Source organism: Ovis canadensis, chromosome 17 (genome assembly GCF_042477335.2).
Source record: "Ovis canadensis isolate MfBH-ARS-UI-01 breed Bighorn chromosome 17, ARS-UI_OviCan_v2, whole genome shotgun sequence".
In the NCBI taxonomy this organism is placed as follows: Eukaryota; Metazoa; Chordata; class Mammalia; order Artiodactyla; family Bovidae; genus Ovis; species Ovis canadensis.
Window position 1 is genome coordinate 59,401,001 of NC_091261.1, and position 288,358 is coordinate 59,689,358.

The window sequence follows — 288,358 nt, forward strand, 5'->3', positions numbered from 1 at the left end:
ACTGCAGGCTACTGGTTTTGAAGAAAAAATTTTGATTGGTTACTGATCATTTTATGACCCTTGAGAACTACAGTAGGCTGGCCAATGTCCCTCCAAAGATGTCTACATCTTATTCTCAGGAACCCAGAAATATTTTCACTTACATGGAGAAAGGGACTTCGCAGCTGTAGTTCAATTAAGGACTTTGAAATCTTTTTTTAAAACTTGTGACTCCTCCCTGTTTTTTGGCCCCACTGTGTGGCTTGTGAAATCTTAGCTCCTAAACAGTGATTGAACTTGTGTTCCCTGCAGTGGAAGTGTGGGGTCCTAGCCACTGGACTCCCACTCAACTCCACTAACTTGTGACCCATTTTTATTAGAAGTTTTTTCACATTGCATTTCTCCACTGATTTGGAGGTACTGTAATGAGTCACATAAGTGCACAGGCACACACTCACACACATATATGAAGTTTGAATTTCTTATTATTTTAATGATTCAGTTAATTTATATTATAACTCCTTTCAGAATGTTCTCACATTTTTGGAAGTATTCTCTTGTGTGTAGTTTAATTAACTCTTGCTCACGAAGGATTGGTCCCTGATGTGTGGTAAGAATGGTAAGAACACTTCTTTTTTTTCTTACTGTACAAACACTTAATATGAAATCTACCCTCTTAAAATTTTAAGTACACAGTGTAGAATTAACTATAGGTGCAATGTTGTACAATAGATCTCTATAATCTATCCACTTTTCATTATGGATGGTGTATACCTGTTGAACACCAACTTTCAGCAAATCTCAGCCTGAGTTCAATTGCAAATGGCCTCATTTGGAGAAGTGTCAGTCCTCTTAGAAATAACCAGGAGGCAGAGGATTTGAATAGATAAGAAACACAACTCTGTAACATGGAAACTTACATTTCCATATATAAAATAGATAGCCAATGGGTATTTGCTATATGACTCTTGGAACTCAAACCTGGGCTCTGTAACAACCTAGAGAGGTGGGATGGGATGGAGGGAGGAGGGAGGGAGGTTCAAGAGGGAGGGGGACATATTATACCTATGGCTGATTCATGTTGATGTTTGGCAGAAACCAACACAATTCTGTAAAGTAACTATCCTTCAGTTGAATAATAAAGAAAGAAAGAAAGAAAGAGAGCTCTTCAGATGCTAGAATTAACACGCAGGCGCCAAGTTGGCACACAAGGTCATTTTTTGGCCTTGGGAGTTGTCAGTGGCTGCGTCTGGCACTGAACTATGACTTTCTCATCCTTCCACAATGACCCCATTTTCAGCTGGCTGCTGTACCCAGAGGGTGGTCAAGAAGACCCTCCAGTAGCTTTCTAAGTCCCATCGACTTGGACTGGCTCCAGATAATAGGGGTCATTTACTTGGTCTGACTCTGGATAATAGGGGTCACTGATCATTTCCTGCAAATGTCAGACAGGCAGCATGGGCCCAGGGCTCCGGGGCTGTGATAGAGACCTTTATAACAGAGGAAAGATCGCAGTGGCACAGAACAGCAAGAGAAACAGCTAACGTTTCCTGAAGCTTGACTAAGCTGGCCACTCCTGAAATCTCTTTCAGTGTTTTCCACATACGCAAAAACCTGCCATGATGTTGTAAAAATTCAGACTGACCAACGGTGAGCAGACAGCTGGAGCCAATCCCAAATCAAGTTAGCTCTGAATTCGTTTCATGCTGAGCCCCCATCCCAAATCAAGTTATCTCTGAATTCGTTTCATGCTGAGCCCGTTAACATAGGGGATTAATACATTTTGACTCATTCACACCCGCCCAGCCTCCCCAGGAGGTGGGTGATTTTATTACTCCTGCTTTATAGCAGAGAACAGGCACAGAATGGTTAATAACTTGTAGAGGGTTGCACAGCTCGGGAGCCAGGCAGCAGGATTAAATTTGAACAACCTCATATGTGCTGCAGTGCATATGAAAAAAGTGTGAAAGTGTAAGCTGCTCAGTGATATCCGGCTCTTTTCGACCCCATGGACTATAGCCCAACAGGCTCCTCTGTCCGTGGGGATTCTCCAGGCAAGAATACTGGTGTGGGTAACCATTCCTCTCTCCAGGGGATCTTCCCAACCCAGCGGTTGAACCTGAGTTCCCTGCATTGCAGGCGGATTCTTTACTGGCTAAGCCACCAGGGGAGCCCAGAATGCTGTCTCCACAGCATCATGTGGACAGGCAAGCACAGCCTCTACAGATGGACTGTGATTGCTATAGAACCATAGTCTGATGCTAGTACCGATGTTCCCAGTACCGTCTACCCCAAAGTACCAACCTCTGGGAACATTTCTTTTTTTTTTAAATTGAGGCTGGAATTTTCTGGCATTGTTGACTTAAAAAATATCAACAACCTAAAAGCTGAGAGTCAGACATCACTGAGCGACTAAACTGAACTGAAAAGTTGACAATTGTGTTTTATTCAATGGGCATTTTTAGGACTGCAAGCCCTGAAGACGGCATCTCAAGTGACCCTGAGAAAACTGCTCTGGGGAGGTGAGGAGGGGAGCCAGGTTGTATAGAAGTTTCGCAATAAAGCACAGCTAGTCTGAACATCAAAAATCATTGTGAAATAAGGAAAACCAGGTATCCCAAGTTAAGGAATTTAGTGGTTTTCCAGTTGCAAGAGTCTGGGCTCACTGAAATCATTCTTTCATATGTATCTCAGCTATCTGGGTCCAGTATCCTGTGTTTTTCACATCGTGAGCTCTCTTGGGGCTCACCATAGGAAGTGGCTGTAGAATAAAGGCTGCTAGATTGCAGGTATTCTTCTTCTTCTTTTTTTTTTCCTATAAAGTTTTATTTTTTTTTTTAATTTTAAAATCTTTAATTCTTACATGCGTTCCCAAACATGAACCCCCCTCCCACCTCCCTCCCCATAACATCTCTCTGGGTCATCCCCATGCACCAGACCCAAGCATGCTGTATCCTGCAGGTATTCTTCTGTACTCTTCTTCCTCAGTGCCCCTAGGGCTCACCAGCTCACAGACTGGAATCACTGATAACTGACATCTTTGTTTATTGATATGGCAGGAAATATTCTGTTTCTCAGCATCTCAGTCCCCAACATTCCTCATTCTTTGGAGTCTGACACCCAAAGCAAAGATTAGATAAAGGATCCAAAGGCATTTAGATAGGCACCAAGGACCCTGAGACTTTCTACTTTCCTCTAGTTTCAAGTTTATTACATGTCCTTCATCGGGAGATTTCCCAGTGTTGGAATTGTTTTGAAGGTGCTCATCTTTCCATTTCGATGGAGAGTTATCCATGGAAGAGTTTCTGGTCTCTGGGAGGGCTGATGGAGGAGTCCTTCAAAAGACACTGAGGAGTGAGGTGGAAGGATTCAAAGAGATGAGGCAGGGCTTACATTGGATTTACCCGTAAAATAGTCAGGACTCATCTCTGGTCCACTGCTGAGAGCCATTCCCACCTCAGAAAGGTCACTGTGTGAGATTCTGTGGAGTCTGGAAAGCATACAGTTGTCCTCCTGACCTGACTCTGAGTGGTCACAGCAGAGGGCTGCAGCAGACAGTTGTGCAGGTTGGTCACTGCACAAGGGTGCTCAGCTCAAGGGATGAGAGGAACCTAAACGCTGCTTGTGCTAGAAGTAGTCAAACAAAAGGCTTAGGCTTGAGCTGAGTCCATTCTTTGGAGTAGCTTTACCAATTTGCCACAAAGCACTGTTGTCCCCAAGCTAAGTAATTTTGGGTCTATAAGCTCCCAGAGACAGTATCTTTTAAATTCAAACAAAGGTTCCATATGGCCTGGTGGTAGCCTCTGCTCAGAACTAGTAGACTCCAAGGACCTGACGACTTGAGACAGCAGCCGCTAAAACTGAGCAGGACCCTGTGGGGCTTCTAGGCACAAAAGCTTTTCTGTGTCCCCCGTTCTCATTTGTAGAAAATAGGCCTCATTCAGACTCCATGACCTTCTCTGCGTTCCAAAGGGTAGGTTCAAATATTTGCTAATCAGAGGACAGAGGGGATGCAGACACAAGGGAGGAGCAGTCAAGAGAAGCTATAGTGCAACCTAGGAGCAGGGTCCTGGTGCCTCCTCAAGGGATAAAATAACAGTATCTTTGAGCTGTTTCGCAGATATGGAAACCCCCACCAGGTAGAAGAAGTTAACTTTATGCCACCCACAAGCACAGAGAACCCAGATCAGTTGAAACCAGCAAGTTGATGATACAGGCTCCCATTTACCTCACCACCAACCAATCAGAAGAATGTCCACGAACTGACCATGCCCTCTTAGAACCATTGCTATAAGACTTCTCACTATCCCCTCCAGGGGTGGACACACAGTTTTGAGGGCACCTGCTTGCTGTGGCCTCCTTTGCCTGACAAAGCAATAAAGCTATTCTTGTCTACTTCACCCAAAACTCTGTCCCTGAGATTCAACTCAGTACCCATGTACAGAGGCTGAATTTCTGCTACACTACCTCTAAGATATGCAGGGGAGGAGAGCCTTGTGGATTCATGCGAGGTCAACCTTGAAGTTGACTGAGAGACATTGCGTAACTCAGGGTGAGGGATCCCCAGTAATAGCTGATTGTAAATATTCTAGCAATCCAGCATAATGGGCTCTTTTATACCTGCATGTTCGGTCCTGTTTGATTCTTGGTGATCCCATGGACTGTGACCTGCCAGGCTCCTCCGTCCATGGGATTTTCCAGGCAAGAATACTGGAGTGGGTTACCATTTACTTCTCTAGGGGATCTTCCCAACCCAGGGATCGAACTCATGTTCCTGGGATCTCCTCCATTGGCAGGTAGATTCTTTACCACTGAGCCACCTGGGAGGCCCATAATGGGCTCTTAGTGTTGGATTTAAGTTAACTTGGGGAAAATTAACAATTATAATCTTTCACTCATAATCAAATGTATGGCTTGAAATTCATACCCACTACTCTGAGAAGAAGGTAAAATTTGTCTCCTATGAGTTGGTAACAAATGAAACTTGTAAACAAGAAAAAGTCAGAAGGTCAGCATTTAAAGGACTCAAAGCTGTGCTGTCCAACAAAGCAGCCACAAGATGGTTTGAATGGAATGTGCTAGTAAGAGGTATAAGATATGTACAGGATTTCCAAAACTTGGATGAAAAAAAATCTAAACTATCTCATTACTAACTTGTGCATGATACTCTGAAATCATATTTTGGATCTCTGGTGAAATAAAAAATATTGTTAAAATTAGGTTGATCTGTTTCTTTTTACAGGTTTTCCACATTTAATGTGGAATGATTACAATTTCATAGGTGGCTAGCATTAGATCTCTTTTGGACAGGGATGAATTAGAGAATTAAAAAAAAAAAAGGGACTTCCCTGGTGGTCCAGTGGCTAAAACTCTGCACTCCTAATTCAGGGGGCCCAGGTCCAGTCCCTGATAAGGGAACTAGATCATACATGCTGCAGCTAAGAGCTCACATGCTGCCACTAAGGAGCCTGCCTGCTGCAACAAAAATCAAAGACCCCCTCATGCCAGAACTGAAACTTGGTGCGGCCAAAATAAATAAATGAATATTTTTAAAAAGAAACAGGTGTTAGGGGCCAGAGGGGACAGAATAGGAAATTTTTCCGGAGGCCCTTTGAATGAATGCACTTTGGGAAAATCCTAGGGATGTGGTCAGGTGGAGGGCTGGGTCCACCCTCTGATTGACGGATCCTGCGTTTGTTTAGGTTCAGGCTAACATTCCAGGCACATTCCATGTCCTCCCAGGTGACAGACAGAGACCTGGCTCTGCCTCAGGGAAGATGTTATTGGGGCACAGTGATAGATGAGTGAGCTCTGGACTTGGGGTGTCTTCTTCAGCCTCGAAGGGTGGCTCCCATTCTTTGCTTCATGCTCCTCTCTACTCATCTGCAAAGGCAGTAATGTCACACCCTTGTGCCTTTCTTCCCTAGTTATGTCTCCCCTGACTTCTCCTTCCTCTTAAGGACAACTGTGGACCCTCCTGGGCTGCCCCAGGATCATCTCCCTCGGGCAAAGTCAGCTGATCCCCAGCCTTAATCCCTCTTCGGAACGTTAATGCTCCTTGCCACTTAACCCGACATACTCACAGGTTTCAAGGATTAGTACATGGGCATGGACGGCTGAGTCCAGGAGTGGAGAGCATCAGTCTACCTACCATAGGCTCTGCCAGAAATTAAGGTGATATTTCTTCTACCAGCTTGAATCTTTTGTCTCAACTTGTTCAGAGGTCAGATTAAAGAGAAAAGGGCCACTTGAACATCTCGGGGGCTCCAACAAAGATGAATCATGGCAGCCACACTCATGGATCTGTGGATGTAAAAATGCACAATATGAGAGTTTTGAGTTAAGCTTTATTGAGGGCAAAATGAAGACTATAGCCCAGGAGAGAGCATCTCAGATAGCCTTGAGAAACTACTCTGGGGAAAGGTCAATATACATGTGATTTTGTTGACAGGGACTACATGCAATCAAGCACATATTTTTTTGCAGATTTCTGATAGTATCATGATGTTAATATCATGAGAAACAGCTGTCACCATGAAGGATATCAATGCTTTTCTAGATATGAGGAGATGCAAGAATTGGGCTCAAAAAATCTGCTCCTGGAAATATCTGTCTGAAGACCTTTCCGGCCAGGTTTTCCCAGAGCACAGAATGCCCCATCTCTGCTCTCCACCCTGAACTCCTTTCAGGGGGGTTGAAACAGCATTTGCAGCAGCACTTGATTTAATCCCTGTAGAGGTAGATGGCAAGTGCTCACGGCAAGTGCCAATTTGTCGTTGACAGATCCCAAACTTCAGGCTGAGGAATCTGAGCTTCCCCCATCCCTGGGCTCTCCCATGGTGTCTTACACAGGGCAAGACATTAACCAGTATTTCCAGTAGTTAATGATGGTGGTGAAGTCTTACAAGCAAGAGAGTCGCAATGGGTAGACCTGCAGAATGAGCTTAGAACAGGACTCCAGGAGCCCCGGAATCTGCCTCCCTTCTCTCATTGTTTAGAGGATGCTGCTAACACTTGAATCTGGAATCTTGCAAAGGTAAGGAGCGAGGGAATTGCCAGATCAAGTAAATAAAACAAAGACGCTGCTCCTTCTGTTGGAAACAATGGTGTGCACAAGGTAAACAAAGCCCAGTGCCAATCATGGCTTCTTTCCCCCAAGCAGAACTTTGTTTTTAGCTCGAGTCAAAAATAGATTCCCATTCACAAGTACTTTCCTGTCAATAAAAATCCATTTTCGCATGCGTTTGCCTCTCGTCCAATGCCACACGTGGATTCTAAAGAGAAAAGAATGTTCTGCTTAAAAATAGCAGCGTCTTCCTCTATGCTTCTCTCTTCTTCTCCCTGCCCTGCCTCATTTTCTGTCCTCAGATGTGTTTGTTCCCTCCTGTGTCTTTTCTGTGAGCAAACCTCATTTGCTGGGGTGAGGTGTGGGGGCTTTGTTTTGGGTAATGAGGAGCTTCCAAACTCCACAGGAGCTGCAGAAAGTGCCAAATATGTTGGGTGTTTGGGATGCTGAAGAAGAGCAAGGATGCTCAGCAGGACAGTGATGGATGGGTACTCTTGGGGTCTACAAGCAGGACCAACCCACCTGAACTGCCAGTGCCAGGAACAACAACAAGGAAAGCCAGCTGCAAGGAAAAGAAAGGGACTCATGCTTTCATATTTTTTCCGCCAAGGCAGAAGGGATGCTGCATTTTGGAAGTTTCACATGTGTTTATTTCTTCAAAGGAAACTGTGGGTCCTGGTCGGCTCTACAGGTGAAACAGACCTGACCTCTTTCTCCCTACAGATCTTGGGTGGCTTCCTTGAGAGCCTTGGACCTTGGAATGCTCAGCTCTAACTTGTTGGGCACATTAAACACATCAAACTGAATATGAGGAGGATGTATCAAATTTCCAGATTTGTATTCATTCCCCTGGTGCAGAAGCAGCACCAAGAGCTTCCACCAAAAAAAGTTCACCGACAAAGGTCCATCTAGTCAAAGCTATGGTTTTTCCAGTAGTCATGTATGGATGTGAGAGTTGGACTATAAAGAAAGCCAAGGGTTGAAGAATTAATGCTTTTGAAGTGTGGTGTTGGAGAAGACTCTCGAGAGTCCCTTGGACTGCTAGGAGGTCAAATCAGTCAATCCCCAAATAAATCAGTCCTGAATATTTATTGAAAGGACTGATGCTGAAGAGAAAGCTCCGATACTTTGGCCACTTGATGTGAAGAACTGACCCATTGGAAAAGACCCTGATGCTGGGAAAGGTTGAAGGCAGGAGGAGAAGGTTGGATAGCATCACTGACTCAATAGACATGAGTTTGAGCAAGCTCTGGGAGCTGGTGAGGGACAGGGAGGCCTGGCATGCTGCAGTCCATGGGGTCGCAGAAAGTCAGACAGACTGAGCGACTGAAATGAACTGAACTGAACTGATGCTGATGCAGTCACATACATGTTCACTGAGCTATTGGCTTTCTCCTGTGTTGTCTCTCTGGCCCTTGGATGGTATTCAGGATAGTCATTGGCAAATGGTTTTTCTGGGGTTCTTTGGTCTGTGTTGTAAAAAGCATGTATTTTTTTGGCTGCCTGGGTCTTCATTGTAGAGTGGGACTCTTTGCTGCGGTACACAGGCTTCTCTTCAGTTGGGGCACTTAGGTTCAGTAGTTGTGGCACACAGACTTAGTTGCCAAGCATGCGAGACCTTAATTCCCCTGCCAGCAATTTAACCCTTGTCTCCTGCCTTGGAAGGCAGATTCTTAACCACCGGATCACTAGGGAGGTCCCAGTTAATGGTCTTTTGGATCAGGGATTCTTGTTTCGAATATTTTTTGACTTGTCATTAGCCACGAGTTTTATAATGATCTGTGCATGTGCTTGTGCTGAGTCGCTTCAGTCACATCTGACTCTTTGACACCCCATGTACCATAGTCCACTAGGCTCCACTGTCCATGAGATTCTCCAGGAAAGTCTACCGAAGTGTGTTGCCATTAACACACTTATCCTCCTCCCGGGTATCTCCCCAACTCAGGGGTCAGACCTGAGTCTCCTGCATCTCCTGCACTGAAGGGGGGTTCTTTACCCACTGGACCACCTGGGAAGACCTTATAATGGCCTGTATTATTTCAAAATTGTGAAGGGCTACATAGGCAAAGATTTACTCATGCAGACAAAGAATTACAGAGGCCACAAGAAATGCATTTTTTTCTACTGAGGAACTAAAGGAAAAATGTATTAGTTGGGATTCTTGGTTTTGAGAAAAGGGAATTGCTAATTAATACTGTTTAAGCACACATAGATTTTCACTGACGCTCAAACCGGTTTTTCTCCCTCTGTATCTTTGGCTGTTCTCTTCTGTCTGTGGATTCCATTCTTGCTGGGCCATTCCCCTTGAATTTATTCATAAAAACTTCAGTAAGCCCAGAAGTAAGATTTCCTTATTTTCCTCCATCCTATCAATTCTACCAAAGCCTTGGAATTGAGTTTCTTTGCCTATGATTGTGATATATATCTGTCCTTGAATCAAAGTGGCCAGGAAGTGACTAATGACGTGTTGGGATATGCACATATCTGCTCCTGGCACCAGACAGTGAGTAAAGTATGGTAGGTGGTGAAACCAGGTCCATCCTGATCATATATGCTGAGGAATACATACTTTAACAGATAGCACAGCACATAAATATAGAAAGAAATGAGCATAAAAACAGATAGCAGCATAAACGCCAACATGACAGTCTCTGCTCTCAGGAACTTAAAGTCTTTGAGGGAATGCATGAAAGTACATGATTCCCTGTGGTAAGATGCATAACAAGAGCTAAAGGAGATAGTGAGTAGTATTGGGGTATGTTTCCGTTAGGATGATTTCAAAAACCAGCCGTGAAATACTCAAGTAAAAGTATCAGAACCAATAGGGCTTGTTATTATTTTATTTGATAAGAATATAAGAGGAAAGGCAGTCCCAGAAATGGTGTGATGGCCCAAGAGCATCATTGAGGATCCAGTCTACTTCCATTCTTTTACTCAATATTTATCATCATATATTTTTTTTCATTCTGAAGTTTCTTTCCTCATAGCTGCAAGATGGCTGCCATAGCCCCAGACATCACATCTTCACAAAGCATCATTTTAAACTAGGAAGAATAGGGAGTGGATAAAAGAATTTCTTACACACGCCTTTCATTACATCAGGGAAGAAAATCTTTCTCAAAAGTAATAGGAAACTGTCCTGTTAATCACCTTGATCAGAATTTGTCTTATGGACAAATACTTATAGAGAAAACTAGGAAAATGCATCTGACATTTCAGTCTCTGTAATAGATGGCAGCTTTGCCCAGCAGGAGAAAAGGGGAAATGATAAAGTCATGGATAAGAGAACAACTCCAGAAAAGGAAGAGTTTCATAGTAGTGTGACTGGAGAACTCAATATTTATAGAAATGCTCAGGGAATTTATAAAAGAGGTACACAAGAAAGGAAAACAACAGCAAAGGAAGGAAATCGGTGAGTACAAGTACACCTAAGGAAAAGTCAAGCCTAAGGGAAAAAATTCTGTCCATCAACCATGGAAGAATATTGGAGCAGAAGAATATAAGCATGGAGAAGTCAGTCTGAATAAGATCAAGGTCAACTTCAACTAGAATCCCAGAATTCACTATGTAGGCGAGAGGTGGATGGGTCCTATCCCGTGTAGAATTTTCCTGTATGAAATCTGGCCACTAGCTGTGTTGTATTTGTCTTGTATTCTGGCAGGAGGCAATATACCATTGACAACATTTAACAATTGAGAAGGGCTTCCCTGGTGGTTAAGAATCCCCATTCCAATTCTGAACACACAGGTTCGATCCCTGGTCGAGGAACTAAGATCCCACATGCTGCAGGGCAGCTAGGCCTGTGCACTGCACCTGAAATCCTACACACCCTAACAAAGACCAGTGAGCCAAAAAACAACAAAAAAACAAAAAAAACCTTCTGAAAACTTAAAAAGAAACAACTGAGAGCCAGAGTCTTATCTTCTCTAGAAAAACTGGAAGATCTGCCAACGTTGTGCTCAGCCCTTCCAGACAGCAGCTGCCATCCATCTCCGTTGGATGGGGAACACTCATCCCAGTTTCCCAGAGATCCCCTCATCCAGCCTTGCTCTTCTGCGGTCCCTGCTTGTCCTGCGAAGGCATTAGGAGTGTGTCCTCAGATGAGGCAAAAGCGGCAGGTGTCTGCCACCCTCAAGTAAAGTTCCAGAAGACAGCTTGTCTTGAGGTAGTTTAGTTAGGGGTCACATGTGCAGGTTCCAAACTGGCGCCAGGAAAACTGTGGGGTCACGCATCTTTCAGGCATCTTCTAGCCTTGTTCCCCCCATTGGTTCAAGCACTGACTTCCCAGGAATCCAGAGGTTTGATCCCAGTTGAACTCAGTACCAGTCAGAACCGTGATACTTGTGTTGTTCTTAGAGTCTGTTGCTTGCATATCTTTGGATATAATACTGTCAATTTGCTCATTTTAAATGTCTTTAGGTGAATACCTTGAGGATACAAGTAGATGTCACTTCCTGACCCCACCCCCACCCCTGCAAACAAACAAATAAATAAACAAAACAAAACAAAAACATGAATTCAACCAACTCTTCCAGCCATCAGCTCATGCTGCTGCCCATGATGTGGGGTTTGAAGGCACTTCTGGGCTCAGAGACCTACCTGTTGCCAGGATGTATAAGTGGGATGTGGTTTTACCTTGAATCTCACATTCCTCTGAGGATGTACATGTCCTGCGTGGATTATAAGCTTTGCTCCTGAATTACATTTATAAATCGTTTGCCATAATTATCAGCTGTCTCTGTTTAATGGGATGATGCCTTTGAACTGTAGTGCTAAAGACTCTTTGAGAGTCCCTTGGACAGCAAGGCAATCAAACCAGTTAATCCTAAAGAAAATCAACCCTGAATATTCACTGAAGGACCTGATGCTGAAGCTCTGATACTTTGGCCACCTGATGAGAAGAGCTGACTCATTGGAAGAGACCCTGATGCTGGGAAAGATTGAGGACAGGAGGTGAAGGGGGAAACAGACAATGAGAGAGTTGGATGGCATCACTGACTCAATGGACATGAGCTTGAGCAAATTCAACTCTGGGAGATAGTGAAGGACAGGGAAGCCTGGCGTGCTGCAGTCCACAGGGTCACGAAGAGTAAGACATGACTGAGTGACTGAACAACAATTTTTTTGATGCAATCATTCAGCATCTACAATCATTCAGCATCTACAAAGGTCAACGGTGCACTTGGTCAGCCCATTTTTAAATCAACTTCTACCAAGTCATTGTTTAGTCTTGATTCTTTACCCCTATCAACTCCTTCAAATATTCTGAGCATGGACTCTCTGTTTTATGCCACAGTCCCCAAGACAACTGAATAATCCCTGTATACTGAGTTTCCATTTAGAACAGAAATAGCATATCCTAAGGGCTCAGCGAATATCAAGGATTGATATTATTAATAGTAAATTCTTCATTATTTCACTAGACAAAAGTTTATTAGACATTACCCTCCTACGAGACCCTATAGGTGGGAGGGCGATAGAAAATGCAGTTTATTCAAAAAGAACAATTGATTCAGACCAAGGTTGACTCCCCCCAGGTTTCACCTCCCACAGGGATATAGAGGGATGGTTGAGGAAAAGGTAAGGTGATTTCTTCTTGAAGTCTTCTGAGTAGCGTTTAGCCTGAGCATCAGGACTTTCCCTTTCATACTTTCAATTGTGAAGTTCAATGACTTTTAATCGATTCTTATGTTTTTCTCAGCTGATAATTGAAATGAGGCTGGTGCACCTTGGGGAAAACACACACCCCCGCTACAGGATGCTGCCACCAGGTGGCGATGCCTGCCTTCATCAGGGTGCTTAAACCTCCAGCCCTTCTCCAGATTCCTCCTGTTACGATTAGGCGTATCAATAATATTAGGACTATTTTATTAATAATATTGGAACTAGAAGGGCAGTTTTTGCTGCAGTTTTCCATGTTACTGGTGTTCTTAAACAGATAATCCTATTTAATCTTCATGACAACTTTGTGTCTTGTTAGCTGCATTTTGCAAGCAAGGGGAGAGAAGTTCAGAAAGGTTAATTGATTTGCTTGAGGCCACAGAAATCGAATAGTGGAGTTAACACCACCGTTTAGAGTTTTCAGATTGTCTCTAACTTCCAACATTTTAATTATTAATCAATTAATTATCCTTTATATAAGTGATGGCAGTTGGTGGTTTAGTTGCTAAGTCGTGTCTGACCCTTGCGACCTCATGAACTGGGAACCTACCAGGCCCCTCTCTCCATGGGGATTCTCCAGACAAGAATGCTGGAGTGGGTTGCCATTTCCTTCTCCAGGGGATCTTCCTGACCCAGGAATCGAACCTGGGTCTCCTGAATTGCAGGCAGATTCTTTACTGACTGAGCTACAAGGGAACCCCTTTATATAAGTGGTGGACCTAAATTGCCCTGAAGTTATATGTTTCAAATTATGGAGACAAATCTGTGCAGAGAAAGAAAGGAAAAAAAGGCTTGTAGAGATTAGGACCTTTTATAGGTTGGATTGTGTGCCCCAGAAAGGGGCCTCATCACCTCTGAATGGAACCTTATTTGGAAACAAGGGAAAGGCAGAAGATCAAGTTAAAATGAGGTCATGAGGGCAGGCCTCGTCCAATATGACTGGTGTCCTTATGAAAAGGGAAATTTGGATGCAGAGACAAACAGCCACACAGGAGGCAGGCCACATGAAGACTGGGTTTGTGCTGCTGCACGTGAAAAATCTACCAGAAGCTAGGAGGGCAGCCTGAGACACACGCTTCCCCAGTGCCTTCAGAGGGAGCACAGCCCTGTGGACACCTTGAGTTTGGACTTGTAGCCTCCAGAACAGTAAGAGAATATATTCCTGTTGTTCTAAGTCACCTTTGTTACATCGGCTCCGGAAGGCAAATACAGTACCTTTGTCCTTAATTTTTGTTTTGTTTTCTGTTATGGCCTCACTGATGCAGGCAGGCTAAGTCGCTTCAATCATGTCTGACTCTTTGCGACGCCATGGACTGTAGCCTGTGAGGCTCCTCTGTCCATGGGGTTCGCCAGGCAAGAATACTGGAGTGGATTGCCATGCCCTCCTCCAGAGAATCTTTCCTACCTGGGGATGGAACCCTCATCTCTTATGTCTCCTGCATTGGCAAGCGGGGTCTTTACCACTGGCACCACCTGGGGATGAAAGATTTTATTTCCACTGTGTCTGTACCTCCGGGTTCCGGTGGTCTCTGCACCTGGGCACATCTGCTCCATCCACACCTTGGGCCATCGTGTCAGTATGGTCCCCACAGATCCAGGGAACATGGTTGCTTCTGCTTCCACAGGCAGAGCAGGCACCACGCCTCCCAGGAAGCTGTACATGTAAATAGCTCTGAGCTTACGCGGGCTGAAGAACTGTCAGAGGCAAAGCATAGGGAACCCTGGCTTTCTAAAGCCCTGCTCCAATCTCCTGTCTCTTTTCTGCACAGATGAGGGGAGAGAGAGAACAAAGAGGGGTTAAGATGGCATGTGTGCTACGTGATTCTTTGCCACCCCATGGGCAGTAACACACCAGGCTCCTCTGTCCATGGGATTTTTCAGGCAAGAATACTGGAGTGGGTTGCCGTTTCCTCCTGCAGGGGACCTTCCTCACCCGGGGATCGACCTGCGTCTTCTGTCTCTCCTGAATTGGCAGGTGGATGCTTTGTCACCTGGGAGGCTGTAGTTAAGATGGACCTGTGCTTAAAATACACATGCTCCTCCATGATCTGTTTGCTGCATGGGAAGGAGGTGATTTCCCTGTCTTCTTAGAGAAGAAAGGACTTTTCTCCCCAGTCAGTGTCCAAGTGCTTAACTATTGTACATCCCCTGATACTTATATATGATATCCCCACTTCAGACATTCTAGCAGGGCCTCTATTTCTCCAGAAGCTTCTACAATCTGATCACATTAACTTTTTAAAAAATATTTATTTTTATTTATTTGGCTCGTCCAAGTCTTTAGTTGTGGCATGTGGGATCTAGTTCCCTGGCCAGGGGTTGAACCTGGGTCCCCTGCACTGGTAGCATGGAGTCTTAGCCACTGGACCATCAGGGAAGACCTGCGTTAGCTTCTTAGGCTGCAGCCACAAATGACCACACACTGGGGTCTTAAAACAACATGAATTTTTTTCCTCACTGTTCTAGAGGCTTGATGTTTGCAGTTAAGACATTGGCAGGCCATGCTCCCTGTGCAGGATCCAGAAAAGAACCTTCCCTGCCTCTGCCAGCCTCTGGGGGCTCCTGGTGTTCCTTGGCTTGTGGCTGCATCCTTGCGGCCCATCTCTGCCTCCATCATCACCTGGCCATCCCTCTGGGTTTTCTCTTTGTATAAAATGGATACACTGGTACTGGATCTAGGACCCACCCTAGTCCACTATCCCTGGAGAAGGAGACGGAAACCCACTCCAGTATTCCTGCTTGAAACATCCCACGGACAGCGGAGCCTGGCAGACTACAGCCCCTGGGGTCGCACAGAGCTGGACAGGACTGAGTGACCAAGCAGCAGCAGCCCACTATATTCACGCTTACTGATCACATCTGTAAAGACTCTATTTCAAATAAGATCACCTTGTGGCATTACTGGCGACATGAGATTTGGGTGGCCACTCTTCAGTTTGGTGCACTGATTACAAAAGGCAGCGTCAAAGAGTTTGTCCCAGAAAAAGGCTACTGTGGAATTTCCAGCATGACATCCTCAAAACAAAAAGTATGAGAGAAGCTTTTATGAAATACGTTTAAAGTAATTTAATTTAAAGTCATTTAAATTTCCTGGCTATTATCTATGTATTTATCTAAACTCCTCTTGAGTCTATTTCTAATTTTAGTGGCATTGATTAAAGACAATGAGATCCATATAATTACTATACCCGGGAGAAAGCTGTTCCTTGCTTTTATCTTGGCTACCCGTGAAAGACACTAAAATATTTCCTTAATAGATTATCCCCAGAATTTTCCTCTCTTCCTTCCTCCCCCTCCTCTTCCCTCCCCTCCTCCCATCTTTCCTTCCTTCCTTTATGCTTGTCTTCTTTGCTTTATTTAAACAACCAAAAAAATTTAAAAAAAGTAACTCTTTTACAGCCAGATGGAATTTCTTTCTTCACAGATTTTTCATTCCTATTCTATGTTCCCTTTGAGTTGTACAAACAAATAAATTATTTCAAGTTGATATTTTGCCTATTAAGAAGGAAAGCATGGAACATATTTTTCTACTTGTCAAAAGTATCATTTTAAATGTCTAGGCAGCTAGAGAATAAATATCACTTGGTATGAATAACTAATCACCTCTTAAAAGGAAACCTCATCTAATTTGCTGAATCAGTTCTGAATCCTTAAACACTGAGTGCCCTTATATGTAAAAAATGCATTTTCTTTTTTGGTAAATGTAAAATAGCATTTTTTTTCTAACCCCCTTAGTATCTTCTTTGACCTAATCACACAATTTGTTTAAAGGCTAGCTGTTTCTGGGAGCTTTCATCCAAGGACACAACTTTTTCTCCCATGCTCTCTATCAAGTTAATGATGCTACTCTTTTGAGGCCCATTAAGGAGACTATTTTGATTTACATGTTTCATCCAAGATCCCAGTTGCCCCTCTTTGTAATAGATAAAGATTTATTGGATGAGTATTCTATGCCATGTACTCTATCAGATGGGGGCTCAGAGGTGAATTGATCCAATGTAGTCCTTACCCCCTAGGGCCCCACATTCTGGTGAGAAAAATAGATGTACAGAGGCATGCTGATAGCACAGCGTAATGTGAATCGGATAAAATGTGCCCAGGGTGCTATGGAAACATCAAGGAGGGCTGACCGTCTGCTAGGTACAGGCTGGAGGTGGGGACTGAATTGAGTCTCCAGACATGGATTTAAGTGAGGGGAGTGACTAGGGCTGGGATGAGTGGGAATACCAGGGAGTAGGGAAAAGAATGGGCAGCAAAGAGTATCTTTATGAAGGAGAAACAATTTTACATGGAAAGGGACTACCTGAGATCAAATCCAGGTCAGTTTCCATGTTTGAGATTGTCCCTGAGTTATGCCAAATGAAACTGAAGGGTGACCTGTCACTTGCCTGTACTTCCTGTCATCTAGTGAGTGAAGTGAAGTCGCTCAGTTGTGTCTGACTCTTTGTGACCCCATGGACTGTAGCCTACCAGGCTTCTCCATCCATGGGGTTTTCCAGACAAGAATACTGGAGTGGGTTGCTATTTCCTTCTCCAGGGGATCTTCCCAACCCAGGAATTGAACCCAGGTCTCCCGCATTGCAAGCAGACAATTTACCCTCTGAGAATGAAACTGGCACCTATTAGCATAGCGACTGAAATCTTAAGATCCTGGTTGGCCCTGGTGATTTGCTTATAACCAATAGTCTTAAGGGGCTCCCAAGGTGGCGCAGTGGTAAAGAATCTACCTGTTGATGCAGGAAGATTCAGGTTGGATCCCTGGGTTGAGAAGAACTCCTGGAGAAGGAAATGGCAACCCACTGCAGTATTCTTGCCTGGATAATTCCATAAAGGAAGAACCTGGCAGGCTATAGTCCTTGGGGTCACAAAGAGTCAGACATGAGTGAGCACACCTGAAGCTTTAATAGTCTTAAGACCTTATTTTATTTATTTGGCTGCACTGGGTCTTCGCTGTGGCACACAGGATCTTTGATCATCATTGCAGCATGGGAACTCTCAGTTGTGGCATGTGGGATCAAGTTCCCTGACAGGGATTGAACCTGGGCCCCCAGGCACTGGGAGCATGGAGTCTTAGCCACTGGACCACCAAAGGAGTCTCAAGACTCTATTATTATTTTAGACTTCAACTCATTCTAAAATGTCAGCTCAGTGGAGTGAATTCACTTTATCACTATTTCTAAACTCGACCTTAAGAATGTATTTCATTAATAGAAGAAATGTAATACATGCATACAAGCACCCACTACTTATTAAAACAAGTAAAACATTATACATCATCTCCCTTTAATGCCAACTTTTTTTCTATGGAATAGCACTGTTAACTCACTGTCTTTAAAAAACTTTGCATTTCAATAAACTGCAATTGTGGCAATTACCATTATTATTTTGTTACTGCTCAATGATATCACCACTGCATCAGTGGAAGGTGTGGAGATTGTTAAAAAGATCCACAAATATTTGGGCACTCCACTCATCAAGAGGTGGTGCCCACACTGAAGAAGGATAAGTAAAGTTTTAAAAGGAGGACAGTAGAGACTGTCATAAGAGCATCACCTCCCTTCACACCGCGTCAGGCAGCCCTTCACGCAGGCACAGGGTGGACTCCTTCACACCCCGCCTCGCCCCCCTGCCTCCACGCGATGGCACTGGACTCAGTTCTCCTGCCACGGCTGCTGTACCATCCTCTTCACACAGCTCCTGCCACATCTGGTATGTAGGATAGAGGGACAAAGAGACACTGAGGCTCAGAAAGGTTGGTTGCCCACCTCTTCTTTCCATCACATAATTCTGCCTCTAGAAAAGCAGGATGAAGAGTAGCCACACAAAAGATCTAGAGATCAAGCCCTAAGCCTTTGGAGTGGGAGCACTGACTCCAAGACCCTAGACTACCAAAGAACTAGTGCTAGGGAGTATCAAATAGTGAGAATTCATGCAAAGGAAACCACTTGAATACAAGACCCAGCATCACCCAACCACCATAGCACCCTGTGCAGGACAACTCATCTAAACAACAAACAGAGCAAGAATACAAACCAAATCATCAGTAGACAGGATTACCACCTCACTCAGCCTTTCGCATCAATGGAAAAACAAACGAACAAGCAAATAAACAAAAACTCAGCACAAATCTCAAGATTATACAAACCACTGGACCAACCTTAGGAGGGCAGAAATCAAAAGGAAGAAAGAATTTAACCTTGAAGCCTAGGAACAGGAGAGCTCAAACACGATAAGTTAAAAAAAAAATAATGAAAAGGCAGAGAACTACTACACAAATAAAGGAACAAACTAGAAACACAGAAGTCCAAATAAATGAAGAGGAAATAGGCAAACTACCTGAAAAAGAATTCAGAATAATGATAGTAAAGATGATCAAAAACCTTGAAAACAAAATGGAGACAATGCAAGAATCAATTAACAAAGACCTAGAAGAATTAAAGAATAAGCATACAGAGACAAACAATGCAGTTACTGAAATTAAAAATACTCTAGAAGGAATCAATAGCAGAATATCTGAGGCAGAAGAATGAATCAGTGAGCTGGAAGATAAGTTGGTAGAAATAACTTTTGAAGAGCAGAATAAAGTAAAAAGAATGGAAAGAACTGAAGATAGTCTCAAAGACCTATAGGACAATATCAAATGCACCACCATCCGAATTATAGGGATCCCAGAAGAAGAAGAGAAAAAGGGAAGGGAATGAGAAAATTTTTGAAGAGATTATAGTTGAAAATTTCCCCAACATAGACAAGGAAATAGTCAATCAAGTTCAAGAGGCACAAAGAGTCCCATACAGGATAAACCCAAGGAGAAAAACGCCAAGACACACACTAATCAAATTAACAAAGACTAAATGTAAAGAAAGAATATTAAAAGCAGCAAGGGAGAAGCAGCAAGTAACATACAAGAGAAACCCCATACACCTAACAACTGATCTTTCAGCAGAAACTCTGCAGGCCAGAAGAGAATGGCAGGATATATTCAAAGTACTGAAAGGGAAAAATCTACAACCAAGATTACTGTACCTGACAAGGATCTCATTCAAAATTGATGGAGAAATAAAAAGCTTCTCAGACAAGTAAAAGTTAAGAGAATTCAGTACCATCAAATCAGCTTTACAACAAATGTTAAAGGGACTCATGTAGTCAAGAAATACAAGAGAAGAAAAAAAAAATATACAAAATCAACCCCAAACAATTAAGAAAATGGCAATAGGAACATATATATCAATGATTACTGTAAATGTAAATTGATTAAATGCTCCAACCAAAAGACACAGACTGGCTGAATGGATACAAAAACAAGACCCATATATAAGCTGTCTACAAGAAACCCACTTTACATCTAAAGACATATATAGACTGAAAGTGAGAGGATGGAAAAATACATTCCATGCAAAAGGGAAGCAAAAGAAAGCTGGAATAGCAATTCTCATCTCAGATGAAATAGACCTTAAAATAAAGAAGCTTACAAGAGATAAGAAAGGACACTGCATAATGATCAAGGGATCAATCCAAGAGGAAAACATAACAATTGTAAATATCTATGCACCCAACACAGTAGCACCTCAATACATAAGACGAACACTAACAGACATAAAAGGAGAAATTAACAGTAATGCAATAATAGTAGGAGACTTTAACACTCCACTCACACCAGTGGACAGATCATCAAAACAGAAAACTAATAAGGAGACACAAGTTTTAAATGATACATTAGATGAGATGGATCTTATCGATATCTTCAGAACGTTCCATCCAAATGCAGAAGAATACACATTCTTCTCAAGTGCCCATGGAACATTCTCCAGGATAGACCACATCTTTGGTCACAAACCAAACCTCAGTAAATTTAAGAGAATTGAAACTATATCAAGCATCTTCTCTGACCATAACACTGTGAGACTAGATATCAATTACAAGAAAAAAAAAACTGTAAGAAGCACAAACACATGGAAATTAAAAAACACATTTCTAAATAACCAACAGGTTGCTGAAGAAATCAAAAGAAACAAGAAAAACATCAAGTGGGCAACCTAACTTTGCACCTAAACCAACTGAAAAAAGAAGAAAAAAACACCAAAATTAGCAGAAGGAAAGAAATCATAAAGATCTGAGCAGAAATAAATGAAAAAGAAATGAAAGAAACAAGAGTAAAGATTAATAAAACTAAAAGCTGGTTCTTTGAGAAGATGAACAAAATTGACAAACCTTTAGCCAGACTCATCAAGAAAAAAAGAAGAATCAAGTCAACAAAATTAGAATTGAAAAAGGAGAGGTTACAGCAGACAATGCAGAAATACAGAGGATTATGAGAAACTATTATGAACAACTATATGGCAATAACATGGATAACCTGGAAGAAATGAACAGATTCTTAGAAAAGTTCAATCTTCCAAGACTGAACCAGGAAGAAATAGAAATTATGAACAATCCAATTACAAGCACTGAAATTGAAGCTGTGATCAAAACTCTCCCAAGAAACAAAAGCCCAGGACCAGATGGCTTCACAGGAGAATTCTATCAAACCATTTAGAGAAGAGCTAATTCCTATCTTTCTAAAACTCTTTCCAAAAGATTGCAGAGGAAGGAACACTTCCAAACTCATTCTATGAGGCCACCATCACCCTGATACCAAAACCAAACAAAGACAACACAATAAAAGAAAACTACAGACCAATATCACTGATGAACATAGATGCGAAAATCCTCAACAAAATTTTGGCAAACAGAATTCAGCAACACATCAAAAAGCTCACACACCATGATCAAGTTGGGTTTATTCCAGGAATGCAAGGATTCTTCAATATATGCAAATCAATCAATGTGATACACCATACTAACAAACTAAAAGATAAAAATCATGTGATAATCTCAATAGGTGCAGAAAATGCCTTTGACAAAATTCAACACTCATTTATGATCAAAACACTTCAAAAAATAGTCATAGAAGGAACCTACCTCAATGTAGTAAAGGCCATATATGATAAGTCTACAGCAAATATTATTCTCAGTGGTGAATAACTGAAAGCATTCCCCCTAAAATCAGGAACAAGACAAGGGTGTCCACCTTTACCACTATTATTCAACATAGTTCTGGAAGTCCTAGCTACAGCAATCAGAGAAGAAAAATAAATAAAAGGAAACCAGATCAGGAAGGAGTAAAATTCTCACTGTTTGCAGATGACAAGATACTGTACATAGAAAACCCTAAAGATAGTATCACAAAATTACTAGAGCTAATCAATGAATTTAGCAAAGTTTCAGGATACAAAATCAATACACAGAAATTACTTTCATTTCTATATACTAACAATGAAAAATCAGAAAGAGAAATTCAGGAATTAATCCCATTCACCACTGCAACAAAAAGAATTAAATATCTAGGAATAAACTTACCTAAGGAAACAAAAGAACTGTACACAGAAAATTATAAGACACTAATGAAAGAAATCAAAGATGATATAAACAGATGGAGAGTTATTCCATGTTCCTGGGTAGGAAGAATCAATATTGTGAAAAATGATTATACTAGTAAATGCAATCTACAGATTCAATGCGATCCCTATCAAATTACCAATGGCATTTTTCACAGAACTAGAAGAAAGAATTTCACAATTCATATGGAAACACAAAAGACCCCCAATAACCAAAGCAGTCTAGGGAAAGAAGAATGGAGCTGGAGGAATCAACCTTCCTGACTTCATATTATACTACAAAGCTACAGTCATCAAGGGAGAAGGCAATGGCGACCCACTCCAGTATTCTTGCCTGGAAAATCCCATGGGTAGAGGAGCCTGATGGGCTGCAGTCCATGGGGTCGCTAAGAGTTGGACACGACTGAGTGGCTTCACTTTCACTCTTCACTTTTATGCATTGGAGAAGGACATGGCAATCCACTCCAGTGTTCTTGCCTGGAGAATCCCAGGGACGGAGGAGCCTGGTGGGCTGCTGTCTATGGGTCGCACAGAGTCAGACACGACTGAAGCTACTTAGCAGCAGCAGCAGCACAGTCATCAAGACAGTATGATACTGGCACAAGAACAGAAATATAGACCAATGGAACAATATAGAAAGCCGAGAAATAAACCCATGAACCTATGGGAACCTTATTTTTGACAAAGGAGGCAAGAATATACAATGGGGCAAAGACAGCCTCTTCCATAAATGGTCCTGGGAAAGCTGTCCATAAATGGACAGCTACATATAAAAGAATGAAATTAGAACACTCTTAACACCATACACAAAGATAAACTCAAAATGGATTAAAGACCTAAATGTAAAAACAGAGAAACTATAAAATTATTAGAGGAAAACGTAGGCAGAACACTCCGTGACATAAATAAAAGCAAGATCCTCTATGACCCACCTCCTAGAGTAGTGGAAATAAAAACAAAAGTAAAAAGTGGGACCTGATTAAACTTAAAAGTTTTTGCACAGCAAAGGAAACTATAAGCAAGGTGAAAAGACAACCCTCAGAATGGGAGAAAACAATAGCAAATGAAACAACTGACAAAGGATTAATTTCCAAAATATACAAGCAGCTCATACAACTCAATGCCAGAAAAACAAACAACCCAATCAAAAAGTGTGAAAAAGACTTAAACAGACATTTCTCCAAAGGAGACATGCAGATGGCTAACAAACACTTGAAAAGATGCTCAACATCGCTCACTATTAGAAAAATGCAAATCAAAACCACAATGAGATGTCATCTCACACTGGTCTGAATGACCATCATCAAAAAGCCTACAAACAGTAAATGCTGGAGAGGGTGTGGAGAAAAGGGAACATTCTTGCACTGTTGGTGGGAATGTAAATTGATACAACCCCTATGGAAGATGGTATGGAGATTCCTTTAAAAAAGAAACTAGGAATAAAACCACCATATGACACAGCAATCCCACTCCTAGGCATATACCCCGAGGAAATCAAAATTGAAAAAGGCACATATATCCCATTGTTCATTACATCACTATTTACAATAGCTAGAACATAGAAGCAACCTAGATGTCTGTCGACAGATGAATGGATAAAGAAGTTGTGGTGCATATACACGATGGAATATTACTCAGCCATAAAAAGAAACACATTTGAGTCAGTTCTGATGAGGTGGATGAACCTAGAACCTATTATACAGAGTGAAGTGAGTCAGAAAGAGAAAGATAAATACCATATTCTAACACATATATACAGAATCTAGAAAAATGGTACTGAAGAATTTATTCACAGGGCGGCAATGGAGAAACAGACATAGAGAACAGACTTATGGACATAGAGGTGAGGAGAGGGTGGGATGTATGGAAAGAGTAACATGGCAATGTGCATTACCATATGTAAAATAAATAGCCAATGGGAATTTGCTGTATGGCTCAGGAAACTGGGGTGGGATGGGGTGAGAGATGGGAGGGAGGTTCAAAACGGAGGGGCTATATATATACCTATAGCTGACTCATGTTGAGGTTTGACAGAAAACAACAAAATTCTGTAAAGCAATTATCCTTCAATAAAAAAAAAAGAGCATCACAGTCATATAGAGGTGAGAGTGGGCAGAGGAAGCTGCAGATACACCAGTGTTTGGGAATATCTCAGACATTCAAGGACTATAAGCTAAGCATGGGGCTACCCACGTGGCTCAGCAGTAAAGAATCCTCTTGGTAAATAATGCAGGAGACATAAGAGATGCGAGTTTGATCTCTTGGTCAAGAATATCACCTAGAGAAGGGAATGGCTACCCAATCCAGTATTCTTTCCTGGAGAATCTCATGGACAGAGGAGTCCAGTGGGCTACAGTCCATGGGATCACAAAGAGTCGGACACTACTTAGTGACTGAGCATGCTGGTATACAAGCTGAGCATGAGGGAAAGAGTGAATCCAAGTGGAGGTCATCCCAGCATCTGAAAGTGTATTGGCTCTTCCAGGCAGGAGGAACACGGCAAGAAATCAGAACAGATGGAGTCGTCCATAGACCAGTTCAATCCAATCAGAGGTGAAGCAACCTGATGGACACGGTTTAAACTCCAGCTGGATTTAGCTAATCGGTGGGTTACAGAAGGCATCCACTTGGAAGGGATGGAATATTCTAGAAAAATCCTGAATGAGGTTGTGTAAGTGGTAAGAATCTAGGTGTTTGGAGGCTTCAGATCATCAGTTCCAGTCAAACAAGCCCTCGTGGCCCATAGAGAAAAAAGTCCTAATTACTATGAGATGATGAAGGCATTTGTTTAGGTCTGTAACCTCAGTTTGCTGGAAATGGTAAAATTATTTCCTTAGTGAGTCTAAAATCCAGAAAGGGTAATAATTAAAATGTATACTGTTAAGTAAATCAAACCTGTTACTAATAATTTTGTGTTAAGCTTAAGTATTGTTGGGAAATATTTTGTGTTTATAATATTTAAGATCATTTGTCACATTAGGTAAGATTTCAGATGTGATTCCAGCCAACACAGAGAATTTAGCTATAGATTTTTTGTTTGGAATTTTAAATTGAAAAGTATAAGCTCCCTACCTGAATAGAATTTGTATCCTACTGTTGTGTGAAAATTGTATAAATATTAATTATGTTGAATTGGCTCATGGTGCCTTTCAGGGCTACTATGTCCATCTACTTTTCTGTATATTCATTTCTATTAACTTTTGAAGGCTTCATATTGAAACTCCAACTAAAAATGTCAATGTATCTACTTAAAAATAATTGTATGGTAGAACTAGATGTAACTATGTTCTGTATTTTCTAAGTCTCCTGTGACTGTGTTATCATACTTTCATAATTTAAAAAATAAAAAGGAAAGAGAAAAAGTATAAGTTCCTTAAGTATGCACAAGATTGGAATGCTTACAAAAAATTGAGAGTCTTTTGTAAGTTTATTTATTAATATTATAGTTGCTAAGGCTGTTTAAGTATTTAAGAAAGCTTTCCATGTTAATGAAGCAGATATATTGCTTTAAAGGAAGCCAGATACATGAAATTTATGAACGTGTTTTGAAATATTTAAAGGAATCTACTAACTTATTAAAATCATCGTTTAAATGTTATAAAATAGATTTATAAACAGAATATTAAAGGTTGAACTTTAAGGCTTCTGTAAAAGTCATCTTTGCAATGTTAATTTTATAAGTTTCAGAACAAAGACAAAACAAATAGTTATGAATAGTTTTTTCTCTGCTTGGACTACAGATTTAAGGCATCAAAACATCTGAGGGCTGAGGAATCACCAGGAGCCGGGATTGTTTAGGTGAGAACAGGGTTGGTGAGCCAACTTCATCAGCTGGAATTTGGCAGAAGAAGTAAACCAGAGGAGCTGAGAGCAGCCTGGGGAGCTTTTCAGAGCACATTTCTGAGCATTAAGACAGTAAAACACAACGTGAAGACCTGCAGTGAATGATGTTTGGGTAACTTTAAAAATGCACACATCTGGACTTCCCTGGTGGATCGATGGCTAAGAGTCTGAGCTCCCATTGCAGGGGGCCTGGGTTTGATCCTTGGTCAGGAAACTAGAACCCAGATGCCGCAACTAGAAGTTGAATGTTGCAACTAAAAACAACAACAACAACAACAAAAAGCATTCTACATGCCCCAACTAAGACCTGACACAGCCAAATATAAATAAATAAATTTTTTTAAGTGCACATATCCACACATCACCATGTTCTTTTCAAAGCTGAGCAGAAGGCACAATTTGAAATGCATCAGAAAGGGGGATTCTTGTGCGTCAGGTGTCATGACGATAGGAACTATGTAAGGGAAACCATGGTGAGATAGGGGCCTTGGGTGATCCTATAACCATGATGTGGAGTAAGATATGTGGTCACTTAAACCGCTTCATGTTATGGTTGTTATTCAGTCTCTAAGTCCTGTCTGACTCTTTTCAAATCCATAGACTGTAGCGTGCCAGGCTCCCCTGTCCATGGGATTTCCCAGGCAAGAATACTGGAGTGGGTTGCCATTTTCTTCTCCTGGGGATCTTCCCAACTCAGGGATTGAACCCATATCTCCTGCATTGGCAGATGAATTCTTTACCACCGAACCACCGTGGAAGCAAACAACTTCATATCTGATTAAAAAACAAAGCAAAACAGAAAGCCTTAACAAATGAACAGACTAAGACTTTTTAAGACGTCTTTTAAAAAAAATATTTATTTATTTATTCGGCTGCACTGGGTCTTAGTTGTGGCATGCGGAATCTCTGAGTTGGGACATGTGGGATCTAGTTCCCTGACCGGGGGTCCCCCTGAATTGAGAGCAAAGAGTCTTAGCCACTGTACCAGCAGGGAAGTTCCCAGAATGTCTGATTCTAATCCGAGTCTACTCATTCAGGGCCCTCCATGCAGCTCTCTTATTGCAAATGGCAAACTGGTTGTTGTGAAGATTCTCACACTCATCCACTTCAAAAGGAAGCTGATTGAATTTCTGGGTGGTTGGGATTCTAAAAGTAACCACTTTCTTATGCCAGTCCTATGATCACTATCTGATAAACACTGAGCTGTAGTGATAATTACAAGAGGAGTGGAGTTTTTATTTTCAGATCTACGTGTATAGATTAGATTTAATTTTCTGTTTAAAGAGTGTTGTTGCTTTTCCCTGAATTGAGGTCTGAAGCTGGATGAAAAGCAGGTGCTATACCCTCATCAACTTAAGCAATTAATTATTTGATCCTTGCTTCCCCTGTTTGTTCAAACCATTAAAGAATGTTCGAGTCTGATAAGACGGAGGTCCTACAGGAGGGTCTCTCATTTGGATATTCTGACAATTCTCACTTTTCTCCAGGGTGAGCTCCAAGGAAGGGAATAGAAAAAGCTTCCTTTGCCTCTAAAGAAAGTAGGATATGGCCATTACTTGGCTTCTGTACATGAAATGGACCAGCCCCCACTGAACACACTTGGATGGGGGGAAACAGAGCATAGTAACTACTGGCCAGGAGAGAAGGTTGCACAAGTTCAAGGCCTTAGCCTGGAGATGTGACAGGACAATGTTTTCACCAACCCCCTCATTTCCCCCTAGTCCCACGCTTGGCTGGACCGTATTTCCCAGCCTCCCTTGGGATTAGACTACATTTCCCAGATTCCTTTAGGGTTAGAAAATATTTCCCAGCTTCCTTTAGGGTTAGAAAATATTTCCCAGCTTCCTTTGCAGATAGAGCATATTTCCCAGCCTCCTTTGCTGTTAGATAATTTTTCAGTGTTACAGGAGCTCACCAAGGTTTCTCTGGTGGTTCAGGCTATAAAGAATCTGCCTGCAATGTGGGAGACTGGGGTTCGATCTCTGGCTTGGGAAGATCCCTGGAGAAGGAAATGGCAACCCACTCCAGTATTCTTGCCTGGGAAATCCCATGGACAGAGGAGCCTGGCAAGTGTAGAATAGCACTAACCAACTAACACTTTGACTTTTTTGAGGAGCTTACCATGTTGTTCATTAAATCATGCAAACCCCCAAGCACTACATCTTAGGGTTCCTCCCCTCTGTGGATGCCAGAGTCACAGGACTGTAAGTTACTTCTGGAGCCACTTTCCATCATGCCTGACATAAATCGAAACCTGAGTCATCAAATAGTGACAGCTGTTTGACACGGAGCCTTTGTGGGACAAAGATTTGCCATTTCTTTTCTTACTGCTGTGAAACCTGCCCTCCTGATAGAAAATACCAGGGAGGGAAGGACCCTCATCTCAGTATGGAGCGTGCTGCTTGCTTCTTACACCTCTGCTGAAATAGAATTCTGAAAGGACCAGAGGCCCTAAGCAGACAGCGGGTTTCAGAAACCCTCTGTCCTCCCTGGCTCCCTCATGCCCCATCCCCCACTCCTCTGAGATTATTTAGAGGACAAATCTACAAACAATAATGGCCTGGGAAAGTGTGGGAGGGACCCATCAGTCCTGGAGAGCTTGAACTGTGCTCAAGTTAATTGGCTAGAAGTAATGCTCTCAACTGGGAAAATTCACAGCCTTTAGATCTCTTTCCCAGGGAGCAAAACATTTCCGATTAAAATATTTCAGCTCAACAGCTATAATTCAGACTCTTAAATCAATTTATAAAAAGAGAAACTTCTTCATGAAATAAATCAATTTCGAGTAGATTTTTCACTACGTGTATGTGTGCCTGTGCATCCATGCGTGTTCAATTTTAAAAATATATATATTGAAAGAGTCACTTTTACTGGGAATACAGTTTTAGAACCAAAACCCCCATTTAATTCTTTCACTGCTTTGGTTTTTGTGATTTTGCAGTGAAGAGTCCAGAATGAAGGTGGTCCCTTAACTTCCCAACAGATCAATGATCTTCTGCATCTGTGTATTCAGTGGAAACCGTTACATGGAGATGTGATAGCCCCATCCCTGTTACAGCCTTCATTCTAGGAGAGGAAATGCCACTGATACTAGTGCCTGTTAAAAGGGCTCTCATGACAAAGGATCCCCCACTGTCGTATTTACAAGCATCCCCTCTGTCCTACATGGCGCTTGTAACAAGCACAGATCCTCTCCCAGGCAGAAGACATGAGGACTGGGTCCATGTCTAATGGGCAGATTTATTACCTGCAGGAAGCTGGCCGCTGCTGGCCAAACCTGGCTATCCACATCTCCTTCAGGCTGCCCAGCTGGTCAACTGCTCTCTAGATTCAGTCTGAAACACTCTTGCCAGTGAATGTCCTCTTGTGAGGCAGGAGTTGAATAGGGGCTATTCCCGACAAGGGATCAAACCCAGGTTTCCTGCATTGCAGGCAGGTTCTTTACCGTCAGAGCCACCAGAAAGCCTTATATGTGTGCGTGTGTGTGTGTGTGTGTGTACGTGTGTGTGTGTGTGTATAGGAAGAGTGTAAGCAATTAATATAATTTCAATATTCCTGCTTCATTGTTTCATTCGGTGAATAAAATGCCTATAATGAGGTAGGTGGAATACAGTTCTTTAATAACGTAGAATATGTGAGCACTTTTGATTAAGTTTTCAGAGCAAAAGTTACTGCAGTATATTGAAATATTTCAAAATATTTCATTTTGAAATAAGAAAAGTTCTCTCCAAGAAAATGTGGGAACCAACAACAGATGTGTTAACAGAGCCTAACCAATTTAATACCCTTGGCAGCCAACAACATGGCTAGTTTTTATTCAACTCACTGAAGACCTGTGAAATTAAGTGGATCTTACTGAATGCATCTTGGGATTAACAACTAAGCCTGTCTTTTAGTCCTACATGATTTAATGACATTCGGGCATCACTGGATTGTTATAAATTAAAGATTAGTGTATATTTTTGGTTTGGCTCGAAATACAAGGTGACAGAAAATGGATTTATTTGACAGAGCAACAGGGAAATGATAGGGAAATCATATTAGCCTAACCTAAGTGGAACAGAGGAAGGCGGTTATTAAAGAAAAGGATACAATTCTAGGCAGAAGGGATTCAAAAGAAGTGCTGATCTAGGAGGGGGTAGATATTGCTAAGGAGGAAGTATATGGTAGACAGTCGTGAAATCACACTTCCCACTGCTGACACCCTCGGAATCCGAGTCTGATGATTTGGCCAATCATCAGCCAGGACTGAGGATGACAAGAGCCCAAGGAAGCAGAGGGACCCAAGTGACCAGTAACAACTGCCTTCTTACCTTGTCCTTCCCCTGGGTCTCAGCCTCAAAAGTCCTCTGGAGAAGTGGTGGATAACAGCTAAACAGGTGCTGCCCCGATTCTGGAGGGTAGTCCTGCTCAGTCTCAGGAAGGGCTAATGCCCTGAGTTGGATCAGTTCTTCCAATTTCAAGAGGATGCAGAAATCTGGGTTTTAGTAGGGAAATTTCCAGTTCGTAGATTTGGGCAGCCAATCCAAGATGTTTTTACAAGAATTAATGCCATAATTTGGGGCTTCCCAGGTGGTGCTACTGGTAAAGAATCCACCTGCCAGTGCAGGAGACACAAGAGAGGAAGGTTTGATCCCTGGATCGATCAAGAAGATCCCCTGGAGAAGGAAATGGCAACCCACTCCAGTACTCTTGCCTGGAAAATTCCATTAATGGAGGAGCCTGGCAGGTTACAGTCCATGGGGCTGCAAAGAGTAGGGCATGCCTGAGCAACTGAGCATGCACACACACACACACGCAATGCAGTGAGTCAAGAAAACAAGGTTGCATGTTGCATCCAGCCTTGAACCATCAATTTTTCACTGCTTTTCCATCTCATGGCAAAAGGCTCTGCTTTTCCCTTAAGGTTGGAAGCTGTGCTTGCCATTCTTGAGGAGGCTGAGGATGGGAGCTAGCATATTTATCCTTGTTCTAGAAAACTCTACACTTTCATAGAGAAGATTACAGCCGGAGGTTCTGTGTTTGCCTCTGATGAACTGTGGGTTCTTTTATGGGCAGACTCAGGTTCTTGGGTCTGATCTTGACCTTGAGTCTGCCTTTTCTTCTGTCAGTAAAGCAAGTGGATACCAAACATTAGTGATGTCAATAGTAGATTTATCAGAGTCTCCACCAGAATACACAAAAGAGGATAACATGAGGGAAGCATATTCCCAAAGGAACTAATGGCAACAATCCAGGCATAGGGAAGTGCTTGGGACAATGAGGGAATTTGAAGCCAAAGTCAGCATCCCTGAAACCACCTATGGGCTTAAAGGGGCAAGGACAGGAGAGTCACCATAAATTGGAAGATGAGAGTCGTATGAGGTGGCCACCTTTAGAACATCAGTTGTCTCTGCCATGACAGAGCCAGTCTGGGATGATGACCTTACTGGTCACACTCCACTCTCTTTCCTGTCTCTTGCTGAGTCTCACAACCAAATCCAACAAGTATCTGGGGATCATGGAGCCCACTGGTGGTGTCCATACAGGTCAGACCTCCTTGGGGAGAGGGAAGAAAGATGGAGTCTGGATCTGGAGGGGCTCAACAGCTTAGAGGATAACCATGAAATCAAGGTTATAGAACAAACTTGTTCACCTATAGCTGGAGACCACACCACCACCACTTCCCCTTGAAGGCTCAGAGCTGAGAGCTGCTGTCTTTTTGTGAAAAGGGAGATTCACAACAGTTAATGTGGTTCAAGACACACGAGACCCACACTGGGACTGTCTGTATGATCCAAAGGGCTCAAAGAACTGAAATGGCAAGAGCATCCTCACAAAGTAATGCAAATTGTACCTGAGCACCACCCATGTCTTCCCACCATCCCCTGGGGTGGGGAATGGCTGGAATCAGGGATCCCAGTCCCCCTTCATACTTTGGGATGCCCAAGATGCCATGGGCATTGACTGATCCAGCTCTACATGGATAAAGTAGTAACTCAATACTAAACCTCTTATGTCTTGAATCAGTGAGTTTCTTTTCTAAAGAATGAGATATTTTACCTAAAAGTCATTCTGTGCTTGAGTCATGAAAGAACCAAATATGTATGATGAAATAGATAATTGTATTTCAGAAAATATGCTTTATTCTATAAATATTTATGGATCTTTTTGTCTGCATAACTCTTCAGGTTAAAACTACTCTAACCAATAACTAGTTTTACACATTTTTCATTGCCCTATAGAAAGTGTGAGTACATAGTAGTTGCATAGAAGGAAAGGCTACATGTATTTGATCAAATGTGTGATGAATTGGCTTTTATTTTCCTATAAAGTCATTCCACAAATATTTGTCAGTTACACATACATATTTAATGTATGCTATTGGTGGCTCAGAGGGTAAAGCATCTGCCTGCAATGTGGGAGACCCAGGTTTGATCCCTGGGTCGGGAAGATCCCCTGGAGAAGGAAATGGCAACCCATTCCAGTATTCTTGCCTGGAGAATCTCATGGATGGAGGAGCCTGGTAGACTACAATCCATGGGGTTGCAAAGAGTTGGACATGACTGAGCGACTTCACTTCACTTCACTCATTGCCCTACCAAGAATTTTTTTAAAAAAGAAACCATGTGTGCATGTATTAAAATTAATTGCATGCTCAGCTGCTAAGTCATGGCTGACTCTTTTGCGATCCCATGAACAGTAGTCCACCAGGCTTTTCTGACCCTGGGATTTCCTAGACAATTATACTGGAGTGGTTGCCATTCCACATTAGAATTAATTAGATGTCCAAAATAATACATTCAACAGTGGTGTATTGATATTCAACTGTAGGCTATCTGAAGTTTATTATATATTATATGGATAAGAGCCATAAACCCATAATTTATGAATAATAAAATATATAATATTTTTTATTTAAACATTCTATATACTCAATAGATACTTTATTTAAACTTTATTTGTAGAGAAGTTTTAGGTTCACAGCAAAATTGAGGGGAAGGTACAGAGATTTCCATCTCCCTGCTACCCACACATGTGCACAATTTTCCCCACCACCAACATCTCCCACCAGATGGTGCATTTGTTACAACTGATGAAGCTACACCAACACATCATTGTCATCCAAAGGACACAGTTTACATTAGAGTTCTCTCCTGGTGCTGTACATCTTATGCATTTGGACAAATGTATAACGACATGTATCCACCATGATGGGCTCATATAGAGCAATGGTGCCCAAGCTTTTTAGCACCAAGGACCGATTTCATGGAAGACAATTTTTCTGTGGACCGGGAGGTGGGGGAATGGTTTTGCAATGATTCAAGCCCATCACATTTACTGTATACTTTATTTCTATTATTATTATATTGTGATGTATAATGAAATAATTTTACAGCTCACCATAATGCGGAATCAGTGGGATCCCTGAGCTTGTTTTCCTGAGCTCAGGTGGTAATATGAGTGATGGGGAGAGGCTGGAAATACAGATGAAACTTTGCTCGCTTGCCCGCCACTCGCTTCCTGCTATGTTGTCAGTTTCTAACAGGCCATGAGCCAGTATGGGTCCATAGCTCAGGGGCTGGAGACACCGGATATAGAATATTTTCACTGCCTTAAAAGTCCTGTCTTCACCTATTCATCCCTCCCCCCACCCCGGCAACACTTATCTGTTCCTGTCTGCGTAGCTATGCCTTTTCCAGAATGTCATATGGTTGAAATCAAACATTTTGCCACCCTTTTTGATTAGCTTCTTTTATTTAGTGGTATGCAGTTCAGTTTAAGTAATTGCTGGCACTGTGGTAAAGAATCTGCCTGCCAGCTGAGGAGACACAAGAGACTTGGGTTCAGTCCCTGGGTTGGGAAGATCCCCTGGAGGAAGGCATGGCAACCCACTCCAGCATCCTTGCCTGGGAACTTCCATGGGCAGAGGAGTCTAGACAGTCCACAGGGGTCACAATAGTTGGACATAACTTAGTGACTAAGCAGCAACAACCGTAGATTGCCTTCCCAATTCACCTTTGGGAACACAAAATCTACTCTAAACTGACATGCAGTCATCCCCATGAAAACATCTGATCCTGCACATCAGAAAAACAGAAGAGCATATGGTTTAGAGACAGGGATTTTGTACCATGAGAGCTGGGTTCAAAGTCCCAAATTCATCACTTACAAAGAAGTTGCCTACAGTCTTTGAGCCTCAGTGTCCTCATCTGTTACATGTATGTAAGAGCACACTCTTTATGGATTTTGTGCAGTGAATTGAGATAATGTGTGTCTTACACTTAGCACCCTGTCTGGCCATCGTTAAAGCTTGTTTGAAAAATGTCAGCAATGATGATTGTTGCAGGTTGGACAACCTAGGAAAAGCCTCTCGGGTGCCATTTAGCACAGAGGATGTTCATTATTTATAAATGATGCTGTTGGGACCATCTCCTGCGGAAGGGTGGAAAAGGAAGCAGGATTGGGCAGGGGCAAATACTGATTCCCAAGCAGCCCCAAAGACAGCCTCGGCTGACTTCTCTGGCAACCTCTGGAATGAAACAGTCGAGCAGAGCTTTCTCCATTGAGATGGCCGGGCATTGATGCCCCTGCATGGATCCATCGCTGGATGAGAGGAAGGGCGTGGCCTCAGGAAAGGCAAGTGTAAAAGGCCATCCTTGAAGGGGAGAAGACTTTTAGCTGATGACTCTCCCAGCAGCTGGTGCAAAAGCACTTCCTTGAAAGGGGACCAAGGTGACACTTGGTAGTTCCAAGCACAGCAAGAGAGATGACGGTGAGGATCACGACAAAGGGTCTGAAAGAGAAGCAAAGCTGTCCCTTTATGAGTTAGGAAGATGGGTCAGAAGGAAACCACTTTCCTTCCCACTCAGATGCCGCTCTGCCTGTCACTTTCATGTTCTGCACACCCGCCCTCACCTGCCTGCTGCAGATTCAGCGCTGATCTATTTTAAGATGTGTTTTCAACTGTGCTCAGATGGGGGCTATGTGGAGGGCTCTCAGAGCCCAGTTTCAGCATCTGCACAATTTCTTTAAGTGCCACCTGCCCCCGGCCGTGTAATGGGCTCAGGTAATTACAGCTGACACTGCAATTGGCTTTCAGCTTGAAACACGTTGGGGGAAAAAGCCTCCAAAGAGCCTAGTTGAAGTTTATCTTCTAGTTCATCTTGTCAGTGGATTTTTATCCTTTACCACCATCGCTTGCAAGAGAGCTCAGCTTGTTAATTAAGAGGAAAGCTGATCTGGTAAAGACAGAAATGTTACTTGCCATCCCCAGAAAGGGACCTATTAAAAGCTCAAGTCTGGGTCATAACATGGCCCGATTCAACCCTTACTGCCTATACTGGGTTAAATGGTGTCCTTCCTCCCCGCCAAACTTATGTCAACCCAGAACCTTAGAAATTGACCTCATTTGGAAATAGGGTCTTGGCAGATATACACAGTCAACGTGAGGTCTTACTGGATTGGGGTAGGCTCTATATCCAGTGGGGCTTCTCAGCTGGCACTCGTGGTAAAGAACCCACCTGCTAATGCAGGAGGCATAAGAGACACTGGTTTGATGCCTGGGTTGGGGAGGTCCCCTGGAGGAGAAAATGGCAACCCACTCTAGTATCCTTGCCTGGAGAATCCCAAGGACAGAGGAGCCTGGTGGGCTACAGTCCATAGGGATGTAAAGAGTCGGACACAACTCAGTCAACTTAGCACTCATGCATGCTACATCCATAGACTGGTGTTCTTATAAGATAAAGACACACAGGGAAAATGCGACCATGTGAAAACATGGGTAGACACTGCTGTGATGCAACTACAAGGACAGCGAGGATTGCTGGCAACATAAAAAGAAGCTAGAAGAGAAGAACGGTGGTGTGTTCTGTCTCAGAGTTTTCAGAAGAAGCCAGCCTTGCCAACACCTGGGTTGGTGGCTTCTGGACTCCAAAACTGATGAGAGAATAAATGTCTTCCTTTCTTCCTTTTCCTTCCTTTCTTTTTGGCTGTGCTCGGTCTTCCTCGCTGCTCACAGGATTTCTCTAGCTGTGGCCAGTGGGGGCTACTCTTCATTGTGCTGTGCAGGCTTCTCTTGCTTCAGAGCATGGGCTCCAGGCATGCGGGCTTCAGTAGGTGCGGTACATGGGCTTAGTTGTGGGATCTTCCTCGACCTGGGATTGGACCTGTCCTAAACGTCTGTCTTTCTAAGCCCCTCATTTTGTAGTATTTTTGTTAGAGGAGCCCTAGATAATAAATATGGTGCCCAAAGAAAACCAACCGACCATTAAGTAGATACCCTGCTGAGGTCAATAGGCTACACACATCTTTTGAAAAGTACTGTCACAGAAGGCTGTCAGCTGTTGGCAAACGATGTTGCCAGTGTCAAGGATCTGCTAGAGGTCAGACAACAAATGTGTTGATTAATGCCAGAACCATAGGGTAAATGATACCTTTTGATAAAGCTTTTTCTTGACACTGAAAACCTATATTCATGTGATAAAGACCACTTTTTTAATATATATAATTGGAGTATAATTGTGTATTTTTGGTCTCTTTTCTGGCCATGGGAGTTTTAAAACTTTAGAAAAAATGGTGACAACATGAAAATAGTAATATTAACCATCACTAGTGTTTCCTGAGTGCTACCCTAACCACTGACATAGAATCTCTCATTTAATTCCCTCAACCCTATGAGGTAGATATGATTATCATCCTGGGCCAAAAAGTACAGAAACTCTAATAACTTCAGATCTCTCAGTCAGTAAAAGTCAAAACCTGGATTTCAAAGGGTCATGACCACCAATTTTTAGACAGTGAACCCTCCCCTGAGCTTCTGCAAGTCCACGTCAGTTTGTCATGCACTCACTTTGAGCTTTTATTTATTTATTATTTATTTTGTCAACAGAAGGATTTTAATTCTGCCATATTTATCCCTGTTTAATCCCATATTTATCCCTGAATCATTTAGTCATTTCACTCAATCAAGGTAGTTTTCTTCTCTGGGAAGCCCTAGAAACAGTTGATCAATGGACAAATTATTTACAGTTCTAGAAGCCCCTGCCTTCCAGGTAGAAGGGATATAGGTGCATGGGTTGAAAAGTACCAACAGCCACTAAAAAGAGCAGTATGAAGAGTCCTTAAAAACCAAAAAATAGAATGACCATACGATCCAGCAGTCCTACTCTTGGACATATATCTGGACAAAATTATAATTTGAAAAGACACATGCACCCCAGTGTTCACTGCAGCACTATTTACAATAGCCAGGGCATGGAAGCAACCTACCTGTCCATCAACAGAGGAACGGCTAAGGAAGACATGGTGCATATGTACAGTGGAATATTACTCAGCCATAAAAAGGAACAAACTTGGGTCATTTGTAGAGATGTGGATGGACTATCATACAGAATGAAGTTAGAAGGAAAAAAATATTAACCTATATATGTAGTATCTGAAAAAGTTGGTATAGATGAGGTGATCTTATTTACAAAGCTGAAATAGAGACACAGAGAACAAATATATGGATGCCAAAAATAAAGTGGAAGGGGTGGAATTGAAAGATTGGGATTGATATATAGATACTATAAAAGATGGTAAAAAATCTGCCTGCAGTGCAGGAGACCTGGGTTCAACCCCTGAGTCTAGAAGATCCTCCAGAGAAGGGAATGGCTACCCACTCCAATATTCTTGCCTGGAATATTCCATGGACAGAGGAGCCTGGTGGGCTACAGTCTCCAGGGGCACAAAGAGTCAGACACAACTGAGTGACTAATACACACACACGTGAAATAGATCACTAATTAGAACCTACTGTATAGCACAGGGGACTCTACTCAATACTCTATAATGACCTACATGGGAAAGAATCTAAAAAAGAGTGGCTCTATATATATGTGAATAACTGATTCACTTTACTGTACATCTGAAATGAGCACAACATTGTAGATCAACTATACTCCAATAAAGATTTTAAAGAAAATAAAGAAAAATCAGATTCAACTGAGCATCATGGGAGGAATTCTGATTTTCCTCTCTTCTCTGATGCTTCCTAGTGGTGAGAGCTAATGTGGTCTCCCAAGTGCCCTATGTCTCAGTTTCCTCATATGTAAAATGGGGATGATAATAATCACAGCCGCTGGCCAGGGAAGGGAGACGATTAAATATGTGTTTTAAAGTGCTTAGAATAATCTCTAGTCCAAGGTGGAAACATGTGCTAGTTATTATTGTTATTATCCAACTGCCAGTATGTTATCATTTCCTGGCAAACATATTACAAGTTGCAAGCCAAGTAAAAGGAGAGAAAGACTCCATTCCCATCATTGGCCTTGATTGCCCCTCCATGCATTATTTATTTCTCACAGTATACTCACAACATCCTGCAAAGAGGGCATGGCCACCCTCATTTTTCACATGATAAAATAGAGTTTTAATGCAGTTGAGCTGCTTCAAAAAAAGGAGCATTTCATTTCGGGTGGGAGGCAGAACCAGATGTGCACACAAGGACACCTAGTTCTGAAGCCTGCACTCTTCTTATCTTAGTATTTTTGGATTCATATTTTATTGAAGTTGCGTCTTATCATCCTAACAAATAGAACTGTAATAAATACCTTTTGTCTCTAAAACTCCTAAAGTGACCTCTCAGTACCTACTAACTGAGACTTCTTTTTATTTTGCAAAATCTAAATGTTAACTTCCCTGCAAACGTGACATGATTTACAACTAAGTACTTCTGAGCCTTTTACATGGTATCGACTCTAAACTGGTCAATTGCAGGTTGAAAAATATAATGAAAAAATACTGCATTTGGTCTCTGAGATTCTGATGAACAATATCCACCAGTCAAGACTATAACAATTTTTCTTTACATTGTACAGATCAAGGTAAACTCCTATGACTATCTCTGGCTCATAATGGAGTCACTGGCTATCAGTTATCATCTTGAGACCACTCTTCTCTTTAATGTAAATTTAAAAGTCTGCACCTTAAACCAGAACTTCCTGAAGGGAATCAGTTAATTGAGGAAATAAAAGATTTCCTGGTAAAATATTAGAGTGTGGATCATTCCTGTCTATATTTTCATTCCTGTATATATTTGCTTCTTGATTTTCTCATCAGTAATTTTTATAAGGAAAGTGATGTATCTATGGGGAAAAGTTGGCACGACCTTCTTCCAACATGCAGATGCTTTGATAAACCAGGGGCAGGTCTATAGTAGAATGAGAAGGAAAGGGTTTAGTGAGGGCTGGGCTAGTAGAAGGGAGAAAGGAAGACATTTGCAGTCAGATGACCTGGGGATGCGTCCTGCTGGCCTACCGTCTTTTATTCCCAGCTGTGTTATCTTATGCCTGATGCCTTCTCTGAGAAGTCTTAGTTTCCACATCTGTCAACAGGAGGTTACACTAACAGAAGTCCATGGCCTCCTCTTTGAGGAAAACAACATAATGCAGCTGAGACAGAATGGCCTAACCCGATAGCATGATGAAAGTGTGAGCTTTGTGCTGGCATAATTCTCCCTCCTCCAATCTAGAAGCCATGTGTGGGGAAGAGTCAGTTGCCATGGCAGTCAGCACCTGTGGGGCAGGTGTCTTGTTGTGATGGCTGCCCTGGAATCTGATAGATTTCACACCATCTCAAGGAATTTATTTTAGTATTAAATCACTAAGTTATGTGCTGTAATTAAAAATGTTTAAGTTCACGCAATATATTACAGAGAAGAGCCTGACAACCTACTCCAGTATTCTTGCCTGGAGAATCCCATGGACAGAGGGAGCCTGGGAGGCTACAGTCTATAGGGTTGCAAAGAGTCAGAGAGGACTGAAGCAATTGAGTACACACGCACACACCCAAACACATTGTATTATACTTAACAATGCCCTGAATATCCACAACAGGACAAGTAATAAATATGGTTTAGAAATTAAGAATTTTCTCTGTATCACACATGTCATTCTTAATAGGATGTTTTGGATGTGTCTTCCAAATGGCTTTCTAAATAGGTGCTTCTCCATCAGCCTGCTGATACATGGGACTTTGGAAAAGAAAACTGAACAACTGAAATCAAACCCTGAGGTCTGTGTCCAAAGTATGCGTGGTTGTTTCGGGGATTTCAGGTTGAGCACTATGGTAGACATTGGCCAACAATCAACTGCCATTTTGTTTAAGACACATGCATGAGATCAGTCCAATGGGCATTTCTTGGCTGCCTGAGAAGCAGAGCCCAGGCAGAGGATCTCAAGTATTTTCCAGTGACTGAATTTTTCTTTTCCGTGACCAATGGAATTTAGGTCAGAAGGGAGTGAGAATGCCATCTCTGCTTTCCAAGAGGGTTGCTCCTAAAGCCACCTAGATTAGATTTACTGCTCAGTTCAGTTCAGTTCAGTTGCTCAGTCGTGTCCAACTCTTTGCGACCCCATGAATCGCAGCACGCCAGACCTCCCTGTCCATCACCATCTCCTGGAGTTCACTCAGACTCACGTCCATCGAGTCAGTGATGCCATCCAGCCATCTCATCCTCTGTCGTCCCCTTCTCCTCCTGCCCCCAATCCCTCCCAGCATCAGAGTCTTTTCCAATGAATCAACTCTTCGCATGAGGTGGCCAAAGTACTGGAGTTTCAGCTTTAGCATCATTCCTTCCAAAGGAATCCCTGGGCTGATCTCCTTCAGAATGGACTGGTTGAATCTCCTTGCAGTCCAAGGGACTCTCAGGAGTCTTCTCCAACACCACAGTTCAAAAGCTAAAATTCTTCGGCGTTCAGCCTTCTTCACAGTCCAACTCTCACATCCATACATGACCACAGGAAAAACCATAGCCTTGACTAGACGGACCTTAGTCGGCAAAGGGTCTGTCCACTTAAATTCATAGAATCCTAATTACCCTGAAAGGACAAGGCTGATTTTATATGAACCAAGAGTAGATGGTTACTGTAGTGATTTTTTCATTCAGTGAGCTAAGCCTATACTGCTTACTACCTCCCGTGCTAAATGAGGGGTTTAGGAAGGCAATTACACAAGTCCATGGGCAAAACTCTCAGTTTAAAAGGACAACAGAACCATAAGCCAACAAGAACAGTGCTAACTTTGTTAGGACTTTCTTTGTTGTAAGCAGTAAGAATGGTGATCTGTTGAGTCCTGCTATGGAGAACTTCCATGGCTACAGAAACTGGCTCCTGTGATGCCATCAGACTGTGGTCTTCTTGTGTTTCACTTCTGCTGTCATTGGTATTGTATTCCTCCCCAAGGAATAGGGCAGAGTGGGCCAAGCGAAGAGAGAGAAACAGGTAGAGTGCAGAAGGAGTCGTAGGCAGAAGGGGCGAGCAGAGAGGCAGAATTCAGAGACACAAAGGCATAGGAAGCAAGCTTCCAGTGATTGGGATCAGCTGGAAAATAAGAATCCGGTTCAGGAGGGCCCAGGGGAGCTGTGTTGCGGAGCTGGGGCTTTAATGAAGGCTGCCAAATGGATGAGGTTTTATTGGTTTTCTCTCTGCGGAACAGATTTGTATTTTAGAAATCTCCCTGTAGCAGTTAGGAGGCACTGAAATAATTAAGGTAAAAATGAGTGGAGATAAACTAACGGGAGCAACGTGGCTAGAAGGTAGTGTGATGGGTTTACATGAGTGTGGTTGAATGATTACAAAATAGCAACTGACTAAAAGAGAAGAAAGTTCAAGATACATCCCAAATTCTTGGAAAGAAAGAGGTTTCTGGAAGAAGACATTTGGTTTTCCAATTTCAGGAGAAATCAGCTGTGCAGCCATGGGCAAGCTCCTTAAACTCTTTGCACCCCAGTTTCCTCGTCTGTCAAAATGGGGAGCCAATGTTATAGGGCGCTTATGAAAATAAAACACTTAGAAAACTCCTGGCCACAAGTGTCGTGTTGTAGCCATTCCCTTCTCCAGGGGATCCTCCCGACCCAGGGATTGAACCTGGGTCTCCTGCGTTGCAGGCTGATTCTTTACCATCTGAGCCCCCAGGGAAGTGCCAAGTGTTGTTATATCATCTTTATTTTCATTATTCTTTGCAGTAGAGAACAAAGAAGGAGGCAGAATTGAGGTGGAAGAGAGTGTTCAGAGGATGAAGAGAGGATCATGAAAGGGCAGGCTCGGGGGCACCATAGAAAGCCTGGTTTGTGTGGTGATGCTCAGGACTGGGTGAGCATCCTGCACGATGTCCATGTGGCCACTTATGAGCAGGAGACAGTGCTACCCTGAGCCACACTGGAGTTCCAGGCAACAAGGAAAAGTGTCCAGCTTCATACATGTATTCAATTAACTGATGTGAAATTAACCTAACATAAAATGAGCCATTTGAAAGCAAACCATTTAGTGACATTTGGTGCATTCACAATGTTGTGCAAAACCCACCTCTACTTGGTTACAAAATATTTTCATCACCCCAAAATGGACCCTGTATCCACTAAACAGTTATTCCCTAAAAGCCTCTTCCCCTAGCATCTGGTCATCATCTATCTGCATTCGGTTTTTAAGGATTTTTCTATTCTAGCTATTTCATATAAATGAAATAATAAACAAGTGCTCTAGTAGACACTTGGGCACATATGTTCATTGCAGCACTGTTCATAATACCGCAGAAGTAGAAACAATCCAATGTTCATTCAGTAAAGAGTGGGTAAACAGAAGTCTGTCTGTAAGTACAATGGACTATGTCTGATCATTAAAAGGGATGAGGTTCTGATACCTGTTACAACACGGATGAATGTCAAAACATGATGCAGCCAGATGCAAAAGGGTTCGTATTTTAATGAATCTTATTCATGATTGCTTTTTCCAGTCGAAATAATCTTGGCATATTGAAAAGTCAGGGTGTGGAATTCCCTGACTGTCCAGTGGTTAGGACACAGTGCTTTCACTGCCCAGGGTTCTGGGCTTGATGCCTGGTCAGGGAACTAAGATCCTGAAAGCCACGTGGTATAGTTAAAAAAAAAAAAAAGAAGTCAAAAAAACCCGCATTATTTCTAAAAACAAATGTTTAGGGGGTAGGAATAGTTAGGGAGTTTGGGATGGACATGTACACACTGCTGTATTTAAAATGGATAACCACCAACGACCTACTCTATAGCCAAGGGAAGTCTACTCAATGTTCTATGGCAGCCCGAATGGGAGGGGAGTTTGGGGGAGATTGAATACACACACACACACACACACACACACACATATATATGGCTGAGTTGCTTTGCTGTGCACTGAAAACTATCACAACATTGTTAATCGGCTATACTCCAATATAAACTAAAAAGTTAAAAAAAATAAATGTAAACATTTTATTTCCACCCAAACATAATTTATGATAATTTTACTTCCCTGACTTTAGTGGAAGCAACCTCACTAACAATATTTAATTAAAACCATGAACTACTAAACACATAAAAACATGTATATAGGGGCACACATTTCCTTTTGCCTTGACCTCAGTATGACACGGCCTGACTCTGTTGAACTCTGTCTTCAACATTTTGACATTTTGTCCACCATTAAGTTTTTTGCATTGACTTTGACTTAACATATGACATTACAATGATTCAGTGATTGAATTATTAAATTATGTGTCTTGATTGTTGAGTGTTTGGGTGGCCCCTTAAATTTTGTGCTCAAGGCCAATGTCATTCACTTCTATCCATGGGTTCTAGCTTCAGTTTTGCCAAGGAGCCCTAGGTGCCCAGTGTTTGGACTGTTCTGAGGTCATTACATCTGGGGGCTGATGAGATGCCCTGAGTCTGAGCATTGCTGGATGGTCCCCAGGTGCTGATGTGGTGCCAGGAGCTTGCCAAGTGCTTTCCAGGTGTCAACTCATTTAATCCTCAGGACTGTGTGTGAAGCAGGAACTTCACTTGTTGACTCTGGTCTTTGGATGATGTAGTTTGGTCCCAGAGAAGCTAAGCATTGTGCCAAGATCACCAGCTAGAGGTGGGAGAACTGGGTTTAAATCCAGGCAGTTGGGCTCCAGAATGACCCTCTGCCTCCCCATCATCCTGTCCGATGGGCATATGTTCCAGAGGCTTGTACAGAACTGGGGTGACCAGATCATCTCCATCCCCATTTGCTGGAACTCTGCTGAACTTAGGGGCTTTCCAGGTGGTACTAGCGGTATAGAACCTGCCTGCCAATGCAGGAGACATAAGAAATGTGGGTTCGATAGCTGGGTAGGAAAGATCCCTTGGAGGAGGACATGACAACCCACTCCAGTATTCTTGCCTAGGAAATCCCAAGGACAGAGGAGCCTGGTGGGCTACAGTCCATGGTGTTGCACAGTCAGATATGACTAAAGCGACTTAGCATGCACGCATTGCTGAATTTAGCACTAAAACATCTGCATTCCAGGAAAACCCCAATACCGAGAAAACCAGATTGATGGGTTACCCTATCCGTGGGTCAACACACAGGTTGGAGGTTGTGGACTAATCCCAGTCCTTGGCTCTGCCACTGAATCACCCTGAGACCTTGGGTCCTTTGCTGAGATCATTGCGCCGCAGCTTCCTCTTCCGTAAAAGGATAGAGCTGGCGAGATAATTCCACTCAAGTCGGGAATTCCTTTAATCCCTGTTTGGTCCTGATGCAGGTTCAAAAGAGAGTGAAACAGGAAAGTGAATGCGATTGGAATATCTTAGCTTCAAAAAGAGTAAAGCAGAGGGCAACTTGATTAGAATTTTCAACAGGCAATGAGTCCCCTACAAACAAAACTTAAAGTCTTGACCTTTCAAAGGGGTGAACTTGCCATCAATGTCAGGCATGACTGAAGTTGCAGCTTGCCCTCCATCTCCTGTTGCTGATGATCCTTCAGCTCTACCATCCCCCACCTCCTCTTCCTCCTCCACTCAGTTACTCTTCCTGTCTGTTCACTGGATGCCAGCCCCTGGATGCTAGCTGTACTACTGTACTTTTCAAAGTCTTGTACTGTAAGATTAATAATGTTTTCTTTATTTTTTGTGTTTGTTTTTCATGTATTATTTATGCAAAAAAGTATTATAAACCTGTTATAGTACCATATTATATAGTCATTTGTGTTAGTTGGGTACCTAGGCTTACCTTGTTGGACCTAATGAACAAATTAGACTTATGAATGTGCTCTCAGAATGGAATTCATTTGTATGTTGGGGACTTACCGTAGAGTTTTGCTGCTGCTGCTGAGTCCCTTCAGTTGTATCCGACTCTGTGCGACCCCAGAGACGGCAGCCCACCAGGCTCCCCCATCCCTGGGATTCTCCAGGCAAGAACACTGGAGTGGGTTGCCATTTCCTTCTCCAATGCATGAAAGTGAAAAGTGAAAGTGAAGTCACTGAGTCGTGTCCGACTCTCAGTGACCCCATGGACTGCAGCCTGCCAGGCTCCTCCATCCATGGGATTTTCCAGGCAAGAGTACTGGAGTGGGGTGCCATTGCCTTCTCCAACCATAGAGTTTTACCAGATGTAAAGTCTATGTCTGAGAGGAACAGAAGCCCCCCGCTCCTGCCAAAGCTCATCTTATGGATGGAAAGGAGAAGAATGCAGTGGAAAGACCATCAGGGGAAAGCTTGAGGTAGAGTAGGCAGTGTTAGTTTTCCTAGAGACAGAAGTCATGAGAAAGACACTTACAGTGTGTGGGAAGGGCTGATGAGATGGGAAGTTGGTTTCCTTGGAGAAAAGAAACACAGGAGGATTCCTTGACTCAAACAGCATGTATGTGGTCAAGGATTCCACCCAGGATGCTAGGAAAAGTGGCAAATTATATATAGAGAGAGGCTGCAGAGTGCCTCTCCCAGTAATTAGGAGAGTGAGATGAGGAGACAATGGTTGGAATTCTGCTCAGTTCAGCACAACTTCCCTGAGACTGAGCGGCATGCACTCCATTTCTCACTGCTCAGGTAGGGAGGTCCTCTCCCTGCAACGATTTACGTAAAAGGCCACCAGAACCAAAGTGGCTGGAATTAAGGATGGATCAACATGATGGGCATAGGGCAGGGGAGAAATGTGGGCTATGATCATCAATGATCTGAAGGGGATGGATCAGATTATCAGGAAAAGAGATCTTGAGGCGACTGGAAGTCCTAGCCCACTTTGAAGATGTGTCGGAAGGTCTATCATAAAACATCCCTGTGAGCTCCCATGATACTCTGCTCAAATCATAACAGGGCATGTAATGTATCATAAACATCTGTCTCTAGAGTTGGCTTTATTCTTCAGTGGCTTAAAAACTAGAAAATTCATCACTTATCCTGGCTTTCCATAAATGCTCATTGAATGAATGAGCTTGCTTCATTTTAGTTGCAGAATTGAGAAAGCATGGGTTCCCTCCCCCGCTGTGACCCTAGGCCACCAACAGCCAACCCTCAGATGTACCATTTTCCCGAATGATGCTCAAAACATTTTGTTTTTTCAAGGCTTAAGGATCAGCAAGCCCCCCTCCTCCCCTTAGTTCCTGCCCTTCACCCAGAGATGCTTTAGAGTCCAGCAAAAAGTCCATAATGCAGTAATTAATTTGTTCTCTATGTTTATTACCTGAATAATAGATTCATTGTGTGTTATCTCCTGGACAGCAATTAATCACAAACTTTGCAGGATGGCACAGGCTTGATAAGTTTCCCTCACAGCCACACGTGGCTGTATGGAAACCTGGAAGATGTTTAACAGCACCTGTTCAAAACCTACTCTAGACATTTCATGAAGAAATTTTTCCCCCTCTATATTCCTCCTGCAGGAAAGAAGAAAAAAGTAGCCAATAGCTTTCTCCTCCCAATTGCAAGGGCTTTCCTAAATCCTCCACCTTCTTAATGGAAGAAAGATTTCCATCTCCTTCGCTCCTGTTTATCTGTAAGATGTAAGGACCAAGTGCTCCATTGTACATACTGAACAGAACAACACCATTTTTTGGAAAGCACAAAATGTCCCACCTTGAACAAAAGCCAAACCCGTCCTCCCTTCCTCCTCCATTAACTTTGGAACCTGGTTTAAAAGGCAAAGAATCTGAACAAACAATTCTTTAGAAAAGAAAAGAAAAAATAAAACAGTTTCACAGATTTGGCAAGCAATTCCAGACTCTGAATGCGTGCCTCAGAGCCGCACATAAGAAGCGCAGCTGCCTGAGGCAGCCCCTAATTACATTTCTGAAGTTGGACTTAAAACAATTTGTTTCCATTATCTTTCTCTCAAGGTGGGTTCTGGAAGGGTCTGGGGAATCGATTTCAACATTTGGCATAAACTTTTCCTTGCAGTAACCCTAGTGACATATCGTTATAAATAAATTCTGCTTGTGCTATACCAAAGGGGAATCTGAGCAGAGTTTGATAGACTGTGGACTTCCTTTTGCAGTTAATAAAAACCAATTCGTGGGAGGATTATGGATTTGAAAATTGTGTCATAATCACCATCAGACACCTTTGCATTTATTTAAAAATTTTATTGAAGTATAGTTGATTTACAATGCTGTGTTAGTTTCAGGTGTACAGCAGAGTGATGCAGTTATCCATAGCTCTTCTTTTTCAGATTATCTTCCCTTATAGGTTTTTACAAAATATTGAGTATAGTTCCCTGTTGGTATACAGTAGGAACTTGCTTTCTTTAATCTCTTTTATATATAATAGTGTGTATATGTTAATTCCAACCTCCTAATTCACCTCTCCCCTATCTTTCTCCTTTAATAACTGAAAGTTGTTTTTGTTTTTAATCCATGGGGCCATTTCTGTTCTGTAAATAAGTTCATTTGTATCATTTTTTTAGATTCTACATATAAGCTTGTCATATATATTTGTCTTTCTCTATTTGACTTAATTCACTTAGTTTGATCACCTCTAGTTCCACGCATGTTGCTGCAAATGGCCTTATTTCATTCTTTTCCTGGCTGAGTAGTATCCCATTGTTGATATGTACCACCTATCTTCAGATACGTATCTTCTTTATCCATTTATCTGTTGATGGGCATTTAGGTTGTTTCCTTGTCTTGGCTGTTGTAAATGTTGCTGTTAAGAACATTGGGGTGCATATATCTTTTTGAGGCACCCTTTTATTTAATCTACAGCATATTCATAAATAAAATTGCAAAGGAACAGGATTCCACATTATATTAGTCATTGCCTGAAAATGGGAAGAGTGAGAAAAGCTGGCATCTCTTTGATTCACGAGGGCAAGAAGTTTCTAAGCAAATTATTAAGTAGAGAAAACTTAGTTTGCCAAGCTAGCAAGTCACAGTAAATCTGTTCTAGGTCTGGAAATCTTTCCAAAACACAACAACAGAACTTGAAAGCATGCCTTGATTCTATGACCTCGTTTAGGCAGTGTTCAAACCACACCTTCACATCTTTGAAACACTCTATTAGAGTGTGTATTTTGACTGTAAAACCCAATCAAATAAGCACTTTTAAAGTTAGTAGCCATTTAAAGGTAATGCAAACCTTATATATAAATAATCAAGTGAAATTTAGTCAATGGTCATGCATGCATGCTCAGTTGCTCAGTGGTGTCCTACTCTTTGCGACCCCATGGACTATAGCCCACCAGGCTTCTCTAACCATGGGACTTTCCAGGCCAGAATATTTCTAATGATTCTTCCAAGTATCTCCCCTCTGTTCAGCAAAACCTTCTGCCCTTAAAATACTTATTTTAACATACATAGAATTTTTGATGATGTTTGTTGTCAAATATGTATATCATGTTGGTTCCCACTTCCAGCATAGCTACCCAGTAGGACTATTAAATGTGAGTTAGAAAAAGCCACTCTTCCTTAAGACCCTTTGCCACAATCTGCAAGGAACTTGTTATGATAAACGTAGAATGCTACGATGGCTACCTCAAGATGAATATGAATGACACCCCTCTGGAGTTATATAATGCACAACCTTCCCGACTGTCCATGGTGATCCTTGACCAATTTTAGGGCCTGTCTGTCTCCATAGCCCCCTGTGCTGCTGCTGCTAAGTCGCTTCAGTCGTGTCCGACTCTGTGCGACCCCAGAGATGGCAGCCCACCAGGCTCCCCCTTCCCTGGGATTCTCCAGGCAAGAACATTGGAGTGGGTTGCCATTTCCTTCTCCAATGCATGAAAGTGAAAAGTGAAAGTGAAGGCGCTCAGTCGTGTTCGACTCTTCGTGACCCCATGGACTGCGGCCTACCAGTCTCCTCCACCCATGGGATTTTCCAGGCAAGAGTACTTACTGGAGTGGGCTGCCATTGCCTTCTTCTAGCCCCCTGTCTAGTGTCTCCAAATTCCTGAAATGTCACTTTCTTATGATCATCCTTGTACAGTTCTTACATTTGAGCTACTCCTGTACCCCTTCTTTCATCAGAGGCTACATTTTTCCTTTCTGAAATTTCTTGCAAATAAAATCACATAGTATGTGCTTCTGGCAAATACCAGCCTGCCTTGCTTGGCTCTGCTGCTGCTGGGAGCAGAGTTGCTCCCTTCTTTCCCAGTTGCTGGCCCCATTGCCTTTGCACAGAGCTCATTCTTACTCCAGACTGTAATAGAGAAGGACAAATTTGACTCCATATTAGATCTGTTTCTTTTACTTTAACCTTTGCATTCTATTGCTTTTGCTTCAAGTTGAGAATGCTACCTATAGGCTGAAATATACAAGATAATCCATTCTCTGATCTTTCAAAGTATAACACTTTCCATTCATATAGATGTAAAATGTTGCAGAACCTAGAATAACATTTGTCTTGTTGGAGGTTTATAGGAACATCATAACCTGACATATGTGGATGGCTACAAGAACAAAGAATTCCTCCACCAAGAAGTTTGCATTTCCTCTTTTTAGTATAAAATAAGCCTGGATTCTGACTTGGTTAAGGTGATTCTCTAGGACATTAGTCTGCCATCTCTTCAGTCTTTCTGAATAAAGTCCCTATTCCTTGTCCCAACAACTCATGTCCTAATTTATCAACCTATCGTGCAGTGAGCAGAATGAGTTTGGACTCAATAACAAGACGGATTTCAGCCAAAAAATGCTCAGAGCAAGGATACCAGTGCTGGACCACTGCCATGGGACTCTTATTATAGGATATTTTATTCGGAGACACAGCTGGCAGAACATTTCCTGGAACTGCATTGCAGTTTGAGACTCCTCCAAAATGCTGCCTCCTTTCTTTTCATCTTTCACCTGAATCAAACCTGTATCATAGTATGAAGGTACTTACTGGTTACACTTGCTTTTATCTCTTTGGTCTTTATGCTGGGCTATGCTTAGTCACTCAGTCATGTCCAACTCTTTGTGATCCCATGGACTATCACCTGCCAGGCTCCTCTGTCCGTGGAATTCTCCAGGCAAAAATACTTGAGTGGGTTGCCATGCCCTCCTCCAGGGGATTTTCCCCACCCAGTGATCAAACCCAGGTCTCCCACATTGCAGGCAGATTCTTTACCATCTGAACCACCATGGAAGCCCGTGAATACTGGAGTGGGTTGCCTATCCCTCCTTCAGGGGATCTTCCTGACCCAGGAATTAAACTGGAGTCTCCTGCATTGCAGGCAGATTCTTTACCACCTGAACTACCAGGGAAGCTCTTGGTCTTTATAGGCACCTCTTATACTATCTCCTCCCACCTTGATGTCTGCTTCTTAGAAGATTCAAATGAATGGAAATGTATTTTGACTGCCTGACTAATTGTTGCTCTGCGTGTTTCTGAAATCTATCCAGGATGCTGTTTTATCAGGATGGAAATGGAAAGCACACAGATGATTTTTTTGGGAAAAAAAAAACAAACAAACAGATAATAAAGTCTTCTAAGCTTTCTAATGATCATTTTAACTCATCTCAACCTACCTTCAAATAATGTTATATCAGGCCCTGTAAGTCTGAACTTTGACAAGAGACTACTTCTGAGTCTCTTATCTCGTGCTTTGTAGTGTTTCTATCAAACATTTTATTTCCACATATATTTTAAACCTCATGATTCATTTGCCTTATTTAGACTTTAAGAAGTAAATTGTGTTTTAACAAAATTGGGGAAAATATTTTTAAAATTTTTATCTAAATATTTGCTAGAATCTAGTACTTTTACTTTTATTAAAGATTCTTGTTTTGTTTAAAGAGCTGCCTTCAGTGTACTTCAGGTCTGCTAATGCTGAATTCTTTAAGTCTTTGAAAAATCATGATTTTGCCTTTATTTTTGAAAAACACTTTCACTGTATGTACAGTGAAAACCTGCATGTACAGGTTAATTTTGTTAAATTTTTAATCATTTAAGATTATAAAAATATGGTTCTATAGTAGCCAATGTGATTTCTGGTGAAAAACATGAAACATATCACAGTACACAATATATATAAAAATTATATAAACATAGGATATATAAATATATATTTATATATGGTATATAAGTATTATTAACATATGATTAATAAATTATAATTATAAAATATTAATATATAATATATTATTGTTTTTAAAATTAATTCTTTATCAGTGTTTTCAGAAACTATATTATAGTGGTTTCTAATACATTTTAAAAAAATGTTTCTTCTGCTTTGGGTTTATTCATCTCTTTTGATCTGTGTTTCATAGTTCTCATCCGTTCAGTTCAGTTCATTTCAGTTGCTCAGTTGTGTCCAACTCTTTTCGACCCCATGAATCGCAGCACGCCAGGCCTCCCTGTCCATCACCAACTCCCGGAGTCCACCCAAACCCATGTCCATTGAGTCGGTGATGCCATCCAGCCATCTCATCCTCTGTTGTCCCCTTTTCCTTCTGCCCTCAATCCTTCCCAGCATCAGGGTCTTTTCCAATGAGTCAGCTCTTCACATCAGGTGGCCAAAGTACTGGAGTTTCAGCTTCAACATCATTCCTTCCAAAGAACACCCAGGACTGATCTCCTTTAGGATGGACTGGTTGGATACCCTTGCAGTCCAAGGGACTCTCAAGAGTCTTCTCCAACACCATAGTTCAAAAGCATTAATTCTTCAGCACTCAGCTTTCTTTACAGTCCAACTCTCACATCCATACATGACCACTGGAAAAACCATAGCCTTGACTAGATGGACCTTTGTTAACAAAGTAATGTCTCTGTTTTTTAAAATGCTGTCTAGGTTGGTCATAACTTTCCTTCCAAGGAGTAAGCATCTTTTAATTTCATGGCTGCAATCACCATCTACAGTGATTTTGGAGCCCAGAAAAATAAAGTCAGCCACTGTCTCCACTGTTTCTCTACCTATTTCCCATGAAGTGATGAGACCAAAAGCTGTGATCTTCGTTTTCTGAATGTTGAGCTTTAAGCCAACTTTTTCACTGTGGTTGGAAATTTTCCAGCCCTTATACTTCCTATTGCTTTTGGATTCTGTTCCTCCACTCTCCTTTCTAGAACTCAATCACTTATAGAATTAAATATATAGTATCTAACCAAGTATCTCAGTGGAAAAGATGAATAGCCCTTAGACACTACAGAAGAAGACATTATAAATGACACTCAAAAAAAAATTAAAAAATAAATAAATGACACTCCAACCCAAGGAAAAGATAAAATGAAGCACAGAGAGAAAGGGTATTAAAAAACAAACAACAACAAAAAACAATAGCAAAAACAGAGCCTCAGTGACATTTGGGACAGTAGAAAGCAGTTTAATTTTCTTTTAATCCTGGATTGTGTTGAACATATTTATAGGAACTATTTTAATATTATTGATGAACATTTCATCATTTCTATAGCTATGGGTCTGTTTCTACTGATCCTTTTCCTACAAAATCATGTTGCAATTTCTTCTGGAGGCTAACTCTGGATCAGCATTCATCATGGTCCTCATGTCCTCTGAGAAATCTTTCATGATGCTCTTAGTGCTCTCGTCCCACCTTTACTTTGGGAGGCTGAATCAGGCACCTGCTCTACTCACATTTTTATCACAATCCAGGCCCACCTCTCTAGCAATTTTTGGTGTTTCTAACAGAATCTAGTCTTTACTTTCTCTTTCCTTAGTTAGAATATGACTGTGTGAGATCCTTTAAGTCTGTCCATTCCTCTTTATGCCTCCAAGGCCCAGTATGATGCCAGACAGAGCAAGAGATAACAAAATTCTTATTGCCTGGATGGATAGATGGATGAATGAAAGGGTATGTCTTTATCACTAGTAGTCTGATCTCCAGGGCCATGTATACTCATGAATGAGGACGTGCTACCATATTGCCCTTGAATCCTGAGACTGTTTCCACTGCCTTGTTGTACACACAAGATGTTCCATCAACCCTCCCTTAATCCACTCTGTGAGAAAGTGGGAATCACAAAATCTAATTGTGTAGCCTCCTCTGTCTTTGTTCTGTCTTTTGATAAAACAAGCAGAATGGAGCTAAAGAGAGTTTCCTGAGTTACATCACCAGCTCAAAATCTTTTAATTTTACTTATCTATTTATTTTTGCCTGTGCTGGGTCTTTTAATGCTGCACGCGGGTTTTCTCTTTAGTTGCAGCTATGGGGGACTACTCCCCACTTGTGGTACACAGGCTTCTCATTGTGGTGACTTCTCTGGTTGCGGAAGGCGAGGGCTAGCACACCCAGGCATCACTAGCTGTGACACAGGGGCTTAGTTACCCTGCGGCATCCTGGACCAGGTGTCAAACCTGTGTCCCCTGCATTGACAGGCGGACTCTTAACCACTGAACTACCAGGAAAAGGAAAGGAAAGTGAAGTCGCTCAGTTATGTCCGACTCTTTGCAACCCCATGGACCATAGCATACCAGGTTCCTCCATCCATAGGATTTTCCAGGCAAGGGTACTCAAGTGGGTTGCCATTTCCTTCTCCAGAAGATCTTCCCGACCCAGGGATTGAACCCAGATCTCCCACATTGCAGGCAGACTCTTTACTGTCTGAGCCACCAGGTAATGTCCTCAAAATCTTAAGTATATATCTGTGCACCTATGACTGGCCTGGAGCATCAGAACATGAATGTAAATCCAGTGCCTTCTAAGGTAACCAAGGCTGTTCCCCAAATTATAGAGGGTTTAACTGATACTCAGCACTCAGCCTATGATGTTTTCTAACATAATGTGATAAGTGGGTTGCAGACCCAGGATTGGAACCTGTGTCCTCCGTGTTTACCAACCATTAGCTGCTTCTCATTTGTGCCTTAATTTTGCTCTCATTTAACCTGCTTCTCATGTGCCATGATTTTGTTCTCATTTAATCTGATTCATGCCTATGTTTTTTTATCTATCACTCATTCGTTCATTCATTTAATAAGTATGTTGTCTGTTCTGTATGCTGGAAATATACTGGATAAATAAGACACAGACTCTACTGCTTTCTGTAACTACTGAGCTTTCATCGGTGGCCAGCTGGTTAGGACTCTATGCTTTTACCGCCATGGCCTGGGTTCAGTCCCTGATCAGAAAACTGAGATCCTGCAAGCAAAACAAACAAACAAACAAACAAAATTGCTTCAGTCACTTTAGTTTAACTTCATCATTTTCAGTTGATGCATCCCACATAGAGCCTATTAGAATCTAAATGAAAACTAGTTTAAAAATAATCTGAATGTTATTTACATTTCTTGGCTTCTGTCTTTTTCGGGGCTGAAAAGTTCTTTTACTCTTCCAAACTTGTTTTATTTAAAAGTGAATGTTTGATTTCCAGCATTCAGCAAAATATAAAAATATATAAAATACTTCCTTGAATACCGATTTGAGTTTTCCTCCAATTACAAAGATTGAATTCTTTTCAAATTGCCCTTTTAATGTGTGCATAAAATAGTACCTGATGATACAGCCCAAGAGGGTCCCCTGAATGAATTGTAACGAAATTTCCTACCCCTGATATTTTCACATTGTTTAGGGAAGCAATGTTTTGGTTTTGTATTTGATCAATTGCCCTTTGTGTTTTGGAATTGGTTTTAAGTACTATAGATGGCCATAAATGAATAAGACATTTAGGTGATTGTTCTCCCTGAAGCAGAGAGTGAAAATAAAGTTGTCCTTATATAGCAGGACTTGTTTGTATGACATTTCCCAAGATCAATGCCAAGGTAGCAGCTGCCTGCCAACTCTCCTGTGTTTAAATCAATACAAACCTGAGAAGTATTTCCCATCATATTTTTGATTTACTCATGCTTCTAAGTAAGAATCTGCTTATAATCACAAGCAATAAGGTATTTAAAACACACACACACACACACACACATACACACAAACATTTGATTCTAAGTACAGTTATTGCCAAACATTCAAAATTCATTTTTTTAAGAAGAAAGTTCAAACATTTACAAAGGTTTCTTCTTTTCTTTTTTTTTGGTGATATTTTAAAATAAAATAGTCATAATCTTTTATTTATGTATTTTGGCTGTGGGGATCTTAGTCTCTTGACCAGCAGTCAAATCCATGTCCCATGCATTGGAAGGCAAATTTTTAACCACAGGACTGCCAGAGAAGTCCCTCAAAATTCCTTTTCTTAAGATCACACTTTGATCTGAGGACAGCCAAGTCCTACCAAAATTCTTTATGGGTAACACAGCTTTGGCTTCCCAGGTGGTGCTAGTGGTAAAGAACCCGCTTGCCAATGCAGGAGATGCAAGAGACCCAGGTTTGATATCTGAGTCAGGAAGATCCTCGGGAGGAGGAAATGGCAACCCACTTCAGTATTCTTGCCTAGAGAATTCCATGGACAGAGAAACCTGGCTGGCTGCAGTCCATGGGGGTCGCAAAGAGTCAGACATATATGAGGCAACTAAGTATGCAGACGGTGATTGCAGACATGAAATTAAAAGACGCTTACTCCTTGGAAGAAAAGTTATGACCAACCTAGATAGCATATTCAAAAGCAGAGACATTACTTTGCCAACAAATGTCCATCTAGTCAGAGCTATGGTTTCCCAGTGGTCATGTATGGGTGTGAGAGTTGGACTGTGAAGAAAACTGAGCGCTGAAGAATTGATGCTTTTGAATTGTGGTGTTGGAGAAGACTCTTGAGAGTCCCTTGGACTGCAAGGAGATCCAACCAATCCATTTTAAAGGAGATCAATCCTAGGTGTTCTTTGGAAGGAATGATGTTGAAGCTGAAACTGCAGTACTTTGGCCACCTGATGTGAAGAGGTGACTCATTGGAAAAGACCCTGATGCTGGGAGGAGTTGGGGGGAGGAGGAAAAGGGGACGACAGAGGATGAGATGCCTGGATGGCATCACTGACTCGATGAACATGAGTTTGAGTGAACTCCGGGAGTTGGTGATGGACAGGAAAGCCTGGCGAGCTGTGATTCATGGGGTCACAAAGAGTCAGACACGACTGAGCGACTGAGCTGAACTGAACTGAACTGAAGTATGCATGCTTGCAACACAGCTTTGGGGCTTGCCCCGTGGTGTTAAGGCAGGTGACATCATTCTAAGCTCTAAAGACACTTCAGTGTGATGACAAGGCAGATTTTAATTTCTTCCTTCATGAATTAATAATGACATGAAGCCACTTTCATTTGAGCACAGTGTCTCCATCATTGTCCTTGGTCCCAAGGACCATGTCCCATGATGTCTGAGTTGGATTTCTCCAAGTAAAATCCCTTTATTGCATTAACTACTACAGGCTTTTCTGGCTGGTTATGATTTGCTGGGGAAGTGGAGTCAAGAGCTCCTCAAATTAGAGAACCAGGCTTATGGTTGCTTGAGTTTGGGGAATTCCATTTAAAGGGACAGGTGATTTGAGGGCAGAGGGACAGGAGAACAAAGGCATGGTGGTCTCTGGCTCATTTCAGCAAGAACCTTTAAGCACAAAACCCTATATCAACATTTATTTGATGATAATCTCCCATTTGTGGGTGACTGGCCAAACCAATCATATATCATTAAAATCACAGATGAGTCATTTGCTCCTGGTCTTGAGAGTGAGTTATGTGGGGCAGGAATTTAAAAAGCTATAAAGAGGGACTTCCCTGGTGGTCCACTGGTTAAGACTCTGCACTTTCACTGTGGGAGGCAAGGGTTTGATCCCTGGTTGGGAAACTAAAATCCAGCATGCCACACAGTGTGGCCAAAATTTAAAAAAAAGAAGTAATGTTTAAAAAAAAAAAAAAGGAAAAGAAAAAGTTAGAAAGACAGGAGGGAAGTACAGGAATAGAGAGACATTACTGGACAGAATTGCAATGAAGTACTCCGCATTTGTGGAAATTAGAGTTAGTGTGCCTTAAGGGTCTCTAAGGATTGGAGTGGGCATCTAAGCATATCAGGAAAATGTAAAGTGTAGGTGAATTCCAGAAATCTCCAGTGATCTTGGATTCTGCCATTGGTTCATTTTTGTAGTTGGACATAGCTAACATATCTTCAGATAACACAACACCTGAATGATAAATTGGTCTGTACTTATGTAAATGTCACAGTGCCTTTCTTATGAGACCACATGGTACTAGTGAGTGAGCAGTTTTTTACAGAAACTGGAAGAGAATATACTGATTATTAGGACCTTCAAGATATAAATTTTCTACATCCAAACCTTGATTGCAGGATATCATTACAGTAAAATAGCATTGGAAAGGAAATTCATTTGGTTAGATCCAATATTCTCCATAGTCATCTAAAAGCACACTTGGGTGTTGGCATTGAGATGGCAGCATTAAAAATACCGTATATGAGCAAATATAAGGTAAGGTTCTCCCCAAATTACCCTTGAGATAGTATTTCTTGACATGAGTAAAGAAGATGCATATGTTTGAAATGACCTCACTCAGCAGTAGTTTTGGAAATATACATGGGTCAGCTGACCCTTTCAGTGAAAGAAAAAAAAAAAAACAGACAAAGTTATTTGGTATAAATTCTGTGATTATTCCTAGGGAGTTGACCTCTTAAGAACAATCATCTAAGGTGGCATCAAATGGAGAAAAATGTTCTAATGTAATTAAGATAGGTATCTGTGTCTGGGAACAATATTTTCAGCAAAGAATTATACAATGAGCTTTCCTAAAATCAGCAAGAAGTAAGAGTGACGTGGGCTTCCGAAGAGGTTTGGCAGTAAAGAATCTGCCTGCCAATGCAGAAAATGTGGGTTCGATCCCTGGGTCAGGAAGATCCGCTGGAGAAGGGAATGGCAACACACTGCAGTACTCTTGCCTGGAGAATCCCATGGACAGAGGAGCCTGGTGTGCTACAGTCCATGGGATCACAAAAGTCAGACACAACTTAGCGACTCAACAACAACAACAAGAGTGATATACTCTGGACAATGGACTTTGTTGAGTCCAAGAGTGATGAAAAGGATGCACACTTGGAAAGACTGTGAATTAAATTGTTTCATGAAACGTGAGTGGAAAATGCACTGTTGCTGAAATTCGGCCTTTGTACACTGGAGCCAGATTAACTCTTGGCAACGGTTTTGGGTAAAATAGAAAGAAATAGCTTTATTGCTTTTCCAGGCAAAGGGAGCCACAGTGGGCTAACACCTTCTAAATTGTGTCCCCATCTGGAGGGGTAGTGAGTCTTACAGTGCTCAAGGAGCAGGGCGTGATCCGCTCATGGACATTCTTCTGATTGGTTGGTGGTGAGGCAAGTGGGAGTCAGCATCATCAACCTTCTGGTTCCAACCAGTCTGAGGTTTACCTGCTTGTGGGCAGCAGATAGTTAACTTTCTCCACCTGGTGGAGGTTTCAGCATCTACAAAACAGCTCAGAAGACTGGCTCAGAATATTATCTACAGTCCTTGAGGAAGAAGGACTAAATGTCCTTGACTTTGCTTAAGATAATAATGTGTAAACGCTTACGATTTTCTCCTGCTTGACTGTTTTCCTCTCTTCCTGCATTTTCTCAGTTCTTTTTGTGACATGCGAGATCTAGTTCTCTCACCAAGGTTTGAACCCAGGCCCCCCTGCATTGCGAGCATGGAGTCTTGGCCACTGGTCCTTAAATTTATTTCTTGACTGAAGTTTCTCTATAGACACAAGGTAAATGGAGGACATGGGCGGGGGTCTGTTTTGGGAAGGCCTCGTGGGGTCCTGGTCTGTTACAATTTGAGTGTTTGCATAAATGTCACTCTGAAAGCACACATGACAGCGAATGAATGACAATACATAAGTAGACTCATCTCTATCTCTAACATTTTACATATTTAAGTTAGTTAAGGAGAACTTTTTAAAAAATTCTATTTTTACAATTTGAAAAAATTGGGGCTGAACCCCTGGACTTCAGGTACTTTTCTGTCCAAATCTTGTTGCTGTATTGTTTATATACTCCCCACTCCTATTTGATTTATTTTATTAGTTTTAAGTCATTCTCTACCCCACCCCATTCCCATTTGGTCTGTAAGCACAATACTACCATGTTTGAAATATGTCCTTAATACACAGTGCGTGCATTTTAAGGTCTGTAGAGTTTGTGTGTGCATGTATATATACTGTGGTGGAGAGAATGTGGTCCACTGGAGAAGGGAATGGAAAACCACTTCAGTATTCTTGCCTTGAGAACCCCATGAAAATATGAAAAGGCAAAATGATAGGATACTGAAAAAGGAACTCCCCAGGTCAGTAGGTGCCCAACACGCTACTGGAGATCAGTGGAGAAATAACTCCAGAAAGAATGAAGGGATGGAACCAAAGCAAAAACAATACCCAGCTGTGGATGTGACTGGTGATGGAAGCAAGGTCCAATGCTGTAAAGAGCAATATTGCATAGGAACCTTGAATGTTAGGTCCATGAATCAAGGCAAATTGGAAGTGGTCAAACAAGAGATGACAAGGGTGAACATCGACATTCTAGGAATCAGCGAACTAAAATGGACTGGAATGGGTGAATTTAACTCAGATAATCATTATATCTACTACTGCAGGCAGGAATCCCTCAGAAGAAATGGAGTAGCCATCATGGTCAACAAAAAAGTCCAAAATGCAGAACTTGGATGCAATCTCAAAAACGACAGAATTATCTCTGTTCGTCTCCAAGGCAAACCATTCAATATCACAGTAATCCAAGTCTATGCCCCAACCAGTGATGCTGAAGAAGCTGAAGTTGAACGGTTCTATGAAGACCTACAAGACCTTGTAGAACTAACACCCAAAAAAGATGTCCTTTTCATTATAGGGGACTGGAATGCAAAAGTAGGAAGTCAAGAAACACCTGGAGTAGCAGGCAAATTTGGCCTTGGAATACGGAATGAAGCAGGGCAAAGACTAATAGAGCTTTGCCAAGAATATGCACTGGTCATAGCAAACACCCTCTTCCAACAACACAAGAGAAGACTCTACACATGGACATCACCAGATGGTCAACACTGAAATCCGATTGATTATATTCTTTGCAGCCAAAGATGGAGAAGCTCTATACAGTCAACAAAAACAAGACCAGGAGCTGACTGTGACTCCTTATTACCAAATTCAGACTTAAAATTGAAGAAAGTAGGGAAAACCGCTAGACCATTCAGGTATGACCTAAATCAAATCCCTTATGATTATACAGTGGAAGTGAGAAATAGATTTAAGGGCCTAGATCTGATAGATAGAGTGCCTGATGAACTATGGAATGAGGTTCATGACATTGTACAGGAGACGGGGATCAAGACCATCCCCATGGAAAAGAAATGCAAAAAAGCAAAATAGCTGTCTGGGGAGGCTTTACAAATAGCTGTAAAAAGAAGACAGGTGAAAAACAAAGGAGAAAAGGAAAGATATAAGCATCTGAATGCAGAGTTCCAAAGAATAGCAAGAAGAGATAAGAAAGCCTTCTTCAGCGATCAATGCAAAGAAAGGGAGGAAAACAACAGAATGAGAAATACTAGAGATCTCTTCAAGAAAATTAGAGATACCAAGGGAACATTTCATGCAAAGATGGGCTCGATAAAGGGCAGAAATGGTATGGACCTAACAGAAGCAGAAGATGTTAAGAAAAGGTGGCAAGAATACACAGAAGAACTGTACAAAAAAGGTCTTCATGACCCAGATAATCACAATGGTGTGGTCACTCACCTAGAGCGAGACATCCTGGAATGTGAAGTCAAGTGGGCCTTAGAAAGCATCACTACGAACAAAGCTAGTGGAGGTGATGGAATTCTAGTGGAGCTATTTCAAATCCTGAAAGATGATGCTGTGAAAGTGCTGCACTCAATATGCCAGCAAATTTAGACAACTCATCAGTGGCCACAGGACTGGAAAAGGTCAATTTTCATTCCAATCCCAAAGCAAGGCAATGCCAAAGAATGCTCAAACTACCACACAATTGCACTCATCTCACATGCTAGTAAACTAATGCTCAAAATTCTCCAGGCCAGGCTTCAGCAATATGTGAACCATGAACTTCCTGATGTTCAAGCTGGTTTTAGAAAAGGTAGAGGAACCAGAGATCAAATTGCCAACATCCGCTGGATCATGGAAAAAGCAAGAGAGCTCCAGAAAAACATCTATTTCTGCTTTATTGACCATGCTAAAGCCCTTGACTGTATGGATCACAGTAAACTGTGGAAAATTCTGAGAGAGATGGGAATACCTGACCTGCCTCTTGAGAAATCTGTATGCAGGTCAGGAAGCAACAGTTAGAATTGAACATGGAACAACAGACTGGTTCCAAATAGGAAAAGGAGTATGTCAAGGCTGTATATTGTCACCCTGCTTATTTAACTTCTATGCAGAGTACATCATGAGAAATGCTGGGCTGGAAGAAACACAAGCTGGAATCAAGATTGCTGGGAGAAATATCAATAACCTCAGATGAGCAGATGACACCACCCTTATGGCAGAAAGTGAAGAGGAATTAAAAAGCCTCTTGATGAAAGTGAAAGAGGAGAGTGAAAAAGTTGGCTTAAAGCTCAACATTCAGAAAACGAATATCATGGCATCTGGTCCCATCACTTCATGGGAAATAGATGGGGAAACAGTGGAAACAGTGTCAGACTTTATTTTGGGGGGCTCCAAAATCACTGCAGATGGTGACTGTAGCCAGGAAATTAAAAGACGCTTACTCCTTGGAAGAAAAGTTATGACCAACTTAGATAGCATATTCAAAAGCAGACATTACTTTGCCAACAAAGGTCCATCTAGTCAAGGCTATGGTTTTTCCTGTGGTCATGTATGGATGTGAGAGTTGGACTGTGAAGAAGGCTGAGCACTGAAGAATTGATGCTTTTGAACTGTGGTGTTGGAGAAGACTCGTGAGAGTCCCTTGGACTGCAAGGCGATCCAACCAGTCCATTCTGAAGGAGATCAGCCCTGGGATTTCTTTGGAAGGAATGATGCTAAAGCTGAAACTCCAGGACTTCGGCCACCTCATGCAAAGAGTTGACTCATTGGAAAAGACAGTGATGCTGGGAGGGATTGGGGGCAGGAGGAGAAGGGGACGACAGAGGATGAGATGGCTGGATGGCATCACTGACTTGATGGACGTGAGTCTGAGTGAACTCTGGGAGTTGGTGTTGGACAGGGAGGCCTGGCGTGCTGCGATTCATGAGATTGCAAAGAGTTGGACATGACTGAGCGACTGATCTGAACTGAACTGAATTGATATTTCACCCCCATCCTTTTGGTTACATTTTCCTTTAAAAAAAAAAATTATTTATTTATTTTTGGCTGTGCTGGGTCTCTGTTGCTGTGCATGGGCTTTCGCTAGTTGTGGAAAGTGAGGGCTATTCTCTAGTTGCAGAGTGCAGACTCCTCATTGCAGGGGCTTCTCTTGTTGCAGAGCATGGATTCTACGGTGAGCAGGCTTCGGTAGCTGTGGCACTTAGGCTCAGTAGCCCTGTCTTGCAGGCTCCAGAATACAGGCCAGGCAGTTGTGGCACCAGGGCCCAGTTACCCCATGGCATGTGGAATCTTCTCAGACCAGAGATCGAACAAGTATCTCCTGTACCGCAAAGTGGTGCAGCCACTAGACCATCAGAAAAGCCCCCTCTTACATTTTCTGCTTCAATATTGTTTCTTAGATATTTTAAAAAATTATTTATTTTTGATCTTGAGAAGATGGGATCTTAATTCCCTGACCAGGGACTGAACCCATGCCTCCTGTACTGAAAGGATGGAGTCTTAACCGCTGGACCACCAGGGAAGTCCTAGATACATTTTTTATATATGTGTCCACCTAGGGGATTTTTTTTTTCTTTTGGCTTCATGAGAGTTCAGTTCAGTTGCTCATGCTTGTCTGACTCTTAACCCCATGGACTGCAGCATACCAGACCCCCCTGTTCATCACCAACTCCTGGAGCTTGCTCAAACTCATGTCGGCGATGCCATCCAACCGTCTCATCTTCTATCATCATCCCTTTCTCCTGCCTTCAATCTTTTCCAGCATCAGGGTCTTTTCCAATGGGTTGGTTCTTCGCATCAGGTGGCTAAAGCATTGGAGCTTCAGCTTCAGCACCAGTTCTTTTAATGAATATTCAGAACTGATTTCCTTCAGGGTTGACTGATTTGGTCTCCTTGCAGTTCAAGGGACTCTCTAGAGTCTTCTCCAGCACCACATTTCAACGGCATTGATTCTTCAGCGCTCAGCTTTCTTTATGGTTCAACTCTTACATCCATATATGACTACTGGAAAAAGCATAGCTTTGACTAGACAGACCTTCATGGGGAAAGTAATATCTCTGCTTTTTAATATGCTGTCTAGGTTGGTCATAGCTTTTCTTCCAAGGAGCAAGCATCTTTTAATTTCATGGCTGCAGTCACCATTTGCAGTGATTTTGGAGCCCAAGAAAATAAAGTCTCTCACTGTTTTCATTGTCCCCCATCTATTTGCCATGAAGTGATGGGACCAGATGCCATGATCTCAGTTTTCTGAATGCTGAGTTTTAAGCCAGCTTTTCCACTCTTCTCTTTCACTTTCATCAAGAGGCTCTTTAGTTCCTCTTCGCTTTCTGCCGTAAGGGTGGTGTCATCTCCATATCTGAGGTTACTGAAATTTCTCCTGGCAATCTCGATTTCAGTTTGTGTTCATCCAGCCTGGCATTTTGCATGATGTACTCTGCATAGAAGTTAAATAAGCTGGGTGACAATATGCTGTCTTGAAATACTCCTTTCCCAATTTGGAACCAGTCCATTGTCCCATGTCCAGTTCTAATTGTTGCTTCTTGACCTGCATACAGATTTCTCAGGAGGCAGGTAAGGTGGTCTGATATTCCCATTTCTTGAAGAATTTTCCACTGTTGTGATCCACACATTCAAAGGCTTTGGTGTAGTTGATAAAGCAGAAGTAGATGTTTTTCTGGAACTCTCTTGCTTTTCCTATGATCCAATTTATGTTGGCAATTTGATCTCTGGTTCCTCTGCCTTTTCTAAATCATGAGAGTACTTGAACCTAAATAAAAGATCTGAATATTTGAAAAATCCATCATCATAAAATATTTCCTGAACCTCTGGTTAATGGGGTTTAGGATTAAGCAAAGGCAGTCATCTGAGGTCCTAAGGCAGGATTGGGTCATATCTTTCAATCCATTTAGCTTCAGGCTGCTCTGAGCCAGTTTAGAAAACCTTTCCTTGCTTCCCATGGGTGAAGGATGCTTCTCTATTGAGTATTGTCCTGAAGGATTTTTCCCTCCCTGTTTTCCATCAACCATGGACAGATTTCTTTCCCTTCTTGGTGAGAAAGTCCTTTAAAATCCAACTCAAAACCTCCTTTCTCCAAATACCCAGATTCTTGTTTTCTACTTGAATGCTGAGACTCCCACATACAAGAGCAGTCCATCAACTCCTCTCTCCAATATTCTCATGTTCTGTGTACTTGGGACAATGCTCGCATCTTTACATGCCGTGTCCTCCTTCTTAGACCATGAGATCCGTGAGGGGAGGGGCTGTGTTCCAGCTCCTTTCTGATTTCCAGTCACATTCTGGCACAGGGATTGACAACAAATTATCAAAGAAAACTTACTGGAAAAGTAGAGACCATTTTGATCAGAGCACGGGTCAAACTGATTTCCCCCACCCCAAATCTGGCTGGTCTCCCTGACAATTATAAATTCCCTCGCAAGTGTGGTGTAATTAACCACAGACAAGTGCGTCCCTCAGCAAACACTTCTGCTTAGGATACATGTTTGATCACTGGAAAAATCAAGGCTTAGGGCACCTAAGTGAATCTGAAATACACGTTGTAGCAGCTTTTATCTCCTCTCTAGTAGAATTACCAGAGAAAGATAAAATAAACCCATGAGTATACTCTGAAAATAGCAACATAACTCAACCCTGTGTCCTCAAAACAGTTTGACTTAAAATTGAAAGGAATTATTTTGTCTGCTGTTAAGAATATAAAAGTAGGGCAAGCTATAGGAGATCAATTTTAAATCATCTGAGGCTACGGGAAAGATTTTTCCCGAGGCTTTTTTGGAAATGGGATAATGTGTGTTTCTGCTGTGGCCTTTTAATAAAGAAATCATGCATTATGCAAACATTAACATTTAAACCAATTAGGAGCCATTGAAGTTAATTCTTTGAAGAATATAGAATTGAGTTATGACTTTCTTTTTATGGATATGATGCTTTTACTAGAATAAAACAATGAGAGTTATGTCTTAGGCATTAGCTCACACTGTTGGAGAAAATCTCATTTTTTTGTTTTTCTCTTTTTGGAGGAGGGCACATTATCAATTTTTTTTTTTTTTAATGTGTGAAGTAAGAATTTTCTCTTTGAATGTGCCAGGTTTAAAAATTTCAGGCCATGTATTCACCTCTCACCATCATACCAGGGTGACCATACCATCCTTATTTTACAGATGAAAAAACTTAAGTCCCAGGATTTCCCTGGTGCTCTAGTGGCTGAGACTCTGTGCTCCCAATGTATTGGGGCCAGGTTCTATCCCTGGTCAGGGGACTAGATCCTGTCTGCTGCAGCTAAAATATCCTGCCTACTACAACTCAGACCTGGCATAGCCAAATAAATACATATTCAAAGTAGAAAAAAAAACTTAAGCTCCAAAGGTCTGGTCTTTGCACTTACATCAAGAGAAACTGACAACACTCTCACTGTTGAGGCTCCTTCTTTAAAATGCGTAAATGCTGAGACTTCCCTGGTGGTCCAGTGGTTAAGAACATGCCTTGCAATGCAGTGGACATGGATTTGATCCCTGGTTGAGAAACGAAGATCCCGACATGTCTGAACCTGCATGCCAAGGCCCTATGAAACCAAATAAATAAATATTTAAAAACTAAAACGTGTAGATGCCAAACAGGAAGGCAAAACATGTATGTGTTAAAGGCTTACATTGGAAAAAAAATAACCAATGTAAAAAATAACCCCACAAAGTACACTGCAATATTATTATTATTTGTTGTTCAGTCAACAAGTCCTGCTCGAGTCTTTTTGACCCCATGGACTACAGCATGCCAGGTCTCATCCCTGTCCCTCACCAAATCCTGGAGTGCTGAATATTATTATGCTATTAACAACATACATTCAAGTGGTGTCTGTATGGGTATTTTTCACTTCATGAATGTGAGGTTAAATTCCCCATCACATAGGAATAAGTCTCACTGATGTACTCTGGAACTTTTTCTTCTCTTGCTTTGAGAGATGTGGGATTGAGGACATGGAATTAAGCGTGAGCTAATCTTTAGTTCACAGTGACCTTGGTTAAGCTTTTTCCCGTCTCTGGACTTCAACTCAGATTTGAATGACAAGGGTGCTGGAAGAAGGATTCCTTCTCTTAAGTCTTGAAAGAAGAGCTATACTTCTTTGGATCAGGTTTGGTCTGCAAACACGTGGCATACTGAAGCGTTTTAAACATTTTCAAGTCATGATTTGAATATTTGAAGATTTCTCATAAACATCCTGAGGTTTTTTGTTTTGTCTCCTAGAGCATCTGAAGTTCTGCCAGGCTAGCCTGCCTTTCTTCATGGGCTCCGCTACTGGAAGGTGAGGCTCTCCTACCCTCTTCGAAGGATGTGCCCTGAAGGACTCTGGTTTGCCAGTCTCTTCCTGGCCCCATTTCTCTCTTGAGATGAGACAACATCATAGCAATATCATCGTGCTTGCCTGCTTCTCATCTTAGAGAAGAGAGGAGAGAGAATTCTTCCCCCTGCCTGAGTCTTTCTCAAGAAGGTGCCAGTGATCAACTCTGAAAGATGTGGATTTCAAGAAACCTACCCTGGAAGCATTTCAATGTGCCATCCTTTCCCTAAGAATATGAAAACGTTCTTTTCTACAGACCAGAAATCCCACAGCGCTTTCCTTTTCTTCAGTAGGCTTCCTATGTCTCACTTAACTTTGTTGCCTGGATTCATTTACAATGAAACATTCTTACTCAAGGGGTGGGGAGAGGCAAAAAGCAGATAAAACATCCTTGATTTTCTCACTGTGTTAAACCTCTCTTTCAAAAACCCCACTCCAGTATTCTTGGGCTTCCCTTGTGGCTCAGCTGGTAAAGAATCTGCCTGCAATGTGGGAGACCTGGGTTCGACCCCTGGGTTGGGAAGATCCTCTGGAGAAGGGAAAGGCTACCTACTCACGTATTCTGGCCTGGAAAATTCCATGAACTGTATAGTCTATGGGGTCGCAGAGAGTCGGACTCCACTGAGTGACCTTCACTTTCGAAAACCCCAGCCTGTTACATGCACAGATCCTTGTGTAGCACACGTGGTCATAACAACAAGCAGTTATTGATTCTTCATTTCTTCCTGTTGTATTTTCTCTCTTTTAACCTTTTTAAAATTGTGGTTTTAAGAAAAACAAACAAGACATCATCTTAACCATCTTTAAGTGTACAGTTCAGCAGTTTAAACTATATTCACATTGTTGGGCAACAGCTCTCCAGAACTTTTACATCTTGCAAAACTGAAAATTTATATCCAAGAAACAACTCCTCATTTCCCCCTCTTTCAGCTCCTGGCAACCACTATTCTTTCTGTCTTTATGAATTTGACTCCTCCAGGGACCTCAAACAAGTTAAATACCACTTTGTGACTGGCTTGTTTTACTTAGTATAATGCCTTCAATACCCATTCTATTATCTCATTTAATTGATAAAGCAATCCAGAGAGAGAGATATCATTTATGTGCTAAGTCACTTCAGTCCTATTGGATTCTTTGCAACGCTATGGACTGTAGCCCGTCAGACTTCTCTGTCTGCAGAATTCTCCAGACAAGAATACTGGAGTGGGTTGCATTTCCTGCTCTAGAGGATTTTCCCAATCCAGGGATCAAACCCGTGTCTCATGTCTCCTGGATTGGCAGCTGGGTTCTTTACCACTAACACCACATGGGAAGCCAGATCTTATTTACAGATGAGCAAAATAAGGCTCAGACACATGTCCATGAGACAGGGCTAGGATTCAAAACCCTTGTTAAATTATTCCCCAGAGCTCAGGCCAGGGAATAATTTTAAAATCATGATCTTCTGGAAGATTCACAGCATTTTCCAAGAGGCAGTTTTCTACTAAGGTACTTAAAATTTACTTTTATTTCAACAACAGCCTTCCTTCTTTTATCCTGGGTGGAGCAGGGCTCAGGTGCAAATACCTAATCATGCTCATCTCAGGATGCAATATAATCACTGGTCCATAGGAATCCCTGCTATTGGTTAATTTCCTTACCCTTCCTCATCAGTTGATTGTATCTGCATGTGTTTATTTCTGGGCTGTCAATGAGGTTCCATTGGTCTGTATTTTAATGCATTGCTCTCTTATTTTCTGATTTACGACATACTGAGAAAGCCGCTGTGATTCCAAATTCTTCTTAATGTGGTAGAAATAAAGCTCTTGATTCAACATGATCAAAGAAGACTCGATTTGTTGCCTGAAGGCAAGAGGAGGAGACAGCAGTGCCTCAAATCCTTCATCTCATTACTTCGAAGTTTACCTAAGAGTTCCAAATATTTTATTTTAAAAATCTGTCTACAATGTTGTTGGTATGTTATGTGTATTCTGATTGCTGTATTGCATTCCATTATAAGCTCCTATATCAATTTTCATACTCATATAGTAATATTATTTTTTAGGTTAGTTTTCTTCTTTTTTAAATTTTGTTGAAGTATAAATTGATTTCATCTCAGTTCAGTTCAGTCTCTCAGTCGTGTCCGACTCTTTGAGACCCCATGAATCACAGCATGCCAGGCCTCCCTGTCCATCACCAACTCCTGGAGTCCACTCAAACTCACGTCCATTGAGTCGGTGATGCCATCCAGCCATCTCATCCTCTGTTGTCCCCTTCTCCTCCTGCCCCCAATCCCTCCCAGCATCAGAGTCTTTTCCAATGAATCAACTCTTCGCATGAGGTCGCCAAAGTACTGGAGTTTCAGCTTTAGCATCATTCCTTCCAAAGAACACCCAGGACTGATCTCCTTTAGAATGGACTGGTTGGATATCCTTGCAGTCCAAGAGACTCTCTAGAGTCTTCTCCAACACCACAGTTCAAAAGCATTAATTCTTCAGCGCTCAGTTTTCTTCACAGCCCAACTCTCATATCCATACATGACCACAAGAAAAACCATAGCCTTGAGTAGACGGACCTTTGTTGGCAAAGTAATGTCTCTGCTTTTGAATATGCTATCTAGGTTGGTCATAACGTTTCTTCCAAGGAGTAAGCATCTTTTAATTTCATGGCTGCAATCACCATCTGCAGTGATCTTGGAGCCCCCCAAAATAAAGTTTGACACTGTTTCCACTGTTTCCCCATCTATTTCCCATGAAGTGATGGGACTGGATGCCATGATGTTCGTTTTCTGAATGTTGAGCTTTAAGCCAACTTTTTCACTCTCCTCTTTCAGTTTTATCAAGAGGCTTTTTAGTTCCTCTTCACTTTATGCCCTAAGGGTGGTGTCATCTGCATATCTGAGGTTATTGATATAAGTTGATTTACCAATGTTGCATTAATTTCTGCTGTATAGCAAATTGTTATGCATATCTATATTCTTTTTCATACTTCATATTTTTTTCCATTATGGTTTTGAAACCATGTGACTCCGACTGGGCTTTTTAACTGAGATCACATGCCTGGTCAGGATTTAATGAAGCTCAGGTCCTTGATGTCTCAACACAGAAAGAATGCAACCAGAGACAAAGTGACAGATAAGAAGTGGATGGTGGCTCAGACGGCAAAGCATCTGCCTACAATGCGGGAGACCCGGGTTCAATCCCTGGGTCTGGAAGATCCTCTGGAGGAAGAAATGGCAACCCACTCCAGTATTCTTGCCTGGAAAATCCCATGGATGGTGGAACATGGTAGGCTACAGTCCACGGGGTCACGAAGAGTCAGACACAACTAAGCGACTTCACTTTCACACTTCTCAGACAGAGTGTGAGCCATCTCAGAAGGCAAGAGTGGCCCCAGGGTATGGGGTTGTCAGTTTTGATAGGAAAATGAAGTCGCTCAGTTGTGTCCGACTCTTTGAGACCCCGTGGACTGTAGCCCATAAGCTCTTCTGTCCATGGGATTCTCCAGGCAAGAGTACTGGAGTGGGTTGCTATTTCCTTCTCCAGGGGATCTTCCTGACCAGGGATCGAACCCAGGTCTCCTGCATTGCAGGCAGACGCTTTAACCTCTGAGCCACCAGGGAAGCCCACTGGTGGGTTTGATAGAGGTGGGTAATTTCGTAGGCTAATGAGTAGAAGGAGTATTCCAGCTATTTTGGGGAAGGGGTGGGAGTTCCAGGAATTGGGTCACTGCCCACTTTTTTACCTTCGTGGTTGGCCTTGAAACTCACGGCACCTGTGACTATGCCATTTAGCTTGCCGATGTGTTAGAATGAGTGTATACTGAGGCTCAAGGTCTATTGGATGTCAACTGGCCTGCCATCTTGGACCCATTTGTTTCTAATCAGTTTATGTTGTGTCCTCGGGCTTTGTCACTCTTTACAAGGTTGTGCCCTGGCCCCCTTCCTGCCTGTTTCAGTTTTTTACTTATATAATATCACAGAATATTGAATATAGTTCCCTGTGCTCTATAGTAGGGCCTTGTTGTTTCACACCCATCCTTTGATAATGGAAAATTCAATTGCTTCCATCATTCAGCTAATACTAATAGTTCTGAGATGATTTTTCTTATTCCCATTTACCTCCAGCCCAATGTAACAAAGACTCCAAGTCACATACTGCACATGGGATTGTGGATAAAGAGCAGGCATATATTTAACCACACTAATTAATCTGATTCACTGATTTGCTCTCCAGAATGGCCAAACCATACTCATTCTGCCCCAGCAGTGCACAAGGGTCCCCATGTCCTTACAGCCTTACCAGCTCTTGGTCTCAATCTGTCTTGCTCATTTCTGTCCACCTGATGGATGTCAAATAGTATCTCATTATTCTCCTCTTCAGAATTCTCAGTTTAACAGTTAGCAGGAACACTTCGATCAATTCAGAATTTTTCTCTTGTAAACATTTTCATGGTTTCAGATGTATTCTGGTACATATAGATGACTGCAACTAATGTCTGTACTTCCCTGGCAGTCCGCTGGTTAAGACTCCTTGCTTCCAGTGAAGGGGGTATGGATTTGATCCCTGGTCAGGGAACTAAGATCCCACATGCTGTGTGGCCAAAAGAAAGGCAAGTAATGTTTTACCATTTCTGCTCTTCATTAGCATTGCTGTTCATAATCGTTTTGACATTAAATAGAAGCAGCTAGAAGTTTGGTTCCTCTTAGAAAAGCAGCTAATGTCATATATCACAGGCCACTGGACTCACAAGGGAATGCACAGAGGCTGAGCATGCTGCCCTGACCTGTGAACACATATTCACAGCATCCTTGAAACCTCAGTACAGGACTGGACACAAAACTATTGTATATAATGTACTGTATTCATCAGTCTCATTTTATAGATGAAATGGAGGTTCAGAGAAGTGAAATCACAGGTCACACAGCTGGGAATGGAATTCAAACCCAGCTCTGCCTGCCTCCACGCTCATAGTTACCACTTAACAGCTAAGGACATACATGGAAGATGGGGCAGGAGATCAGTGTGAATATTTACCTTGGAGAAGTAAGAGGGAAAGGGAAAAAGAAGTTGGTAGTCATTTTACTAATGGGTAAACTGAGGCCTACGGAAGGTAATCAGCTTGCTCATAGTCAAAGAGCAAGTTGGTGACAAGTCTAGAAGCTATTCTATCCCACCCCAGTCTAGTGACCCAGTGAGTCATCAAAGATCAGTGTGGATGAGGATGGGTGAATTTAACTCAGATGACCATTATATCTACTACTGTGGGCAGGAATCCCTCAGAAGAAATGGAATAGCCATCATGGTCAACAAGAGTCTGAAATGCAGTACTTGGATGCAATCTCAAAAATGACAGAATGATCTCTGTTCGTTTCAAAGGCAAACCATTCAATATCATAGTAATCCAAGTCTATGCCCCAACCAGTAATGCTGAAGAAGCTGAAGCTGAATGGTGCTATAAAGACCTACAAGACCTTTTAGAACTAACACCCAAAAAAGATGTCTTTTTCATTATAGGGGACTGGAATGCAAAAGTAGGAAGTCAAGAAACACCTGGAATAACAGGTTAATTTGGCCTTGGAGTACGGAATGAAGCAGGGCAAAGGCTAATAGAATTTTGCCAAGAGAATCCAATGGTCATAGCAAACACTCTCTTCCAACAACACAAAAGAAGACTCTACACATGGACATCACCAGATGGTCAACACCAAAATCAGATTGATTATATTCTTTACAGCCAAAGATGGAGAAGCTCTATACAGTCAGCAAAAACAAGACCAAGAGCTGACTGTGGCTCAGATCATGAACACCTTATTGCCAAATTCAGACTTAAATTGAAGAAAGTGGGGAAAACCGCTAGACCATTCAGATATGACCTAAATCAAATCCCTTATGATTATACCTGGAGAAGGAAATGGCAGCCCACTCCAGTACTCTTGCCTGGAAAATTCCATGGATGGAGGAGCCTAGTAGGCTACAGTCCATGGGGTTGCAAAGAGTCAGACATGACTGAGAGACTTTATTATGATTATACAGTGGAAGTGAGAAATAGATTTAAGGGACTAGGTCTAATAGACAGAGTGCCTGATGAACTGTGGATGGAGGTTCGTGGCATTGTACAGGAGACAGGGATCAAGACCATCCCCAAGAAATAGAAATGCAAAAAAGCAAAACGGCTGTCTGAAGAGGCCCTACAAACAGCTGTGAAAAGAGGAGAAGTGAAAAGCAAAGTTGAAAAGGAAAGATATAAGCATCTGAATGCAGAATTCCAAAGAATAGCAAGGAGAGATAAGAAAGCCTTCCTCAATGATCAATGCAAAGAAATAGAGGAAAAGAACAGAATGGGAAAGACTAGAGATCTCTTCAAGAAAATTAGAGATACCAAGGAAATATTTCATGCAAAGATGGGCTCAATAAAGGACATAAATGGTATGGACCTAACAGAAGCAGAAGATATTAAGAAGAGGTGGCAGGAATCCACAGAAGAACTGTACAAAAAGAGATCTTCATGACCAAGATAATCACAATGGTGTGATCACTCACCTAGAGCCAGACATTCTGGAATGTGAAGTCAAGTGGGCCTTAGAAAGCATCACTATGAACAAACCTAGTGGAGGTGATGGAATTCCAGCTGAACTATTTCAAATCCTGAAAGATGGTGCTGTGAAAGTGCTGTACTCAATATGCCAGCAAATTTGGACAACTCAGCAGTGGCCACAGGACTGGAAAAGGTCAGTTTTCATTCCAATCCCAAAGAAAGGCAATGCCAAAGAATGCTCAAACTACCGCACAATTGCACTCATCTCTCATGCTAGTAAAGTAATGCTCAAAATTTTCCAAGCCAGGCTTCAGCAATACGTGAACCGTGAACTTCCTGATGTTCAAGCTGGTTTTAGAAAAGGCAGAGGAACCAGAGATCAAATTGCCAACATCTGCTGGATCATGGAAAAAGCAAAAGAGTTCCAGAAAAACATCTACTTCTGCTTTATTGACTATGCCAAAGACTTTGACTGTATGGATCACAATAAGCTGTGGAAAATTCTGAGAGAGTTGGGAATACCAGACCACCTGACCTGCCTCTTGAGAAACTTGCATGCAGGTTAGAACAGTTGCAGGAAACTTGCATGCAGGAAGCAACAGTTAGAACTGGACATGGAACAACAGACTGGTTCCAAATAGGAAAGGGAGTACATCAAGGCTGTATATTGTCACCCTGCTTATTTAACTTATATGCAGAGTACATCAAGAGAAACGCTGGGGTGAAAGAAGCAGAAGCTGGAATCAAGATTGCCAGGAGAAATATCAATAACCTCAGATATGCAGATGACACCACCCTTATGGCAGAAAGTGAAGAGGAGCTAAAAAGCCTCTTGATGAAAGTGAGAGAGGAGAGTGAAAAAGTTGGCTTAAAGCTCAACATTCAGAAAACAAAGATCATGGCATCTGGTCCCATCACTTCACTGGAAATAGATGGGGAAACAGTGGAAACAATGTCAGACTTTATTTTTGGGGACTCCAAAATCATTGCAGATGGTGATTGCAGCCATGAAATTAAAAGACACTTACTCCTTGGAAGGAAAGTTATGACCAACCTAGATAGCATATTCAAAAGCAGAGACATTACTTTGCCAACAAAAGTCCATCTAGTCAAGACTTTGGTTTTTCCTGTGGTCATGCATGGATGTGAGAGTTGGACTATAAAAAAAGCTGAGTGCCGAAGAATTGATGCTTTTGAACTGTGGTGTTGGAGAAGACTCTTGAGAGTCCCTTGGATTGCAAGGAGATCCAACCAGTCCGTTCTAAAAAAGATCAGTCCTGGGTGTTCATTGGAAGGACTGATGTTGAAGCTGAAACTCCAATACTCTGGCCACCTCATGTGAAGTGTTGACTCATTGGAAAAGACCCTGATGCTGGGAAGGATTAGGGGCAGGAGGAGAAGTGGACGACAGAGGATGAGATGGCTGGATGGCATCACCAACTAGATGGATGTGAGTTTGAGTGAACTCCGGGAGTTGGTGATGAACAGGGAGGCCTGGCGTGCTGCGATTCATGGGGTTGCAAAGAGTCGGATGCAAATGAGCGACTGAACTGAACTGAATTGAGATACTCAGATCAGGGACTTCCCAGGTAAAGAAACTGCCTGCTAATGCAGGAGACAAAAGAGACACTGGTTGGAAGATCCCCTGGAGAAGGGTGTGGCAACCCATTCCAGTATCATTACCTGGAGAATGCCATGGATAGAGGAGCCTCGAGGGCTACTGTCCATGGGGTCACAAAAAGTCAAAGATGACTAAAGCCATTTAACACACGCACATGCAGATATTCAGATTAGGACAGCATTTAACTTCTCAGGCAGCTTTTTCTCAAACTGGAGATTGTGGACTCCTGCAGGTGCAAATATACATTTCCTCATTCGAAGGAGCTGGGGAGGACACAGTGACTTCTCTACTTAAGGAACCTGCATTATATCACTTTGCAAAAATGAAGACCCTTGGAGAGATCTGGATATCAGCAGTTATAAACAGTGTCCAATGCCTGGATGGAAGAGGAAGGAGCAGTTTTTTGGGAGATAGCACTTTGGGTGGACCCTGAGGATGGGCAGGAAATTCTTGTATCTGACAGAAGCTCCATCAGTGCTAAGCACATTTGGTGAATGAAACCATGAAGAATGAAACTCCATTAGCAATTACTAAGCTGATTTTAGCAGTGAAAATGGTTTGCAGCCTGGGGAAACAAATCAGAATATGAAAGCATGTAAGCGAAGTTATTTACACAGTAAACAAGGGCCTAATTTAATGAATACAAGTGTAAATGCCTTCCCTCTGATATTCAAATACCATTTTTCCTACCACAGTTTGACAATATTGTGATTTTTTCATAGTCTATTTTAAAAATCCATAGTTATAGTGTGAATTATTTGCATGTTTTGTATTTACTGTCCTCCATACGGTTCAACCTTAGTAGAAAATAGTTCTTAACACCCGTGATGCAGTTCTTGAAGATCTCTGATATTTGTGCCCTCTTGATGGCTAATGAAACAAAGGAAATTTTATCCACTGTCGTGTGAATCTGTATCATCCATAGAAATGTACTGTTAATGTTGTGCTAAAATGAGGAAATAGTATGCTTAATAGGCCTTTGAGAATTGAGTTATTAACACTTTTTATTGGACTATTTTAATGTTTTTTATATATATTGCAAATGAAAAAATTGAGTTTCAGTAAGTACTGTGAAAAATGTGTTAAAAATAACTCAGTGGTATCGCTATCAACACTAAAGAATGGTAAGTTTATTTTAAAATTGTACTGGTTTCATAAAGAAGTAAATAAAAAACAATAGACTGGAAATCAGAATGCAAAACGGCTCTTTTACTAAAAGGAACAAAAGACTGTTAGAAAAACATTTCATTTTTATATAGATGTCATCTTTCTTTTTTCTTTCTCCAGTAACCAAACTAACTTTTATAATACAAAAGAATAAGGAAGGCATGCCTACTTTTGCTCCAGGGTAATAGAAAATTGATACCAATGCCGGTTAAATGACCTGAGTCCTGTGGCTCAGCTGTGGGGACATGCATCACTCATTTTGGTCCAGTTGCGCTGTATCTGTGTTGAAGAGGAAGAATGCGGAGAGTCTAAAAAAAGAGACACATTTGGTTTTGATAGCACAGTCCACGGCTAATTTTAACAGAAGCATATCTGTCTTTTGCAGAGTTAACAGCAAACCATGGTTTCCACCAAGCTCCTTTGACGATACATCCTTGTGATTTTGATTACTTTGGTGAGAAAACATTCCAGAAAACTAGTTAAGTAATCATCATGATAGGTACCCTCTGCTTGCAGTAAAATATATAAAGGTGTCCAGCTCCTCTCTCATTCATTAAAATGGAAGCCAGGGAGAGATGCAATGCAAATTTCATTCATCAAATGTGGTTGTCACAAGGGTTTCAGAAGAATGTAGTTCATGACTTATGATACTTTATTTGGGTCTCCTTTTTCTCATTTGTTCTAGGGGAAAAAAAAGTTCCATGATTCATAGTAAATGCTACAGAACTTTTGGCATTTATGGAGTAGTTTCAAGATACAGAATGCTAGGTTGGGAGCCATTTCTTCCTTCCAATATTTTTTCTACATTTTTTATCACTGTGTAATAGATAATGTGTATATATAACTTATAGGTTTTTGCTTTAGCAAAGTATTATTCACTAATCATCTCTGCGTGTGTGCAAGAGCTGAGCATGCATGCACATGCTCACACACATGTACACGTACTTAGAGATAAGTAGTACCAACCCCATCTTTTCTGGAGGTACTCATGCTACCATTATCCCAACACAAATAAGTTTTGCTTGTTCTACAGTTATACAAAGAATACATAGAAGAATACAGTTGCATAAGAATACATAATTTTACACGGGGTTTCCTACAGTCAGGGTTTTCTTTGGGAGAGCCATTCACGTGGTCAGGTGCGCCATCCATCCATTCTCTGTGCTGCAGTATGTTGTATCATTACATGGGCACACCAATATGCTCTTACCGGTTTTACTTTTGTAAACACTAAAATTGCTTCCAATTCGGGATCTTTTGAATAACACTTTAGGATTATAAACACAGAAAGAATGCCGTGGACATTCTTGCACATGTGTTTTGGTGATTCTGTGTATGCACTTTGGGAGGTGGGTACATACTTGAGGGTGAAATTGCTTAGTCATGGGATGTATATAAGTTTATGCCCACCAGGCTCCTCTGCCTATGGGATTTTCCAGGCAAGAATAATGGAGCGAGCAGCTTGCCATTTCCTCCTCCAGGGATCTTCCTGACCCAGGGATTGAACCTGTGTCTCTGGTGTCCCCTGCACTGACAGGCAGATTCTTTACTACTGAGCCAGGTAGGAAGTCCCATATACGTTCTACTTGAGTAGATAATGCTAACATACTTTTTCAAAGTGGTTAAAATACTTTTTACTTCCACCATCAGTTACTGAGCTTTTTAGTTTTCAACAATCTTTTCAAACACACTGTCAACTTTGCCATTTTAACCCTTGAGGTAGTCTTGGAGGATAAGTCATTACCTTTCACAGTTTTAATTTTCACTGTGTTAAAGAAGATGAATCCATTTTGAGATTTTTATGACACTTGGATATCTCTTATGAGTTGACAATTCACATCTATCGCCTTTTTAAAATTGGGTAGTATATAATTTTCCTGTGAATTTTAGAATTCTTTCTGTATTCTGGATGTGAGCTGTTTGACAAATATTTATATGTATTGAAAATAATCTTTCCTATTCTTTGGCTACCTTTTATTTTATATTTTAAAATGATTTATTTATTTGACCACATCAGGTCTTAGTTACAACAAGTGAAATCTCTCATTGCGGTGTATGGGCTTAGTTGCCTGGGGTATGTGTAATCTTAGTTACTTGACCAGGGATTGAACCCAAATTGGAAGGCAGATTCCCAGCCACTGGACCACCAGGGAAGTCCCTGGCTTTCTTTTGGATTCTGAGTTTAATGTAGCCCATTTAATGAATTTTACTGGATAGTTATTGCATTTGTATCCTGTTTAAGATATCTCTAGTTATTCCGAGGTCAGAGTTGCTATTCCCTGATGTTTTCTTTTGGACAATTTATTGGTGTACTATTCACTTTATAGCTACATTCCAGCTGGAATTAATTATTGTGCATGAACTTAATGTTCCCATGTTCTATCTAATGGACTCTGTGCCATTGACTGAAAAAAAATCATCTTTCCTCACTTCTCTGTTTTGACAGGTCTATCATGAATTGTGGAAAAGGAAATGGCAGCCCAATACAGTATCTTTGCCAAGAGAATTCCTGGTGGGCTACTGTCCATGGGGTCGCAAAGAGTTGGACGCGACTGATGGACTAACACTTCATGAACTGAGTAACCATAGATGTGTGAGAAGAGTTCTGGATTCTCTACTTGGTTGCATTCATCTGTTTTTGTCTTTTATTTTTGTCTCTTCTTGCATTAATATCACTGTCTTAATTGCCCTCCTCCAGAGGCTCTTTCCAACCCAGGGTTTGAACCCTAGTCACTTACCTCTCTTGCATTGCAGGCAGATTCTTTAACACTGAGCCAATGGGGAAACCCATTGTCTAATTAAGTGTTACAACATAAACCAAAAGGCTTGATAGCTGGGGAAAGATTTCTTTTGACTTTGTTCTATCAATACTTATTCGAGGGACTTCCTGGTGGTCCAGCACTCCCAATGCAGGGGGCCGGGGTTCGATTCCTGGTCATGGAACTAGATCCCTTATGTAGCAGCCAAAAGACCTGGCATTCCACAGCTAAGAACAGGCACAGCCAAATAAATAAATAAATATTGATCATAAAATTTACTCAAGGTATTTTTTCTTATTCTTAGCCTTTTACCATTTCTAAATGCATTTTGAATCAATATGTAAATTTTGACTAAAAAGTATCTATGGAGCCTTTTGCACATTGACTCTGTAGATAAGGGGCTTCCGTGACGGCTCAGTTGTGAAAGAATCTGCCTGCAATGCAGGAAACCCCAGTTAGATTCCTGGGTGGAGGAGAGCCACTAAAGAAGGCATAGGCTACCCACTCCAGTATTCTTGGGCTTTCCTTGTGGTTCAGCTGGTAAAGAATCTGCCTGCAATGCGGAAGACCTGGGTTGATGCCTGGGTTGGGAAGATCCCCGGGTTGGGAAGATCTCCTGGAGGAGGGAAAGGTTACCCACTCCAGTATTGTGGCCTGGAGAATTCCATGGACTACAGTCCATGGGGTTGCAAAGCATCGGACACGACTGAGCGACTTTCACTTTCACTTGCTGCAGATTATCACAGGGGAAAATTGGCATCTTTGCAGCATCAGTTATTCCAATATATGAACAGTATCTCATCCATTCACGCATTTAAAAAACTTCTCATGGTACTCTTTTATCAGTTTCAAGTTGTAGTCTAGCATGTGTTTCTTTAGATTTATTCCTAGGCGTTTCAATTTTATGCTGCTGTAAATGTCATTTAAAAATCACTTTGTAACACTTCATTGCTATGGTATATTACAAGTATATAGAAATACAATAGATTTTTATGTATTGATTTGGTAACCAGGAAAACTTGCTAAATTTTCTCCCTAATTCTAATATTTTTTCTAAGATTCTTCTAGACTTTATCCACAATATGTATTTTCATGTGAATATTGAACACATTTTGTGAAAATAATGAGGTTTTTTTTTTTTTTTTTTGGCATTCCTTATATTGGTTTTAGTTTAAAGTTTTTTTCTTGCCTTGTGGACAGGCTGGGCCCTCGGTTTTGTGTTGTATAGAGGTGGTGATAGCTGGAAGTTTGTGTCAGAAAGATTTCAACACCTGACCATTAGATATAATGGTTGATGTAGTTTTCTGTAAATGCCTTTTATCACAAAGGTCAGCACACTTTTCCCTTCAAGGCCAGAGATTAAATATTTTAGACTTTGTGGGCCAAGTACAGTTTCTATCACACTTTCTTTCTGTTTCTCCTCTTCTTCCTCCCCCTCTCTTTTTTTAATAACCAATCAGAATCTTATAAATCATTCTTAGTTTTCTGGCCATATGTATACAACAAATATGTCTTCGGATGAGTGGAAATAATCTAAAAAGTCCAGGTTTCAATTGTTTTTCTTTTCTTCTCGAGAATATAATAAATCTTATTTAAATATTTCTAAATTGAAGTACAGCTGATTTACAATATTGTGTTAGTTTCAGGTATATAGCAAAGTGAGTCAGCTATACATACATATATATATATTTCATATTATTTTCCATTGTGGTTTATCACAGGATATTGAATATAGTTCTCTGTGCTATTTAGTAGGACCTTCTTGTTTATCTATTTTATGTATAGCAGTGTGTTTCTGCTAATCCCATACTCCTAAATGGTTCCTCCCCACCACCTTTCCCCTTTTGTAACTGTAAGTTTATTTTCTATATCTAAGAGTCTGCTTTAAAGGCCTCCCTGGTGGCTCAGATGGTAAAGAATCTGCCTGCAATGTCGGAGACCTGGGTTTGATCCCTGGGTTAGGAAGATCCCCTGAAGAAGGGAATGGCTACCCACTCCAGTATTCTGGCCTGGAGAATTCCATGAACAGAGGAGAGCCTGGCAGGCTACAGTCTATGGGGTTGCAAAGAGTCGGACATACTTGAGCAACTTGCACTTTGTGAGTCTGTTCCTTAGTAAATTCTTCTGTGTTATTTTATAGATTCTGCATACAAGTAATACCATATTTGTCTTTCTCTGTCTGACTGACTTCATTCCGCATGATAATCTCTAGGTTCATACATTGCAATGGTGCAAATGGCATTATTTCATTCTTTATGATGGCTAAGTAATGTCCTGCTTTAGAATTAATTAAGTCCCCTACTATTTCCATTGTCCAGATCTTCTAAACGTAATCAACAATGTAGAATTCTAGGAATCTTAACAATCATGATGAAATCTGTATTATTTCCTTTAAATCTACTGAGATGAATAGAGAATTTGACTCCCTTATGCACAGAAATTTTACACATTTTGCAAATTCCTGTTCTTTAACACTTAATATCATGGCAAAGCTTTTTCTTTTTGGTGGATTTTTAAGTTGGTTGTTAAGAGATCAGAAACACTGACAGACTTTATTTTCTTGGGCTACAAAATCACTATGGATGGTGACTGCAGTCAAGAAATCAAAAGACACTTGCTCCTTGGAAAGAAAGCTACAACAAACCTAGACAACATGTTAAAAAGCAGAGAATTACTTTGCTGATGAAGGTCCATCTAATGCTATGGTTTTTCCAGTAGGCATATAATGATATAAGAGTTGAACAATAAAGAAGGTTGAGTGCCAAAGAATTGATGCTTTCCAACTGTGGTGCTGGAGAAGACTCTTGAGAGTTCCTTGGACAGCATGGAGATCAAACCAGTCAATCCTAAAGGAAATCAAGCCTGAATATTCACTGAAAGGACTGATGCTGAAGCTGAAGCTCAATACTTTTGCCACCTTACGCAAAGAGCTGACTCCAAAAGACCCTGATGCTGGGAAAGATGGAAGGTGGGAGCAGAAGGGGACAACAGAGGATGAGATGGTTGGATGGCATCGCTGTCTCAATGGACATGAGTTTGAGAAACTCTGAGAGATAGAGAAGGACAGGGAAGCCTGGCATGCTACAGTCCATGGGGTCCTAAAGAGTCAGACATGACTCAGCAACTGAACAACAACAACAAAAGCACTCAGAATGGGAGCTGACAGAGGATCAGGGAAATGGGCGCAATTCTGTGGCTCTTGTAGTGGCCCCGACATAAGACCCCCCAACATAAGACTCCCCAACATAAGGGGGTGGGAGGAAGGAGGCCCCGGCTCACCCAGGGCTTAAGGAATTCAATTTATTTCCAGGCTTCCTCCTCTAGCTCTCTCTTCTTGTTCTTTCTCTTTTTAGAGCTTTATATACACGTGTGCCTTGGGCTTGGAGAAAGGCAATGGCACCCCACTCCAGTGTTCTTGCCTGGAAGATCCCATGGATGGAGGAGCCTGGTGGGCTGTAGTTCATGGGGTCACCAAGAGTCGGACACGACTGAGTGACTTCACCTTCACTTTTCACATTCATGCGTTGGAGAAGGAAATGGCAACCCACTCCAGTGTTCTTGCCTGGAGAATCCCAGGGACGGGGGAGCCTGGTGGGCTGCCATCTCTGGGGTTGCACAGAGTCGGACACGACTGAAGCGACTTAGCAACAGCAGCAGCAGTGCCTTGGGCTGGGCAGCCTGGGTCTCAATCTAGCCCTGAGGCAGCTGATGTCATGGGATGGGTGTGACTCTAGAACAGAAAAGCTAGCTGTGAGGTTTGTATATGTCAGTATAGATTGTGCTGTGCTTAGCTACTCAGTTATGTCCGATTCTTTGTGACCCCATGGACTGTAGCCCAGCAGGCTCCTCTGCCCATGGAGATTCTCCAGGCCAGCATACTGGAGTGGGTTGCCATTTCCTTCTTCAGGGGATCTTCCCAACCCAGGGATTGAACCCAAGTCTCCCACATTGCATGAGGATTCTTTATCGTATGAGCCAGCCGGGAAGCCCCACTATGGATTACACATCTAGAACCTTGACCCCAGGTTGGCCTGGCTGTGAAGAGGAATATTTACAGGTGACTGTCATGGCTAGATAATACAAGATTTTCAAGTAAATCCCATAGGCTGTGCTCAGCTTTGCCTGATAGGATCATGATGCTACAGACACAACAAGAACAGGTACCATTTATGAAGCACTTATGAGCTAATATGTCTGGGGCTTATCTGGCAGACAATAACCATTGCTTTTTGTTTGTTTTAATATTTATTTATATATTTGTCTGCACCAGGCCTTCATTGCAGTGTGCAAGATCTTTAGCTGTGGCATGTAGGATCTAGTTCCCTAACCAGGGATCAAACTGGGGCCCACTGCATTGGGAACATGGCATCTTAGCCAACGGATCACCAGGGAAGTCTCGATATGACCACTGTTAACTTTTGCAACACCACTTGGAAGAGATATTGTTACTGTACAAATATAGATAAGAAGGTAGGGGATCTGTGGGGTGAAGCTCCTGGAGCAAAGACACCAAGGCCAGGATGAACCCAAGCTTGCCCTTCTGCAAAGTCACGTGCAACTTGCCCTTTCAGTCCAAGGACTGACTGAGGGACACATGATCATTTCCTCATAAACCAAACTGTGCCACACAGCTGTGCCTGGGGTACAAGACCTGTGTTCTAATTCAGCGAAAATCAAGGAAAAGTAATTCACTGTATCTTTCAGTCTAGCAGCCATGCCCTTCAGGTCTCCATCCTGTTGGATTGACTGGGAGATCAGTGTGTCAATGGCTAAGTTGACCTGAGTCCTCTTCTCTGCCCCTGGTATGCCTCCCTCAGCTGTGTTGGCTGTCTTCTGTGGTGGAAGGGGTCCCTGGAAACAGCACCCACAAAACCCATAGGGACAATGCATGTGACCCAGCTTGGAGACTACTCAGATTTACAACCAATATTGGGTGAACTCAACTTCATTATATCCACTCTCCTATATTCCCATGAGCAGTTTTTCAATATTTGGCTTCTTTTGTAGGCTCAACCCTTGTAGACCGGTGCCAATGTGTTTTTTGATACTTGCAAAAATCACTCAATTTGATGCCAAGGCTAATGGTTCCCCAAAGAAGATGATTTATGGAGATTTGAGAAGAAATGAGGGACATTTCCTATGGTCTCTGCTGTGTTCTCAAAATTTGTGTCTGAAAATATGCATTCAGGTATACTGCTTACTTGAAGAATGACTTCATATCACTTTGAACTAAAATATCTTTTATCTTTGGATTCTAGTTGAAAGAATAAAGAGAAGGAGAAGCGTCAGATGGGGAACTGGTAGGTCCCATTAAATTGAAAATTAATGGAGATGAATTCATGGAATGTTGTCAACAACATCAAATAATCTTTCTCCAAAGCAGAGAGAGAGAGAAAACAAATCAGAAATTCCTTGGCACCATTTCATATTTGAAATCCACACACACAGGTTTATTATTCAGATAAATTTATCACTTCTCCATCTTTCTTTTTGGAATGACTTCTAATGAGCTTTATTTCCAATAAATGGTTCTGGGACAAGTTGCTAATCTTAATAAACGGAGCATCACGGTGCAGACCTTCTGTGCAGGGAGCTCTGGTCCTCCTGTCTGATGTCTGAGTCACTCTTTTTCATGCGGTGTTATTTAGATCCTCCAGCAGGGCAGTCTCATGTCAGGACCATCCAGGAGGGATCAGAACAACATATTGGAATGACCACACCCTAGAGGCCTATGTTGCTTCTGCCCAGGAGCCAGGAATACATCCGACATAACAACGAAGCTCAAGGATGCTTCCAGATGCAATATCATTCACTATTCTAATGCCAGAGCCTGCCACTCAACTTCAGTGTTGACCTCTTATGTTTCAAAGCACATGATGTTAAAAATAGAACCAGGAAGTGACTTTGAGTCATTGGTGTGGACACACAATATTACTTTCATTTGTTACAATGATTCTATGAGTATTATTGTATTTGTGAAAACAGATGAGGGCAGAATATACAAAATAAATAAGAGGCTTGAGCTGTCAGGAATGTCTTCTTTGTCCAGGGGAAAATGTTTCAAAGAAGTATAGAATGCAGCAATATCTATGGTTCCAAACCAAACCCTGCTAATCACTTCTGATATTCACCTCTTGTCTTTAAAGGTTCATTGTGCTAATAATGGGCTAGAGAGACTTTTCTAAGTAGTATTGTCGTTTAGTTGATAGGTCGTTTCCAACTCTTTTGTGACCCCATGGACTGTAACCTACCAGGCTCCTCTGTCCATGGGGATTCTCCAGGTAAGAATACTGGAGTGGGTTGTCATTTCCTTCTCCAGGGGATCTTCCCAACCCAGGGATTGAAGCCACGTCTCCTCCAGTGGCTGGCAGGTTCTTTACCATCTGAGCCACCAGGAAAGCCATAGGAACTTGCAAATACTGTTTGCAAAAGCTATTTTTTTTTCCCCTTCAGATGAAGCAAAAACTGTGGCTTTGCAGAAGAAAAACATTTAGAAATATATGAAACAAATAAGATGTATCCCCTGCCAAATTTCACAGGGGTTTTTCAGATGATGATTTTTTTAAAACATTAACCAGAATATTTTCTATGTTTTTACTAACACATGCACATACACGCACACACACAGACACACACACACAGATTTATGCATAAACACACACAGTGACACTCATGCACGCAAACACTGCCTGGAAAGATCTAAAAAAAGACGGGAGTGGTTTTGTTCTTTTGCTGCAACTATAATAAATTATGCAGTTTATATAAAATGAATATAAGGCTATCTTGATTTGTGATATAGTCTGGGGAATTTGGTTGGCATAAACTGTGATCTTGGAGCCCAGCTTAACCTAGGCACTGATAGATCAAATATTCTGAATTCATACCGTGAGCAAGGATTGGAAAGCTTCAGGCACTATGGAAATTCATAACAATGTAGATTTTAGTGCCCAAGGCCAGAAGTTACTACACCTATAATCACTGAAATAATAAGAATTGAAATAACAACAAAAAACTATAGCCACTTACTCCAGCATTCTCGCTGGGAAATTCCATGGACAGAGGAGCCTGTTGAGCTACAGTTTATGAGGTGGCAAAGAGTCAGATATGACTGAGTATGCACGCACATATGTATAACTGAAGAACTTTGCTATACAGCAGAAATTAACTCAACATCATGAATCAACTATACTTCAATAAAATAAATTATAAAATAGATCAATAGAGACTTCTCGAGTGGTTCAGTGGTTAAAAATCTGCCTTGCAGTGCAGGGGATGTGGGTTCGATCCCTGGTTAGGGAACAAAGATCCCACATGCCTTGGGGCAACTAAGCCAGCGCTACAACTACTGAGCCCAAGCGCCACATCTAGAGAGTCCTCCCACAATGAAAGATCCCCCATGACACAATTAAGGCCCAATGCAGCCAAATATATAAATATTTTAAAAGAATACCTTATTAAAAAATAAAGTAAATCAATAAAATGTACACTCTGGAGTTTCCCAGCCGGAATTCAAATTTTGACTCAAACTGACCACCACCTGGACTAAGCAAGTTAGTCTAGAAAACAGGCTTGGGTAGATGTTAAACTGAAGAGTGCTGGTAAAGTGATGTGTGCAGGGCACAGCTAGCCTCAGTGACTGCAGCTACTCTATCATCATAAAGGAGGATGGACCCTACAGTTCACTGCTTCTTCTGCAATCCAGAGAGATGGAGGTATCAGTAAAGGTCTAGTGAAAAAAAAATCCCAAGTGAGAACATAAGGAGTGCGTCCTCAGTCACTGAGTTGTGTCTGACTCTTTGTGATCCCATGGACCAGAGCCTGCCAGGCTCCTATGTCCATGGAAGTTTCCAGGCAAGAACGCAGGAGTGGGTTGCCGTTTCCTCCTCCAGGGGATCTTCCCAACCCAGGGATCAAAGCAGCACTTCTTGCATTGGCAGGTGGACTCTTTACCACCAAGCCACCTGAGAAGCCAGGAGAACAGAATGAATCCATATTTGTTAACAGGCATGCCTGGCTAGGGGAAAGCAGAAGGCTACAGAAAGGAGAGGGCTTGATGGTGGGGTGTCAGAGAGGAGATGCAGAGGAAGAGCCGTGAGAGGCCTCTCTGCTGTTAGTATTTTCGTGTGCATATTTGTCATTGTGGGGCATGTGCGTCTCCTTCCAGACCAGATGAGCAGTGAGACAGAGAAGAGGGTGAGCACTGCTGATGGAATAATCTCACATCTCGAAGGTAGTGGCTAATTTGCAAAGAGCAGCTTTCAAATCCTGTTTCAGGTGAAAGTGCTACTTGTTTTGGAAACAGAGGGGTTGAAAATAATGTTTAAGATTTGTTGTGGCAGGGATGAAGGGGAAGAACACTATTCATCCAGACATGTGTCTCCTTCCATGACTGGGGCTTTAGAAACGGAGCGTTCAATTTTTCACAGGAGTGAGACAAAGCTGGATGTGCAGAGGGGCCAGGCATGACTGACTTCAGAAAGATTGCCTTGGATGGGAAAGCCTGTCTGGTGTGTTAAGGAGAAGTTGAAGTGAGGTTAGTGGAGGCAAAGAATAAAAATGAGCCTTCACGTTTTATGACATTTTAGTGCCGAGGCTGAAATGGATCAGAAATGACACATTCTTTTTTTGTGACATCTGAGGGGTTTTGGATCATTTCTTTCTAACCTACGTCCTCTCTTTACTCAAGAGTCAAACTTGACCTTCTGCACACAGCCCTGAAGGCTCCATAAATATGCCTATTGTTAGTAATAATTATGTTCAGTTTCATGGAGGACCGATGATGCTAGTTAGATTATGTGTTAAGTGCTTCATGTAATGATTTTTTTTAATCTACACAAATATCATAGAGTTGGTCAATTGAAATATTATTCTCATTTGACCCATAAGTAAGCAGCCTCAGAGAGGATAAGAGATTTGCTCAAGGTCACACAGCTTGAGTGTTATAAAACTATGATTCAAAACTCAAGTTTTAACCTCTTTTCCTTTGATAAAGTATTCAGACTGTTGAGTGATATACTAAAAATTAATCTTGGTCTGTTTTAGGCAACCAATTAAAAAATTTTCAGCTTCCTAAATTCATAATTCAGACTCTTTAGTCCTCTTTAGCCCATTTCTTGGTGTTAGCTAAAAAACTGAGGGCATGTAAGTTGGTTAACAGCAGTGCTCTAGTTTTAATTTCATCTCTGCTGTCCCTAATCTTGTGATCCTAAGCAAGTACTTTTACTTCTCTGATTAAGTAGGGATTAAGTAGGGACATATAACTACTAAGCACTTTGCATAGTGCCTCAAACATAGTGAATACTTACCAAATATTAATTATAAGGGGTATCCTAGTTCTTCTTAGTGCTTTATCAAAGACCAGTAGTCATACAATTATATGTCTCAATCAGTTCAGTTCAGTTCAGTTGCTCAGTCGTGTCCGACTCTTTGTGACCCCATGAATCGCAGCACGCCAGGCCTCCCTGTCCATCACCAACTCCCGGAGTTCACTCAGACTCACATCCATCGAGTCAGTGATGCCATCCAGCCATCTCATCCTCTGTTGTCCCCTTCTCCTCCTGCCCCCAATCCCTCCCAGCATCAGAGTCTTTTCCAATGAGTCAACTCTTCACATGAGGTGGCCAAAGTACTGGAGTTTCAGCTTTAGCATCTTTCCTTCCAAATAGCATTAACCAGTATACAACCCTAGGATGACACTGGTCTCTCCCTTGGAAGACTGTTAGGGTAAAACAAATGTACAGGCAAAAAGAAAAGAAAATATGAATAGTCAATAAAAGAAAAATATGAATAAAAATATGAAAAATAAAAAATATGAATAGTCAATAAACATGCAAAGATGATCAAAATCACTAAAATTCAAGGGGACTTCCCTGGTGGTCCAGTGGTTAAGAATCCACCTTCCAGTGCAGGAAACTAGGGGTCCATCCCTGGTCCAGAAAGTTCCCACATACTGTGGAGCAACTAAGTTTATGTACCACAACTAGCGAGCCTGTGTATTGCGACTACAGAGCCTGTGAACTCTGGAACCCACTAGCCACAGGTAATGGGAAGCCCACGAGCTGCAAAGAAGAGCCCATGTGCTACAACCAAGACCGAGTGAAGCCAAAAAGTTAAACTAATCAATGTGTGCAGTGCTTAGTCGTTCAGTCATGTCCGACTCTGTGAACCCATGGATTGTAGCTCGCCAGGCTCCTCTGTCCGTGGGGATTCTCCAGGCAAGAATACAGGAGTGGGTTGCCTTGCCCTCCTCCAGGGGATCTTCCCAACTCAGGGATCGAGCCCAGGTCCCCCACATTGCAGGTAGATTCTTTATCATCTGAGCCACCAGAGAATTAATCGATTTTTTTAAGTCACAAAAATTCTAAAAAAAGAAAAAATTAAGATCATGGGTGTGAAATAATATAATATCTAATATTGGCTAGCTGTGAGAAATTGGGGGATAGAAACTGAATTGCCGTAGTTACAGCAGAGGGCCATTTGGAAGTATCTATTAAAATAAAAAATTGGTGAGCCTTCTGACCCTGATATTAAACATTTAAAAAATATATCTCAAGATACTATTTCACACACACACACATGCCCAAGTGTCCTTTGCAGTGTATTTTGTGTTAGTGAAAAGTTGGAAATAAGTTTAAATCCATCACACTGTTACAACTGCACAGAGTACTTTGCAGAAATTTTTTTAAAAAGAAGAGTTATCAATACTGAGATCCATAGAATTCTTAATACATGTTCTGTAGCTCTAAAACCCAACATTAAATAACTCATACAGTATGATAGGTTGTAGGCAAACATCCACAAAAACATTATGCATTTTAATGCCTACCTTTGGTTAAATACATTAGGAAAACCTCAGAAAAAGATCTGAATGGCTCTACACCAAACTGATCCCTTAGCTACATCGGGGAATAGAGAAGGGGGATGGAGTGAAAGTCCAGAAAAAATTAGTTTCTCTGTAGTGTTTCAGTTCTTTTATATATATGTGTACAAGAAACATGTCTCAGTCTGTTCCGGTTATTATAACAGAGTACCGTAGCTTTGGTGAGTCATAGAACAGTAACAACGTATTGCTCACAGTGCTGGAGGCTGAGTGTGCAGATTCAGTGTCTGGTGAGAATGTGCTTACTTTTTCACAGCTGTCTTTTCCTCATAACGTTGTATGGTGGAAGGAGCAAGGGATCTCTCTGGGGCCTCTTTTATAAGGACATTAAACCCATTTGTGGGGGGCATCACTTTCATGACCTAGTCAGTTCCCAAAGGCCCTACCTCCTAATATCATCATCTTAGAAGTTGGGCTTCAATAATAAAATTCGGGGGAACACAAACATTCAGTTCGTACCAGAATGTTTAATAAAATTTACTTATGTGATCAAACAGCTTTAAGAATATCATTCAGGGCACTTACCTGGTGGGAAGTGGTTAGGACTTTGCCTTCCAATGCAGGGGGTGTGGGTTGAATCCCTGGTTGGGGAGCTGAGGTTCCACATGCCTTGAGGCAAAAAAACCAGAACATAAAACAGAAGCAGTATTGTAACAAATTCAATAAGAATTTAAAAAATGGTCCACATAAGGGTTTCTTTGGAGTTGTTTAATCATTCAGTAGTGTCTGACTCTTTGTGACCACATGAACCGCAGCATGCCAGGCTCCCTCTCCTTCATTATCTCTCAGAGTTTGTTCAAACTAATGTCCATTGAGTCAATGATGCCATCCAATCATCTTATTCTCTGTTGTCCCCTTCTCCTCCTGCCCTCAGTCTTTTCCAGCATCAGGGTCTTTTCCTGTGAGTCAGCTCTTCACAACAGGTGGCCAGAATATTGGAGCTTTAGCTTTAGCATCAGTCCTTCCAATGACTATTCAGGGTTGATTTCCTTTAGGATTGACTGATTGGATCTCTTTGTTGTCCAAGGGACTCTCAAGAGTCTTTTCCAACACCAAAGTTCAAAGCATCAGTTCTTTGGCACTCAGCCTTCTTTTTGGTCCAACTCTCACATCTGTACATGACTGCTGGAAAAACCATAGCTTTGACTAGATGGACCTTTGCTGGCAAAGTAATAGGTCTGCTTTTCAATACACTGTCCGGGTTTGTCATAGCTTTTCTTCCAAGGAGCAAGCATCTTTCAATTTCATGGCTGCAGTTACCATCCTCAATGATTTTGGAGCCTCCTAAAATAAAGTCTGTCACTGTTTCCTTTTTCTCTTTTTCTTTTGCCATCTATTTGGTTCCAAATTGGAAAAGGAGTACATCAAGGTTGTATACTGTCACCCTGCTTATTTAACTTATATGCAGAGTGCATTTTGCAGAATGTCAGACTTGATGAAGCACAAACCAGAATCAAGATTGCAGGGACAAATAAAAATAACTTCAGATATGCAGATGACACTGCCCTTACGGCAGAAAGAGAAGAGAAACTAAAGAGCCTCTTGATGAAATTGAAAGAGCAGTGTGAAAAAGCTGGCTTAAAACTTAACATTCAACAAACTAAGATCATGGCACCCAGTCCCATCACCTTGAGGCAAATAGATGGGGAAACAATGGAATGTCTTCCAGACCCAGGGATTGAACCCAGGTCTCCTGCACTGCAGGCAGATTCTTCACTATCTGAGCCACCACTTAAGCCTGCCCCTGATCTCTGGGCATCTACAAATCCCCACCTATTCTTCAATTGCTATCAGAAACGCACGTTTTGCAAAAAAAAAAAAAGTCACTTATTCAAGTTCAAAATGCATTTTTCCTGCTGAATTCTTTCTTCCAGCAGCTGTGTGTACTTAAGGAAGCTATCAATGGTAAGGCTGAAAATCTCAGGGGAGTAAGTATCAGCAATTGGGGTCAGACAGTGTTTCTGTAAATTACTTTTGTGACCTCAGGTGTGCTATTTAATACCTCTGGTCCTCAGTCTTGTGTATCTGTGAAATGGGTGTAGAAGAAATATTTCCCTCTGTGCTTAAATGCGTTAACTTTAGGAGAAACTGTTGACTGAAAAAAAGATATACAATGTAAGAGTTTCAAGTTAAGTCTTATTTGGGGGCAAAATGAGGACTGCAGCCTGGGAGACAGTACCTCAGATAGCTCTGAGAGACTGCTCCGAAGAGGCAGTGTGGGAAGGTCGATATAATTGATTTTGGTGAAGTTGGAGCTCAATGCAATCAAGCACTTATTTTATAATGTTTTCAGCTAGTCACGAGGAGCTGATGTCACCATGAAGGGATTTAGTGCTTTTCCAAATTTGAGGAAATGCAAAGATTGGGACGATGAAATCAGTTCCTGAAAATATCTAACTATCCAAAGACCTGTTCCACCAATTTCCCTGGAGCACAGAATAACTTTTTCTCCACCTTGAATTCCCTTTAGGATGTGTCAAAAGGTCAGCAGCTGCAGCATTGCAGCAGATGGCAAATACCCTTGGCAAGACTTAGAAAAGACTCAGTGGGCAGTAAATGTTAGCGGTATCATCACTAGAATAAGCTCTTTTGCTAGAACATACGACCTTTGAGAGCAAAATCTCTGCGTCTTGGCTTTTGCACTTCCTGAACTTAAGTTGACTAGGCACAAGGCGGACATTCCCTGAACAGATGGGAGGCTTTTCATTGCTAGTTCCTCTGGGTGGAAAAAGAATGTTCTATTAGCCAACAGCGACAAAGGATCTTAATTCCATCTCCCTGTCTTGGTGGATTACCAATGCAATACATAAGCAGGAAGAGAAAGAAAGGAAGAAAAGTAATTCTAATGGATTGCATTTCCTGGGCCAAGGCATTTCTTGGTTGCAGTGGTATTGGATGTTCCATTTTTCTTTCCAGTAGTCATAAAACAACGACTCTGTGTTCACTGAGAATTTCCCTATAGGACCCTCTGGCAAGCTCATCAGTTTCCCAGCTGGCTGCCCACAAGGGACAGACATTTCCCATCATTTTAATCCAGGTTTAAAGAGACATCTGGGGTCACTGTGGAGAGGAGTGTTGCCTGAGTAGGGAGGCAAGACGTGCTTTATCTCAGGGCCACCTGCACTTACTTGTTGTCAACAGCACATCAGCCTCAGGGTCCCAATGACAGGGGTCCATATATCTCACAGCATCTCTGAAGCAGCCAAGAAAGGGCATCAGAGTATGTGGCCACCTTGTTGCATTAACTCACATTCTAAGAGGTGTTATTCCTGGCTCACCTCCTCCCTTAGACATGATTTCAGGATCCTTGCTTCCTTGTCTGCAGGTGAAGGCCAGGAATCATCACTTATCCATGCCCTAAACATTATTCATTTTCAACACCCTCAGAAGAGAGCAGAGCCCAACAGAAAGAACAAAGACTCCTTTTCTCAGGATTTCCCTGGTGGTCCAGTAGCTAAGACTCTGTATTCCCAATGCAGGGGACTTGGGTTCCATCTCTGGACAGGAACTAGATCCTACCCGCCACAGCTAAGAGTTTGCATGCTGCAATTAAAGATCCCTCAGCCCCCATGCCACAGCTAAGACTCAGCACAGCCAATTAAAGAAATAAAAATAATAAAAAAGAAAGAAAGACTCTTTCTCTGGCCAGGACTCAGCCAATGAAAAGCCAGGGTCTCTGTTTTCTATAACAGCCCCCTCCTCAACTTCTTTCTCTCTATAAAAGCAATTCCTGCCTTTGCTGTGCAGAGTTTTGCATGTGGTTCGTCGTGATTGCAGACCCAAAATGCAATTTTATTCTGATCCTGAATAAAGCCATCTTTGCTGGGGAAATATCTGGCCGTTATAGGTCAGATATTTTTGTTTTAAGTCATCAAATATATTTATATACATTTATTGTATGTATGCAGAATTAATTTAGGAAGATGCATTCTCTAAAATGTTTCTAATCCCAACTTTTTAAAAAGAAAATCCCTCCCTATTTTTCTATTTTTTCCCCCTACTGCATGGCATGTAGGCTTTTAGTTCTCCAACCAGGAATTGAACCATTGCCTCCTGCAGTGGAAACACAGTCTCACCACTGCACCACCAAGTAAATCCCTCTAATCCAAATTTTTGTGAACCCAAAAGAAGCCTTTGTAACAGTTTGAAATTAACTACACTCAGGAGAATTGGGGGGGGGCTAATTTTGTTAATGTCAGTTTTAGGAAACTCAAAGATAGTTTAAGCATAAAAGATGTCTTGGCAGTTTTATTAATCTGAATCTTAGATGTTAGTTTCCTCAACGATTCTGATGGTCCTGTGTTTCCTAGGTATGCACAGCTGACTGTTCCTGTAAAGCCTCTTCTGAATCTGTTCTGCCAGGAGGCTGGGCTGATCTGAGCTCCCAGACAGGTAGAACCAGTGAAGAACCACTGCAATTTTTATTATTATTATTTATTTACTAGCTTATGTTTGGCTGTGCTGGGTGGTTGCTGCTCTGAAGGCTTTTTAGTTGCCAGGAGCAAGGCTACTCTCTAGTTGCAATGGTGGGCTTCTCACTGCAGTGGCTTCTTTGTGGCAGAGCACAAGTTCTAGAGCAAGAGGGGTCAGTAGTTATAGTTCCTGGGCTCTCTAGAGCACAGGCTCAATAGCTGTGGTGCACGAGCTTAGTTTCCCTGCAGCCTGTGGGATCTTCCCAGATTTGGGATTGAACCCATGTCTCCTGCATTGGCAGGTGGATTCTTTGTCATTGAGCCACCTGGGAAGCCCCCACCTCTGTACTTTGAACAACAGCTTCCTGCAGACACATTGCTGAGACCTCTGATGAGACCATCATCATAAACTCTGTTGCCACCCAGCAGGTTAATACAATGTTGAAAAAAGGTTCAATAGAATTTTGTCAGTGACTTCAGAAGGTGAAAAAAACAGAGTGGGAAATTATAATACCTTTCTAAGAATTCTACCTATTTTTCATTCAACTAGAAGAAATCAAGATTTGTAACAGTAAAGGATAAGTGGCAAAATTAATGTCTAATACAATGACTTAGACTCTCTCTTTTCATGATATTTCACAGCTAAAATACATTTACTCTCCGAAATATTCTCTATTTGTTCTTCCCAATAATGATTTCAACTTTGAAGAGCTGGGGAATTTCACTAAAAATAGAAAAAATGAGATTTTTTTTTTTTTGGACAGAAAATATTTCCAAACCATGACTTGTCAACCTATTTGCAATCTCAGATATTATTCAGCCATCCTAAATTTGACTCTTGTAGGAAAATGACAGTGAATCAACAGTCAGTGGAAAAAAAGAGATGCCTAATTAGATTCACTTGATTCAAGTAGCATTTCAGTCAAAGCATTCTTTGGGAAGAATGTTTATGTTCCCAAATACTACTCTAGAAGCCAGCTTTACTTCGGTAAAAGCCTTACGGTCAAGTCAGTTCTTGTAATAATCAAATGAAATATGCAATCAGAGTATATTTACGGACAGCTTTTTAGCTGAGTCCTTTTTAAGTAGACCTGACCTGCATTTTACAGTTTTATCTGTTGGGAAAGTAGAACAGATTTAAATGCACACATAACTTCTACAAAGCTACCGTTTTCAGCTCTCCTTTCTCACACAGGAGGCTCATAATTTTCTCAAGCCAAGTACGATTTCTAATGCAAAATTGGATTTCCCCACGACCCTAAATCTAGCTGCAGAGGGTTACAAAACATCACAACTTCAAGGGGAAAAGAAAGACTTTGATTCACTCTACACTCTAACAACACAATAAGCTCAAACAGAAACTATATAGGGCTGCAAAATTCTTCCGTATGATACTCGAATGGGGGACATTTGTCAAAAATCTCTCTCTCACACACTGAAATTGTATGCACTAAAGATATATATATGGATTTATTTATTTATTTAATTTTCAGCTGTGCCAGATCTTCACTGCTTTTTCTAGTTGTGGTGAGTAGAGGCTACTCGTCATTGTGGTCCACAGGACTTCTCATTGCAATGCCTTTTCTTGCTGCAGAGCAAGGGCTATAGCCCATGGGCTTCAGAAGTTGCTGTCACATGGGCTGAGTTGCTCCAAGGCATGCGGGATCGTCCCCAACCAGGGATCAAACCTGAGTCCCTTGCCTTGGTAGGCTGATTCTTAACCACTAGACTACAGGGAAGCCCTAAAAGCTATATATTTAAATTATTTTGCTGTTGTTGTTGCTCAGTCGCTCAGTCATGTCCGACTTTTTGCACCCCCATGGACTGTAGCACACCAGGCTTCCCTGTCCTCCACTATCTCCTGGAGTTTGCTCAGATTCTTGCCCGTTGAGTCAGTGATGCTATCTAACCACATCATCATCTGTTGCCCACTTCTTCTCTTGCCCTCAGTCTTTCCCAGCCTCAGGGTCTTTTCCAGTGAATTGGCTCTTCACATCAGGTGGCCAAAGTATTGGAGCTTCAGTTTCAGCGTCAGTCCTTCCAATGACTTTTTGGGGTTGATTTCCTTTAGGATTGACTGGTTTGATCTCCTTGCTGTCCAAGGGACTCTCAAGAGTCTTATACTAAAAACTATATTTTTAAACTATTTTGCAGTATGTAAACTGCTGATAGCATCATTGTAACACTTATTCAATGTCTACACTCTCTCTCCCCCAAAACCCAAAATGCCTCTTCAAAGACTTTCCCATCAGAATCAACAGTGATTTTTCTCTTTACCTTGAAAATTTTCTATTCTGAGCAGCTGCTTATCGTCATACTTGATCCTAGAACTTGCAACAAATTCTCTCAAGAAGAGAAGATTAAAAAACAAAAAGGTGTTTAATCCAAAATGAACCACTCTCAACCAAGATTACTGTGTATTTATCATTTGAAACAATTTAATTCCCCTCAACCAGCACTGATCGATCGCCTGTGAAGTTTCCCACTGTGTTGGATAAAGATGAAATATAGTCACATAAAGGTCAGTTGAGCTCTTGGATTTGTGAGTTTATAGTTTTCATTATGTTTAGACATTTTGGGAGATATTATTTCTTCAAATATCTTTTTTCTCTCCTTACCTCTCTGTCTTCACATTAAGCTGCTTGGTCTCGTCCCAGCATTCATGGGTGCTCTCATCCTCTGTTTTGGGGGATTATTTTTCCCTCTGTGTTTCATTTTGAATAACTTTTTTTAATTTTTATTATATTTATTATTTGTTTATCTATTTGGCTATTCTGAGTCTTAGTTGCTGGATTCTTAGTACACGGGGTTCTCTGTGAACTCTTAGTTGTGGCATATAGAATCTAGTTCTTTGGCCAGGGATCGAACATGGGCCCCCTGCATTAAAGGCATGGAATGTTAGCCCTGGACCACCAGAGAAGCCCCCTAAAGATTTTCTACTGTTGTACATTAAAATTCAATAGTCTTTTTCTCTTGCAAAACCTAATCATTGTTAATCTCTTTCATTATATTTTTCTCCTAAGACTGTTAAGGAATTGGTCTTAAAGAGCCCTCATTTGGACCTTATTCTAGTCAAAGATCCCTGCCTCTGGCAGTGAAGATTCTTTTTTTTTTTTTTCCTTTGGATTTGCACAGCCAATAACAAAATGGATGCTAAGACAAACAAGCTTTATTCGATGGTCAGAGAATGGAACTTAGTTTGCAAATCAGCTTCTTGTGTGGGGTATAGGTGGCAGTCATAGCAAGATTTTAGAGGTTTATGAGGTGGAGGTATATGTATTGCCTAGAACTGTGGTAGCACCTTTTTTTTTTTTTGCCCTTGTGTGGATGATCCCTGGGCATCTTGGTCCAAAGCAAGTTGAAGCATCATGGCACAAGTGGGCAGAGATCTTACTATTATACATATGTATTTTCCAAGTTCCTTTGCAATTCTGAATTTCCACAGTGTCCATCTTAAGCCAATGACAGAAAAGTGGAAATCCTTAAAACAGACATCTCCTCCCCTCCAAACAAAACAAAACATTGTTGATAGTCCTTCTTTTTCCTTTCTTGAAATTTAGGTGTGATGTATGGAGATAAAGCAGCCATCCTGCCAACATGAAGATGAATATCACATAGTGATGCTGGGTGAAAGTGAGAGAGTAACAGGCAAGAAGGCCAGAGGTCTCCAAATGGAGGAAATAGGCTGCAAGGGTCAGGTGTTTTTTATCTCTCTCTCAAGTGGCAGGAGGAAACAAACTACAAGTGTCAGATTTGTTTTTCCTTCTTTATAAAAAGTTAAAAGGAGGCGTCTCTTAAAATTCTGTGTAGCCATGATGACACATGGCTCCACCTGAACTTAACTTTTCTCAAACATTGAGCTAACCAGTGCATTTTTCTCATGGAAACGTTCTTCTTAAGCTATGTCTACACATGGACATCACTAGATGGTCAATAATGAAATCAGATTGATTATATTCTTTGCAGCCAAAGATGGAGAAGCTCTATAAAGTCAGCAAAAACAAGACTGGGAGCTGACTGTGGCTCAGATCATGAATTCCTTACTGCCAAATTCAGACTTAAAATGAAGAAAGTAGGGAAAACCACAAAACCATTCAGGTATGATGTAAATCAAATCCCTTATGATTATACAGTGGAAGTGACAAATAGATTCAAGGGATTAGATCTGATAGAGTGCCTGAAGAACTATGGACGGGGAGGTTCTTGACACTGTACAGGAGGCAGGGATTAAGACCATCCCCAAGAAAAATTAATGCAAAAAGGCAATATAGTTGTCTGATGAGGCCTTACAAATAGCTGAGAAAAGAAGAGAAGCTGAAGGAAAAGGAGAAAAAGAAAGATATACCCATTTGAATGCAGAATTCCAAAGAACAGCAAGGAGAAATAAGAAAGCCTCCCTCAGTGATCAGTGCAAAGAAATAGAATGGGAAAGACTAGAGATCTCTTCAAGAAAATTAGAAATACCACGGGAACATTTCATGCAAAGATAGGTTCAATAAAGGATAGAAATGTATGGACCTAACAGAAGCAGAAGATATTAAGAAGAGGTGACAAGAATACACAGAAGAACTGTACAAAAAAGGTCTTCATGACCCAAATAACCCAGATGGTGTGATCACTCACCTAGAGCCAGACATCCTGGAATGCAAAGTCAAGGGGGCCTTAGGAAGCACCACTATGAACAAAGCTAGTGGAGGTGATGGAATCCCAGTTGAGGTATTTCAAATCCTGAAAGATGATGCTGTGAAAGTGTTGCACTCAATATGTCAGCAAATCTGGAAAACTCAGCAGTGGCCACAGGACTGGAAAAGGTCAGTTTTCATTCCAATCCCAAAGAAAGGCAATTCCAAAGAATGTTCAAACTATCACACAGTTACACTCATCTCACATGCTAGCAAATAATGCTCAAAATTCTCCAAGCCAGCCTACAACAGTATGTGAACTGTGAACTTCCAGACGTTCAAGGTGGTTTTAGAAAAGGCAGAAGAATCAGAAATCAAATTGCCAACATCAGCTGAATCATCAAAAGAGCAAGAGAGTTCCAAAGAAACATCTATTTCTGCTTTATTGACTATGCCAAAGCCCTTGACTGCGTGGACCCAACAAACTGTGGAAAATTCTGGGACAGATGAGACTACCAGACCATCTGACCTGCCTCTTGAGAAATCTATATGGAGGTCAAGAAGCAACAGCTAGAACTGGACATGGAACACAAACTGGTTCCAAATCGGGAAAGGAGTGCATCAAGGCTGTATAGTGTCACCCTGCTTATTTTACTTGTATGCACAGTACATCATGAGAAATGCTGGACTGGATGAAGCACAAGCTGGAATCAAGATTTCTGGGAGAAATTTCAATAACCTCAGATAAGCAAATGGCACCATCCTTATGACAGAAAATGAAGAAGAACTCAACAGCCTCTTGATGAAAGTTAAAGAGGAGAGTGAAAGAGTTGGCTTAAAATTCAACATTCAGAAAACAAAGATCATGGCATCTGGTCCCATCGTGGCATTTAGATGGGGAAACAATGGGAATAGTGAGAGACTTTATTTTTGGGGCTCCAAAATCTCTGTAGATGGTGACTACAACCATGAACCTAAAAGATGCTTGCTCCTTGGAAGAAAAGCTATGATCAACCTAGAAAGCGTATTAAAAAGCAGAGACATTACTTTGCCAACAAACGTCCATCTAGTCAAAGCTATGGTTTTTCCAGTAGTCATGTATGGATGTGAGAGTTGTACTATAAAGAAAGCTGAGTGCCAAAGAATTGATGCTTTTGAACTGTGGTGTTGGAGGAGGCTCTTGAGACTCCCTTGGACTGCAAGGAGATCCAACCAATCCATCCTAAAGGAGATCAGTCCTGGGTGTTTATTGGAAGGACTGATGTTGAAGCTGAAACTCCAATAATTTGGCCACCTGATGTGAAGAGTTGACTCATTGGAAAAGACCCTGATGCTGGGAAAGATTGAAGGTGGGAGAAGGGGATGACAGAGGATAAGATGGTTGGATGACATCACCAACTCAACGGACATGAGTTTGAGTAGGCTCTGGGAATTAGTGATGGACAGAAGCCTGGTGTGCTGCAGTCCATGGCATCACAAAGTGTCAGACATGATTGAGCAACTGAACTAAACTGAATGTTAATGAACTATGTATTTACCCTATACTCTGTCTTGCTTCAAGTTGGTTCCACTTAAGACTCAGAATAGATACGGGCTCAACAAACCTGTATGTTTTACTCATACATTGTAAACATACTCTCCTTATCTATGTTAACAAAACTAAGTAAATGGAAACCTGCCTTTCTTCAAGATTCATGTCTATCATTTTATGGCCCAGGATTACTCACCTGGTGCCAGTGTTATCTCAAAACACTTGTTGTGGGTGATGGGTCTGGTGCTACTCTGAATTTTGAGACATCTCCTTTCACTAATTAACAGCTTGCTGATAGGTATATAAGATGCTGCTAACGGTTAGCAGGGGGCACGCTTTCTGCCCCCTTCTGATGTCTATGTCAGAAGCTTTCTCTATCTCTTTCATACTTTAATAAAACTTTATTACACAAAGCTCTGAGCAATCAAGCCTCATCTCTGGTCCCAGATTGAATTCCTCTCCTCTGGAGGCCAAGAATCCTGGCATCTTTCACAGCTCAGCAACAACCTTTCAGGAGCAGGAGACTGAAGTATTTATAGCAACCGTGAGCCATCACAATGGCCCTAAACTGCCTATTTCTATGTGAAAATAGAATTCCTTCACACATTTATGCTACTTGAATAGGAATTGGTGTTTTTCCTGTTAAACACAATACCTGATAATATTTTGTAGTCACTTATAGAAGAACAAATGACATCTTTTGGCTTAATTCTCAATAAAGGAACTCTTAAAATTTACATTTTTAATGAAACTTTCTTATTTTTAATACAAGGACTCTACTTCCTATGTACAAAAAGAGAGTGGTATGTTAATAAAAATCAGTGAAATTTAGAGTCTGATAAGCATAGATTGAGTCCTGGTTCCTCAACTTTTAGTTGAAACAGAGATGGTTCTCTGTGGTCTCTTTGCAACACCCATCAACCTTATGTTGTTCGCTTGATTATTATTATTATTATTTGGTTTGTGTCTGTGGAATCACATTCACCATGGGGGTCAAAGGGCTTCCCAATGATGCTAATGGTAAAGAATCCACCTGCCAATGCAGGAGACTTAGGAGACACGGTTTGAATTCCTGGGTCAGGAAGATCCCCTGGAGGAGAGCGTGACAACCCACTCCAGTGTTCTCACCTGGAGAGCTCCATGGACTGAGGAGCCTGGAGGGCTACAGTCCTATAGGGTCTCAAGAGTCAGACATGACTGAAGCAACTTAGCTCACACACAGCCATGCATAGAAGTTAAGAGTAATGAAGAAAATTCCCAGTCTGTAAAATATGCAGTTATGATCTTCTAGTCTTTCGGAACTCAAGTAAGAAAAACTTTTGAACTATGTGACTTAGCCCAGGTGAGGTTACTGGTAGGGAAATATATCCCCAGGTAAACTCTGGCTTTGTCCATTGCTATGGTCCGTCATTCTCTCTTTCTCTTTTTTCACTTCTACCGTTCAGAGTCAACTACTATTTTTTAAAATTATTTATTTGTTTCTTTTTGGCTATGCTCCGTCTTTGTTGCTATGTAGGCTCTCTCTAATTACGGTGAGCTGGGACTATTCTTGGTTGTGGTGCAGGGGCTTCTTATTGTGGTGACTTCTCTTGGTGTGAAGCACAGGCTTTAGGTGCACAGGCTTCAGTACTTGCAGCATGTGGACTCGGTAGTTGTGGCACATGGGCTTAGTTGCTCCGTGGAATGTGGAATCTTCCTGGACCAAGAATCAGACTCCTGTCTCCTGCATTGGCAGGCAGATTCTTATCCACTGTACCAATAGGGAAGTCTTTCCTTTGTTCTTTTAACTCTTGAAACATCCTGATGGAAGTTGGATTGAGTGGGATTCTTTAGTGGGATGTAGCAAAATTCAGTGCCACGTGAGTCACTCGTCAATAAAAATTGGTCTCAGAGATAACCTGTCACAAAGATGTTAAGAAAACAACTCCGTGAACTTGACTCCTCTAAGCCCCTGCAAAATTACGGTTTTTCAGAATGGCATTAAATTGTCACAGCCCAATTGTTCCCATGATTATGTAAAATAATTGAGTTATGTTGGCTCAAGCTTGTAAAATAAACTTCCTATGCAAAATGTATCGATTAATAAAAGATGAGCATTTTAAATTCGGCTGTCCTTGTCCATCTAAATCCTAATCATTTTTATTTTCTTCACACAAAGCTTTTTTTAAATTTTAGTTTTTAAAATGTAATTATGGTTTTAGTACCCTCACGGATGGTTGTTCAACAGTGATGCTGGTCACGTCTTTTCCAGTTATGGTTTTCAAAAAGAATTTCATTAAAATGAGTTTTGTACCAGGGTTCAACCCATGAATTGAATCTTTGACAACAGCATAATGTGCCACCTGCTCTTCATGTAGTTTTCAAGAATTTTTTTACATATTATCCATCACTGTCTGGAAAACATCATTGTCCCTCTAGGATAGGGAAAAAGGGGTTAGAGTGCTATGAAAGCAGAAACAACCCCAGCACAGAAAGGGTCCACATTTCCTTTTAAACAGTTCTTTAAACTTTCCGATTTTTATTGAAAAAAAGAATGAAGCCCTCGGCATCCTAGAAATAGCACGGTTGAAAGAAAATGGCTTCTAGGGAACTCTTTTGTGAAATTTTTGTTTTTAACACTACAGTTACTCAGTCAGAGGTAATGTTCTTCAATATGTATCTGGCTCCACTCTTCCTGGGAAACTCTGAGGAAGAGACACCTGGGAAAGTCCCCAAATAGAGGGCAGTGTGTTATGAAAAGATTGTTTAAGTGAACAAAATGCCTTGTGGAAGCAAGCGGTTTATCTGTTGTTTAGTTGCTAAGTTGTGTCTGACTCTTTGCAACCTCATGGACCATAGCCAGCCAGGCTCCTCTGTCTAAGGATTTCCCAGGCAAGAATACTGGAGCGGGTTGCCATTTCCTTCTCCAACGGGATCTTCCTGATCCAGGAATCAAACCTTGGTCTCTTGTGTCTCCTGCATTGGCAGGTGGATTCTTTACCACTAGTGCTCCCTGGGAAGCCCCATATTCACTATAATTTCTACACACATGCACCCGTGCGCGCACACACACACACATATGTATGTATAATCGAGTCACTTTGTACGGCAGAAATTAACACAACATTGTAAATCAACTACACAAAAACAAATTTTAAAAGTCATTTGCAATCACTTGCATCTATAGACAGACTTTATCATTCCCAAGACAAGGCTTTGTGCACAAGGTTCACCAAAGTGGTTTTACTATTGCTAACACTGCCCCATGACATGATTCAAGTTTGGAAGTTTTCTCCCTTTTATTTTTGTATCCATGGTGAAGGAGGAAACAGACAGGACAGGCTCCATCTTGAAAGCAGGACTCCGTCTTGGGTCAGACTGTGGACTTTGAGCTATATGCTCAGTATCTATGGAAATGACATACCAACTTGAAAACCAGGGCCCCTGGATGGAAGAACTCCAGGGCTCATACCTAGACTCTCCATTGCCTAAAAGAATACCCTAATTATCTGTGTAACCAAATAGAATCATAAATTCTATTATGCTTATTGGGGTATGACCACAGGCCTATTGGTAACTGTCCACTGTTGACTACCTAGGCTTAAGGCATATGAATCGTGGGTTAACTTTGATTGTATCTTTCTCTTCCTTTGTTCAGACTAGTTTCAGGGAATTTGGGGAGGTGGGTTTGGACACGTACACTTAAGGTATATAAGGTTTTCACAAAAACTGGTTGGGGTCCTTGGCTAAGGGGAGACTCTTCCTTGGGCCCGCTGGTGTAATAAACTGCACTTCACTATCTGCATTGTCTTTCTAAGTGAGTTTGTTTTCTGGAACACGTGGCTACAACAGTGTGACTGCAAGCCCATGGTGGGGAAGTAAGCCTCTGATGAGAATGTGTGGGTACAAGATTGGGTTTTCTTGTCTGTATAAAGAGAACAGTGGGGGAAGACACACATTTGCATTGCTTTTTTGACATGAGTGTATTGGAATTGCAGGGGATTTATCCATGGGCTATGGGGCAGAAGTCCAGACAATGAGTCATGCTGCTTCTTGACTGTCATGTGAGCTCAGGTCACTCTGACAGCACTGAAGTTACAGAGTAAACTCAGGGAGGCCAACAGGCTGTAAGTTATTTATGACAAAGTGGGAGGTGACATCAATTTCCTATGGAGTATAGTTCACCACACAAGTGATCAAACGTATTTTTCTACGACAGTCATCTTAACAAACAACACATCCCCCAACAAGTATTCATCATCTCAATGTTATAAATCACGGTTCTGCCACTATTGAAACAAACCTTTGTAACACCCAGGAAACCTCTTTGCTCTTTTGTATAAATGATTTCAATGAATCTCAATTTTATGATGATAATACACCAGGTTAAGTGTCAGCTTCAATTTCATGGTAACTGGTGTATAAATATTCAGTAACTTTCCTTTATCTCTATAACGTGATGCCAACTACAGCCTGTAGCTTGCCCTCTCCAGGCACCTGAGTCTACAGGGTCCTTTAGTAATCTTGGGATGTTTAGCTCTTGGCTTTCACTATAATTTCTAGCCAACACTGAATTAAAGAAAATGGAGCAAGCTTGTAATTTTCAGTTTTTCCAAAAGTTCCTTAAAGAACCACCGAACAAAATTTTCAGGCTTATCTTTCTGAAAATGTCACTCACAACCTGGCCTTATACTGGTACTTGTCTTGCCATGGATGAGATGCCTAAGCCCTTCTTCTCCCTGCCTAGTCCCCACCATCTAGCATGTGTGTGTGTACGTGTGTGTGTGGGGGTGTCACTAAACATATTTAATGCTCAATTTCCTCATCTATAAATTAACAGTAGTAACTATTTGGTAGGGTGAGTGAGATTAAGGAGATGGATGAACACTCTTATCAGAGCACCTAGGACTTGACCATATTTAATAAATGTGCGTTGTTTATGGTGAGTTTTATCTCATCCTCACAGCTCTTAGAAGACACTGGACCAAGTTCAACTGTCTGTCCTGAAGTAGTTGGGCTTCTGAGACACAAGTGCTGGAATCACAAAAAAGGAAAGGGACTGCTTTGTGACAACCGAAAAACAGGTTACACTGGAATATTTAGATACAGAGTTTTAAAAGCCGTATTTTTTTCTTTATATTATGGTAAAACAATATAAAATCTGCACTCTGAACAGATTTTTCAAGTACATAATACAGTGCCCGCAGGCACAATGCTGCACAGTGTGTCTCTAGAACTTAGTCACTGTGAATAACTGAATAAGGGTCTTGGAGCAATATTAGCACTCCATTGTTCATCATAGCAGTTAGTAATGGCCGAAAGGTGGAAACCACCTGAATGTCCATAGATGGATGGATGGGTAAAGCAAATGTGGTCTCTACATACAATGAACAATTCAGCCTTAAAAAAAAGAGAAGGAAACTCTGCAATATGTGACAATATGGATGAGCCTGGAGGACATTATGCTAAGTGAGAGATTCGAAACAGAAGGACACCATGACATGACTCCACTTACATGAGGGATCGAAAATAGGCAAACTCATAGAAGCCGAGACTAGAATGGTGCTTGCCAGGAACTGAGGGGGTGGGGAGAATGAGGATTGTTAACATGTATAAAATGTTAACATGCTATTTTCTATTTGTCAATTCGTTAACTTTTCTTAAAGGAATTCGGACTGGGGAAACGACAGGTTCAGGGAAAAAATGCTTTCAGGAATCCTGGTAAATCTGAGAATGGTGAAGTTATGTCTGAGTGGAAACATGAAACGACTCAAGCCATCTGCACTCAGCTTGAGGACAAGATATCACCAAGAATGGAGACCAGACGGATGGGAAGAACTTCTTTTTGTTTTCTAACATATTGCAATTAAGGATATATCTCTTCACTACTCTAACTGTACCACACATTTTAGTACATAATATATTCATTTGCATTTTTAAAACGTTTTTATTTTGTATTGGGAAATAGCCAATTAACAATGTTGTGATAGTTTCAGGTGGACAGCAAAAGGACTCAGCCATACATACACATGTATCCATTCTCCCCCAAACTCCACCCCCATCCAGGCTGCTACATAACATTGATAAGAGTTCCCTTTGCTATACAGTAGCTCCTTGTTGGTTATCCATTTTAAATATAGCAGTGTGTACATGTCCATCCCAAACTCCTTAACTATCACTTCCCCCCGTCTTCCCCCCAGCAATCATAAGTTTTTTCTCTCTGTCTGTGAGTCTAAAACTTGGCTTCTTGAGGGTATATCAAGTCCCCAACACAATTAGCCCTGAAGCCATTCTTACTCTGGAATTCCTCCTAGATTAGTCGACAAAATGTTGTTATGATTAAGCCACTGTGAGCTAGAATTCTGTCATTCATGGCTGGAATCATCCCAACTTGTAAAGACTGTGCTATATGTTTAAAAAAATTTATAGCATGCAACATAATTTAAGAGACTTGTGTATATAGCATAGGTTATGAGATCCAGGTCAGAGAAACTGAATTTCATTATTCTGGATTCCTATTTATTGATGGGAAGAAGAGAGAAAAATTAGGAGAATTTTCCTTAATATAGAAATATGTGTGATGACTGAGTGTAGATTACAATGCCTGCTGATAACAATTAAAGTATGAAGCTAATAATAGCCCATCTTAGGACTTCCCTGGAGGCCTGGTGGTAAAGAGTCTGCCTTCCAATGCAGGGGGCAGGGATTCTATGTCTGGTCTGAGAATTAAAAGCCCTCATGCCATACAAAGTGTCAGAAAAAGTCCATCTTTCCACAATATTATCAGTCAACTATATTTCAATTAAAATGAATAAATAAAAGAAAGATAAGATAATATCCCATCTTTCATTAGATCCAGGTCCTCATTTCAACCATTTGATTGACTTCTGAGAAGGAAGGTAACTTGAAAGATGGGACTCCATCTCTTTATCTTTTTACACTTAAAAGACCAATTGTCCACGCTCATTGGCGCCCCTCCCCACTTTTTTCTGAATCTCTCATTATTCACTAGTCCTCAGGCACTGAGGTCCCCAGTCTCATGTAGACACATGGCTGCGATGTGGGTTGCAGAGTGGTTTTTTGTGGAGTTCAGTGTTTAAAACAAAATACAATAAGTTTCTCACACTTTCCTGAAAACTGAAGATTTCCTGAAAACTGAAGATTTCACAAAGTATCTGGAGTCAGTCCCCAGTTGCCCCATTTTAGGCAAGAAGTGAGCTCCCCTGCGGACCACAGTCTCCACTATAGTAAGTCTCCTGCATATGAACAAGTCCCATTCGAAGAGTATGTTTATAAGTCAGATTTGTTACTTTAAGTCCAGTGAAGTTAGCCTAGGTACCCAACTAACACAATTGGCAATATTGTACTGTATTGTAATTGACTTATAGTACTTCTCACACAAATAGTACATAAAAAATGGGCACAAAAAATAGAGAAAACATTTTTCATCTTACCACACAGGACCTTGAAAAGTACAGTGGTACAGCTGGCATTCAGGAGCTGGCATCGAGTGAACAGGCAAGAAGAGTTACTGACTGGAGGAGGGAGAGGAGGTGGGAGATGGTACAGCTGAAGGATCATCAGCAACAGGAGATGGAGGGCAACTGCAATTTCACTCATGCCTGATGTTGAGGGCGCAGGTTCTGATTCCCTGCTGGATTCAATTCTATCTACCCTCTTGAAAAAATGATACAGTGATATCTGGGTAGTAGCTCCTTTTTTTCTCATCATAGATTACATGGTAGCACCGGATTGCTTTCTGTAAAGCTGCTGCAACCTTCAAGTGCCATTCTATGTTTGGGTCCAAAGCCTCAAAAACCAACAGCGCCCCCTCAAATAAAGCAACTCCATTTTCTGTGTTGAGAATCTCTTTGGTTCATCAGTTACTTCTTCCTTTTCTTGTTACTTCACTCTCTCAATTTTTTTCATTTCCATTGTGATCGCTTGGAGCTTCTTAGCTGTACCAGCTACATCACTGCTGCTTTTTCCCTTGCTTCTGGACATCCTGGACTGGAAACAAAGATACTGTATTCTATATAGTACTGCGAGGCTTCCCAGGTGGCGCTAGTGGTAAAGAACCTGCCTGCCAGTGCAGGAGACATAAGAGACGTGGGTTCTATCCCTGAGTTGGGAAGATCCGCTGGAGAAGGGCATGGCAACCCACTCCAGTATTCTTGCCTGGAGAAACCCATGGACAGAGGAGCCTGGCGGGCTGCAGTCCATAGAGCAGCAAAGAGTCGGACACAACTGTAGTGACTTAGCATGCACACATGGACGTACAGTACTGTACAGGAAATTACACAGAAGCACAATCAGTTATAGAGGACGCACACATGTGACAATGTACACCAGACTCGTGAACTAACTTACATGGTTGGACAGGTGAATGGACATCTTTGAAAACGCTCAGCTTGAACTTTCCTGTGTAGGGGACTTACTGTATTCCCTATTGCCTTATAATCACCCACCATTCTCACTCATATTGCTTTCCTTGACACCTGTTGGCATTTTAGTTTACTACCTATGTAAGTCATTCTAAGCCTGTGTCCTGCTGGATCCCTTACTAAAACCAAATATTCTGCATAAAAACGTTCTCATTCCAGACACATAGATGTTTGCAAGACAGGACAAAACATTAATGACTGGCAAAGTCAAATTTTGCCTGAGAAATGAGTGAGATCTTTCATTTTATTTTAATCACTCTAATGAAAAATCTGAAGGAAGCAATTTTTTTAAGAAGAGGAAAGTTGATTTACACTATTATTTTTTAAACTGACTTTTATCTCTGAAAATTATCTCACAGTTGAAATAATATTTGGACATGGTAATCGTAACATTTTTAATCATTTCAATATTATGAAAATAATTGTTATTAATGTTGCAAACCTCTGTTTTTCACTAGCTGAATTTGATTAAGCTAAAAGGTTTCTGAAGGTTGTTTGTGAAAGCTTTTCTTCTTAATACACTGATGAAATCTGTAAAAAAAATAGAATTGATGTGTCATCTCAAAAGCCATTAGAGAGGCTGAAAATTACCCAGCAGTGTTTATAACCATATCCAGGCTTTAAAACCCAACTCTTGCCCTGTCTTAACATAGTATGGAGCTCTGGTAGGCTACCATCCATGGGGTTGCAAAGAGTCGGGCACAGCTGAGCAACTTCACTTTCACTTTGATCATAAGCCATTGAAAATCCCATCAACCACCACTAACCTCCACCACTTCAACAGTGTTAGGAATTTAAGATGTGTTTGGATAAGAGTCATCTTTCAATTTCTGCAATATATTGGGTTTTCTCAAGGACTTAAGCTGGCATATACCATTCACAAAATCACCATTTAAAAATTGATCTAGTATGCTTCAATAACAAACAAACTCACAGAAAAAAGATCCAATTTGTAGTTACCATAGACAGGGATAGGAAGAGAGACTATTGGGTGAAGGAAGTCAAAAAGTACAAGATATAAGATATATATAAGATAAATAATACTAGGGAGGTAATGTACAACCTGATAAATACAATTGACAAGGCTGTATGTTATATATGAAAATTGTTAAGAGAGTAAATCCTAAAAGTTCTCATCACAAGAAAAATATTTTTTCGATTTCTTTAATTTTGTATCTATATGAGATGATGTTCACTTAAGTTCTGTGTCTCACTAAAGCTGGAAGAAAATGCAGAAACAATAAAGAAAAATATTTTAAAATACTTTGATAAAATTACATTGAATTACCAAAAAATTATTTTCATTGAAAAAAACTGTTGCACTGTAGTTGATTTGCAATGTTGTATTAGTTTCAAGTGTACAGAAAAGTGAATCAGTTATTCATACACATATACCCACTCTCTTTTAGATTCTTTTCCCATATAGGCCATTACAGAGCATTGACTAGAGTTCCCTGTGCGGTACGATAGGTCCTTACTAGTTATCTATTTGATATATAGTAGTTAAAAGACACTTACTCCTTGGAAGGTAAGTTATGACCAACCTAGATAGCATATTCAAAAGCAGAGACATTACTTTGCCAACATAGGTCCGTCTAGTCAAGGCTATGGTTTTTCCAGTGGTCATGTATGGATGTGAGAGTTGGACTGTGAAGAAAGCTGAGCGCTGAAGAATTAATGCTTTTGAACTGTGGTGTTGGAGAAGACTCCTGAGAGTCCCTTGGACTGCAAGGAGATCCAACCAGTCCATTCTGAAGGAGATCAGCCTTGAGATTTCTTTGGAAGGAATGATGCTAAAGCTGAAACTCCAGTACTTTGGCCACCTCATGCGAAGAGCTGACTCATTGGAAAAGACTCTGATGCTGGGAGGGATTGGGGGCAGGAGGAGAAGGGGACAACAGAGGATGAGATGGCTGGATGGCATCACGGGCTCGATGGACGTGAGTCTGAGTGAACTCTGGGAGTTGGTGATGGACAGGGAATCACAGCCTGGCGTGCTGTGATTCATGGGGTTGCAAAGAGTCGGACACGACTGAGCAACTGAACTGAACTGAACTGAAGTGTGTATATGTTAATACCAAACCCACAATTTATCCCCCCACCCCCTGTTTCACCTCTGGTAACCACAAGATTGTTTTCTATTTCAATAACATTGCACCCAGCCATCACTGCAGTATTCTGGACAGGAAAAGGGAGAAAGTTAGAAAAATCAAAGGACAACTGTGAGCTGAGTCAGCTCTTTACTATAGTTTTCTTTGGATGTCTCATCTAACAACTTCAAAACATCCATTTCCATCTTACTGGTCAAAATTGACAATGTCTATCTGCAACAGGAAAAAGAGAGTTTTCCTCTTGGTTAAGAATCAGTGTGGTTTAATTTTATTATAGTCACATTCCTTTTGAGAGACAGTATCGCACACTGTTATTAGATGCTCAGAGACACATCATGTTCTGACATGTATTCCTCATCAATGGGCAGCAAGCAGAGATGTTTCTGTCTGAGAGGAGGCTATCATTAGGTTCAGGTGCAGAGGCAAGGCAGCATTTATAGAGGAACCAGTCCTTTCATAAAAACCGTCAGTCCCTTTGGTTAGATATTCGGTTCACCAAAGGGTACTATGAAGGATTTCCTGGTTATAAAAAATATTGATCCTTGAAATGTGGAACAAAAAGAAAAAAATTTCTTTATTATTCCTTAAAGATGAGGATTTGGAAGGTTGATCTAGTGAATGATTGTGAGTAAAGTAATTGGATAAGGATTGTGTCTGCTTTATGTGAACGAACTCACAAAGTTTTGGGGGTGCTGATGATTTGCCAATTAGGAATTCTGGTCAGTGGAAGATAACAGAGATCTCTCCCAATGTAGGGGTTTAATTTCTCTCATATGTATTATGGAGTCCAAAGGTAGGCAGTAGGGCTAGTGCAGTGGAATATTACTGCTACCAGTATCCACACACATCCTGTTTTCCTCTTTCTCTTTTGGCTTTTATTCTCAAGATTACCTCACTATCACAAGATGGCTTCTGGACACCAGCCATGAGTGCAGTATTGCAGACAGGAAAAGGGAGAAAGTGAGAAAAGCCAAAGGACAACTGTGATTTGAGTCAACTCTTTACTACAGTTTTCTTTGGATGTCTCACCTAACAATGTCACAACATTCATTTCCATCTTATTGGTCAAAATTGACAATGTCTGCCTGCAAGAGAAATCACTACAGGTGATTTCTGTTTGTCTGTAAGTTTATTTAGGTATTCTTGTCCCACTCCCTCAAACTCAGGACACTTTTAGTGAAGAAGAAAGAGTGATATTAGAAATATCTGATTTTAAGATCAGTCTGCAGAATTTAATGCATATTAGGGTTGTATGCAGAGAAGGTAATGGCACCCCACTCCAGTACTCTTGCCTGGAAAATCCCATGGACAGAGGAGCCTGGTGGGCTGCAGTCCATGGGGTCGCTAAGAGTCGGGCATGACTGAGCGACTTCACTTTCGCTTTTCACTTTCATGCATTGGAAAAGGAAATGGCAACCCATGCCAGTATTCTTGCCTGGAGAATCCCAGAGACAGAGGAGCCTAGTGGGCTGCTGTCTATGGGGTCGCACAGAGTCGGACACGATTGAAGCGACTTAGCAGCAGCAGCAGCAGCAGGGTTGTATGTACCATCTACAAATATCATCACACCTTAGTCTACCTATTCTATTTCTTAGCGTTTATCTATAATTTGACACTGTTTTAGTTAAATCCATTAATTTAAAAGGGGGCATGTTATTGAAGTGGGAAAAATGGCCATGTCTTGCCATAAAAATAATATGATAATGATGAAAAAATTTATAAAATTTTAGCTATAGAGTCATATTGTCAAAATTATGAACATGAATTGAATCTCCATTTCTTAAACAGGAGATTAAAGTGTTAAAAATTGCTGTCACTCAAAAGACTATTTCTCCAAATCACAGAAAGGCTCAAAGGGGTTGCCAATGGGGGAATAACTCCTCTTAATGTTATTTCCTGTCAGAACTGGTGCCATGTGAAATCACCTTGCATTCCAGACAAAGCACATCTGCTGTCTTAGCACCACTGATTTTTATTTAAATTTCCAAGAATTTTATTTAAAGATGAGAAATTCAGCTCACGAAGGGTTTGTAGCACTTTTTAGGAAAGTAATATTTCTTTTATTTGTATATTTATTTTTGTCTGTGTTAGGTCTTAGTGGTGGCAGGCAGGATCTTCAGTTGCGTCTTGCAACAGCTGGGGGACATGGGCTCAGTTGCTTCGCAGCACATGTGATCTTTGTCCCCTGACCAGCGATTGAACCCATGTACCCGGCACTGGAAGGTGGATTCTTAACTACAGGACCACCAGGGAAGTCTTGGATCTGTAGGTTTTTCTCAGAGGAGGGTCTAAGACACAAGTCACCTATCTTCTAAGTTCGAGATCATTACAGTGCCTCTCATCACCTCTTATCAACACCAATATACTGGAGAATTCTGAAGTTCCAAAGCACAGATTACTTTGTAAAAACAACATGTGGATTTGACCACCAGCTATGCAACCATCACTGTGAAAGATAATGAGCAAACATTGGTTTTTAAAGCAGCATGATATCCACCCTTGTGGAGTGCAAACCCTCCACGCAACTACCTCCTAGTGACCGATTTGTTAGAAAAGAGAACAAAAAAACAAACTCCCGTGTAGTAAAATGCCTGTGATTCACTTCAAATGCAATAAAACGCACTGATTTCTGAGAATGGGTCGTGTGGGTGGAGATTCACAGTTATCTATTAAAAAGACCCTATCTGTCCATTTTCAGGCTACAGTCCATGGGGTGGCAAAGAGTCGGACGTAACTGAGCACACACACACACACACACACACACACAGACAACACACACACACACACAGACAACACACACACAACTGTCCATTTGACTCAGTCTCTCCATAATGAAAGCACGTTATTTCTCTTCTCTGGAAATGATAACATTTAATTGAGCTGGCAGAGGATAGTAAGTAATACAGAGAGTTAAAAGGAATTCTCAACTGCTTCATTTCTGCCTATAGAAAAAAAAAAGATGCATCTTCAAGTCAGACTTGATCATTTTGTTATACTGCAAAACACATTTCTGAGAGTCTATTTAGAGTTTTGAGAAAGTCCATGAAATATTAAAATTCAGCCAGACTTGTGAGCATCTAGCATGGATGCTGGACTAAATTTTGTACTGAAATTCTCATTAAGTTAATGGGAACCATGCCTACACAGCAGCTAGGGAGTCTGGCTTCCTGTTAATGGGAAGGGTTATAAATATATTTTCCTAGCATTTTTTTTTCTTGAATTCATAAATCAAAGCTGAGGTTTAAAACTTGACAAAGCCGCCCCATGAGCAGGAGGTGGAAATAGTTCATGTTTTAGACTGATAACCATCTTTAATTGGTGGGAATCCTACGTAGGCTTATGCCTTACTGTCAGTTATCCAAATGTATCCGTCCTTGCCTCCAGGCACAGGCATGAGTCCATGTCTTAAGTAGGAAAGACGGTCCCTCCAGATTTGAGTTCCAAGGATTGTGAAAAATATTCAGAACCAGCCACTGCCAGCCCCATCAAGCGGAACTGAACAGTGTAAGGAGAATTCTTCCGGAACAACTCTATGTAGATCAAATCCAAAATCAATTCCCCAATACAGAGTTTTTAATCTGCTATCCAGAGGGTGTATCTGCTCTCTGAGACCTGTTTTAATCTGCTGGCCTCATGCAGTGTTGACCTGCAAGATGATAAGAAAAAGTGACTTGCTTGCCACATTGAAAAAAATAAAGATATCTGATAACAACTGCTGGAGAGTGCGGAGGAAAGGGAACCCATCTACACTGTCAGTGGGAAGGTAAATTGGTGCAGCCACTATGGAAAACAGGAAAGAGTTTCCTCAAAAATCTAAAAACAGAGTTGCTATATGATCCAACAGTCCCACTTCTGGCCATATATCCAGACAAACCTATAATTCAAAAATATGCATGCACCCCTATGTTCAAAGCAGCACTGTTCACAATACCCAAGGCATGGAAACAAACTTAATGTCCACTGAGAGATGAATGCAGAAAGAAGACAGAGTGCGCATATGCAATTAAACACTACTCAGCCATAAAAAAGAATGAAGTAGAGTCATTTGTAGCAACATGGACGCAACCAGAGATTGTCCTAATAAGTGAAGTTGTCAGATAGAAATACCATGTGATATCACTGATATGTGGAATCTAAAATATGACAGAAGTGAACTTATCTACAGAAATGGACTCACAGACACAGAGAACAGAATTGTTGCCAAGGGAAGAGGGTGAGGCGGGGATGGAGTGGGCGTTTAGGGTTAGCAGATGCAAAGTGACATATATAGAATGGATAAGCAGCAAGGCCCTCGTTGCACAGCACGAACAACAACATCAAAAATCCTGAGATGAACCATAATGGAAAAGAATATGAAAATAGTATGTATAAAGATATAACTGAATCACTTTGCTGAACAACATCATAAACCAACTAACATATATTTTAAAATAAAGGTATTTGGCATCAAATTCCAGATTTCTGTGACTCCACTGGTAAATCTGCGAAATCGAGGATCACGTTTCATCCGAGTAAAGACAGACTGGTATCTTCACTTCCTGAGGCTGCCACAACCAATTCCCCAAACCTTGATGGCTTGAAACAATAGAAATTTATTCTCTCACAGCTCTGGAGGCCAGACTCTGAAGTCAAGGTGCCTGTAGGATCAAGCTCCCTCCAAAGATTCCAGGAGGGAGTCCCAGTGCCCCGTCTAGCTCCTGGTGGCTGGAAGGCTTTCACTGACTGTCTGCAGCACTCGGATCTCTGTCTCTGTTTTCACATAGTCTTCTTCCCTGTGTCTCCACCTCCCAGATCTCCTCCAGATGTAAGGATACCACTTGTTGGATTTGGGGGTCCACTCTAAATATTGACAGCCTTTTTGAAAACTTTCAATTTTATATTAGAATATAGTTGATGAACAATGTAGCTTTAGTTCTGGTTGTACAACAAAGCGATTCAGTTATACCTATATATGTTTCTATTCTTCCTCAAATTCTTTTCCCAACTAGGTTGTTACCTAATATCAGCAGAGCTCCCTGTGCTATATAGCAGGTCCTTGTTGGTTATCCATATTTTTTACTTTTTTAGTTTTTAAAACTTTTTATTTTGTATTGGAGTATAGCTGAGTAACAACATTGTGATAGTTTCAGGTGACTAGGGAAGGAACACAGCCACTCAAATATATGTATCTATTCTCCCCCAGGGACTTCCCAAGTGGTGCTAAAACCCGCCTGCCAATGCAGGAGACACAGGAGATGAGGATTTGATCCTTGGATTGGAAAGATCCCCCTGGAGGAGGAAATGTCAATCTTCCAGTATTCTTGCTTGGAGAATCCCATGGACAGAGGAGCCTGGTGGGCTACAGTCCATGGGGTTGCAAAGAGTCAGACATAACTGAAGCGATTTAGCAGGCAGGCATTCTTCCTCATACTCACCTCCCATCCAGGCTGCCTCATAACATGGAGCAGAGTTCTACATTCTGTATAGTAGGTCCTTGTTGTTATCCATTTTAAATATAGCAGTGTTTGCCTGTCAATCACAAACTCCCTAACTATCCTACCCTGCCACCCTTCCCATGTGGTAGCCATCAATTCACTCTGAGAGCTTTAATGTAGTTTTACCTGGTAAAGTCCTATTTTCAAAGAAGCTTCACAGAGACCAGGGGTTAGGAGTTGGACTTATTTTTTGGAAGAGCACTATTTAATGTACTGTAATAGAAATTGGGTCTCCAACATCTCAGTCACTAGTATGCTTTTCTGTCTTGCATCTGACCACATTTACCTTGCCTACCTGGTCTGTGCAGGCATCTGAGTTTTCAAGACCTGACTCCAAGGCATCTCAGAGTGCATGGTTCTGAACTGTCAACATTTTAAAAATGCTCTGCTGCTGCTGCTAAGTCACTTCAGTCATGTCTGACTCTGTGCGACCCCATAGACGGCAGCCCACCAGGCTCCCCTGTCCCTGGGATTCTCCAGACAAGAACACTGGAGTGGGTTGCCATTTCCTTCTACAATGTATGAAAATGAAAAGTGAAAAGGAAGTCGCTCAGTCATGTCTGACTCTTCGCGACCTCATGGATTGCAGCCTACCAGGCTCCTCTGTCCATGGGATTTTCCAGGTAAGAGTACTGGAGTGGGGTGCCATCGCCTTCTCCATTAAAAGTGCTCTAGAAAAGCTTAAAAGGAAAGGGGGACTTTATAAAAAGCTATTGTAACAGAGAAAAGATACCAGACAGAACTCATGCAGAGCTCAACTTCATCAAAACAAAGGGTGGGAGAATTGTTAAGAGCAGAGGAAGGGGGCTCTTAAGTCAATCTGTGTGTGTTAATTGGCTTTACACAGGGAAATGTGGGCTTTTTTAATATCTTCATGATAGGAGGGAGTTTCGCAGCTGGGAGCAGGCTCCCACTAAAGTTGTGCTTCTTCCTTCCCATGGAGACTGAGCGCTGTCTTCCTTGATGTTAGTTTTCAAAGAGCTGACTCCTAGGTCCAGGAAAAAGACATCCCAAGGATGACCAAAATGAAAAGAGGCTTTTAAAAAGATTTACATCTCAAAGGAGTAGAGAAAGAATTTCCAATTATAAGTTTTCTAGAGTAAAGGCAACAGCAACAACAAAAGAGATGTCCAGGGCCAAGACGTAGGAAGAGCCCACACCATGGTCAATCAGAAGGAAATATTAAGATTATCTTGGTCAGAGTTGATCCATCTTAGCTGGCTGCTGACACTACATTTATTCAATTAGATGACTTCTAATTTCTGGGGCTTTCCTTTTTTCTGCAGAGCCAACATTTTCCTGTTAATGGTTGTCCAGCAGCTAGTTGGGATTTTGGTATTTTCACAGGAGAAGATGGGTGCATATCCTCCTACTCTGCCTTCTTGGGGCTTCCTGGGTGGCTCAGTGGTAAAGAATTTGCCTGCATTGCAAGGAAATGGCAACCCTTTCCAGTAGTCTTGTCTGGCGAATTCCATGGACGAAGGAGCCTGGCAAGCTATAGTCCATGGGGTCACAAAGAGCCAGATACCACTGAGTGAGTAACACTTTCACTTTTCACTTTCTAACTGCAAGTTTCAGGACCCTTCTGAGTCTCATTTCCTTCATCTGTAAAATAGAACAATAAGGTTACTTAACTCATATGGTTGTTAGCAGGAAGACTTAAGATCTCACTCAGCTAAAATATTGTGGGGACATGGAAATGTGTACACACAGCATTCAGATGCCCCCTGCAGCATTTCAACATGACAGTTCTATTCCCTTTTTACTTGGTCTCCTTTGAGGATGGGAAGAGTTACACGACTCAATCCAGGTTAATAACGCACAAGCATGAGTCTCTGGGGCATTTATTGGCAAGCTTTTGTTTTTGAATGCAAGGGGATACATGACTGGCATCACCTCTTCTGGCTCTTTTTGCTTTGATTAGGATGTGATGGCTGGAGATGCAACAGTCATCTTGCAAGCCTGTGGAAAAAAAAACAAAGACTTCCAAAGGATTTATTTCTTTTAACTGCCCACCTAATTCCTACAATCGCTAGACATTTTATTATGTGAGATACCAATCACTAACTTGTAAGCCACTGTGATCAATTTTACTGTCACTTGTGGACAAACTCAATTTTGTTTGGTAGAAAATATCACAATGGTTTTCACATTTTGCAATGGGTTATATCTTGTTACACACACATCTTTTTTTTTTTTTTACCATATTGAATGTTCTTAGAGACAGACACAACTCTTATTTACTTCCGTATTCTTCAGAGTCCAAAAGAAAAAGAGTTTCTAGAGTCTAGTTGAAAAGAAAGGCTAAAGAATATTGACATCTTGTTACAAATAATTTCCAACATAGAGAAAAAAGAATATTGACAGTTATCCCTAAATTGAATTTTATAAAAAACATTCATAAGCATTCACAGCACCTGATTCTGAGAATTAAAGAACTTAAAAAACCCTCAAGAAGATTACAGATTTCTGGGAAGAAAAATAAATTTCTTTAATAAAATAAGTTTGTTGTGATAGACATACTGCAGAGGACAAGTACACAGCCATTTACAAAGATGTTTTTGTATTTATTGAACGCTTTCAGCTGCAGTAACAGAAATTCTGACTCATCAGACTTTTACAATAAGGGGTCTTATCATCTCTTAAAAGCCCGAGCACCATGGTAGGAAGTTGGGAGTCCAGAATTGGAAAATTTCAACAGCTCAGCCATGTGACATGTCCCTTCATCTCTCTGCTTCCCATCCTCAGGTTGGCTTTCTCCTTCCACTAGTAGCAAGATGGTGCTGGAAATTCTGGGTGCCATGATCAGACATGAAAATCTCATAAAGGAAGGAATCAGAAGGCAGTAGAATTTGGATATGTGACCAACACTTTTCACTACGGATATGAAGTCTACATTCAATAAAAAATTATGTCATTCATAAAAATTGCAGAATATTTGAGCACACATCCATAAGGATCATTACAGAAGTTATAAATACAGTTCTTTGCTTGGTATGTCAGTTTTCCAAAATTGACATTTCAATCCATAACTCTGTGTGTGTGTGTGTGTGTGTGTGTGTGTGTGTGTGTGTGTGTGTGAGAGAGAGAGAGAGAGAGAGAGAGACCAGGCACCAAAGATGGCTGTTCTGTTACTCTTTGTACATCCCCTCCTTGACCACTGTCTGCTTCACCTACACCTACTCATGAGACTGACCTTCCTACATACTTACCCTTGGTTCCAGCTAGTGATTGCTCTAATCTTTGGATCAGAATATCTCCACTCTGAGAGTTTATCAAAGGGAAGGTGAGGGGCATGCTCCTCTGCTGGTTTCCCTGGCAACTGATGAGCCAACCCTGAGGTCAATTGTCCCTATAACTGGTAACCTCCGCTTCCTCCTAGAAGGGAAAATTGCTGCTCTACGCTGCCTGCTATTTACCACACACATTGAGGTGTCGCTCCAGGACCTTGTTTCAGACCCATACGATCCTCCATCCATTAAACCACTGATGTCTCTGTTGCTGTTTCTGGGCACTTTCTTTGGTCTTGAGGCTCAGGTTTTTGAAGGTGCAGCCCAGAGGTGTCTATGTGTGATGTAATGAAGAAATGGAAAGGTATTTGGCATTTTTCCACAGATAAAGCCCTTGAAACAAAACCAGGGATGGTTTCAGGGAAATTTAGCTCCCTTCTGGAAGTCTATGAACATTTCTCCACAACTTTTGTTGCTGTTGTTTAGCTGCTAAGTTGTGTCCGACTCTTTCGTGACCCCATGGATTATAGCCCGCCAGGCTCCTCTGTCCATGGGATGTCCCAGGCATGGGAACTAGAGCAGGTTGCCGTTTCCCTCTCCAGAGGATCTTCCTGACCCAGGGCTTGAACTCACATCGCCTGCATTGCAGGTGGATTCTTCACCACTTCCACCACTGGGGAAGCCCATGATATTTATTCAGTAGCATTTTGTCGATTTCTCACTATGTGCCAAGCACATATCTTCATTTTAAATCGGAAATGTAAATACTCACACTGCTAACCATTTCCTCTATGCAAAGAGTTGAAAAATTCCTGCCAACTGAAAACACCACCTCCTCAAATCCACAGCTATTTGCTATAGCCTTATCATCTGCATTTCAGTAGCAGTCACAAACCGGAGAAGTACACTTCAGTATGAGCAAATACAAACATTTAAAATACATTTGCTCTGAGGGAGGAGCTCTTTGTAAGTAAAGATTGAGTTGTTGAAGAGCCAGTGTATGGGGGAAAGCTGAGTATTCAGAGTTAATGAAATTAAGAGGAACTGATTATACTTAATTGAAAGGAAGATGGAAAAAATACATTTAGTTCAGACCAGTTCTTCTAGACAAAATTACATATGATGTCCGATTTCCCAAGCACCCCCCCTCCCACATCTCATACATCTTCAGGAGGCTTTATTGATATAGAAGTCCATGTGAATGGAGTTATAGAGATGTGAGTGAATCTCTTCTGGTCCTTCCTCTTTCATCTTCACATTCTAAGGTGGAAGTACCAGATCTCAAATTCACATCCCTGAGCTGGATGTATCAGGAGCCTGGAAGCTGCACATCATTAGATTTTCTGTTGATTCTAGTCGGATCCCGTTACAGCCATTCCAGAGGCTGGGCTCCAGGAACCAAGCCTTGCCTTGGGCTTCTTCAGTTGCTGTGTTGTCCCATGGGTTTAACCAAAAATCATGACTGTTTGTCCTCATCTGAAGTCCAGTTCTGCCTGCTCCTTCATGATGCTCTCATGTTTTGCCAGCTGGGAATGAGAGTGACCTCAGTGTTCAAGGAGCAGGAGGCAGGCGTTGTATAAATGGCCTGAACTGCAAACTGAGTTGCTGATTTCTGTCCTCTTCTGCCTCTACCTACCTCTCCATCTGAATGTAATTAAATCCAAGTTTCACTCTGTTCTAATGGGGGATATTTCTAGAAATTTTTAGAATGTCAAGAAAATATATGGTGCCATCTTCAGTAGTGATTTGAATAAGTGGACTAAAGAAAGACTTTAACCCATTCTGTCTTGGAGTATATTTCAAGAGAGCATGTGTTATTTCAGGCGCTGGGACTCTAGGTCCTTTCCTGGGTACCAGAGCCCAACCTGCACAGCAGGACAAGTCACAATAACACAGGATACTTCTATTAACATCTGCCAAAGAGGAACAATTCAGACAGAGACTGTGGTTGGCTCCATTTATTTTTGCTGAAATGTTTATGCAAATTTAATTTATATGCAAATGAACCCCTTTCCTCCTGACCCTTAGGTGTACTACCAAGGCCACCATATTGCCACTGGTGCCTGGAATTTCTGGTTGGAAAATGAGTCCTTCCATAATTAAATTATTCCAGTCAATTCAAAGGCTCCTCCTCCCACCGGGATGATGCTTCCTATTACTTTTTCAGAATTCACATTGATGCTGCATATAAATGCACTGTCATCTCGGTAATAGCTCTGTATTCTGTGTCCAATCACTAAATCTAAACTATGCCTTTTTCGTGTAAACCTGTGATTGTATCCTGTAGACTTCATGGCTTATCCTTCTGAGCCTTTCAGGTAAAATATTTCTCCCAGAGCTAATTGTTTAGTTCAGTTGAGTCATTTAAAACATCAGTTGTTTTCCACTCTTCAAGTGACAAAGCAGTCATAAATTTGTAGAAGATAATTTTCTGAGTGATCAGTCAGGAGGGCTAGAAGCCTGCTTGAAAGTGAAAGTCGTTTAGTTGTGTCCGACTCTTTGTGACCCATAGACTATACAGTCCATGGAATTCTCCAGGCCAGAATACTGGAGTAGGTAGCCTTTCCTTTCTCCAGGGGATCTTCCCAACCCAGGAATCAAACTGGGATCTCCTGCATTACAGGCGGATTCTTTACCAACTGAGTTATCAGGGAAGCCACGCTTAAATGATCCTTTCTGGGAACATGAAGCACTAGATAGTATAATCGATTGCAACAGCTCTCAGTAACTTCCCAACCTAGCCTACTCTTTCCAACAAACCTATCAGTTTATGAAAGTCTTCACCTCCTACTTCATTTTTCAAAAGTATTACTATAACAACAGAATATTTTAAAATGTAACATATATGACACTAGAAATACAGAATTTGGAGGTTTAAGAAATATTTTAGAAGAGCTGTCCATAGGAAAACTTTATGGCTGAGTAGTTTATGTCCTAAAATCAACAATAAAGTATGTTACATGTGTTTAAAGTGTTTCCCACTCACTGAAGAGTGTAGCTGTCTCTTGAAACCCTTCTTTCCATTCTTTTGGATATATATCCCAAAGTGGGATCCCTGGCTCATATGCTAGTTCTACTTTTAATTTTTGATGAATCTCCACACTGTTTGCATAGCTGTTACACTATTTTATTTACATTCTCACCAACAGTGTTCAAGGACTCCACTTTCTCCACAACTTTGCTGTCCAGTGCCTGGAGTCTGATGCCTTACAATACTTCTCAACTTATTTCTTAAATAAAACAGATAAGTAAATTTTGCATCTTGTACTTTAAAACTCTTTCAGTTCCTATTCACATACATATTTGGCTGCACTGGTTGCTGGGCAAAGCCTCTCTCTAGTTGCTGTGTGCAGACTTTCCATTGCTGTGGCTTTTCTTGTTGCAGAGCATGGGTTCTAGGTGCACAGGCTCAGTAGTTGTAACCTACAGGCTTAGTTGCTGTGTGGTATGTGGAATCTTCACAGACCAGGGATTGAACCTGTGTCCCCTCCATTGCAAATTCTTAACCACTAGACCATCAGCGAAGTCAAAACACTATTCTGTATAGTTACCATTTCTCTTTGTATTCTCTAAGAAATTTAAGCAAGGATGATACAGTGGGTTTTGATCCTAGTCAACTGAACTCTTCATCTTCAATTTCCTTCTTTTTCAAAAAGGAATCAATATTTTCTTTACCACAAATTTATTATACAGGGCTAAAATGGAATTAAATGCATGAAAACAATTTGATCATTGTTTAGTGTTATCAACATGCCAGTTGCTGTCACTATTTTTGTTCAGGTTGTTTTTATGAAGATTATCACTCTTCCTCACTCTGGCCTGGAACCAAAACAAAAAGGCACTAAGCAATTCTTGCAGACTGGAAAAGTGAGAAATATTTATGTCAGTTATATTTGTCCTGTTAGCATTTCTTGGCAGTGGGGTATGTGACTATATTGGGACTATCTGCTCAGTTTGTTCTTACTAGCTGCACAGATAATACAGATGGTTTAGAGACTGTTGTTTTTGAAGTTGGAGGATTTCTAATCACTGTCGACATCTTCTCTTTGCCTCAGTACCAATCTGAAAGCTGGAAGCTGATCTTTTCATAATGGATTAACTGGACTCCCATGTCTGCTGGTTTTTGGTTAGATTTTCGAATGGGAGGCTAGAGAAGGAAACGACAATCCACTCCAGTATTCTTGCCTGGGAAATCTCATGGACAGAGGAGCCAGGCGGGCTGCAGTCCTTAGGGTCACAAAGAATTGGACACAACTTAACGATGGAACACCAGCAATGGGAGGCACTGGGGTTTATTTTATTTATTTATTTATTTATTTTGAATTTATCTGTTTCTTTTATTTATTTATTTATTTTTTTAGTTTTTTATTTTGGCACTGGGGTTTAGGGGTTAAGATATGAGAGAGGTCAAGGGACTTATGATTCTCATTCTCTACCCTTCCATGATTTAGCATCATGTGTGTTGCTTTCACAGAAACTACAGTTCCCATTGGGGGAGCGCTTCTTGAGCGCTTCTCACTGTCACCCCTCTGCTACTCTGGAATCTGCTCCCTCCCCTGGCCCTCTGGTTGGGGTGAAGGTAGGAAGTAGTGTCATGCCTTTCACCTGATGCTAGGTCCTGAATGTGGAACCATTCTCTGTCTACTTACCCTGACCAAGCCATTCAAATGCTGCTTTTATTAAATCCTGTCCTATTTTGAGTCACAAAGAATCAGACACGACTGAGTGACTAAGCACATCCTATTTTAAGAGTACCATGTATTTTCTATTAAGATTTTAATACAACAATAATAACAATACAGTGATGATAGCCAACTCTTACCCTGTGTTTTTTATACTCCAGGTCCTGTTCTCTGTGTGTTGCCAAAGTCTGCTCAACCTTGCCCTCTCAGTGACCTATGAGATAAGTATTGAAATGGTATACAAGCCCCAGAGTCCTTGTCTTTTGAAGAAAATTGATGACCCAAGAGTTAATGATTGGAAAATGTAGAAACAAAGAATGCCTGTTGGGCTGGGGAACTATTAACAATTTAGACTATAATTGTGCCCCATAGCAGCATCACCGAACTCCTAGTTCCCTGAAAGATACAGATAAAGGCCTGACACACATTCCTAAGGTTTTTTTTGTTTAAACAGGAAGCAGAACCCTGCCTCTAGATGAAAATTGCTGACCACAAGAACACAGACCCTAAACTGGTTGAAACCAGAAAGCTGATGCTTGAAACTTCACCTTGAAGCCAACCAATCCTAGAACTGCCCACATGCTGACCACACCCTGCTCATTGAGCATTATAAAACTCCTCACTACTCCCTCCAGGCAGTTTACACAATCTTAAGGGCATTAGCCCACTCTGGCCCCTTTTGCCTGGCAAAGCAACAAAGGCTACTCTTTTCTACTTCGTCCAAAACCCTGTCTCCAAATTTCTATTTGGCACTGGTGAACAGAAGCTGAGTTTCGGCAGCAATATGGCTGTTGTTGTCATTCCTACCTTGTAGATAAACAGATGCACAGAGAGGGCAACCAGTTTCACCAAGGTCACACAGCAGGCAAGCAGCAGAGCCAGTACTTAAACCTTGATGGCCGGGTGATGGGATCCAGGCTTCAACCTATGGCAACAGGCAAAGCAGCCATCCAGGCTGCCTCCAAGTTCTGAAATGAGGGCAACTCAGGCTAGTGACTTTTCTTATCCAAGTATTGGTGGTGAGATATGTCCCACGATTTAGTTTTCTTTAGCCACCATTACTTGTGAAATTGTGAGAGTGCCTATTCAGTGTCACTGGCTGAGATCCTCTGGCTCACACAGCGAGACTTTCAATTAATCTACTAAAAAGCTTTTTAGGCCACCAATGTCCACGCGCTTGTTACCGCATGATGACTGCCCTGCTCCAATGTTCTCTTTCCCAGACAATATGAAACCAGGCGAGAGTGAGGATGATTTAGGCACAACTGAGTGCATTACACAAGCACATTTTCACGTTAATGGGAGCCATAAAAGACTTCACAGCCATATTTACACCCAAGCCTTTCCATATTTTAGAATAAAGGCAGGGGATCAAAGAAGTTGGTATATATAGCTCATTTATTATTTCTCAAAGCTCTCTGCAGCTGCCTGCAGGACTTTGGGGAAAAGACGCAAAAAAAAAAAAAAAAAAAAGGAAATAGCTTCTGTCACCAGTTAGAGATTTTTGTCCTAAAAATATGAGACGTATATTATATTATACAGCAAATCAGATTGATTAAATAGCGTTTTTGGGTATGTGTGTGTTCACACTTTTAGAGTTAATAATGACTCTCATTTATTAAGGAATATGCAGAGATTTGCCCTAATGTTACATATCTCTTAACTCATTGTATCCTATAAGAACAATAGCAGGTAGGTCCTATCTTGTTCCCATCATGCAGACAAGGAGAGTGACACACACAGGGATTATTTAACTTGAATACGTTTCAGTCACTGGGAGTTGAACACAAGTTTACAGAACAAGCTCCAAAATCTGTAATATCTCGATCACTGCATTTGCTACTCAGTATTTCAGCAATTTTGTTTTTCTCCTTGACTTATGCAGAAACCTCTGGACTTGCCAGCCCTAGAAGCTGAATTATGCTCTGAACCCTTATCCTTATGCTTTCATGGGTGACCACCAGCTGGATCTCAATATCAGTGACCCAACCAGGAGCAAAAGGACCAGAAAGTGTCAGGAGTAGCTCATGGCAATTTTGGTCCCAGACTCCTAAAAGGGCCTAAAGTCAGCAAATTGAATTCCCCAGGAGACATATAGCACCTGACCTATTACTGGAGCCTCTCTTCCCATGGCCAAGTATCCCTCCCACAGGTGACCCCACAATATGATGGTACTCAGAGCTCTGGTAGGGACAAAGTTGAAGCCACCAGCATCAAAGACATTTTGTTGCTGTTGTTCAGTTGCTAAGTTGTGTCTGACTCTTTGTGACCCTGTGGACTGCAGCACGCCAGGCTTCCCTGTCCTTCACCATCTGGAGTTTGCTCAAACTCATGTCCATTAAGTCCATGATACCATCCAACCATCTCATCCTCTGTTGCTCCCTTCTCCTTCTGTCCTCAATCTTTCCCAGCATCAGGGTCTTTTACAAAGACATAACCTACCTGAGTAATGGAAATAGATTAAAGAGACTTCATCATGACTAACTAATTGGGTTGACCCAAAAGCTCAAGGTTTCTTATAATATTGTATGGAAAAATCCAAATGAACATTTTGCCCAATCCAATATATAAGCAGTTTTGCACAATTCTGAATACTCAGATTCTGGAGTCAGGCTGCCTGAGCCCGACTGTAACTCTAATAGTATCAGTTGCTGCTGTTGCTGCTAAGTCGCTTCAGTCGTGTCCAACTCTGTGTGACCCCAGAGACGACAGCCCACCAGGCTCCCCTGTCCCTGGGATTCTCCAGGCAAGAACACTGGAGTGGGTTGCCATTTCCTTCTTCAATGCATGAAAGTGAAAAGTGTCCAACTCTTAGCGACCCCATGGACTGCAGCCCACCAGGCTCCTGCATCCATGGGATTCTCCAGGCAAGAGTACTGGAGTGGGTTGCCATTGCCTTCTCCAATGGTATCAGTATTATTACCTAAATTTTAGTAAAGGTAAACTGTGCATACAACTCTGTATACACTCAGTTTTCTTGTGAAACACCTCTTTGAGGCCACTACCAGCGCAGTACTTGTTTTACAGGGGAGAAAACTGAAGCAAAAACATAAAAGATATACATGCTGACTGGGTTCACTCAGGTAGCCAATGGCATAGCTGCAATTTGAATCCCGAACAGTCTGTTCAAAGCCTGAATTTCAGGGTCCTGTACCCCAGTGCCCATCATTGAAGGTGGGTTTGATGAATGAAAGAATGACTGAATGATTAATAATCACATCTGCCCTTTTCTGGAAGCCAAGAACTTAGCGGGTGTCACAGCTCTGATAGGCAGATTGAATCATCCCCTTAAATAGATGAGTCCATGGAGGTTGGGACATCAACCTTAGCCAGAGCCAGGTATCAGCAGAACTAGACCTTGGAGCCCAGGTTTTCCTGAAAGAGGCAAAAGAAAGAAACTACTTCTGTGACTCAGAGACCTACTTGAGTTTTTTCCAGATGCCCGCAAGGAACAAGATCCACAAAAACACACCTTCAGAGTGACAGTCTAAAACCATAGTAGTGAGATGATGAGAATGACTGGTTAAAGGCAACCATGCGGAATCCAGGGATGGATATGGAATGCAGTCTACCACGCCAGCAATCATTAGGGACTGTACCCAGGAGGGATGGCTGTGACACAGGCTGCCTCTGCCTACACAAGGACTGGAGAGGGCAAAACAGCTGCCTTCCATGAATGGGAAAAGCATGCACGATAATGTCCAAGAGAGGGATGAGAGGGAGATAAAAGTGGGGAAAGAAGTAGAAAGGGATCTCTGCCATCAGAGCCTGGCTGGAAAAGGAAAGTTAATGTATCAAGACTCAAACCCCTGTTTCTGTGCTTTATGTGTGTGTGGTCCTGCAAAAGGGAAAAGTACAAATCTGACTCTCTCCTTGATCTGTTTCTTTTCCTTTAACCTTTGTGTTCTATTACTTTCTCTACAAGTTAATCATTAAAGGAACGTTGTTGTTGTTTAGTTACTAAGTCGTGTCCGACTCTTTTGTGACCCCGTAGACTGTAGCCCGCCAGGCTCCTCGGTCCCTGGGATTCTCCAGGCAAGAATACTGGAGTGGGTTGCCATTTCCTCCTCCAGGGGATCTTCCACACCCGGAGGTGGAACCCCTGCCTCCTGCATTGGCAGGCAGATTATTTACTTCTGAGCCACCAGGGAAGCCCAAAGGAATGTTGCCTTTGAGGTTAAATTATACATAATGGCCCATCTCCAGGAACCCTACCTCCCAGGTAATAAGCTTTAAACTAAAATATCTTTGTTTAACTCAGGGGAAATATCCTGAGCAGGCCCACCTGTGAATGACTGCAGGAAAGAAGAAATGAACACATTTCATCCAGAGGCTGATGGGAACCGGGAAGTGTTTGACTTTGCTCCCCCACTTTGGGCATAAAAGAAGCCTGAAATCTAACTCAGAGAAGATGGTTCTTGAGTTATTCCCAACCCCTGGGCTGGGAAGATCCCCTGGCAAAGGAAATGGCTAGTTCAGCATCTTCTTGGTCTGATGGCTTTCTGAATAAAGCCTCTATTCTTTGCCTCAGAACCTCATCCCTCTGTTAACTGGCCTGTTCCCTGACAAGCAGTGTGAGCTCCGGCTTGGTAACAGTCCCCTCATGCTGAATCCATCTCTATTTCCAAAGGGTGAATGGCTTCTAAAGGAAGGTAACACCCTGGGCTTTCCAGCAGGTAGAAACATAATGACACTGATGTTTCTCTTGTTAGCCTAATATTATCTTTGTGCAGATTTTAACTCACAAGGCACTTGTTCCAGGGGCCCAAGCCCAACAAAAGAAAAGCTTCGCAGTTAAAGTCTTAGCTGAGGAAAATGAAAATAGGCTAAGGAGCCTTTTTTCTCTAGGCTCTTGAAATTGGAAAGACTGACAATGAACTTCGAAATGGTGTTTTCACCACTTGTACCATTTTCAAAAGCATAGTTACTTTGTCGGTAATGACACTCCACCGGCAAACTGTAAGCGTGTGTCTCATTTTGTTCCATAATAAGAAATCAAAGGCATACTTAGAGTAGCTTAGAAATATGGATGCATAGTTCAGGAGACCTAAGTGGCCAGAAATAAATAGAATCACTATTTCTCACACTTTTTACCCAAGGAGAATAAAGAATGCTCATTGTTCCTTGTTGGAGGATATTAATCATTTATTTAGTGGTTTTAAATGTGGTAAAAGCATTCATTTAATACACATGTATTAAGCATCTTCTATGTGTCAGGAATGGTACCAGGGTTTGTGATGCAGAGGGGATATAATTTCATTCTCCGTTCCCAAGCAGACATTGGTCCTTTGAAAAGTGGCAGGCCAGGGAGGGGTGAACTAGTGTTTTATAGGTGGGGTATTTACCTCTGGTTGCACTGATGATTTGCCACTGAAACAAATGACTATAAATCTAATTAAATTTTATATTTTTATTTTTACTTTATTTTGCTTTACAATACTGTATTGGTTTTGCCATACATTGACATGAATCAGCCACGCGTCTACATGAGTTCCCAATCCTGAACCCCCCTCCCACCTCCCACCCCATATCATCTCTTTGGATCATCCCCGTGCACCAGCCCCAAGCATCCTGTATCCTGTATCGAACATAGACTGGTGATTCATTTCTTACCTGATAGTATACATGTTTCAATGCCATTCTCCCAAATCATCCCACCCTCTCCCTCTCCCACAGAGTCTAAAAGTCCATTCTATACATCTGTGTCTCTTTCACTGTCTCCCATACAGGGTTATCATTACCATCTTTCTAAATTCCATATATATGTGTTAGTATACTGTATTGGTGTTTTTCTTTCTGACTTATAAATCTAATTTAAAGGAACACAATATTTAATTTTTTTTTCAGTTCTACAAGTCAAAAAGTAAATGGATTGTAAGGGATAAAATCAAGGTGTTATCAGGGCTGTGTTTCTTCTGGAGTCTCTGAGAAGAATGTGTTTCCTTGGTCTTTTCAGCTTCTAGAAGCTGCCTACCATCCTTGGTTCACAGGTACACCACAGATCTTGGCTTCCATCACATCTTCTTTGACTCTGACCCTGCTAACTTTCATTCCTAAGGATGCTGTGATTGCATTGGGCCACCTGGATAATGCAGGACAACTTCCCCATCTCAAGATTGGTAGCTGAATCATACCTTGAAGAGTCCCTTTTTCCATGTAAGGTGGCATATTCACAGGCTCTGGGGGCTAGAACATAGATATCCTTGATGAAGGGCAATTATTCTGCTTACCACAATGATCAACTTTTAAACACCCAAGCTTTACCTTATAAACCGTATATCCTTCTGATTAAAGTTTGGACTTTCCTTAATGAAAGTACTAATATCGGTTCGTGGTGTGAGTGTGCTTAGTGGCTCAGGTGTGCCTGACTCTTTTTGACCCTCTGAACTGTAGCTCGCCAGGCTCCTCGGTCCACGGGAGTCTCCAGGCGAGAATACTGGAGTGCATTGCCATTCCCTTTTCCAAGGGATCTTCCTGACTCAGATCGGCCTCACATCTCCTGTGTTGGCAGGTGGACCTTTTACCACTGATTCACCAGGGAAGCTCGACATCGGTCCATAAAGGGTAACAAATGCACCCTACGATGGTCAAGTGTTAGTCGCTCAGTGGTGTCCAACTCTTTACTACCCCATGGACTGTAGCCCACCAGGCTTCTCTGTTCATGGAATTCTCCAGGCAAGAATACTCGAGTGGGTAGCCATTCTCTTCTCCAAGGGGATCTTCCCAACCCAGGGATCAAATCGAGGTCTCCTGTATTGCAGGCAGATTCTTTACTGTCTAAGCCACCAGGGAAGCCCCCTACAAAGGTAAGATGTGGATAATAGGGAGGACGTGGGTGTGTCATCTAGGGGAACACTCTCTGCTATCTTCACAGTAATTACATAAATCTCAAGCTGTTTTAAAATGAAAAAAGTAGGGACTTCCCTGATGGTCCAGTGGCTAAGAATCTGCCTGCCAGTGCAGGAGACACGGGTTCAATTCCTGGTCTAGGAAGATCCCACATGCTTCAGGCAACTGAGCTCTCAAGCCACAACTACTGAAGTCCACAGGCCTGGAGCCTGTGTTCCACAGCAAGAGAAGCCACTGCTATAAGAATCCCGAGCACCACAACTAGACAGTAGTCCCCGCTCACTGCAACTAGAGAAAACCCACACGCTGCAATGAAGACCCAGCACAGCCAAAAAGAAATAAATACATTAAAAAAAATAAAATAAAAAATGTATTAAAAGCAATCATCCCTGCTGTCCTGGAAAATGTAGGAAATCAATCAACAGTGGGTCATTCTGGTAGGGAAAAGCTGATGGGAGGTGAGTCCTTGCTGATCCCCTTATTGGGGTGCATATACCTTCTTTGGTTAACTCAAGTCCCCAGCTGACCACTTCATCTATCTATGTCACTTCTCTGGTGGCTTTGGAACTTGAAATTGTGAGTCATTTGTTTGCTTGTTTATAATTAAATTCATTTATTTTTTAATTGAAGGATAATTGCTTTATAATATTGTGTTAGTTTCTGCCAAACATCAGCATGAATCAGCCATGGGGATACCCGTGTCCCCTCCCGCTTGAACTTCCCTCCCCATCCCACCCCTCTAGGTTGTTACAGAGCCCTGGTTTGAGTTCCTTGAGTCATACAGCAAATTCCCATTGGTTATGTATTTTACATATGGTAATGTATCTGTTTCCATGTTATTCCCTTCATACACCCCACCCTCTCCTTCCTTCCACTCTCCCCTCCCCATACCAGGTCCAGAAGTCTGTTCTCTATGTCTGTGTCTCCACTGATTGTGACTCTTGAAAGAAGCAATCATATGGAGAGTTGAGTCATTGCCCCGGTGATCTGCACCATGTAGGCAGAGACTGGGGGACTCTGAGAGCCACTCTGAAGGACGACCTTGCCTCGTCTCAGGTACTAGCCCCTCAGAATCCCTGCAGATCAGATGGAGACTCAACAACCAACTAGATGGGCAGGCAGGTGAAGCTTCTGTTCCTCTCTGTGCTTTACAGAGTGTGGCAATTTCAAACTGTATTCAATCAGGAGTTTTTCCTTTGCTAGTTGATGTGATTTTTTTTTTCTGGCTAAGTGCATTCATTGCCAGGAGCCGACATGCTTCAGGGATTGTTGCAAAGGGGCTTGACAAGACATTCTAGTTATTGCATGGGGGACGAAGGGAAGGGAGTTGTTAATATCTGGGGACCATGTGCCCGTGGCTAAGAATAATGTAAATCCCGGTATTATAACTCTAAGCAGGCTGCTGAACCATTACAGTATTCAATTATTTTGATGCTGCGAGGCAAATGTTTCTAGGTCTGAAATACTAGTCTACTTGACACTGGGCAAATGAGGTGGCATTTTTATGGAGTGATGCCCGTTTGTGAAGGTGGGAACTCATGTCTCTCAGTCTGGCCCTTGCCTGCCCTAAGCACCTCCACTGATGCTCTTTGTACTAATATTAGTGGTCATATTTAATGTTTTATAAAGGGGAAAAGCTTTCTGGAGAGATTTTGCAAGGTCAAAGAAGACTATCTAAGGAGTAAAGCTCCATTTCCCCTAACTCTGAATCTCGGAACTCAACAAAGTTACTTTATCTTCCTTCCTGATGACTGGTGATGATGTTGAACAGGGTTCCGTGTGTCTGTTGGCCATCTTCTTTGGAAAGATACCTTTCCAAATAGATATCCTCTGTTGAGGATCCTCTGCACATTTAAAAACCAGTTTTTTGCTTATTTATTTATTTTTGGCTATGCTGGGTCCTCATTGCCACACAGGCTTTTCTCTAGTTGTGGCGAGTGGTTGCTTCTCTCCAGTTGTGGTGTGTGGGCTTCTCATTGGGGGCCTTCTCTTGTTGTGAAGCATGGGCTCTGGGCCACATGTATTCAGCAGCTGCAGCTCCCAGGCTCAAGAGCTCGGACTTGGTAGCTGTGGCCATGTGCTTAGTTGCCCCGAGGCATGTAGGATCTTCCTGGATCAAGGATGGAATCTATGTGTCCTGCACTGGTAGGTGAATTTTTTACCATTGAGCCACTACGGAAGCCCCTGCTCATTTTTCGATTGAGGTTTTTTGGGTTTTTTTTTTTTGGTTTTGATGTTGAGGTATACGAGTTCTTTGTATATTTCAAATGTTAAGACAGCATATTAAAAAGCAAAGACATTATTTTGTCAACAAAGGTCCATCTATTCAAGGCTATGGTTTTTCCAGTGGTCATGTATGGATGTGAGAGTGCCAAAGAATAGATGCTTTTGAACTGTGGTGTTGGAGAAGACTCTTGAGAGTCCCTTGGACTGCAAGGAGATCCAACCAGTCCATCCTAAGGGAGATCAGTCCTGGGTGTTCATTGGAAGGACTGATGTTGAAGCTGAAAGTCCAACATTTTGGCCACCTGATGTGAAGAGCTGACTCATTGGAAAAAACCCTGATGCTGGGAAAGATTGAGGGCAGGAGGAGAAGGGGGCAACAGAGGATGAGATGGTTGGCTGGCATCACTGACTCAATGGACATGGATTTGGGTGGACTCTGGGAGTTGGTGATGGACAGGGAGGCCTGGTGTGCTGTGATTCATGGGGTGGCAAAGAGTCGGACATTACTGAGTGACTGAACTGAAACCTTTATCAGATATATGATTTGTGAATATTTCTTTCCAATAAGTAGGCTATCTTTTCTCTTTGTTAATGGTTTCCTTGGCTGTGCAGAAAACTTTTAGTTTGATATGGCCCCACAAGTGAGGGACCACTGATTTCTTACTCAAAACAGGCATTTAATTCCTCCAAAGCCAATACAGAATGTTGGAGCATTTGACTTTGAGTCTCCAGGTGATAAAATTCAGATTGTCACTTCCTCTTGTGGTAATTGGCCATAATGCTGTCCAAGAAAACCCATGGCTGACAGTCCCCATTCCAGCCAGAGAATTTGTGTCAAATTCTTCACAAACCAGCATGCTCCATTTCTGACATCCAGTGATTAATCTTACCACCTCACTAGGAATGCTATCATTGCCAAATTAGAGCATACATGGAGACCTAATTAAATTCATTGATTCAATTTTTCTGTGACTGAGTTATTGACACGGATGTGAATTAACTTATTTTTCTGCAGCCAAAGGCCAGTAACAGAATTTGAAGAAAAATTATGTCTAGATAACACTCAGCATGAATGAGAGTATGTCTAATTCAGATACTTGCTCGCACAATAAAAGGAGATCTCCCAGGGCATAAAAGTCAGTGAAAGTTCTCCAGTGGATTAACCCCACCTATGAACAATCTTTTGGATGCACTCCATCTCAGGGTAACGTTAACTGAAAAAGTAAGGACTAAGAAACTCCTGTAAAAATCGTTTCATGGATGATCCAATTTGGAATTTTAGGAGAGAAATATGTTTTCTGCTATTAAGTCTAAGCATGTCCTCTATTCCAGCCAACAATCTATATATTAAATGTAACAAATTGAAAAACAATTGGTTGGGACATTTTCCTAAGTGGGAGGTAAGCCAGTTAGAAAACAAAATACTGTATGATTCTACTGATAGGAGGTCCCTGGAGAAATCAAATTTGGGGAAGCAAATGTAGAAGAGGTTTTTCCAGGGTCTGGAAGAGGGCAGATAGGGAGTTAATGTTCAGTGGGGACAGAGTTTTCATTCTGCAAGATGAAAGTAGTCATGGAGATTGGTTGCACAACGATATGAATGTACTTAATGCTACTGAAGGACAGTTGAAAATGATCAAGGTGGATGGGTGATTTTTAGGTTATAGGCATTTTATTATAATTAAAAAGAAAATAAAGGGTTTACCACAGACAACCAATAAATCTGGAACCACTCGAAGCTTTTAAGAGGAATTATCTTGCACAGGGAATTAAAGGTTTACAGAACCACTTCAGTATTCTTGCCTTGAGAACCCCATGAAAGTATGAAAAGTACGAAAAGGCAAAATGATAGCATACTGAAAGAGGAACTCCCCAGGTCAGTAGGTGCCCAATATGCTACTAGAGATCATTGGAGAAATAACTCCAGAAAGAATGAAGGGATGGAGCCAAAGCAAAAACAATACCCAGCTGTGGATGTGACTGGAGATAGAAGCAAGGTCTGGTGCTGTAGAGAGCAATATTGCATAGGAACCTGGAATGTCAGGTCCATGAATCAAGGCAAATTGGAAGTGGTCAAACAGGAGATGGCAAGAGAGAACGTTGACATTCTAGAAATCAGTGAACTAAAATGGGTGAATGGGTGAATTTAACTCAGATGACCATTATAGCTACTACTGTGGGCAGGAATCCCTCAGAAGAAATGGAGTAGCCATCATGGTCAACAAAAGAGTCCAAAATGCAGTACTTGGATGCAATCTCAAAAATGACAGAATGATCTCTGTTCATTTTCAAGGCAAACCATTCAGTATCACGGTAATCCAAGTCTATGCCCCAACCAGTAACGCTGAAGAAGCTGAAGTTGAACGGTTCTATGAAGACCTACAAGACCTTTTAGAACTAACACCCCAAAAAGATGTCCTTTTCATTACAGGGGACTGGAATGCAAAAGTAGGAAGTCAAGAAACACCTGGAGTAACAGGTAAACTTGGCCTTGGAATATGGAATGAAGCAGGGCAAAGGCTAATAGAATTTTGCCAAGAGAACGGACTGGTCATAGCAAATACCCTCTTCCAACAACACAAGAGAAGTCTCTACACATGGACATCACCAGATGGTCAACACTGAAATCAGATTGATTATATTCTTTGCAGCCAAAGATGGAGAAACTCTATACAGTCAGCAAAAACAAGACCAAGAGCTGACTGTGGCTCAGATCATGAGCTCCTTATTGCCAAATTCAGACTGAAATTGAAGAAAGTAGGGAAAACCACTAGATCATTCAGTTATGATCTAAATCAAATCCCTTATGATTATACAGTGGAAGTGAGAAATAGATTTAAGGGACTATATCTGATAGATAGAATGCCTGATGAACTATGGATGGAGGTTCCTGACATTGTACAGGAGACAGGGATCAAGACCATCCCCATGGAAAAGAAATTCAAAAAGGCAAAATGGCTGTCTGGGGAGGCCTTACAAATATCTGTGAAAAGAAGAGAAGCGAAAAGCAAAGGAGAAAAGGAAAGATATAATTATCTGAATGTAGAGTTCCAAAGAATAGCAAGAAGAGATAAGAAAGTCTTCCTCACTGATCAATGCAAAGAAATAGAGGAAAACAACAGAATGGGAAAGACTAGAGATCTCTTCAAGAAAATTAGAGATACCAAGGGAAGATTTCATGCAAAGATGGGCTCCATAAAAGACAGAAATGGTATGGACCTAACAGAAGCAGAAGATATTAAGAAGAGGTGGCAAGAATACATGGAAGAACTGTATGAAAAAGATCTTCACAACCAAGATAATGACAATGGTATGATCACTCACCTAGAGCAGAACATCCTGGAATGTGAAGTCAAATGGGCCTTAGAAAGCATCACTATGAACAAACCTAGTGGAGGTGATGGAATTCCAGTTGAGCTCTTTCAAATCCTGAAAGATAATGCTGTGAAAGTGCTGCACTCAATATGCCAGCAGATTTGGAAAACTCAGCAGTGGCCACAGGACTGGAAAAGGTCAGTTTTCATTCCGATCCCAAAGAAAGGCAATGCCAAAGAATGCTCAAACTACTGCACAATTGCATTCATCTCATATGCTAGTAAAGTAATGCTCAAAATTCTCCAAGCCAGTCTTCAGCAATATGTGAACCGTGAACTCCCTGATGTTCAAGCTGGTTTTAGAAAAGGCAGAGGAACCAGAGATCAAATTGCCAACATCTGCTGGATCATGGAAAAAGCAAGAGAGTTCCAGAAAAATATCTATTTCTGCTTTATTGACTATGCCAAAGCCTTTGACTGTGTAGATCACAATAAACTGTGGAAAATTCTGAAAGAGATGAGAATACCAGACAACCTGACCTGCCTCTTGAGAAACCCATATGCAGGTCAGGAAGCAACTGTTAGAACTGGACATGGAACAACAGACTGGTTCCAAATAGGAAAAGGAGTACGTCAAGGCTGTATATTGTCACCCTGCTTATTTAACTTATATGCAGAGTACATCATGAGAAACGCTGGGCTGGAAGAAGCACAAGCTGGAATCAAGATTGCTAGGAGAAATATCAATAACCTCAGATATGCAGATGACACCACCCTTATGGCAGAAAGTGAAAAGGAACTAAAAAGCCTCTTGATGAAAGTGAAAGAGGAGAGTGAAAAAGTTGGCTTAAAGCTCAACATTCAGAAAACAAAGATCATGGCATCTGGTCCCATCACTTCATGGGAAATGGATAGGGAAACAGTGGAAACAGTGTCAGACTTCAATTTTTTGGGCTCCAAAATCACTGCAGATGGTGATTGCAGCCATGAAATTAAAAGACGCTTACTCCTTGGAAGAAAAGTTATGACCAACCTAGACAGCATATTGAAAAGCAGAGACATTGCTTTGCCAACAAAGGTCCGTCTAGTCAAGACTATGGTTTTTACAGTGATCATGTATGGATGCCAGAGTTGGACTGTGAAGAAAGCTGAGCTCCGAGGAACTGATACTTTTGAACTTTGGTGTTGGAGAAGACTCTTGAGAGTTCCTTTGACTGTAAGGAGATCCAACAAGTCCATTCTAAAAGAGATCAGCCCTAGGTGTTCCTTGGAAGGAATGATGCTAAAGCTGAAACTCCAGTACTTTGGCCACCTCGTGCAAAGAGTTGACTCATTATAAAAGACTCTGATGCTGGGAGGGATTGGAGGCAGGAGGAGACAGGAACAACAGAGGATGAGATGGCTGGATGGCATCACTGACTCAATGGACATGAATCTGAGTGAACTCCAGGAGTTGGTGATGGACAGGGAGGCCTGGCATGCTGCGATTCATGGAGTTGCAAAGAGTCGGACATGACTGAGTAACTGAACTGAACTAAAGTGAACAGTGGGAAGGATGGGGAAAGTGAAGTTCCTATTGTTATGGAACCAAATTGGGGGCTGCTTGCTCATACTGAGGAAAGTAAGTCTACTGACATCAGTTTGTGGTGAAGGAAAGTACAGTATTTTTTTTTTTTTACTTTATAATATTGTATTGGTTTTGCCATACATCAACAGAAAGTACAGTATTTATTACAGGCACCAAGCAAGGAGAATGGGCAGCTCATGCTCAAAAGACCTGAACTCCATGATGGCTTTCAGGGAAGCCTTTTTAAAGACAGTTGAGGGAGAGGGTTGTGGGATGCATAATCAGCTCAAGGACATTCTTCTGATTGGTTGGTGGTGAGGTAATTGATAGTCAACCAGTCAACTGGTTCTAACCAGCCTGGGGACTACATGCTGGTGGTCAGCAGATAGTTAACTTCTTCCACTTGGTGAGGGATCTTAGTTCAAGCAAAACAGCTCAAGGATATGGCTCAAAATACTATCTGTAGTCCTTGAAAAGGAACTACATATTCTTTCTAGACTTTATTTAATGGATAAACTATCATTATTTTGTCTTCCTTGACTATTTTCCTTTCTTTCTGCATTTTATCACTTCTCTGATTAAATTTGTTCTTTGGACCTTGGGGAGGCTTAAGAAGGTAAAGCTTTTCTATAAACAAGAGACAAGTCTGTCCCAGGAATTTCCCACATGGTCCTGCTTAATTACACTATGTCACTGCCTACAACACCCAAGTATCTGATTCTCAGGAACAAACCAGAAGATGATGGAGGAACTTCATTCTCATCATCCATCATTATCCATCTGCTTTTCTGCACCTGCCACCCGAAAACAATGGCTTCCTGTCTTTTCTACTTTTCAAATCTCACACAAGTGCCTCTTAGACGTGAATACTAGTCAGAACTGTTTTTCTGGCAGGGAGTCTAGACTATCTTCTGTAGAATTCTAGAGGCACCAAGATAATGCTAAAGGTTACTTATCAGGACCAATCTCCTGCTGGAGTGCTTAGAAAATGTGAAAATCATAGGAACTTCCCCTGCAGTTCAGTGACTGAGACTTCACTCTTACACTGCAAGGGACAAGGGTTTGATCCTTGGTCAGGAAACTAAGATCCAACATGCCATGTGGCACAGCCAAAAAGAATAAATAAAAAAAGCAAAGTGCAGGAATTTCTTTATTTAAAAATATGAAAATTATGATACAGATCCACACTTTTTGAAATTATCACGAAATTTGGAGAACATACCACAGGTGAGGTAGAAAAGGATGCTGAATGAGACAGAGAAGATGCATTACCAGACCCACAGGGGGTCTCTACCTGGGGAAGTAAGGCACCCTCAGGACTTCTGGAATTGCAGACGTTGTTGATGGCTGTGCTCAGAGATGTTAGCAATCCTGGAGGAGAGACCCATGAACATAAAGACTTTTTTTTTTTGGCAAAATGCCCACAGTGGCCCTTTCGAGGAACCCTGGGGGAGGGGAAAGTCTTTATGATTGGGTAGTTTGTGGGAAATGCCATTTGAAGTGAAAAAAACATTTCACTTTGACCTCTTCCCTACAGTGTTGATAAAACTGCTGACATAAAAGGCAATTTGGGGGTTAATATGTAATATTTGTTTTTCTCTTTCTGACTTACTTCACTCTGTATGACAGACTCTATATCCATCCACATGTCTACAAATGACCCAATTTCATTCCTTTTTATGGATAAGTAATAGTCCATTGTATATATGTACCATGAATATTAACACATATATGTGAAATCTGGAACAGTGATACAGATGAACGTATTTGCAGGGCAGGAACGTATTGGCAGGGCAGGAGACACAGATGGGTGGGACATGTGGACGTGGCAGGCAGGATGGGATGAGTTGGGAAGGTAGCATTAACATATATGCACTACCAGGCATGAAATAAGCAGCTAGTAGGAAACTGCTATATAGAACAAGGAGCTCACCTCTGTGCTCTGTGATGACCTAGAGGGGTAGGATGGGAAGCGTGGGGTCCAAGAGGGCAGGGATATATGTATATATATAGCTGATTCAACGGCTTTCCAAGTGGCACAATGGTAAAGAACCCACCTGCCAATGCAAGAGACACAAGAGATGTGGGTTTGATCCCTGAGCCGGGAAGATCCTCTGGAGGAGGAAATGGCAACCTGTTCCAGTATTCCTGCCTGAAGAACCCCATGGACAGAGGAGCCTGATGGGCTACAGGCCATGGGACACAAAGAATCAGGTGTGACTGAGCACCAGCAACCTATAACTGATTCACTTTGTTGTATAGTAGAAACTAACACAACACTGTAAAGCAACTATATCTCAATGTTTAAAAAAAAGACAATTTGGGTGGAACAGAAGACTATGAAAGATAGGAATTTATTTGAACATATTAGAGAGTATCAGCATAAAATATCCTGTGATTTCAGACCTACAATTACTGATAGCATGGCTAAATTCCTACCATGGAACTGTAGCTTCCACATGGTACAGCATGTGTTTCCACCTTAATTTAGGGCTGGGAAAGGAGTCTAACATAGGTTTATATCCCAAGGTTTTCTATTTTTTGTGATGGACATATTCTTAGACTTTTTTCCACATGGTGAGTCCTGTTTTTCTAGCCTTATTTCCTTCCAGGAAAAAGTTTGCTTGAAAGATAACTAATTTCCTTAGTCCCATTAATGTTTTGGGTTCATGCCTGGCCTAGGACTGAACAGGGTCAAGTTTCCAGTTGAACAGATCATGGAGGCAAAAGAATGAAATATACTAATTTCTTAGACCTGAGTCTCAGGCTGCTCTCTCTGAGCTGAGGAAGTCTTCAGGTCCACTGAAACACATGGTTAGACAGTGGGAAGTCGGGGTGTGCTTAGCGGAAGTAATAATAATGTTTCCTGAGCGGACAAAAACAATAGTGACATCACTGAAATTATTTTTTTAGGATACATTTTACAAGTGAAATATGGATTCAAAGTGTAAATACATCATTCATGCTTCTGATGTAATTGATCATTGTCCTTTGAAACAAAATGTGCCTCTTGATTTGGATACTAACCCTGGGTGACTGTTTTGGTGATATAAAGCCTTAAAAAGAACTGTATAAAATTACTTAGAGTATGCCAAGTTGAGTTTTGATAACTAAAGACTTTCTCTATAGGTGTTAGCCTGTTAGTTCATTAGCTAATATTCAATTATAGCTAAAAAAGACCCTGATATTAACTTTCAGATAGAGAGTGATAAAGTGTTAAAAAAGAAGAGGAGACAGAGAGAGATTGAATAGGAATAAACTGAGATGGATCATCTTCGGAGAAGCTGGAGCTTTGTCCTTGGACAGACATGCCTCTATCGCTCTGTGTGTACATGTTAAGTTATTTCAGTCGCGCCCAGCTCTACGACCCTATGGACTGTAGCCCGTCAGGCTCCTCTGGCCATAGGATTCTGCAAACGAGAATACTGAAATGGGTTGCCATACACTCCTCTGGGGGATTTCCTGACCCAGGGATCGAATTACATCTCTTATGTCTCTTGCACTGGCAAGTACGTTCTTGACCACTAGCACCACCTGGAAAGCCCTTTTGCAGTTGTCCATTCTAGCACTAATACTGGTCCAGGAAAATAGCCACAGTTTTCCATTCTCACTGGTGAGAAAATCAATATCAAGTTTTTAAGAATATTTTCTGAAAGGTAGCAATAAAGTCAAATAGAAGAAAATTGAAACCAGATGGGAATAAAAACATTCAAGATGATTGCTTCAATGTCAAATTTACCACAAGAAGAAATATCACCATGGATCCAAGATCAAATTAGGAAACTCTCTAGATCTTTCTGAATTTCCGAACCACCTTTCCACCCAGCTTATACTCTTAAATACTTTGAAATACCTCTGCTTTGAAAGATCTCTCAAAGAGTTCTTGGTGTCAACTCTCTCGTGGTAGGGACCTCTCTGAGTATGGGTCAAAAGAGACAGGAGGTGGTCCCCTGAGGGTAATTTTCAGGTCTACCTGGAAGTTCCTCTGCTCCGGAAAGGGGCGCTCCCGGTGCAATCTCTAAGCGTGGTGGATGGCTCAGTACCTGCAGAATCCTGCTTGCTAATGGTACCTCTGCAGCTTCAATCACTGTCTGTCTTTTTCCCTCACCCTGACCTTGAAGCTTCTGCACAGCCACTGAGAGTGCATGCATGCATCACTTGGTCTCCATAGTAACTGCATCGGAGCATCAGAAAAGCAAACGGATTCAGCATCCATTTGTTTATGATGCTTTTACCTAGATGAGGGCTTCTCAGTCTTCGTTGCATCGACATGACAGGCCTGACAATTCTTTATTGTGGGGGCTGTCCTGCCCTCTGTAGGATGCTTAGCAGCATCCTTGGCCTCTACCCACTAGATGACAGTAGCAGCCCTTAATTGTGACTAAATTATCTTCACGCATTGCTGAATGTCTCCTGGGAAAGACGTTGCTCCCACTTGAAAAACACTGAACTAAATCATGGAAACATGGGACCAAATTGGATATTGTTGTTTTAGTCGCTAAGTCATGTCTGACTCTTTTGTGACTCCATGGACTGTAGCTTGCCAGGCTTCTCTGTCCACAGGATTTCCCAGACAAGAATACTGGAGTGAGTAGCCATTTCTTTCTTCAGGGGATCTTCCCAAACCAGGGATCAAACCCGTGTCTCTCTTATTGGCAGGTGGATTCTTTACTGCTGAGCTACCTGGGAAGCCCAAATTGGATGAGGTTTCATATAATCTATAATTTCTTTTCAGCTTTAGCATGAAATCATTCTAAATCTTGTCTGTTAACCACAGGGAAACCAGCAAGTATCTGCTTGGCCAGCGCTTTGTAACCATTTAGAAGTAACTCAAAACTCTCACCTCTGTGTGTCACTAATTGAGACAACATATATACAATTTATACAGTATTTTAATGTTTTTTCTTTTATAAAAGAAGTGAGTGCCTCTCATAAATAATTTCCAAAAAACTTGAAATTTACTTTAAAAATGACAGAGTAAAAAAAATGCAAAGCATTCTTTCATTTCCTGCAATAAGTATTCTCAGCATTTGTGTGTCCATCCTTCTAAACAAATTGAACATTTAAAAACTATAAATCAGGAAGAAACCCATTAAACCAGTTAAAATGTCTCCAAACAAGCTCTCCCTGCCAATATTCCAGACATGATAAGGCTGCCAGTTACAACGGGGGAAATAAAAGTATGAGCTATTTCCCTGAAGAACCAGTGACCAAAAAAATTTGTGTCAATTTCCAGTCACGAAACAAAGAATTTCATAGTTATACCTATGAAAGGGTTTTAGAAAGAAGTGCACCAAAATAATATCCGAAGTAAATAAAAAAGGTGAAATATGATCAAGAGAATGAAAAAACTCAGGGGGAAAAATTATCACTGCCTCATTCCCACTGGTTCATTTTCCTCCCGGCGTGGCTGAGATCTTAGTTCCAATGAATGCTGTGGATGGAGAAAACAGACAGTGGACGCAAGGCTATAAAATCCAGCAGACAGACAGAAGGGGCCCCCGTCACCATGTATTTTCCTAAATGAGCCAGTTCCCACCAGTCCTGAAACTATAAAGGGCTCTGCAGTTGCAATTTGCCAGGAAGCATGAAAATCCCACAAAACACATGCATCCCTTCCAAGAAGCCACAGAGCAATGCATATCACGTTTACATAAAAAACAGGGCCGCTTGGGCCTGTGTTCCATTGCACTCTGCAGAGGCTCAAATCACTGAGCAATCAACAGCCTAATTTTCTATCAAAAGTAGTTTACCTCACAGTCCAGTCTCAGTGAAACAAAGGATGTGTTCTTGAACCGAATTAAGGGTTTTGGCTGCTACTACTGAACCCTGGGAACAAATGTCATTTATATTGGACCTCACTGGGTTTGGCTCATATCCTAAGGATGGAACCTGCAGTACTGATGAGATCCTCATAAAAGCCTGTGTGTGTTGTATTGTTAACCTTTCTTGCAGACAAAATACTGATGCTTACACAGGAGGTAAATTCAATAACCGAGGCAGTCATGAAAGCCAGAACACATCTGAAGCTTGCTCGTTCCAAATTCTGTGCTCCTAACCCCACCATTGATACTCTTGTTTTTTAACTGAATTTTTACTTTATATTAGAGTATGGTTGGACTTCCCTGGTAGCTCAGCTGGTGAAGAATCCGCCTGCAATGCAGGAGACCCTGGTTCGATTCCTGGGTCAGGAAGATCCCCTGGAGAAGGGATAGGCTGCCCACTCCAGTATTCTTGAGTTTCCCTGGTGGTTCAGTCGGTAAAGAATCTGCCTGCAATGTGGGAGACCTGGGTTCAGTCCCTGGGTTGGGAAAATCCCCTGGAGGAGGGCATGACAACCCACTCCAGTATTGCCTGGAGAATCCCCATGGACAGAGGAGCCTGGCAGGTTGTAGTCCATGGGGTCACAAAGAGTCAGACACCGCTGAGATACTAAGCACAGCAGAGAGTATATTTGATTTATAATGTTGTGTTAGTTCAGGTGTCTAGTAAAGAGATTCAGTGATACACACACATACACACACATATTATATATATATATATATATATACATATATATATATCCATCCTTTTTCAGATTATTTTCCCATAGAAGTTATTACAGAATATTGAGTAGATATCCCTGTGGGATAAATTAGGAGTTTGGGATTAATATATACACACAAATATATATTCAACAAAACAGATATTCAACAAGGGCCTACTGGATAACACAGGAAAGTCTATTCAGCATTCTGATAATTGTATTTACTCCCCCAAATTCCATTTATTGCACCAAATTTTCATTTTCTTATTTGGTGAATATAGTGTAGGCTACATCTTGATGTTCATTTGCATTTGAACATTCTGATGAAAATGAGGACAGAATCCATGGGCATCAGGCTATTCTTTCAGAACAAAGGTTAATAACTGATGGCCAGCCTCCCACATGCCTCCTGCAAACACATTGTGTCTGGTGCTCAGAATGTAGAAAAATGCTTCATCAGTATCCAACATAGGGAAATAAAACAATTTTATATAAAATTCTCAACTTCTGGCTTTTTATGAAGTATTGGTTGATTTTGGAAATTCTGGAAACATTCTATCTCGGCAAAGACAACCTGAGAGTGAGGGATGCCTTTAGAGCTTTCTCCATCTACTTGCACCCCTCCCTGTTCTAGCACCCCGGTGCTGGTGGCTCCCATTTCAGAAGCTTCTCATCCTTCCCCTTGTAGGTCCAGGGGCACACGACTGAAAATAAAATAAAAATAATTTCTATCAGAGAAACAGATGAGCTTGACTAAGGAAGGGGATGAAAATCAAAGCCATAACGAGCTGCTGTGTCATAAAGAGCATAAATTACTTTGTCAGGGCTATTTTCAATTTCACGTGGCACAGAACCTTGTACTTAGGTCTATTTAATTATTCCATGCAGAGTTCCTTTTTCAATAAAGATTTCTCAGTGTGGCCAAATAGCTCATTTAGAAGCTTCTGTTGTATATGAGATTCAAAACTAGCTATAAAAGGTTCATCATCATAGATTCAGAGGACAACCGTAGCCAAGGATCTAAAGATTGGAACATTTGTGCAGAGATGTTCAAGAGTGTAGGAATAAAGCATAATGCCTATGACCTCCCTCCATGGTTGTAGAAATACTGAGTTTAATTTCAAATAGCGTGCTGGTCAGGTCAGCATGCTCTTACCCGGAAAAATATAACAAACAGAACAAAATTTGGAAAGAAAATGTACTGGCAAATTTTTGTAAGGGTTGAAAAATGCCTTCTGAGTTTTTTTGTTTCTTTGATTTGTTGGGTGTCTTTTTTAAAAGCATATAATTCACAGACATTTCTTTATGTGTAGTAAAAACCTACGACTCCTTTTAAAAAATGATCAAGATGCCATTATTATTCTAAAATACAATAAAAATATGCCCTTAATATCATCAAATATCTAGTCAATGCTCAAATTCCCTGCATGCCTGAACCTATTTTTAAACCTTTAATAGATTATGAGAAGATGCTGCATTTTTTTCCCCCCGTACGTGAGTATGGCAGTTTTTCAATCCACTTTCTTTCCACCAAACTTAGCAAATCCTGTAATTACATCCATCTTTGCTGTACTATACACAGATGCTCAATCTATCATGACAGTGGAGCTTGGTCTCCTGTAGGAGTCAAGCTAGATAACTAAACTGTGGAGACAAACAAGGCTGAGCTTGGTTTAAAATAAGAATCACGTACCAGTCTCATGTAAATTTCCAGTACAGTAATTCTCCTACATACAAACCTTCAAATTGCAAACCTTCAAAGATGGAAACATGTGTTCCATCAGTGTCAGGCATGAGTGACATTGCGGCTTGTCCTCCATCTCCTATTGCTGACGATCCTTCAGCTCAACCATCTCCACCTCCTTGCGCCCCTCCATCAGTAACTCTTCTTGCCTGTTCACTCCATGCCAGCCCCTGTATGCCAGCTGTTGTACTATACTTTTCAAGGTCCTGTACTGTAAAATTGAAATATATTTTCTTTACATTTTATTTGTTTATTATTTTTGGGAAAAGTATTTAAAACCTATTATAAGTATAGTACTATATATATAGCAGATGATGTTAGTTGGATACTTAAGTTAACTTTGTTGGACTTATGAACAAATTGGATTTACACATGCACTCTCTATAAAGAACTTGTACATATGTACGGGACTTGCTGTATTGGAATGGAAGAAATAAAATCTGCTTTTAAAAGAATGAAAGTAAACGTTAAGCTTTGAGTTGCCATAACAGAGATGTGAACCACAACCACTGAATTGAGAAAGTGAACTTTAGCATCTTATTACTCTATAATATTCCCAAAGCATCCCGAGCTTGTTTAACAAGCAACTACTATCTCAGACGCAAACAAAACCCATGATCTTAAGTATAGTTACGATGCTTCAGTTGTTTTCAAGAGCAATTGTCAAACAAAAGTTGTGCTGGGGGAGTTCTTGGTAGAATGACAGATACCAGAAAGCCCACCCTGCTTCTGTGATGCAGGCTTCTCCACCTGTAGCTTCAGTAAACATCCTTACATGCCTTCCTCCAAGCAAATGACATCTTATTAGAAGTAAAAATAAACACAAAAACATCATCAAACACTCTGTTTGACTACTCTGAAATTATGTGCTGCAAACCTGCTTCATAAATGGTCTTGTTGACATTTGGTTAAACAGTCAACACGCATACCCTCAACTCTGTTTCTGGAATAAACATCCAGCTTCTGCACAACCTTCGCTCTTCTTGTCCTCTTCCTGGAGCTTCTGCTTGGGTCTGGCTCTTTTGTACCCTCCTTCACAGAGGACAGGGTCCTCATACTACCTCTCAGAGGAGTCTATCTGGACCTTGCTGTCTATGGCTTCCCTATACCCATTTAAATGAAATCTACCAAGGTACAGTTTGCATACAATACAACACATTCTTTTATTATTTTGTTATCTTTTGGGCCTGCCACATGGCTTGTGGGAGCTTAGCTCTACGACTGGGGCTTGAAGCCAGGCCCTCTGCAGTGGGAGCATAGATTCCGAACCACTGGACCGCCAGGGAATTTCCTACAACACACTCATTAAAAAAAAATTTTTTTAATCATTTTACTTATTTATTCAGCTGTGTCAAGACTTGGGACATGTGTGATCTTTCCTTGTGTGTACATGGACTCTCTAGCTGTAGCTTGAAGGCTCCAGAGTCTACAGGGTTCAGTAATTCAGTAGCACATGGGCCCTCTAGTTGTGGCACGTAGGCTCCGGAGCATGTGGACCCAGTAGTTGCAGTGTAAGGGCTTAGTTGCCCTGCGGCATGTGGGATCCTAGTTCCTGAACCAAGGACTGAACCCCTGTTTCCTGCATTGCAAGGCAGGCTCTTAATCACTGGACTACCAGGGAGGTCCCTACAATGCACTCATTTACAGTGTACATTTCAGGTGGTTGAAAGTCCCCAAACAAACACAACGCAATTACACATTTTTCTTCATCGAGAATTAATTATCCCCAAAAGCCTACAATCTAAATCCTTATTTCCCGATTCCCAGGAAGTATAATGTTTTCCTCCAGATCATACAGTTTAATCTAAAAATTGAAAATACACACAAAGAGATTAAAAGTCACGCACAAATCAAAAGTTTTAAAAATGCAATCATAAACTAAGTAATTTCACCCAGATGGGCTTTTGAACTATCCGATGTCCCTGCTTTTCTTGAGGTTACAGGCCTCTCCTTCTTCCTCTTCACCTCTCATTCTCCCACCCTTGAAGCCCTTCCTTCTAAGTCCCCTGCTGAGGCTGAAGGTGTGTCCTCCAATAAGGAGACAGAGGACAAAGCCACAGGCTCTGTCATTGGTGGAGGCATCCAGCCCAGAGGTCCCCATTTTAGAGGGCAGATTTTGCCTTTGCTGTTATTTTGGGCAGAGAATGGACCACTGAGGATTAAGCAGACTGGCATCCCCTGCAGACATGGGCAAGCAGAACTTGTGGGGATGAAGCAGCAGTTATTCTTGTGTGTGGAGATGCCGCATGCCCTGCTGTTTGCTCCTGGAATCAGTGCCATGCTGTGAGGAGGCCCAAGCAGCTGGGCTAGTGAGACCCTATGGAGCAGTAACGGGACCCTCCCCCATCCCATGCAATTGTGGATCAGGTCACATGACAAACGCGAACTTGACAGCCATGTGGGTGTGTCCCCTTGAAAGTAGATTCCCTGCCCCCAGTCACAGCATCACAGCTGACACCATAGAGCAGACTAAAGATTCCTGGGCCACACGATGACTGATGATATTTTAGGCAATTATGCTTTGGGGGAGGGGATTATTACACAGGGATGGATAGCTGGTAATTCACCAGATGTCTTGGGAGGAAGAGCAGCATAGAATGGTGTGCTTATCAAATCAAATCTTCTCTTCTGGTTTTTCTTTATTCGAATTTTGGATTTGGGACAGCTCTTTAATATTTCTGGGCTTCCCTAAAGAGATGATGCTTTTTGTATATTTTTAAATAGATACTTAGTTTTTTTTGCATTGGGAGAGTTGATAGACTATAAGTTGGTTTATCTTGGTTAGAAATGGAGATATGCTAGGCATTAAGATTGCAGCCATGAAATTAAAAGACGCTTACTCCTTGGAAAGAAAGTTATGACCAACCTAGACAGCATATTCAAAAGCAAAGACATTACTTTGCCAACAAAGGTCCGTCTAGTCAAGGCTATAGTTTTTCCAGTGGTCATGTATGGATATGAGAGTTAGACTGTGAAGAAAGCTGAGCACTGAAGAATTGATGCTTTTGAACTGTGGTGTTGGAGAAGACTCTTGAGAGTCCCTTGGACTTCAAGGAGGTCCAACCAGTCCTCCTGGTAAAGGAGATCAGTCCTGGGTGTTCATTGGAAGGACTGATGCTAAAGCTGAAACTCCAGTACTTTGGCCACCTCATGTGAAGATTTGACTCGTTGGAAAAGACTCTGATGCTTGGAGGGATTGGGGGCAGGAGGAGAAGGGGACGACAGAGGATGAGATGGCTGGATGGCATCACCGCCTCAATGGCCGTGAGTTTGAGTGAACTCCGGGAGTTGGTGATGGACAGGGAGGCCTGGTGTGCTGCGATTCATAGAGTTGCAAAGAGTCAGACACAACTGAGCAACTGAACTGAACTGAACTGAACTGAAGATTTTCTAAAACTTCCCAAAATTCTCACTCTTATTCCCCAAAATAAGAGTGGGCCTCCTATCTCTTAAACTATCTTAAAGTCATCTCCTACTTTTGGGGTCCTTGTGTCCACGTTTAGCAATAGACATTATATTGATTTCATTAAAAAATTTTAAAGGGCTTCCCTGGTGGCTCTGTGGTAAAGAATCCTACTGCCAATGCAGGAGACATGTGGTTGATCCCTGGTCCCGGAAGACCCCACAAGCTGTGGACTGGGCCCCACAAGCGCTGGACTAAGGCAGTGCATCACAAGTATTGAGCATGTGTTTTAGAGCCTGCGCTCCTCAACAAGAGAAGTCCCTCAATGAGAAGCCTGACCACTGAAACTAGAGAGTAACCCCACTCGCTGAAACTAGAGAAAATTCCATGCAGCAGTGAAAATCCAGCGCAGCCAAAAATAAATAAATAAATACAATTTTTAAATTACTTAAGAAATTTAAAATCTGGTTCACTGTTAACAGCTGAAAGAAAGTTCTAAAAGATGAGTAATATCTATTCCTTATTCTCAGATAATTTTTATTCCAGCTTGGCAGACAAAGATAACCCACACTAATGAAGCAGAAACTAACCCCAAACAATTATATTTGATTTAGAACACTATTACGTTGAGTGCAGAAACATATGCCAAAAACAATAAGTACTACATCTACCATGGCACACTGTGGAATTAGCCAAACTGTAACTGACAACCACATTAGCAATTACAAGTAAAATTTACTAGGAAAGCTGAAATGAAAATACATCTACAAACAACTTAATTTCACTCTTAGAACTTTGGTAATAGGGCACATATGCATATTTTAAACACCATTGTGACTTTTATATAAATATAGAAAGGTACTCTTTGGACTCATCATTTTGGTGGAAATAGAAAGTTTGCTTTAGAACTCTCAACTGCACAGGCTTTCATCTGATCCTGGAATAACTTTGAGGAATTAAGTTTGGTATAAATATCTTGGCTATTTGGGCCCACCAGAACCCTGGGTGACACATGGGGAGGGGACTAGCCTCTAAAATACCCTCAGAGATCCCCATCCCCTGGTACCCACACCCATGGATGATCTGCTCCCCTTCAGTATGAGCTGGATTTAGTGAATCTCTTCCAACGACTGGACTATGTCAAGGTGATGAGATATCTCTTCTGAGATTAGGTTATAAAAAAGACTGCTGCAATTTGAAGCACATCCTCTTGCCTTCTCTGGAGGAAACCATATGCCAGAGACAGCTGGTAGAGCTTCAGTTACAGAGAACCAAGAGTTGGCAAGGACCATCTGTGTTAGCACATAAGCTGAGTTTGGAGTCACTATGTTCCTGTCTCACACTTTGACGGCAACCTCATAAGATTTTCTAAGACTACTGACTCACAAAAAAAAATGGTGAGATAATAACTGTTTGTGGCTTTCAGCTGCCAAGTTTGGAAATTATTTTTGTTATACCACAATAAATATCTAATATACTGAGATATCTGCTTGGAGCAAAGGTTCTATGCTTTATGTTCAGCGATTTATAATTTATTTGAAACAGAAGGTGGACTTTGCTATTATCAGGAAAGATTTTGGGAAGGCTGAAATTTTACAACTGCCAAGGGCTTCCCTGGTGCTTCAGTCACTGAAGAATCCACCCACAGTGCAACAGACCCACATTTGATCCCTGAGATGGGAAGATCCCCTGGAGAAGGAAATGGCATCCACTTCAATATTCTTGCCTGGAAGAAAAATCCATGGACAGAGGACCCTGGTAGGCTATCGTCCATAGGGTTACAAGAGTCAGACACAGTTTAGTGACTAAACCACCACCACCAAGATACACTGGAAAAGAAAAAACAAACAAACAAACAAACAACCTCTGTATAGAGAGGATGCTCCATTATAATCTCAATCACTAGTTCACAACCCTGGCTGAGCATCCAAATATCTGAGAAAGATGTGTTGCTACTGCTGTTGCTAAGTCACTACAGTCGTGTCCAACTCTGTGCAACCCTAAAGACGGCATCCCACCAGGCTCTCCCACCCCTGGGATTCTCTAGGCAAGAACACTGGAGTGGGTTGCCATTTCCTCCTCCAGTACATGAAAGTGAAAAGTGAAAGTGAAGTCGTTCAGTCCTGTCCTAGCGACCCCATGGACTGCAGCTTACCAGGCTCCTCCATCCATGGATTTTCCAGGCAAGAGTACTGGAGTGGGGTGTGTGTTAGGTACATATTTATATATGATTCAGATTCATTGTTGGAGAAGGAAATGGCAACGCACTCCAGCGTTCTTGCCTGGAGAATCCCAGGGACGGGGGAGCCTGGTGGGCTGCCATCTATGGGGTCACACAGAGTCGGACAGGACTGAAGTGACTCAGCTTAGCAGCAGCAGCAGATTCATTAGATGTCAGGTAAGATCCAAGAATCTGGATGATTAATTATAATATTCAATAATCTGCTGAATATTTCCCCAGATAATAGTTTCAGTCAGTCAGGCAGCCCCTTGATTGACAACAATGAGTTCACTGACCATCTAGCTAAGTAAGTAAAGTCACTCAGTCGTGTCTGACTCTTTGTGACCCCGTGGACTGCAGCCCACCAGGCTCCTCAGTCCATGGGATTCTCCAGGCAAGAATACTGGAGAGGGTTGCCATTTCTTTCTCCAGGGGATCTTCCTGACCCAGGGATCGAACACGGGTCTCCCTCATTGGTGTCAGATGCTGACCAGCTAGCTATACCATATGAATTTATCCTCAGATTTACTTGATATATGGTAACTATAATATATGCTCATCTATTCAGTGAGAGACCCTGTAACTCTCAGAAAAGAGAGCTTTACTCCTTTCTTACTAAAGAATGCTCTTGCATTGATTTAACTTATAACTTACATGCTATTTGGAGTAAACACATTATTAATGGCCTTCAATTAATGTTAGTTTTGGTCTTCCCTGGTGGTTCAGATGGTAAAGAATTTGCATGCAATGCAGGAGATCCGGGTTTTATCCCTGGGTTGGGCAGATCCCCTGTAGAAGGGAATGGCTACCTGCTTCAGTATTCTTGCCTGGGAAATTCCATGGACAGAGGAATCTGCCAGGCTACCATCCATGGGTTACAAAGAATAGAACACGGCTGAGTGACTTTCACTTTCAATGATAGTTTCAGACACCTGTGAGATCTCCTGATATCATTAATTAAAGAAGAAATAAGAGAAACAGAGGAGGAGGGGGAGATAATGTTAAAGAAGAAAAAAAAAAAAAGCCAAGAAGAGAAGGAGAAGGGAGAAGAGGAAAGAAACAGTAATGAGACATTTAACAAAATTTAAGGGCTATTTCTTAGGATAAGACTCTAAAAACCAAGGATGTTAAATACCATTGTAAATATTGCTTAACAAGCAATGTGGAAGTTATTGGGTCGTGATTGTGGAATACCCACTGGACTAGGGAATGACATAAGTGTCCTAAGTTTAAACAAATAGGCACTGATCATTTGGGATGAAAATTCTAGCCAAAACATCAAATATGCATTCCAAATATGCTTTATTTCAAGCAACTTGAAAGGTGTACTCTAGAATAATAAAGATGTTGCTGTCATATATATATATGTATATATGGTGTATTTAAATAAAATGATTTAGGAAATAGAATCAGAAAAGCAGTTTTTCCAACACCCTATATAACACTGGATTCAAAATGGGTTTAACTAAGTTAATATGTGTTGTAAGTAGATTATTGAATTTTTCATCCACACACCTAAAAGTTTATACATGCAAATTCTTTTTTTCCCCTTTTCTTCTCTTTAGGGAAATATTCAACACACACTGAAATATTTCCTGTGGGGCTATCAGTAGGCACAGACCTTAAGACTCAGTTACCACAGCATGATTAGGAAATGAGTTGCACAGTTAACAGAGAATTTGTTACTGCTAAAGATCTCATTGGAAAATCAAGAGATTCTAACAATGAAGCAGAATCTGGTCTGGAATAAACTGTAACTCTCACCCAGCAACAGAAGCCTTAAAGCAGTATCAAGAAAAACAAATGTTATGAATGTAATGATTTTGCATGTTACTGTGGTCTACTTCGATTATGGATATCTAGCAAGAAAATTGAGAGATCAGAGGATTGCAATAGGGGATCAACAAATAATTCCATCTATCCCCAGAGGAACACCTGTTAGCCTTGGAACTTAAAATGATCAAGGAACAAAAACAACTGTTTAGGTTGCTAAGGACTGTGGTTGCTGTTGTTTTGCTAAGTCGGACCCAACACTTTTGCAACCCCGTGGACTGAAGCCTGCCAGACTCTGTCCATGGGGTTCTCCAGGCAAGAAATACTGGAGTGGGTTGCTATTTTTCCAGGGGACCTTCCCGATGCAGGGATCGAACACACATCTCCTGTATTGGCGGGTGGATTCTTTATCACTGAGCCACCTGGGAAACCCTTGCTAAGGACTACAGACAACAAAATATAACTGATATAATAGTGGAGTAAGAAACAACATAACAGGAATTAAAAACATAGTTGCACTAACATTTCAAATTATTGAAATATTTTAAGTTAAACTTTGGGGGCACTGTCATCCACATGTTTGAGTCTTTTCTCCCCCTCCTGTTCTTATTGAGAAATAGAATATGTGTCACACACATAGAAATACTTGCCTTGGGGTTACTGGTCACTGCTGGGGAGACTGTGAGACTCAGATGCTACCTGATGGGAAGACAAAATTCAACTACCAGTTCATATAAAGTGGCGTGATGGTTTTAAGAGTTTTGGAGTTGATGGGCAACGGAGTTGCAAGAAACAACTGAGTTTATCAGTTTGAACAAGAAGAGCGAGAACTTGAGAGAGCTCCTACAAATAATTCAGGTATTATTTGCAGATCTTAGAAGAAAGGATATCTCAAAAAAGATGTCATTGTGAACATCAGGGACTACAAATGACCAGAAGAACTCAGAGTGTCTGATTTCTTTGTACTAAAACACACACAGCTACTAGAACCAGCCCACAGAATCCTAACTTGAGTTCCCCCAGATCCCAAGTTTCTGTCCACTCGAATTTTATCTTCATTCTCTATATTAAGTAGATCACACTGATGGTGCTATTTTGAAGGGGTATTATTATTCCCAGAAAGTATTTACAAATAATTTATAGGATCAGTTCAGTTCAGTTCAGTTGCTCAGTCATGTCTGACCCTTTGCGATCCCATGAATCGCAGCATGCCAGGCCTCCCTGTCCATCACCAACTCCCGGAGTTCACTCAGACTCACATCCATCCAGTCAATGATGCCATCCAGCCATCTCATCCTCTGTTGTTCCCTTCTCCTCCTGCCCCCAATCCCTCCCAGCATCAAAGTCTTTTCCAATGAGTCAACTCTTCACATGAGGTGGCCAAAGTACTGGAGTTTCAGCTTTAATATCATTTCTTCCAATGAACACCCAGGACTGATCTCCTTCAGAATGGACTGGTTGGATCTCCTTGGAGTCCAAAGGACTCTCAAGAGTCTTCTCCAACACCACAGTTCAAAAGCATCAATTCTTCAGTGCTCAGCTTTCTTCACAGTCCAACTCTCACATCCATACATGACCACTGGAAAAAATATAGCCTTCACTAGACGGACCTTAGTCGGCAAAGTAATGTCTCTGCTTTTCAATATGCTATTTAGGTTGGTGATAGCTTTTCTTCCAAGGAGTAAGCGTCTTTTAATTTCATGGATGCAATCACCATCTGTGGTGATTTTGGAGCCCGAAAAAAATAAAGTCTGACACTGTTTCCACTGTTTCCCCATCTATTTCCCATGAAGTGATGGGACTGGATGCCATGATCTTTGTTTTCTGAATGTTGAGCTTTAAGCCAACTTTTTCACTCTCCTCTTTCACTTTCATCAACAGGCTTTTTAGTTTCAATTCACTTTCTGCCATAAGGGTCGTGTCATCTGCATATCTGAGGTTATTGATATTTCTCCTGGCAATCTTGATTCCAGCTTGTGCTTCTTCCAGCCCAGCATTTCTCATGATGTACTCTGCATAGAAGTTAAATAAGCAGGGTGACAATATACAGCCTTGACCTACTCCTTTTCCTATTTGGAACCAGTCTGTTGTTCCATGTCCAGTTCTCACTGTTGCTTCCTGACCTGCATATAGGTTTCTCAAGAGGCAAACCAGGTGGTCTGGTACCCATCTCTTTCAGGATTTTCCACAGTTTATTGTGATCCACACAGTCAAAGGCTTTGGCATAGTCAATAAAGCAGAAATAGATGTTTTTCTGGAACTTTCTTGCTTTTTCCATGATCCAGTGGATGTTGGCAATTTCATCTCTGGTTCCTCTGCCTTTTCTAAAACCAGCTTGAACATCTGGAAGTTCATGGTTTACATACTGCTGAATCCTACTTTACTAGTGTGTGAGATGAGTGCAATTGTGCGGTAGTTTGAGCATTCTTTGGCGTTGCCTTTCTTTGGGATTGGAATGAAAACTGACATTTTCCAGTCCTGTGGCCACTACTGAGTTTTCCAAATTTGCTGGCACATTGAGTACAGCACTTTCACAGCATCATCTTTCAGGATTTGAAATAGCTCCACTGGAATTCCATCACCTCCACTAGCTTTGTTCATAGTGATGCTTTCTAAGGACCACTTGACTTCACATTCCAGGATGTCTGGCTCTAGGTGAGTGATCACACCATCATGATTATCTGGGCTTGAAGATCTTTTATGTATAGTTCTTCTGTGTATTCTTGCCACCTCTTCTTAATATCTTCTGCTTCTGTTAGGTCCATACCATTTCTGTCCTTTATGGAGCCCATCTTTGCATGAAATGTTCCCTTGGTATCTCTAAGATCATGAGCTCCTTATTGCCAAATTCACACTTAAATTTATAGGATCACCTACTTTCAAAATGCAGATTGAGCTATGGTTTGGTGAATGGAAGATCTTTATTCTAAATTTTATTCTTCCTAATTGGATGGAAAGAAAGCACTGGTTTGTGTAGTATAGAATTTCAGCTATAGAGATTTGCTTGTCTACCTTCCTGTTGATGCAGACATGTTGGAACAAAGTAAGGCAGTTTTAAAGAAGACATTCATACTTTATGTACTCTCTAATCAAAGGTGGTGAATTAATTTTAACTAGTGCTTTTCCATAATGGATATTGGGTGGCAAGCATTCATAAATGATTAAAGGGGAAAGTGTACAAAAGATCATTTAAGGAATGAAAAAGAAGATGCTATCACTTTTGAGAAATAAGACATTGTAAGAGACATATTCAGTGGATTAAACTACCTCCAAAAGAAGATATGTTGGTTCTGAGTTAATAATGAAAATGATTTTTCTTACTCTTCTCTGGCTCATCTTTAAGGATACTCTATTTCTCGTTTGGCTGACAGAGATGAAAAGAATTACCGACAAGCTAAGAACAGTCATTTCAAAGCGAATTGAGAATTCTTCCTCCTTATGGAAGTCTTTGCTCTTCTTTAAATATGCATTTTAAAAAGATATTAGTAACAAACACATTATAATCACATTTTTCTTCTTCCTGAATCTACTCTTCAGCTCCCTTTGTATTTTTTACAACCGTTCAGTAGAAAGAAAAACAAATCCATGGACTTTGAAGTATTCCATTTCTTTCTTTTGCTTTGAGAGAGGAAATTTACACTATTTAAGTTGTGAAACTACTATCAAATACAGAATACACTTAAATTTTTTTAAGTTTTTGAGTGTTTTGTCCTAATTATAGAACAAAATGATAAGTGGATAAACCTGAAGTAAAAGATGATTTTATATGTGTGTGTATATATATATATCATATTACATATTATAGATTACATATTATATATATAAAGTATATATATACATGCATATATATATATATATATATATATATATATATATATATATATATATATATATGGTTTCCCCAGTGGCTCAGTGGTAAAGAATCTGCCTGTAATGCAAGAGACATGGGTTCAGTTCCTGGGTGGGGAAGATCCCCCAGAGGAGGAAATGGCAACCCAGTCCAGTATTTCTGCCTGGAAAATTTCATGGACAGAGGAGCCTGGCAGGCTACAGTCTGTGGGGTCGCAAAGAATTGGACATGACTGAGTGACTGAGCACACACACACACACACACACACACACACACATATGTATAGACATAAATGAATATACATATATATATACTGTATGTATATATATATACATATATGTATACATATATACGCATGTTCATGTTCAGTTGCTTCAGTGATGTCTACTCTTTTCTACCCCACGGACTATAGCCTGCCAGGCTTCTCTGTCCATGGGATTTCCCCAGCAAAAATACTAGATTGGGTTGCCATTTCCTCCTCCAAGGTATCTTCCCAACCCAGGGATTGAAACCAAGTCTCCTGAGTCTCCTGTATTAGCAGACAGATTCTTTACCACTGAGCCATCTGGTAAGCCCAGCACACATATGTAGAAATAAGAACTACTAGAAAAGCCGACCTTTCAGTATATTATTTATTTTAAAAATATTGGTTCTCATGACAGTACATATTATGCATAATTTTGCATATTGCTAACAGTCAAGACTATTTCTCACTCTTGAACTTTTCTATCTTAATTTTTGGGAGAGGAGGACTACTGAGGTTAATTGATTAGAAAATATAATAGCTTGAACATTAATGGGATTTCTATATATTACAGACATTTTATTTTAATTTGTTTCTCTGTGAGAGAATCCAAACTCAGTTGCTTAAATTAATAACATTTATTTTCCCAGGAATATTCCTCCTGCTCTGGGCTAGAAGGAACATGCTGATCTCTTACTTATCAACATGCTCTTACTTAGCATCAGACAGGCCAGCTGAAGCCTGGGATGGAGTCATGTGAAGGCAGCTCACACACATCCAAGGAGTATGAGAGTCTCCCACTGGGTCCTCACTGGACCTTTCCATGTGGCTGCTTGCTTTCTTCAGAGTATCGTGGCTGGATTCAAAAGTGGGAGAGTCCCAGGAGGACTAAGAAGACGTTGTATTGTCTTTTCTATCTTTACATCAGAATGCCCGCAGCCCAACTTCTGATACAGTCTTTTGTTCAAGCTAGTTACCAAAGACCACTTCATCCCAAAGGGAGGGGGGGAAATAACTCAAATTTGGGAGAGGACACATTGTAGCCTTTTCTGGCAGATTCAGTCTACCACACTAATAATTCCCAAGATTGTCAGTGTTAGCATTATCACATCATCAGAAATACTGTGTTTTGCCCACATCATGTAATTTGTCCATCACAGTGATGATGTAAGGGAGAACCTCTTATCACCCCCATCATTGCACATGAAGGAAGTGCAGTTTGAAGAGGTGGGTGACATGACTGTGTTATACAGACAGTACAAGGCAGAGCTGAGTTTGATACCAAAAACATGAATGAGAAATTTGCATTATCAGGTCAGGATTGAAAAGGAGAAATTGTGACCTTTGATGCAAGTTGTATCCATGTTGAGATTTATTCTTGTTTTGTTTAAGAAAAACCCACTGACACAGTGTAGGAATTTGCATCCCTAATTTCCTTAAGGACTTTATCTTGACTCAACCAATGAACCTCCTGGACAGGGAAAAATAAGACATTTTCTATCCTTGTGACCAAGTCAAGACTTAACATTTAATATGTACAAAGAGCAGTCTTTCCCCCTCCAGGTAATGGAATCAGCCAGTTTAGCAGGTGAAGAAGTTCAGATGCCAGTTACCGGGGTTGCAAGTTTTCCATTCCGCATGTCTCTGTGCCTGGAATTTCAAGCATGTGAAATGCCACGGGATGCTGGAGGGTGAAGGGGAAGTCCTTACCTTCTGCATCCCCAGGCTGCAGGACAGAGGGGATTCTTTGTATTTTGTTGTTCAGTCGACTACTAAGTCATGTTTGACTCTAGTGAACTGCAGCGACCCATTGAACTGCAGCACACCAAGCTCCCCTGTCCTTCACCATTTCCCAGAGTCTGCTCAAACTCATGTTCTTAACTGGATGCCATCCAACCATCTCTTCTATGCCATCCCATTCTCTTCCTGACCTCAATCTTTCCCAGCATCAGGGTCTTTTCCAATGAATTGAGTCTTCGCATCAGGTGGCCAAAGTATTGGAGCTGCAGCTTCAGCTTCAGTTTTTCCAATGAATATTCAGGGTTGATTTCCTTTAGGATTGATTAGTTACAGAGGGGATCCTTCGTATTAGCTTGTGGTTTTTTAAAATTTCTGTTTTCTGTTGAGTTGACATCTGGAGTCTTTCTGATTAGGGAGAGACTGCCCACCCCACCACCCTCCCAGGATTAGCTAATTCCTAGATAGCAAAGGGCTTCACATCTTTCCTTTGTAAACCAACTAATCCAAAGTCCACACCCAACCCCTCCTCTACTGAATCTTTACACTCAGGGGCACCATTCACCTGCCTTAATCATCACAAGGCCAGTTGCTGGACCCCTATGTGTCCAGCCCTTGTGTCCTAAAATTCAATGGAGATATTCAAGCTGTCCAATCCTAAGCCTGCTTACTGGCCGTTGCCTGTTACTTCCCACTGAAATTAAAACAAAGGCTCTTGTCCACATTCTCCTCCCCTTTCTCTGCCTCCTGAGTGACACTGCTGCTTCCCCAAGTGGCCCCTGGTGGCCTGACATTCCCCTTCCTCATGGGAATAGTAACAAACTACCTTTTTTCTATCTGAGACTTATGTCATAACTTCCTTTTATTTTCTTTTATTGGAGTATAACATTAACATTTTTGTGCTAATTTCAAGTGTACAGCAAAATGTACATATACATACACAATTATACATATACGTATATTCATTATTTTTTCAGATTATTTTCTTATATAGGTTATTATAGAATATTGAGTAGAATTCCCCGTGTTATACAGTAGGCCCTTGTTGACTAACCATCTTATATAATAGTGTGTGTGTGTGTTCGTCCCAAGCTTCTAATTTATTCCTCCCCTTCAGATTTCTCCTTTGGCAACATTAAGGTTACTTTCAATATCTGTAAATCTGTTTCTGTTTTGTAAATAAGTTCATTTACTTCTTTTCTTTTCACACTATCTTTCCAATAACTGTCTTGTCTTGATCTGTTTGCCTCATCATACTCAAGCATTAATAAAACTTACATTTGACAACATCCTTTGAATATAAACCTGAAGTTAGCTGAGATGATCTTGTAATTGTCTACAACCTTCCATAATAATAATAAAAAAGATAGAGCCATAGAGGCCTGGGCATAAAATTGTATATAATACTAAATGGTCATGCTGTTCAGGATTTTTCATTAGCCTTTGACTCCATAGGTCAGAATTTCAGGTGTGACATATGAATGCTTTTTTTTTGCTATGCTGCTGCTAAGTCGCTTCAGTCATGTCCGACTCTGTGCAATCCCATAGACAGCAGCCCACCAGGCTTTCCCGTCCCTGGGATTCTCCAGGCAAGAACACTGGAGTGGGTTGCCATTTCCTTCTCCAATGCATGAAAGTGAAAAGTGAAAGTGAAGTCGCTCAGTCGTGTCTGATTCATAGCAACCCCATGGACTGCAGCCTACCAGGCTCCTCCGTCCATGGGATTTTCCAGGCAAGAGTACGAGAGTGGGGTGCCATTTTTTTGCTGTATCTAGCATCAAAATTGCTGATCAGTCTGCTGTCAGCCTCTATCCAGATGTCTTTTGATGAAGTCTCAGAAGAGACGTTACAGAAGAGAAGGAACCTCAGAGATCAGGATAATAAGAAGAAATGTCAAAGTGATAAAATGACCCCTGATTCCTCCCCTGGCCTGAAGGGAAGCCACCAAGTCTTGATTTAATTAACTCCATTTTGCATTTGATAAGACCTGCTTGCTCCTTGGAAGAAAAGCTATAACAAACCTAGACAGCATATTAAAAAGCAGAGATATTACTTTGCCAACAAAGGTCCATATGATCAAAGTTATGGCTTTTCCAGTAGTCATGTATGGATGTGAGAGTTGGACCATAAAGAAGGCGGAGTGCTGACGAATTGATGCTTTTGAAATGTGGTGTTGGAAAAGAATCTTGAGAGTCCCTTGGACTTCAAGGAGGTCAAACCAGTCAATCCTAACGGAAATCAGTCCTGAATGTTAATTGGAAGGACTGATGCTGAATCTGAAGCTTCAAAACTTTGACCATCTGATGCAGTCACAACTCACTAGAAAAGACCCTGATGCTGTTACTAAAAGGTAAACATTGGAGAGGGGTCTGGCTGATCACTGCTCAATAGCCACAAACAGGCCAGGTTGGTGGAAAGGAAAGTTTGCTTTATTTCAGATGCTGGCAACTGTGACAGGGGTAGGGGCAGGGTGGGGAGTGGCAGGCATCTGTGCAAATGTCGACTCCCTGCCTAACAGGCAGAGGGTGAGAGCCTTTATAGACATAGTGGAGGGCGGGGAGAGGTTACAGGCAGAAACAGCATAATCATCTCTAACAGTCATCTTCAATTGGTCATCAGTGGTCCGACCAGCATCATCTTGGTTGTTTTAGGTACAGTTCATCTTCAGTTCTGGGGTGCACTTGTTCCCATCTCTTTGTGGTCAGTTCTCAGAATTGTGGCAGCTCAAGTCCTGGGTGTAGTCTGGTCATCTCGTAGTTAGCTTCTCCACCTGGTGTTTTGGTATCTATAAGACAGCTCACAGGATGTGGCCCAGAATATTATCTAGAGCCCTTGAGAAGGAACTAAAGGTCCTGACTATGCTTAATGACCGCATTATTATCATTTAGCCTCCTTAATCCACTTACAAAGGTTTCCATTGTTTCAGCATTTCTCACTTCTCTGATTAAATTTATTCTTTGATTAAAGTTTTCCACAGACAAAAGGAAGGCAGAAGACATGGTTGGTGGTGGGGTGGTGGGGAAGGGTCATAGGATCCTGCTCCGTTTCAATGCTGGTACGATTGAAGACAGGAGGAGAAGGGGATGACAGAGGACGAGATGGTTGGATGGCATCACCAACTCAGTGGACATGAGTTTGAGCAAGCTCTGAAAGATGGTGAAAGACAGGGAAGCCTGATGTGCTGAAGTCCATGGGGTCACAAAGAGTTGAACACGACTGAGTGACTGAACAATGACAACAAACAATTACAACAAACGTCTTGTGATTTCAAAAAATATTTGTTGGATAATGTGCTCCATCCACCCACCTAACTATGTTCATTCTAGCGAAAAAGAAAAAAATGTTTCCAAGAATTTCCTTTAGGGAGCTTGCAGCATGATAAACTATGACAAATTTATTTTTCATTTGTGGAGAAAATAAATTAAAATATTGAGTGCCAGTTGCACCACCAGAATTAAGACACATTTCTCCGTATGAGCCCTTGGGGATAAATTGGTTCCTGGAAGATACAATAAATTCAGCCTGGCTTCTGAATTCCAGGATGAATATAAACACATTTCTTTAGAAAGCTAGTCCCCAAAATTCCATAAGAAAATGACTTTTGCTTCACCTGCCAGTCAGAAAATTATAGGTCTCAAAATAGCCTTTATTTTTGCAATGATACAACTACCCCATTCAGTTACACTAACTTGTATCTGACTAAGATGTTAATTTGGCCAACATCATATTTATCACAAGCACTGATAAAAATCATAATATAATTAGTATGGGGTGAATGCTTGCTCAGTTATTTTCTAGAATAATTTCTTAGAATTTATAGACTTGAGAGATATTTCTCTCAAGGAGGCTGTATTCATTAGCCATCCTGGCAGCAGGAGGTACATGGGCCAGTTTTTCAGTACCTGTAACACACACAGGGATCTCCCTGAGCAGAAGCTTCCTTACATTACTAGCTATCCCCTTGTTTGCTTATTTGTAGGGCTCGCCATCCCATGGGTTGTAAATCTGGTAACCGCCAACCCAAGTCTCCATGAGAAGCCCTAGGTAAGCAGTGCTTTTAGACAGTCCTCAGCTGCAGACAAGAGTGTTGGAGCACCATCCTGGCTGGAGGGGAGCCCATGGAATACCTTGTCTGCCTGGAATGCTTGAGAGATGAAAAAAATACTCATTTTATTCCATCTGCCAGAAGTCTATTTACGCTACCTCTCCCCAACTTCATGTTAATGAAAGGGGGATACTCATTCCAAGAGGCTAGTTAATTAATCACAGTGAGACAATTTTTTTTTTTTAAGATTTTTAAATTTAATTTATTTTGGACGTGCCATGCGGCACGTAGAATCTTAGTTCCCCGACCAGGAATTGAACTCTTATGCCCTGCAGTGGAAGCACTGAGGCTTAACCACTGGACTGTCAGGGAAGGCCCTGCAGTGCTCTTTTATTTTTAAAATGAATTTGTTTTTATTTTTGACTTGGCTGGGTCTTCACTGCTACGTGTGGGCTTTCTCTAGCTGCCGTGATCAGGGGCTACTCTCTAGTTTTCTGCAGTGACTTTTCTTGTTACAAGGCTCTGGGATATGTGGGCTCAGTAGTTGTGGCTCATAGGCTTAGTGGCTTAGTCGCCTCATGGAATGTGGGATCTTTCTGGACAGGGGTCAAATCTGTGTCCCCTGCAGGCAGATTCTCTACTGCTAGACCACCAGAGAAGCCTCAAGACAATGTGTTTTTAAGAGGAACATTAAAAAAAATAAACTTAAAACATTTTTACATTTTCCAGGAAGGCAAAGAAGAAATAAAGTCAGCAAGGTTGCAGAAGGGCAAGTAATGGTGGTGGTGGTAGGGGTTTAATTACTAAGTCGTGCCCGACTCTTGGACAGTATACCTCCAGACTCCTCTGACTGTGGGATTTCCCAGGCAAGAATATTGGAGTGGATTGCCATTTCCTTCTCCAAGGTAATGTTGAAGAAATGTCAAATCATTTTAAAACATTTTAGTTGTTTAACACTTAATTGATGTGTTCACTGTTGCCCACCAGACTGACTTTCACAGCTGAATACAGCTGTGTATCTTTCTCCTCGGAGAAGGTGATGGCACCCCACTCCAGTACTCTTGCCTGGGAAATCCCACAGTCAGAGGAGCCTGGCAGGCTGCAGTCCATGGGGTCGCTAAGAGTCGGACATGACTGAGCGACTTCACTTTCACTTTTCACTTTCATGCATTGGAGAAGGAAATGGCAACCCACTCCAGTGTTCTTGCCTGGAGAATCCCAGGGACTGGGGAGCCTGGTGGGCTGCCGTCTATGGGGTTGCACAGAGTCAGACATGACTGAAGCAACTTAGCAGCAGCATCTTTCTCCTAGATCAAGTTCTTTCTGTTTATCCTACCTCTCTCCAACTTCCTTGTGCATTCTTCTAACTACCTAGTCTATCTGACTCCCTGGTGTGGTCACTCGAATAACGAGGTTAGTTTTGCCAGTGTCTGTACTTTACATACTTTGGCCACTTCATGTGAAAATCTGACTTATTAGACAAGACCCTGATACTGGGAAAGACTGAAGGCAGGAGGGAAAGGGGAGACAGAGAACAAGATGTTTGAATGGCATCACCAATTCAATGGACACCAGCTTGAGCAAACTCCGGGAGATGGTGAAGGACAGGAAAGCCTGACTCCTCCGCAGTCCCTGGGGTCTCAAAGAATCTGACTCAACTGAGTGACTGAACAACGATACTTTATATAAATGGATGCATGTATATGAATATCTTTTTGTGTCTCTCTCTTCTTTCACCCAAAGCTATAACTATTAATTGTATCCATATGTTTACATGTGACTTGAATTGTCTATTCCCATGGTTAGTTTATTTTCATATCATATAGATTGTTTTGTATAATATGCATTATATTTTATATAGTACATATTTGTATGTTATATAAATTTACCACAATTTACTTAGCTTTTTGGGCATTTGGTTTGTGCCTAGTTTCTTGCTTTTACAAGTACTGCTGTCTGGACTATTTTAGAACATGAATTTTGGCAAAGAGTATGCACACAATTCTTTTCGGTGTATATTTAGGGATGGAATTGATACATCATGGGGTATGAATATGTTTAGCTTTGGTCAGTCAGTTCAGTTCACTAGCTGTCGTGTCCAATTCTTTCCGACCCTATGGACTGCAGTACACCAGGCCTCCCTGCCCATCACCAACTCCCAGAGCCTACTCAAACTTATGTCCATTGAGTCGGTGATGCCATCCAACCATCTCATCCTCTGTCGTCCCCTTCTCCTCCCATCTTCAATCTTTCCCATCATCAGAGTCTTTTCCAATGAGTCAACTCTTCGCATTAGGTGGCTAAATTATTGGAGTTTTAGCTTCAGCATCAGTCCTTCCAATAAACACCCAGGACTGATCTCCTTTAGGATGGACTGGTTGGATCTCCTTGCAGTCCAAGGGACTCTCAAGAGCCTTTTCCAACACCATAGTTCAAAAGCATCAATTCTTCAGTGCTCAGCTTTCTTTATAGTCCAACTTTCACATCCATACATGACTACTGGAAAAACCATAGCCTTGACTAGATGGACCTTTGTTGGCAAAGTGATGTCTCTGCTTTTTAATATGCTGTCTAGGTTAGTCATAACTTTTCTTCATAGGTAGTAGCTTTTGTAGATTGTACTGAACAAGTTTACAAAGTGGTCCTATCAATTTTGGTTATCATTTTAATTTTCTTTTTTCAATAATTTGCTTGAGTAAAGTTATTGCTTATTAGATTTGATTCCTTTGTCTTCAGTATACGGGTTTTCTAAAATATAGTTTGGGGATTTTCTTTCTTTCTTTGTTATCCCATTGGGCACTGAACTCTATCTTTGGGATGGGGATGGGGATGGGAATTTTTTGGCTGCACCAGCTGGTAAAGAATCCACCTGCAATGCGAGAGACCTGGGTTCAATCTCTGGGTTGGGAAGATCCCCTGGAGAAGGGAAAGGCTACCCACTCCAGTATTCTGGCCTGGAGAATTCCGTGAGCTGTATAGTCTATGGGGTTGCAAAGAGTTGGACACAACTGAACAACTTTCACTTTCACACAACTTGCAGGATCTTACTTTCCCAAGCAGGGATCAAACCTGGGCCCTTGGTAGTGAAAGTGTATAGTCCTAACCACTGAACAGCCAGAGAATTCACTGAACTCTTTCTTAAAGGAAATTTAACATCCATTATGGTGTACTTATTCAGAGCCAAATTGCTTGGGTTCAAACCACGGCTTTGATTCCTACTAGCTGTGTGACATTAGGCAAATTAATTAACCTCTCTGTTTTCTCTCTGAATTTTCATTTCTGAAGGTGTAATAATAATAATTCTATCTCATAGGTTTTAAAGATGGAATGAGTTCTTATACATGAAATTTTTTCCACAGCACCATGGAATGGTTATATGCATTTACTTCTATTATTTCTTAAATAAGAAGTTTGAATCAAAACCTCCCAAATGACCAAGGCAATGAGATTTTTTACAGTAGGAAAAAGGTGAAAACAGAAGACGATTTATTTTTTCATTTTACAGTGCACTTTGAAAATATTTTTCTACATAGTTCAAGAGGAAGTAGTTTTTCTTAGGAAAAGAATCTGAGTTTGGAGTAAAGGGTCATTGCCAGGGTCACCTTTGAGGTCCTCTAGGTGGCCTCAGAGAAGCCACGTTTCCTCTTGTGTCTCCCTGCCTTGACATTTCCTGTGAAATAATGACAGGTCCCCAGGTGTGGCAAAGCTGGGATGCTGTGTGTGGCCGCTGCATCTCCACCTGTGCCCCATTTAGAGGTGACTCTCTTTCCTGTGCCTTTGCCATGGGTTGCATATATTGTTAATAGCTTAACCAGGAGTGTTTCCTTTCTTTCTTTCTTTGGTCAAGTACTGGGAGGAATGTCCTCACCTTCAACCAGTCAGTCTTGGCCTCCTGAAGATGAGTCATGTTTGGATTACATGCAGATTACAACCTAGACACAAAAGAGCTTCAAGAGGGTTCTTTGTATTTGGGTTTTAAACTTATTTTTAAGTGTTTTACTCTGTTTGGACATTGCTATTTATAGTCATTCAATAAACAAAACCCAAAAACATACATGGGGGACTTCCCTGGTGGTCCAGTGGCTAAGATCACACACTTCCAATGCAATGGACCTGGGTTCCATCCCTGGTTAGGGAATTAGAGCCCACATGCCACAACTAAGACCTGCCGCAACCAAATAAATAAATATTTTTAAAAGCACATATAGAAGTAAGATGTGAAATGGTGATACCCCAACAGAGTGGAGGCAGGGAGCTGGGATGAAAGATCTTCATGGGAAGGTGACTCATGGGAGCCATGAGTACAGCTTAGGGAAACCAGAACCACACACCTGGGACAGCATTGGTGCTCTGTACTCAGATTCCACTGAAGGAGAAGCTTTTTGGATGATTGGCCCTGGAGCAAGTAATGGGAGAGGAGTTTGCATCAGAATAAAATTGAGTGTCAAAGCAGCCAGCGCAAGGTGTATTTTTAAGGTTTAAAACATGAAAAGGAGGGACTGTGATTGTGCTGAGCTTTGTACCAGCTGCTGGAGAGAAGATAGACAGGAAGAGAAGGCCCGGCAGCTGCAGGGTCCAAGGGGCAGTGTCCCCGCAAACAGAGTTACTGGAATCTATAAACATCTCTGTGAATTATTTATGGTGAGATCTGACTTTACAGCTCAAATGCTGAATTTCTCAGTGATGGCATAATGAAACCTCCCTTGGAGACTCTAAGAGTTGATTTGGAGCCACGAGTGCTTGTTTAGGGTTGTCATTGGTGGTCAGATGTGTTGTCCTTAATATTTATGGATGCATGAATAAATAAATCTTTATTTAGCAGCTGGTATTAGATGATGTGATCACTCACCTAGAGCCAGACATCCTGAAATGTGAAGTCAAGTGGGCCTTAGGAAGCATCACTGTGAACAAAGCTAGTGGAGGTGATGGAATTCCAGTTGAGCTATTTCAAATCCTAAAAGATGATGCTGTGAAAGTGCTACGCTCAATATGCCAGCAAACATGGAAAACTCAGCAGTGGCCACAGGACTGGAAAAGGTCAGTTTTCATTCCAATTCCAAAGAAAGCAATGCCAAAGAATGTTCAAACTACCACACAATTGCATTCATCTCACACACTAGCAAAGTAATACTCAAAATTCTCTAAGCCAGACTTCAACAGTATGTGAACCATGAACTTCCAGATGTTCAAGCTGAATTTAGAAAAGACAGAGGAACCAGGGATCAAATTGCCAACATCCATTGGATCATCAAAAAAGCGAGAGAGTTCCAGAGAAACATCTACTTTTGCTTTATTGAGTATGCCAAAGCCTTTGTGTGGATTACAACAAATTGTGGAAAATTCTTAAAGAAAGGGGAATATCAGACTACCAGACCTGTCTCCTGAGAAATGTGTATGCAGGTCAAGAAGCAACAGTTAGAACTGGACATGGAACAACAGGCTGGTTCTAAATTGGGAAAGGAGTAAGTCAACGATGTATATTGTCACCCTGCTTATTTAACTTATATGCAGAACACACCGTGAGAAATGCTGGGCTGGATGAAGCACAAGCTGGAATCAAGATTGCCGGGAGAAATATACAAGACTGCACATCTGCTCAGATATGCGGATGACACCACCCTTATGGCAGAAAGTGAAGAACTAAAGAGCCTCTTGATGAAAGTGAAAGAAGAGAGTGAAAAAGTTGGCTTAAAGCTCAACATTCAGAAAACTAAGATCATGACATCTAGTCCCATCACTTCATTGCAAATACAAGGGGAAACAATGGAAACAGTGAGAGACTTTATTTGGGGGGGCTCCAAAATCACTGCAGATGGTGACTGCAACCATGAAATTAAAAGACGCTTACTCCTTGGAGGAAAAACTATGACCAACCTAGACAGCATATTCAAAACCAGAGACATTACTTTGCCAACAAAGATCCATCTAGTCAAAGCTATGGTTTTCCAGTCGTCATGTATGGATTTGAGAGTTGTACCATAAGAAAGCTGAGCACCGAAGAATTGATGCTTTTGAACTGTTGTGTTGGAGAAGACTCTTGAGAATCCCTTGGACTGCAAGGAGATCCAACCAGTTGGATCTTAACTGATTGGATCTGGACTGATCCAACTAGATCAGTCCTGAATATTCATTGGAAGGACTGATACTGAAGCTGAAATTCCAATACTTTGACCACCTGATGCGAAGAACCATCTCATTGGAAAAGACCCTGATGCTGAGAAAGATTGAAGGTGGGAGAAGAAGGGGATGACAGAGGATGAGATGGTTGGATGGCATCACCAACGTGATGGACATGAGTTTGGATAGTCTCCAGGAGTTGGTGATGGACAGGGAAGCCTGGAGTCCTGCAGTTGGTGGGGTTGCAAAGAATCGGACATGACTGAGCGATTGAACTGAACTGAACTGAACTGATTGGGTGGTAAAGCCCAGGGTTACAGCAGAAATTGTCTTTCGGCCTTAATCATTCCAAAGAAAAATGTCATTGTCTTTTGCCTCCCTAGGGTTAGAGGCACAATTCAAGAGAAGGGGAAAAATGCATTTCTGACTTGACTTTCCTTGATCAGGTTTCTACACAACCATTGCTGCAATTCTGGATATCTCCAATTTAATGCTCTTCCTCCTGGGTCTTCCATCTTCTAAGCAGTCAGCTTCTGGGGAACTGAGTCCCCTATAAACCCCTGCCCCAACCACTCCTTGTTGTTGTTTAGTTGTGTCTGACTCTTTCTGACCCCATGGACTGTAGCCTGCCATGCTCCTCTGTTCATGGGATTTCCCAGGCAAGAATTCTAGAGTGGGTTGCCATTTCCTTCTCCAGGGGATCATCCCAACCCAGGGACTAAACCCACCTCTCCTGCATTGGCAGGCGGATATTTTTATCGCTGAGCCACGAGGGAAGCCCACCCTACCCCTTGCTAGAGTTCCCAAATTCTAACTACAGAATACACAGTTAAATTTGAGTGTCAGATAGACAGCAAATAAGAATTTAATATAAGCAGCAACCCACACATCAAATAGTAAAAATGTTATAATTTAACTGTTACATATAATATTTAAAAATAAACTTATATGTTAAAATAAGTAAGTATAAGCAAATATTAAGCACTACCTAGTAAATGATATTAAAGTATTTAAAGAAATATATAAATGTATACTAAATATAGTAAACATTTATATAGTAAATAACAAAAATCTATAATCATTCATAAAGCTGTATAGTTTATCAAATTTATTAATCTAAGAATTATTGATTATTTCCATAATACTCTAATTTATTAACTATGTTAATAATTATAGTGTTAATTGAGAAACTTAATTCATTAATTGTATTTGATGTAGCATACATAAAACATACTGTACATACTATGTACACATACATATACTATATTGCATGCAAACTAAACTTAGTACAATTAATTAATTTATATATATATATATATATATATATATATATATATATATATATATCCCATATAAACAGGTCCCAGGAAATACCCAGGACCTACTTATACTAAAATTTTGCAGTGTAATAAATATATATTTGCATATTTCTTCTTTTAAATTCTGTTTCTTTTTGGCTGTGCTGGGTCCTCATTGTTGCAAGGCTTTCGGCTTTTCTCTGGCTGCAGTGGGAGGGGGCTACTCTCTAGCTGCGGTGTGCAGGCTTCTCATTGCAGTGCCTTCTCTTGTTGCAGCATCGAGGCTCTAGGGTTCTAGGGCTCCCGTAGTTGCGACTCCCAGTCTCTAGAGCACAGGCTCAATACTTGTGCACAGGTTTATTTGCCCTGCAGCATGTAGCATCTCCCCAGGTCGGGGATGGAACCCATGTCTCCTGCACCGACAGTAGTCTTTATCACTGAGCTATCAGGGAATGCGAAAGCGAAAGTCACTCAGTCATGTCCGACTCTTTGTGACCCCATGGACTGTACAGTCCATGGAATTCTCTAGGCCAGAATACTGGAGTGGGTAGCCTTTCCCTTCTCCAGGGGATCCTCCCAACCCAGGGACCGAACCCAGGTCTCCCACCTTGCAGGCAGATTCTTTACCTGCTGAGCCACAATTCTAAGCCATCAACTCTATCATCTGCATTTGGGGACACCAGTTTGCAGCGTGTGTGGGGTCTTCTGGCACACTGATGAAGGAGGGCTTGGGAGTGAGCATTTGGATGACACGTGTCCAGTGAGTTCACCACCACCTGGGGAAACAGAGAACGGGGGAACAGTCCCTACACTTGCTGTGTCTAGTTTTCCCACTTTCTTCCAGGTCCTTCTATCTTTAGTTTGCTAACCTAGATGACAGCCAGAAGTGATATTTACAGCTAATCCAGATAGCTGCTTCAGTGACAAGATTTATAACTCTCTGGTTTCTGCATGTGGGCTTGCTTATTTGTGGGCCCAGAGAAGGTACTGTCTAAAATTAATGTATTTTTCTTTTAGTAAAACTTTATTAAAAGTGTGTTCTTCCTCTGTCATATAGGGACAGCCTCTCTCCTTGTCTCTTTTCTTTTCCTCTCCACCGAAGTTCCTGGTGTGTCCTTCAGGTAGAAAGTCTTCCTTCCCGTGAACACCTGGAGGATCTGTGTTAAAGGTTTCTCAGATGTCACCAGATTGGGTCTTATTTCAGCTCCTGGGTCACCAGTTAGGATGTTAAAATAATTGATGTTCTGGGGCCTCCCCGGTGGCTCAGTGGTAAAGAATCCACCTGCTAATGCAGGAGACATGGACTCCATCCCTGGTCTGGGAAGATCCCATATGCCAGGAGGACCTAAGCCCATGCACACAGCTACTGAGCCTGTGCCCTAGAGCCCAGGGAGCCACAACTATTGAGCCCACGTGTCATAGCTACAAAGCTCGTGCTCCACAGCAAGAGAAGACACCGCCATGGGAATCCTGTGCATTGCAGCAGAGTATCGCCCGCTCGGCGCAACTAGAGAAAGCCCACGCAGCAATGAAGACCCAGCACAACCAATAAACAAAAAACAAAATTATTATTATTTTGTAGAACAAAATTATGTTCTAACCTCCTCTTCTGATCTTGATCTGAGCCTGAGTTTTTTGTGTTTGAAATTGTATTTTTAATAAGGAACTTCTTGGTACAGCATGATGCCTCTTCTTCCTGAGAGAGTATTTGTGGAAATATTTAGACAAAGTATTTTAAGTGAATTCTCCCTGTGTCCACACAACTCTCTTAGAGGTTGTTAGGAGGAAGGAAAAAGCCAGACATTCTGTATTTCTCATATATTTCTTTGGATAGAATTTCTGAAGCTGATAACAGAATTCAAGCTCAAGAGTCCATCTCCTTTAACTTTAAATAAACCAAACAGGGACTTGGGACTATCAGTTCTTTAATATGCAAAGACAAAAATATCATAGCTAATTCTTTTAACTACTCAAATAATTCCCCACTTCATTTCATTCAAAACCATATTACCAACCATCAGTCACGCTTCTGGATCTATTCTCCATAGAGAAAAATTTCCCCACAAAAAAACCTGCCCACCATTGTTCACAACATTGTCTGTGTTCTTTGTCACAAAAAAAGACTGGAAACAACTTAATCCCTTTCCATAGGTAAATGGTGAAGCACACTGTGGTATGTCAAGACTGTGAAATTTCTACTCAGCAAGAAAAAAGAAAACATTATGGGTACACTAGGATTTAGATGGGTCTCAGGGACATTTTACTGAGTGAAAAAACTCAATCTCAAAATATCCCATATTGTATGATTTCTTTTCATTTATAATGTAATAGTTTGGCAACACCCCTACTTGTCCAGAGCTTAAGGCTTGGCTTTCCAATGCAGGGAGTGTGGGTATGATCCCTGGTTGGAGAGCTTAGACCCCACATGCCTCATAGCCAAAAACTCAAAGCAAAACAGAAGCAGTATTGTAACAAATTCAATAAAGACTTTTTAAATGGTCCACATTTTAAAAAAATCTCTTAAAAAATATAACAGTTGAAAAGCGACAAACTCCATCTCCATAAAGATGGAAAAGAGGTTCATGGTTGCCAAGGATTAGAAATGGTGGTAAAGGGTAGTGGGGAAAAGAGGGAGATGTCTGTGGGAATCTGAGTTTTGTAAGTGAACATGTGAGATGCATTTCGCAAAGGAAGAAAACAATGGGAGTTTCTCCTAAAGGAAATCGTCTCTCTTGAAATGAGTATATTCAATTCTCTTGAATTTCAGTGCAATCCCTGAATGATCCCTTTTCTCATCAACTAGCTCTGATTAATCAGCCGTAAACAAGGGCAACAGCCAATGAATCAGTCCTGATAGGCTGTCCTGAAATTAAATGGAAAACAAAGGAATTGGGAGAGGTGATCATCATGACGGTGGGGATAAGAGGGAGGCTTTACTGAGCCACAAGCCCGGGAGAGGTCTCTGAACTTCTGGTAGCTTTCAGGGGGCCTCTTTTTCCTTTATGTAGCATTACAGCTACATACATTGGAAACTAAATAAATTGTAAAGTTCACGTGGACTTTTCAGCTTGGCTCCTCTCGAGTCCACATGACAGTGATGGACCAACTGTGACATCACATTCTGTATCCTCTGCAGAACAATATGTGACGTGGAGCACATAGGCTTACCTACTAGCAACAGCAGGCTTTTTTTTTTCTTTTCTATTTCCATATTCTTTCCTATTATGATTTGCTACAAGATATTGAATATAGTTCCCAGTGCTATACAGAAAGACCTTGTTCTTTATCCATCCTATATACAATAGTTTGCATCTGCTAATCCCAAACTCCCAGTCCTTCACCTCCCCTGCCCTTCCTCCCTTTGGGCAATGACAAGTCTGTTTTCTATGTTTGTGAGTCTGTTTCTGTTTCATAGATAAGTTCATTTGGGTCACATTTTAGATTCCACATATAAGTGAGAGCATAAGTGTTTGTCTTTCTCTTTCTGACTTTCTTCACTTAGTATGACAACCTGTAGGTCCACCCATGGAACTGCAAAGGCATTGCTTCATTCTATCGTATGGCTGAGTAGAATTCCATTGTATATATGTGCCGCAGCTTCTTTATTCATCCATCAGTGGACATTTAGGTTGCTTCCATGCCTCAGCTATTGTAAATAGTGCTGCTATGAAAAGACCCTGGTACTGGAAAGGATTGAGGACAGGAGGAGAAGGGGACGACAGAGGATGAGATGGTTGGGTGGCATCGTCGACTCAATGGGCACGAGTTTGAGCAAACTCTGGAGCATAGTGAAGAATAAGGAAGCCTGGCAGGCTGCTGTCCATTGGGTGCCAAAGAGTCAGGTACAACTGAGCAACTGAACAATATGAACATAAGGGGAACAGCAAGTTTTAGAGTTTAGGATTCCTTTCCACCCCTCCATACATGTCCACTCACTCTGTAAAGCAGTTTTGCTTTTGCTTTTTGGTGGACCAGCTGCTTGTCCATCATGTTTGCATCTATCAGTTCCTCATCCCACGTCTCCCTGTCCAAAATGCCCCTTTATTTTTACACACTCTGAAACTTATTAAACATCATTACAAATTAAATCTTTTTTCTCAGAGAAAATTATTTAAAATCATTTGGACCCATGAAATCAAAGTTGGATTCCAAATAAGTTAGAGTTTTAAAAAATAAATAAAAGTGAGAAAGTCCTGTTGAGCTTGGTTGTCCCCTTACAGGGACATTCTCTTGAGTTTTGAAATTTTTTTTTAATGTAAAAAAAAGAAAAAGATTTTCTTTTTCTCTATAAAAGCTTTGATCACAAGCCACGCATTCTATTGAACAACCAAAGTGAATTGATTTGTACTTTTCTAGGCTCCCTATCAAAGATCATCAAACAATATTGGAAAAACAGTCCTGCTGATCCTTGAACAACATGGAGGTTGAGGGGAACTTAGCCTCCTCCCAGTGGAAAATCCATGAATAATTTATAGTCTATAATCTGCTGTCTGCCACGTTTCATCCCTACATAGTATTCAACCTCCACAGATTCAACCAACCTTGGACTGCATAGCATTGCAATATTTCCTATTGAAAAATATCACCATGTAACAATTCAAAACTGTTTTGTTTAAGGGTCAACCATCTATAGAGTTCTGTTTTAATGTAATCTTTTTCTCTGTTCTCATCCTCAATGTATATCCAGATTAAAGAAAGACACTCTACTTGTCCCACAATTTGAAAATACAATTTCATAGCAGGTTCACATTTTAGTATACCTTTTATGGCTTTTGCAGGCACCTGTTTAAGGTGTTCTTCCATTTGTACCAAGTATATTTTAAAAAGTTCTTATTAAGAGCTTCTACCCATGCTGGAGAAACTGAAAGTGACCAAAATCTTTCAGGAAGAAATCCTCAACGTCAGAGACAAGAAAATCACACTCCTTTTTAACAGCGTTGTATGCAAAGCATGCAGGACTTTCAGCAGATCACTACTGCTTTCTTTGTCAGGAATTTAGAGGCTAAATGAAATTTGTCAAAATGTACACCTGCTTATTTGCTGAATATGCAGGGAGTTGAGCAAAGTCTAGTTCATGTTTAGACAAGATACAAAGAAATATCTTTCATTTTTAGATTTGCATGGCTTCATTAAATTCTTCATGGAAATCAAGAAAACACTGTGAAACTCAGTTTTTTCAAATTAAATTACCTAAGAGGTATGGCTTCCTTGGTGGTTCAGATGGCAAAGAATCTCCCTGCATGCGAGAGACCTGAGTTTGATCCCTGGGTTGGAAAGATCCCCTGCAGAAGGGAATGGCAACCCATTCCAGTGTTCTTGCCTGGAGAATCCCATGGACAGAGCAGTCTGGTGGGTGACAGTCCATGGGGTCGCAAAGAGTCAGACACGACTGAGTGACTAACACTACTACTACTACTGCTACTACTACAACTGAGAGGTCATGGAAACAAATTTTTGTTGTTCCTATAATTGAACACATCCCTTGATAGACTGTGGGACGTGCGAGCAACAGTAAGAACTGCTAGAATCAGCTCTATAGATAAGGTGCCAAAGCATCTGCTATCAACACTCCCATTTGTTTGCCCATAGAACATTTTAGTTGCAGTTTCTAAAACAGGAACTGTAACTGCGTACGTTCCTAGAGCGATGAAGGAAAGGGTATGACAATGCATGTTTGTGTGGGGTGGTCACTATTTCCAAATGAACACTGGTGTCTTTCTAGGAGGCAAAGTTACCTTTGTTGATTGAGAAGGATTTGCCAGACTTATGAGATTTATTACCCCATCTTCTCTCCATCATGCCCAATCCCCAATTATTTTCTGCATACTGTGAAGTATGGTCTTTGATTATTTACCTCCTTAATATTGTTTTATGCATCCATTTGTTTCCCCTTTAAATAATCCAGACTTTCTTGGTGATGTCTGGGTAATGTTAGTGTTGATACTGCAATCATTCTCATGTTTATTGTTAGGACCAAACTGAAGCCAGGACAGGCTTTAAGGGGCAGGCTAGGCCTGAGGTTTAGTCTCTAGGAAAGCTGAGGCACTGGGAACTCACAGGCAGTGTAGCTCGACCAATCAGAAAAAAATCTCCGTAGCCCCCCACCCGCGCCAGACCTGAGCCAATCCGGATAGGGATGCGAGGTTTAAAAGTCCCACCCACGTACGGTTTAACAAATCAGCTATGCTGTTACAGGAACAAAGAACCATCTGTATAAAAGTAGATGTGATTCAGAGCTCAGGGCTCTCGTCAAGACTCCACTGCGCTGAATGAGACTTGAGCCCTAGGTCGAGCTAGCAATAAACCCCTTTATGCTTTTGCATTGCTGTGGATGTCTTATTCTCTCAGTTTTGGGGACTCGGACACTGGGCATAACATTTATTACCTGAACTCTTCTAACATAAAGTCACAATAATCACAAAGTTAAACATTAAAAGCTAAACTAGTGGTATCTTGACACACAGCACAAGAGTTAATACACAGGCAAAGTCAAAGATGCACTGGTGATGCTTGTGATAACAGCTCCACTCTGGGTCCCGTCTCTCAGAGTGATGCAACAAAGGATGCTCTATCATCCTTATCCACACATCACTGTTGGGACACCAGTGATGAGGGACAGTGCAGCGGCCACACCTGCAGTAGGTAGACAACCTATATTCCTTTCATTTGACACTAAAAACAATGCCTCTCTCAGTCCTTAATTTTAGGAAAGCCTTATGGGTTTTTGTATAATACTTCCCCCTTTCTACCACATTCATCATGCCCAAACCAGGACATCCCATGTCCTGGGGGGAAAGTTTACTGGATGTGGGACTTTTAGTGTGAAACTGGGAAAACCTTGGGTGAATTGGGATGGCTGGTTATCCTTGGAGATACAAGATGTCAGAGATCTGCACAATTCACATCAGACCTAGATGAGAAATAGATTGCTACTGTGCTAAGTCACTGAGAATTCAGGGCACACCTATGGGACAGATGGAGTCCCTCCTGGGACAGAATAAACCAAATACCTCTTTCCACTGCCTTTCTCAAAGTCAAGCCAACTATGAAACTGGCAGGACCCTATGGGGCTCCAGGGCACCTTTCTGTGTCCCCTGTTTTTTGGTTACAGGAAATGGGCTTCATTCAGCCTCCTAGATCTTTCCTGAATTCCAGCAGGCAAGTTCAAGCAGTTACCAATTAGGGAAGGGATGGGATGCAGAGACAAGAGAGGAGAAACAATAAGGCACCCTAGGGGCAGGATCCTGGTTCCCCCGAGGGATTCACGTAAGTTATCTTTGAGTTGTTTTGCAGATACTAAAACCCCCACCAGGTAGGAGAGTTAACTGTATGCTGTTCACGAGCACATAGACCCTAGAAGAGTTGGAAGCCAAAAGTTGACGATATTGACTCCCGATTACCTAACCATCAACCAATCAGAGAATGTTCACAAGCTGACCATGCCCTCTTTGAACCATTACTATAAAACTCCTTACTACTACCTCCAGATCAGGACACACAGTTTTGAGGGCATTAGCCTGCTTTGCTTGGCAAAACAAGAAAAGTTATTTTTTTTCTACCTCACCCAAAACTCTTCTCTGAAATTTAATTTGGTGTCAGGGTAAAGAGGCCAGATTCAGCTTCAAGCAGCCTGTGTAGACATGATTATTATTTAGACACACAATCCAAGAAAAAAAAAAAAAAAAAGACTTCATGTTTAAGCCAGAAGGTGCTGTGGAGGAAGGAAAGTTTAAGATCTCACACTTAAAAGTAGTCGGATATCATCCAAGTGCCATGCCTCCCAGCCCGAAGGAGAAATGAAGTTACCTGGGCTTCCTGTGATGGATTATGCACCCCAGGATAAGCAGGTCTAATAAATCAGGAGGAACTTTTACCAAAGGTGGCTGTCCTGTGAATTAAAGCAGAGCTCACAGTCTGACATTTCACACATCTTAAATTAAGTATAATGGGCTCTTCTTTGGTCGTCTACACAATAGATAACGTGAAACAGTAGACCTGAAATGGGTTTTAGGAATGATCTAATTCTAATTCCTGTAATTTAATTCAAATGTTTATCGAGTGGCTTTTGTGTTCCAGAGACTGTTAGAAGATTTAGAGGTAAATGATGCACCGTCTCTCTGCTCCAGGCATGTGTGTGTGTGTGTGTGTGTGTGTGTGTGTGTATGAAAGTGAAATTCACATGTCATAAAATTAATTACTAATGACCTTCAAGTGAATAATTGAGTGACTTTTAGTATATTCACATGTTGTATGACCAACACCTCTACACGATTTTAAGAGACTTTCACAACCCTTAAAAGGCAATCCTACACCCATGAAACAGTCACTTCACTTTCTGCCTTCTACCCAGCCCATCCCATGCACTAATTTACTTCCTGACTTAATGGATGTTATATATCTGAATCGAAGCTTGCGCTACTCTCTGTGCAACAGACTAATAAACCAAGAGACAAGCTGTTAGGGCAAGGAATAGTGACTTCATTCTGAAAGCTCAAAGACCAAGAAGATGGTGGACTAATGTCCTAAGGAACCATCTTCCCTGAGTTAGAATTTGGACTTCTTTTATACTAAAAGGGGAGGGATGTAGCTGATTATTGCAAACTTCTTGGTGCAGGAATCCTTCTTGCAGCTCTTTGGGTAGATCTGATTACCATGTACCTATATACCTCCAACAAGATAAATGCTCTTCTCTGTTCTGCAATTTTTTATCTTATATGAAAGGAAAGTGTTGTACCTTTAAAGGTCAGAGCCCTGAAAATAGGCTCTCCTGTATATTTCAGGCTCTATGCAACATTCTTTTCAAAAGGTACTGAACCAGCATGACTCAGCACAGGTAACAGAGCACAAAGGTTAGAGCTAGAGGAATAGATCTGATATGGAATCAGATTTGTCTGTTACACACATTCTGGATATTTCACATAAACTATATAATATGCAACCTTCTTGGCACAATGTTTGTGAGGTTCATCCATATTATACTATGCATTCAAACAAAAATTTGTACATGAATGTTCATAGCACTGTTAACACAAGTCAAAAAGTAGAGACACCCTAAATATCCATCAACCGATAATCAAACACAACACTACATTCATATAATGACATTCCTTCAAGCAACTTATGTTTTCAGTGAAAGGCGATTACATAAAGAAATAATTTAGATAAATTCAAATGGTGTTAAACTTAGTTAAACCCAGGATGCTGTGGCAGGTTGGAAGAGTGATAAATACACCCTAGGGGTTTTGAGATCATTTAGAATCCTCTGTAATTTCAATGAGAGAAGCATGGAATTGTGTCAAAGCAGAAAGCAAGTTTTAATCTGATTTTTTCTCCAGAGTGGAAACATTTTAAATATATCTTTATATGTGTGTGTGTATATATATATATATACATATAATTTTATTTATATCTTTATATTTTAAATCTTCTTTTAATGATCATGCTACTCAAGTATCAAGTGTGACTCTGATCAAGGGAGAGTGGTCTAATAACCAGCTAGTAAACTTCTGTGAGTGGAGTAACATAAGTTTCAAATCTGGGAATATTTGTGGTACAGAAAAAATTATTGTAAAGACATCGGTGCTACTATGAATACATATCAAATGTAAGATAAGATGAAATTTGACACCTCTTCATATATGTGCAGAATTCACACCTTTGTTAATATTATTAACATACAAGAGTTGTAACAACTCAAAAAGATATATATGTACACACACATATATAGCTTTGTGTACATATATATGTGTATATATATATACAGCAATGTGACTATAGCTATTATTACTGTACTATGCATTTGAATTTTTCTTATCAGGTATATTTTCAGTGTTCTCACCATGAAAGAGGAAAAAAAAAAACAGTAGCTATGTGAAGCAATGGGTATATTAATCATCTTGATTGTGAAGTTTATCTACCTATCTGTCTAAACATCAAGTTGTACACCTTTAGCATAGGTAATATTTATTGTCAATTTTACCTCCGTAAACCAGAAAAGATTTAAAAGGGGAAGTGAAGCATATTAAAAAAATAAAAGCCACTTTATTTTCTGTATTTATTATACTTTCATTTTCATTTGTAACCTTTATTCTGCAAAGTGGTGGCGACAATATTTAATTAAAGTTAGAGTGTTTTCCATCAGTTCCGGGTCTGGGGATGGTGGCTCTGCCCTGCAGGGGTTTCTAGGGAATTGAGAGTGACCCCAGGTCCTCGGTGTCGCATTTTTCCCCTTGACTGTAGTCACAGTGTCTGTATCTGCACTGCCCAGGCATCTCCTGGGCTTTCTCACAGCCTCTTCTACATCCCTCGCAGGTGTAAGAAGATGCTCAGAGACTCCATTCACCGCACAGATGGGAGGAAAGTCAGCTAATGAACCATGTAGGCATCACCACTCCGTTGCTCCTTGATGTGTTGGGGACACGAACCACTCTGAATCTTGGCACCCGCAGGGCCCCTGAGATGCACAACACAGAAGTCCTTTGCTCTTTGACCCCAAGCCATCTATTTCTGTCATATCTTACTTTATCCTCTGGGATCTTCAGGGCCACCGGGGGAGGACAGGCGAGAGAGGGAGCAGAAAGCAGGTTTTTCTCAGGAACATTTGCTGCAGCTTCTGTTATTCCATTATTTTTCCATTTTCACAACCTTACCTTTCCTGAGGTCACGCATGCCTCCTGGTGTGGCTTAAATGAGAGAAAAACCCCATGATGGGCTAGAAAAAGAAATGATCAGGAACAGACAGAAATAAGTTATTATATCACCGTGTAATTCCATTTTAATAAGCCAGAAACATAGAGGGTATATGTTTATCTGATATATAAAATATGAGGACATTTTCTATCCCAAGAGAAAATTAAGAGGCTGTAAAGGAAAGTGGACACATGTGACTACACGTTTTTAAGCATCTGTTTATTAAAATGCATTATAAATTAAGAGCAAACAAAACTGGGGAAATAATTATAATCTAAAACAGGGGTTTCCGCCTCCGAGATCTAATGCCTGATGAGCTGAGGTGGAGCTGACAGTAACAGAAGTAACATGCGCAGTAAATGTAATGCCCTTGAATCATCCTAAAACCAAACAACCACCTTGGTCCGTGAAAAAATTGTCTCCCACAAAACCAGTCCCTGGTGCCAAAAAGTTTGGAGACTGCTGATTTAGAAGACCAGGCATTTGCATCTTTAATATACAAAGAACATTTATAAATCAACTAATATAAATGCAAACACTTTAATAAAAATAGACGAAGGACATAAAGAAGCTAAATTAGAAACATATATTAGGAAATATATCTTTGAGAAAATTTACTAGAAGTGAAAATTCAACATCAGCATTAATAACAAGCACATAAAAAAATCTGGGAAACGTTAATATCTTATTCATCACCGTGGCCAATAATTTTTAAATATAATCTCCTTTGCTGGGAGAATATTTTCAAATGGGACCTTTCATAGTATAAGTGATTTAAAAACAATTTTGCAGTATGGATTTTCAAAGTCTTACAGTGGAGCATTCTATTTGATTCCCGGTTTCACTCCTTGATGTTTATTTCAAGCAAATAATCAGAGCTGGAAGAACCGTGGGGGCTTCTTTGTGATATAAAGAGTTCCTCATTTCAGAAAAACTGTAAGCAGTGATGGGGTGCTGGCTATTACATACACTAATGGCAGTTTTACATATGGGAACAGGTTATACTAGATGGAGAGCTTCCAAAGTGGCTCAGCAGTAAAGAATCTGCCTGCCAATGCAGGAGATGGAGAGGTGGGTTCGATCCCTGGGTCGGGAAGATCCCCTGGAGGAGGGCATGGCAACTCACTCCAGTACTCTTGCCTGGAGAATCCCATGGACAGAGGAGCCTGGCGGGCTACAGCCCATGGGGTCGCAGAAAGTCAGACACGACTGAGTGACTAACTCTACTACTGCTACTAAGAGGGCTGAGCATGCACATACGTGTACTTGATAAGCTGAAGTTTTTTTAGCTATTCAGCTACTCTGCCATCACAGCAGAATTAGTGGAGAAGTCTTGATGAAAACACTGATGATAGTGGTGTTGATGGTGATAAAGACCATGACAAAAATATCATAAATGCTGATTATAATGACAATAGTGACAATGTGGATGACGGTGGCAACAACGATCACAAGGGGAGAAAAAAATTAAAACCAATAAGCTGACGTGTCACAGGTATTGTTAGCATCATTTTAAAGGGAAAAATGCATCAGCAGGGGTGGTTAATGCTTTTATCTAGCCATCTTTTTGACGTGTGCAAACGTATGTATTAGAGTAAGACTTAAAGTTTTCATGCATGAGGGCTAAAAGTGTTTGTTTATTTCAGAAAGAGTGAGTGTTGTTTGAATTGTATCTTTCGCTAATCTATATTTTCAGATATTCTTTTTTTCTTTTTTTTTTTTGGTAATGAAACTGGTTGAGCCACATTTTATTTTTAGAAGAGAATGGTGGTTTGGTAGGCTGGATGCAGTCCAGCCTGGTCTGACAACAAAGCTGCTGCTCCAGCTGGGATGCCTCCAGGACACGGGGGCTCCCAGACCCAGTCAAGCCCAGGATGTGGTCCCAGCCCTCAGGCTCTATGCCCTCAGCCCAGAGTCCATGCTGAGCATCCCAGGGACTGGCCTGGTTTCGAGTTCCCTGCTCTCAGGCAAACCTGTGTATCCTTCATTGCCATTTTCTGAAATAGGGAAATGTCAGATTTGTCCTTATTTCTCAGGCGTGAGAGCTCCTTGAAGTCTCTAGCTTCATTTAAAGAAAAATATTAACAAGGTGAATTATTGAAGGCTCCTGCACAGAGCAGCAGAAGATCACACTAGGTGAGGGCATCAAAATGGACTTCAAGTGCAGCTGCTGCTAATACAATGCAGGTCACTGCCAGGTCCTGGTGCCTCAGTGGCATCAACAAAATAAGGTTTCCTGGGAGATCAGAGTTAAAATATATACACATGGAGGGGAGTCAGCTGGTAAAATCTCTTGGCTTTGCAGTCATCTCTCCAGGGCAGCCTCTGTGCTCAGGTTGCAAACTGGCTGCCCTGAGGCCAGACTTGCCTAAAGCATGTTGTATTCAATTTCTCAGCCTTTCAAGGGCCAGTTCAGAACAAGCAAAGAAAGCTTGGATCTCGTATTAGCAATTTTACCATTTGATGGAGCATCTACCACAGGCAAGCCATCCAGGGGAGACAGAATTGAGCATAGAATTTGGAAGTACCCAGAACAAAGAGGAGAGTTAGACTTTGTTCAGCCAACTCTACGTGTGTTAATGGGTGCAACTCTTAGTCGCCAGCAACACATTCAATTGAAAACATCACCATGTGTACCAAGACAAAAGGGAAAACAAGAAAACTAACAAACAAAATAAGTCTGGCAGCCCACTCCAGAAATGCCAGCCTCCAAGACCTCTGATTCAAGTAACACTTCACCTGCACGCTCATTTATTCATTCAACAAACAGAGGTGTGGTAAGCGTAGGAGGTGCTGACAGATGGATGTGGGCAACAGGAGGACAGAAGGGGAGATGATCTGTGCCAAGTCATCCATGGAATGTTCTGAGAATAGGGAGGAAGGTGGGGGGTGAGTGTGACCCCGCAAAAAAGGTATGGGAATGAGAAGGCAGAAGAAGGAGATGGCTTACATTGAAGTCCCTGAATATTAAAGGGGAGACCTTCTCTGTAGCCCAGGAATCACACACAACACTGTGGGATGAGACCAACCTACAAAGCGGGATACCCATGTTTTCTCCCTTTAGACCAACACAGGTTAAAGTAGAGTCTGAAGACCTCAGCTGTGCTAAGATTTCTCTCTCTCTCTCAGTTAAAATTGTCCAGCTGCCATATACCTGTTGTGTGCATGTGTGTGCACGCCCAGTCGTGTCCAACTCTTCTTGACATCATGGGCTGCAGCCCACCAGGATCCTCTGTCTATGGAATTTCCCAGGCAAGAATCCTAGAGTGGGCTGCCATTTCCTTCTCCAGGGGATCTTCCCGACCCAGGGATCCAACCCACATCTCCTGCATTGGCAGGTGGATTCTTTACCACTAAACCACCAGGGAAGACCGTAAAGTGAAGTGAAGTCGCTCAGTCGTGTCTGACTCTTTGCGACCCCGTGGACTGTAGCCCACCAGGCTCCTCCACCCATGGGATTCTCCAGGCAAGAATACTGGAATGGGTTGCCATTTACCCACTAATATATATAATAAATAACCAACAAGGACCTACTGTACAGCACAGGGACCTCTACTCAGTAAAGGAAATGAGGGAAATAAATCTGAAAACAGTACATATATGTACATTTTTATATATGCATATGTATATATAAGAATATATGTATAAACTGGCATATATAGAATGGATGAACAATAAAGACTTACTGTATAGCATAGGAAACTATATTCAATATTCTGTGATAAACCATAAGGAAAAAGAATCCATGTATCACTTTGCTGTACATCTGAAAGCAACACAATATTGCAAATCAATAATACTTCAATAAAAGTGTGCCACACACAAAAAATTGTCCAGTTACATCCATTAATCAGATGACTCTCTGATAAGTTCCCAAGGCTCAAAAAACTATCTGAGCAGAATCCAAGAGATGACACCTTCTCTTGGAAGCTGGTATCTGCTGCCACCAAAGAAGATGCAATTATTCAAAGAAAGGACCCTGGAGGTGGTGAGGTCCACTTGGCCAGGCTTGCTGATGACTGGGAGGCAGTGAGCGTCCTGAGACTCCTTCCCTTGTGCAATATCAATGCTAACAGCTGAGTCTCTGCTCTTACCTCTTTCTAAACCACAGTCACGATGTGCAGTTTTCTCCCCTGTGCCCATCTTCCCTGTAGAGATTGGTTGTGCAAGAGGAAAACTGAACTCATTTGTCAAAAAAGGAGCCAGGCTGGAAGCTGGCCCTTCCCTCCCCTTCCCGGGCTAGACTCACTGTCTCTAGTAGGGGAACTGACCACACAGCAGCTCACCATCCCCATGACAATGTCTAGGATCCTGGCTGTGGGACCTTCTGAGAGGTGATCAGGAAAGAGGACAGGTCCCTGACTGCTGCCTTCAGACATTTCGTGTCAGTTACATGACAGTCATAAAAAGAGAAGGCAGGTTCCCTCCAGTTCTCTGGTCTCCCTGAGCTCCAACTAGCTTCCGGAAATAACAGTCTTAATCCAGTTTGGTTCACGACTTCAGAGATTCAGATGAGCCTCAAGTTCTTTCACAGTGGCTGCCTTTCCCCTCCTCCCCAGAACCATTGCTCAGAGGCTGTGGATGTGAAATTGACTGACCTCATTATTATTTTTAATCTCCTAAGCCAGGAAAACAAATTAAATTGTTTGATATCCATTCGATTGTTTTGTCTCTCTTACTTCAGTGGGTGGGATCCATTCCCAGCAAAAGTAGCCGCATCCCAGGACAGCTGTGTCTCTGCTTTTCCCCATATTTCTGGAAAGCATATTCCTCCACATCTTAGCTTCAGTGTGATGTATTAGGACACTTCGGTCCACTTAGAGCAAACCACCCTCGGCCCCCTACACTACTCTTTCCTAACACATACACTGTGCCTGTCTTTCCCAGCACTTGTCATTATTCTAAGTCTTTAACAACCACCATCTGCTTTATCCATGGTACTCTTAGGAGACCAGGCAGGAATGGACAGGGTTTTATCTCTGTAGCCCCACACCTGAGTAAGCACCAGGTGCAAAAGACCCTTAATATACATCAATTGAAACTGTGAATGAATTTTTTTTTAAGTTGCATATTAGACATTCTTAGGGATCTCAGTAACCCTCCACCAGAGATTTATTGTCAGCCATCATTTTCACTGGTTGCAATACCCCTCTCTTTTTTGCAATTCAAAGAAAGTCCTTCCCCTAATAGCTACTTAGTTAGAGAAATATTTCACTGAACCAGAAGGAAAGAAATCTTGAACAAAAGAAATGGTGACGTAGCTCCACCAACTTCTGCTTCTGGTACACAGACACAACTCAAAGTCAAGTTTACTTCATGTCCCAAAATGACTGCTGGTGCTCCAGTCATCAACCCACATTCTAGACAAAAGAAAGGATGGCAGGCAGGAGAACCGAGTGGGTTTCACCTCTAGCCTGCTTCTGTTACATTTAGGGGGACATCCCAAAACTCTTACATAACATTTCCATCATCCAGTGCTTAATAGCAGGGCATACTTAATTACAAGAAATGTTTGATGTTCGTTGTTCAGTCACTAAGTCATGTCTGACTCTTTTTGACCTCATGGACTGTAGCACGCCAGGCTTCCCTGTCCTTCACTGTCTCCAGTAATTTGCTCAGACTCATGTCCATTGAGTCAGTGATGCCATCTGACCATCTCATCCTCTGTTACCCCCTTCTCCTGCCTTCAATCTTTTGCAGCATCAGGGTCTTTTTCAACGAGTAGGCTCTCCACATCAGCTGGCCAAGGATGTTAGGCATAGTGTTACTTTGCATATGACTGAGTTTTTTATTCTAAAAGAGAAAGACTGGGTGACTATCTGGTAGGCAGCATTCTCCACCTTCTCCTCTCTGCTTCCTGCATATCAAAGAGCTTTCTTGCCCTAGGATCTATACTGATACCTGACAATGATATGCACCAGCGTGAGATCAGAGTGGAGGAGAAAAGCCAAATGAAAGTGTAAGTTTCTCCACCAAGCTCTCTGCGGTAATGCTGCAGACTGCGTGCCTCCTTTACTGGCCGTCCCAGTCCTGCCTGGTGGTCCTCCCAGCACAGCCCTTCCTGTCACTCTGCTCCCGTACCCTCCTCAGCCCCTCACCCCTCTGTGCAGGAGATGAGCCAGCCTTTCTGCTCCCAATCCCTGGGGTTTCTCTGCCCAACACTTTTTGTTGTTGTTGTTTGGTTGCTCAGTCATGCCCAACTCTTTGCCACCCTGTGGACTGTAGCCTGCCAGGCTCCTCTGTCCTTGGGGTTTCCCAGGCATGGGAATGGGGAGCCATTTCCTCCTCCACGGGACCTTCCCAACCCAGGGATCGAACCTGGTCTTCTGCACTGCAGGCAGATTCTTTATCACTGAGACACCAGGGAAGCCTGCACAACACTTTACAGGTTGTCTATTAAATTGTCCCCAGATTATCCCATGTTACATGTGCTACCTATGTCTACCAGGATCCTGAATCATGCAGCAACTGTTTCCAGCCCTGATGTTCTGAGTGTTCAGGAAACACAGCTGCTGCCCTTCACAGAGCCATGCTCGAGGCACTGCACTGTCTGTGCAGAAATTAACTGACTTCAATATTATTCGTGATATAGAAATTGTAGGTCCACTACTGAACGTTGCTGACAAAGTGAGGGCTCCAACGATGTCACAGTCAATGTGCTCGCAGCAGGTGGGAATCTCAGGTCACATACTCGGATGCTCGGTACATTTATATGTTATAGGTGACCACATCACCATTTCAAAACCCCACTGTGCTGAGTGCCGAAAACCAACTCTCTCTCTGTCTCTTTTCTATAATTGGAGTATAATTGCTTTATAATGGTGTGTTAAGCTTCTGCTGTACAATAAGGTGAATCAGCTCTGAGTATACATGTATCTCCATCCTCTTAAGCCTCCCTCCCAACCCCCCATCCCGCCCCTCTAGGTCACCACCGAGCCCCGAGCTGAGCTCCCTGTGCTCTGCGGCAGCTCCCCACTAGCTGTCTATTTCACACATGGCAGTGTATAAATGTCAGTGCTACTCTCTCACTTCATCCCACCCTCCCCTTCCCCGCTCCCTTGTCCACAATCCCTTCTCTACATCTGTGTCTCTATTCCTGCCTTGCAAATAGGTTCATCTGTACCATTTTTCTAGATTCCATATATATGCATTAATATACAGTATTCGGCTTTCTCTTTCTGACTTAACTTCACTCTATATGACAGACTCTACATTCATTCATGCTGGCACGTGGAGTCACTTCTGACTCAGTGCGACTCTATGGACTGCAGCCCGCCAGGCCCTTCTGTCCATGGGATTCTCCAGGCAAGAATACTGGAGTGAGTTCGATCCCATATCCAGGGATCGAACTCGTGTCTCTTACATCTACCTGCTTTGGCAGGCAGGTTCTTTGCCACTAGCGCCATCTGGGAAGCCCCTACATTCAATCACATCACTACAAATGACCTGGTTTCTCTCAATGCTAAGACTTCTCAGTCCGTTCAGTGCCTCCATCCTCCCCCCTCCCCCACCGTCTTCTTTTCCATACCTTCCTCTTTGGAAGCTAGCCACCATGCGTATCCAGCATGAAAGAAATGGAACGTTACATAAGTTATTTGGAATCTCTTGCTCAAGAGACTTGTTTATGTTTTCCACTGATGTATTCATTCATTCATTCATTTTTTATTATGAATATCCTGGATGTTGGTTTGCCTTGAACCTCAATGCTCTGGTGCATCTAAGAAAACTCACTGACTTGCAGTTTTTTCCTGATGTGTCTTATTGTCAGTACAGAAGTGATGACTTCCAAACTCTTGACACATTGGAGAAGAAGTCCTCTTGGTATTTTTTTCAAGTTTTAACCTGAGGTTGATTCCAAGGAGCAGCTACTATCTTTTGGAAAGGAATCTGAGAGCCTTATAAACAGAGCATGGATCAGAGGTACCACCTTCAGGAAAGCATTGAGAGTGATGCTTACCCTGGTGGCTCAATGGTCAAGAATCCACCTGCAATGCAGGAGACATGGGTTCGATACTTGAGCCAGGAAGATTCCACATGCCACAGAGCAACAAAGTCAGTGCACCACAACTAGTAAGCCTCTGCTCTGCCACAACTGCTGAAGCCCGCATGCCTAGAGCTCGTGCTCTGTAGCAAGAGAAGCCACAGCTATGAGAAGCCTGTGCATTACAACTAGAGAGTAGCCTCTGCTCGCTGCAACTAGAGCAAAGACCACGAAGCAATGAAGACCCAGAACAGCTGAAAATAAATACATAAGCTGACAATTTTAAAAAGAGTGACAAGGGATGGAAGGACGCTCCCCACTTTACCCAATCACTTGGCAACTCTGCCTCATGCACTGTTGATCAGAGTTACATGGCGCCACCAGAATCACATCTTTCCAAGAGTGACTTCCCCCGTGTTTCTGAGGTTAGAGCCAGGATAGTAAAGTAGGTTGTATCTGTTCTGTCACACAAAGGGATCCTCACTAGAACAACTGTCCTGCTTCAAAAGAAGGCATTGGAAACCTGGACTCAGACTAAATTGAATCCGAAGGAAATTATTTTCTCTCACTTGACAGATCAAGGTCTGAGGAAGATTTCTAAGTTGGCTGACTCAGCAACTCAACAATGTCATGACTGATCAAGAATTTTTTCCACCTCTTTTCTCCACTTCTAATCAAATTCTAATTCCTCGAGTCCTCAGAAGAGGTCTCCTAATGACAGAGCCATGCATTTATTTTTTCCTCTGTCACACATGAGTGTATAGACATGTAGCTGCACCCTGAAACTCGCCCAATCCTACTCTGTGAATCTTGGCTTCATTCTGTTTGAGCCATCTTAGGTGATGCGTTCTAACCTGGACCGGTAAGAATTTCCTAGGGGATGACAAGCCTTATACAAGAAGGACCTAAGTCTGGAGCAGCAGCTCAAGGCAGCTTCTTCTAAATTGTGAGCATGTTGAAGAGAGGGAGGCACCTTAATAATTTCAGAGAAGTGCTAAGAAGGAAAGGGGTTGCCTAGATGGATGGCAGGCAACAACAGTGTCCACTACAGGTCTTGTGCCTGGTCCTCAGAAGATGCTCAGTTGTTAGAGGATGGGAAGATAAATTCATCATCTCCTCTCACTGCTCAGCATCCCTTTCCCCTTTCACATCTGTCCTCCTCTTTTGGCCTGCTCACTCGGCTGTCCCTCATTCAGGACCTACTCTTATCTGGCAGTCAGCTCATAAAGATCTGCGGGTTAACTCTGAAGAGATCACCCTGTCCATCAAGCTGGAGGAATACACTTTTCTGGTGCAGGATGGAACATGGGAAGTGGACAGGTTCCTGGCAGTGCTGAAAACATGGCCAGTGTGTGGCCCTCTGCTCACATTGCCACAGCTATGAACGGGGAATAATGTGTTTCCAGCAGGATGAAGGGTTGGATTCTGTCCTAACTCTGAAATCCATTCCAGTTCCACATACTGATCTCAGGCTATGATTCAGAAGGGTCATGCATCTTTCTGTGACCCAGGGGAGCACCAGCAGCAGTGTGAATTGCTCATGAATAAAGACAAATACAACCTAGTCCATTAAACCTGCAATAAAGACAAAACAGCAACAAACCAGAAACAGACAGTTTTCTAAGAATACGCTTTTGAATGGATTGTGCGCACAAGTGTGTTGTGGATGTATGTGCAAAAATACATAGGATTTGATTACATGTTGAGGACTCTCACACTTTATAGTTTAACCTATTGCAAGTATTTTGGACACAAGTACAGTTTGTAATAATCAGAACTCTTAAATACCAATATTCATGCAAGACCTAAGACCCACGGTCTAGTGTAAATATTATAACCATATTACTGAAGCCTGTGAAGGATCATTTTATGTTATGTATCTTAATAAATAGAAAATAACATTTTGTTTTGAAAAGAGAAAAAAAAGCTTGAAGGTATTTCTTTTACAATATATCATTGTTCTGCACCATTTATTAGAAATGTCTGTTCCTATCATCAAAGATTTTTCTTGAAATGTTTATGTGCCCACCTCAAATATTTATAGCATTCAGGCTTGAGATGATTTATTTCTATTTGCTTTTAATTTCCTTGTGTAATGTTTCAAATGACACCTCAAGTCGTTATGAATGGTTTAGAGTTAAATCATTGCTCCTGATTGCCTGCGTTTGACAGTTATGAAAACAGTATAAACATGAATTATCAAAGCAACAGAAGCATACATTCAGAGCCTGTTTCATAATCTAGTGCCCGAAGAATGTGAACCACTGGTAATAGATCAGGCAGGCTGTATCAAGATCACTTAGCTGCTGAGTCATGTGGAGTTCAGAAAGCCATCAAAGCTCACGGGTATCGAATACTTGGAAGAGTCAGTATTGACTAGCCTGGCCATTTCTTTTTAGCTTTCCATTCATTGGAAGGCCTGCAAATGTGCACCAGAAAATTCACCTCCCCGGCATGTCCACATGCCTGCCATAGACAGACCCTTCCTAGACTGGATGTTATAGTCCGAAAAAGTCACCACCTTAGAAAACTATGTTCTCTTTCATGTGTGAGTTTCTTATTCTCTTTTCATAATCAGTGGTGTCTTTGCCTCCAAAGTAACACATGTCTATCAAGGGGAGGGGAAAAAATACTGTCGCTTGCATGTGGAATCTAAAAAAATGGTACAAATGAACTTATTTACAAAATAGAAATAGAGTCAAAGATGTAGAACTTGGGGTCACCAACTTGAGGTTACCAAGGGGGAAAGGCGGGGGCAGTAAACTGGGAGATTGGGATTGACATAACACACACTCAGTTCACTCCAGTTCAGTTCAGTCGCTCAGTCACGTCCGATTCTTTGCAACTCCGTTAATCACAACACGCCAGGCCTCCCTGTCCATCACCAACTCCTGGAGTTCACTCAGACTCATACACATCAAGTTGTTGATGCCATCCAGCCATCTCATCCTCTGTTGTTCCCTTCTCCTTCTGCCCCCAATCCCTCCCAGCATCAGAGTCTTTTCCAGTGAGTCAACTCTTCGCATAAGGTGGCCAAAGTATCGGAGTTTCAGCTTTTGCCTCAGGCCTTCCAATGAACACCCAGGACTGATCTCCTTTAGGATGGACTGGCTGGATCTCTTTGTAGTCCAAGGGACTCACAAGAGTGTTCACCAGCACCACAGTTCAAAAGCATCAATTCTTCGGCACTCAGTTTTCTTCACAGTCCAACTCTCATATCCATACATGACCACTGGAAAAACCATAGCCTTGACTAGATGGCTCCAAAATCACTGCAGATGGTGACTGCAGCCATGAAATTAAAAGACGCTTACTCCTTGGAAGAAAAGTCATGACCAACCTAGATAGTATATTCAAAAGCAGAAACATTACTTTGCCGACTAAGGTCCGTCTAGTCAAGGCTGAGACATTACTCAGAGACATTACTATGTCTCTGCTTTTGAATGTGCTGTCTAGGTTGCTCATAACTTTTCTTCCAAGGAGTAAGCGTCTTCTAATTTCATGGCTGCAGTCACCATCTGCAGTGATTTTGGAGCCCCCCCAAATAAAGTCTGACACTGTTTCCACTGTTTTCCCATCTATTTGCCATGAAGTGATGGGACCAGATGTCATGATCTTCGTTTTCTGAATGTTGAGCTTTAAGCCAACATTTTCACTCTCCTCTTTCACTTTCATCAACAGGCTTTTTAGTTCCTCTTCGCTTTCTGCTATAAGGGTGGTGTCATCTGCATATCTGAGGTGATTGATATTTCTCCTGGCAATCTTGATTCCAGCTGTGCTTCTTCCAGCCCAGCGCTTCTCATGATGTATTCTGCATAGGAGTTAAACAAGCAGGGTGACAATAATATACACTACTGTATATCAAATGGCTTCTCTGGTGGCTCAGTGGTAAAGAATCTACCTGCCAGTACAGGAGACACAAGAGATTCAGGTTCAGTTCTTGGGTCAGGGAGATGCCCTGGAGAAGGAAATGGCAACCCACTCCAGTATTTCTGCCTGGAGAATCCAGTGGACAGAGGACCCTGGCAGGCTGCAGTCCATGGGGTGCTCATTGAGCAACTGAGCACGTACACATATATCAAAGAGATAAATAAGAACCTACCTCCTGGATAGCACAGGGAACTCTCTAATAACCTGTATGGAAAAAGAATCTGAAAAGAGTGGATATATGTATGCATATAACTGATTCACTTTGCTGTACATCTGAAATTAACCCAACATTGTAAATCAACTATATGCCAATAAAAATTAATTTAAAAAAGAAACAAAAACAGTGGATAGAAATATTACAAGTTCTGTAAATAAAATATATGCCTGGAAAATATTCAAGACCTCAGTAATTGTGGGTTATCTTGTCTTTGATGGACAGAACATGTCATTTCCTTGTTGCTTCATTTGATAATAACCCAGAGATAAAAAAATAATAAGGGGACATCTATGTAGCATTTTATAAGCTGACTACTATCAAAGGAGTAAGTCTAGTTTTGAGACAGTATATTGTGCTGTCCTGTGAGACAGCAGAAAAGCTTGGGGAGAGATGAACTTGACCCCAATTCTTTTTATTTGGCTCTAGAGAGCTTTTCCTAGAATCCTCTCTGACTTTTGCCGCTCCATTGGTAGTTCTGGACAAGATTCATGTTATAAAATTTCCTATGAAGAGGCATGTGTCTTCCCCAAATGCATTCAAACTAATTGAATCTCACATTCTGGCACCTGGGATCCTGATAGGTTAATCCTTGTAATGTTAGAGACTCAGCATCCTGAAATATATAAACTGTATTTAATCTTATTGGTAGTATTTTAAAGAGCTAAAGAAATATAACCATAGGCTTCATAATCTTGAGAAGAAAATTATAAATGATATGTTGTGTGAAGGATTCATTCATCATGCAGTAAAAATTTATTCAGCACCTGCTAAATAACCATGTCCTTCCTGGCACAGGTCCACGGCCATGAACCAAACAGACAAGGTCCATGCTGCCCTCATGGTGTTGACTTCTTCCTGGTTTTTGGGCTGGGAGTAGGGGAAAGATGACAGAAGTGGGGGGACCAGTGAGAAGACTGTGGCAATAATTCTGATTAAGTTCAGAATGTAGGTAATTCATTTCTAAATATATTTTGAAGTTAAAGCAGTGGTATTTTCTGATGGACTAGAAGTGAAGTGAAGTCGCTCGTTCATGTCCGGCTCTTTGTGACCCCGTGGACCATAGCCTATCAGGCTCCTCCGTCCATGGAATTTTCCAGGCAAGAGTGCTGGAGTGGATTGCCATTTCCTTCTCCAGGGGATCTTCCTGACCCAGGAATCGAACCCGGGTCTCCCGCATTGCAGGCAGACACTTTACCGTCTGAGCCACCAGGGAAGCTAGAGGTAGGTTGCAAACCAATGAAAGGAATCAAAGATGAATCACAGAACTTGAGGGTCCACTGAATAAATGCGGTATCATACGTGAGATGTAAAAGACCATTCTGGGAGCAGATGAAAGGATGGGTGTTTAGTTTGAAGCATATTGAATTTCAGACACATGTCAGGTATATGAGTGGAGATGCCCAGGAGTCTACTAAAGACCCTGAATATATCTCTTTGATAGATGACATTATACTATCAACAGCCAACATTTATTGAGTACTTAGTATACATGCACCAAGCTTATACCAAGTACTTTAGCAACCTATAAGGTCATTAATATCACTCTTCCCATTTTTTTAGATGAGAAAACTGAAATTTAAAAAGTCTAAATGCCCTTCTTGAGGATGATAGCATCTATTCATCCATTATAAGAATGCAAGAACATAATACCCTCGTGACTCACAGAATTATCATCAAGATTGAGTGGCCAATGCAAAACGGTTAGCATAGTTCTTGAGATTTAATACAGACTTCATAAAAAGAGGAGGACTTCATAATAAATACTAGGATCAGCCACACTGACAGTACCTAGCTTGATGCCTAACATGCTACTTTTCCCTAAAAGGGGGAAAGCATGACACTCACTCCCTAATCAAGCGATCATCTCAAAGAAGACCCTTATGCATGAACTTGGCTTCTAGAACCAGTGACCCTTTGTGCCAGCTCAGCTCTTCCTTCTATCCAGCTACCAACCTGACACCAATCCCTAAGCTCCCTGAAAGTCTTTTTCTTCTGTTTACAACCGGACTTACTCTTGTAACTATTCCATCATTTTTCCTCTTTTAATTCCATACCTGAGGTCTTTATTCCCATTGTTCCCCCATTTCCTGCCTGTGAAACTTGACACTGAATATGGTCCCACAAGAGCATTAAAGAGCTGTATCTAGAGGGAATTTGATAAAACAATCCAAGTGTTAGCCAGGTATGGAAGGTAAGACAGCATGTATTGTTTGATCGGCGTCCTTCCCATGGTAATGGGACATAGATTCCGTGGGAAGCCTCCTCTTTTCCACATTAAGTCTTTGCTTTTGGGGAAGGAACCCTGACCTTCTGGTCATAAGCCCAAAGTTCAGCCAATCAATGCATTCATTCCCCAACCATCCATAATGATTGGTCTCGGCATCATCATGTGACCCAAGATGGGCCAATGAGACTCAACTTATTGTGTTACCCAACTATTTTGGTAGGATCTGCAACTTAGACATTTGGGGTAGAGAAATCTGAGTAGATTTGGTGCTGGCATGTCTAATTAGGTGGGCATGTCTCTTATGCCCATGAATTTCTTTAATGCACCTGCTGATGGTATTTGTGTCTTAGTTTTATTATTTTACTTTATGTTTTTGACTTGAGGCACAGGAGAATCTTAGTTCCCTGACCAGGGGTTGAACCTGGGCCCCCTGCAGTAGAAGCAAGGTGTTTTAACCACTGGACCACCAGGGAAGTCCCTGCATCTTAGTTTTAATTGTCTAGTCCCAAAGGCACTTCCAGACCTTAATACTAATTACCCAAGTATGAATCCCCCTTTTGGGTAATTGGCATATCAATTGCTCCTGCTTGGGATTGTTTTTGCCCAACACTTTACATTATTTATCAATGCCAAATAAAAAATATCGTTTTCATTAAGTAACTGTTCTTTGAGGTGCTGCTCACAGCACATCAACATAAGGGTGAATTTTAGATTTAGAACTCATAAATGCCAACAAGCGATGACCTAGTTAAGCGAGCCATCTCCCCCCACGAATGAAAAACTATTCAATAACCATAAATGCAGCACAGCAGATAAGCTCCCATAAATGAAATCATTCTTAAGAGAGACAATTGGATGGAAAGATGTTCAAAGCTTTTGTTGTAAAAGGGGGGATTTTCAAGGCATTTGAATACTCGCCAGGGGAAAGCAATCAGCTTCCAGGTAAAATGCATCATAGAATGCAACAATAAGCTCCAGAATCAAGCTGTCACTGGCTTGTTTAATGAGTAAGGGGTCATTTAGAGCCCACATCCACACTACTGAAAGTGTAAAATACTGTAGAATCAGGAGCAATGATTTAGTGCATGAGTGAGAAATGGAATAGTGCATGAAAGAGTGTTTGGTGGTTTTGAAGCTTGACTCTGGGACAGGCTGGAACCTGAGACCATCTGCTGCAGTGCTTGCACAGAGAAAAAGTCTTCTTGAGCAACAAAATACAAAGATACTGTAAGGACCAAAAATAACTGGATGCATGTGCAGTTGGGGCAAATTTTGGATGACAAGATACAACAGGAGCAAAAACCCAACTGTCACTTTGGAAGAGCCAGGAGCAAAAGCTGGGTACTTCGCATGCCCTCTGCTCATAGCACCAGCAAAGACGGGTGGGGCCAAACCAGCTAAGCCCTTGGTCAACCACTGGAGACACTCACCCCTTCTACCCTCACCCATGCAAGCAGGGGAACCTATTACTTGTTCTCTCACCCTACTCTGCTGCAGCAGGGGCCCCAGTAAAACCTTGTCTGAATTTCTTGTCTATCCTCTTATCAATTTCTATTGATTAAGGAGGCCAAGAACTCTGATCCATAACAGCTATTCCATCTATTTTTTCTGTGACCTTTGGTAAAACTCTTTCCCATTCTATATTTTAGTTCCTCACCTGTGAAGTGGGACAATAATAATCCCTAAATTCAGAGGCTCATGTGAGGATTAAATAAGCTAATATGATTAATACAAAGTGCTTGGGACAGCAGGCACGCGTGTGGGTGTTGGCTGTTCCTATCCACACTCTGGGCTGTGCACCAACTAACTTCTCCGTATCCCCTACTAAAGGAGGCCTCTGAGGTAGGCAGCTGTTTTGGGTTTATAGTTATGTTCACGGTGCCATGGATGTTGTGGCCCAGAACTGATCCTCTATAAATATCTGTTAAATTCATGAATTTTGGAACTTTGAGAAAGGTAACACTTTAGGTTGCATTAAGTATCAATAGTTTATTTCAGAAAGCTGTCATATACCTAGAAGGTTTCCTGAATTTCCCACATCACCTTGGCCAAGTCACTTCCCTTCCAGACTTATTTCTCATCTTCCTTGGATAAACCTGAAGGTCTTTTTAGGTAGGCTAACAAACAAGCTATTTCCTGCTGGAGTCTAGTGGTTCTCAAGGCTGGGGCATATTAGAATTACCTGGCGACTGTCTAAAACAGTACTGCTTCCAGCTACAGCAACATGCTGTACGGTTCCAACTGTGTAGTATTTGGGAAAAAGTAAAACTACAGAAATAGTAAAAAAAAAAAAAAAAAATCAGTGGTTTCCAGGGACCTGGGAGGAAAGAGGGATGAACAGGAACAACACAGAGGATTTTCACAGCAGTGAAATCAATCGGTATGATAGTGCAATGGTGGGTACAAGATACTATGTGTTTGTCAAAACCCATAGACCTTTATAACACAAACAGTGAAATCTACTGGAAACCATGGACTCTGGTTAATAATAATGTCTCCATATCAGCTCTGCAATAGTAACAAATATACCACACTCATGCAAGATGTTAGTAACAGGGGAAATTGCATCAGGGTGCTGTGCTGTGCTAAGTCTCTTCGGTCATGTCCAACTCTTTGAGCCTGCTGGGCTCCTCTGTCCATGGGGTTTTCCAGGCAAGATTACTGGAGTGGGTTGCCATGCCCTTCTCCAGGGGATCTTCCTGACCCAGGCATGAAACCCCACATCTCTTACGTCTCCTGCTTTGGCAGGCAGATTCTTTACACTAGCGCCACCTGGGAAACCCTTTAGAGACACTATATGGTAGTGGTGCCCAATCTTTTTGGTGCTATGGACTGATTTCATGGAAGACAGTTCTTCCACACACAAAGGGTATGGTTTCGGAATGACTCAAGCACGCTACATTTATTGTGCACCTTGGCGGTGCTCGCTCACTCAGCTGTGTCTGATTCTTTGCTACTCCATGGACTATAGCCTATAAGGCTCCTCTGTCCATGGGATTTCCCAGGCAAGCAGCTTGCCATTTCCTTCTCCAGGGGATCTTTCCAACCCAGGAATCAAACTGGCATCTGCTGCCTCTACTGCACTGGCAAGCCGACTCTTTACCACTGAGCCACCTGAGAATCCCATTGTGCACTTTATTTTTAATCTAATGCTGCAGCTGATCTGACAGGAGGTATCAGTCTGCGGCCTAGATGTTAGGGGCCCTCGCTCCATGGGAACTCTGCATTTTCCCTGCAGTTCTTCTGTGAGCTCAAAACCACTCTCCAATTCAATCTACTAAATTTAAAAAATATTGATTCCCTCACACTGCTGCCAGAGATTGGTTTGGGGTGAAGCTGGGACCACTGTACATTAAAGATTCTCCCATCATTCTAATGCACAGTGATGCTGAGAACTACTTATCAGGAAGGAACGGTCTGCAGGGATTGATGATGTAGTGGAAGAGGGTATCCGACTGTAGTGTAACCATCCCAGACACTCTGAGTCTAAACCGTAATGTGTCCTTATGTGTTCATTTCTCTTTTGAGTGTGTTGTGTATTACTCAGAGCTAGCTGGGTGCAACTTAAACTCTGACCCGTCGTTTCCCTAATTAGACTGTGAGTTCCTGGAAGGCAGTGTGGCACATATTTGTTGCTTGTGGTCCCTGCAGTTTCTGGCCAGTGCTCAGAGGGAGAAGGTCACAGTACTCACCTGGTAATTGGTTTGGTAGAGTTGGATGATATAAAAGAGACACATGACTCTCTTTCAACGTATCTTGACATAAAATGAACAATGGACCCAACCACATCAGGGCTGGTTTCCTCAAGGATCCAAGATGTGACTGCAATTCTCCTTTTTGAAATTCATAAAACCCACTGAGCTTTTGTCTTTCAAATATGATTTCTTTCACATCTCCAGAGTGGCAAAGGGGAAAAACTCAGTCCCAGAGCTGTGCACGTTTCCCTTATCTGATATTTTCAGAAAAGCATGCCCCACATTAATTTGCAGGAGAAAATTGAAAAATGCATCTTTTTCAGCTCAAGGGATGATCTCTAGGAGAATAGGAGAATCTTTAACTAATTAGAGAGGGATGAGCATATTCAAAGGGGTCCTGAAGACAAAACATCCAGCCCAGCTCTGATGGAATCTTGCAGTGTGTAAATTGATAGTTGTTGGGATCAGCTGGGGAAAGAGATACTTGACCACCTTGACATTTCTGTAATTGAATGTAGAGTGAGATGGAGGCAGGGGATGATAGTCCAGAGTGTCCACGATGTTTTCTTGCCAGTTGAGACAATTCAATAGCTTTCCTGGCAATCGCAGGATCTGATGTGAATTTACCACTTTATAGACAAGTGAAGAGGACTGGTCTTTGAGAGACTCACGTAGTCCCCAAAACAGAAAGGTGCCCTCTGCTACCCAAATAGGTCTGCTTAATATGATGTGGCAGCCTAGATGGGAAGGAAATTTGAGGGAGAATGGATACATATATATGTATGGCTGGGTCCCTTTGCTGTCTACCTGAAACTATCATGACATTGTTAACTGGCTATATTCCAATACAAAATAAAAACTTTAAAAAAAAAAAAAAGCAAAAGAAAGATATCCTAACTCTGGAAATGCAAATCTATTTCAAGTGCTATCCAGACAAATACGTGGGGCACATAGTTCAACTCCAGGAAGATGCCTCAACCTTCTCTTCGGATGAAATGAGATAGAAACACACCCACATGACTGAGATCTCTTCAGCCCAGACACAGGCAGGCGCTAGGGAGGGTAGAAGCCCCGTATTTCTGGCCAGGAGAGAAGTGATCCATTCAACCTCACCCACTGGAAAGCAGAAATATAAAATAAGGCATCTGAGGACATAGAGCTTGGCTGCCTGTACCATTTGGAAAAGAAAGATTCCAACTCTAGTCTATGGTTTCTCTGGCAGAGGGCACCGATGGTAAAAATGGCTGCATAAATGAATCATTTAAAGTGTGCATTCGAATTGTGTCCAAGGTGAAGTTTCTTTGTTCCGGGTGAAGCATAGTGTTCAACTGCCAGCAGATAACCTGAAAAATAAGAAAATCTGCATCTACATTTTATTAACAACTGATGAATCTACGTTATTCATCCATTTGATCCACACTTTACAGAAGGGCAAGCCTGCATTTAGAGACCAAGCTATGGGTCACAAAAAAATATGTCTGTCAAATTTAAGGACAATAGTAGGAGGCAAAAAAGAAGCAAAGAAAATTCTCAGAATAATAGAGTTTTTTTTTCAGATTGTCTTGCCCACATAATAGGCTGATTAGGGTTTTCCCAAGCACCTCAGAATGTGTAAAATATTTATAATTATGAAGTGTGTGATCTTTAAGTGTTGTATGAAGGCCTTCCTTGGGGCACTTCTATTCTCTATCTTTGAATTTGCTTTCACCCAGTTTTGCAAGGAAATCAAACCAGTCAATCCTAAAGGAAATCAACCCTGAATACTCATTGGAAGGACTGATGCTGACGCTCCCATATTTTGGTCACCTAATATGAAAAGCTGACCCATTGGAAAAGACCCTGATGCTGAGAAAGACTGAAGGCAAGAGGAGAAAGGAGTAGCAGAGGATGAGATGCTTAGAGAGCATCACTGACTTAATAGACATGACTTCGAGCGATCTCTGGGAGATGGTGAAAGGCAGGGAAGCCTGGCGTGATGCAGTCCAAGGGGTTGCAAAGTCAGGCACGACTGACCGACTAAACAAGAAGTTCTTCTAACCGTGGTTGATTTAGAGGTTCTTACCCACACGTATGTGCACACACATAACCATACATGTATGCAAATTTGTTTTATAACAGATTTTTTTTAATGTGGACCAGGTTTTAAAAAATCTTTATATATGTGAGTATATTGTTTAGATGCAAAATAGTGGGTGTGTGTTATAGAAAATTTGGAAAACTTAAACAAAAATGAAAAGGAAATTCTGATGTTCTGTGACTTTCTCATTCATAAATGGGAATATCCTCATGGCAGGGGGTGGCAGGCTCCCGCTCTGAAACCACAGTGGATGTTAATTCCACTTCTCCATGCCCTTTGACAATTAAATTATAACATGTAAAACATAGCTGCCCTTGGCACATAGCAAATGCTCACTTAGTAGTATCTTGGGAAACACATCAAGGCACCCACATAAAAAGATGTTCATTATGGAATTAGAGTGAAATTTTAGAAATGATCAAATGTTCACCAATTAAATGATTAAATAATCTTACAACATAGCAGTTGTATAGTAATACTCCCAGAAATTCCATTGTCTTGCCGTATTTGACTTTCTTTCTGCCTCTACCTGTAAACTGTCTGATGTAGTATTAATTGGGGGAATTCAAAGAGAAAAATGTTAAATCTTGGTTCTTGACACATCATAGATGTTCAGTACCTATTTGCTCCTTCCATCTGCACCAATAATTTATTGACCCAGCAATTTTTTCTTGGTTCCTCCTCTAGTGAAGTCTGTACATAAAAGACTGACTTTAAGGCTTTTTCCACTTATATTAATGAACTAAAAAGGAAACATCATACCTCCCATCACTCTCATTTTTAAGATAACATTCTGGGAAGGTGGTAAATGAAATCACATAAAGGTGGTAAATGAAATCACATCAAGGGCATAAAATAAAATCTGACAAAAATTTCAGTCAATAATGTATATTCTGCTTATCCCAAATTCCTAATTTATCCCTCTCTGCCGCCTTCCCCTTTGATAACTATTAGTTTGTTTTCTATGTCTGTGAGTCGATTTCTGTTTTGTCAATAAATTCATTTGTATAATTTTTTCAAGATCCTACATGTAAGTGATGTGGGATTAACAGATACATCCTGCTATGTATAAAATAGATAAGTAGCAAGCATCTACCATATAGCACAGGGAACTATGCTCAATATCTTGCAAAAATCTATAATGGAAAAGAATTCAAAAGTATACAGATAGGTAAAATCAAAGATACTTCAATTTAAAACACATTTAAAAGAAAAATCCAGGTCAAGTCTTTGACTTACTTCTAAGCCTTCAGCTCTGTTAGGACAGCTATTGCAATCGCAGAGTTACCCCATTTTCATTCAGTTGCAGCTGAATAAAATGTACATGTATTTTAGAAGAGACCAAGAAGTGTAACCAATACTTACTGTGTTTTGTCTGGATTCACAGAATTCAGGACAAAATATTCACCAGACAAGGACCCTGGTCATTACTCCACACACTTTCCCATGGAGTGTGACTATTCTGGATAGGATTTGTTGCTGTTTAGTTGCTTCAGTCATGTCCAGCTCTTTGCAATCCCATGGACTGTAGCTCACCAGGCTCCTCTCTCCATGGGATTCTCTAGGCAAGAACACTGGAGTGGGTTTCCATGTCCTCCTTCAGGGGATCTTCCCAGCCCAGGGATCGAACGCACATCTCCTGCTTGGCAAACGGATTCTTTACCACTGGAACCACCTGAGAAGCTTTGTGTGGGATTAGTTTAAAACAAAATGTATTTAAACTTTGTTTGGAGTCAGAGTATTTTTTTCCTACTGAAAAAAAAAAAAAATGAAACAAAGACTGGGGTTGGATAAACAGCCCCCACCCATCCTCCTATTTTCCCTAGTGGTGTCCACCCTCTGTAATGGGAGCACCCTGAGAGCAAGCATCTCTGTGGTTGGTTCCCCATCCACAGCTGAACAGGCAGTCAAGACTCTCACCTCCATGCAACAAGCAAAGGAAAAAAATACCTATACTGTTGCCAACCTGAGAGTTAGCTGAAAGTGTGAAGAGAGCCAAGAATTACAGCCAGGACAGACATCATATGTTCCCAGTCCTTATCTTGTAATCCGGTGTTCAAAAAGCCCCACAAGCCTTCCCAACAGAAAAGGAAATGCAGGTTTCATAAGAGCATCATTTGATTCAAAAAAATCCACAATGGTGCTCATGTCAATGTTGCCTCTTCAGGAGAGAGTTTTCTGTTAGTTTCTTGTCTGTTTCTGGTATTAGAGTCTTCATACCTTTTGCCCTGAATTTCAGCAGAGAGAGAGACAGAGAGAACAAAAGAGAGAGAGAGCTAAGAAGAAAAAGGAGGAGGAAGAGGGAGAAAAAGAATGAAGGAGAAGCAAATACAGTAAGTTCCCTACATAAAACCTTCAAATTGCAAACTTTCAAACATGTGAATGTGCCCCCGAAGGCCAACTATACTGTACATTTCAAGGTCCTTGACTGTAAGGTTTAAAAAGCTTTATGTTTTATGTTTGTTTATTTTTTGTGTATTACTTGTGTGAAAAGTATTATAAATCTATTACAGTACTTTGCTGTATAACTGATTGTGTTAGTTGTGAACTTAGGCTAACTGTTGAACTTATGAACAAATTGGACTTGGGAATGTGCTCTCAGAATGGAACTTGTTTGTGTGTATAAGGACTTACTGAGTATCTTTTAAAAAACAAGAAATTAAGAAACAAATTTGGTCTAATGGGTTTGAATATTCAGATTTTTCTTTGAGAGTATTTTCACTTAAAAATAAAACTAGAGTGGGGGAGTGGTTCAAGGCTAACACACTTCTAAATATTGTGAGTTAAGTGTTAAGCTTCTAATCTAATGTCTATGTGTCAGTAGTGATTAACTCATGATAAAATGAAAAATGCCAAGAGAACAGAGATGGCAGAATAAAGAGGAGCAATTTTAGGAGAGATACCGCTGGTGGTGGTGGACTGTTCTAATTCCAAATAGATCAGTATTGATCCCCTGAGAAGCTGACATTTGAAAACAAAGCTAAAGTAATGGAGAAGGGAGCCCGGGGTCTGAGGGGAGGATGGTTCCTGGCGCAGAGACCAGCCAATGCGCCGTCTTCAGCACAATCCAGGACTTTACATCTGAAGAGTCTTTGTGCTGTTGGCCTTGGCAGGGGTACTGGAAGTCAGAGGTAGCACCAGCTAGGTTCTCCCTGCTCACGATCCAGGTCCTCGCCCCAGCGCTCGGGGAATGACAGGTGATGGAGGCGGCTCCGGGCATCAGGGCGTCACCAAGGACCCTGCCACATGCTCCTCTCCGCCTCTCGAGCAGCTCACTGGATGAATGCCATAAATTTGAAAAGCGCCTTCCCTGCTTCAAGTGAATAAAGATTCTCATTTATTCCTCCTTACACTGAATTTTGTATCATGGGTGGGGTGAGGAAGACAGCGGCCCCGTCAGTGAGTTCCTTCCATCTGTTCAACATCCATCTCTGGGCCAGGGAGCAACATCCATGTCACTTTTGGAAGCAGGAGCTCCAGTGCCCTGGCATCTGGAGGAAAGACGCCGCCAAGACGAAGGCTCTGGAACATCTTTAATTTCCTGGCACTCGCTACTTAATCAGCATCCAGGCCTCACCGCCAAGATTGATGAATTACAGAGAAAGCTCACGGCTCCAGGGCTTTCAGTGGTCCGTGTGCGCTGGCAGCTGCCACCGGCTCCTACCTGTGACCTGTGCAAAGGCTTCCCGAAATGGCCCAAAACAAATTTTCTCCACACATTTTACTTTCTTCTCCAAGTCGGTCAGCAATGTCAATCAAGTCTGTGCATTCAGTTAGGAGCGTGAAGGCATCTGAAAACCAGACTACCTTTCCTGGAGGCCGAATATCGCTGTGAATCTGTGGGATAAATAACCCCAGTGACTGTGTCCGGTGGGGAAGAGGGGGCCAAAGAGAAAGATGAGAAGTGAGCTGGGGTTGGGTATCAGAAGACCCTCAATGACATTCTTGGGATTCTTTTTTAAGACTTTATTTTTTAGAGAAGTTTTAGGTTCACAGCAAAATTTCCAGGAAAGTAGGGAGATTTCCCATACCCTCCCTGCCCCCATCCATGCAGTCTCCCCCACTTACGGGTCCCTCAGCAGATGGTACATTTGTTACAACCAATGATCAACATTGATGCATTAGTATCACCCAAAGTCCACAGTTTACAATAAAGTTCACTTTTAATGTTCATTCTGTGGATTTGGACAAATATATTGGGCTTCCCTTTGCTGGTCAATCAGTAAAGCATCTGCCTGCCATGTGGGAGAGGCCTGGGTTCAATTCCTGGGTTGAGAAGCTCCCCTGGAGAAGGAAAGAGCAACCCACTCCAGTATTCTTGCCTGGAGAATCCCATTGACAGAGGGGCCTGGAGGGCTACAGTTCATGGGATCTAAAGAGGCCGACAGGACTCAGTTCAGTTCAGCGGCTCAGTTGTGCCCAACTCTTTGCGATCCCATGGACTGCAGCAAGCCAGGCCTTCCTGTCCATCACCAACTCCTGGAGTTTACTCAAACTCATGTCCATTGAGTCGGTGATGCCATACATCTATCACATCCTCCGTCGTCCCCTTTTCCTCCTGCGTTCAATCTTTCCCAGCATAAGGGTCTTTTCCAATGAGTCAGCTTTTCCCATCAGGTGCCCAAAATGTTGGAGTTTCAGCTTCAACATCAGTCCTTCCAATGAATATTCAGGACTGATCTCCTTTAGGATGGACAGGTTGGATCTCCTTGCAGAAGACTCAAGAGCCTTCTCCAACACCACAGTTCAAAAGCATCAGTTCTTCAGTGCTCAGCTTTCTTTAATAGTCCAGGTCTCACATTCATACATGACTACTAGAAAAACCATTGCTTTGACTAGAAGGACCTTTGTTGGCAAAGTAATGTCTCTGCTTTTTAATATGCTTTCTAGGTTGGTCATAACTCCTTCCAAGGAGTAAGCATCTTTTAATTTCATGGCTGCAGTCACCATCTGTGGTGATTTTGGAGCCCAAAAAAATAAAGTCTGCCACTGTTTCCCCATCTAATTCCCATGAAGTGATGGGACCAGATGCCATGATCTTCGTTTTCTGAATGTTGAGCTTTAAGCCAACTTTTTCACTCTCCTCTTTCAGTTTCATCAAGAGGCTCTTTAAATCTTCTTCACTTTCTTCCATAAGGGTGGTGTCATCTGCGTATATGAGGTTATTGGTATTTCTCCTGGCAATCTTGATTTCAGCTTGTGCTTCATCTAGCCCAGTGTTTCTCATGATGTACCCTGCATATAAGTTAAATAAGCAGGGTGACAATATACAGCCTTGATGTACTCCTTTTCCTATTTGGAACCAGTCTGTTGTTCCATGTATATATATGTATATATATTTTTTATAATGATATATTGGGTATTCCCAGGTGCCTCAGTGAGGAAAGAATCCTCCTGCCAATTCAGGAGATGGGGGTTTGATCCCTGGGTGGGAAAAATCCCCTGGAGGAGGGCAGGACAACCCACTCCAGTATTCTGGCCTGGGAAATCCCATGGAGAGAGTGAGAGAGTCTGGGTGAGAGAGTCAGTTCCTAGGCAGATTGATAAGAAGTGCAGGGGTCCTCAAGGAGAAAGGGGTCTGGAGTTCTCAAGGAGGAAGAAAGGACAAAAATTTTTTGTCCCTCTACATTCCTTAGGATTATATAACAATAATGTATCCTGTTTGAGGACAGTGTCTGGAAAAAACCTTCTGGCTAATCCTGTTATCTTAAGGTGAAAATTATGGGAGTAGGTCGAGTGAGGTCTTTACAACCTCCAGACATTCTTTTGATTCACTGTAATAACTAGAGAGTATATAACTCCATGCCTAACACTAGCAAGGGGGTACTTTTTCTGCCCCCTTCTGATGCCTATGTCAGAAGCTTTCTCCATCTCCTTTATACTTTAATAAAACTTTATTACACAAAAGCTCTGAGCAATCAAGCCTCATCTTTGGCCCCAGATTGAATTCTTCTCCTCTGGAGGCCAAGAATCCCAGCGCCTTAGTGTGGTTCAGCAACACCCTTTCATGGGGAGCTACAGTCCATGGGTTCCCAAAGAATCAAACACAATTTAGTGACTAAATTGCCACCACCACCATATACTAGTTTGCATCTGCTAATTTCAGGCTCCCAAACCATCCCTCCCCTACCCCGCGGCTTCTTTATTTTATGCATAAGTAGTTTGCATCTCTCAATCCCATAGTTTAGGGGAGAGGAAAGGGCAATTTTTTAAAATGTAGATCAGCCTCCCCCACAAAAGGTAACATTGCTCTTTTGTTCAGCATCTTGCCAATGGTGTTTCATCACCCTTAGAAGCCAGATCCACTGTCCTTTCAGTAACCTATAGGACCCTGGGTGCTGTGGCCCTATCTGCCTCCCTGGGTCCATTGCCCACTGTCCCTCCTCCATTCCCTGTACTCCAGTCACATGGGCCACAAGGCTCCTCAGTTACACCTGATGCCTGCATCTCAAACCATCCCCACCTCAGCCTTTGCACTTGCTCTTCTCTCTGCCTGGCACTTTCTTCCCCCAGTTCTCCTTCTCCCCTTCCCACTTCTCTCAGTTCCTTATGCCCTCCTCCCTTTCCCTCCAAGGATACACATATCCCTTGAAAAAATGGTCCCATTGATCTGTCTCAGAAATAAACAAAGAAACAAGCACTGTTGGCTCCCTTTCTCCCTCAGCCCCAAGGACATTATTTGGCTGAACTCCCAGACAATAATGAAGACAGGGAGGTATTTAAGCTTTGGAGTCATTTCTCTGAGGGTGAAAGAATTGGAACAGAGAACTGGAATTTGGCTAAATGCTCCACTGTGTTAAATAAAAATTAATAAGGAGTTTTATTGGACCCTTAGGGAGAATATGGCAAGTGGAATATTTTGAATGGTTTTAATTGAGGTTGATACAGGAGATGCTTATGAGATAGGCAAAGGCCAGCTGCCCCAGTACTGAGAAGCAGAGAACACTTTTGAATTTAAAATCTCAGCTCTGTTCCTTTTTCAGTGCCTGGCACTGAGTCCATTGCTTCTTTTTTCTGAGCCTCAGTTTCCTCATCTGTACAATGGAGAAACCAATAGAGCATTCTCATGATTGTATTGCCATAATTAAGTGAAATAATTTTGCAAATGTCTTAGTACCTTGTTTGGTATGTGGTAGACCTTAGGAGGGAGAAGGCAATGGCACCCCACTCCAGTACTCTTGCCTGGAAACTCCCATGGACGGAGGAGCCTGATGGGCTGCAGTCCATGGGGTCGCTGAGGGTCGGACATGACTGAGCGACATCACTTTCACTTTTCACTTTCATGCATTGGAGAAGGAAATGGCAACCCACTCCAGTGTTCTTACCTGGAGAATCCCAGGGACAGGGGAGCCTGATGGGCTGCTGTCTCTGGGGTCGCACAGAGTCGGACATGACTGAAGTGACTTGGCAGACCTTAGGTAAATAATAATTATTATTAGCAATAGCCATATTATTTCTATTGCTACCACAATGATTATTATTATTGACAAAGATCACATGGTAAATATCTGCCATGTCTGGGCTTTTAATTCAGATTTCCTTATTATCAGCCTTTGATATTTTCCCTGCTATACAGGTAAAAATCAAATAAAATCAGCTTTCTTTGGGTCTCTATCAGGGATTTATAAACCATCCTGTTTATTATATAACTAAGGGCAAGAGTTAAGAAATGAATCAATTGAGCAGACAGTAAGAAAGCAAAACTGGGGACTTCCTTAGCAGTCCAGTGATTAGGACTTGGCATTGTCACTGCTGAGGGCATGGGTTCAATCCCTGGTCATGGAACTAAGATCCCAAAGGCTGAGTGGCACAGGCAAGAAAGAAAGAAAGCAAAACTGCTACCAAGTTCTAACCTCTGTATGGCAGTAACCTGGATTTTAGCATTTGGAGGGCAACATTATTTCAAAGTTGTTGATGGAGAGTCTCAGGAAGTTTTAACCCCTTGGGGGTCTGCCAGAGTTGCTCTACATGAGTTGACCAATTCTTTACGTTTGGGAGGTGCTTTTCTACTTGCATCTCTCTGGGGAACCATCTGAACCCATGTAGATGATCCCACAGAGGGGAATGGATCTAGCTGATAAAAGCTGCAATGGGAGCAGGTTGAGAATGAACAACTCATCACTAAGCACTGGTGACTGGAAATAGATGGAAGGGGCCTCTGTGCCCTCAGGATGATGAAGCCACTGTTCATCAGTGACATTCATCAGGAACACTGATGAATGTTCCTACAGCATTGCATTTATAGGAAACTTTCTGAAACAGAGAGAAAGGGCAACTCTTTTTTTAAATATATCTTTTTAAAAATTGAAGTGAAAACATTTTACAATGTTGTGTTAATTTCTGCTGTACATCAAAGTGATTCAGATATATCTACTGGGCTTCCCAGGTGGTGCTTGTGGTAAAGAATCTGCCTGCCAATGCAGGACACATAAGAGACCTGGATTCAGTCCCTGGGTCAGGAAGATTCCCTGCAGAAGGGCATGGCAACCCACTCCAGTATTCTTGCCAGGAGAATCCCATGGACAGAGGAGCCTGGTGGGCTATAGTCCATGGGGTTGCAAAGATTCAGACACAACTGAAATGACCTAGCAGCATCCTGTCTTTCTATTATGATTTATCACATGATATTGAACAGTTTCCCATGTTATACAGTAGGACCTTGCTCTGTATTGGTTCTGTATATACTAGTTTGCATCTGCTAATCCCAAATTCCCTATCCATTCCTCCCTCAGCCCCCTGCCCCTTGGCAACTACAAGTCTCTTTTCTATGTCCAAGGGTCTGTTTGTATTTCTATAGACAAATTTATCTGTGTCATATTTTAGATTGCACATATAAGTGATATCATATGATATTTGTCTTTCTGACTTGCTTCAATTAGTATGATAATCTCTCGGCCCATCCATGTTGCTGTAGATTGCATTATTTCATTTTTAATGGCTGAGTAGTATTCATATATATATATATATATATATATATATATATATACCACATCTTCTTTATCTATTCATCTGTCAGGGGACATTTAGGTTTATCTCATGTCTTGGCTATTGGGAATAGTGTTGCTATGAACAGGAAAGTGAAAGTCGCTCAGTTGTGTCCAACTCTTTGCGACCCCATGGACTATATTGTCCATGGAATTCTCCAGGCCAGAATACTGGGGTGGGTGGCCTTTCCCTTCCCCAGGAGATCTTCCCAACCCAGGGATCGAACCCGGATCTCCCACATTGAAAGTGGATTCTTTACCAGCTGAGTCACAAAGGAAGCCCAAGGATACTGGAGTGGGTAGCCTATCCTTTCTCCAGTGGATCTTCCTGACCTAGGAATTGAACTGGGGTCTCCTGCATTGCAGGTAGATTCTTTACCAACTGAGCTACCAGGGAAGCCCTGATGATCATAGGGATGCATATATCTTTTTGAATTACAGTTTTGTCTGGATATATGCTCAGGAGTGGGAATGCTGGATCATATGGTAATTTCATTTTTAGTTTTTTAAGGAGCTTCCATACAGTTTCCCATAGTGGCTGCACCAACTTACATTTCCTCCAAGGGTATAAGTGGGTTCCCAAGAAAAGGGAATTGTTATAAAAACGTGACAGAAGGACAACAGCACTGAGAATACATATTACCCATTTGCAGTGTGTTCCTCTATGTACTTATATATCTCCAACTCTAAAATTGTATGTAGAAGACAACTCATGGTTCAATCATGATTACGTTTGGAGTTGCACCCTGCATTTTCATGGTTTTGAACATCCCTACTGCTGTCTGCTTGGTTCTTTCCACAGATATGAATATCAGAGCATGGGCACAAGTGGTGAGTGTTACTCTGACTTTCCCAAAAAGATGTGCATCCGTTCTCAGATCTGAAAACAAACACAGCCATCAGGAAAGCATCATCTCTGGCTTAGTTTTCCTTCCTTTCTCTGTCCTCACCAAAGAAACACAGGAGGAGGAAGGGAGAGAAAACCTCAGTAATCTTGTTTAACTGGGTGAAACATTGGGAATATGAAGGTGAGTTTCACCTACATCTTATCTTGTTGCTTGAAAAAGATCTAATGCTTGGACTTCCCTCATGGTTCAGTGGCTTAAGAATCTGCCTGCCAATGCAGGAGACACTAGTTCAATCCCTGGTCCAGGAATATTTCACATGCCACAGAGCAACTAAACTCCTGCACCACAACTGCTGAGCCTGCCTGCCTTGGAGCCCCTTCTCTGCAGCAAGAGAAGCGACTGCAGTAAGAAACCTGCGCACCACAACTAGAGAGAACCTCCCGCTTGTCACAACTAAAGAAAGCCTGCATGCCGCAACAAAGACCCAGCACAGCCAAAAATAAATAAATATAATAAATTAATTTTAAAAATTAAAGCTGCCTTCCCCCAAAAGAAAAAAAGAAAAAGATGCAATGCTCACCAAAGAACCTCACATGACTGCAGTCTCTCTTGAAGTGGTCGGCAATTAAATCGAAGCCACAAAGACTTCAATTCTAGATGTTTTTCTGGCTCTTCCAGGAATTCTCATGTCCGAATCCCTTCTCAAATTCCAGGAAGACTCCTAAAGAAATGGACATCTGGCTTGTGAGTTTAGTCAACACATTCACATTTGTTGAATATCTATTCCCCCAATTAACTTACAGACTAGCTGGCTGCTCCTTGTGAGTGGAGGAATTGCCTAGAGGAATGAGGATGCTGAATGGATTGGTTTTGCTGTGAACTGCAACTGAGAGAAAGTTCCAGAGAGCCTCAACTTGCTTCTTTGAGAGGTGTGAGGGTTTTGTCTTGCTGGGGAGATTTTGTTTGGGTTATTATGAGCTGGAGCTATGTTTCTAAGCAGCACTTTTTAAATTTATTTTTGGCTGTGTTGGATCTTCGTTGCTGCACAGGCATTTCTCTTGTTGCAGAGCGCAGGCTCGAGGGAGCGTAGGCTTCAGTAGTTGTGGCGAGCAGGCTTAGCTGCTCCGCGGCATGTGGGATCTTCCTAGATCAGCGATAGAATCTGTGTCCCCAGCATTGGCAGCTGCATTCTTTAACACTGAGCCGCCAGGGAAGCCCTTGATGTGGACCGTTTTTAAAGTCTTTGTTGAATTTGTTCCAATATTGCTTCTGTTTTATGTTTTGATTTTTGGGGCCACAAGGCATGTGGGATCTTAGTTCCCTGACCAGGGGTCGAACCTGCACCCCCTGCATTGGAAGACAAAGCCTTAACCACTGGACTGCCAGGGAACTCCCTAAGCCACCCTTTACAGTGGAAGGGAAGAGGGTGGGTACTTGAAGGCTGTCACCCTGTAACTTCTCACTGGTGATTTCTGGTCTACAGCCGACTCTCAAAACATCCACATTTGGTGGTGAAAGAGCCTACCACATGTGTTTCTGCATTTAACCAGGTCCAGGCTGTAAAGAGGTCCATGTAGCAAGACTACTGCTAAGACTGCACAGCCATGACTGATATCTCAACTTTCCAAAAGTGAACTGAGGGATCCATTGGGTGGGCAGGTCTTGATATCTGGAAAAGGAATTGAAAATCTCTTTCATTCTGATGATGGATCTGGTCACTTACATTTATGCCTCCAGCAGCATTTGAAAAGAATAAGAATGTCTTTCATGAAACAAAAGCTGGGAAACACTTTGTGACCCTTTCTCATATAAATAAGTCACTGTTAATTGATTCCAGGGTCGCTCCTAAAACTGGTATGCCAAGTTGCAATATAGGGTGGTGCCCAGCAGAAAGTGATAATGGCATGGATATTTATTCCCATTCACCCTTACAGGTTTTAAGGAAGAGGTGACCCAGGGTCCTTTCAATTCATCTTGGAATAAATCCTAGATGGATGTTAAAGGAGCAGTGTGTACTGTGCCCTCTATTTTCCAGATAAAGATGAAGAATCTATCGTTTTAGTTTAACAAGGACTTATTTCTTCTATAGTCTGTTTTCACTGGAAGTTAACATCTGCTTGGCCAAAATGCCTCACTCTGAGATGCGGTATCACCACTGAAGTGTCCAGGGGACAAAAGATTGTGATTAAAGGGTCACATGACCCAGGCCTCAGGCTGATAGAGGGATTCCAAGATGGGCATTTGTCATGATCTCAAAAGCAGTCATTAGGCATGAGTGCATAATCAATGTAATTGTAAATATTAAAATACAACACAATTTGTCTACGCTTTTTTCATCTTTCAGTATACAAATGGAAATAAATTATGCCTGGCCCTAGCTATTTCTCAACCACCAGGCAAACATAAATCCCTGCTAATACACAGATCAGAAATATCTTCCTCTCCTGAATGATGCCAAGTCCTAATGCACTTGGGATTTCTCAGACAAGAATACTAGCATGGGTGGCCGTTTCCTTCTCCAGGGGATCTTCCTCCCCCAGGGGTTGAACCCTAGTCTCCTGCATTGGCAGGCAGGTTCTTCACCACTGAGCCACCACGGAAGCCCCTTAAAGCAAAATAGATGTGCCAGGGTCCAGCCCCGGTGGATCCAGGGAATTCGAAGGGTGGACGGCGTTTGGAGTGAGAAAAACTTATTTATTGATTGATATAAGAAATATAAGATTAGATTAGGAAGAAATAGTGTAGTAGGAGAATTAAGTGGAGGAAGAGGGCTGAATAGCTTGGATTACGTGGAAGACCAATAAAATTCCAGACAAGGAATTTGCACCATCTACGTTGGGCCACCAGCGCTCGCTTGGATATCTAATGGTGCCTCACTTTAGGCTCCCTTTCGCGCGGGTCTTAACAGCCAGGGCCAGTAAGTAGACTTGGCGAGCCTCCGCACCCCAGGTGGAAATTCAGCCTGAAATTAGAGTAAAGAGGAGAGGAAAGAGAGACACGGGGGAAACCAGTCCAGCGACTGGCTCCGTCCTCTATTGTTCAGAAGGCCTTTTATACCTTTGATAAAACATGGAGATCAATGGGTAACACAAAGTTATGCAGCGTTAGCAGTCCAGACTCTTATCAAAACCAGGCTATTCTCTCTGCATACCTAATTGTATACACAAGTCTTAGGTAATTTACATCATCTTCCAGCCAAAAGGGCCAATTAACATTTTACAGCCTTTTTACTGATAAGGGTTTGTCAACCAGAAGACTTATTTTTGTTCATCTTCCCAAGGTCTGGTGCCACTCTCAGAAAGCACTAAATAAAGTTACATTCTTATACAGCAAAGATACAGCAGCTTATAACAAGTAGAGGGAGTACAGTGATTTACAGCAAAAGAAAAGCAATTAACTCAAAAGTCTAGTGTTGCTAACATCAAAACTACTATGTATCTTTTTCTACATCCTGCTTACATTGAGTAACATCCTTCCAGGTGCCTAAAAGATAAAGAATATGGAAGCCTGGCAGCAGTCATTGAGTCAACAGTGAAAACCCTCTACCAATATAATTTTTAACTCTTTAGAAAAGGCTCTGTATCTTTGAGATGCTTTCAAGCTTTGTGCTTCTCGCAGTTGGGGGGCTGTAAGCAATTCACAAGCTGTAAGAGGTCCGGGGAACCTGTTAGGCAAGCTAGAGAGCAATCAGAAGGGGTTAACTGAAACATCCCTTTCAAATGCAGAAGACTAAAGCCTTGAGTTGACTTTTTCCAGAGAATATTAGAAAAGTGGAAAAGCAGAGCACAAAAGCCGGCAGATTCTTATTTTTTGGGGGGTGGGGGGCTGGGGGGTGGATGCTCAGGAAATTCCAGGGGGAAAACCTGAGGTCTGATTAGCCTTGCCATCAGAGCTCTTGCCTCATGACCTTGTCACGGGTGGAATTCCTCATGCTGGCTCCCGGCATAGATGTCTATAAAACATGAGTCCAATAACCACTGCTTGCTGTCTCCTTACAAGCACTTGGAGGAATGTGTGCTGATATGGTAGCATCAGTTCGCTTTGTGATAATACAAAACCAGTCCCAGTTGTCCCCACCTGTTCTGTTTAAGTGCCTAAAGTTCTAGGTCCCAAGACCCTGCTCAGTCTGAGTTAACTAGGACAGGTGACCACCCTACATGGAATGCTTACAACAGCCTTACCAGGTGGGAGTCAGGACTGTCCCATTTGACAGATGAGGACTACTGAGGCATAGGTTAAATGAATTACTTAAGTGCCCACCCTCAGTCAGCTAGGGATACAGCTTGGTCTTAAAGTCCTTCTACTATAATCTCCCCCAGGCAGGTTTTCTGAACTACTTGTTTGGACTCTACCTTGCACATGGGTGTTTTCATTTATTTACGATTTTTGCTACACTGGATCTTTGTTGCTGTGTACAGGTAGGTGTTCTCTAGTTGTGGCAAGTGGGGGCTACACTCTACTCATGGGGAATGGGCTTCTAATTGCAGTGACTTCTCTTGTGGAGCATGGTAGCTCTAGAATGGACTCAGTAGTTGTGGAGCACGGGCTTAGTTGCCTGGAGATATATGGAATCCTCCCAGACCAAGGTTTGAACCTGTGTGCCCTGCTTTGGCAGATTCTTAGCCACATTCTTAGATCACCAGGGAAGTGGAAGTCCCACATTAAAAAAAAAAAAAAAAAAAAACTGTCCCAGCTGGCTCTAACACATAACTCCCTAAGACCCATTGCCATGGAGTTAAAAACACAGACTCCAGGTGACCTGCTTCAGATGGCATCCTGGATATGTCCCCAATGGACTGCATAACATCTCTGTACCTCAGTAGCCCTGTCTGTAAGAAAAGGATCGCTATAGCATTTATCTCATAGGGCTGGTTAGAGAATTCAGTAAGTGGGCAATAAGCAGGCAAGTTTAAGGCTATCAGAGCAGTGCTTGGTAAACAGTAAGTGCTGGGCAAGGGTACCTATTATAAGATAATAATCTTTGAAATGAAAGAAAGTAACGTAGTATACAGATTCAAATCACAGAGGACCTGTACTACTCATTTTCAAACCAAACATTATTAAAGCTTAAAACATGGTCATGGACTCAAATAGCAGTTGCTCCCTTGGCACTTCGGACAGGACGTTCACGCTGCCTTGAAGAAATTGAAGCTGGTGGCTTGTGCTGCTGCTCCCATTAATTTTAATACAGACACGACTACCTTCTCATCCAGACTGTGCAACATAGATTTTCATTTAGTTCCATGGGTTCCTGCAGGACTGAGGCGACACGCTGGAAAATATATCAATTAGGCTTATTTCCCAGGAAGAAATACTGAGCACCTGCAAATGATCCAGGGCAGAAGCCCTGGCTGTGAAGGTGACCTGGGGACTTGCAGAGCTGAATGAGAGATGCTGGGGGATGCAGAGCATCCCTTTCCTTACAGACACATGTTCTTGCTCAGAGGTGATGCGTGAACTCCAGAAAGGCATCTTACAGGAGTAGAGAAGGTGGTTTCAGAGGAGTCTGGTAACTTTCCCTCAAGTTATAAGTTGCACCACACACCCCAGCTCCTTGAAATGGACAATGCATTCTGCATCTGTGGTGGACAAGATGGGTGCTTCTCTTGTCCTCCTTGCATGTGTGATAAGTCTCTTCAGGTGTGTCTGACTCTTTGAGACCCTATGCACTGTAACCCAAAAAGATCCTGTGTCCATGGAATTCTCCAGGCAAGAATACTAGAGTGGGTTGCCATGCCCTCCTCCAGGGGATCTTCCCAACTCAGGGATAGAACACGTGTTTCTTACATCTCCTGCATTGGCAGGCAGATTCTTTACCATTAGCACCACCTGGGTAACCCCTGATCCTCTCTAAAAGTGAAAGTGTTAGTCATTCAATTGTGTCCAATTCTTTGAGACTCCATGAACAGTAGTCTGCCAGGCTCCTTTATCCATAGATGTCTCCAGGCAAGAATACTGGAGTGGATTGCAAGACCCTTCTCCAGGGGTCTTCCCAACCCAGGGATTGAACTCAGGTCTCCCACACTGTGGGCAGATTCTTTACCATATGAGCTACCTGGGAAGCCCTCCTAACTCAGAATAAAAATTCACTTCATGCTTTTGGGTCTTTCTGTTTAATTTCCTCCCCAGTGAAAATTAGACTCAGATTTTTATGAAGGTTTGTTTGGCAGAGTTCACCTTGCTACCTCTTTTAAAACAGGCAGTAGTGGAGAATGTACTGAATTTATTAAAATAATTATGTTTTAAGAGAGACTGGACAAATCCAGCTGTTAAAGATTTTGCTTTCTGTTCTTGTTGCATTTGGATTTTAAAAAAGATATTTTTGTTCTTACTCTTTTGGCTTCCCTCCCCCTGCCCTTGCCAGGGGAGAACTCTGAATGCCAAAGGGTAAGTGGCTTAGACATGGTTGGAGGCTGGGGAACAGAAAGGTTCCAAATTCAGGCATTTCTGGAAACATTTGTAGATTATTTCAAAGTGAGGTAGAAACACGAGAACCTTTTAATCTCATTTTTCTAGGGTGGGCTTCAGAGAGATAATCTGGTTCTGGTGATGCCTTGAAAGAGCATCTCTGGATTCCATGCCCCGGCAGGTGGTATGGGGTACAGAGGGGCTTCTCTGAAAATGTCCCCTCCCACACTGTTGGTAGGAGTATAAGTTGGTACAGCCACCGTGGAAAACAATATGGAAGTTCCTCAAAAATCTAAAACTAGAATTACGATATGATCCACCAACCCTGCTCCTGAGCATATCCAGAAAAATCTCTAATTCAAAAAGATACATGTACCTCAATGTTCATGGCAGCACTATTCACAGTAGGCAAGACATGGAAGTAATCTAAACAGATGAATGGATAAAAAAGATGTGCTGTGTGCATATATATATATATGTATATACATAGTAGAACATGTATATATATAGAAAGTGAAAGTGAAGTCACTGTCGTGTCGGACTCTTTGCAACCCCATGGACTGTAGCCTACCAGGCTCCTCTTGTCCATGGGATTTTCCAGGCAATAGTCCTGGAGTGGATTGCCATTTCCTTCTCCAGGGGATCATCCCAACCCAGGGATCAAACCTGGGTCTACAGCATTGTAGACAGTTGCTTTACCGTCTGAGCCACCTGGGAAGTTGAATATTACTCAGCCATGAAAAAGAACGAAATAATGCCATTTGCAGCAATATGAATGGAATTATAGATTATCATACTAAGTGAAACAAGTCAGAAAGAGAAAGACAAATACCATATGATATCACTTATATGTGAAATCTGAAACGTGGCACAAATGAACCTATCTATGAAAAAGAAACAGACTCACAGACACAGAGAACAAACATGCTTGCCAAAGTGAAGGGGATAGGTGATGGATGGATAGGCAGCTTGGGATTAGCATATTCAAATATATATACATATAGAATGATAGCAGCGAGGACCTACTGTATAGCACAGGGGACTCTCTTCCATATCCTGTGATAAGGCATTATGAAAAAGAATGTATGTGTAGGTATAACTGAATCACTTTCTGTACAGCAGAAATTTACACAGTATTGCAAATCAACTATACTTAAATTAAAAAATTGTTTTGTTTTGTTTTAAATATGCTTCCCTGGAGGCATCGATTGCTTCTGCCTCTGGTCTCTCCACAAAGCACTGGTGTGGCTTTTCACTCCTGCCCTTAGCTCCCCTCACATCCCTCTTTAAGGTAGAGGGCCATTGGTATCTTATTTAGAGAATCTCTGAAAACATGTGGCTAGAGAACCAATGAGGAAAGAATGAAGCTCCAGTTCCTATGTTCCACCTCCCTGCCTCTCCAACCCCTCTTCCAGACTGAAGCATGTCCCAAGCTGGGTTCTCATTCCTTACCCTCTCAAAGTATATCTCTTTCACTCTGAAAGTGAGCATCTTCCACGGTGTCTTTTGTAAGGATAAAGCCCAGGAAGTGTTAGCGTTATGATGAAATAAGTCAATTCTTCAAAAAGTAAGCAAGATTCTTTAAGGGGAGGTTTTCAAGAGGCATTAATGTTAAAATGTTTTGTGTGAATCTATAAATGGGAGGGGTGAAGTGTAGGATTTTCCAAAGTTATTATCTTCCTGGACACAAACTCCAGGACTGTTTCATAAGATGTAAATACTTGCTTGTTCTTTATCATTGTTTTTATTCTTTCATCAACATTATCATTTAACAATCACACTGTTCATCAGGCTATCAGTGAGTGCCAGACCCTGTTCTACGTACTGGAGATTAATCCAACCATCAGCACATCAAATAAAGACTATTCTTCATGAGTTTACATGCTGGAGGGGAGAAATACATTCTGTAGGAGGGAATGAAAAGTGATTAGAAGAAAAATAAATCCAGGTAAACAAAGAGAACTACAGAGATGGACATGGAATCTTTTATATATTTTTCCTTTTATACATTTTAAAACTCTTGATGGTGGAAATAATAAAACTAGAGATGAAAATGTTGTGAATGTTCATGGGCTTATTCACCATTTATCAACTTCTGAGTAATCTCATTTTCTTTTCTGAGTGTTTTAAAATACATTACAAACACCAATCTATTTTCAATAACCAATGTCTTAGTGTATATATCTAATAAATAATGACTTTGGAGGCACAATTACAAAGCCATTATAACCCTTAACAGCATTTACGGGATTCTTTAATGTTATCTAACATTCAGCCAGTGTTTCTTAAATTTACTGATTGCCTTCAAATGTTCTTATAATAACCAGTTTGCTTGAATTGGCATTTAAAAAAAATGTTGCATTTAGTTGGCATCTCTCCTAAGAGTTTTGTAACCTGTAGGAAGTTCCCTTCCCTCTTTTTCTCTGGAGGCTTGATTAGATTGCGTTGACATCTTTCGGTAAGAATATTTCATTGGTTGTGTTTGTACTTCCTGCCGTATTGCACGTGCAGGCAAATACTTTGGCTGGCCAGTGGGGTCCAATGGTGCCATCTTTAACCATCTCACATTAAGTGGGCTCAGCATTGATGGTTCTGATCTAGGTAAGTCTTTCCGCATGATGACTTTCTAATTCCAATATTTCTTCTTCACAATTAGCTGGAAATGTTTCTGTACAGAAGATACTTTCCCTGTTTTTCATTTTGTTTATCACCTGTAAATTAGGAATATGAATAGAACCAGTGTTGTAACTAATTCTGAGGATTACATTTTGAATTCACCGCAAAGGCAAAAATCTGTTACAGTAAGAATTACTCCTGGAGACCACACAAACAGTCTTAATATCATTAAAATCATGACACTTAGAAACACAAAGTCAAGATGCAACACAAAACTTACTCTTTCCTCATTGGAGCTGAGGAACAAAGCTGTAGTGGGGGCAGAAACTGTGGAGATTTTTCCCTCGGTAAGAAAATATACTAAAATCTGAAGAGGTTAAATGTGTGTGTATATGTATGTGATGTCACTCTCTACCCTCATGGGTTCCTAAAAGGATTACAAGAAATAGTGCTCTTGGGACTTCGCTGGTGGTCCAGGGGTTAAGAATCTGTGTTCCCAATGCAGGGGGCCTGGGTTCCATCCCTGATGAGGGAAATAGACCCCACATGCCACAGCTAAGACCCAATGCAACCGACTGTTTCTTAAAAGTTGGGGGGAAAAAAGAAAGAATGCACTTGTCCATATTTAAAAGACATAAGCTCTCTTTACTGTTTGTCAGTAAACAGTAAAGAGCTCATCGCTCTTCAAAAGGTACCCCCAACTTTTAACAGGTGAGTTTCCTCATCCTCAGGCAGAGCCTCATCTCTTTTAAGTTTCAACATCTTTGAACTTACCTTCTATCTTCTTTCCCTGCTCCAGTCCCAAGGATCAGTGGAAGTCTTCCCTAGAAAGTTGGCTGCCCCCCTACCCCAGCTGCCTGGGTATCACCAGCTCCTACAGCACAGCACACATCCATGTGTTATCTCCTCTCCTAAACAGGCTGTGGCTTTTTTATTTCACGATGTCTTCCAGGTGTCTTGTGTAGCTCAGGAATGAAAAAAGAGTTCAAAGTCCTGGTCCTCAGGCATAATTGATTGATTACCTCTGGGCCAAATTTGCATGAATTGATTCCCTTCCTGAGACTATTACTAATATTGGATAATACCTCTACTTTCTTTTCTCTTTTTTTGGCCCACATGGCATGTAGGATATTAGTTCCCTGACAAGGGGTCAAACCTATGCCCCCTGCATTGGAAGCACAGAATCTTTTTTTTTTTTTTAATAATTGTATGTTGGTCTTTGGCTTATGCTGGATCTTCTTGCTTTCAGGGACTGCTCTCTAGTTGTGGTGTGCGGGTCTCTCACTGCAGTGGCTTCTTCTGTTGTGGAGCATGGGCTCCAGGGCACACGGGCTTCAGTGGTTGCCGCGCACAGGCTCAGGCGCTGCAGCGTGTGGGCTCTGGGGCACAGGCTCAATAGTTGTGTCCCATGGTCTTAGTTGCTCCTCGGCACGTGGGATCTTCCTGGGTCAGGGATCAAACCCACGTCTCCTGCACTGGCAATTGAATTCTTTACCACTGAGCCACCAGGGAAGCCCACCACAGAGTCTTAACCACTGGACCATCATCAGGGATGTTCCAATACCTATCCTGTCACTGTCTATCAAAGTAGACTATTATGGAGATAATCAGTCATTTCAGATGTATTTAATGTTGCTGTCATTTACTTGACGATAATGATAATGAATATGCGTTTTGTTTGCTATGAGACAATTTGTATGTGTTTTAGCATATCTGTGTGATGCCTAAAGGCTTTTAGAAAAAGGTTTTTGTTTTTGTTTTGGCTGCAGTGTGAGACTTGCAGGATCTTAGTTCCCAAATCAGGGATGGAACTCACACTCTCCACTGTGGAAGCATGGACTCCTAACCACTGGACCACCAGGGAAATCGCCAAACATCACATTTCAGTGAGAAGTCATCCTTATAGAATAGCAACTCTCCTCACTTACCAGCATTCTTTATCATACTTACTCTTTATTTTTCTTTAAAATTGATTGCTATTTGACATATATTTCCTTGCTCGCTGTCTACAGCCACTAGAACATACATTCCATGCGAGCAGCAGGGATTCTCTATACTGTGGCATTCCCAGGCAGCGCTAGTGGTGAAGACTCTGCCTGCCAATATAGGAAATGTGAGAGTCCAGGGTTCGATCCCTGGGTCAGGAAGATCCCCTGGAGAAGGGAATGGCAAGAGAAGGGAATAGAAACCCACTCCAATATTCTCGCCTGGAAAATCCCATGGACAGAGGAACCTGGCAAGCTACAGTCCATGGGGTCACAAAGAGTCAGACATGACTGAGCAACTGAGCACAGTACACTGGGATTCCTAACCCCTAGAGGGATTGGAGGCAGGAGGAGAAGGGGACGACAGAGGACGAGATGGCTGGATGGCATCACTGACTTGATGGACGTGAGTCTGAGTGAACTCTGGGAGTTGGTGGTGGACAGGGAGGCCTGGCGTGCTGCGATTCATGGGGTCGCAAAGAGTCGGACACAACTGAGCGACTGAACTGAACTGAGAACAGCGCCTGGCACTTGGCAGGAATTCAGATCAAGGCTGAATAAAGAAAAACACATGAAAAATATTTCTGAATGAAAAGGACTTTATCTCCCACCTCTGGGGAAAGAGATTACTTAGATGGTTAAGTATCTAATTCTCAAGCGTAGTTTTCTTATGCATTCATTTCTTGAGATTGATGCATTGATGTCTTGAGATCATATATGGGCTATGAAGAAAATAATATTTTTGTAAATAATGGTTGAATGTGTCAAATAGCCCTTTCTGGTTAAACTAACAGGGGCAAATTTTCTGACTCACTGAGATAACTACAACAAAATGAAGAAAAAATTGATACAATATGAGAGTACTTGAAGGGAAACTCAAAGGCTGTGAGTTTGTTCCTGTTTTGTAAATAAGCTCACCTGTATCATTTTTAAACTCCATCTATAAGTGATTTCATATGGTGTTTGTCTTTATCTGACTTATTTCACGTAATGTGATCAACTCTAGGTTTCCCTAAAATTACTGTCACAAGGTACTTTTAGGGAAAGGAGTAAAGAAATGAACCAGCTGGAAAAATCAACTACAGCCATTTATTTTTTCTTGGCCTCACCACATGGCGTGTGAGATTTTAATTCCCTAACCGTGGATCCAACCTGTGCCCCCTTCATTGGAAACAAGGAAACTTAACCACTGGTCCTCCAGGGAAGTCCCTACAAGCATTTTAAAAATTCTTGTATGTTTCTGCTTACAAATCAAATTCCAGGAAGAGTTTGACTTATTTCAGACAGATTACAGTCTCGCCACCTGTGGGAGTGGGGGTTATTCTCAACATTAACCAGCCCACCAAGATTTGACATAATATTTCTCAGGTGAGAGAATCCTCTGAAGAGAAAACCAGAATCAACTACATACTGCCCCCTCCCTAAAATCAATAGGTGACCACAATATTAAAAGACTTGTGAATCAAAACCAGGGTGATGACCTGTTTCTGTATTAAATGAGACCAGGCATATTTTCTTGTTCCTATATTAAATAATACTCAGAACAAGCACAAACAATCTTTCTTCTTGCTCCAAGGAATACTTGAGTCAGAATGAAACTGTAAACAAGCTAAAATATCCTGCTTACCATGATTTACAGTTTTCTCATCATGACTCTATTCAAAACTTTGGTCCTTGTGGTCACAAATTCCAAACTAATCCCTACTCTTTTCCTGCCTTGTAAGACCTACCCCAAAATGACCCAGTCTAGGCCATAAAACTCTATCAAAATGATCCCTTGACTGTTTTTCCTTCCGTACTAATATGACTGTCAAAATGGTTGTCCCTGACTTCAGTGAGAATAATGGATATATCTGGATATATAACAATGTACATCAGATAAATATTGATGTACTCTTGATCAGCTTAGCTTGGTTGATTAACAGGTTTTTCTAATGGCTATCTTATGAGGTTTGCTTCACATAAAGAAGCTCAAAGGTACGAGACAAGAAAGCAAAGATGAATACTTGTAAGTAAAGTTATCTCTTCCTCAGTTTTATCAAAGTGCAAGAGAATGTTTCAGCAGTAAATTCCTCAAAACATTCTTAGACCAGCCTTTGCACATCACCTGTAAGCATCAAATCAACACTTCTTTGCCAATTTTAAAACTCATGGAACAGACTCTTTGGCCCTGAGTGGAGCCTGAAAGTATTAAAGGACTCACTATGTAAAAGTATATAGTGGAGGAGGTGGTGTTGTATCATTTGGGCAAGTCTAGAATAGCTTCCCTGGTGACTTAGAGGTAAAGAATCCACCTGCCAAGGCAGGAGAAACAGGTTCGATTCCTGATTCAGGAAGATCCTCTGGAGAAAGAAATGGTATCCCACTCCAATATTCTTGCTTGGGTAATCCCATGAACAGAAGAGCCTGGCAGGCCACAGTTGATGGGATCGCAAGGAGTTGGACATGACTTAACGACTAAACAACAAAAACAAAAAATGTTTTGGGCAACTTTCCATAAAGAATCATCTTAGAGTTTCAAAAAACTCACAACTGGTATGCAGCGGACACACACTTTGGATGAGGAAGTCGAGTGCATCTGTGGGGTTGTCTATTAAAGACCTGGTTTGCAGTTAGGGTGACCAACTGTGGATGGTATGGTCTTAGAACTGAAAAATCCCTGTATCCTGGGAAATCTTCCATTTCCAGACAAATTTGAAATGCTGGTCACTAAAAATTCTAGTGGACCTAACAGAAGCAGAAGATATTAAGAAGAGGTGGCAAGAATACACAGAAGAACTGTATAAAAAAGATTTTCATGACCCCAATAATCACGATGGTGTGATCACTCACCTAGAGCCATACACCCTGGAATGTGAAGTCAAGTGGGCCTTAGAAAGCATCACTACGAACAAAGCTAGTGGAGGTGATGGAATTCCATTGAGCTATTTCAAATCCTGAAAGATAATGCTGTGAAAGTGCTGCACTCAATATGCCAGCAAATTTGGAAAAGTCAGCAGTGGACACCAGACTGGAAAAGGTCAGTTTTCATTCCGATCCCAAAGAAAGGCAATGCCAAAGAATGCTCAAACTACTGCACAATTGCACTCATCTTAGATGCTAGTAAAGTAATGCTCAAAATTCTCCAAGCCAGGCTTCAGCAATACGTGAACCGTGAACTTCCTGATGTTCAAGCTGGTTTTAGAAAAGGCAGAGGAACCAGAGATCAAATTGCCAACCTCCACTGGATCATGGAAAAAAGCAAGAAAGTTCCAGAAAAACATCTATTTCTGCTTTATTGACTATGCCAAAGCCTTTGACTGTGTGGATCACAATAAACTGTGGAAAATTCTGAGAGAGATGGGAATACCAGACCACCTGACCTGCCTCTTGAGAAATCTGTATGCAGGTCAGGAAGCAACAGTTAGAACTGGACATGTTACAACAGACTGGTTCCAAATAGGAAAAGGAGTACGTCAAGGGTGTAGATTGTCATCCTGCTTATTTAACTTATATGCAGAGTACATCATGAGAAACGCTGGACTGGAAGAAACACAAGCTGGAATCAAGATTGCTGGGAGAAATATCGATAACCTCAGATATGCAGATGACAGCACCCTTATGGCAGAAAGTGAAGAGGAACTAAAACGCCTCTTGATGAAAAGGAAAGACGAGAGTGAAAAAGTTGCCTTAAAGCTCAACATTCAGGAAACAAAGATCATGGCATCCGGTCCCAACACTTCATGGGAAATAGATGGGGAAACAGTGGAAATAGTGTCAGACTTTATTTTTGGGGGCTCCAAAATCACTGCAGATGGTGATTGCAGCCATGAAATTAAAAGACACTTACTCCTTGGAAGAAAAGTTATGACCAACCTAGATAGCATATTCAAAAACAGAGACATTACTTCACCAACAAAGGTCCATCTAGTCAAGACTACGGTTTTTCCAGTAGTCATGTATGGATGTGAGAGTTAGACTGTGAAGAAAGCTGAGCGAAGAAGAATTGATGCTTTTGAACTGTGGTGTTGGAGAAGACTCTTGAGAGTCCCTTGGACTGCAAGGAGATCCAACCAGTCCATTCTGAAGGAGATCAACCCTGGGATTTCTTTGGAAGGAATGATGCTAAAGCTGAAACTCCAGGACTTTGGCCATCTCATGCGAAGAGCTGACTCATTGGAAAAGACTTTGATGCTGGGAGGGATTGGGGGCAGGAGGAGAAGGGGACAACAGAGGATGAGATGGCTGGATGGCATCACAGACTCGATGGATGTGAATCTGAGCAAACTCTGGGAGTTGGTGATGGACAGGGAGGCCTGGCGTGCTGCGATTCATGGGGTCAGAAAGAGTCGGACACAACTGAGCAACTGACCTGAACTGAAAAATTCTAAAATCATTAGTATCTCTCGGTAAAAGAACAATGAGCAAGAAGGTTCAGTTCTTATATTGAGGTACCCAGATCGCTTAAGGCCAAGAGCAAAGGCATTCACAGACTTGATAAGTCCCCAACATTATTAGATGGATATTTAAAAACCTGTGACTTGGGAACTTCCCTGGCAGTCCAGTGGTTAGGACTCCATGCTTCTACTGCATGGGTTCCATCCCTAGTTGGGAACTAAGATCCTGCAAGCCACTGGGCATGGCAATATAATAATAAATTAATTAAAAAAATAAAAATCTATGACTGATCATTTTATCTCAAAGACCATGAACCAACCTTAGTTTCTGCCTCTCATCCCTGTGCAAGGTTAGAAGACTAAGCCAGCAGCATCAGTACTTTGGGAAAAGCAGACCTTCCTACAAAGCAGCTCATCAGCCTTATTTTTTCCCTCATTAAACTTAACCCAGAGTAATAACTCACCTCCTCTGCCATGGAAATGTCTGAGAACCATTCTTTATCATCACCAGTAGAAACCCCCAGATCCCAACTGTGAAGGGCAGGGAAAACTGTGCAACTAAAGCCACTTATCATAACACAGGTGGGATGTTGGCTGGTCTGTGACAAATGACACCTGCACTGTGTACCTTGAGGTTTGTTTGTTTACTTCCATCCTACAGATTTCTGTCATTGTCAGTGAACTTTATCATGAGAGAAATCCTCAGTGTTCTACCGAGGCTCGAGACTTGCCCTGACATATATTTTAATCCAAACAAAGAATCTTGTACTACAGATATTTCAACAGTTGGCCTGCAGTTCTCATCCTTGGCTGTACATTTGAATCACCTGCAAAGTTTTTGTTAGTTAGTGTTGTATCAACTGTTGTTTCAACACTCTTGTTTCAATACTGATGGCTGGATCTTATTCCAGAAAAGGTGGGTTCAAAAAAAAAGAAAGAAAATGTGAGTCCATGTTTCTGGGGGAAGGTCAGTATTTTTTAACATTCCTGAACTGAAGCCAGGATGGTGAAGCGTTAGATCGTTGCTGTTGTTCAGTTGATAAGTCCTGTCTGACTCTTTATGATCCCACGGACTCCAATGTGCCAGGCTCTCCTGTCCTACACTATCTCCCAAAGTTTGCTCAAACTCATGTCGATTGAGTCAATGATGCCATCCAAGCATCTCATCCTCTGCTGTCCTCTGCTTCTCCTTTTGCCTTCCATCTTTCCCAGCATTAGGGTCTTTTCCAATAAGTCAGCTCTTTGCATCAGGTGGCCATAGTACTGAAGCGTTAGGAGGACCCAATCAAAAAACAAACAAACAAAAAAATAGAAACAAATCCAAAACAAAACAGACACCCAGTTTATAAGTTGGATGTGTTTTTCAGAGTGTCACTTTTTAGCCAAATGTCACTGATATTCACTGATTTTATTACAACAAACCCAATAACTCTGTAAAACAAGGCTACACTGAGTAATCTCCTAGGGCTGGGTTGCCTCTCAAAATTATAGCGAAAGCCAGACCAAGGGCTGCTGTACTCAGGGAGGCCCCCAGGTGGGCATGCTCCCCTGCTCTGAGCTGGCATTTCTCCCAGTGTGGACAGTGGCAAAGGCAAGCTCTGAAGCCAGTTTCCTCATTTTAAACAGAAACAACAAAAGGCCCAGATCACTAGGCATCAGTTTTTCTTTGAGAAAACTCCTCCCCCTCCTTCTCCAGCTGCAATTTCTTTGTTCTTCCCCAGCATGGAAGCCAGCTGTGCTTCCTGAATAATCAGCCCAAATTTGGCCAAATATTGCCAAGGAAGCTTCATGCATGTGGTGTAATGGAGGTGCTGGGGACCATTTCCATGTGTGGATGTCTGTTTGCAGCAAGATGATAAGCAAAAACCAGAGACCCTCCCTTCTTCACCTCTGGGCGAGCCTGCTTCACTTTGTTGAACATATTACCTCTACCTTGATGTTTAAAATATATATACCCATCTCCAGCTAACACACTGTCTCCTGGAAATAAAGTTTTACTCTATTGCAGGGCAGGAAATAGACATGTGTGTGTGTAAGGGGAGGAGGTGAATTGGCAGATGCAGACTGACCGGTTTGCACTGCCATTTGAAAACAGATAGCTGGTGGGAAGCTGCTAAATAGCACAGGAAGCTCAACTCGGTGCTCTGTGATGACCTAGATGGGTGGGCCTGAGGGAGAGCCATGGAACGGAGGTCCAAAGGGTAGGGGATACCTGTATGCATATAGCAGATTCGCTTCATTGAAAAGTGAAATTTAGTCACACAGTCCTGTCCGACTCTTTGTGACCCCATGGATTGTAGCCTGCCAGGCTCCTCTGTCCATGAGTATTGGAGTGGGTCGCCATTTCCTTCTCCAGGAGATCTTCCCGACCCAGTGATCGAACACAGGTCTCCTGCATTGCAGCCAGATTCTTTAGCAACTGAGCTACTAGGGAAGCCCCACTTCATTATACAGCAGAAACTAAACCAATATTGTAACTATACGCCAGTTTTTAAAAAAGAAAATAAAGCAAAGGTGGCTTATGAGTAAAGATCCCTTCTCCCAGAATCTACCAATTTCCTGGGAATTGCTGAAGAATTTATCAAAGAAGGCAAATTTTGGCATGACCAAAACCATTGATAGGAGTTGGGAAAAATATGAATCTGAAACCTACAGCCTTTGGGTCTTAGGTCTCCTCCCTTAAACCACCATCTTTCAAATGACTTTCAAAATAAACCTTCTTTTCACAAAAGCATTTATTCAGAAAAAGAACTCACAAAGCTTATTTGTGTAGCATTATGCTTTTCAGGTCTATCCATGTTGTCACAAATGGTGGGATTTCCTTTTTTTTTTTTAAGTTGTGAAAAAGGCTTTTATTTTAATGGGAAATTGCATACTGCTGTTGAGATTCAAATAAATCAATTAATAGATGATGCTTGAATTAAAACATCTATCTGTACTGGTCTTATAGATAACCTTTTCTTGATTTTTTTACTTTTTTCACCAAGATAAAATGCAATAGAGAGTGCTGGGTCCAGCTATTTATTCATTCATTCATTCATTTGTTTATTTTAGGATTTTTCTTTTTTTAATTTGTTTTATTTTTGAACTTTTTATTTTCTGTTGGGGAATAGCCAGTTAATGATGTTGTGGTCATTTCAGGTGAACATCAAAGGGACTCAGCCATACATATACTTTTTCTTTTTTTATCAGTTGATTTTTATTGCAGTACAGTTGCTTTACAGTGTTTTGATAGAGATTTCCTTCTTTTTAAGGCCGAATAAAAGTGGTATGGATGTGCCTATAGCTGAGATATGGAAAGAACCCAGAAGTCCATTGAGAGGTGAATGCATCTCATACATTGTATAGCGCCACAAAGATCCACGATCTCTGCAGAAATTAAGTGATGACAGTGGCACAGAGAAAGAGTAAAGACTTCCTCATCAGATAGATTTGGGTTCCAGGCCCAGCTCGGAGGCTTATGACGTGACTCTAAGACAATCTTCAACGTCCAGTAATCGCCACACCCTCAGTCATTAAATGGGAAGGATCGCAACTTATCAATGTCGCCACCATGATTTCATGAGATAAAGTTTCTACCAGTACTTTACACAAAGTTAACTCTCAGTTCCTGTAGATAGAGGTACAGCAGCTTGGAATTATTTACGTCTTATTGACATCAGGGCAAGCAGGGCTGAAATGACAGCCAAGCAAAAATGCATCCTCCAAATATATCCCATCACTAGAGAAACATTTATCAAGTGTGTCTTATGATGCTTCTATTTCCAGGTTATTGATCACCTCGACCCAAGGAAATGCCTGTGAGCTATCCCTCCAGCCGTGCCCACTTGTTATATTCATAGATGGGACAGTTGGCACCACTTATGATAAGACACTAACAAAGTGACATTTGCTTTTTATTACATATCATGAGCCCATTGATTCCTAAAAACATCAGAGAAAATAGGAAGTAAGCGGAGCCAATTAATTTAGCTTTTATGCAAAACCCTCTGACAATGACTGACACCCATACATGCTCAATTCATTAACAGTCTTGGGCTCAGGAAAAGCATTTTATCAGGAGGAAATAATTGGAGAAGGAAATGACAACACACTCCAGCATTCTTGCCTGGAGAATCCCAGGAACAGGGGAGCCTGGTGGGCTGCCGTCTATGGGGTCACATAGAGTCGGACATGACTGAAGCGACTTAGCAGCAGCAGCAGTAGGAGGAAATAATTCATTTTTTAAAAGCAGGAAGCAAAAAGGAATATTTCTGGATAATGAATCACCAACAGACTTGCCTCTGGATTAGCATTACTGAATGTTTTACAAATGGTCTGGAGGAGGGATTTTTTTTTTTTTTTGAAACAAAGTTTGCAGATGATGCTTAAATCTTTTGATTTACAAATATCAAGGGAAAATAAGAAGCTGGAGGAAGCTCACAATATGAACAGGAAAAAATAAAAGTTAAATCTTATGATTAATAAGTGCTGATTGTTTTCATTGAAATCAAGAAATGATTCAAATAGTTTCAGAAAAATACAAGTACTGTTAGTGACATCCTGCAAAATACCAGGAAAACTTAGGTCATGATCACAAAAATAAAAAACTGAAAACATATTTCCAGAGGAGTGCACGTGACCACTCATGTGTGTGTGTGTGTGTGTGTGTGTGAATACCTTGATAGTAAGTGCTCTGGGGTGATTTATAGGATTGGATAAGTCCCAGCTACATCTAATAAAGATTCCTTAAAGGTTATCTGTTTATTTCAACATTTTCTTTGGAAAATTCCAGACAGGGTAATACAGGAAAAGAAAACATTTAAACCCATTGTTCCTATCTTTCCCCTAGTTGTCTATATCCATAAAATTCTCAATTATAAAACTAGGCACCCTAAGACCTTTAAGTCTTGTGACATGCCCCTATGCCGTTCTCATCACTCCCCCAAAAATAACATTTTACTTAGCTTCTGATTTTTTTCTTTTTTTATTTTGATTGGATTTGCATTTTATTAAAAAAAATTTGTATTGGAGTATTGTTGCTTTAAAACGTTGTGCTAGTTTCTGCTGTACAGCGAAGTGAATCAGCTCTATGTATACATACATCCCCTCCTTTCTGGACCTCCCTCCACCACTTCAGCCCACCTCTCTAGGTCATCACAAAGCACCGAGCTGAGCTCCCTTCGTTGTACAGCAGCTTCCCACTAGCTATTTTACATACAGTAGTGCACATTTGACATAAATCTGATTTATTCTTGACAGATTTCATTTCTTTCTGTCTCTGTTGTTTTTCCTCCCTCTCTCTCTCTCTCCCTTCTTCCTTTTTTCCTTCCTTCCTTCTTTTTAATTATCAAATGAACAGCCACATAGTCCATGTCAGGGCATGTGTGTGTGTGTGTGTGTGTGTGTGTCCTGGAAAACATTTAAGAGAAAAATGATTCGTAGCAAACACTTGTAACAGCACTTACTTTGTACCAGACCCTGTTCTAACGCCCTCCTGTGTCTGTAACCTCCTTTGCCCTCCCCTCACATTCCTATGCAGTTGGCACGATTCTTATGCCCATTTAAAGACAAGGAAACTGAGGCCCAGACACTGTATATGACTTACGGATGGTCTCAGAGCCACCAAGTGCCAAGATTCCAGACCCTCTGCTGGCAGAGTTGTCATCTTCATCCTCAAGCCTGGCTGCCTCTAAACACATTGATGTCTCTGGGCCAAAAAAAAAAAAAAAAGAGGAAAAACGAGCATCCTGCCTCACCCTTGAATCCAGACCAAGGGTGTTCTGTCATTCTCCCCAATCCATCCGTGGGATGCTTCCCTCATTTCTTGTCTCATCCAATCCTTCCCAGTCTGGGGGGCGTGGACATATTCACCAAAGCCAAGCCCCCGTGTCAATTTCCCATCACCTCCCTGGTGGAACACAGATCCTCGACCAGCAAGGAGAGCAGAAGGGGTGGGTGTGGGGCCTAATTGTCCCTGTTCAGATATTGTGAACTAGCATCCTCCTCAGCTCCATCTCTGGGCTACTGTTAAAAGGTACCTGGCACCTCCACTTCCAGGACTTTTCTGAGATTCTACAGCAGACCAGCACTTCTTGGCCACCCTCTATGCAGGCACCAAGGTTTCCTTCCTTAGACCAACAATCCAGTTATTAGCCTTCCTTCTTTCCTTGGACAGAATTGTGTTGATATGTCCACCCCTTCCTTAGGTGAAGGGGTGAAGGAAGTCATGTACGAATGTGAGAGTTGGACCATAAACAAAGCAGAGTGCTGAAGAATTGATGCGTTCCAACTGTGGTGCTGGAGAAGGCTCTTGACAGTCCCTTGGACTGCAAGGAGATCAAACTGTTGATCCCAAAGGAAATCAACCCTGAATATTCATTGGAAATACTGATGCTGAAGCTAAAGCTGAAGCTCCAATACTTGGCCACCTGATGCAAAGAGCCAACTCTTTGGAAAAGAACCTGATGCTGGGAGAGATTGAGGGCAGGAGGAGAAGGGGATGACAGAGGGTTAGATTGTTGGATGGCGTCACCGAGTCAATGGGCATGAGTTTGAGCAAATTCTGGGAGACAGTGAAGGACAGGGAATCCTGGCATGCAGCAGTCCATGGGGTCGCAAAGAGTTGGACATGACTTAGTGATCGAACAACAAGTAAGTGTGTGTAAGTCTTCCATGTATAACTGGAATTTGTTTTAACTAACCTTCGTAGATGATCTTATTTGCCAAAAAGAGATAGAGACACAGATGTAGAGAATAAATGTGTGGACCCCAAGGGTGAGGGGATTACTTGGGAGACTGGGAAGGACATAAATACACTACTGATATTAAGTATAAAATAGATAATTAATGAGAACCTGGAACTCAGTGCTCTGTGGTAACTAAATCAGAAGGAAATTCAAAACAGAGAGAATATATATATCCATATAGCTGATTCATTTTTCTGTACAGTAGAAACTAACACAACATTGTAAAGCAACTATACTCCAATAAAAATTAATTTTTATGAAATTTATTCCTCTGAAAAAAATTCCACAAATGAGTCATAGTGCCCTACTTTATACACACAGTTCTGCAGTTGACACCTGGTCTCACAGCCTGTTAATAATGGGGGCAGGATGGGGGTCCAGGCATTCCTGATATCTTTTATGGTACCATTCATTCATGTGGCTACAGTTAAAACAAAAAAGCTCCCCCCAAACTGCAAGAAAATAAAACCAAAGTGTTTCAGGAATAACTTAGAACATGAAATGCATGACTCAGAGAAGAGGACCAGGGAGGAGAGGTAAAAAGAAAAAGGAAGGAAGAAAAGGTTTTTAAAAAGCAATAGCCATTTTAAAGGGAAAGAATGAGGTTTTGTAGCAGGCAAGGAATGGTCAAGAAAGTGCTAGCAATCGTTTGCATAATTAAAAATGAATAATTTGTTGGTAAATCACACACTATTTAAGAAATGATAGACATTGGAATCATGGCCTAATTCAGCAAACTCTAAAGAAAAGGCTTCCTCTATGGTTCAGAAATAAAGAATCTGCCTGCAAAGCAGGAGATGCAGGAGAGGTGGGGTTAATCCCTGTGTCAGGAAGATCCCCTCGGAGGAAGAAGAATCCCATGGGCAGAGGAGCCTGGCGGGCTACAGTCCAAAGCGTTGCAAAAAGTCAGACACTACTGAGCACATAGGGCACAAAGAAGATTCAGAGTGCTAAAAGACAGAATTGTCTTTCTGGTAAAACTCAAGGTTTTCAGCACTGTCTTGAGAGAGGTCTTTGGTGCTGTTCTGTATGACCCTGCCACAGAAATATCTTCAAATGCTCCAGACTGTGCGTTTTTTGATTCATTCTACAGTACAAATATCCTTTGTGTCAATCATTTAGAGAGAAGCCATTCACAGATGGAACATATTTTTCTCTTTCAAATAATGAGTTTTGCACACTTCAAGGGTGCTTTCAATGATTGTTAAGTGTGCATTGCTTTGATATAGAACCTGGGAAGTATTCAGATGCATATTTCATATCTTTATAGAGTTGATTGATTGATATGTAACAAAGGATTTAGAACCCTCAGAACAAGGTGAAAATAAGAATGTGCACTTGACTTTTGCAAGGCAACAGTAGGAAGGAAGCAGAGAGTCGCTGGGGTTTGCAATTGAACATTTATGCTTCTGTTGTGTTAAGAGAGAAATGAACATGAAACTGACAACCCAAGATTATTTTTTCAGTAAAACTAGGCTATCTCTGGCACAAATAAAGACAGTTTAAGAAAATGATTATTTATAAGGTGCTCACACGATGTAGCGAAACTATTAATGTTAATACAAGATGCCCAGACTCTTAACAGTGGAGGACAGGAAGATTGGTTGGAGAGAGTTACTCAGGGTGCCGATGACCAGTTCCAATGTATGGAGGGTTTCCACACATTTTCAAGCAATACTTGGACACCAGCTGGGTGCCCTACAATTTAACTCAACTGTGATACTCTATCTCTATACTCAGATCCCACAGGTTAAGGGCTCAGTTCTACAAGACACCCACATCCCACTTCTGACACCAATGACAAACAAGTCCAGGTTATCACCTGTGCTTGTGATCAACTGTCTATGAATCAGAGGTTCCCACACCCCTCTCCCTGGGTTCAACTGCTTTGCTCAAATGGCTCACAAAAGTCCAGGAAACTAGTTTACTCACTAGATTACTAGTTGATTGCAAAGGAGACAGTCCCTGCTGATTTTAAATTCTGATTTCTCAGTCTAATATAGCTATGACCTTGGGAAAATTACTCTGTGCCTCAGTCTTCACATCTGTGAAATTGGGGTATGAATAGAAGTTACCTCATAGGGTGGTTGTGATAATTAAGTTCAGTTAAAACATGCAAAGCCATTGTCCCAGTGCCCAGCACTAGATGTTATAGGTAAAAACAGAAAGAGAATAGAAGCTAAAAACCTACTGTGTGTCAGCTAGAGTGAGGGATTCCAAAGATGTTATATTATCATCTCAATCATCCTTTAAGAAATAATGTGACAGTGCAGCGGCACGTATTTGGGGTATCTTAATTACAGGCTCAGAGTTTGTACATAAAATGGATACCGAAGGAGGAAAGGGCAGTTAGGATCAGTAGATGGGAAAAGAATTAAAGTGTTTCATTAGCCTGTTTTCTACACAGAGTAGGTAAGGGGTTTTAAGAGAAAAGAGCAGTCAATGGAAAATTTCAACTTGAAGATGCAAACAGACATTCCTATTGGACTGAATGAGGAAATAAGCAAATTGGTTTTAAACGATAAAAAAAAATCATCATCTATGTGCTAAAACCTTTATTTATCAGATGTGCCCTAACCGAAAATTTGATGTAAACCCACCCCCACTGATAAAATCCCAAATTAACTGAGTTAATAAGTAGTGTTTAAAAAAAAACAATGAATTATATTTTAAAATCTTTTTGTTAAGCTACTAGGGCAATTACATTTAATACTTTCAATTTTCAAAAATTAATTTAAAGCAAATTATCTCCACATAGGTAGACATAATAACAGAATCAAGCTAATAGAGTTATTTTGGGAATTCAATGAGTATTTATACAACAACTTATGGTCTTTGTTCAGTGCTATTAAGTGTAGGTTGTTATTACCATTTTTAATAAATTATTTTCATTTTGTTGCAAAGGTCAGAATCAAGTTGCTCTTAACCTTTGATGAGTTTTTAAATGGCTGGAGGTCCTAAAAACAGATAGTTTTGAGGCTGTGGCATTAACACCTAGGCATTAATATCTGTAGAAATCTGTCTCCTTTATTGCCAATTCCTTAATAGGTTGTCCACTGCAATGCTGCTATCAAAAGACAAGAAGCATGACCCTCTTGAACAGAGAAAAAGGAACCCTCCTACTGTTGGTGGAAATGTAAGTTGATGCAGCCACAGTGGAAAACAACATGGAAGTTCCTCAGAAAAATAAAATAGAATTGATATATAATCCAGCAATCCCACTGCAGGGCATATATCTGGAAAACACTATAATTCAAAAACATATTAAGTTCATAGCAACACTGTTTACAATAGCCTAGTAGTGGAAGCAACCTAAATACCCCATCAGCAGGTGAAGATGCAGTATATATATTCAGTTCAGTTCATTTCAGTTCAGTTCATTTCAGTTCAGTTCATTTCAGTCGCTCAGTCGTGTCGGACTCTTTGCGACCCCATGAATGGCAGCACACCAGGCCTCCCTGTCCATCACCATCTCCCGGAGTTCACTCAGACTCACATCCATCGAATCCATGATGCCGTCCAGCCATCTCATCCTCGGTCGTCCCTTTCTCTTCCTGCCTCCAATCCCTCCCAGCATAAGAGTCTTTTCCAATGAGTTAACTCTTCTCATGAGGTGGCCAAAGTATTGGAGTTTCACCTTTAGCATCATTCCTTCCAAAGAAATCCCAGGGTTGATCTCCTTCAGAATGGACTGGTTGGATCTCCTTGCAGTCCAAGGGACTCTCAAGAGTCTTCTCCAACACCACAGTTCAAAAGCATCAATTCTTTGGTGCTCAGCCTTCTTCACAGTCCAACTCTCACATCCATACATGCCCACTGGAAAAACCATAGCCTTGACTAGACAGACCTTAGTTGGCAAAGTAATGTCTCTGCTTTTGAATATGCTATCTAGGTTGGTCATAACTTTTCTTCCAAGGAGTAAGCGTCTTTTAATTTCCTGGCTGCAGTCACCATCTGCAGTGATTTTGGAGCCCCCAAAAATAAAGTCTGACACTGTTTCCACTGTTTCCCCATCTATTTCCCATGAAGTGATGGGACTAGATGTCATGATCTTCGTTTTCTGAATGTTGAGCTTTAGGCCAACTTTTTCGCTCTCCTCTTTCACTTTCATCAAGAGGCTTTTTAGGTCCTCTTCACTTTCTGCCATAAGGGTGCTGTCATCTGCATATCTGAGGTGATTGATATTTCTCCCAGCAATCTTGATTCCAGCTTATGTTTCTTCCAGTCCAGTGTTTCTCATGATGTACTCTGCATATAAGTTAAATAAGCAGGGTGACAATATACAGCCTTGACATACTCCTTTTCCTATTTGAAACCAGTCTGTTGTTCCATGTCCAGTTCTAACTGTTGCTTCCTGACCTGCATACAGATTTCTCAAGAGGCAGGTCAGGTGGTCTGGTATTCCCATCTCTTTCAGAATTTTCCACAGTTTATTGTGATCCACACAGTCCAAGGCCTTGGCATAGTCAATAAAGCAGAAATAGATGTTTTTCTGGAACTCTCTTGCTTTTTCCATGATCCAGAGGAGGTTGGCAATTTGATCTCTGGTTCCTCTGCCTTTTCTAAAACCAGCTTGAACATCAGGAAGTTCACAGTTCACGTATTGCTGAAACCTGGCTTGGAGAATTTTGAGCATTACTTTACTAGCATCTGAGATGAGTGCAATTGTGCGGTAGTTTGAGCATTCTTTAGCATTGCCTTTCTTTGGAATTGGAATGAAAACTGACATTTTCCAGTCCTGTGGCCACTGCTGAGTTTTCCAAACTTGCTGGCATATTGAGTGCAGCACTTTCACAGCACCATCTTTCAGGATTTGAAACAGCTCAACTGAAATTCCATCATCTCCACTAGCTTTGTTCGTAGTGATGCTTTCTAAGGCCCACTTGACTTCACATTCCAAGATGTCTGGTTCTAGATTAATGATCACATCATCATGACTATCTGGGTCGTGAAGATCTTTTTTATACAGTTCTTCTGTGTATTCTTGCCACCTCTTCTTAATATCTTCTGCTTCTATTAGGTCCATACCATTTCGGTCCTTTATCGAGCCCATCTTTGCATGAAATGTTCCCTTGGTATCTCTAATTTTCTTGAAGAGATCTCTAGTCTTTCCCAATCTGTTGTTTTCCTCTATTTCTTTGCATTGATCACTGAAAAAAGCTTTCTTATCTCTTCTTGCTATTCTTTGGAACTCTGCATTTAGATGCCTATATCTTTCCTTTTCTCCTTTGCTTTTTGCCTCTCTTCTCTTCACAGCTATTTGTAAGGCCTCCCCAGACAGCCATTTTGCTTTTTCGCACTTCTTTTCCATGGGGATGGTCTTGATCCCTGTCTCTTGCACAATGTCACGAACCTCTGTCCATAGTTCATCAGGCACTCTATCTATCAGATCTAGGCCCTTAAATCTATTTCTCACTTCCACTGTATAATCATAAGGGATTTGATTTAGGTCATACCTGAATGGTCTAGTGGTTTTCCCTACTTTCTTCAATTTAAGTCTGAATTTGGCAATAAGGAGTTCATGATCTGTGCCACAGTCAGCTCCTGGTCTTGTTTTTGTTGACTGTATAAGCTTCTCCATCTTTGGCTGCAAAGAATATAATCAGTCTGATTTCGGTGTTGACCATCTGGTGATGTCCATGTGTAGAGTCTTCTCCTGTGTTGTTGGAAGAGGGTGTTTGCTATGACCAGTGCATTTTCTTGGCAAAACTCTATTAGTCTTTGCCCTGCTTCATTCCACATTCCGAGGCCAAATTTGCCTGTTACTCCAGGTGTTTCTTGACTTTCTACTTTTGCATTCCAGTCCCATATAATGAAAAGGACATCTCTTTTGGGTGTTAATTCTAAAAGGTCTTGCAGGTCTTCATAAAACCATTCAACTTCAGCTTCTTCAGCATTACTGGTTGGGGCATAGACTTGGATAACTGTGATATTGAATGGTTTGCCTTGGAAACGAACAGAGATCATTCTGCCGTTTTTGAGATTGCATCCAAGTACTGCATTTCGGACTCTTTTGTTGACCGTGATGGCTACTCCATTTCTTCTAAGGGATTCCTGCCCTCAGTAGTAGATATAATGGTCATCTGAGTTAAATTCACCCATTCCAGTCCATTTTAGTTCGCTGATTCCTAGAATGTCGACCCTTGCCTTCTCTTGTTTGACCACTTCCAATTTGCCTTGATTCATGGACCCGACATTCCAGGTTCCTATCCAATATTGCTCTTTATAGCATCGGATCTTGCTTCTATCACCTGTCACATCCACAACTGGGTATTGTTTTTGCTTTGGCTCCATCCCTTCGTTCTTTCTGTAGTTATTTCTCCTCTGATCTCCAGTAGCATATTGGGCACCTAATGACCTGGGGAGTTCCTCTTTTGGTGTCCTATCATATTGCCTTTTCATACTGTTCATGGGGTTCTCAAGGCAAGAATACTGAAGTGGCTTGCCATTCCCTTCTCCTGTGGACCACATTCTGTCAGACCTCTCCACCATGACCCGCCCGTCTCGGGTTGCCCCGCAGGCATGGCTTGGTTTCATTGAGTTAGACAAGGCTGTGGTCCTAGTGTGATTACAGAATACTACTCAATCATAAAAAAGAACGAAATAATGGGTGGACCTAGAGATTTTCATACTGTTAAGTATGTCAGAAAGAGAAAGACAAATACCATATGATATCACTTATATGTGTACTCTAATATTTGACACAAATGAACCTATCTATGAATCAGAAACAGACTCATAGACATAGAGGACACACCTCTGGTTGCCAAGAAGTGGGTGGAGGAGAGATGGAGAGGGAGTTTGGGATTAACAGATCAAATCTGTTATATAGTGAATGGATAAACAACAAGAAGCTACTGTACAGCATGAGGAACTATATTTAATATCCTGTGATAAACCATAATGGAAAAGAGAAAGCATGTATCACCCTCGTATTGGGTGGGCCATCAAGACTCCACTGAAATGTATTTTCTGATGTTATGTTTTCAAGAGAATCTTTGCCAAGAGGGAAAAAAGATTTAAACATATATATGTATAGATACATAATATATTTAATATTTTAAATTTTTTCCTAAAAATTAAATATTTTAAAATATATATGAAGAGAGAAACCAAAATACACACAGAACCAAAGACTGTAGTAAGTAGGACTTTAATTTTGAGTATGAATAGGAAAGTCTGATTAGATTTGCTTTTTACTAAAATTTAAATCAGATACGCTTTTCTAAAGTTATTTGTGATGCTTTGCAGGAACAGTAATTACTTGACATTCATTCCATTTTTTATTGTTCTCTTTTTAAAAAAAAATTTTTGGCCACTCCTTGGAGCATATGGGATCTAAGTTCCTCAACCAGGATTCAAACCCATGACCCCTGCATTGGAAGTGCAGAGTCTTAACCACTGGACTGCCAGGGAAGTCCCTTTATTCCATTTTTAAATGGATTTATTGAGATATAATGCACATACCAAGCAATATATCCAATTAAAGAATACATTTCAATATTTCTTAGTAGAGTTTTTAAGTTATATAACCAAGAGCACAATATAACCTGAGACTACTTTCATCACTCCTAAAGAAAACCCATTAGCAGTCACTCCTGAACCCTTCCTGACTCCATTTCCTTGCAAACATGAACCAACTTTCTACCTCTATGGATTTGCCTAATCTGGACTTTTTATGTAAATAGAATCATGCAGTGAGTGGTATTTAGTGACTAGCTTCTTTTACTTACTAAGGTTTTAGGGTCCACCTATGCACATTTCCATGACGTTTTAGTGCCAAATAAATGCCCTTTAGTACCAAATAATATCCCATTGTAAGTCCATTTGATATTTTGTTTATCCACTCATCACTTGGTGGACATTTGGGTCATTTCCACTTTCGAGCGATAAAAACAATGCTGCTGTGAATATGGGGTCCAGTTTTCACGTGGTTGTATATTTTCACTTGTCTTATCATTCAGTTTTTAAATTACTTTTCTCCTCTGATGATTAAAATAATTACAGTTATCCACCACGGTAACGTTTTCATACCTTTAAGTTTTAGTCTTTTTAATAATTTTAATTGAATGCCCACAATAAATTTCTACTGATTACAATAAAGTGAATAAAAAGTAAATGAATTATCCTCAAAATCACATCAATAGTTTGAATTCCATTTTTTTATGCAATGGCACTTTTTAATGTTGAAAGTAGGAGATATTGTTAGACATAATTGAAATCGCTGCCTGTTTATGTCTCTAAATAATGAAAATCCTCTCTAGTGTCTTTACCTGGTAATATTTAATTTAAAATATTGTGATGATTCATTCATTTGGTTTAGTGCCTTCTAATTATCCTCAAATACTGTAACAAAAGGATGAATTCCCTATGAACACACAGCCTCAAGCTCAATAAAGATAAATAATTGAGCTGCACAATAAGAGGCTCTTCTTTATTGACATAAGAGATGAGACCTTTCCAATGGGGCGATGGTGCTGCCCCCATAGCAAACTCAGGGTGCCCTTAACACAGGACTCGGTACCCCATCCCAGTATAGGTGCCTTCACCTGCTGAGACGCTGCGTGAAAGGGGGATTCAAAGGGTGGTTTAGAATGAGGGTGACTCTGCTTTCCCCAGATCAGCAAGGTGCTGATGACCCAACCTGCCATCTTGAAATGTAAACTTGGACAGAAAATAGAGGGGACCCCTACGTCACTTTAACCTTCTCAGAGGTGTGATCCAGGAGAGAATGTCTAGAAAGCCCTGTATGACAGATGACCCCTCTCAGCACCCAGGATATAAGAGGCTTTGAGGAGGGAAATACAGTTAAGCACTCTGGTGAGAAAATAAGATTTAAGAAAATCAACAAGGGACTCACCTGGTGTTCCACCTTCTGAGAAATACTGTATGGCATCCCTTATATGTGGAATCTAAAAAGAAATGATACAAATGAACTTACTAGCAAAACAGTAAGAGACTCACAGACTTAAGAGAACAAGCTTATGGTCGCTGGAGGGAAGGATGAGGGCAGGGATAGGGAGTTTGGGATGGACATGTACATACTGCTATATTTAAAATGGATAACCAACAAGGACCTACTGTACAGTACAAGGAACTCTGCTCAGTGTTATGTGGCAGCCTGGATGGCAGGAGAGTTTGGGAGAGAATGGATACATATATATGCATGGCTAAATCCCTTTGCTGTACACCTGAAAGTATCACAACATTGTTTGCTAATTGGCTACATCCCAATACAAATAAAAAGCTAAAAAAAAAACAATCAAGTTGATTAAAAAATAAAGAAGAATTCACCCTTCTAAGCAAGGGGATGAGGGTTCAATATCTGGTTGGGTAGCTAAGATCCCACATACCGTATGGCCAGAAAATCAAAACAGGAAACAGAAAAAATATTGTAAAAAATCCAATAAAGACATAAAAATAAATCTTTTTTAAAAAATCAACATAACCACCATAAGAGACTGGAGAAAAACAATATTCCCCCAAATTGGCTTTTAAATCAGTCCTTACCCAAAACTTGCACCTTGTTTCCCCATCAGCAACAGATGTTTGGAAAGGTAAGTTGGTGAAGTTTCACATGTCCTCTGAGTTTCAGGGTAATTGATTGAAAGCAGAGGTGATGCCCTGTGTGTGCCCATGGGATGTGGGCATTGGCCTTTGGGCAACACAGCTTCCTGCTTAGAGGGGACTATGAGGATGTTCCCTTAGACCCAGTCCTATTCCCTAGTGATTCAGGCCAGCAAGTCATGACGGAGAGAATGCGTTTTTAAACTCGTGCTCTCAAGGTGTGTCCCTTCCTGAAATCTTTACCTCCTGAATTATTCTCTGCGGCTCTGAACAAAGACAACCTCTGCCCCTCACTTGTTATCTTCTAGAATGCAAGTGGGCTGTGGGCTTTTTTTAAAACTTCAGTCCAATTAATTTAGCTTGAGGCTTTCATATTTTAATTAAAGTGGCAGTTTTCATAAATATTCATCAAACACAAGTAAGTTTCCAGGGTCAACAGGCCAGGTACCAGGAAAGAAAAGCATAGATACGTTTCCCTTCCCTGGAGCAAGTTCACAGTCATGAATACATAAGCAGCTCTCCAAGCAGGAAATCTAGTGTCTGTGTGTTTGTTTAGTAAGAATTTGTTGGGGGCCGATAGGTAGGAGGTGAGTGGATAGGACCGGAGGAGACAAACTGAGCAAGGCGTCTCTATCTGCCTATGTACCTCTATCTGCCTCTTTCTGCATCTCTTTCCAACTATCTGTGGTCCAGCTACACCTACGCTTGTGTTCTGACTCTCGGTACATATGTATCCAAGAAGTACCTACATGCATAAAGACACAAATCTATACATTCATATATATGTGTATATGCAAAAATATATAATATGTATGTGTGTATATAAAGCCTTGGAGGTGGAACTATGGACTGAAAAAAAAAGCACAACCTAAAGGTTGAGAATTATGTTTTATTTGACAGATAAGCTGAGGACTTAAACCCAGCAGACAGTCTCTCAGACAGCTCTGAAGGACAGCTCCAAAGAAGTAAGGGAGGAGCCAGGATATACAGGACCTTTTGCAATGAAGGCCAGGTAGTTGGAACAGCAAACGATTATTGTTAATTTTATTTAAAAAAACAGATTTCTCAAGTTAAGAAGTTAATGTGCTTTTCTATGTATGGGAAGATGCAGGAGTTTGGGCTCATTGAAATCTTTCCTTTGATATGCACCTCAGCTCTCGGGGTCAGTATCCCGTTTGTTACCACCCTGAATTCCCTCAAGGTGCTCAGTTCTGGTAACAGGGTATTGTTCTAGGAATTTCAATCATTTGACTTTCTGATTGTACAGGTCTGGGGTCTCTGTACTGATGGTCAGCATACAGTTAATTTCTTCTACCTGGTGGGGGTTTCAGTATCTGTGAAACAGCTCAAAGATATGGCTCAGGATATTATCTATAACTCTTATTACTCGCTCAGTTGTGTTCAAATCTTTAGTGACCCCGTGGACTATAGCCTGCCGGGCTCCTCTGTCCATGGGATTCTCCAGGTAAGAATACTGGAGTGGGTTGCCATGTCCTCCTCCAGAGGATCTTCCCAAGCCAGGGATTGAACCTTGGTCTCCTGCATTGCAGGCTGATCCTTTACCAACTGAGTCACCTCTTGAGGAGGAGCTAAAAGTGCTTGACTTTCTTTCAAGGCTATCATTATTTTGACTTGCTAGACTGTTTTCCTTTGTTTCTTCGTTTTCTTCTCTAATTAAATTTGCTCTTTGGAACTCAGAGAAGGCCAAGGAGGCTAAAGCTTTTCTATAAACAAGAAGTGGGGCACATAGGGTGGGGTGTAATTCCAGGAAGACCCCACAACATCTCGGTTGCTCTCATCCTTTGGTGATCAGCAGGATTAGAAATGGAATAGAAGATTCTGTGAGTTGACAGAAAGTAGAAAGGGAGTTTTCCTAAAAACGTTTATCCAAGGACTTCCCTGGTGGTCCAGTGGTTAAGACTCCGTGATTCCAATGCAGGGGCCTCAGGCTTGATACCTGGTCAGGGAACTAAAATCCCACATGCCTTGGGGCATGGACAAATTAAAAAATAAGCAAGCAAACAAGAAATATTTATCCATAGCAGCTACCTGGTTCCAGGCTGGAAAGAAAGCTATACCGCCCACCATGACAGCTGTTCCCTCCTCCTCCAAGATGAAGGAAATCCCCAGCTACTGCTTGTCCTTGGGGCCTTTTAATTAATTGACCATCTTGGCCTTTTATTTGTCAACCACGTTTATAATTAGCTTCATTTGGATTCCTGGATTCCCACTTAAAGCTGTGAGAAAATTAACTAATTAAACTAATAAATCCATTATTTACAGTTTGTTTACTTTCCTCAGGCTTTGAAAAGCACTTGCTATTTACCAATAGTTAGTTCAATGGTGAATTATAGAAAAGGATGTGGGTTACTGATGGAATGTAGAATTTGCACCACTCAGGGAGCACTTCCGAAGAGAGAGGTCTAGAACTTTGGGGCTTGCTGATTCTGCTGATGTGCGATCTCCCTCAAGACACATAGGTTGGGGGACTCGTGCAGTGGAACAAAGGGCATACGTGGATCTCAGCTGTAAAAGAAACTGTCATAAGAGCTAGACCCTGGGTCACTCTGCTGTCATTGTTGTTTACTCACTAATTCATGTCCAACTCTTTTGTGACCCTATAGACTATAACCTCATAGAAGGCAATGGCACCCCACTCCAGTACTCTTGCCTGGAAAATCCCATGGATGGAGGAACCTGATAGGCTGAAGTCCATGGGGTCGCTACAAGTCGGGCACGACTGAGCGACTTCACTTTCACTTTTCACTTTCATGCATTGGAGAAGAAAATGGCAACCCACTCCAGTATTCTTGCGTGGAGAATCCCAGAGATGGGGGAGCCTGGCGGGCTGCCGTCTATGGGGTCGCAGAGTGGGACACGATTGAAGCGACTTAGCAGCAGCAGCAGTGTAACCCGCTAGGCTCCTCTACCCATGGGATTTCCCAGGCAAGAATACTGGAGTGCGTTCCCATTTCCTTCACCAGGGGATATACCTGACTCAGGGATCAAACCCACATCTCCAGCATCTCCAGTGAAATAACTGTCATATAAGACCTGGCTCACTCTCTAAGCCCCTCCATGTCTTCGCCTCTAAGCTGTGTCAGATGCTTGATTCTGAAAAAGTTAATTCATACCACTTGGTTTCCAAATCTACGTCTATGAAATACAGATAACATACTGCATCCAGAAATTGTTGGATGGTTGAGAACGATCATCTGTTTCAGTTCCATTGCTGATAATCAAGGTTACAGCATTTTCAGTATCCCCGGTACAGAAAGGTGATAGACAGTAAATACATCACTGGGAAGAGCTTTTCAGGGATAAAGTAATGATACCATGTAAGAGGTTAGTATTAGTCATTGTTGTTCAATCATCCAGTTGTGTCCTGACCCCAAGGACTGTAGCATGCCAGGCCCCTCTGTCTTCCGCTATGTCCCAGAGTTTCTTCAGATTCATGTCTGTTGAGTTAGTGATGCTATCTAACCATTTCATCCTCTGCCACTCCTCCTTCTGCCATCAATCTTACCCAGCATCAGGGTCTTTTCCAATGAGCTGGCTCTTTGCATCAGACGACCAAAGTATTAGAGTTTCAGCTTCAGCATCAGTCTTTTCAATGAATATTCAGGACTGATTTCCTTTAGGATTGACTGGTTTGATCTCCTTGCCGTCCAAGGGACTCTCAAGAATCTTTTCCAACACCACAGTTCAAAACCATCAATTCTTTGGTGCTCAGCTTTCTTTATGGTCCAACTCTCACATCCATACATGACTACTGGAAAAACCATGGTTTTGAACATACAGACCTTTGTTGGCAAAGCGATGTTTTGTTTTTTAATATATTGTCCACATCTGTCATAACTTTCCTTCCAAAGAGCAAGCATCCTGGCAAAGTGGCTTGCATAACTCAGTGAAGCTATGAGCCATGCCCTGCAGGGCCACCCAGGAATGGGTCCATAGTGAAGAGTTCTGACAAAACATGATCACTTATTGTAGTAGTGTATTTATTTATTCCTGAAAAGGTGTAACTACATTAATGAGAGAACAGGGGCAGAGTCAAGGAAATATATTTCACTCTTGACTCCCTCTGTTTATAGCTGGCCATTCACAGTCTAATCCTTATAATCCTGGTGGAGACAATGCAAGTTAAAATGTCTAGAAAACTTTGATCATTGTAGAGACACTGAACCACTGGATTTGGCTGTTACATTCTCACCTGCAATGGCTTTTGAGAGGACAATTTTAATAAGAATGTGAGAATTTGGAGCCTCATTGCAAGGGTGAGAAAAAACCCTCACTGCAAGGTTCAGAAAAAGAACAAAGAAGTAGGCCTTGATTAATGCCAGGATTTGGTCCCTGAATGTTTGGTGTTCTTACAGCTCAATTTGAGATAAAGCCTGGAGATGCTAATTTCTAACATAAAATTCCATCTGAGCTTAGATGGGCGACAGGGTTTGCTTCCCTTAAGATGTTCTTTTATTACTAGACTATAATTATAACAAACAGGGTACTTAGATTGGCTTTATGGAAGCAGCAATCATAACAATAATAAAAATGCAATTACATTAACTTCACTTAACCCTACCTTGGAGTGTGTTTTAGAAAGAGGTATTGGGAGATTGGGGCTTAAGGCAATCAACAAGCTGCCTACTAAATGGCCCAGTGGACATAAGGAAGGGAGGATTTAGTTCCATGCAGAAGTTCTTTTTTATTTTGTTGATGGTCACATTTTACCTCCTGTAAACAAATACTATCCCATTTATTCTAAAGCTTGAGGTGCTAATAGCACAGCAACAAACGAAGGATTATTTCAGATACAGTAAGTCCCCCACATAGGAACAAGTTCCATTCCAAGAGTGCATTCGTAAGTCCAATCTGTTCCTAAGCCCCATGAAGTTAGCTTAGGTGCTCAACTAAGACAATCAGCAACATAGGACTGTACTGTAAATAGGTTTATAATACTTTTCACACAAATAATACATAAAAAACAAACACATGAAATCCAAAAAAGGAATTTTTATCACACAATACAGGACCTTGAAAAGTACAGTAGTACAGTTGGCATCCAGGGTCTGGCATCGAGTGAGCAGGCAAGAAGAGTTACTGATGGAGGAGGGGGAGGAGCTGGGAGATGGTACAGCTGAAGGATCGTCAACAATAGGAGACAGAGGGCAAGTGCAACTTCACTCTCACCTGATGCTGATGGAATGCACATTCGCATCCTTGAAAGTCCGCAACTTGAATATTCATATGTAGGGGACTTACAGTACTTAAGGAAACTGAGATCATAGACAAAAATCAGCAAAATTAATAATAATAATAAATAAAATGATAAAATAGTAAAATAATAGTAGTCAATTTTACCTGGTAGTTAAAGAAAGAAAGAACAAACACCTGACGGTCATGGAGGCTATTTCAAGTTCTCACTTGTAGGATGGATTTGGATCACAGTTTGCAGACTCAGGTTTGGAAGAATTTTCCAAAATAATCATTTTTGTTCTACCTCTCACCTGCACCCCTCTCCCGAGCCCCCGTTCTTCGAGGATGGCGGGAAGTCCATCTCAGCCCTTCCAACTCCTTTTCGGAGTTGCTATCTGAGGATTAGAGATCTACATTGTGCTAACACATCTTGTTGAGTTGTCTCAACAAGCAGATGTTCTTTGCACCAGAGCTCTGATTTAAATCCTGGCCTGACTCCAACATTTACTCTACTTTCTACTATCCATTACTGTACACATGGGGAGTTTGACTTGAGCGAAATAGAGGAAGCCAGTTTTACCCAATGGAAATGGGTTCCGTTGCCTAATCTTTCCATCCAAACATGGGAGCAATGTTTCCTGGCCCCTCTGAGCTTTTGTGGAATTTGTCTGCACATTCATTTCTCTCTGCATGTGTTAAAACATAAAAATTTCTGTATGTGAATTTTATTATCCAAATTTTTTTCCCTAACCAATGAGAGTGTTCATGTCTCTTATTTAGGTCCTCCTCTCCTAATAATATTGTGAAGTAAGATTAAACAGGTAATGAACAAACTGAGGCCCTGGGATTTTTCATAGTTTATATGTGTTTGTTTGCTTTTAAACATTTACTTATTTGCCTGTGCTAAGTCTTAGTTGTGGCTTGAAGGTTCTTTAGCTGTGGCATGGGAACTGTTAGCTGTGGCATGTGGGGTTTAGTTCATATATTCCCACCTTTGAAAGCTTGCAACTTGAAGGTTTGTATGTAGAGGACTTACTGTAACTGACTTACTCTACTGTATACTTGAAACTAACACAACATTGTAAATCAACTATACTCCAATAAAAATTAGTCTTAAAAAATTAAGTAAGTTTCTCTGTTCCTATATCATAGCAAAGTTTAAATGTGGAGATATTTTGACAGATTTATTCTTTACTGACTCCAAAATACATACAAAAGGCTAAGTTCTAAGCTACGTGATTAGTAGATTAAAAAATTCATTATGAACATTATGAACATTTGAATTCATTCAAATTCACTGTATCCAGCTGACTTTCAGGAATTGCAACCTTAACTCTAGTAAATAGCATGAGATCTCAGAAAGGTAATTGACTTTCCCGATAGTGCTAAAACAGGAAATACATTTCAAACAAGAATTTAATGACTGTTTGATTTAAAATATGCCCCATTATTTCTGTTGGAATCTTAAGAAGCTGGTGGCTTTTCTTATCTGGTCTTTGTACGTTCAGCTGGGATTATTGCAAAGAATGGTTATCTGAATGTCAAAACTACCTTATCTGTGGACATCCTAGTACATTGTCATGTAATTAACAGAAAGGAAAATCATTACCTGATATCTTTCCTCCTTGGAGAACAAGATTCAGAAAAAGCCATGAAAGTATATGTATATGTGTTGGTATGAAATACTCCTTAAGATTTATAATTGAGCAAGAAAAAGTGAGGATCAGAATAAAGGAAGGGTGTGATTCCTTAGATAGTGATATTTTTTAAAGAATGATATATACTTAGACAAGGACTGGGTACCTATGGAGAGTGTATTACACACACACACACACACACACATGCATGCATAGAGAGACACACACAATTTAATGACTATCTGTGGAGACAAGAACAGAAAGGCTATAAGATAAAGGAAAATTCTAAACTCAGTTTCCCCTCCCCTGCTTTATACTCCTATGTACTGTTTAACTTATTTATATCATGGACATTATCGTGGGTTTTTTTTTTTTTTTTGCATATAAACATTGATTTGTTTCACTGTTCCCTGCTTAAATAATAACAATAGCAGCATTTATGTTACAAAACATTTCTTATGTGTCAGGCATTATACTTGTAAAGACTTCACATTTCATGACATTGCCACAGTAAAGGTAAAAGTTAATTAGTCCCATTTTACAGGTTGGGAAGTGGAAGCTGAGGGAGATTAATAAGTATCGAAACACAAACTACTACTTACTCAAGTTTCAAACCCTATGCCTGCTTAACCACTGTGCTCTCAACACTTTCCGTTTCAAGCAGATTACAGGCTAAAGTCACACACACACACATTTTAATAACTCATTAACTCAAATCTCTAGTGTTTTCCAGGTTGTACTAAGGAAAATTGGGCTATCAGTTTAGGATAATTTCTAGAAAGAAAGTTTTTATTGGAGCTTAAGTGCCTTAGACTTATTTCCTATTTTAACACCTTCCATCTCAATAATCAAAAAATGGAATTTGTATTCATTTCTCCAAGTTGCTGAAATTACTTTTTAAAATAGTGATGTGTGTTTCACAGCAGCTAATTTCTGCACCCGTAATATTCCCACTCCATCACCAATCTTTTGACTAAATTGCCTGATGACAATTTGCATATCATTCAATCATTACTTGCAAATTTCACCAGTAAAGTTCAGGTTGGAGCGATGACATTTTCCTCAGATAAGTGGTTCAGTGAAGCCAAATTGCATTTATTGATCTAAAATTAAGTAAATATTTGATAAAATCCACCGTGTATCCCATTTGAGGACAAAAAAGAACTTAGTCCCCAGAGTTCAGTATAAATGTTCCAGAGAATCTTTATGTTTAATTTGTTAATTCTTATTAATATAATGATTAGTGGTAACAGTGACTGTAATTTTTGCAAGACAGATCTGAATGGAACAATTAATGCTGACATAGGAAATTTATGTTTTCCAAATTCTTCTAGGAGACTTAACTCTGGGAGAGGAAAAAGCTAGGTCTCATAAGTGAAAAGCAAATTAGTTTAGGGTAGTAGTCTTAGAAAACACTCATCTGTTTATATTTTTAAGGACAAGCAATATGAAACTGATCAACAGTGACAATCTTTTATTTCAGTTTTTATTGTGGTCAGTTAGGGATGGAAGTGGGGCTCTTCAGAAGACACTAGTGGTAAAGAGCTTGTCCCCCAGTGAAGAAGATGCAGGAGACGCCAGACACGCAGTCTGATCCCTGGGTTGGGGAGATCCCTTGGAGGACGGCATGGCAACCCTCTCCAGTATTCTGGTCTGGAGAATCCCATGGACAGCGGAGCCTTGCAGGCTACAGTCTACAGGGTTGCAAACACAACTGAAGCGACTTAGCACACCCACAAGAACCAAAGTGAGATGAATACAGCTCAAAGCGGACAGACTGTGACAGCAGCAGTGGGAATTGTGAACCCCCAATCTGTCTGATCTGAGCCCCACCGCAGGAGACTGGAGCTACCCCAGCTGCAGAAGGAGGAAAATGAACCAAGTGGTCTCATTCTACTTTAAATGTGGGTTGAGTCAGAGAGGGGACAGTCATCAGCAAAGAAACAGAAGCCACGAAGAGAGACCTAGGGAGACACACCTGGGAAACACCAAGGGGACCTGGGAGGCTGGGTGCCTGCCACGTTTGTGGAAAATGACACCCATTTTGAATCTGTCAAGGAACTTAGTCACATATTTTTTTTCAAATCTTTGGACTAATGTCTTTTTATTTTTTTATTAGCTGAAGTATTTGTTATTATGAGTCTTTACTGAAGTATAGTTGATTTACAATATTATATTTGTTTCAGGTATAGAGCATAGTGACTGGTACTTTTGTAAACTATATTCCATTGTAGATTATTATTAATACAAGATAATAGGTGTCATTCCCTGGGCTCTGCAGTATACTTTGTCATGCATCTATTTTATCTTGTTGGAGTATAATTGCCTTGCAATGTTATTTTCCGCCGTACAGTGAAGGGAATCAGCTATGTGTATACATATATCCCACCCCTCTTGGACCTCTCTCTTACCTGCATCCCCCCATCCCACCTCTCTAGTTCTTCACAGAACACCAAGCTGAGCTCCCTGGGCTACACAGAAGCTTTCCACCAGCCATCTATTTTACACACGGCAGGGTACATATGTCAATCCCAGTCTCCCAAAACATCCCACTCTCCCCTCCCCCCGACCCATATCCACACGCTGTGTCTCTATTCCTGCCCTGCAAATAGGCTCATCGGCACCACTTTTATAGATTCCACATATATGCATTAATATATTTATTTTTCTCTTTCTGACTTACTTCACTATGTATTACAGACTCTGGGTCCATCAACATCTCTACAAATGACCTGATTCCATTCCTTTTCATTCAAAGTCAAAGTGTTAGTTGTCCAGTCACGTCCTCTGTGCAACACCATGGACTGTAGCTGGCCAGGCTCCTCTGTCCTTGGAATTCTCCCGGCAAGAATACTAGTGGGTTGCCATTCCCGTCTGCAGGGGGATCTTCCTGACCTGGGATTGAACCTGAGTCTCCTGCATTGCAGGCAGATTCTTTACCATCGGAGCCACCAGGAAAGTTCCTTTTTATAGCTAATTGTATATTTGTATGACATTGCATATTTGTACCACGTCTTCTTTATCCATTCACCTATTGATGGACATTTAGGTTGCTTCTATGTCCTAGCTATTGTAAACACTGTTGCTGTGAACACTAAGGTGCATGTATCCTTTTGAATTACGGTTTTCTCAGGGTATGCGCCCAGCAGTGGGATTTCTGGATCGTATATGGTAGCTCTACTTTTAGTCTTTTAAGAAACCTCCATACTGTTCTCCACAGTGGCTGTATCAATTTATACTTCCACCAACAGTGCAAGAGGGTTCCCTTTCCTCTATACCCTCTTCAGCATTTATTGTTTATTTATATTAGTCTGTATCTTAATCCCCTGCCCTAATTCGTCTCTCCAAGTTATGAGACATTATCAAATATTTATTCATGATTTCCATAAATATTTACTGGATGTAACAATTAGCTTTTGATAACCAACAAAATCTTTACTTGCTTAAAAATACAATCATTAGCTTGCTCACAATTTTATAGGCTGGCAATTTGGGCCAAGTTGATCTGGTACAACCGGTCTATAATTCATGGTGACGGGGGGGAGGTGGTATCACTCATGAATTAATGGTCAGCTAACAATTGGCTACAGTCACATTTCTCATCATACAAAGAAATGGGAAAGCATGATCCAGTAGGAGAAGGAAATTGATCAGTAGAAATAGACACAGGAATAACACAGGTGATGGAAGTAGAGCAAGGCTATTAAAGTAGCTATTATAGCTATATTTCAATGTCCAAGAAGGTATTGAAAAGTGTGCTTGTAAGTAGAGATATGGAAAGAATGACCCAAATTTGGCCTCTAGAAATTAAATACACGTATTTCAAAAAACATCTCTTGAAAATGGCTCTAATGTTTTTATCTTGGTAGTGGGATCAGGTACAATCATTATTTTTCTCTGAAATTTTTGGTGTTTTGCAAATTTTCCCTGATAAGCATATACTCAGTTCAGTTCAGTTCAGTTCAGTTCAGTTGCTCAGTCACGTCCAACTCTTTGCGACCCTATGGATCGCAGCATGCCAGGCTTCCCTGTCCATCACCAACTGCCAGAGTTTACTTAAACTCATGTCCATTGAGTCGGTGATGCCATCCAGCCATCTCATCCTCTGTCGACCCCTTCTCCTCCTGCCCCCAATCCCTCCCAGCGTCAGGGTCTTTTCCAATGAGTCAACTCTTTGCATGAGGTGGCCAAAGTCCTGGAGTTTCAGCTTTAGTATCCATCCCTCCAATGAACACCCAAGACTGATCTCCTTTAGAATGGACTGGTTGGATCTCCTTGCAGTCCAAGGGACTCTCAAGAGTCTTCTCCAACACCACAATTCAAAAGCATCAATTCTTCGGCACTCAGCTTTCTTCACAGTGCAACTCTCACATCCATACATGACTACTGGAAAAACCATAGCCTTGACTAGATGGACCTTTGTTGGCAAAGTAATGTCTCTGCTTTTGAATATGCTATCTAGGTTGGTCATAACTTTCCTTCCAAGGAGTGTCTTTTAATTTCATGGCTGCAGTCACCATCTGCAGTGATGGGAAAGACTGGAGATCTCTTCAATAAAATTAGAGATACCAAGGGAATATTTCATGCAAAGATGGGCTCGATAAAGGACAGAAATGGTATGGACCTAACAGAAGCAGAAGATAGTAAGAAGAGGTGGCAAGAATACACAGAAGAACTGTGCAAAATAGAGCTTCACAACCCAGATAATCACAATGGTATGATCACTCTCCTAGAGCCAGACATCCTGGAATGTGAAGTCAAGTGGGCCTTAGAAAGCATCACTACAAACAAAGCTAGTGGAGATGAAGGAATTCCAGTTGAGCTGTTTCAAATCCTGAAAGATGATGCTGTGAAAGTGCTACACTCAATATGCCAGCAAATTTGGAAAACTCAGCAGTGGCCACAGGACTGGAAAAGGTCAGTTTTCATTCCAATCCTAAAGAAAGACAATGCCAAAGAATACTCAAACTACCGCACAATTGCACTCATCTCAGACGCTAGTAAAGTGATGCTCAAAATTCTCCAAGCCAGGCTTCAGCAATACGTGAACCATGAATTTCCAGATGTTCAAGCTGGTTTTATGAAAGGCAGAGGAACCAGAGATCAAATTGCCAACATCCACTGGATCATGGAAAAAGCAAGAGAGTTCCAGAAAAACATCTATTTCTGCTTTGTTGATTGTGCCAAAGCCTTTGACTGTGTGGATCACAATAAGCATATACTACATTTGTATAAAAAAAGGAATTTACATAAAAGGGAATACACTGTCATTGTTATGCTTAATAAGTGTCATGATATTGGCAGATATTACATGTTTTATGCCAAGCTACACAAGAGCAGAGCAACTGATGTCTGCAGAAGTCTTTCTTCTGCAGAAGAGTTGAAGCGGTAAACTGGGCTCAGCCTCTGTGCATACTCTCCCTACAGTTCTTTTTTGTTTTAGGCAATGTGATAAGAGGGGTTTGGAGAGCAAAATTTTGGGTCAGAATATCATGACTGACTATTCATGTCCAGTTATGGATACAAGAGGGGTAAACATGTTGGGCTTACCATGTATGTTACTGACCCAGATTTACAATATCATGCAAAGACAATAGTAATTAAACCTCTTTACTGATGCTGTAAAAGTAAGTTTAAGTCACTCTATATGACAATCTCTAGGTTCACCCATATCTCTGCAAATGGCACAATTTTGTTCCTTTTTAGGGCCGAGTAATATTCCATTGTGTGTATGTGCCTTATTTTCTTTATCTAAGACTCTGTAGACACACATTTAGGTTGTTTCCATGTCCTGGCTATTGTAAATAGTGCTGCAATGAACATTGGGGTGCATGCATCTTTTAGAATTATGATTTTCTCCAGATATATACCCAGAAGTGGGATTGCTGGATCATATGGTAGCTCTGTTTTTAGCTTTTGGAGAAACCTCCAGACTGTTCTCCATAGTGGCTGCACCAATCCACTTTCCCACCAATGGTGTAAGAGGATTCCCTTTTATTCCTCACCCTCTCTAGCATTTACTGTTTGTAGATCTTTTGATGATGGCCATTCTAACCAGTGTGCAGTGATAGATACCTCCTTGTGTCATATAGAATGAAGAATCAAGAAGAGAAAAACAAATACCTAATATTACCATGCTGTTGACATATTTATCCTGCTGCTGCTAAGTCACTTCAGTCGTGTCTGACTCTGTGCAGCCCCACAGACGGCAGCCCACCAGGCTTCCCCGTCCCTGGGATTCTCCAGGCAAGAACACTGGAGTGGGTTGCCATTTCCTTCTCCAATGCATGAAAGTGAAAAGTGAAAGGGAAGTCACTCAGTCATGTCTGACTCTTAGCGACCCCATGGACTGCAGCCTACCAGGCTCCTCCGTCCATGGGTTTTTCCAGGCAAGAGTGCTGGAGTGGGTTGCCATTGCCTTCTCCAATATTAACGCATGTATGTGGAATCTAGGAAAGAGTATCAGTTCAGTTCAGTTCAGTCTCTCAGTCGTGTCCGATTCTTTGTGACCCCATGAATCGCAGCACACCAGGCCTCCCTGTCCATCACCAACTCCCGGAGTTCACTCAGACTCACGTCCATCGAGTCAGTGATGCCATGCAGCCATCTCATCCTCTGTCGTCCCCTTCTCCTCCTGCCCCCAATCCCTCCCAGCATCAGAGTCTTTTCCAATGAATTAACTCTTCGCATGAGGTGGCCAGAGTCCTGGAGTTTCAGCTTTAGCATCATTCCTTCCAAAGAAATCCCAGGGCTGATCTTCCGAATGGACTGGTTGGATCTCCTTGCAGTCCAAGGGACTCTCAAGAGTCTTCTCCAGCACCACACTTCAAAAGCATCAATTCTTTGGTGCTCAGCCTTCTTCACAGTCCAACTCTCACATCCATACATGACCACAGGAAAAACCATAGCCTTGACTAGACAGACCTTAGTCGGCAAAGTAATGTCTCTGCTCTTGAATATACTATCTAGGTTGGTCATAACTTTTCTTCCAAGGAGTAAGTGTCTTTTAATTTCATGGCTGCAATCACCATCTGCAGTGATTTGGGAGCCCAAAAAATAAAGTCTGACACTGTTTCCACTGTTTCCCCATCTATTTCCCATGAAGTGATGGGACCGGATGCCATGATCTTCGTTTTCTGAATGTTGAGATGAACCTATTTGCAAAGCAGAAATAGAGACACAGATGTAGGAAGAAAGCATATGGACACCAAGGGTGGAAGAGGAAGTGGGATGAACTGGGAGATTGGGATTGACATATTTATCCTGCTGCTGCTAAGTCACTTCAGTCGTGTCCAACTCTGTGTTACCCCATAGACGGCAGCCCAACAGGCTTCCCCGTCTCTGGGATTCTCCAGGCAAGAACACTGGAGTGGGATGCCATTTCCTTCTCCAATGTATGCAAGTGAAAGGTGAAAGTGAAGTTGCTCAGTGGGGTCCGACTCTTAGCGACCCCATGGACTGCTACTATGTATAAAACAGATAACTAAAAGAAACCTACTGTTTCGCACAAGGAACTCTACTTAATGCTCTATAGTGTCCTAAATGAGAAGGAAATTCAAAAAAAGAGGCACTATATATGTATATATCTATATAAGTATGTCTGATTTGCTTTATTGTACAGTAAAAACTAACACAACATTGTAATTTTTTACAGTAAACCTCAATCATTTTTGCTTCACGGAAAACCTCTGTGTTAACAGAATAAATACAAAGTCACTAATGAGACCCTTATTTTATCAAAAAATTGTCACCACCCCAAGTCTCACATCTGATACCTAAACCATCACCAGACATCAGAGTTGCTACCACCCAGAGACTGAAGCAATGAATAACGCATCTCTTATTATATTATCTCTGTATAAATAACACTAAAGGCAATATGAAAAATACAACTATCTATGTATTCATATATGCAAATCATGTTTCCAAAAAATAAATTGGGAAATTAAACTCATCAGCTCAACCCTCAGCTAAAAATTGCATGATTAATCCTTACTTTGTTTTCCTTTAAGCAATGTGCAGACTATCAAAAATCTGAATCTGATAGGCTACTAAGTGAATTGCTTGAGGAAAGCAGTACTTTTAATTTCTCATGTTTTGTCACTTTTGCATGGCAGATAAGCAACTTAGTTACCTAATTACACGTGATTTTACATAGACTAATTTATTTTCTCCCATCTAAATGATGCTTTACCAACCTTCCAAACTGCCTTTCTTTTATAGAATTGTTGATTTATAATTCACATATAATAACTCATATATATTTAAAGTGTACAACTTGAAATTTTTTGACATATATTTATACCCATCAAACATTATCACAATCAAGAAAAATAAACATGTCCATGATTCCCCAAAGCTTCCTTATGTCCCTTTGTACTTCTTCCCTCCTGCTTCTGGCAACCAGTGAGTGGTTTTCTCTCACTATAGCTTTGTTTATATTTGCATACTTTTACATAAATGGAACCTGACAGTACGGTAGTCATTTTTGTCTGCTTTCTTTCACTAAGCATATTAGTTTGGATATCCATTCATGTGGTTTGGTGTAGCAATTTTTTATTTCATTTTACTGTGGAATGGAAGTCCATTGTATGGACGGATATACTACAGTTTATCTGTTGACTTATTGATAGACGTTTGAGATGTTTCTGGTTTTCAGCTGTTGCAAAGAAATCTTCTATAAGCAATCACACAAAATGTGCTGTAGAGTCATGTGCGTTCATTTCCCTTGGGTAAATACTTCGAAGGATGATGGTTAAGTCATAGGAAAGTGTATGCTGCTGCTAAGTCACTTCAGTTATGTCTGACTCTGTGCGACCCCATAGATGGCAGCCCACCAGGCTCCCCCATCCCTGGGATTCTCCAGGCAAGAACACTGGAGTGGGTTGCCATTGCCTTCTCCAATGCATGAAAGTGAAAAGTGAAAGTGAAGTCGCTCAGTCGTGTCCGACCCTCAGCGACCCCATGGACTGCAGCCCACCAGGCTCCTCGGCCCATGGGATTTTCCAGGCAAGAGTACTGGAGTGGGTTCCCACTGTATACTTAACTTTTAAGAAACTGCCAAACTGTTTCCAAAGCAGCCCAAAGAGAGTATATTTTTATATCACCACTAGGAACCTATGAAATTTCCAGTTGCTCTGTGTGTGTGTGTGTGCTCAGCTGTTCAATTGCGTCTGACTCTTTGTGACCCTATAGACCAAAGCCAGCCAGGATCTTCTGTCCAGGGGATCCCCAGGCAAGAATACTGGGGTGGGTTGCTATTTCGTTCTCCAGGGGATCTTCCCTGACCCAAGGACTGAACCCTGCATCTCCTGCTTTGGCAGGCAGATTCTTTACCACTGAGCCACCAGGGAAACCCTCCAGTTGCTCTGCAGCCTCACAAATAATTTGCAGTCAATCTTTCTAAAAAGTATTTATTTATTTGTGCCCAGTCTTAGTAGTGCAGCATGGGATTTTCCATGTTTGTTGTGGCATACAGGATCTTTAGTGGGGGCATGTGAAATCTTAGTTGGGGCGTGTGGGATCTAGCTCCCTGACCAGGGACTGAACTGTATCCCCCACATTGGGAGAGTCTTAGCCATGGGACTACAAGGGAAGTTCCTGCAGTCAATCTTCAAAATTTTGATTATTGTAGTAGGAGTGCTGTGTATCTCATTGTGGTTTTAATTTGAATTTCCTTTGTGGATAATGATGTTTAGCATCATTATAAGTTTTTATTTCACATCTTTTTAATTTTTTTGTTAAACTATATGACTTTATATTACTTGGGAGGAGTTTTCATATATTCTAAATCCAAGTCCTTTGTCATTTCTCCTCTCTCAATGATCACTGTCCTGAACAGTCTGATGCCCAATGTCCAAAACTCCTGTTTCTTGTATATATTTTCCTCATTTATTTAAGTTGTCTAAACAAGGAAGGCCAATTCAGACCCTGTTATTTCATCTTGGCTAGAAACAGAAGTTCTTTTTAATCTAATATTAGCAATAAAAATAAAATTAATCTCAATGAAACTTTAAATCTACTTTTTAAAAATAAATGTCCTCTTACAAAGAAGACAAAATCAAAGCAAATTCTAGGAATCACGTGGCCTGGGACCCCCACATTCACTAAAGTGCATATACAATTTGTGTAGCAAATTTTACTCACAGTTAACATTTCTGGCAATCAATCCAACCCTGAATATCATCAATACATGAAAGTCAACTCATTTATATCAGGGAAGGCATCTGGAGCTCAACTTGAGACTTAAGTTTCCCCAAATTAGTTTCGCATCAATTGCATTCTCTCCTTCAGGAAAGTGACTTTCTCATACAGGATTATAAGCATGTACAATCTCATTTATATGCACACACGTTGTATGCAACTGAGGTTATCTGTGTGCATAAATGTAAAACATGTGCACTGCCCATTCACCATAGTGACTTTTCCAGCATTCCCCATTCAATCATCCCATCTTATGATTTCATATAGACAGAGATATTGACAAGGATTTTATAACATGCCACATCACATAACCAATTTGTAGCTAGTCTATCTTCCTTACAAAATAAGCCAAGCATGTCGTTCCCAATTGATCCATTTTTCCTATTAAAGCTTTGTTCAAAGCTGGTGGAATTTCTGAAACTCTAAAATGGAGTGTCAATTACAGAAAGAAATGCAGAAATTTCAAAGTATTGATCAATCTCTATTTGAGGGATTTTAATTTCTGAAATATTTTTAGTGATTTAGATTTGAACTGGCAGTCATATTTAATGGTAGATGCTAATCAAGATGCTAATCAATTTTTATTTTTCAAGTTTAGTAGAAAAAAGATCAGAAAATATTACTGCAGAGAAGTCACAGCCTTCATTTATTTTCTTCCAGATGAGTAGTTCTGGGTTCTGTGTGTGTTTCTCTTCTTTATCATAATAATACTGACTTGCCTTAAACTTTCAAAGAGAATACTGTAACTGCCAACACTATTGATAATAACTTTACTCCCAAGAATTTGATCAATTAAAATTTGGGGAAAGATTACTCCTATCCAAAATTGTATTTACCTTTTTTTCCCAAAGGGCAGTATAAGTTCATTTTGAATACTTTTCTTCCCCAAATCACATCTTATCTTTATAACATGGATTTGCAAAGAGAAAGAAAAGAAGGAAATCAGAGGAAAGAGAATTAATGAAGGAAATTAGCATGAGCTATCAAAAATTAATATTTGATAGCCTTTACTTTACACTGGATCTTTATTTATATTAGCTACTTTAATCCTAATTAATATTTCTGTATGGTACTACTAAGATTATCAGAATTTTAGAGATCACTATAAAATCAGCTATCACTTATTAAGTATCTACTATGTTCCATGGGCAATTTAACAGACGTTATCTCAAGCTTGAAAGTAACAGATGTGGTCGATCCTATGATTAGACTTATTTTCATGGGTTCAGCATTTTCCTGCTGATGAAATGCAGGGCTGGGGCTGACCCCAAAGCCCTGGCTGGTACCCAACCACATGGCATGCCTCTGCTAGGAGACTGTCTTGCTTCGCATATATTCTAAGGCTCACAGAAATTAGCTTCAATAATATTATCTTGGCATCAAGACTGAGCCCAGGAATCAACTCTGCCAAGCTCAGAACAACTGAGATGATTATTTTAATGAAAACAACCAAAATGGGGACACTTTCTGCCAATTAGCAGGATGTATTACCTCTTTGAAGTCATTAAGATTGTGGTATGGGGATTAGGGTAGCCAAGTTGATCAGTGGAGTCACTGAACTGCCCAGACACGTATGAGAATTTGATATTTGATAGTGCGTCAGCCATGACACTTCACTAGTAAACAGTAACAATTTAATAAAGGTTGGCTATCTTTCTATGAACTTAGAGTTTTATCATACTCCATACACCAACTACAGTTTGCGTCCCCTACATACATACAAACAAGTTCCATTCCGAGACAGTGTGAGTCCAATTTGTTCGTAAGTCCAACAAAGTTAGCCTAGGGACCGAGATAACACAATCGGCTATGCGGTACTGTATTGTAATAGGTTCATCAGTTTTTCACACAAATAATACATAAAAAAAAAAAATAAAGAAAGCATTTTTAATCTTACAGCATGTAACTTGAAAAGTACAGCACGGTACTAACTGCATCACAGCTGCTTTTTCTCTTGCTTCTGGATACCCTGGGCTTGAAATAAAGACACTGTACTACTGGACTCTATACAGTTGCTGCTGCTATTGCTAAGTCGCTTCAGTCGTGTCCAACTCTGTGCGACCCCATAGACGGCAGCCCACCAGGCTCCCCCGTCCCTGGGATTCTCCAGGCAAGAACACTGGAGTGGGTTGCCATTTCCTTCTCCAATGCATGACAGTGAAAAGTGAAAGGGAAGTCGCTCAGTCGTGTCCGACTCTTAGCGATCCCATGGACTGCAGCCCACCAGGCTCCTCGGCCCATGGAATTTTCCAGGCAAGAGTACTGGAGTGGGGTGCCATTGCCTTCTCCGACTCTATACAGTACTTGTACACAAAAGCATAGCCGCTTGTAGGGGATGCACACACGTGACGGCATACACCAGGCATGTGAACTAACCTTAGGTGACTGGACATGTGAACCCACGTTTACATCTTTGAAACTTTGCAAGGTGAAGGTTCATAGCTGGGGGACTTACTGTCTAATGAGAAAGACTCCTTGAAGAGCTGAATGCTCTGAATCTCGATTATGAAGGAATGCTGTCAAAGACCATGAACGTGAGCTAGTGGTCAAACTTTAAGAACTGTGGAGGAATGAAACAGTGTCTACAGGCGTCCGCAGCAAAGAAGCGGAAAGGGTGGTATACCTGGAGTTTTAAAGCTGGAATATTTTAGGAGGGATGGGAGCATTGTTCTGGAAGAATCACTGAGGAGAGGCAAGACATACATCACCTTGTCTACAAACTGATGTGTGGATAGATGCAAGAGCTGGTCAGCCATGACCTTAAGGCTTCAGAGAAAACCACGTCCTTGGGGGAGAAGGATTCCCCTGAGAAAAGTCTATGTCACACAAGAGCAGGGATTATCTCAGAAAGGAATGTACGAATGGGGTCAACACAGATTACAAAACATACTCAACAAAGTGTGGAAAAATCAATGATCTGAAAAGAGTGTGAGGGAGTAATCCTTTTTATCTATAAGATAGGTAACAAGGGTGAACTCCTATCAGAAAATCAAATCCTTTAGTGTATTAAAAGTTATTCCTTGGAACCAAAGGTGACTTCTCTCAGAGATGCAAGGATGTAACAACTTCAGTCAAATCTATTGATGTAAAAATACAGGAAGAGGAGAAAAGGGGTAAAATCGTGTCACTAGATTACCAAAATGTGTTTGTTTCAATTCTATGCATTCCCTCAAAGCAAAGAAAACGCAAAATAAAACACAAACGAGTCATATATCCTCAATGAGCTAGAAATAATATCAATTTCTTCACTCTGATTAGAGTATCTGTCAGAAATCTAGAAAAAAAACCTTAGGCAATTTTCTCTGTCACTAATAATATTCAACATTTTGCAAGCATACCTAAACAAGGCAGTAAGCAAACAAAGCAAAACAAGAGAGGCTTGGAGAATACAGAAGGATAAATATTGGAAAACCCAAGAAAAACTGTCAGTCATTGCAGATGAGAAGTTAATGACATGGAAAATCTAGTAAAACCCACTAAACACCACGGGGCTCTCTGCTTGTCTCCCCCTCCGCCTTCTCTCCCTCTTTCTGCCTCCTCTGGGCTGTGCCGTACTTAGTTGCTCAGTTGTGTCTGACTCTCTGCGTCCCCATGGACTGTAGCCCGCCAGGCTCCTCTGTCTACAGGGATTCTCCAGGCACAAATACTGGAGTGGGTTGCCATTCCCTTCTCCAGGGGATCTTCTCGACCCAGGGATTCAACCAGGGTCTCTTGCATTGCAGACAGATTCTTTACTATCTGATCCCCCAAGGAAGCCCAAGTTTGTGTGGGGGTAGTAAATGAATGCCTGAAATTGATTTTGAAAATAGAGTCTAAGTGGTGAGTTTCCAGGTGTTATCAGTAAGTTTCTTTCCTCTTTGAAAGAGTTGATAATAAAATCATAATAAAATGTTCACCAAAAGGATGCCCAGCCACCCCCTGTCCCCAATACTGCTTTCACCCATGTGTTCCATTTTCCCACTTGCTTCAGACTCTTCCCTTCCACTTCCACCACCCCCTCTACCTAGTAGGACATCTCTAGCTTCACTTTCACTTCTCTCAGGCTCCTATCTGAACTGTCATCCTCCCGTTTTCTCCAAATGCTCCCAGAGTCTCCTATGTCTCTCCTTGCTCTCAGCCTCTTCCTGGAACACAAGTCTTGACTCTCAGCTCCTCCCTTTGTTTCATTTCCATCACTGACCCACACTTTTCCATCCATTGGACTGAGACTAGTTTAAAACCTCCAAGAGGACACTGCTGGGTGCCTGCATGTCATGGGAACAGAAAACATCAGGACAGCTGCGAAAGGCTCTTTAAGAAATTCCATTTGAGAAGGAGAGCTGCAGAGCAGAAGCAGTGTCTACCAAGACCTTCCAAGAGGGTGTTTCTGAATAACCATGAGGGCATTGCTATTGCTGATGATTTTGTTGTTGAATTCCATAAGCAAACTGGGAACCAGAGCTGAATTGCTCAGGGCGATAAAAGTTGTTGTTCAGTTGTTCAGTAGTGACCAACTCTTTGTGACCCCATGGACTGCAGCATGCCAGGGCTCCCTGTCCTTGACCATCTTCCAGAGCTTGCTCAAACTTTATGTCCATTAAGTCGGTGATACCATTCAACAATCTCATCCTCTGTTGTCCCCTTCTCCTCCTGCCTTCAATCTTTCCCAGCATCTGGGTCTTTTTTAATGAGTCAGTGCTTCACAACAGGTGGCCAGAGTATTAGAGTTTCAGCCTCAGCATCAGTCCCTACAATGAATATTCAGGGCTGATTTCCTTTAGGATTGACTGGTTTGAGTCCTTGCAGTCCAAGGGACTCTCAAGAGTCTTCTCCAACACCACAGTTCAAAAGCATCAATTCTTCAGCCCTCAGCTTTCTTTATAGTCCAACTCTTACAACCATAGGATGTAACTTACATCCAACTACTAGAAAAACAATAGCTTTGACTAGATCGACGTTTGTCAGCAAAGTAATGTCTCTGCTTTTTAATACACTGTCTAGGTTTGTCATAGCTTTTCTTCCAAGGAGCAAACAATTTTTAATTTCATGGTTGCAGTCACCATCTGCAGTGATTTTGGAGCCCAAGAAAATAAAGTCTGTAACTGTTTCCATTGTTTCCCCATCTATTTCCCATGAAGTGATGGGACCGGATACCATGATCTTTGTTTTTTGAATGTGAAGCTTTAAGCCAGCCTTTTCACTCTCCTCTTTCACCTTCATCAAGAGGCTCTTTAGTTCCTCTTCACTTTCTGCCATAAGGGTGGTGTCATCTGCATGTCTGCGGTTATTGGTATTTCTCCTTGCAGTCTTGATTCCTGCTTGTGCTTCATCCAGCCCAGCGTTTCTTATGATGTACTCTGAGTGTAAGTTAAATAATGAGGGTGACAATATACAACCTTATGTACTCCTTTCCCAATTCTGAACTATAAAAGTAAAAAAGAGAAATGGCTGTCTTTTATCCATTCTTCCACCTACAGATTTACTCTGCCCTTCCTCTAAATACTTGTCCATTTCTTTAAAAAATATATATATATTGACTTCAAGCATTATCAAATTGTCAAGAATGTTTGCTCTCTTACCACCTATCCTGTGATACAGAAAATCATGTCCCTCCACAGAAAGTTCCAAATAAGGATCATGTAACCATCCAAAGATTTGGTCCAGAGGAACAAATAAGGAACTGGACTGCAAGAATTTAGAGAAATTTCTGGAGCTCATTTTTGTCCCAAAGACAGTGTCTCTATAAAGAGCATAATAATATTTTCTTCTCTAGAATTGTGTTGGGACTCTGTAAAACTGGGGCTTTATTTGCTTTTCTAAGTTTACATAATTCCCAGAGAGTAGAGCCTCAAAGCTTTTCTGATATTAAATAGATTAAAAGATGCTGTGCCAAATTTGAAAACTGTCACTAGAGTAAGAGTTTTAATTATGTATAAACTAAACAAAAAGGAAAACTGCCTCCTCCCCCAGCCTTTCCAATAAGTCTTGACATTATGCAAAATCTCTCAGATACAGAACTGTTATAAAAGTTCCAAATTAAAAATGGTCTAGTTTTCTAGGTAAACTCCGAGAGTTGGTGATGGACAGGGAGGCCTGGTGTGCTGCGGTTCATGGGGTCGCAGAGTTGGACACGACTGAGAGACTGAACTGAACTGAGTTTTCTAGGATCCTGGTCTAAACATCATGGCCATAAAATTCTCCTTTTGTGGAGAATGGTGTCCTTTCGGCAGCTGCCAACAGCAGCCTGTGTCCCTGTTCTCTGGTCTTTTTCTTTTTTGTGTGCAAGTTTCTGGACACAGTGTGGTTGTTAAAAGGTTGTGTGGACCGCTCACAGGCCTGCTTGGTTTCAGATCCATCCTCACCCTTCTGCTCTTCCCCAAATCACAGGGAACTGCATTTCCCAGACTCTCTTGTTTCTGCCCAGATGTGTCCAACACAGACCCTGGCAGAAGAGGCGAGGGTGGAAGAAAGTCTGAAATCAGGTGTTTTCCCTTATTCTCTTTCGTCTGCTTGCAGCATCTCAGATAGTAGCTGAGCATCTCTTGTGGATTCATTTCTCACTCCCTCCCACTCCCCCAACCCCGCCAACCTGCTATGAAACTGAATTTCGTAGCATAGCATAAGACCCAGGCTTCTAGCTGTAATGATATTATCGCCTCCCTCAGCCTCTCTTCTATCAGTTGTTAATCTCTGGGAAGACTTTAAGGTCTTCCATCACCCCTGTAATGAGTTCTCTGAATTAAATTCCCTCCGTTTGCAATACCTGTGCTTTCTGCTTTTGTGACTGACACACCATAACAAGATAAATTTACCACTGCAAACGTTCATTGAACATCTATTGTTTTCCCACACTGAGAAAATTCCCCATTGCCTTTCTCTTACTGGGCATCCTCAGTGCAGGCTGTGTTTCTTAGATGAATCCCCAGCCCCCACCCAGTCTCAAGGCACTTAGCTTCCCTCATTGCCTGGGTTTCTTCACACTGCAGGTGAATATCCGAGCGCTGGCTCCAAGCTGTGAGGATGCAGTTACTTCCCTGCATGGGCACCTGTCTGCTGTGATGCCAGGTAGACTGTTCTAGCAGGGCATTGCCCCCTGCAGGTATTTTCAGAAGTGGCTTTGGTGCCAGGCTCTGTACCCCTACAACTTCCAGAGCAAACTTTCAGAATTTTATCTCTCACTTGGCTTAAGATAAGAGGCAAATAATGTTCTTTCCAGCTCAAGGCAGGTTGCCCTGCAGGCTAGAGTTTCTGTAATATCATCTTTGGCTTGAGGGTTTCCCATTGATCTTTATGAATGTTCCAAACTTCCTGGAATTTTATATGCTTCCACTCACTCTTCCTCCCTTCCTGCAACACCCTCCTCCGCCGCACCCCGCCTCACCTCTCCCGCCCCCTGCCCCCCCCCAGCCACAAACAACTGGATTTGCAGATTTGAAGACTTTTCCCATCTTCCCTGGCTTCCTGCCAACTGTTCCTCAAGTGTTTTCCCTAATCAGTCCCATCTTGGTCTCCGCTCTCAGGAGACCCACACTAGCACCCCAATGGTAGATAGTTGCAGACACCTAGGGACCTTCTCCAATCTTCCCAAACTCTCTCTCTACACTTGGAGAGAGACTGCTTTTTCAAATCTGTCCGATCGTTCTCAATGGCTATTTTAATTTAAGGCTTAGGGGTGAATGCAGCATGAGAATTTAAACATACCATGCGCAACTCAGAGAATGTCCACAGAGAGGAAATGCCCCACTTTGACTTAGAGTGCCTGATCTAATGGCACCATTATTCCATAAAAAATGATTTGATCTATTTCACTCTATTTTACATTACTGAGTCTAATAAATCCCATGCCACCAGCAGTGCTGACACACTGAAAAGATTTCATATGTAATTGGTCAATATTAAATTGTTAATGCATTTATTCTAAGTTTGGAAGCAGGGATTGTAGGTACGTTTGTGTTGCTTTCTTGCAAATAATCCATCGTTTATAATTATCGTTGATTTCAGATATGACAAGGTATTTAATTTTATCAAATGGCAAGGTTTGCCAAACACATAAAAGTGAATTTGCCTCTAATTACTCGTTTTAATAATCCTAACTTCATTTACTGTTCCCTAGTGACAGAACGTTACCAGAAACACTTTTACTATGATAAAAGAATTAAAGATATTATAGAGAAATGAGCAGAGTTCAGAGGAATCACTAAAGGCATACTGGAGTCACAGAAAGCTGCAAGTGGAAGTTACATTTCTTATTTCAGCCAAAAATTATAAGCTTGATTTCAGGCAGCTTGAGCCTCATGCAATAACAACATTTTGGTGGACATTTAAAATTTATTTCATATCCAGGAAAAGGAATTTGGAACCTTGGGTATTTGGTTATTATGGTTGAAGTTTTTTGGTGCATCTTTGGGGTTCATGGGTTGAAATAACTTCCTCAAACCCATCTGCAGGAACAGATGTACTAAGTCGTTATCCCACTAGGGGGCGCTGCACTTCTTTGAAGTTTCCTGTAAATATCTTTCAAGTATATGGCTGTCAGAAGTCAGAAGAAAACATTCACTTAATTCTCAGCGAACATCTGCAGCATTTTTGGAGAAATATCATTTTTCAGTAACCGAAAGACAGAAAATGTTTTCTGTCTGCAATATTTGAATCAGACAACTCCAAACTTTTAAAATGCTCTTTAAATTTAAAAATAACTGGATATTTAACCATAATATTTAGAAAATAATGTCCCTTTTAAAAACAAAAATGCAACACCAGCATTTAATAGTTAATTTTTCAAGCATTCCTCCTTGAACTATACTCAATGCGTATTTCAGTTTGCAAGCTGCTGTATTCAGTCATTTGTTTCCATGGGGTCATTGTTGCCAGGACAGAAATTAAAATGGGTTCACAGTATGCAATGGTCTCAGGTTGACAGATAATACAGGATTCAGTGCAAAAATATGGGCTGAGCGGGCGGGGAGTGGGTCTTTGTCAATGGCTTTCCATGACCTGGGTCCTTGGGCAGGGGCTCAGCAGGTGTTTCTCTACCTGACCACCACAAAGACTGGGCACCTCTACCTCCACCAGCTGCAGAAACTTGGTGTCCTGAGGTCAGGGTGAGATCAGAGCATGGAGGTCCAGTTGCCAACCAATACCTTTCATTCTTACTAAATAGTAATTGCTGTCATCTGATAGGCTTCGCTTTTTAAAAATATTTCACTTGAGTAGGTGGTGGTGGTGTATTCATAAGTTCCATCTGACTCTTGCAACCCTATGGACTGTATCTGCCAGGTTCCTCTGTCCTTGAGATTTCCCAGGCAAGCATACTGGAGTGGGCTGCCATTTCCTTCTCCATTGTTGGAGTATAGGTTATTTACGACGTTGTGTTAGTTTCAGATGTACAGCAAAGTGATTAGTTACACATTTACACATGCCTACTCCTTTTTTTTTTCTTTTATATTTTTTTCCCCATATAGGCCATTACATTGTATTGAGCAGTATTTCCTATGCTATGCAGCAGGTTCTTATTAGTTATCTACTGATAAGCTTCTGTTTTGTTTCATGGAGCATAACCATAAATTGCAAGTCAGTGGTGTTGGCAAATTAGCTGTTTTCCTCTTTCCAACTAACACTGTGAGGTTGGAGTTTGTTTACATAATGATAGGTAATGTGGATATTTAAATAGCAAATAAGCCCAGAGAGGCCAGATTCCTTTGTCATGTTTCACCCTGATGGTTGATAAGAGTCTTGTTATGAAAATAATGCTGATCCCCAGAGGGGGCTCTGTGCTTTGAGCTAAGGGTAGAGAAAGCTACAGTAACCCCCCTATATACAAACCTTCAAGTTGTGAACTTTCAAAGATGTGATTGTGCATCTGGTTCCAGCAAGGAGCCAGAACCTGAGCCATCAACGTCAGGTGTGAGTGACATTACAGCTTGCCCTCCACCTCCTGGTACTGTTGATTACCATCTCCCACCTCCGCTCCCTCCTCTGGTCAGTGACTCTGCTTGCCTGTTCACTCGATGCCAGCCCCGGATGCCAGTTGTTGTACTGTACTTTTTCAAGGTCCTGTACTGTAAGATTAAAAATGGTTTCTTTATTTTTTGTTTGTTTTTCATGTCGTATTTGTTATGAAAAGTGTTATAAACCTATTACAGGACAGTACTATATAGCCAGTTGTGTTAGCCGGGTACTGGGCTACCTTCGGTGGACTTACAAACACACGACTTCCGAATGCGCTCTTGGAATAGAACCCATTTGTATGTAGGGCACTTACTGTAATGCCTGGGGAGTTTCCTCCTTTGTTTCTCTTCTCTGTGCAAATTCTCTTTTCTAATAGTCCCTCAATTTCTTATGCTGGAAATAACAGTGGGTGTTGTCAATGAACCTTTTGTGATGCTGACACTCATCCATGCCTGTGAACCAGCGAGAAGCTCCTTTAGAACAAGAACAAAATAGCTGAATATCATTCTATTCTGTTCCATGGACAAGATTATTCATTTTCTAGATGTTTCCTGGAGTGGAATCTTTTCCAAAGTTTTAGCCTTCAGAGCAGCCAAACACATGCCTCATCCAACATACCCTGCTTCCTTCCAACTCTGTGAATCCCTTGGATCCACCCCACATAAAGAAAAACCCCAGTCAATATTACACACTTAACTTTTAAAAGTTTTAATTTAATAAATATAACTCTTGAGCACCAGATAGCAGCCTGGAATTTGGCTTGTTATCCTATGGGAAAGTTTTCATTAAAATCCTCAAGAACTTTTCTCCACGGTTATTGTTTACCATGATTATCTACTTTTATTTTAAAAAGCAATTATAATAATAACAAAAATATTATAATCAGAAGCACGATCAGCTGCTTTATGTGGATGCTTTGTATATTCAGACTGGACATGGATTGTGAACATCTCAGTGAAGAAGAAAAAGATTAAATAATTTTGGCTTTTTTATTTTTCCCCTTTTTTAAAAAATTGAAGTATGGTTGATATACGCTGTGTCCATTTCTGCAGTACAGCAAACTGATTCCGCTATACATATATCTATGCATTCTTTTTTCTATTCTATTCCATTATATTTCATCATAGGATATTTGAATACAGTTCCCTGTGCTATGCATTAGGACCCTGTCATTTATCTAGTCTATATATAAAAGTTCCCTCTGCTAGCCCAACCTCCCACTCCGTCCCTCCCCAACCCCCTCCCCCTTGGCAACCACCAATCTGTTCTCTATGTCCCTGAGTCTGTTTCTATTTCACAGATAGGTTCATTTTTGTCACATTTTAGATGCCAAATATAAGTGATATCATACAGTACTTGCCTTTCTCAAGAAGAAGCAACTTTGTAACCTAAAAAGGAAACTCTTGGGTGACTATGTGTTTTTTAAGCTTTATAAAAATAGTAATCCTTTTCTTTACACATATACAGAGAGGATATTTTAGTATTCTTAGGTGGAGGAAAGTGTAATGATCAATTTATCCATCTATCTACACACATACAAATATGTATTTATATTCATTTACCCAGCCAACAGGTACTGGCTATTTACTAGGAGCTGTGGAGAAGACAGATGAGCTTTGGTAAAAGTCAGATCTGACTTCAGTAATAGTGCTCCCTTTCATGGATACAACCCTTTAATATTTCAAGCCATGTTTACAATGAATTATTACTATTCACTATTTCTGCTTTTATCTATTAAATAATTGTGCTCCAGCTTTCCTGTAAGTTTCTCAAGGCTGGGATCATTCATTCTGCTTATTATTTTTGATTGCACTGGGTCTCCATTGCTGTGCTTGGGCTTTCCCTAGTCGTGGAGGTCGGGAGCTGTTCTCTCGCTGTGATGCTTGGGCTTCTCTCTGCGGAGCTTCTCTTGCAGAGCGTGGGCTCTAGGCATGGGGGCTCAGTAGCTGTGGCACATGGCTCAGCTGACCCGCAGCATGTGGGATCTTCCTGGACCAGAGACTGAACCCGGGTCCCCTGCATTCACAGGTGGACTCTTAACCAGTGGACCACCAGAGAAGTCCAGGGCTGGGATCATTAATTCCAAGTGTGGTCACTCAGCTAGAAGTAGCTGAGGTTGGACCATACTCCTGAAACCCCAGGTTCTCTCCCTCCTCCCCACTGATGCTGATGCATCCTGTCCTTTATTCAGCCCAAGCAGACATCATATACACAGACAGTGCCGCATGATCCTAAAATCAGACCATAAAGGCATCAGGGAAGTCATAGCCATCAAAGAAATTCAACAATAAAATATCACCATTAAATACTAACTTTATCTTCTTTGTCTCTTACCTTTAATAAAAATCATTATTTTCCTTTCCAATCTTTCAAAGTCTACAGTTTTGACATATCTGAAACTCCCTATATTGGCCCAATATTTTTATGATTTTTTAAAATATTTTTTTAATTTATTTATTTGGTTGTCCTGGGTCTTAATTGTGGCATGTGGGATCTAGTTTCTCGACCAGAAGCTGAACCCGGGTTCCCTGCTTTGAGAGCAAGGAACTGGACCACCAGGGAACTTAGCCACTGGACCACCAGGGAACTTCCTTGACCCAGTAAAATCATTTCTTTGCTTTGCCTGCACTCTCTTCCCAGACGTGTCCCGCATAATCACAGCCTCTCCTGCCTGATATTCTCTTAAGTGTGTGTACAGCATCTGCATAATCAGCCCTTTTGACTTCATGTTTTCCTTCCTTCTCTGAGTTGTCAATCTACACTGAATGAGCTGCACAGAGGAGATATTTTAAAAACACCCTCTCATCACTGTCTTCTGTCACCTTTAATCTCAAAGAAAAATAAATCAAACATGAAGCTGATGCATCATCTAAACTGCCACGTAAAATCAGGCCTCAGGTATTTAAAAAATGCCAGTTTGGGAAACTAGAATTTATAATGTGGTAATATTAATAGCCTGGTTTTCCTATGAAGGGTTTTATATTTTCAAATGTCTCAGGTGAATATCTTAGAGAATATAAATAACATTGTAGGCTTTAGGAGAACTAAGTAGTCAGAAATACTTACGACTAGAACTCGCTTTCAGATAAAAGCTATTCAACTGTTCCCAGTATATTTTCAAAGGCAAAGACTTTGGGATGGGTCAGGGGTCCTTTGGTCATTTTGAGGAGATGTCTGAAGGTTGCACAATTAAACTGAAGAAAATAAATCCTTAAAATTTCACCAGGCAAAGCTATTTGAAAAAGAGCTTTCTTTTTAGCTATGCCCATCGCCATTCTGTAGCATTTTCGCCTTGCAAGTTGCTGCTGCTAAGTCCCTTCAGTCGTGTTCGACTCTGTGCGACCCCAGAGACGGCAGCCCACCAGGCTCCCCCTTCCCTGGGATTCTCCAGGCAAGAACACTGGAGTGGGTTGCCATTTCCTTCTCCAATGCATGAAAGTGAAAAGGGAAAGTGAAGTCGCTCAGTCGTGTCCGACCCTCAGCGACCCCATGGACTGCAGCCCACCAGGCTCCTCCGTCCATGTGATTTTCCAGGCAAGAGTACTAGAGTGGGGTGCCATTGCCTTGCAAGTTACCTGGGTCTATTTTCTGTAATACATCTTGCCATATCAAAGAGCAAGCATCCAATACACTGAAAGACGTGAGCAAAATGATCTGCTAACTTCCTCCTCCTATTGTGAGTCCTTTTGTGAGTCCTTTATTTCTGGAAGAAATGATGCCTAGGGAACAGGAAAAAGAACCCCAGCATTTGTCTCTTAAATACACTGCAGCCTTCACACCTGTGTCAGCCAGCTGACCATTGAAAGGATCTGTTCATTTCAAGAGGTGAATGCATGCCAACAGCTGCAGGGGAGGCTGAGCACACTCCTAGAATTTTTGGAAAAGACAGGTAACCAAGCATGCACTATAAACCCAAACATGTGAGAAGCCACCTGGTGAGAATACGCACATGCAAGCCTTCTCAGCATCGTGTCCACAGCAAAGCCTAAGTGGCATGCGTGATGAAGACTCCCTAGGGTTAATCCACATGGACCCATCTAGGAGAAGGCTTGTCTAGGAGAGAGGGCTGGAGAATTTCCCAAATGAATGGATACACATTTCTGAGCAAACAACACGGATGTCTCTGACGTGCGGTGCTGTATTCACAAATGATTAGGACCAACTATTAGGAGGGTGTTTGTTTTTAAGGTTTTATTTGAAGTATTGTGCTTCATAATGGTGTGTTAGTTTCTGCTATACAACAAGGTGAATCAGCTGTAGGTATACATATATCCCTTCCCTCTTGAGCCTCCCTCCCAACCCCCCAGCCCTCCCAGGTCATCACAGAGCCCCGAGCTGAGCTCGCTGCGCTGCGCAGTAGCTCCCCACCAGCTGTCTATTTCATGCATGGCAGTGTATGTATGTCATTGCTTTGTTCCACCCAACCCATCCCCCACTACGTCACAAGTCCATCCCCCCCGGCAGGGTCTCTATTCATGCCTTGGAAACGGGTTTATCCATACCATTTTTCTAGATTAGGAGGGTGTTTTTAAAGCTTCTTAGCAGACATCATAGATCCACTGAGTCTGTGCGTTTCTGTTCACGTGCTTTAGGAAAACGGAAGTCCTTTGGATACAATGAAAGATTTCTTCCTACTTTACCCTGATGGCAACAACTTCACTGTCTCATGAAACAAACACTGAATGAGCCTTTGCTGTAGCACATCCACGCACTAGGCAGAGGGTGACCACGACAAACAAGAGTCCCTTCTTTCAAGCCTAAAAGAAGAGGTGATCTGTTTTCTTAGGTACGAAACAGGCTTGATGGCAGGAGACCCACCCGAGGAGCAGGCTGAGAGCAGGGAACATTGGTAGCAGTGCAACACAGAATAAGTGGGTAAAAGAGTCTTTTTTAAACAGGTTTTTTTTAAAGCTACTCAACTTCCCTGGTGGTCCAGTGGTTAAGAATCTGGCTGCTAATGCAGGCGACATGGGTTCGACCCCTGGTCTGGGTGGATTCCACATGCCACTGAGCAACCAAGCCCACGAGCTGCAACTACTGAAGCCCATGTGCCTACAGACTGTCCACCGCAACAAAGAGTAGTCCTGGCTCACAGGAACTGGAGAAAGCCCACATGCAGCAACTGGAGAAAGCCCACATGCAGCAACTGGAGAAAGCCCACATGCAGCAACTGGAGAAAGCCCACATGCAGCAACTGGAGAAAGCCCACATGCAGCAACTGGAGAAAGCCCACATGCAGCAACAAAGACCCAGTGCAACCAAAAGTAAACAAATAAACAATAAAAAAGAAAGCCTGTATTTAAAAAGTAAAGCTTGTCCACACGAAGTCATATAAAAAGGGACAAATAGATTTATAAAGTGGCACCATAGACCAGCACTGTACATACAAAAAAATAAAAATAAGTAAATATATAAAATAGTTGATGGTTCCCATGATATTTCACAGGTTTCCCTGATGGCTCAGCAGTTAAAGAATCTGCCTGCAATGCAGGAGACATGGGAGACTCGAGTTTAATCTCTGAGTTGGGAAGATCCCCTGGAGAAGGGAATAGCAACCTACTCCAGGATTTTTGCCTGGAGAGTCCTATGGACAGAGGAGCTTGGCTGGTTACAGTCCATGGGGTCCCAAAGAGTTGAATATAGCTTGAGCGCACACACACACACACACACACACACACACACACACTACATTTCACACACACACTACATTTCACACACACAAACTCACACACACACACACATATATAGGCATTTCTCCATTGAGCTCTGCTTCAGATACCAAAAACACAGAGCTCCCTTTGGGAGAATACCTTGTAAAACAGCTGAAATAAAGTTGTGATACTGAAAGAGAATATAACACAAGTGTAGATATGTGAAGGGATCACCCATTTCAACAGTGACAAAGTCCCATCCTTTCTTATGTCATCCAGCAATCCTTTTGACTGCTCCGCTGCCATAGCATTCTACAGGTAGCTGTAGCGTGTTGTTGTACTGATTTTTGGTTTCTTTGCTTTGTTTTGAACCCAGAAGTGACTTTCTTCCTCATCCAACTTGGTCCATGGCTGTGGTCTGCAAAAACATTCAGGTGGACTCAGCAGCACATTGGGAGCCTGGTTGGAAAATGAGAAATGAGCAGCAGTGTGGGAGCAAATAGAGTCACTGAAAAGGGACGGATATTTAGGTCCTGAGTGGGGGATTGAGGAAATACAGCTCCGATTTCAGCTTACACACAAACTAGAGTTTCGGGGAGACGAAAGCCAGAGTTCCGGCTGTGGAATCAATGGGACCCATCTCGTCTCCTTGGCGATCAGCTTTAGCCTTGCTGCCACTGTCTCCTCAGCCCCCCTTTCTTGGCACTAGAGGAAGATGTGTTTTGAAGGGTTCTCAGTTGTCATGATTTAGCATCTCATAGCATTTTAAAGCATGTTAATAAATAGAAAACACTGCCCAGAAACAGGAGGGATTCTTTCCAGAAACAGATTCTCAGAACTTTCCTGATGGTCCAGTGACTAAGACTCCACTGGACCTCCTGATGCAGGGGCCTGGGTTCCATCCCTGGTCAGGGAATTAGATCCCACATGCCGCAACTAAGAATTCACATGCTGCAACCAAAGATCCCGTGTTTCAAAACTAAGACCTGGTGCAGCCAATTAAATTAATAATTTTTAAAGCACATATTTTGAAAAAAGAAAGGAACAGATTCCCAATGGAAGAGAAAAAGAACTTTATTAAAAGTCCAGAACAGAGACATCCCAGGCAGAACTTCAAAGAACTATGTATCGCTTTGAAAGTGAAAATGAATGTGTTAGTCGCTCAGCTGTGTCCAACTCTGTGGCCCCATGGACTGTAGCCCACCAGTCTCCTCTGTCCTTGAGATTTCCCAGGCAAGAATACTGGAATGGATTGCCATTCTTTTCTCCAGGGGATCTTCCCAACCCAGGGATCGAAAGTAGGTCTCCTGCATTGCAGGCAGATTCTGTACGATCTGAGCCACCAGGGAAGAATGTTCATTTTTTTGGTATGAGAAGTTTACAATAAAAATTTCAGCCAGCCCAGGATGGATTAAGTACCAAAACTGAGATTCAGAAAAGAGTTTTGGAATGATAAGGCCTAGGTATCTAGAGTGTATTGAAATATCCACCACTACAAGTTTTAAAATACCATCTAATTTTCCGTAATACAGCTCTTGCTGCTTCTAAAAACCAGACAAGTGAGCAGGGTTGGAGTTGGTCTCTATGATACTCTTAAAATATGTACCATATGAATAGTGTAAATTTCATCCAAACAACCAGATGGTTGGTTTAATTTACCCATTCCAGTGTGGGGATGCTTGCAAATACCCAGATGTTTGACATCACCAACACGGATAATGCTGGTGGACTCTGCAATCTGAGGATTGCTCATCACATATTTGGCCCCTGTCATCCAGATTGATGGCACTTAGTCTGTCTGTATGATTTTATTAGCCCCTCTTAGTCATCTGGTGGGCTTCCCTGGTGGCTTAGTGCAGGAGGTGTGGGCTCAATCCCTGGGCTGGGAAGATCTCGTTGGAGAAGAAAATGGCAACCCACTCCAGTATTAATGCCTGGGAAGTCCCATGGACGGAGGAGCCTGGTAAGCTACAGTCCATGGCGTCGCAAAGAGTCGGACATGACTTAGCAACTGAACAGCAACAATCATCTGGTATTTCTTTTAACTCTAGATCCATAATCACTGTAAAAATGAAAATAAAGCTTTGCCTTTCTAGCTAGTACGGAAGGCAATTCTCAGAAAAAATGATGTTAAGGTTATGCCATTAGAGAAAGGGTAAGGTTGATAGAGTGAAATACTGTGTGGCTTCAGGAAAATCAAATACTGAATATAAAATTCAAGATGCCTAGTCTGCAAGCCACAGAGTAGATTATCTACATCTAAGGGTAAAATTTCCTTGCTTTGGCTCATTTTTTTCCTCTCTCTCACTTTTCATCTTTTATAAAAGATGTTAACAACTAAGGTGCATATTCTGAAAAGACAACAAGCAAGTATTTTTCTAATGTTGTTTTTAAACTTGTAAACAGAAAGAATATTATCTGTTAGGTGTAATCCACTTAGCATTCAGCTTTCAAATTATATTAAAAAATCTACCATCTTGCAGGGAATGTATTATTTTACATGAACTGAGAAATGGCTAATAGGAATATAGTAGTAAATAGTAATAGAAGTAGTAAGACATAAAAAAAAAAGGCCAAGGAAATTACAATACACAAGAGCCATTTGAAATGTCAAGATAAAAAGTTAGTTTTTTATGTTATATATAGAATGGATAAACAACAAAATCCTTCTGTAGAGCACAGGGAACTGTATTCAATATCTTGTGAGAAACCATAATGGAAAATAATATAAAAAAGAATATATCTTATCTAATGTATATGTATAACTGAATAACTTTGCTGTACAGCAGAAATTAGCACAATACTATAAATCAATTATGTTTATTTCAATAAAATTTTTTAAATGTAGTATTTTGTTTTCCAAACCACATATCCAACGCTCTTTTCTATTTTCATGCTGAGTTGATTCTGTATAGAAAATGTACATTTTACCCATTTTTCCCAGTGTGGTTCAGCAATCATCAAAGGTGTTAGCATGATAAGATCCAGTAATTAATTATCATTAGAGTGGTCTAGTGGTGACTTCCCTGGTAGCTCAGACGGTAAAGCATCTGTCTACAATGCAGGAGACCCAGGTTCGATCCCGGGGTCCAGAAGATCCCCTGGAGAAGGAAATGGCAATCCACTCCAGTACCATTGCTGGAAAATCCCATGGACAGAGGAGCCTGGTAGGCTACAGTCCATGGGGTCGCAAAGAATCGGACACGACTGAGCGACTTCACTTTCACTTTTCTAGTGTGTGCTAAGTCGCTTCAGTCGTGTTCAACTCTTTGCAACCCTATGAACCATAGCCCGCCAGGCTCCTCTGTCCATGGGAGTCTCCAGGTAAGAACAGTGGAGTGAGTGGCCATGCTCTCCTCCAGGGGATCTTCCCCACATAGGGATCGAACTCACGTCTCTAATGTTTCTGCATCGGTAGGTGGGTTCTTTACCACTAGCGCCACCTGGGAAGCCAGATTGGTCTAGAATCCTCTTCAACTAATGCAAATTCAAAAACAGACATGAACATTTTAAACATGCTCTGATCTTTGCTGCTGCCACAGTGGACCACAGCAAGCAAAGTTGCAGGGGCACCTTAAGATGCAATTTACTTGCAGACTGAAAGGCAGAGGAGCCATTTCTGCAGCAAGTCTAAGCACACAGAGAACAGAATAGGTCCCTATTTTCTTTCCTGGTCTTTTTAAAACACGTTTTCAGCATTTTTCAGAAAAAGTTTGGCTTTCATGCAAACTGTGTGACTTGGGGATAAAGTGATTTTGTCATCATGAATAAAAACTGTTGACTTTTTATGTCTTTGTGTTCCTTAATAAAAGGGACTAAAAGTGAAAGAATTTAGCACTCAGGACTCATTGAGAGACCAACAATAAGTTCAAGGGATTGAAAATAACCCTGAAATGAACTGAATAATAGCCACATTTGAAATGTCACACTCAATTAGAATGTTGCCTATGGAAATTAAATTATTCAGGTTATTATCCTCCCTAAATTCAGAAAGCCCATGTTTGGTAAAGATGACAATATGAATACAAGGAGTTGTTTGTACTTGTTCCTCAAATGCCATTAAAATACCAGTAAGTTGATTTTGTTTTTAAGATATCAACACACAAGGACAAAAAGATGACAGAGAAGAAAACAGGAATGCAACTTAGGAGGGTGTTGAACACTGAAATGGAGAGCAATGACTGAGTCATATGCCAGCAGGGTGTAAACTATGGCACAATACAGTGTAATTTAGTCTACAAATGCACCCCCTCCTTCTCACTCCCAAACTGGTGGTACCAGGTGCCCTGCAAATGGGAGATACAGGTAGGATGGTGTAAGACATTTGATTCCCAGGTAAGAGAGCACTAAAAATTGTCTGGACATGGCCAGCAAGCCCATGAGTAGATGCTCAACATCCCTAATTAGTAGAGAAATGCAAATCAAAACTAAAATGAGGTATCATCTCATAGCAGTCAGAATGATCATCATTAAAGAGTCTACAAATAATAAATGCAGGTGAGGATACAAAGAAAAGTCCTACACTGTTGGTGGGGATGCAGACTGGAACAGACACTGTATATATACACTGTATATACCATGCAGCCACTGTATATACTGAAAACAGTATAGAGCTTTCTCAGAAAACTGAACATAGTGTTGCCATATGATCCAGAAATCCCATTCCTGGGCATATATTCAGACAAAACTACAATCCAAAAAGATGCATGCACCCCAACGTTCATAGCAGCGTTATTCACAGTAGCCAAGACATGGAAGCAACCTAAATGTCCATCAACAGATGAATAGATATAAAAGGTATGGTACATATAGACAAAGGAATACTACTCAGCCATAAAGAAGGATGAAATAATGTCATCTGCAGCAACATGGATTCAACTATAGATTATCAACTGAGTGAAGTCAGTTGGAAAGAGAAAGACAAACGCTATGTGATATCACTTGTATGTGGAATCAAAAATACGGCAAAAATGAATCTGTCTATGAAACAGAAACAGACTCAGGGACATCGAGAACAGACTGGTCGTTGCCAGGGTGGGAAGGGGTTTGGGGGAGGACAGAGCGGGGATGCTGGGGTTAGCAGATGTAAGCTTTTATATATAGAATGGAAAAACAACGAGGTCCTAGCGTTTAGCACAGGGAACTATATTCAATATCCTGGTCTGAACCATCATGGAAGAGAATATTTAAAAAAGAAAGTATATATAGATGTGTAACTGAATCACTTTGCTGTATAGCAGAAAGAACACAACACTGTAAGTCAACTAAGAAAGAAAGTGAAAGTGTTAGTTGCTCAGTTGTGTCCAACTCTTTGTGATCTTACGGACTGTAGCCCACCAGGCTCCCCTGTCCATGGGATTCTCCAGGCAAGAATACTGGAGTAGGGTGCCATTTCCTTCTCCAGTGGGATCTTCCTGACCCAGGAATCGAACCCATATCTTGCACACAGCAGGCAGATTCTTTACCCTCTGAGCCACTAGGTGGGTGTTAAGTCAAAATACTCCAATACAAAATAATAATTTAAAAATAAAATTAAGAAAAAGCTTCTTTAAGGCTGATAATCTCCAGAGATCACATTGAAGGTCTAACTTACAGATTCTCAGAGTGGTCCCAGAACAACAAGAATCACTGGGGAACTGCATAGAAACACAAGTCCTCAGGCCCAACTCCTGACCTTGAGAAACGGTGGGCATGTAGCACCCAGTCGAAGTTTAGCAAGACAATTCCTATGTGATCATGTTTAGGACTCTCCACTGTGGAAGGTGTGGACCTTTGAAAGAGAGAAAGAAACAGAAATGGGTGTGGGAAGGAGAAAGAACTACGATGGGGCATTTCCCTGGTTTGACGGTTAAGAATCCACCTTGCAATGCAGGGGGCATGGGTCCTATCCCTGGTTGGGAAGCTAGGATTCCACACGCCCCAGGGCAGCTGCGCTTGTGCACCAAACTGCCAGGATCAGGCACCACAACTAGAGTCCTTTTGCTGCAATGAAAGTTCACACGATGCAGCAAAGATTCCGCCTGCCACAGCCAAGTCCTGATCCAGTCAATGTTTTGTTTTTTGTTTTTTTTTAAGTAAATAACTAATTTTTTGAAAAACAAAGAACAGACAGATTTTGGAAAAGAGTAGTCTCAGATGTTGACTGTTCATGCTCCTTCAGGAATTAAGGGATCCTTTTGGGGAGTGTTGGTAATAAGTAAATTACCATCGGGAAGAGCACGCACAATCAAGCCCAACAGAGTGAAATTTCAACATCTGAAATAACAGCCATACAATGGAAAGCTTCCCAACCAGTAAGGAAGATGAAAATAAAAGAGACAATCACGGAGAGATAGAAAAGGGGAAAAGGGAAGAACTGCAAAGAAGATGTAAGCAACATGCAATGTGTATCATCTTTACAGTGGACAGCAAAAAAATCATCCCAGGGTTCTCCAAAGTCTGGCTATCACAATTTGTCTTAATCACAACCTCCATGTATGAAGCTGTCAATGGTGTGTCGTATGAACTAGGAAAAACAGAAGTTACAGAATTTGATAAACAGAACCTTTAAAACCACTTATGGTCAGCAACAGGGAAAGGTGGGGGGAATAAACTGGGAGATTGGAATTGACATATATACACTATGATATATAAAATAACTAACTAATAAGGAACTCATTTATGGCACAGGGAATGATACTCAATAGTCTGTAATGACATATATATATATATATAAAGTAATTTTTAAAAGGATGAATTAGATAGTTCTGTACTTATCTGGAGTGTTGTTCATCATATGTTAAAATATAAACCAAACATATCAAATAGTAACAGCAATCTCATTTATGTGAAAGCAAAAACTTCATATGGAAAAAATTATCAAGAAGGGTGTATACCAAGTAGTTAATAATGATTACCACTCTAGAGTAGAAGTAAAAGGGGATTTCACTTGAACACACACACACACACACACCCCTGCCAAAATTTCTATAAAAACCTGATAAACCCTCTTTCAAGAGAATGCACCAAACTCATTTTATTGTCTGTCCTATTATATAGCCAAATATTTGCATATTCAATAAACTTCTTGTTAGAGAAAATGTTTCCTTTGCATTTTATGGGTAATTTGTTTTACTCTCTGTTAAGCTGTAAAGAGCAAATCTTCAGTTGCATTAGCACAGAATGTGTGAATGCCAAAATGTTTCTCTCCTACAATCTCCAGCCCTTAATAATTGACCCTTTCTCCAAATTGAAACTGTCAGTTCAGTGGTTCTCTCTCTAACCACTTACTACCTCTCATGCACCAAGAAGAATTTTTTAAACTTTGTATTTTATGTTGAGGTATAGCCAATTAACAAAAGTTGTGATAGTTTGAGGGGAACAGAGAAGGGACTCAGCCATACATCTACATATATCCACTCTCCCCTAAACTCCCCTCCCATCCCAGTTGCCTCATAACTTTGAGCAGAGTCCCTGTGCCATACAGTGGGTCCTTGTTGGTTACCCGTTTTAAATATCACAGTGTGTACACGTTGATCCCAAACTCCCTAATTATCGCTGGAATTTGAAACACCATATAAATGTTGTTCGTCCAGACGGTAATAACATTTTCTAAGATGCAATCAAATACAGTCTAAAAATGCCATATAGAGTGGATTGGCTTCAACCTTCTACTTCCACACTGTGTGTTAAGAGCAGAAAAGTGGCATTTTGGACTCATTTTAGTGGATATTCAGGTTGAACAGGTTTTGGATTTTGACGAGGGGAGTATCTCTCTTGGCTCCATCACTTAGGTCCTCTGAGACCTTGAGGAATTCACTTCCCCTCTCTAAGCCTGAATTTTCTCATCTACAAAATGACAATAATAGGAATATCTTATTCCAGAAGGCTGCCATGAGGTGGTCTCCACGAGATGAAACATATAAAGCATGAGGTAGAGAACTGTATCATAATGTATCAAATCGTTAGTCCCAGTAGTTTCATCATTATTGCAGGAAAAAACGGTTTTCAGATATCTATGTGCATTGAAACCTTTCCATGTGTGTGCATCTGCATGAGAAACCATTCTTAGAGCGCTGTGACTTTCCTGTTGTGATTTCCTTTTTTTCTTTAATATTTTTAAACCAAGTACAGTTGATCTACAATGTGTTAATTTCTGTTGTACAGCAAAGTGATTCAGTTATACATATGCATTCTTTTGTTATATTCTTTTCCATTACAGTTTATTGTAGGATATTGAATGTAGTTTCCTGCGCTGTACAATAGGACCTTGCTGTTTATCCATTCTTTATATAAGAGTTTGTATCTGCTAATCCCAACTCCCAGTCCATCCTTCCCTCCCCATCCCCTACCCCCCGAGGCAATCACAAATCTGTTCTCTTAGTCTGTGAGTCCGTTTCTATTTCATAGATAAGTTCATTTGTGTCATATTTTTGATTCCACATATAAGTGATTCAGTTCAGTTCAGTTCAGTTGCTCAGTAGTATCTGACTCCTTGCAACCCCATGAATCGCACAACACCAGACCTCCCTGTCCATCACCAACTCCCGGAGTCCACTCAGACTTAACATCCATCGAGTCCGTGACGCCATCTAGCCATCTCATCCTCTGTCATCCCCTTCTCCTTCTTCCCCCAATCCCTCCCAGCATCAGAGTCTTTTCCAATGCGTCAGCTCTTCTCATGAGGTGGCCAGAATACTGGAGTTTCAGCTTAAGCATCATTCCCTCCAAAGAAATCCCAGAGCTGATCTCCTTTAGGGTGGACTGGTTGGATCTCCTTGCAGTCCAAGGGACTCTCAAGAGTCTTCTCCAACACCACACTTCAAAAGCATCAATTCTTCAGCGCTCAGCTTTCTTCACAGTCCAACTCTCACATTCATACGTGACCACGGAAAACCATAGCCTTGACTAGATGGACCTTTGTTGGCAAAGTAATGTCTCTGCTTTTCAATATGCTATCTAGGTTGGTCATAACTTTTCTTCCAAGGAGTAAGCGTCTTTTAATTTCATGGCTACAGTCACCATCTGCAGTGATTTTGGAGCCCAAAAAACAGTCTGACACTGTTTCCACTGTTTCCCCATCTATTTCCCATGAAGTGATGGGACCAGATGCCATGATCTTCGTTTTCTGAATGTTGAACTTTAAGCCAACTTTTTCACTCTCCACTTTTACTTTCATCAAGAGGCTTTTGAGTTCCTCTTCACTTTCTGCCATAAAGGTGATGTCATCTGTGTATCTGAGGTTATTAATATTTCTCCTGGCAATCTTGATTCCAGCTTGTTCTTCTTCCAGCCCAACATTTCTCATGATGTACTCTGCATAGAAGTTAAATATAAGTGCATATAAGTGATACCATATGGTATTTGTCTTTCTGCCATCTGACTTACTTCACTTCACATGGTAATCTCTAGTTGTATCCATCTAGAAAGAAAAAATTAAGAAAAGAAGAAGAAGGGGCATGGGAGAGTGGAGAGAAAATACCTACGATTGCAGAGGAGGAAAAAAGGTATGGTGGGGGTGGGGAGGAGAAGAAGCAACAAAAATGGTATTCGGCCCACGTAATATCTGGCCCTTTAGAGAAAATGTTCGCTGAAATCATGCCCTAAATCAAGGAGTTTGTGTTGGGACACTAACATACCTGGGAGCAGCCCTCACTCAACCAACAAGAGCACGTGTTTCAAACAAGAAATAATTGAAGCTCCTCTTCAACCACTAGGCAGTCTCTTCATCCCTAGGCCAGGAGTCACTTTCATAAACTATTGCACCATAGACTGCACCTCTCAATAAGAGGAATGGAAAGAAATTTGAAGCCACCCTTAAAATATCATATGGAATGAGGACTTAATCTCAGCCCTCTCTTGCCTTGTCATCTGGGTGTTCTTACTCAGTGAACAGCCTGAACTCTTTTTGTACATGGCATCCCTGCCAGGAGAGGTCGTCAAAAGAAGCTCTCACATTCTAATCGAACAGTCATCCTTTGCAAGTGACTTCTTAACACCAGAACAAGAACAGCTGCTTCACTGCAAAACACAATTACTGATTTTCTAACTGACAAGAAAGATCTAGAGACATTTAGAGTTGTTTAAATCATTTCCCAAATGTATGACTGTAGAGTTCCCTCTTGATGCATGCCTTGGAAGGATCCAGGAAATCATTTCAGATAATGCCATCTAATGGATCAAATGATACAATTAAGTTCCAGTTACTGAGTGCCCCATCCCACTTCTGCCATGAATTTGATGCCAATTTGAAGTTTAAATCACTCATGAGAGACCAATAAAGAAACACCTCTTTGATAAAACAGTGCAACTGGGACGTTTTATGACTTTATGTTCAGCAACATAAATTCAACATTAATAGCTGAGCACAGAATAGATCTATGCATATCCCCTGGGTAAATAATATCTACACTGCATCACTGCCCACTCAGTCAGAATCTCTGTGGGGTCCTTTCACTATTATTTTTGTCTAGATATTATGATGCCTGGAAAAGAAATAGTACAAAGCAGAGAGGCTCAATATTTTATATTCTACAAACCCCTAAATCAAAAGGGATTCACGCACATATGTTCCCACGAGATCAATGACAGAGAATACCCATGAAGATAGATCAAAGAATTTGATTCAAATGTAGGGCAGTTTGAAAGTTACCAGAATGACCCATCATTCAGGAGGCATCTAAAATTACAATTTCATCTTAAAAGAATATGACCACTAAAAGTCAAAGCTATGGTTTTTCCAGTAGTAATGTATGAATGTGAGAGTTGGACTATAAAGAAAGCTGAGCGCCGAAGAATTGATGCTTTTGAACTGTGGTACTGGAGAAGACTCTTGAGAGTCCCTTGGACTGCAAGGAGGTCAAACCAGTCAATCCTAAAGGAAATCAGACCTGAATATTCATTGGAAGGACTGATGCTGAAGCTGACACTCCAATACTTTGGCCATCTGATGTGAAGAACTAACTCATTTGAAAAGACCCTGATGCTGGGAAAGACTGAAGGCAGGAGGAGAAGGGGACAACAGAGGATGAGACTGTTGGATGGCATCACCAACATGATGGACATGAGTTTGAGCAAGCTCTGGGAGTTAGTGATAGATGGGGAAGCCTGGCATGCTGCAGTCCATGTGGTCACAAAGAGTCTGACATGACTGAGAGACTGAACTGAACTGACTAAAAGTCCAGCATGGGATGAAGATACATTTTTTTTTTTTTCAGATCACAAAGATGGATAAAAATGACTTAAAGGCTATTACCAGAGAGAGGATTTTTTTTTTTTTTAAGAATTTTAATTTTCCACTCTTGGCTCCAAGTTTTTTATGGATTTTTATCCAAATGTTTAATTCACTTAAGTGAATGGTAATTATTAGAAAAAAATGTCTTATGTATTCTCCTATAAATAAGACTGGATCTTTCACCCCATTTAGTGCGGTTCAGTTATTCAAGGATTAAAAGCCTTCTGGTTAAAAAAAAAAAAAAAGTCTTCTGGTAATTTTTGCAGAAAGAATGTCTCTTTGCATCCAGCAATAGCCACTCAGCTCTGTTTGTGACCATCTGAGTCAAGAAAGCCTGCGTGTTGAGGGCTTCTCCAGAGTTGTGACACTTTGCTCAGATAAGTGTGAGACACTCAGGTATCTAGTTTATTTGAATAACTATACTTCAGGCATTGTTCTATTCACACTCCTCCTTTTTTATAAGAAACATCTTGGGAAATATTTGAGAAAGACATGGATGAATGGATGGAAAACGCAGGCAAATTTAAACATGTTTCTTTACTGCAGGACTTTTCAGAATCATTAATTTTTTTAATTTATTTTTCATTTAAGTATAATTGAACTAAATGTATTAATTTGTGCTGTACAGCAAAGTGATTCAGATATATATATATATATATACGCATACATTTTTTCATATTCTTTTCCACTGTGGTATATATATATTCTTTTCCACTATGGTTTATCACAGGATATTGAATATAGTTCCTTGTGCAATACAATAGGACACTGTTGTTTATTCATTCTCTATATAATAGTTTGCATCTGCTAATCCCAAACTTCCAATTATTCTCTCTCCCACCCCACTCCTGCTTGGCAACCCAGAGTCTGTTCTCTATGTCACTGCAGAATCATTAACATCTTTATTACCCCTGCTGAAACTCCAAGACAGGGATACAATGTTCATGGTCTCCCAGCATTGATTGTGGAAGGCTTTGATGTGGCTAGGACAATTTTCATGCATGTTTCCCACTAAACTCTTGGGATACCTGCCTGGATCTTATCCAGCCCTCTTCACAGAGAAGGGAAGCTGAGGTTGAGATAAGCAAAGCAAAACCTTAGGTTTTCATCTTTGTTGAAGTAAGAACTTCATTTACTCAAATCAATTCTCTTTTACTTTATTTAGTATCCTGTGTGATTCTCTTCCAGTA